At 44.5% G+C, this 288358-nt stretch overlaps 1 protein-coding gene across 2 annotated transcripts; it reads right to left on the bottom strand.

Annotated features, from left to right (window-relative positions):
* Positions 1 to 118867: 118867 nt before the first annotated feature.
* On the bottom strand, positions 118868 to 260879 carry PCDH19 (protocadherin 19). Of its 2 annotated transcripts, XM_028715917.2 has the most exons (6): positions 260061 to 260879; positions 256868 to 259081; positions 252343 to 252670; positions 189932 to 189990; positions 182122 to 182294; positions 118868 to 123190 (listed from the first exon to the last, which is right to left on the bottom strand). In XM_028715917.2, exons 2-6 carry the CDS (start codon positions 259012 to 259014, stop codon positions 122598 to 122600), a joined length of 3300 nt encoding a protein of 1099 aa, XP_028571750.1. In that variant the 5' UTR covers positions 259015 to 259081; positions 260061 to 260879; the 3' UTR covers positions 118868 to 122597. The 2 variants fall into 2 exon arrangements, with proteins under 2 accessions (XP_028571750.1, XP_028571752.1); XM_028715919.2 differs by lacking the exon at positions 260061 to 260879 and having other exon boundaries at positions 182122 to 182291; positions 256868 to 260046.
* Between the last annotated feature and the right edge of the window lie 27479 nt (positions 260880 to 288358).

Here is a 288358-nt window from a genome sequence, read left to right as displayed (position 1 = left end):
GTAGCTCCCCAGGGACATTCCCAGCCCTAAACTGGAGGTGCCAGGGACTGAACTTGGGACCTTGTTCATGTAGGGCAGATGCTCTGCTAATGAGCTACAGCCTTTCCCATAAACAGATGGAAGAAATATGAACTCAGTTGCACTTCTCAGTTGTATTTTTCTGGGCTGTTGTTTCATCTTCTCTTTGAAGGACACTCTGGTCTAATTCCAATCTAATGATAAAGAGCTGGTGTGCTGAGGCCTTGAAATTGCCCATCAACACCACCTGGGCAGCAGGTTAAGTGGGTACATAGGTCCCATGGGCACAGTCTTTCCCACATGTGCTGTTTATTTAAGCTACACTAATTCTTCCTAAATTCCATATCTACATATAAATAAGCATATGCAATTTTTTATACAGATCTGTGCCCTAGTCTGCCTTTCCTTTTTTTTTTTTGGGGGGGGGGGCAATGCCTAAGTAACCAAGCTAGCTGAATTTGGGTCCTTTTCATTCTTGTCTCTTTCCAGTGATCAGGCTCTGAGTGCCTTTGCTTACGTAACCAGAATGACACCATCCACACACCAGAGAGAGGCTTGGAGAAACCTCAATGTTTGCAGAACCATTAAAAAAAATCTTTAGGGAAAAATCCAATGTGGGAGGATCCCAAATAGAGCCCAAGTGGGCTCAGTGGCCATGAAAAATTTACTGTTAGTGGGTGGGGGGACCAGGGGGGAGGGAATGGGATGGAGTGACTGAAATCCTGAGCAACTCATGCTGTAACATTTTCTTACAGGTCCTATAAGAGATGTATGATGGATGGCTTTTTAACCCAGCTAGTGACTTGGCACGATGGGAATTTTCTCTGCAGACTGTGGGGAAAGGGCATGAGGGCAAGTTGGGGGGGTATTTTAATCCCTGAGGCTAATGTTCTTGAAGCTTATAAATAATCTTCCTCTTATCATTTTCTTCAACTATATATATATATATATATATATATATATATATATATATCCCAATTACCATCTTCCTTAACCTTTATTTTTATCAAGTGCACTAAATCAGCTGGAGAATAATTGCTCTGAGGACTCTGCCAAATGAGAGCACATTTCGTTTACAAATTCCCTAATGCAATATGAATTGATGAACTTTCGGAGATGCACATGATATAAATGATCGTGATGTGCCATTCTTAATTTCTTGCCATTGTCTCCGTGAAAACACTTGGCTCGTAAGATGAGAAGCACTGCAAATACTCATCAGACCCATGGCATGCAGGCGGTCAAGTCGCTCGGAGAAAGCATTGCCCTTCTGGCAAACAGAATTTAGGTTAAACAAACGGGGGGGGGGGGGTTAAGACTCAATCCAGCGAACACTATCAGACTACATAACAGAAAGGGCATTGCTCCAGAGGCTGAGCAAAACCCATACGCATGATGCATTCTGCTTCACAGGTTGAAAATAAGGCTTTGTATATTGAAGCCACAGCATAAGGAGGGTCAAGCAAAACACCATTGAAGTCTAGCCCCATTCCTACTTTTCTTATCCTCACAACAACCTTGTAATACCTCAGGGCTGAGAGAGATGGTGACTTGACCAATATCATCCACTAATCAATACACCACACTGGCTCCCCCACATAAGCAACCATGAGTAGGACTTGAAACCCTCAAGGCAACGGCCATCTCCCACTCTTGCTCATGTCATACTGCCTCTCTGGGCCTCAAAGTCCTAATGAGCCTAGAGAGATACAACTAGCTGGCAGATCTACTCTCCATGAATTTAAACAAGCCCCATTTAAAGCCATCTGAAGGCCAAACTATGCATTGAAGTTCATGTTGTCTTGTTTTTTATATAAATCACCAGCATTTGGGGGAAGAACTGATCAAGATTGGTGAACTCTGAAAATTTCTGCTTCTGTTCTTGTGAGAATTCCACAACATCCCTAATTCTGAGTAGGACCTGGCTGGATGCAGCCTATCTTGAAAGGGCGAAATCATGTAATAATTAAGAAAAGAAAATGGACCTTTTTATTCCTAGAAAGAATGGAGAATGCCTCTTCTGAGAGAATGCCCCAAAGAGACACATCCATGTTTCATTTACAAAAAAGTATGGTTTGCTTTCTTCCTTAGAACCATTTTTCCTCATATGCAAATGTATGCAGATTTAATTAATTGATCAATCAATCAACTAAACACACACAATTAATTACCAAATACATCTTTAATTGGGTTGCAAACCTGGTAGTTATTTCCATTTTGGATTTTATATTGTTTGAACATGGTGATTATTTTGCATTCTAAACCTTAATCAGCCACCTTGAGCTGTTATCAATAAGGCGGGTTATACAAGAAATAAATACTAATTGTCTCCTTGGTCTTTTAAAAATCCCTCCAGTAACCTTGGCTATAAATAGCTTATTGTATCATTTCTTACTATTATTCTTTTTCCTCTGGTTTCTGCTCATGGTTTGAAACATCCATCAGTTAGTTTGCTCCAATACTGAGGATGCTCCTATTTTATTACATTTTGATTTTATAATTAACCTTTCTCCCATTTTCCTCCTCTGCCATTAAGTTAAATGGAAGGGGCTAATTAACGCTTGACACCCCCCCCCATTCAATAATAAAGAGGCCCAGATTGACCCTAGTGCGTTTGTATTGTGCCTTCCCGCCAATCCTTAGCTCCAATCGTCAGAATCCTCAGAGGTTGCTTTCAGTTCTGCCCCTATTCAAGGCAGAGAGAGCTGGGGATGGATGAATCAATTTGTTTCCAGGATGAATCACTTTGGCATGTGTTCACTCAGACAGCCTTTCCATCCATTTCCATATTAATCCTTTTATTTTAATCTGCATACACAGACAAAAAAAAATCACATTTAAATTGAAATACATTTTACATAGCATTTTCCCCTGAAACAGAATTCCTAAAATGTATTTTATCTCAAAATGCATATTTCAAAATGTATTTTAGATGCTCTTAACCCAGTCAAGAACTGCACCAGCACTTAGTTCCAATCACACATTAGTCCAGGAGGGGTGGATTTAAAGATGGGTAGTTCTGCCAACTTCAGTTTTTCTAGACTTAAGTTCAGTTGGCCACATTTCTCATCAGTTTGCATTTAAAAAAAAAAAATCATTGCATCAGCATTTTAGTACAAATTTCTCCCAATATGCATCTTTGTTTGCAATTTTGCCATATATACCCATTTTTGCAAAGCAATGTCCCCCAACGTAATTATTTTTATATGTTATTTGTAATGATGGCTCTGTTTCAGTTCATGTATTGTTTTGGAAAATGGAGATTAAATAGATTTCCCTTTAAACCGCATCATTCCCTCCACCCCAAGCTGGATCAAAACAATTTGTGCTGGCCTCCCCAAATATCAAAACTTTCGTGCATCCCCAGAAAGAGCGTATCTTCTCTCCCAGCTTGCTACATGAAAAGGAAGGGTGAAGAAGGCATGAAAGAAAAGGGCCCACTATGCAAATCAAAAACGGTAGTGTAGAGGGGAAGGGAGATGCAGAAAAGTAGGACTAGCACTGGATGCAACCCAAACTGTTCTATCCATCATTAGTCATACTCAGAGTAGACCTATAGTGATTAATGGACATGACTACTTTAGGCTCATTGATTTTAGTGGATCTACCCTGAATAAAGTTTAGCTGGATGCAACCCATAACAAATACATAAATAAATATCACGGGGGGGGGGGTGACCATATACCGAGAGGAATGGAAGAGAGTGATGAAAGATCAGTGTGTCCCAGATTGAACAAACATGTTTTAATTTTACGAGCACAATAATTCAGCACAGCTTTTCAAATTATCGTCTTTTCATACAAATACACACACAGAGAGAAAGTGAGAGTATTTGATGAACAGCCGATTATATTTTGGATGCCTGTTAATATTCATAATTAAGCACAGTTCATCATTGTAATTCCACCACTAAATCAAGGTGGATCGCCATGACAATAATGGTAAATCGTATTATTTCTGTAACTAGCTGGAACGTAAATGCAAAGGGGGGGGGGCACAGAATGAAACTAGAGACCTAAGCAATCCTCCGAGGTCTGATTCATGCAATCATTTTCTTTCCATAAGGTGCCTGTGGGCTGTCAATTCATTATGGAAATCCACGTAGCACCAGATCTTCCAAATGGATTCAGATACTCACAAATAGCATAGCAGGCAACGTGCAAAATGTCTACTGTCCAAATTAATGGATGCACCTTTTTAATCAATCATATATATTTTTATTTAAAAATCAATTAATCTACTTGATTAGATTGATGGGCAGAATAACACTAATCCCCAGCAGAGAAGCAGCAGTACAGGGTTTCCAAAGCACTGCCGACTCACACCAAACGGGGCAGAAGGGGAAGGTTTTTTCCTCTGCTGCTAGCCAAAGCAGCCAGCACACTGTCTCCTAAATAACCCATGGAAGAACTGCTGGTGGTTCCAACTTAAATGGAGAAGCCACTGTCACCTCCGCCATATCCTAACCTTTAGCACAAAATATGGGGGGGGGGGGGGAGATTCAGGGTAAATTGATATAAATGGAGTCTTGATATAAATGGTTCAGGCTGGAGCATCCCTATCTATGCCTTGGTCCCTCTTGTCTCCCAGAACCAGAAGACGCATGAAAAGGGTGGAGGAGAGATTAGTGATGCACAGACACAGTCTCTGATTTCTTGGTAAAAACCTTGGACAGGAGGGGACTTAGGCAGCTGTGGGGACCTTCAGCCTCAGCATCTGCTTCATGAGGGGAACCAAGGCATGGGAGAAGGGGATGCATTTCAGAATGGCTGAGCACAGCAAACAGATGTACCAACTCGTGCCATCCCTTTTAACTAATGTCATCCCCAGGTTTGGGGAGTTCTTTTTAAAGAGATGGTACCAAGCAGCAGAGCAGCTGCCCAGGAACAATATGTGGCTTTCCACAGCATACTGCTTTCTCACAAAGATAGCAAATTATCCAGGACATGCACCTGATATATCATGGTGGCAAGTTCCCTTGACAGATTCTACTGGCTTTATGAAGCTTTTCCAATAGGCAGGTGCAGGTTATATTTCTTCAGACAAAACAACACTGGCAGCCCCGCCACCTTTTCTCCAAGATGCTCCAGACACTGCATTCTTCTTCTTCTTCTTCCCCCAACCCTGAACATCTCTTCATTTCATCCAGCTATCAAGGTGCTCAGTCACAGGGGCTGTTGTGGGGCCGTGACTGTGCATAATTGTTATGCGGCACTGATCCTTTGGTTCCCACCGGGTGTGTGTCTTCTCTTTTCCTGCCCCGGCTGCAGAGAACAATGCTGTTTGTTACAAACAGGACATGAATTTGCATAAAATTTGCACATGCTAACTTATATGTATGCATGCCAATTTAGAATTAATATTCCTACAATTGCTATAATAGAAATACAGTGCAATGGCTTGGGCCCAGCCTAAGTGAAAGATTGTATCTCCCAAGTGCTGAATTAACCAGGTGAGCACTTTCTCTCAGCACATCTGGTGGTGGCACTAGAGAGAGCCTTTTCTGTGGCTGCTGCCATATTGTGGAATTCCCTCTCCTGCAGCCAGAAGGCTAAGATCTTCCTATTCAGACACACCATTGAAAACTAAGGTGCAGACCATGCTGATCACTGGGCCACTGTCATGAAAACAGTATTTTAATTGCTGGTTCTACATGTATTTTGATTAATTTTAATTGCTTTTTAAAATATAAGAACAACAACAACGTTTTTAAATGTTGTAAGCTGCTTTGAATCCCAACTTGGGATACAAATACATTTTTAAAAAATATTAATACATCTCACCCAAGTGAGTAAGTTAATGGGCCTCTGCTGTATTTGCTGTCCAGATAGTGTTGATGGTGAACTCCAAGGCTCCTGCAAGTCTCTCTTCTTAGGCTTCTTTTGTCTTTAAACCAGGCTTAGACCAGATAAGCTTGTCAAATTGAGGACTCTTTAAATTACAACACTGCCCTCCAAAATAGCGAGTCTGAAAAGTAGAGCCCATGACCACCCTAGATAGAAATCAGAAAGGATCAGCTGAAGATCAATTAGCAGGCACCCATTAATTAGGCAAGCATCTCAAACTGAAGACCCTTGGGGCCACTTCCCAGACAGATTGGGGGTTGGTTTGCAACAAATGGCAATTTAAAGTGCCCAGCTCAGGTTGCATGCATGTGGGGTTAACCAGTTGTCTGAATGATCTACCATCACTCTCAGTATTGATTTTTCATGCCATTCACAGAGAACAGCTTTTCAGAAGAGTTTTCAGTGGCATGGTAAGTTGAGACACAATATTTATTTAGAAGATTTATGGCCGTTATTTCTCAAAAGAGATCTGAAGTAGCTTACAATAAATAATGGACATAAGGGATTTCGGGTGTAAATTGATAGTCTGAAGCTCTTCATATCTTTATGCTGATGCTCCATGTAAACCCCTTTCCCTATAAATCAATCAATGTGTGTAGGCTTCCAACCTCCACCATCCAATTCAGGGTTTGAAGCAAATGCACATAGGTTATTGGCAGAGATGACCATTATGATACCACCTGGTCCCACTATCCAAGTCAAGGATGAGGAACCTGTGACCCTCTATATGTTGTTGGACTACACGTCCCATCATCCCTGACCACTGACCATGCTAGTTCAGGCAAATAGGAGTTGTAGTCCAACAACATCTGGAGGGCCACAGCTTCCCTGTCCTTCAATGCACATTTCCACTACTTTACTACTACCAGGAAAAGCCCACTGTGAGCAACTCTTCCATCTTACCCAGATTATGCAAAAGATTTACCCATCCCTTCTTTCAATAGAGCAGCAATTTTGGGGGGAGGTGGGAGAAAGCTTCCCAAGTATCAACATGCATCAGTAATTCTATGTATTCTATCCAAACTTCTTCTGACTGTGAGAATTGCAGAACTCATTTGTGTACAAAAAGAGCTCCTGCGCATCTACTTTCTGCAGTTCTGCTGACAGCTTTGCAAACTTTAGATCCAGATTTCATGTCTCTCCAGCTTCAACCAACTATGTCATCAGGAAGAACTCCATTGCTGGTACTGATGAATGCAGCATATTTGCAGCAGATGGATGGGATACATCTTTCATCAAATGCTACCCAAATGCCCAGTGCCTGGAGACAACAGACCACAAATTATTGATTTTTTACAATGGCATTCTAGCAGTTGGTTGGGAGGCTGGGTAGAGCTAGTACAGTCGTTGTTCAAGCCCCCAAGTAGGAAGCAGAGCCAAACCAATCATCTTTAAAGTTCCATGCGAGCTATCAGGAGATGCTGGGGCCAGAGAACCACAAATCCTCAGGTTTGTGAACTGTGAACAGGAGCACCTTTCTGGTAGTCTCAAGATTTCAGCTGCCCCATCCCATGCAGCTTGGCCACTGAGTCCTTCTAGACAGGAAGGCTTTAAAGGCTTCACATCTGGTCTATGACTTTGACTTTCTGGCTCTGCTGTGCTCTTCAGCTCTGACTCCCTGGCACAACTTTGGGCTCCTTGTTCTCCTCTCACAATTGACAATGGCTTGTCACAAAGGAAACCAGCCTTTTGGCTAAGATAGTATTACAAAGGTTGTGTGCCACCCACAATCTCTGTTGAGTAAGTAGCAAGATTCCAGGGGGGTTCCAGGCAGTTACCCGGAGTCATGTTTCCATTGGGAACCAAGATGCAGCAGAGACTCTCAGGTCTTTAAGAAATATAGTTTATTTTACACATATTTACAACCTGGGTGTAGATGGGGAGAGTGCAGTTTGCAGCATTCACATCTCAAGAGGGGCTTGTTCCCCACACGCCTCCTTAACAAAGCCCAATGTCTCACTTACCCAGCTTTCAGAAGGCAGTTTGAATACTGGGGGGGGGGGCTCAAGTTTGGGCCTTGCACAAGGTGCCATAGCACCAAGGTCCAACCCCATAGGTATTCTGGTCCCAAGCTTTTATTCAGAACCACGGTGCTGTCAAGGCAGAACTTTAGAACTTTGTGGCAGAAGTCTAGAGCCCCACTCTGCACAATGATCAGGAAGCCCCCCCCCCCATCCCTCCAATGCAGTCAGGCTGGGCTTATCACATATTGAAGTAAGTGAAGTAATACACAGTCCATCTAAGGATGGCACTTCCTGAAACACTATTTTGTCCATAGCCTTAAATTACCCAATTGTCCCACTGCTTCAGGGGTAGCAAATCACAAGCCATGTAGCAGAGTGATCCAGGGGTTACATCACATACACTGAGCTTTTTTGCCCAAACACGAAGTCAAAGATTCAAATAAGTGTCATGTGGATCAGCTCCTGTTTCCAGCCATGGCTGAATATAAATCATCAATTCTGCACAAGTGCAACATTTTGTACTGGGCACAGAATTCATCATCCAGAAAAATTGCTGCTTCCTTTCAAAAAGAAAAGAAAACGTCTAGTGCTTAAAGCTGCAAAGATTGGATTGAAGCTGTAGAATGAGCAATGTCTGATGAAAGTTCAGAAAGTAAAAGGAAGAACAGAACAAAGACAGATACATAATGATTTAACTGAGGAGGATTCATGCTCTATAAAGATCTTTTATTACATTTTTATCCCATCCTTCCTCCAAGGAGCTCTTGGAAGTATATACAGCCCCCCTTTTTTATCTTTACAACAACCCTGTGAGGTAGGTTAGGTTATGATGATGATCTGGCATATGGACACCTACTCCTAAGCTTCATGGTGATTTGAATCCAGGTCTCCCCAGTCTAAATTTAACTTCTTTATCACACCATATGGATCCTTCTGATGATTAGTAGCAAAGACAGCAAACTCCAAACTGACCTGTATTCATCACAATCACTCCTGTTTCTATTCCACTGCAGTTTGGTTTCCATCAAATACGTTATTCATCTCACTGTCCACTAATTAATATATATGTTACATAAGCTACACAATTATTTATCTAACTTACATTAATTTCAATGTAGAAGAACTGCCAAAACAATGTAAAAATCCCTCCACACTAATTATGTATGGTTTGCAGACTTTCAGGAAATGACAATGTTGATGTGAACAAATGCCAATCATAGTCGTTTGACTGATTTCTGTTCCTGACCACAGATGATCATGCAAACTGCAGCAATTACCATGTCCACTTTTCCATTTTCAGCAGAATTCTCTGGTGCCCCTAATTATGACACAGAACTGTAGGTTTATGGTGTAAAACATCAATACCACCCCTTTTACTGCAGAGTAACCAAGGTATATTTCTTTCCAAAACAGGCCTAAAGTGGTTTATGCTGTAAGGATCCAGCCATCCCTTTTTACTGCTGGGCTGGGGAACCTCAGGCCTGGAGGTTCAAAGCAGCCCTCTAGGCTTATTTGTGCTCTATCTAGGCCTTTCCCCAGGTCACACACCCTTCCCTAGGTCATGCCACCTTGCTTGTCCTGACATATGCCTTTCTAAGATGTTTCCTCCTGGCTGGAGTGTATCCTTGAACTCTTGATAATGCCTCTTGCTTGCCTGGGGGAGAAAACCTACACAGCTGGAAGGCAGCCTAGCAAACAATGTACCATTTTACATCCTATATCCTGTCCACTTTTGCCTCTCTGGCCCCCACCAACATAGACATGTCACCCCTGGAAGTTATCCCACAACCAGATCTGCCCTGCTGCCCACCATCCATGTCCTACTATCTCAAAAAATCTCAGGGTCAGCTTAAGTGCCTTGAAACACTGTATGCTACAATCCTGCACATCAAATGCAGGTGTTTGAATGATTCTTCATTAGATGGACCCTGGGGACAGAATTACTCATTGCCTTTTGCTTATGGGGTAGAAGTCACTGGGAGACATTTTTCAGTGAAAAACAGCTCAAGAGAGATGTTTAAACCGTTCATCTTTCCTCAAACACACATAGTAGCCTTCTATATCAATAGCATCCTCGCCAACTGCTTTGTTTGTGGTGGTAGATGATAGTGGAGATCCAAAGAAAGTATCATGGGACTATACATAGTATGTAACTTGTCCCCTAGTTTAGATTCTTGTTCCATGACCTGCTACTTTTCCACATGCTGAGAACTTTGACACGCAGTTCATTAGATCATAGAGTTGGAAGGAACCATATAATTAATTTAGTCAGCTCCCCCCCAGCCTTGCTTAACATAGGATCTGCAAGGCAGGATGCAAGTATAACACCCCTGACAGAATGTTCACCCAGAGTCTCTACTTCAATACCTCCAATCAAAGGAGCACTTGTCACCTCTCAAGGCAGTCACTTCCATGGGGAAGGGCTGTAGCACAGTGGTAGAGTATCCGCTTTCAGTGCTTTGTATGCAGAAGGTCCCAGGTTCAATTCCTGGCGTTTCCATGCAAGGCTGGGAACATTCCCAACCTGAAATCCTGGAGAGTGGCTGCCAGTTAGTGTGGACAGTATTGAACTAGATGGACCAATGATCTGACCCAGTATAAGAAAAATAGTTCTTGCTGGTTGGACATTTTGCCCTGTGTTTAGTCAAAATCTGCATCCTTGCTTGCACTCCCCCATCCTTTGAATTCTAAAATACATGTTGAATCTGTTTTGTGATACTAAAAACTCATAGCCCTCCATTGCATTCTATTGCCAAATGACCTAGGACAGATAGTTTAAGAGGTATCCTTTACAGAAATTTATTTCCAGAATTCCCTGCTGTCCATTGAGAGCTATTTGCAGCCCTTTTCTGTGGGCTTTCCTAGAAACATCTGGTTGGTAAGTGAAGGAAGAAAGATGCTATACCTTTGGTCTATATCTAGCTATGCTCTTCAGCCGTATTCCTGCTTCATTAGACTTTTCACACAACGCAAACGGATTGTATGGCCTGCTATATCTGAATATTTAAATTGGCTCTCCAAAGCCAATACGCAAGAATAAAACTCCTTTCCTTTTGAAACTGTCTAATGTCCAAGCCTGAACACCTTCAATATATCTACTGACAGCCTCTTGTCTTTGGAGGGTTGTTGTTGTTTTTTTAAAGCCTTCCACTTCCTTCGTACCTGTATCACGTCCCCCGTTAATCCTTGTAAATTGCCTCCATTTCCCTCTCTGGCATATCTCTGCGACAATGGCCATTATCTACCTATTGGTTGGATGCTCTTACAAGCCATTTTCAATCCTCCCCAGACTAAAGAATGGTCACAACGCTGCACTTGACCCCAGCAGCTCTTTCCAATCTTTGCTCCTGTTTTCATGAGCCATGTTAAGAAGTCTCAGTTAGACATTTTACTGCAAATGCAAACAGATGTTTCACATCTTATGACTCAATGACCCGTGCCGCAAACTTGGAACTGTAAAACTTCAGGCACTGATGTTCCTATCAAATAAAATGTCAGTCTGCTTCGGCAAAAAGGTAGTGCCAAGAGAGATAAATAAATCTTTGCTTGGGTTAGTGTAGCTGCTGGCAACGCCAACTCCCAGGGGGCGATCAAAACCAAGGTCTGCTAACTAGCTGCTGAAGTGTGAAAAGGTTTGCATGCTGACCAATGATAAGCACATATAGGACTCTGGTTCACAAATTGGGGTAAAGACACTGAGGTCCATTAAAAGAAGCCAAAATACAACAAAAACTCACTTCTTATCTATGCTACCAGATGCCCTCTAAGACCACCTAAAGTTTCTAATATTAAACTGCCCCCCCATCATTTTAGAATATTAAACTTCTAATATTAAACTGCCCCCCCATCATTTTAGCTTCCAAAGGAGCATCTCTGGGTTACAAGGTGCTTTGTTTTTGCCCAACCAGCTTCCAAAGAGAGCAATTCTGTGTGGCAAAATGTCTTGTTTTCTATTGAGAAAATTTGCAAAGAACTGAGTTGAGTTGGGGGGAAAATATAGCCTAACAACTTGAACAACTAATCTTAGTAAACAAGCATCTCAGAGCTTCTGGTGGCAGGTCATGGAGATCTTTGTAAGAGCTTAGCTTCTTTGCAAGGTAAGACCAAGTGTAACAAAAGGTCAACATTGCTGTATTGCATTGCTAAGTACATTAGGTACTGGGTGGATGAACAGCCGGATTCTGTTTTCATCCCAAGATTACATGCGCCCAAAAGCAAGTCCATCCCATAGACATTTCTAAGTGGGCTTTTAAAAATGGAAATCTTCTTAAAAAGAAACACTGAAAAAGAGATTAAAAGTGGCGTGGGTGGGTAGGTGGGTGTGGGTGTGTTGGTGTGGGTGTGGGTGGGTGGGTGGGTGTGGGTGCGTGGGTGGGTGGGAGAGAGAGAGAGAGAGAGAGAGAGAGAGAGAGAGCGTGCTACTTACAATGCATGTGCTCTTCCTGCAAGTTGGGCCCTTCCCAGGACTATCCTGGGCAAACAGGGACACACGTTGCTGGCTTGACCTGCAAGCCTCCGGTTCTCCATTCCCGCTTTCAGGAAAGAGTCTTCAGAAAGGCTGTCTTCCTTTGTCCTCATTTCTGAAATCTCCTAAGCTTTCTCTGGCATCATTACCACCCAAATCAAATGAGGTGACTTCACAGTAAATCAGCTTAAAAGGTTTCAAAGTGATATGTGCCAAGTTACATTTTTGATGCTAACGAGGCCACTGAGGTAGGTTCTCCTACAACAAAACAGAAAGGCTAAAAAGCAAGGCTAATGGGAGATGTGTCTCCGGCAGACACAAATTGCAAATGTTACTTATTTTCCAGCATTCGCACAATAAATTACTCAAGAGCTTGTCAGATGGGCAGGAGAGAAAGAAAGGCTCTGCTTTGTTATGATGGGCTGCACGGGATCACCTCACATGCTGCAGATGAAGCGTGGCAGAAAAAGAAAGTAGACTTTCTGCCATCAGAAGGACTGGTAATCTTGATACTTTATTGTATTCACTTTTCTCTGTCTCTGGGGCTGGTCCAATGATGAGGAAAAGAAGTGTGTTTGTCTCAGGTGGAGGGCACTTGAGACTGGGTATTTGGTGCCCTCACCAAATCCCCTTACCCTCTCACCTCATTACTGAGTGAGTTGGCTGGTCTGCAAGCAGCCACCTAGCCAGATGAGGCTAGGCTCTTCACTGCTACCACTCAGAGGCGGAGCAAGGGGGTGTGGTGGGTGTGGTCCACCCTTAGTGCCATCACTGAGTGGGGAGCTGACAAAATCCTGGATGGGCCTGATCCTGGCCAGGCCGCTGGGCCAGAGTACGCACCCCAGCTGGGCCAGAGAGCACCCTCCGGCCTGGGCACTGCAGCGGAGTGCACCCCCCGGCCGGGCTGCTGGGCTGGATCACACCCCTTGCCTGGCCCCCACAGCTGAGAAAACCCCCAAGCCACATCGCCCCACCCCCTGGGTCGGGAGTTGTGGGGGGGGCGCGCCATTACCCCGTGCTCCCAGCTAGAAGAGGCAGGCAGGGGAGAAGACAGGAAGGAGCAGGTGAGCAATCATCGGAGGGGGGCGGGAATGGGTGCCGCACCCCCATCCCATCCCTCCCTATGGGCACCACGCTCCCCATCCCTCCCTATGGGCAGTTCGCACCACCCCAGGTGCTGGAGAGGCTTCCTTGGAGACTGCTGCCACTTCCTAAGGAGGCCTGAGCCTCACTCTAAGAAAGGACCCAAGGAGGCTTTGCCCACAGTGAGACATCGTGGGAGAGGCAGCCTATGCTGCAGCAGCTCAAAGAGCTGTTCAAATGTACAATGGTACCTCGGGTTAAGAACCTAATTCATTCTGGAGGTACGTTCTTAACCTGAAACTGTTCTCAACCTGAGGTACCACTTTAGCTAATGGGGCCTCCCGCTGAAGCAAAGTTCTTAACCCAAGGCACTATTTCTGGGTTAGCAGAGTCTGTAACCTGAAGCGTCTGTAGCCCAAGGTACCACTGTAGAAGGGAATTGAAGCTACAAGTATTTTTCCATTTAAGTTGTCTTTTTAGTTGCCATGGCAAAACTAAGGCAGTGGCACAGGCACTTTCTGGGCCACCTTCCCCAGCCTACCTCACTATAGCAATGCACCTCACTTTCCTTTTCTTGGAGCAAGGCTCAGCCAGGGTGAAGAAGGAGATGGGGCAGCAGCCAAGGAGAAGAAGGAGATGGGGCAGCAGCATGCTAACAGTGGCAATTAAAAAAAAAAAAAAGGAGGAATGCGTTGGAATCTTGAAAGTCAAGACCCACGTTTGGGGCAAGTACTCTTTGGTGGGAGAACCCTAGCAGAGATTTAACATCACAAAACAAGCAGAAAAGTAAAGTACTGGAAAAATAGGCTGTGATACCTTTAAAATGTACCTTTTTAGTGATCCCCCAAAATGTCCTCTTCTATTTACAAACTATCCCACATCGCTAGCACAGAGATAGACCACATACTTGGTAAGTCATAAAATTGTTTACTTACAAAACTTTTCAAAGGTCAGATTCATGTGTGGTTCCATATAACAGTCAGAAAAGATGCCCAGGCAGTCAAAATGTTGCAAAAGGGTAAAAGTTCTGAAACCATTGGTATTAGGGAAAATGCTAGTTTCAGGCTCCATTATTGCTGGCTGGCCTGTTTTGCAGATTTTTCTTGATTTTCTTGTTTTATGTTTTTGTAAACCACTTTGAGAGGGGTTTGGTTTTTTTACAATCAAATTGTATATAAATTTTATGAAATAAATGAATGTATGAAATAATAATTATGCTATTAAGGTGCAACTCTTGTTTCTTACTACTCTTTTAGGTGGCCCTGGGAACATAAATTTGTGTTGTGTACATAAGTATGTGGTGCAAATTAACTGAGTAATGCATAAATTGACACTAAGTCTATTTCTTCATTTACTCAAATTCATTCCTTCTTACCATTACACTAATTCAAATATATATAGTAGAGTACATGCTCCATTTATTCAGGTTGCAGAATCTGACTTTTCTGAATGCAAGATTTGGATAACGCTTGGTAGAGAATGGGAAAGTGATTAGCTGCTAGTGATCTGCTGCTAGTGGCTTGCAACAGATTACGGTATGCATTTACAAACCAGAGCAACCTTTTATTCATTCATCTATCCATCTAGGCAGCTGTTTTCCCAACTGGGAACAGACAACTTGCCCAGCTGTTAAGCTGGACTCTTCCAGCTGTGCTATAAAACAACCAGCCAGCAATAGCCACACCATATTTCTGAGCTCTCTAGTGTGTGGTGGAAGGATCTGGGATCTGCAATATTTAGGCACATAAAGGATTCTTGAGAAGAGAGTATGCATTTGGAGATCAGGCTGGCTGATCCAGCTTCCCCGAACAGTGAGTAGTGGCTGTAGTTCAGTGGTAGAGCATCTGCTTTACATACAGAGGGTCCCAGGTTCACTCCCAGCATCTCCAGGAAGGCCTGGAAGAGATGACTGTTCCTCAAATCCTGAAGGGTTGCTGCTAGTCAGTGTAGACAATACTGAGCTAGATGGAGCAAAATACCGCCTGACTTGGTATAAGGTAGGTTCCTATGTTCTCATCTATTGCTAGGGCATTAAGATTTCTTAGTAGTTTTTAGCAACTCATAGTACAAATATTTTAATAAGTCATCCCCAAGTGGTAAAAATATGGGGCCTGTGGTTAAAACTACTATTTTGTTGTTTAGTCGTTTAGTCGTGTCCAACTCTTCGTGACCCCACGGACCAGAGCACGCCAGGCACTCCTGCCTTCCACTGCCTCCCGCAGTTTGGTCAAACTCATGTTCGTAGCTTTGAGAACACTGTCCAACCATCTCGTCCTCTGCCGTCCCCTTCTCCTTGTGCCTTCCATCTTTCCCAACATCAGGGTCTTTTCCAGGGTGTCTTCTCTTCTCATGAGGTGGCCAAAGTATTGGAGCCTCAGCTTTCGACGCCTTCCGACCTGAGGGGCTCATCTTCCAGCGTCATAACTTTTATATGCCTGTTGTATTTGTCCATGGAGTTTTCTTGGCAGGGATACTGGAGTGGCTTGCCAGTTCCTCCTCCAGGTGGATCACATTTGGTCAAAACTCTCCACTATGACCTGTTCATCTTGGGTGCCCTGCTTGGCATAGTTCATAGCTTCTCTAAGTTATTCAAGCCCCTTCGCCACGGCAAGGCAGTGTTCCATGAAGGGGAAAACTACTCTCTCTCTCTCTCTCTCTATATATATATAGATAGATAGATAGATACCCTTTATTTGTATTAAAGATCATACATACACTTGGGGATGACTTATTAAAATATTTGTACTGTAAGTTGCTAAAAACTACTAAGAAATCGTGTGTGTGTGTGTGTGTGTGTGTGTGTGTATACACATTCATTACCTTACTTCAGGTTTGGTACAAATTTAAATTACTGGGGTGGTATCTAATGTAAGTCATAACCCATATGGCTGTAGCTGATGCAAATCCTACTCAAAGTAGACCCACTGAAATTTATGGCTATGACTCGCTTAGGTCCTCTGAGTATGACTTTGTTGGGTATCATCAGGCTATGCAGGAGTAGGGGATTTAAAAGGATAATTGAATTCAAGCTTTCCATATAGGCCTCCCCCTGCCCCATTTAAAGCTCATTACAAAACTGACTCTGTTCCATTTCTAATGCCAACATTTCCTCTAACACCTTAGGCTTATTAGAAAGCTGTTTTGATACCAACAGTAAATGTAATTTGTATACAAAATTGGAAGTAAACCTAAACATAAGAATTCAGTGTGTTGTTTTTAAGAAGGAGAAAAAAAGAGGGAGAAGGAGTGAAGGAAAAGGTCTGCTACAGAAGAACTGAACAAAGTGATGTTATCGTTCTGAACAGATTCTTGTGGGTGTGAACATGCCAAGACTTATGCAAATAAAAAAAAATGTTCTTGTCTTGTCATACTAACTGAGATTCTTGCAAAGCTTTTGACTGTCAGTTTTAAACACAATGGAACTCAATGCTCTTCTGTCAACAGATTGGGCCTGATGGTCCTCTCCCAGGATAATAAGACCATGTGACATGAGCACATAAATAAACAACATGTTCCCAGAACTTCGATTCTCCAGAAGTAGCCCGCCTCACTTATGACTTGCCATCATATTTCCCCCCAACACGCACAAGTACATTAACCAGATAAGGCAGGGGTGGGGAACCTTTTTTGAGTCTGAGGGCCACATTGCCTTCTGGGCAACCTTCTGAGAGCCATGTGCCAGTGGTGGATGGAGCCAGAGACAAAGTGGTTGCAGCAATGAATGAACCTTTCACACAGCAGGGTAATTTCTATATCCATTCACACAACCCTTTCCATCCTTCATCCAGGCTACTAAAAGCCATTATCAGATTTCAAAGGCATATTCTCAAGGACAACACAGAGAGGTTTTGAGGACTGCATTTGGCTCACAGGCCTGTGACTACCAATCGCTGAGGTAAGAGAAGAAGAACCAAATGCGAAACCCATTTGCTCAAGTGTGGAACCTAGAAGAATTGGGTCAGAAGCCAGCCTGGATAGAACAGAACCAGCAATCATGTCTTTCTATATTTTGCACATTCCAATATATAATAAATTGTGGCCACTTCTGCAGAGCAATCATTTATCCATTACTGTCAACTTGTCCATTGGGGCAATTTCAAGTATCTTTAACAAACTGCTCCATCACTGTAAATTTCTGTCATCAAGTCACTAACTACAATGTTTGCTGCACTCAGGAGATTCACAAAGAGCACTGGAACACAGAAAATAAGAAGTTGTCTTATAACAAGTCAGACCATTGGTCAATCCAGCTCAGTATTGGCCACACTGACTTGCAGTGGCTCTCTAGGGTTTCAAGCAGGTGTCCTTCCCAACCCTACTTACTTCTGCAGGCCAAGCAGCTGCTCTACCACTGACACATGTCTCTTTTCAGTTACCTTCTGATTTGAAACAAAGTGTTAACACTTCCAATCTCCATTAGAGCTGGAAGACTTAATGAGGTAGGCTGAAGTCCTGACAACATGGGCATATTTCAAGGATTAGATGTTATTCGTACTGTATACTCTTTGTATACTAGGATATATCTACAAAGGCCTCATGCTCCACTAAGTAGATAGATCTGGACTTCCCTTATTTGTTGTTGCTTTCATCTTATCTACACCCCAGTTGCCTTCTCAGTGTCAGATTTTAGTTTGTGTGCTCCTCCAGGCAGATGCCTTTTTGTTGCTACTCTGAAAGAAAAACACCATCACTCTTGCTTTGCATTGCAGTAGTCACATCTCTCTGTCTCAAACCACTGTACTATGCCAAAGACATCACAGCCTTTGTAGAGAAACCTCTCATGCCTTTCCATAATTTTTTGCACAGTCTCTCCTGGGGTATTTCAGACCACTTGACATAGCTGCTGAATTCTTAAGATAGAGAGGAGCATGAAGCAACACCATATCCAAAGGATTACGTCACAATCCTAGTGATCAATGATTGAAAAGATAAAAGGATTCATGTTATAGTTCCTAAAGGCATAGTTCTTAGCAGCCTCTAAGATACTTTAAGAAAGTAGGTCTGTATTAAGTTATCCTCATTTTCAAGAGTGGGAAGATAGCCTTTGGATAGTATTATAGCCAATTCCGTGGCCATCTGGATTTTGTCTCGAATCATCTATAATGATTTGGAGGCATTTTAAAATTGCTTAAGTGACTAGAGCAGATTTAAATTTTGATTCAGTGTCAGCTTTGGAGAACTCCAGGAGCTTATGTAGCGTGGCTGAAAAGACTGTCATGCAAGAGCAGCTGAAGAAACCAGCAGCCCAATCAGAACCAACAGCTCAGAAGTGGAGCAGACTTGATGTAACTAGCTATTGACAGTTCCCTCACGGAGCTTGTTTCATTCATTTTGCTTGCAACCATTAATGTCTCCGATGCTTTTTTTATAGCCCAAGTTCTTTGAACGTTAAATTTTTCCCAGATAGCAACACCGAAGACAGCTCCATTTATGCTCGTGGTGGGAACTTATTAAATGAACTGCTGTAGCTCACCTGCAGATTTATGAGTGCCTGAGACACTTTAGCTTATCCATCTGCACCAATTAAGACCAGGAACTTGGTATGCACACCTGGGATCGGGGTCTTTCAAAGGACTACTGATTGGAGACAGAGCTGAAGCCATTCTTTGTTTGGCAATGTTTAACAGTTTAGTTCACTTTATTCTATGATCATGTTGTCTCCTAAACTTCTTATGCTAAAAACTAGAAGTGATAAGCTGAAGCCTGACCTGTATTTCAGCTTTGTTACATTAGATCAGGGGTGGAAACCTTTGTTTAGCCTTAGAGCCACATTTGCTCCCGGCCAACTTTCCAAGGTCCAAATAATCTGGTGGGTGGGACTAGAGGCAGAAGTTCGTGGAGGCAACAAATGTAAATTTTGTCTTCAGAAAGTAAGCTGGTTTCTTCACATACCCCTCTTTGCACCTTCATCCAGACAAGAAAGAAGCATTGTCAGAGTTCAAGAACACAGTCCAGCAAAGCAAAATTATTTGGGATGTGAAACAGTGCTGGTGTGGGGTGTGGTCTGGGGAGAGTTGTGCGAACCAGACAGAGAAGGCTGAAAGCTGCATCTGACCACAAGGCCTTAGAATTCCTAGCAATGCATTAGACATTAGGGCTAAGGTGACATATCTCAACAGTGGAGCGCATACCAAGGAGGCAGGTGGTGACAAACACCTCTGTCTGAAACCCTGGAAGGGCACAGCCAGTCAGAGTACACAAAACTGAGTTAGATTGGCCAATGATCTGACCTGGTATATAAGGCAGCTTCCACATCACTAGCCTGTGCCATTTGAAATTGCTAGTGTAGGGGGTTGGGTGGGTGTAAATGCTTGAATGCTACAATAGTGCTGTAAATGGACAGTGTAGATGGATGGGATCTAAGTGAAGTAGCACACATTGTCATCCAACAAGCCCCCTCCCTATAAGGCCATTAAATCCAGTGTCTAAAATGACCTAACTGCCTGCCACCACCCCCTGCTCAAAAGCTGTACATGAACCTAGCAAATAGATAAAATACCATTATTTAAAATAAAAAGAATAAAAAATAAACAAAAGCTCAAGGCAGATAACAGAATATTAACAGAATTTGACACGTAATCTTCTTCTCTTGCATTTTGCAGCACCTGTTTTGCAGGTGCTGATATATTAACCCCCTTCCTCGAGCACCAGAGGCATTTTTTTTCTCTACATTTGATTATGTGGATGATCAAACACATCAATAACCCTTGTAACAGCCACAGCTCTGCAATTATTAAACCAGAGTTACAATCCTGGGGGCTTTGTCAGAAATAACTGCACTTTACTTTATAAGCTAAGAGACAATTATTGAGTGAGGAGACAAGTCTGAAAACCAGCTGGCCATGTGTTTGTTTCAGTGAAACCATCAGAACAGGACTTTTGGGCAAAAGTCCAGAGCTTCATTCAACAGAGTAATCAGGAGGGCCCTCTGATGCAACAAAGAGTAGCTTATCCACAATTTTGAAGCAAGTGAATACATACTATCATCTAAAGAGGGGACTCCCGTAAAGCCATTACGGGTTGGGAAGCTCCAGTCAGTTGGCTAAATTTGACCTACTGGACTCCCCCATTTAGCCTGTGAGGTTATTTTCTCTAAAGCATGCCCACCTGCCCCATAACCGACATCATACATGGCATCAGGTGTGGCACAGGTAGAGATATGGCTGTTTCCCCTGCAACAACCAGGACTGAATTCATGTTGCATGCATTCTGGGGTGCATTGCCACTTTTCACACAGAGAGACCCAACTGGTGCACAATTTAAGATGCTCCCCCAAATCCTCTTCAGAATGCAGTAGTTCCTAGGGACAATGTTGGGATATGGGAAGCTGTTTGATACCAAGTTAGAGCATTGGTGCACCTTACTCAGTATTAACTGTCTTGAACAGCAGCTCTGCAGGATTTCAGACAAGAGACATTCCCAGCCCAATTTGGAGGTGCCAAGGATTGAACATGGAGCCCTTTGCATGCAAAGCATGAGCTCTACCCATGCACTTTTGAAAACCACTTTGAAAGCTGAAGACCAGTTTTGTAAAGAAGCATGTGGGTCTAAATACACTATGTATGTAAGCCACATGTGCAAATCCTGTTGCTTTAAAAAAAAAAAAAAAAGAGGTAGGGATTTGATTGACCTTTGTTGATGAAATTGCTGAAGTTATTAGACATCAAATGGAGGCCTTTTCCTTGATGGCATCCTGATGACAAAATTCCCTCTGTTTGTATTTTAGGTAGCAGGTTAAGATGATAGTATTATTGTCATCATCAACCTCATCCTCACCATCATCATTATCATTATCACCTCAGGCTTTTTAAATGAATGAAGTTTTTTAAAAAAAAAAAATCTGATGGGAAAGGAATAAATATTTTAAATACTACAGAGCAATCCAACTTTGTTGTTTTTTTGGTTTTTTAGTTTTGATGTTGGGGTGAATTTGGAAAGTGTTTTTGTTCTAATTGTGTGTATGTATTTTAATTATGTAATTGGTTTTATCGTGATGTGTTTTGCATACAGGGTGGAATGCAAATTCCTTTCATAAATAAATTAATAAAAATATATTTTTTAATATTATTAACACCTATGTGGGTGCAGATTTTATCCTGATAATATCTAGGAATGGGTCTTAGAGGTTTGCTACAATTCATCACACAAAAGAAATCTCTTGACCTTCCTTGCACTCCCCCCCCTCAATCTAAAAGTGCCTCATATGGTTGCCATTCCCATGGTGTTTGATACCAAATAATGTCTTGCATATTCAAATATACATTTCTTTATTACCTCTCCCAAAAAGCAATTTTTCGCATTTAAGTGCAAAAAACTGGCCTGGTTTTACAACCAGTGCACATCTCATTTCCCAACTACTAAAATGTTCAAAATTGCCCATTACCTTGACCCGAAGGGCTTGACATGAAACAGGTGGGCCATTTTTCCCCTCTGTCAAATATTGAGAGGTAGGTATTAGGTCCAAAAGACTTCAATGTCAATACCTCCTACCTATTTTACATTTTAATTAGAGCAGTGAGATTGCTGCTGCCACAATTGTTATTGTCACCATGCCACAAATGTTCACATCATATGATTACATGGAAGGGCAAATTGTGAGTTGTGAGGCATACCAACACAGTGAGTTATCACCGACTGCAGAATGGGATGTCATTTCTAAAAACAGGTGAGTTCAGTAGGACTTACTCCCAGGTAAGTGAGTATATTAATGCAGCCACTGATGGAATACAATTAAGGTGCACAAAAATATAGATTTATGTGGCAAATACTGTAGAAAGAAATGGTTTTCCCTCTCCAAACAACAGCATTCAGGATCATTCAGTGAAAAGTATAAGGGAAGGAATAATTTATTCAGATATTGTATAAGGGGATTTTTTCATTTTCTCTCTCTTCATCTTTCTTCTAGTGAGCTCAGGATGGTCCACAATGCTCTCTATCTGTCCCATGTCAGCATCCTTATAAGACCAGTTAGGCCAAGAGATCATTACTGGTCCAAGATGTGCTGTGGTTGAGTGGGATAGAATCCCTAGTCTCCCCAGCCCTACTCCCATTATTCTAACCCTTGGACTACATTGGCATTGAGATATTGAGCTGATATAGATGGCTTAAACTTAGCATATTCTTGGAGGATCAACAACCGTACTCACTAGAGAAATCTCTGAGTTGAGAGTTATGATATACCAGTTGTCAGAAATGAACAATGGACTTTTCTAACTTCTTCGGTGTCTTCTCTGTCAGCTACCATAGCTATCCTACTGGACAGTGACCTGGGCTAGGTTATAGGAAGCAAGCTGAAATGACTCAGAAGTCATGAGAGAAAGTCAGTAGACAGGACTGAAGAATAAATCAGAACTATAAGATGAATCAAGAGGTAGAGTTGAGAGGCAAGCCAGAAATCAGGACGTCAGAACAACCAAGGAATCAAGAGCAGCCAAAACTCAGGAGGACTTTATTGCCTAACAAGACGCAACCGGAGCAGGAAGCCCTCTTTTTCTACTTCCAGTCCAGAAAGATCCCATGGCTATTCTGGGTGGCCAGAGTCAGTCTAGGGCCTGAGGATATTTAGCTGAGAAGCTTTCCCCTTGCAGTTTGGTGGCTTACTACATGGGGCAGCTAGCCGCAGCTTCCAGCAGCTACAGAAATATGATCTTCCTATATGATATTTGATACTATACCTTTGCTAAAGCAATTCTGAGCCACAGGCCTTACATGCTGGTGATGTGAGAAAAGTGTTCCCCAGGCTCTAATCCTGTGTACACTTATTAAAGAATAAGCTTAGACATTTCTCCAAAGTGGAAAAGTGGGATATGCCTTCTTTTTTCCATCAGTGTTCTTAATCACTGCAGAGTAAGGTTGTAGCTGTAAATGGAGAGATAGATATATTTGCACTCTCTCGCACGCTCTCTCTCTTATGCTCACACATTTCAATGACTTTTAACTGCCATACACAGTCAAATGCCATATTATGTATTCTTGTAGTGACAAAGTGGTGGGTTGGTTTCTTTTGTTTTTGGTAATGCACAGCACAGCTTTTGTTTATATTTCCATGTGTTATATTTCTCCTTTAAGAGAACTTTGGGGCTTTTTTTGCCATTCAGAAATAAATAACTCAAGGGCTCTAGTGACTGACAGCATGAGCTGTGTTGTGCTTTGAATCAGAAAATGTTATTGCAAATCTTTTAACAATGAGTACTGAATACCCTTTGGATGCATCTAGCAGCTGAATCCTTTTGTTGGCTGTGCAGGGCAAAAAGGTGGGTTGTACACAGTGCAAGGGCTTCAAATAGAAGTTGCACCAGTGCAACTGTACTCATACAACTCCCACAATCCTAGGAATAATCAGATCAAAACAAGCCTATCCCATTTGTGTTTCACTGGCACTAAAATCATAGGTCCACCCTATCCTGCTTTTGTTTAAAGGAAGCATGAAAAGTTAACATTTAAATTTAATGTATGTGTTACAGTATGCATTTTCTCTATAATACATTTTAATGTATTCCCCCTCAAAATATGCATTTAATATGTGTTTGCTGGCAGAGGAAACAGTTTATAGCATCTGTAAGGCAAATGACCCACATTCCCCTGCTTATTGTGCTCATTTCCAGTAGCCACAGACTGCGCTGCGTACTGATACTACAGTAGTACCTCGGGTTAAGTACTTAATTCGTTCTGGAGGTCCGTTCTTAACCTGAAACTGTTCTTAACCTGAAGCACCACTTTAGCTAATGGGGCCTCCTGCTGCCGCTGCTCCGCCACTGCACGATTTCTGTTCTCATCCTGAAGCAAAGTTTTTAACCCAAGGTACTATTTCTGGGTTAGCGGAGTCTGTAACCTGAAGTGTATGTAACCTGAAGCGTATGTAACCCGAGGTACCACTGTATTGCAGAGTGGCCCAGCCAGTACAATAAAGATCAATGAAGATCTTTCTGCTGGGCTGGGGAGGAAGCTGCAATCAGCACCATGGACAGTGATTCTGACAACCTGGTAAGCAGCAAGGGTGAAAAGTTCTTGGGTGTGAACTCTGCCAAGATCTGGCTACATATGTGATTAATTCCCATTCATACAGTCTGTCCACTGCAAAAGGGGAGGGGAGCTATATATCTAGATCGTGTGGATGTGGCCTGTTTTCATACACATGGAGACTTGTAGACCTCAAGTCAGACTAAAAATTCTACACATTTTTAGGGACCAATGACCTAAAATCTCACTCCCATGTGCCACCACAAGTAGGACATACACACTGTGCCGGGCCCAAAGCATCTACAGGCAATGTGTACTATCCCAAAGCAAACAACAAGATTGGAGAACCGACTTTCATTGGTGGAATAGTGCACATGCAGCCACGAGTTTCAGCTCAAAATACAAAGCACCAAGGTACTTGCAAAAGCAGGCATATGAATGCATGCACACATGAACATAAGAATAACCTGCTGGATCAGGCCAGTGGTCCATCTAGTACAGCATCCTGTTCTCACTGTGGCCAACCAGATGCCTGTGGCAATTCCATAAGCAGGACCCACGTGCAACAGTACTCTCCCCTCCTGTGATTCCAGCAGCTGGCATTCAAGAGCATACTGTCTTAGACAGTGAAGTAGAGCATAGCCATCAGATTTGGTAGCCACTGATAGTCTTATCCTCCATAAATTTGTATAATCCTCTTTTAAAGCATTTGATTCTTAAGGGTTTGGTTCTGTATGCAGGAAGGTAGTAGGCAAGCAAGGAGAATCTGCAGACTATAACCAGAGAGCTAAAGGAGAACTGAAGCAAAGCAAAATAGGGGGGCAAAATGCTCCTGACAGATATCGAATGAATCTAGAAAATAGAGGAATATATAGTAAAATTTGTGTAGAGAAAAAATTGGAAACCAAAATAACAAAAATGAAATGTGTATAGACCACCAAATTGTAAAATAGCACAATGAGAATAGTTGGAAGTCAAACACTTAGGGGTATTTACATGTAGGTAATGTATGTATTGTATGTAATGTATTGGATTGTCTAATTTTAAGTTTAATAAAATTATTTTTAAAAAAAAATAGGGGGGCAAACTTAGAATGTGGGTGTTGGTTTAAAATGTGTGTAGCCAATATGGTGCCCCACAGATGTTAGGAACTACAATTCCCATTATCTCTGACCATTGGCTATGGGGGCTGGAGCTGTTGGGAGCTCTTGTCAAAAACATCATCAGAGCGCTTCATTGGCAAGCACTGGTTTCAATTAACTAGGAAAAACTTTCACCACAGATATACTGAAAATTCTGATTTATTTCCATCAATGCAGGATGAAGTAGACTCTCAAATCATTCACCCTATTATAAATAATTATAATATATGATCTATCAACATTGCAGGAAATGCTAAGCACTTATTCTCACATTTTCTTTATTACAGCATGATCCAATTTCATTTCACACTGGTGACACCAGGACTTTATTGAATGGCGCAGGATCCTCTCAGTTAGCAAGAACTTCACAGCATCCAGCACAAATTATTTTTTGCATCCCAAAACTATAGCATTCCATCTCAGCACATGACGACTTAGGCATAGTCTGCTTTCTGCCGGCAGATGGTACTCCATATGGGCAGAACTGAAAACGACACACACTAGTACTGCATCACCAGTGGCAATTGAGTCTCCTCCTCATCCCTATGTTCTTTCTGAAGATTGCACATGGCACTGGGAATTGCAACCCTCCAAGTTCTCTTAATGTTTTCTTTCTGAACATTATGTAGACATCAAAATACGGCACAGGCTGCCCAGACTCACTTGGTTGGACAGGTGTTGGGGAGGCTTCAGTTGTATTTTCCTACAGCCATTAACACATGTTGCTGTTGTAGAAGCTGGGGAGGAGACATGCTCTAATCACTTGTGCTGACAGAGGTATGTGGTCAGTGTTCTTAGAGGGAGACCTCAGCAAGAAGGGGAACACAGCATTTCAAACGGCACTGACCAACCTGCAAGAATAATGTAAGTTTCTCTGCTGGATCAGAACAAAGGCGCATCCAGTCTAGCATTTCTCACAGTGGTGAAGCAGGTTGTTGTTGTTGTTGTTGTTGTTATATTATTAAGAATAATTCATTCATCTCACTTACGAATCATTTCCTATGAAGCATCTCAAAGCAATTCCACAATGCAATAAAAACATACAGAAAACAATTGCATATAGAAAAATAGTTTCAATACAGATGCTGAATTGGGTTTGAAACATCCACTTCAAAGGCTCACTGAAGGAAGGAAGTCTTCAAAAGATTCTCAAAAGACAATGCAGATGGCACTTGTCTGATATGCAATGGGAGGGAGTAACTGCCACTACACTAAATGTCTGATTCCAAGATTGGGTGAAACACACCTCCTGATAATATGGAATCTGCAGGATGCCTATTCCTACAGAGCACAGTGAATGGTTGCAGTGGCGGACCTTGGTGTCTCAAATTTCAGTGGCACCCTGTGCGATGCCAAAATCTGGCAAACCCCACCAGCACCACCTCCTACCTTCCAATGGGTGTAATAGTGATGGCACCTGCTGTGTTGCCCCAGAAACTCTGTGCCTGGTGCGACTGCACCAGCCACACTTCCCAAGAGCTGCATCTATTGAAAGCATATATACGGGATGAGACAATCTTTTAGGTAGGTAAAGGTAAAGGGACCCCTGACCATTAGGTCCAGTCGTGACCGACTCTCGGGTTGCGGCGCTCATCTCGCTTTATTGGCCAAGGGAGCTGGCATACAGCTTCCGGGTCATGTGGCCAGCATGACTAAGCCAGAGAAGCATGGCGAACCAGAGCAGCACCCGGAAACGCCGTTTATCCTCCTGCCGGAGCGGTACCTATTTATCTACTTGCACTTTGATGTGCTTTCGAACTGCTAGGTTGGCAGGAGCAGGGACCGAGCAACAGGAGCTCACCCTGTTGTGGGGATTCGAACCGCCGACCCACTGATCAGCAAGTCCTAGGCTCTGTGGTTTAACCCACAGTGCCACCCGTGTCCCAATCTTTTAGGTATGCCCCCACAAATAGTTGGGAGCAGAGCCATAAGGGAGAGAGAAAATAGGCAACCAGTGTAGTAACCTAACAGCCAGTTTTCTCCCACAAGAGGCAGTGATAACCACCAACTCGAATGGCTTAAAAAAGAAATGGACAGTTCCACAGAGGATAAAGTCTTCAGTCACTACCAACCATGATGACTATGTACTGCCTCCAGCATCAGAGGTGGGTGTGCCTCTGAATACCAGCTACTGGGGAAGACAATTGGGAAGAGTACTATTGCCCCCAGGTCCTGCTTGTGGGATTCCCATAGACATCTGGCTTGTCACTGTAGGATAGGGATGCTGTATTAGATGGGGCTTTGACCAGGTCTAGCATGTTCCATTCATGACAAAGTATTGCTTGCAACTACTCTTGCAAAAAGCAACAAGGATAATAATTTCAAAAAGAGAGAAAGGTGCTGACTTATTTCAACCACCCTTCCTCAGTGAACAGCACAACACCTTCTGAATGGGGAAGTCTCAGTGAATTCAGTCAGGCTTACTCCCAGGTAAGTGGCTGTAGGATTGTAGCCAAAATGAGCCAATTTCCCCAACAACAGCAAGAAGAAAGGCAGACTGAGAATCTGACAGAATCAAAGAGTCTGCATAGTGCATAATTGCAAACTCCTGCCAAAAGAGAAAGAAAATGTTCCTTCCTTTCTTTCTTTCTTTCTTTCTTGATACGGCAAAAAGCAACACTATTTTCTTTCTGTTTTTCTGGAGAGGGAGCGAGGGAGAGAGGGAGATGCCTGCCTGCTCTATTTCCCCCCTAACCATTAAAATAGTGCTTTTTAATGTCTCTTTATGACAACTCCATCGGCAGACACAACATAATTATTGCAAATTGCTTTGTCTTTTAATTGTTACTGCAAGGCAGTGAAACAATTGTTATGTTGACTATTCAAGAGTGGATTGTTAATGGCTCTAATCATTTGATAATCTGGTGATAACAATCAATAAAAATAGTGCGGCTTGGCTGAAGAAGGTTCCTGGAGAAGCAGGTGAGATTTGCTTGCTGCACCCTAACATACTTTTAGCATTCTTTATTAGCCTGGTTTTATCAACTATGGAAGAGATTTTTTTAAAAAAAACTAAAGGATTATTATTATTATTTATTATTTATACCCCGCCCATCTGGCTGGGCTTCCCCAGCCACTCTGGGTGGCTTCCAACACAACATTAAAAGGTAAAGGTAAAGGTACCCCTGCCCGTACGGGCCAGTCTTGACAGACTCTGGGGTTGTGCACCCATCTCACTTAAGAGGCTGGGGGCCAGCGCTGTCCGGAGACACTTCCAGGTCACGTGGCCAGCGTGACAAAGCTGCATCTGGCGAGCCAGCGCAGCACATGGAAATGCCGTTTACCTTCCAGCCAGTAAGCGGTCTCTATTTATCTAATTGCACCCGGGAGTGCTTTCGAACTGCTAGGTGGCAGGCGCTGGGACCGAAGAACGGGAGCGCACCCCGCCGCCGGGATTCGAATCGCCGACCTTTCGATTGGCAAACCCTAGGCGCTGAGGCTTTTACCCACAGCACCACCCACGTCCCTATAACACAACATTAAAATACAGTAATTCTCTAGTCTATTGACTTGGCCAGTCCACTGAGAGTGTTTTGGTTGTCACGACCACCTGTATCTTTGTGAACTAACTCAAATTATTATAACATGCCAAAAGGCTTCCAGGGAGTTCCTTGCAAAGGGAACCTAACTAGGGTGAAGCACTGCCCATTGAACCTGGCCACTACTCAGAGAAGCAGGGGTGCATGTAGCAATGTTAACAACCCAAATATTACAATAAATACTCATCATTTGGTGCTACCCTGTTGAGGTCAGGGCAGGATTCTCAGAGGTGGCTTTTCCAAAAGGAAGAGAAATTCGCCAAATATATGATTTAGCAGGCCTTTTCAGCTGGATTTACTATCCGCAAATAGGTGAAGGGGGGGTGGAATGTCACTGCCAAGCAGACAATAGCTAGAGTCGGGGAAGATACAAGAAATAGTTACTTGGCTGAATGGGGGAAAAGAATAGGAGGCGGGTGCTTAATGCAATTATAGGTAATGAGAGCACTGAAGGAAGAGGCAATACCTGAATCTAGATAAACGGAATATATTCATATCTGTGGAGCTCAATGAAATTCACCCCAGAGGCTTCAGAGAGAGAAAAGCAGAGGTGGTAAAAGGAAGCATTTGCAATCACTTTTGAGAGTTTGTAGAGGAGAGGGATGAGCAGGAAAGGGTAAATATCCTATTTTCCAGAAGATTAAAGGGGGGGGGAGTCCTAGAGAATTACACTACAGCTGAAGTTTCCCTTTAGCATCTGATCAAATGAAAAGCTTTGAAGGCACCCTGAGAGTGTGCTGGGGAGATGGGAGGAGAAGAGGAAGATGTATTGAAGGGAATGGTGGAGCTACTTTCGTTGAAATCTTCCTGCTGAGGGGGGGGGAAAGATACAGCAGGGACTATTCAGGCAAGAGGAGTCAAGACTAAGCTTCCCAAAATTGAAACATCCCAGCTAAGTGAAAGCAGCAACCTGAGCTGCATCCTAAGCCACAGGGGAAAACACACAGAAAAATCAAATGCAGATAACAAAAACAATCAGTTTTTGGTGCCATAGGTAGAAATTCAATTGGCCTGGCCTGCACGTTAAAGTCAGCTTAGGGAGAGAAACAGGGGGAGTGTGCCCCCGTTAATTCTCCTTGGTCTCTTAGTGACTTTCAATACCATTGACCATGGTATGTCTGAGTTGGGAGTAGGTGGCACTCCTTTGCAGTGGTTCCAGTCCTACTGGGATGGGTCAATTTCAGAGGGTGGTGTTGTTCAGCCCCATGGAGCCTTCAGAGTGGGGTTCCATGGGGGTTCAATTTTATCTCCTATGCCGTTTAACATCTACATAGAACCACTGAGTGGGGTCACCTGGAGTTTTGGCGTACATTGTCAGCAACATGGTGACGACACAGAGCTCTGCTTCTTCTTTACATCTGCAGGTATGGCAGTGAATGTGTTGGACCATTGTCTTGCCTCGGTGATAGGCTGGATAAGAGCCAACAAACTGAAGCTCAATCCTGATAAGACTGAGGCAGTGTCAGTGGGTAGGTCAGTGGGTAGATACATGGGAGGTTGCCTGCTCTTGACGAAGTTACACTCCCTCTGGAGGGACATAGCTTGTGGGCACTTCTGGAGCCATCAGTGTTGCTTGAAATTCATATGGCCTCAGGAGCACAGAAGACTTTCCATCTGCTTTAGCTGGTGACCCAGCTATACCACCATCTGGACAGGGATAGTCTAACTTATGTTGCTTATGCTCCAGTAACCTCTCGATTAGATTACTGCAATATGCTATACACAGGGCTGCCTTTGAAGACGGTTCAGAAAATGTAGCTCATACAGAATTCAGTGGCCAGATTGCTCATTGTACCACGATGGTCTGAGCACATAACACCAATCATGGCCCGACTGCACTGTCCAACTCCCCCCCCCCCCCGAAAGTTAAGAGTCCATATTTCCTGCTTTGGGAGGTGCAAGGATGAGTGTGAAGATAAACTACCAATTGTTCAAAGTTTCACACCCAAACCAACTTAATTCACCTTTAGTTCACCCTGCAATTATGGGAACTACTTTCAGGTATAGCTCCGTCCAGTCTTAAAAGAAGCAAGTTGCATTGCAATGCACTGGTTAATTAATGAAAGAGACATGCTCTCTTGTGAAGTGCTCACAAGTGCATCCTCTGCCTGCAAAACAATGGTTTTTCCGCACCAAAAAGATTCATTAAATGTATGACAGACTCAGTGTTAGGGAAATATCATTGTTTGCTGCACCTCAGCGAGGACCACCAAGAGAATATATGCCATCCAATAATCCTATTCACTAGCTGAAGGATGTTGGGGCAAGAGACAGAGAGCTCATTTCTCAAATCTGTAGGCTATGTGATGGGAGAGTGACAACCAGTAGCTCTGGCTTGCCCCCGCTTTTGAGGGGGCTGATGTCTGATGTCATGTGCCACATCGCACAACACACTGCCGTGGCATTCCACATCAACCGGTCAATATTGAGGGGTCCTGGCATCCTCCTTAAGAACTTCAGGGGACCTCGCCCTGCCCCCCCCCCCCGCCAGTTGGTGTGCCTGGTGATAACAATTTGTGCCAAATAAGGATAAACTAATTTATGACCTTCATGAATTTGAGCAATGGCTTGGGATCAATAAAATGAGAATCTGTAAGACAGAAGAAGGTGTCTACATGTTTTAATCTTCTTTTCCAGGAGATTGAAGGGAAGATTTGGGAATAGGCATGCCCCCCACCCCCAAAAAAAAATCCACAGCTAGGGATGCTCTTGTATACAACATCTCTGAAGTCTCTTAGCTGCCTGCTGTAAATTCCAAAATGCCTATTGTTTACTTAAAAAAAATATGCATGAGAATATTGTAATTGAATGTTTAATCTCACCATGCATCTGGTTATATAGAACAGCTGCAACTTCCAAACACATTCAGCAATACTTATTTTCAAGATAGTTGATTAGGGCTAGGTGAGAGGTAGAGAAGCAGCGGATGGGCATTTTTGGAAAGGCAGAGTTGAGAAGTGGTGTGGATTCTGAGCAAGCAGTAATCCTACAGGAACAGAGCCAATTCAGTAATGTGATGCTGTTGTCAATGGCATGATAATTGTTTCTCTCCACGCAGTAGGAGTTGGGTCCCCATTTGATTCCTTGTGTTTGGATTGAGCATCTTATCTTAATGAAGATAGACAAGCTGGAGAGAGTTCAAAGAACATGCAAAGCAAGGCAGGCAGACTCACAAGAGGAAACAAAAACGTAAAAACCTTTGCAGTTAAGGTGAAAAGAGGAACTAAGCAGTGGATTTTTCTTCTCTCCTGCTGCAGCTTAAGATAGTCTGGAGGCACCACAACTGGCAGAGGCTCACACAGAGAGACTAGGAGCCATCTGGAGGCTTCACCCAGGGGGGAAAACCCAGCTAGTCCCCAGCCATGGCTCTGCAGGGAGTAGAATTGAATTGGAAGGGACTCCAAGAGTCAACCAGACCAACTCCCTACAATGTAGGAATCCTACCCACAGCCATCCTTGGGTGGGCTTGAACAACCAACCTTTTGGTTAACAGCCAGATGCAGTGACCCTTTGTGCCACAGGAGAGTCTTTCCTAGCTTTTTCTTGAGATTTCAAGAATTCAGCCTTTTGCATGCAGAACAGATACTGGAATTATTTTTAGGTGTTTTAATTGTTCTATTGTGAGTTCGTTATCTCTCTCTCTCTGTGTGTGTGTGTGTGTGTGTGTGTGTGTGTGTGTGTGTGTGTAATTGAAAGAAAGATACTGAATGTTGGATATAAATTTAAGAAAATAAGCCTGAAAAACCACTAGGTTCTACTGCAGTAATATGACAAGCATCCCCTCCCTTGCAAAGTGCTTAACAATTAGCAAACCTTTTTTAGCAAACCCGAGTGTTCCATGATGATGTATGCAGGATAGGCCCAGATGACCCACCCCAGGTCCCTTCAGATCCGAACAATTCTGCCAAGGCTCACTAAGTGAAACAAGAGCAAGAAAGCCTAAGGAAAATGCTGGCTAGCTGGCTGGCTGACAGCCAGGATGTAGCTCTGTGTGCTAGAGCTAGAGACGAGGGTCAGAGGCTCTGCAGAGTTTCACAGCCTCCTGCCCAAAGCCCAAGCGGAACCATCTGCCAAATTAATATTCCCAGCTATTTTTAATATCTTGTTTCAGAAAGGATCGGAGGTGGAGGGGCGGGGGGGTGTGGGGAAGCTTGCAAGGGGAGAGGAATCAGAAGGCCTGCAATTTTTAAGTCCTTTCAAGAGCCTCATTGGCTGGTTCTTTATTTCAGATTACTGATCAGTTCTCAATTTCCCCACACTTTTTCAATGAGACCCAAAACACAGCTAGCCTTTGCAATTCGCATGTCTCTGAATTTTGCAATGTACTTCTTTGACCAATGTTTTCAAATATGCATATATTATTGGGGGAGGTGTTATGAAAAAGGCTATATTAATGAAAATCACATACAAATATACAGTATGTTAGAGGTAATTGCTTGCAAACAAACGTCTGTTACTCAAAAACTGCATTAAAATGTGTTTATTAGGAGATTGCACCTAAATACTGGTGCATTTGTAATTTGTAAGGTTTGTTTGTTTGTTTGTTTGTTTGCTGCAGAAATATGGAGAACTTAATTTAAGACTGGAAACATGAGAAATGGAGCACTGGAATTGACCGATCATGCCATCCATAAAAGCAGACACACAAAGCAGATCAGGTCACAATCAAATCATACATTTAAAGCACTCTTGCAGCACTTTAGCAGTCATGAACAATCCTGGGAAATGTAGTTTCTTAAGAGTACTGGGAATTGTAGGTCTGTGAGGGTCAGCATCTTTAACAAATTATAGCTGTAAGGATTCTTTGTGGGAAGCCATCGCTGCTAAAGTAGTATAGAAGTGATTTAAATGTATGGTGTGGATGTGACCCCAGTCCGCTAGGCTAAGAGCTTCAAAGAACAGCACTGAGCCCACTGCAATACCATGGACCTATCATTTTGCAAAACAAGCCTGAAGATTCCTTGAATATACTCATTCCATATTACTATTTTGGATGAATGAGAAGATGTATGTGCATTTGAAAGAAAGGTGACCACTGCAGGGAATGTTATCATCGCTGACAGTGATCTTAAATAAACAGGACTTAAAATATCAGAGTAAGTAAGAAAACATTCCTTGGAAGAAATGTCACATTCTAGGACAGTTGTGCCCATTTGCTTAGAGGCACTCTGATAAGACCCAAGGATGATGACAGGCCGTACAACCCAGGGAGTGTGTGTGACTGACATGTCAGGTTTACTCACCACATCGTCCTTGCAGTCCCAAAGGAACATCTCCAATCAATCTAAAAGACTGTGCAGGGCGTATAAGAACTTTAGAGACATAGCCAATTGGGGCAAACACTTCTGCAAGATCTCAAGGAGCAACGTGAAGCTCCACCATCACCTTGTTCCTCCCTTTGTGCCACAAAACTGGCCAACTAGTTAGACAGAATAACTTCCTCCCTCCAGAGCTCATGTGAATGGGTCTCACAACTGAGAGCTCTTGAGCAGAGGAAATTAATGAATCATTTCTAAAAACTTAGTTAAGAAACTTCGAAAGCATAGTAAGAATCTACGATTGGAGATGGGGAAGAAAGGTAGAAATGGACTGGACCACATGTCAATGAAGAACTGGCTTAGAATGGGGGGTGGCAACATTGGAAACTGCCTTTTACAGAGTCAGACCATTGGCCCATCCAGCTCATTACTTTGTAAACTGACTGGCAGCAGTTCACTGAAGCTGCAGGGAGGGGTCTCACCCAGTGGAGATGGCAGGGGGGTTAGAACTGTGAACTTCAGATTGTAAAACAGATGTTGTTCCAGTGCACCGCAGTCCTTCTCAGCACTAATTCCCTGGACCTTCTCCTCCCAACATTTCACAATGAATGGCTGGTGCTCCCTCCCATTGGGAAAAATAGAGACGGTCGTATATGGTAGAGGGGTCTTATTTCATCGGTCTGTCTACTCCAGTGTTACTTACTCTGATGAGAGAGACAGAAAGGGGAGAAGCTATCAACACAGGAAGCCCTCCTTCCAAAAGGTGAAGAATTGTGAAGGCGGGGATTAAAAATAATATGCCAAAAACCATCTGGTGAATACCTTGTTCAAGGGTACACAGAGAACATGCACCACATAATTAAAGCATAATACAGGCTCCATATAATATACAAAGAGGTTCTGTCCAATGTTGGTTCTATTCAGGGCTCATCCACACTCCTACTTGCTCTGCTGCTTTGACTTGAGACTGTTAACCCTGAATCAGAACAAAGTCAAACATTTCCCTCCTCAGACTGACGTTTGCTCCAATTCAGCAATATCATCAGTGGGTTTCTCTGGGGAAAGCAGTTGGACAAACAAAAAACCATTTGGGGCCATGTTTAGACAGCATGGGACAAGCAGAAAACCCCTTGGATCCATGCTCTTAGGGAAGTGTGGATGGGCCCTTAGAGTAGGTCCATTGAAATAAATGGACATAACAAACAAAGGTCCATTAATTTCAATGGATCTCCTCTGCAGGGAATTAACATTGGGATTAACATTAACAAGCTGTCAGTTAGCCAAGTTTCTTACAGCATTATCACATCATAACCCTTTATATACTCGTGGAAGGACCCATCCCTAATTTTGTGGGCCCAGCCTACAATATTCCATGAGGTTATTTTTAAATAACTCCTCCCATCATTAGCAGTTGGACTTCATGTCAACGTTCTCCTTGAGAATAAGATTGACACTTACACTGTGTCAATCACTGGGCTGTAGCAAAATTCCTCTTGGAGGGAGGCAGTAAAAATCAGAAATCAGTATGTACAGGCTAAAGTTCCTCTGTTGGCTAGCAAGGATGATCTTGCACCTTAATAACTGTTGATATATACTATTGTTGTACTGTGTATTTGGGGTCTATGGACCTCAATAAAGTTTTGTTCGTGCGAATTAACATTGGACACAACCCATGTGAATACACACACAAGCAAAAGTCCAAATATCTGGAGGGCACCAGGTTAAAGAAGGCTGCTCACTTAGAAAACCTGAACTTCAACTAGTCATAATGCAAGCCAACTTCAATCACATCCAATATACTTGTTTTTCATTACAGAGCTAAAATTTCTCATTACAAAACCACCAATGTTATAATTAGAAATCCCTTCATACACACAAATCCCTAAAAGAAATTATAGTTGATAGCAAATAAAAATCTATTGACCCCCTTGGCACAGGAAAAGAAATGAACAAGAATTAGAAAGACGAGAGAATTAAAGATTGTTTTACTACAAACCTCTTTTAATGAACATAAAACAACGACTCACAGGAACACACACACACACAAATCTTCTATGCTTACCAAGAATTCGTTTTTTCATAATAAAAACAACATCACTCAATGGTGCCTATTCTTATCTAAGGTTTTACATCAGGGGTTGTCAACGCAGCACCCACCTTTCCTCCACAGAAATTAGGCTTCAAAGAAGCATTTTATTGTAGCTGATTTAATAAGTCACAGTCTGCGCTTGATAGTGAGAGGGGAGTCCACAACAGGTTTGCAGTTTTGCAAATATGCCCACCATCTCAACAAGGTACACCACCCCTGCTTCATATATGTATTCAAATACAACTCATCTGTAAACCAAAGGCTCACTGGGCTAAAAGGAATACCTTAATTAAAGTGAAAGCAAACCTATTATATTAACCCTTGAAATACTGAACTTCAACCATGACATTATCAGAATCCAAGGACACAAGCCAGCGAGGCAAAAACACTCAAGGAAAGTGTGAGGGGTGTGATCTGGAGACAGTCTCCCAGGCCACAGGGGAGACAACTGCATTTGGCCCATAGGCCTGAGGTGCCCCACAGCTTGCATACACTTGCAGGCAGCAGCTCTCCAGAACTTCAAGCAGGGGCCTTTCCAGCCCTACCTAGAGACTCCAGGGATTATTCCTTGCGCCTTGCACGTTCTGCAGGCAAAACATGCGCTGATATAGGGTTCTTCCCCTTTCCCAAAGGTTCTTCCAGTATTCAACATCTCCATTCTGCTCTCCACATATGGCAGAGAACGAAGTAGCAGAATGGATTATACAACTTCAGCATGAGCGGGGATGATGGGAATTGTAGTGACCAACAACATCTGGAGGCTGCCATGCTGGCTGCTCCTGCTGTAAGCCCAATAGATATTGTGGACCTTAGCTCCTTTTGGCGCATCCAGGTGGCCAAGAGTCAGGTATGGTGAGAGTTGTAGTTCACGGTATCTGGAAGGCACCATGTTGGCTATTCCTGCGTTACCCCAGCAGCTCCTTCTGGGCAGCAGTCGAGAATAAAGGATGTCCGCTGATCTAATTCACACATAATGATTTCACTGCTAACAAGATACAAATTGCACGTTCTGTCCTGAAGCACTTCCTTGCTTAAAGTTGCATTAACACAAAACAGCCTTCTTCTTTTTGGTCTCTTTTTTTTTATGCTGGCTGGCTGATCCCTGGCTCAGTTCCCTCCAGAGGGCAGTTTGTCACCTCTGTAGCTCTCTTACCATCACATATTCAACCCCAGAAGGGAAATAAATTTCTCTGCCTTCAGCATGCTTCACAGCAAAAGGCCCAGAATCATGACACAGCCAACAACATATCAAGGGACAGCCACCTGAGAAGATGTCAAACAAGCTGAGTTAGGGCTGGTGCAAGCAAACATCAGCCCATCCCAGTGAATTGTGACATGGGAGTGCCAATATGCAAACAGTCAGGACTGGCTATAGACATTTTGATGTCTGCAGTGAAAAATCTAAACAGAGCTAGTTCCTACAGCAAGCATCTCTATCCATGCAATATATTAAATGTGTTCCTGCTGCAACCATGGTGTATAGCATCAGTCGTAACAGCATTTGGATGCACTTGGTATGATGGGCTCATGAAGTGCTTTTTTTGAGGGGGGACTCAAGGGTATGCAGTACCGGCACCCCAAATGTTAAAAGTATGGCACTTACTGTACTAACTTCATGGTAAGTACTGACACCTCCCTCCCCCCCCCAAAAAAAGCACTTAGCTCATGTTATCAGTACATGAACTTATGGGAAACAGCCATCAGCTTATGAGAAACTTACAGGATTTTTCCATACCAGTTGAAGGAAGGCAAACAAGACGGGCAATGTACACACTGACAGCCACAGTAAGCATAAGTCAGCATACAAAAGCCATTTCTAAAAGTCATAGAACCAAGTGCTGCCTCATGCATTGTCAATGCCAGGCTGTTTTGCACCCTAGGCAAAGTAAACTACCTGCACACACAAACACAACCAGGGACGCGGACTTATAAAAAATATTGGGGGGGCCCGGGAAAGCTCATGAATAATAAATAAGCTCATGAATATGCAAATAAAGTGGTGCCGCCTCCTCGTGAGCGAATAGGGGAGAGCGTGCTGCGCCTATTAATCAGCTCCAAAGGAAATTGGGTGGAGCTTTTGCTCGGGAGGGAGGGCAGGAGGCATGCAGCCCGCCCCTCCCTGTGCATTTTGGGCTAGGGGAGGGGCGGCGATGGCGCTCTGCTGGAGGGGCGCCGGAGATTATTGGGGGGGGCGGAGCCCCCCCAAACGAATTTTTGAGGGGGCTCGGGCCCCCTCAAGCCCCATGGAGTCGGCGCCTATGAACACAACACACAAATGGCTAGCTTCAATTTTCAAAACATATGACTTGTAGAAAAAATGAAAATCAGAAAACTTGAAACTGCTGAATTTATTTTAAACTGCAAGAATAAATGATAAAGCAATCTTTGATTATATTTCTTACGTACAAAAGAAAATGTTTTAGCACACAATAATCTGTTAGAATTTAACTTTCAACTTCAGACATATCAAAATCTCACTTTGCATGCCTTTTTCTTTGCAAATGTTGTCATCATTTCCTTCAGGTCAAGTGCCAATGCTTGGGCATGCTCAACTGATATAGTTGCCAAGCCAACTAGTCTCTTTTGCAACATTGTTGAGCATATGTGTGTTTTCATAAGTTTGCGCTTTGAGAAACTGTGCTCACCACTTGCCACTGACACTGAAAGTGTGAGAAGGATCCTTAGAGCAACAGAAACATTAGGCACATTATCCAGGAGTTTTTTGTTGTAGTATGAAGAGAAGTACTCCTTGAAGCAGCATAGACTTTGGAAGTCTTCGAGATATTGCTGTAAGTTCACAGAACAGATCTTCAGTATCAATTATGTTTGTTGCCATTGTGCATCAACTGTTTTTCCAAATTCTTGCAAGCCTTAAGTACATCTTCAGTAGATTTCTTGTTGATATTGTATATATCATACAGGAAGCCAAATAGGGAATTATATTGCTGTAGCTGTTAGAATCTCTCCTCAACAGATTAGTTGGGCGTGTCTAAGACAGCATAGTAGAAACCTATTTGAAATTTCTGCTTTGGCTCTTGGAGCACCCCTTCTTGGGCCTCAAACTGCTATTCCTTTCTCCTTTTTCTAACTTGTTGTGTCTCAAAGTTTGGTAGTATTTCTGGCTCCTTTGCAATCTCAGTTGTATCCATCAAAACTTGTTGACAAACCTCATCTCACCTGCAACTCACAAAGTAATTCTTGGTCACTTACAATTGGCTTGTAGCTGAATGTAAATCGCCTCCCTTATTTTGTAGTGGCTTGCTTGCAAGCTTGACTTCAAAAAGGTTGTGTACCATGTAAGGAGGGATACCACAAACTTGAACTTACAAATTGCATAAGCAAGGGCCTTAGCTTCAATTTGGGAAGTATTTCCAAATAAACCTTTTAGGTTTGTGTTATCAAATATCTCTTATTAAGGCATCATAAGCTACCAAGATGATATCTCAGTGGTTATGCTCTATGTCTTAACAGTTATGCCCAAGTCTGCTACATGGCTAGTTAGAATTTGCCAACACTCTCAATGCAGATAAATTATTATAGATCTGTTGAACCAAAATGAAGAAACTAGTTGCTTCCAGACAACATTTAGCAACACACTTGACTACCAAGTTTCAAGTGTGTGCATTGCAGGGTACAAAAAGGCACACAGGGTACAAAAAGAGTTGAGAATTTTTTTTCCTGCATTGGCAGGTTTTGTCTTCCTCATAGCAATTCATCACAACTTTCGCGGTTTAAGGCCTTGGGCGGAATCCTTTAGTCTTTTCTTCCCTAAAATGGGGGGGGGACATGAAGTGGTGACTCACACCCCCACCCCACCCCCATGGTGGCGATTCCAGGGTCCCCTTTTAAAGGGGTTGTAAATGGGTATCACTGGCCATACACTGAAAGGTGGGCTGCCTGCATACACATGAGTCTTGCAGGGCATCCCCGTATCCCATTCACCCTGAGGAGCCCCAGTTTTCCTTTTTTTTTTTTAAATAATTTTTATTAGTTTTCCAAACATGTATTATACACAAACAACAAAACAAAACAAAACATACACACAAATAAACATGTATAATTTCATAAACTCATTTTCCTTCACCTTGTTTCCCGGACTTCCCCATACCTCCCTTTTTCTGCATCCTTATTTTTCCCTTGTATCAGCAACCCTCCATTTAATTAATTAATTCCTCTTCATTGTAATTCCCTTAAATTTATGATTTACAGCTGCAATTCTCTGTTTCTTAACACCATAACATCTCAACACTCCTCAATATTACAACAGTTTTTAAGATATATTTTAAATTTCTTCCAGTCTTCTTCCACTGTCTCACTCCCCTGGTCTCGGATTCTGCCGGTCATCTCTGCCATTCCCATGTAGTCAATCACCAGAGGAGCCCCAGTTTTCCCCAGTTGGGGAGCTGGGAGGGATACACGCCCAATACCTAAGCCAAGGTCTTCCTACATTCGGAAGTTTAATAAAGTTGTGGCCAAAATTGTAATTCCATAACACGCTGTCACGAGTAATTATTCCTTTCTGGTGGTCCCTGGGGGCCAGGGGGGCTGGGCTCCACCTGGTCACGCAATTCCATTCGCTCCAGCTGTCCATTAAGAGATTCTGTCAAGAAGGCAACTGTAGTTGGTAAACGGTGTTTCCGTGTGCTGCGCTGGCTCGCCAGATGCAGCTTTGTCACGCTGGCCCCGTGACCCGGAAGTGTCTGCGGACAGCGCTGGCCCCCAGCCTCTTAAGTGAGATGGGCGCACAACCCTAGAGTCTGTCAAGACTGGCCCGTATGGGCAGGGGTACCTTTACCTTTTACTTTAGTTTCCTTTAGCATTCAAGTTCACTCCAGGCCTGATAGTTTTCTAAATGGTCAGTATTCCTCTCATGTGAAGACAGAATTGTTTGAGTCTTTTGAACCTATTCCTTGTAGGGTAGATGTGCCATACCTTTTGCTGTACAACTTACAGCAAAAAAAAAAAAAGTTGAATCTTTCAGCGATTGATGGCCCACTCCTGTATACTATGTACTTCTATATACTACGAGATTAGCATTTGCTAGTATATAGGAGAAAATATTCTGCGTTTGGCGTCTTTGAGGAAATCATGTGATGTAACCTGCTGTGGTCAATGTTGTATTATAAGCTGCTGCAAAATTATCACTGCAATAGTTAGCCACTTAGCTGGGTCACTGTAATTCAAGTCAGGATGGATGCAATCTTCTTTTGCAGACATTGCAGTACTCTCGCCTTTTTTTCTTTCTTGTTCCTCTGTGTGTTTTCCAAAAATATCTTCAATTTGTGAAACTTCTGTCTAGAGTTTATATCATCTGTGGTAGGAGCACCACATTCAGCTCCCTCAGTGCTAGTTTCAACAAGAGTATAGTCATATTCTTGTTCTTCAGTTGCTTTCTGTGTACAAAGTATTTCAGGAACAGCATCACTTGCTTTGCTTGTTCCTTAGATTTTTATGCCTTTCGTTTGCAATACTGAACTCCATATGGTCATATTTTAATCAGCCATAGCTCCCTGGGAAAAAATGAATACATTTCCTAAATAAGATTAAGGTGTGACTGTAAGATTTAAAATCAATTGCATTTTCACTTTATTTCATATAATTTATACACCATTTGATTGTTAAAAAAAAAGATCCTCAAAGCAGTTTGCAAATACATAAAAGGTAAAGGTACCCCTGCCTGTACGGGCCAGTCTTGACAGACTCTAGGGTTGTGCACCCATCTCACTCAAGAGGCCAGGGGCCAGCGCTGTCCGGAGACACTTCCGGGTCACATGGCCAGCGTGACAAGCTGCATCTGGCAAGCCAGCGCAGCACACGGAAACGCCGTTTACCTTCCTGCTAGTAAGCGGTCCCTATTTATCTACTTGCACCCGGGAGTGCTTTCGAACTGCTAGGTTGGCAGGCGCTGGGACCGAGCAACGGGAGCGCACCCCGCCGCGGGGATTCGAACCGCCGACCTTTCAATCGGCAAGCCCTAGGCGCTGAGGCTTTTACCCACAGTGCCACCCACGTCCCTCTTGCAAATACATACACACACACAAAACATCCTATCAACTCTACAGTCTATTTCAAAAATTCGAAAAATTCAAAATATACAATAAAAGCTAAATATCAGAAATTTATAAGATAACAAAAGCTTATCTGTACAAAACTGCCCCCTTTTGAAATCTAGGTGGCTGCCTAGTTGTTCTAGTGATAGCACCAGCCCTGGACCCACGGCCCTCAAAGAAGCATGCACCTTCAAGCACACCAGCCTCATAGGGGAAAAGAGTCAGGTGACTGAGTGTACCACATCCCAACAGCCATTAAAAGCTGGAGGGAGAGGCATAACCATTTGTTGAGACATCTTCATAGCTTCATCCAGTCTTGGACACCTCATGCTGTTCTCAAATGCTTTATTTTTGTCTTTTATTCCATAAAATTTATACACTGCTTGATTGTACAACAGCAACAACTTTAAAGTGGTTTACAAAAGGATAAAACAAGAAAGTCAAGAAAAACTCTTTAGCTATGCCTTTGACAGTCTGCCCCCCCCCCAGCCAGACCTGTGCTGTAATAAGCTGTGAATAAAGCTGACCTTCTTTCTTCCAGGAATCTGTCATAGTGCTTGGGACACAAGCCTGGACAGAACCTCTAGATTATCCAGCCCTTCCCATTTTACATGTAAGGCTATTGGCCAAGCCACACTCACCTGTCTCATACCTGATATCATATAAAATATCAGGTGTTGGGTAAGTAAAGATGTGGCTGGGCTTATAAAGAGTTAGCAGGCACCAACAACCAGGTGATTGGCAGCAGCTGTGATGGGTGCTGGACTTTGCAAGTGTTGACAATCAGCTGGTCACTGGGGTAAGCAAAGCCCTGCTATTTTGCCCGCATGGTTTGATTTCAATGGGCAAAATGGGTCACATGATATCATTGTGACAACAGGTAGCTTACTGGAGAACAGCCCTGCCCACCTGTCAAACATGGCCTCCATGGCATGGGGGACATAAAGATATGGCCCACCTACCAGATCCAGTTCCCCACCCTGGACCTCACTCTTTTCCACGCATCAATTGCACATAGATTCCAACATGTGGATTCCAGAACTGTGCAACTGGAAAGATCATGTGCAGAAGGTCTTACATGTATACAACATGCATAGGTTCTCTGCTGATCTTTGGATCAACATGCTGCAATCTTAAGCACTGCCTTGGCTCCCACTCATGGACACAGTTCTCAGACTCTTGGCACAATTATTTCCAAAAACTTCACTCCAGAATTCACTTAAATGCCCATAGATCAAGTTGCAAGATACACAGCTCATAAAACAGAGTTCATTGCATAAGTTAAAATGTCACCCCAACATTTGTGAAGACCAAGGTGGGAACAGACTTTCATGAAGGCAACACCCTGAGTCAATGGACAAGCGAATGAGCCCTTCTACAAATAGGCCGGGTTTACTCAAGCTGCTGCAACTGAAATTACCTCCTTGGAGATGGAGGTAGGGTTAACAATGTCTGTTCCCTATTCAGCCTAGGCTCTGGTACGTCCTGAGGACCAGGGACCAGGAAGTGCTTTCTGGCAAGAGGCATCACCAAGGCCAAGTTGAGCAGCTCTCCCTTGATGCTTTCTCCTGGCAACCCCTCAGCCCCTCTATAGTCCTGATCAACACTTTCCAACCCACTGGGCCCCTCCCCAGTTTCAGCTTGCACCCTGTTATCCCATTCCTTCTCCCTCTCCTCCCAGCTCTGCCAAGGTGTCTCCACAGGGTTTGGCATTCAATGTGGCTTACTTCCAGCCAGCTAAATGGGATTAGGATTGCAGGCTAAATTACTTGTGCCTAGTCCCATTAAGGTCAGTGTGGGAAGTTAGTCATGATATTAGCTGAGTCCCATTGATTTCACTGGGAACAAAGTCTTGATTCCAACCACTGAGTTTTGTGGTGTGTTCAGAAGGCAGAATCCTGCTGCATGTAGTGATTCTATGTGAGATGGTTGTGTGAAATAAAAGCAAAATAAATATTTTGTGATGCCTTCACTGGAGTGCATTTTCTAAATCTTAGATTAGTATTAGGAGCTTGTGAGTGTCACCAATTGCTTCATCAGACCGAAAACATTTTGGGGCTTCATTTGGAACCCCCAAACTTTCCATACTTCAATGCCTTATCTAGATGGGCCAAATGGAAAGATATATAGGGTTGTTGTTTTTTGCTACTCTTGATGTGCAGACTTGATGAAGGTGACAGGCAGTGAAGACAGAGAAATCAAGAGGCTTAGTCTTAAGAGAATCCAAACCAGCATTAAATGAATCCTGACGAGATCCAGGCACTCATCTCCCCTGGATTAGCTCCACTTGCTGAAGCCATTTACAGCAGTGTGTAAGAAGCAATTGGGTCTGCAGAATTCTTACTGCTGGTTGTAATAACCTGCAAGGATTGCTATTTTGCCACCGCAACAGCTTTCAACTGTCACAGCTGGAAATAAAACACTTAGGAGTGGTAGGTAGTCTCCAGTGAAACTTTTCTTTTGGATAGGCTGCAGAGAACTCTAGAGCTGGTCTTGCAAAGGGCTCCCACTGTTTTTCATTGTCCATTTTAATGGTCTTCTTGTTCTGGGGATGATCCTTGGCAAACTGATTCTTAGGATGCCCATTGTCTTAAAAACAGTTCTCCTATCCAAGCGGATTTTATAGTGGCTTTCAGCTGAAGTCCATCTAGCTTATTTTTCCTAGAAGACGCTCAGGGCTTATGGGAGCTGTATCTCAGCAACATCTGGTCAGTCTGAACGCCTAAGTTGGGTTTCGTTTCCTAGGAATGAAGGTCAGCGGAGGCTTGTGGTATCTGTGATAAATGGCTTTCTTTACACATATATACCAGCAAAACCTAAGATGGAAGGGCTCGCAGTATTAACACTCCAAAAGTGTTTGCTCCCCCCATTACATTTCTAGGAGGGCAAGAAATCCAAAGCTTTGGATTCTCATAGAGAGCAAATTTAGCATTACATTCATATCTACCCATTCTTTCAGAGAGCTCAACATGGCATTCATGGTTCTCCCCTGCCCCCATTTTATCCCCTGGACAATTACCTTTATTGATGAGTGGGGATTTGAACCCTGGCCTCCCAGGCCCTAGTCCAACATTATAATCATTACACCACACTTGCCCCCTGTCTTAAGCCTCCAGAAAGGAATGGCTGACTATTCAACTTCCACACTACCACCCAGCCAGGAGAAGCGAAGGAGGTCAATCTCTGATCCCCAAATGGTTCTCTTTTCAGAAACATCTCCTTAACAAAGATAGGATCACTAACAACCCTATCAGAGCCATCACGATAATCTCCAGAAATCTTGTTTCCTTTCATTAACGCTCTCCTGATCAAGCCTCAATTTTATAACTAATTACCCCAAGCTCCGAAGGATCCCTTAGATGTCGTCTTCAATATCCCAAAACGCGTGCACACACACACACACACACACACACACACACACAATTTACATTGCCTTGTTACTTGGAAGGCTGTGACATTTCCATTTCCTAAGCTACATATTGATCCCAATGATATACCATATTGTCTGACTGCAATGACAAAGCAGAATGTTTAAGAAGCCACAGCATCAACATAACGTGACAGAGAGTTCCTGTTCAGGCCAGACTTTGAGAGGGGAATAAACATTGTGCAGAGGATGGGGTTGTAATAAACATTCCCCTTTAAACCACTACATCTCGTAGATAAACTGGACTCTGAACATGCAGATCTTTTGGATGATAAGGCCTACCAGTGAGAAGATGTGAAAGAATTTCCCTGCTTTGTGCCATTTCTTCAAATAAAACACACACACACACACACACACACACACAATTTTAATTAATCATACTATGTAGTGAACACCTGCATTCATCAGAAGATCACTGGAGGAGGAGGGCCTAGGAGAAACCCGAGCAATAATTACCCCTCCCCCCAAAAAAAAACTACCTAAGGATTCTACAGTGGTACCTCTGGATACAAACACTTTTGGCTACAAACACTTCAGGTTACAAGCTCTGCTAACCCAGAAGTAGCTGCTCCTGGTTATGAACTTTGCCCCAGGATGTAAACAAAAATCACACGTCAGAGGTGCTAATGGGAGACCCCATTAGTGAAAGCGTGCCTCAGGATAAGAATGGTTTCAGCTTAAGAACGGACCTCCGGAATGAATTAAGTTCGTAACCAGAGGTACCACTGTACTTGCTGATGCCAGGCCAATTGCTAACTCAGTGCTTAATTACCCAGTAGGCAAACCAAGTATGCACTTAGAGAACTAGCAATGCAGAGGAACCAAAAAGAAAAAAAAGTTTTTAAAAAGAATTTGACATTTGATATATATTTTTATGCCATCAAAGTAGTCATCATGGGAAAAATCAGAACTTTGTTAGACTTCCTTAAGTTCCACTACACACTCTTCCCTCCCTTTGTTCTCTTTTTATTACTCATCCGCACCTTAGCCAGGAGGCATCCTACTAACATAGATCAAAATAATGTGACGAAATCAGATTCTGTCATGTGTTGCAATAAATCTTTGTTTCGTTTCGTTTATAAGATTTTATTTTACGGTTTAGTGTTGCTTTATTTTGAATCGCATTTGGGAGGCACCATATTCCCCCCACCCCCCGTGCTTAGGGCCTCTAAAAGTCTTAATCCAACCCTGCACTTGCCTTCCCCCCCTCCCTAAACTTCCCCTCCAGCATCCTTCTTGACCCCAGAGTCATTTTCCGTTCTCTTTCCCCCTCCTGTCTGTCATCCCCTCTATTGCTCCTGACTCTCCTTCACTTGAAATGTCTTGCAGATGGCTCTGAATGCCAAGAGATAGCCCCTCTTGTTTCCTCTGATGTGGTAATGGCAGGGGTGGATTTAGGGCTATGCGAGTGGTGCAGAAGCACCAGGCGCTGAGCCAAAGGGGCATCTCAAAGCCTAGTAAGCGAGGCACTGGGCGTTGGGAAGGAGGCACGAGGCTCTGATAGGGTCCCACAGTCCTCTTGCTAACCTCCCAAAGCCTAGTTAGCACTTTCTCAGCAGTGGGAAGTGGGCTCTAGGACCCTGGCAGAGCCTCGTGCCTCCTTCCCAAAGTCTGGCACCTCACTTAAAGGTAAAGGTAAGGGGACCCCTGACCATTAGGTCCAGTCGTGACCGACTCTGGGGTTGCGGCGCTCATCTCGCTTTATTGGCCGAGGGAGCTGGCATACAGCTTCCGGGTCATGTGGCCAGCATGACTAAGCCACTTCTGGCGAACCAGAGCAGCGCACGGAAACGCTGTTTACCTTCCTGCTGGAGTGGTACCTATTTATCTACTTGCAGTTTGATGTGCTTTCGAACTGCTAGGTTGGCAGGAGCAGGGACCCAACAATGGGAGCTCACGGGGATTCGAACCGCCAACCTTCTGATCGGCAAGTCCTAGGCTCAGTGGTTTAACCCACAGCACCACCCGCGTCCCTCCTGGCACCTCACTTAGCGGCTTCCCAAAGCTGGGTGCCTCTTTACCCACCTTTGGGAATGCAGTGCGGGGACTGGATTGGTGCCAAATTTTGGCCTTGCACAGGGCACCATAGTACCCACGTCCACCATCAACAATGGCCTCTTGCTTCCTCACAACCATTTTTAGAGAGTAGCATTTCTGTCCTCTTGATGTTATGCTCTAAAGCAGAGGTGTAGAAGCTGCAGTGCTGCAGCCCACCAAAATCTGGAAAGCTATAGGTTCGCTACCCTTGCTATAAAATACCATGTGCATTGATAGTGCTGCATAAATATGTAATAACCATTTCTTAGGAAGGGAGGGGTGCTTTTTCTTGTCTTGAACATTTGCGCAGGAGTCGGAAGTTTAACAACAGAAGCCTTTTCCTTCATTGAACATTCCTGCTGGTTGAATGTCTAAACACACCAGTTGAATGTCTGGTCACAATGAAGCTGCTCAGACAAAAGGTGTCCCGCCCTAGATTCCAGTTTTCTGAGTTGCCCTTTGACACCATCATTGAGCAAATGAAGGGGGATGTGTTTAATGCTGCTGGAAAAGGGAGGCCTCAAAAAGAAATGACAGTGGGCACCCATTTCATCCTGCAGGCAATACAATGAAAGACAGAAAGCGAAGAAAGGATTCCGTCTCACACCTTTCCAAGCTGCCAGAAATCCAAAGGCTTGCGCAGAAAGATCCGAGAGGGGAAAGATATATGTTTGAAAGAACTCATGACTCGCTCCTCCCTTAAGCAGGCTTTGATTACTAAGGACATTTGCCTGAATGGTGTGCGACTCCCCCCTCCCCCCTCCTTTACACAGTGACCTTTAAAACTACCGGCTAAGCTATTTGCACTGCTTAGCCTAGAAGCTTCACAAGGCGGCAGAGAAAGATGGAGCATTAAAGTTAATGGCTAAATCACCGCATGTCACTCTGGAGAGCAACCTCCCCCCACATAGATGGAAAGCAGCAGTCGTCAAAAAAATAAAATAAAAAGTCTCCCAGTGAGAGCCTACATCTGAGACCGAGTTCAGCACCGAAAACCCAGTTTTCTCTGTCGTTTCTTCGACATCTGCTGGAATAAGGAGGTAGTGATTGCTTAACCACATAAGAATAAGCACCTTTTGTTCCTCCTAACAAGGCTTCTTTGCCTATTATCACCATCCTAATGACCACCATCACCATTTTGTTTAAGGGATGTAACTTAACAGCAAAATGACTTTTGTCATCTATGGGCTCATCCACACTTGCCTTTTGCCCCACGCTTTTTAGGCATAGGTCCCACAACTGCAGTCCACAGCAGCCATTCCACTAGGGCATAGGAGGAGGACAGAGACGGGACTAAACTAAGAATCTCTCCATCTGCTCTGTGGGAAGAGTAGCTACCTTTTGGCTCATCCTCACCTTGAAAAAATTCTGTTCCAGCTGGTCTTTATGAAAACTAACTAAGAAATAGCTCCTGGGTCTTTTTCTTCTCTTCCCTCCCTCCCTCCCTCCCTCCCAGTCCATTACCCCTTTTTGTCAGGCCAGAGGGCAGGGACTAGGTTTGGAAGGATCTCTCACTTTCAGTTACCCTCCTTTCTCATTTGATCAATCTTAATTCAGTTATCCAGATTTATGTGATTTAAAACACACACACACACCCCAAAATTCATCAGCAGTATAGTGCAAATTTCTCCAAATAAACACATCATCATCATCACTTTTTATTTTTGTATGCTACTTCCACTAACAACACTGATTTATATGCACACCTCACCCCAATATATGCACTGTTGTAATCATTATTTGATTGGAGAACTGTGTCACAGAATCCAGATGAGTGCAAATTTCAAAGGCTGGCTATGTTTGCGTCCTCACATTGTTTTGGAAATGCAGATTTCATAGACTTGCCTTTAAATGTGAACTGGATCAAATTTCCCACCCCACCCTGACTTTTTTTCTAAAGTGATATGCAGACTGCTGGCAGTAGGTGGGGGTGGGTCTTTTATTTCTCTTTTTGAGCGGACTCAAAATGCTTTCCATAAATACATGAATATTCTACCTGCCGAACTGCAACCAGCCTTGCCAAGAACACCACTGCCTTTGTATTTTCCATCCATGCTACCTGCTGTGTGGTGTAGCCACATGTGTGGACAACTGATAATGCAAAGAAGCATGGAATTTTTTGGAATATTTTTTTCTCATTTATGCTAAAATGCCTTTTCATTTAAGCACCATTGCATGAATATTTAATTTGCCTTTTAATGCATTTTAGCACAAGATTAATAGAAGATTCTTTAAAACAAATAATAATAATAATAATAATAATAATTGTTAAAGTAGTATTGACCACTGCCTAGCACAAGAAAAGTGCTAAAGCAAAGAGACCTGGTAGTAAAGCAGCTTAACAGACTTAGTGGGAAATAGGTATTTTTGGTAATGCTTTAGGAACATTACAAAACTAGTTAACCATCACGTCCAACTTTATGCTGCTTCCAACCTGCTGTAAAATTCCAAGTGTTTTTGTATGCTGTTTATGTTTGATTTATTTTGTGTATTAATCAATAAATTTGAGAAGGGTGCACTTGAATTTATATCTCTCCTTTCCTCCAAGAAGCTCAAGGTAACGTATATAGTTCTCATTTTATTCTCACAACAACCATGTGAGAAAAGTTAAGCTGAGAGTGAGTGACTGGCCCAAGGTTACCAAATGAGTTTAATGGCTAGGCAGGGTTTTGAACTCAGGACTCCCAGGTCCTAGCCTGATACGCTAGCCACTACACCACCCTGGCACTGGACATATCAAGGTAACAAAAGCAGACTATTTGCCTTGTATGTTGGTGGTATGTAATGTATAACCTACATTATGGCATTTTCATGGAATGCATCTTAGTATAGCATTCTTCAACATGGTAGCTTCCATATGTTTATTACTCCAGCTCACATCATCCCTACCCATTGGTCTTGCCAGATGTGTCCGATGGCGGTTACAGACCAGAAAGCACTAAGTTCGTTATCCTACATCACAATTGGCTTCTCTACTCTCAAGTTAGGGACGCAGGTGGCACTGTGGGTAAAAGCCTCAGCGCCTAGGGCTTGCCGATCGAAAGGTCGGCGGTTCGAATCCCCGCGGCGGGGTGCGCTCCCGCTGCTCGGTCCCAGCGCCTGCCAACCTAGCAGTTCGAAAGCACCCCTGGGTGCAAGTAGATAAATAGGGACCGCTTGCTGGCGGGAAGGTAAACAGCGTTCCGTGTGCGGCTCTGGCTCGCCAGAGCAGCGATGTCACACTGGCCACGTGACCCGGAAGTGTCTCTGGACAGCACTGGCCCCCGGCCTCTTGAGTGAGATGGGCGCACAACCCCAGAGTCTGTCAAGACTGGCCTGTACGGGCAGGGGTACCTTTACCTTTACTCTCAAGTTTGCATCAAAACATAAACTCTAAAGTGTTTGGTAGTGAACCACTACCTAGACAATGTTCTGAGCCTCATCAAATGCCTTGCTAGAATTCAAAGTTTCAGGTCTATTTGCCCTTCTTTTCACTTTTCAGTATACACAGAAATGCACGCACACACTCCCCCCAGCAAACAGTTTCTTTACAGCGGAAATCAGTGCAGCCTCCAACTATCTATTATTCATGTCAGAAAACAAATTCTCTTCCCTCCCAGATCCCCAAATACAAAGTCTTAGTCTCCATTGTGCCGCTTAAGACAAATGGAGGACTCCTTCACTCTCCCCTAATAAGACTCTAATAAAACAGCTCTATAAAAAAGGGCACACATTTTAGTATCTCCAGAGAATGACCCTTATTCCAGGAGTCAGCAATAATTCTCCCACAACCTGAAACATCAGCGGCCTTCTTACAGAATGCTGTGAACTGAAAGAAAGAAGGGTCTTGAGGTAATTTGTTGGGCCTCTTTGGCCTACAGTTGAAAGCCCATTGGATGCCTCCCCGCCAAAACAAAAAACAGGGGTAAGGGAATGAATGCAAAGGGCAGGGAGGAGAAATGAGGTCATGTTGATTATTTTCCTCACTTCTACAGAATCTTCCGGCACTTTTACAAATTCTCTTTGAGGCTGGATAGGATGACAGACAGCAGTTTGCCTGAGGCCACAAAGCAGCACCTCAGCCTTCAACAGACAACATTCTCACTAGTTCCTGTAGCTATTTATTTATTTAAAATATTATTGCATTGCCTTTCAACCTTAGGGTCCAGAGGGTGGATTAAAACTCATCGTTTAAAAGAACAATACTGTTCAACAACCACAAACAATCCCAAAAGAAAAGGAAATAAAAGGACCCACCCTCAAAGAAAAACCAGGTTGCGTACGCACCACACATTAAAAGCACATGCGTTCCCCCAAAGAATCATGGGAACTGTAGTTTGCTAAGGGTTCTGGGAATTGTAGCTCTGTAAACTGCAGTTTGCACGATTCTTCGGGGGCAGGAAGTCATGTGCTTTCAACATATGGTGTGTATGCAACTGCAGCACAGCCAAAATCTGTTGTTGTTGTTGTTGTTGTTCTTTTTTAAAACACACACACACTCACTCACTCACGCACACAAACAAACAAACTCAGAATCCAGTATATTCAGTTGATCAAGGGTCACTAAGGGAGTGTTTAGACAAACCCATACATAATGTGGGTGCAGGTGACTCCACAAGTGCTGGGCAATGAATGAAAGCGGTCACAAGACCACACAGTTACTCACACATCTGGTCAGTAACTGAAAGTGTGCATGTACAGCTCTTACACACTGAGAGCCAGTGTGGTGTAGTGGTTAAGAGCAGTGGACTCGTAATCTGGGGAACCGGGTTTGTGTCTCCGCTCCTCCACATGCAGCTGCTGGGTGACCTTGGGCCAGTCACACTTCTCTGAAGTCTCTCAGCCCTCACAGACTGTTTGTTGTGGGGGAGGAAGGGAAAGGAGAATGTCAGCCTCTTTGAGACTCCTTCAGGAAGTGATAAAGTGGGATATCAAATCCAAACTCTTCTTCTTCTTCTTTCACATGCCACCCAAACACTCCAAAAGGGTTAAAAACCAACCAGTTAAAAACAGGCAAGGAGGGTGCAATGCACATCCAGTGAGGAATGTGGCTTTCAGAGAAGGGTTTAGCTGGGGAGAGTCCTGAGGGCCAAATAGAGAGGCCTGTTGAACGCCATTAGGTCGTGGGGTCTGAGATTTTCTGTAATGACAAAAAAATGCAGGAATTACTATTGATAGACTTTCCGTTTAATTCCATGCACAAACTGTGGCCACTGAAGTGAAACTGGAGGGTCAGTCTTTTGTCTGAACCAATTTTGACCTGACTCCTTTGCTCTCACCACCGTTCAGTCTAATTCTTGTGCCAGAATGGGAATTACCATTCTCGCAGGAAGCAGTAATATGTTCCCCAAATGCACCTCTAACACACAACTCTCTGTCTCTCTCTTTTCCCTGTTGGGTCTCCCTGTTCTGATCAAAAGTAATAAGCCATCAGGGTTGTCTAAGACTCGGGGATGCCCACCTGCTGCCTTCAGAGAGGCCAGACGTGTGTTCTCTGTCTGCAGCACACTTGAAGGGGAAGAGAAGACTCTTTGCAAAATAAGACATGGACCTCAATTAAGTACAAAAAGAATCAAATGCAGGGGGAGGGGGAGAGGAAAGAGAAGTGGGGAGGGGGAGCATTGCCAGTATATGATACAGAAACAAAGGAGGATTACCTGTCTCAAGGTATGCATTTATTAAATTTCTATACTGCCCTTCATTTTAGGATTACAAGGTATTTTACAATATAAAAACACAAAAATGTATAGCAATTTTAAAAAACAATTCCCCCCCCCCCCAGTTTACAAGGCCACAAATGCTTTATCAGTCAAAGACCTGGGAGAAGAGGAATGTCTTTACCTGGCAATTAAGATATGCAATGAAGGCATGTTAGACAAGCCTCCCTGGGGAGCAGTTCCCCGCCTCTGCAAAGTGGAGAAATTCCTGAGAGCCTTAATCTCAACAAGAAGTGATCTGACCATGACAAGGGCTGATATCAATATCAATACCAGCCTGGACCCTGCGATCATCATCTGAGGCCCTTTCTCATGTGTCTCCTCCCAGAGAGGTCAGGAAGGCGGCAACACAAGAACAGGCCTTTTTGGTGGTGGCTCCCCATGTGTGGAATGCTCTTCTCCAGAGAGGATCGCCTGGCACCATCATTACATATCTTTAAAAGGTAAAGGGACCCCTGACCATTAGGTCCAGTGGTGACTGACTCTGGGGTTGCAGCGCTCATCTCGCTCTATTGGCCAAGGGAGCCGGCGTAAAGCTTCCGGGTCATGCGGCCCACATGACTAAGCCGCTTCTGGCGAACCAGAGCAGCACATGGAAACGCTGTTTACCTTCCCGCCGGAGCGGTAACTATTTATCTACTTGTACTTTGATGTGCTTTTGAACTGCTAGGTTGGCAGGAGCAGGGACCGAGCAATGGGAGCTCACCCTGTCGTGGAGATTCAAACCACTGACCTTCTGATCGGCAAGTCCTAGGCTCTGTGGTTTAACCCACAGCACCACCTGCGTCCCTACATATCTTTAGGCACCTGGCAAAAAGCATTCCTCTTTATCTAGGCCTTTGGCCATTAAATAATCCATGGCCTGTTACAGCTGGTGTGGGAGGGGCTGTTATTATGATTATTTTATTGTTTTGCTCTCTATTATCATGCTTCTTATTACCCAGAGTCATACTGGCATTCAGCAACAGCAGCCCCAGCCCCAAGGTCTGGCTGATAGGACAACAACAATTCCTCAGGTGGGAGGAGGGACTGGCATGCAGCACAGTTAAATACCACCTGTGCCGTGTGCCCCTTACCCACCCCACCCCACCTCCCACACCATACCTCCCCCTCACCCTGAACCACTGTGATTGCCCCCCAGATTGCTCTCCTCCTCTCCTCTCAGACACATCTCCCCACGCAAATCAAAAAGAGTTAAGACAAAATAATTTAAAACAGATAAAATACAAAGAGGTAAAAACATATTTTAAAAAATCATCAAAAGGCCATTAAACGCCAACAGAACTGAAACAATATAAAAAACAAATCTATTAAAGCACTGATAACAAGAATAAGAATAACATTTTTCCTTTAAAATCAGTCAGTTCCCCAAATAAAAGAGTCTTCACCTACAGGCAGAAGGACAAAAAGGGGGGAGCCAGTCTAGTACAACTTGGAAGGGAGTTCCAAAGTCTGGGAGCAGCAACTGAGAAGGCCCTTTCTGGTGTCCCCACCAAATGTGCCTGTGAGAACAGAAGGACTATGAGAAGGGCCTCCCAAGACCTTGAAGCCACAATGTAATTCTGCAATTCAATTTTTGGATTTTGAAGATCTCATAATTCAGGAAATGAATTTCAGAATCAGAACTCCATCTTGGAACTCTTTTGATTGACTAAATTAATAGAGCTAGTATAGAATTTGCTCAATTCTGCTGCTGTGTCAGCTGTCATGTTCTGATTGCTGACGTATGCCAGCTGCCAGTCGCTGTCAAACAATGATAGCAGCTGTCAGATACTGTCACACTTTCACCACTATGTGTCAGAGACTCTCAAATACTGACTGGTACTGCATGTCAGTGATCAAACATTGTCAAAACCTCATACTGACTGCCAGATACTCTCCAAATTCAAGACTCACAGGGCAAAAAGGGCAGGTGTCAAATGCCATTGTTAAAGATAAAATACTCACTGAATGTGTGCAAACATAGACATATTTGACAACTATTTGCCATTAAAAATAATAATCCACAAAGGACATTTGGGGGTAGTTGCTTTGATTCAGCTCAAGAGGTAGGTGACAAAGATGGTAATTTGCATGGATACCAGTTGCCATGAAGAAACATTGCAGCAGTTGGGTACGTTTAGCCTGGAGAAGATGAAGAGGTGATCTGATGACTCCTATGTTCAAATATTTTGAGGGCCATCCCATCAAATAGGGGTAGATACCCTTTTTTCCTCAGCTCATTAGTCACATTGCCTCATGGGCATACTTTCAGCAAGTGCACCCCAGAGATGCGCAAAAATTTTATTATTATAATTTTAAGTGGGTAGTTCAATGGAAGTAGCTCTTCACTTTGTACAATAGGTTACATTCCAGCCACGCAGAAGTAAGAAGTTCCTGCACACCATTTTCTCCATCCAAACAAGCAAAATGTGGTGTGTGTCATCCCCCCACCCCCCACCCTGGTGATGGTGTTCAGATTTAATGCCCACCCTTCACAAGAAGGTCCCAGGGCAGGTTACAGCAATATAAAATACAGCATTAGGTAAAGGGACCCCTGACCATTAGGTCCAGTCGTGACCGACTCTGGGGTTGCGGCGCTCATCTCGCTTTATTGGCCGAGGGAGCCGGCGTACAGCTTCCAGGTCATGTGGCCAGCATGACTAAGCCGCTTCTGGTGAACCAGAGCAGCACACGGAAACACTGTTTACCTTCCCTCTGGAGCGGTACCTAGTTATCTACTTGCACTTGGACGTGCTTTCGAACTGCTAGGTTAGCAGGAGCAGGGACCGAGCAACGGGAGCTCACCCCGTCGTGGGGATTCGAACCGTCAACCTTCTGATCGGCAAGCCCTAGGCTCTGTGGTTTAACCCAAAGTGCCACCCACGTCCCCAAAAAATACAGTATTAAAACAGTTTAAATTACAGTCAGAACTAGAGTGGAATATATGTATCAAGTTTACAGGCACTTCCAGCAAGGCAAAAGGACTCAAGGAGGTCATGGAGCAGGACTAGCAAAGGGTGGAGTTTGTGAAGAAGGGCCATGACCTGGGGGTGGGGCATTAGCCTGCAGGGGTCCCCAAGCGCCAGAGAGAAAAGCCCAGAGGGATGCATTTGGATCCCAGACCTGAGTTCCCCCACTCCTAAGATAAATGGTAGAGGTACATTGCTGCTCCAACAGGCACAAATTACAAGCCAAGTGATTCTGCAAAGCAATAGCAAAGGCTTCCTGGTTCAGCACAAGTTATTCAACAGTAAATCAGATTGTCCTGGGAGCTGCTGAAGTCTCTACTTTAAGTAGAAGGTGGATTGCCAACCTTTTAGGGATCCTGGATTTCCAGCATCAGAAGAGGTTTGCACTTGGTGACAAAATTAAAAAGCCCCAAATCCAGGACATTTGCTTTAAAATGTAAAGTCCTTCCCCTGAATGGGCATGTAAGACCTACCCCCCAAAAGAGGACATGTCCAGAAATCCCCAAGTGTATGGCAACCCTACTATGTATCTATGGTTCTAGATTGCTCAGTGCTTCCTAAACAGCCTTACACAGAAGCAAGTTGTTTTTTAAGCCACTGCTGTTCGTTGTTGTTTCTGTAAAAACTTTACCCTGTTATTGTTGTTGTTGTTCCCCTTCTTCGTCTTTTCCTTGATGTAAAGCATCGTCTGAGCAAGTTCACCATCAGGTGGATGCATTTCTGCCTAGAAAGGGAACACAAATGGGACTTGTTTTCCCAGAGTCAGAGGAAAGATGCAAAGAATGCTTAGGCAGCCAGCATTATTAATAGGCAGAAATGCAGCAGAAATATCCCTCTCATCGTCCCAAGTCTCCTAACATGCTCTCTTTGTCCCACTTAATAAATCCTTGCAGCGTTCACTTGCCGGGTGGGTCAAGATCATTTTCCTATCAGAGCAATCAGGGAGAAGGCTGGACAATGGAGACCAGTTTCCATTGTATATTGGCAGTCCAACTGCATTAATCTCATACTGACAGATGAGCCTAAGGGACCATTCTCTCCTCCACCCGCCCTCGCCTACATGTAGTTTAAATGCGGGTCCCTCCAGCTCCTGTGTCAAGGCATTTTTTCCTTGAGATCCAGACTCTGAGGCAATGCCGTTGGTCTGCATTTACATTATACATTGGTCTGAAATTCCATTCCAGACTCTTTTTTTTTAAAGGATCTTTGTAAGAAAGGTTTGCATGGAAAAGGAAACTCAAGTTTCTCCTCTTCTTCAAAGCCAGAGGTCAACTTGGTTGGAAATTCAGAATGCCAAGTTAGTAACTTGCTAAGAGCCTCCAGGCTGCCCTTCATTTGCATCTAAAGTTACATACATTTTTAATCCAGAACTCTCCAATCTGCTGGCACGGCACCTTCTTTAATAAATAGAAGCTACTCATTCGAATTTGTTAGATATGTATGTACACACACACACACAGACGTTTATCAGGTCTGCCCCAGCCAGGCAATTACTGGCAACAGGTGGCCAGTGGCAGCATTTTATTTCTCTGGGGGAGGCAGCCTGGGTCCCTCTGTTTAATAAAGTACATTAAGATTGAGAAGCCTGGAGGATTCCGGGGGAAAAAAACAGTATGCCAGAGGCAAAACACGCAGCCACTCTCGCTCAAAGCAGCGTCGACAAGGGGAAGGGAAGGACCATTTTGAGCCTCTCTCTTGAAATCCATTAGGACCTTTTAATTAACTGCTATTACTTTAATGAGATAAAAACAACGGAGGCAGGAGAAAAACACAGAATTGACTGCATAGAATCCAATTCACCGGCAGACTGACTGCCTGTGTACTGATGACCATTTCATCCCTAGACTTTCTCTCCGGGTTTAATGTGCACCAAAGACCTTCTGCCATTTGGCACGTTACTGCGGTTAATCTTTTTTTATATTATTATTATTATTGAAGCACAAGGCAGAAGGGTATCCCAAAAGGACATCTAATTCAACCCATCCTAGAGAATCGGCGTTTGCAGTGGTGTAATAATGGCGCTGTGGGCCTAGGGCTTGCCAATAAGACTGGACCGAATAGTCAGGGGTCCCTTTACCTTTAATGGTAAAGTCTGGAAGTGGGGAGCTCATCATAGCTGCCTCCATTATCACGCTTCCAAGGAGAGTCCCAAAAATACATGCAGCTGTGTTGGTCCATGAGAGATAGGCAGACCTGGTGGTAAATGGAGGTATTAGTAGTGGCTTTGCCTGTGGTGATCTTCTTTCACAACAGCCATGAAGGTCACTGGCTTGGGCCAACCACTGTCTAAACCAAGGCTGGGGTACCTTAGGCCCAGGAGCCAAATGCAGCCCTCCAAGCCTCTCTACCTGGACAGTGGAACTCTTCCTAAGCCCTGCTCCCTCAGCCCTGCTTCCTCTCCCCAAGCCATACTCCCTTCTCAGCCATGCCTCCTCCTCCTCCCTAGGCCACATCCCTTCCTCAGCCATGCTTCTGCTCCCCAGGCCATTCCACTCACTGACCCTGCTTTCTACCCACAATGAGTGTTTTTGCCTGGCTAGAATTCAAACTCTCAAACCCTGATACTGCTTCTTGCTTGTCTGGATGGAGACTAGAGAGTTGTGTGTATAAACTAGCCCACTGTACAAAGATAAAATCCATAGTTGTTGTTCTAACCACTTTTGCCTCTGGCTCTGCCCACCTCTCTGAAGGTGGCCCAGAAGGGAATATAACCCCAAGCTGAAAAGCATTCCTGCACCCTAGTCTACTTAAGCAAAGGGACCATGTGCGAAGCCACTCCAGCAAAACTTACAACACCACTCCAACACATGTCATCGCTCCTGCTGTGAGAAAGGGGAGGGGAGTAATCCTTCCTTCCCTCCCTCTATTATGTCACTGACCATTTTTCACATCAGCCCCCACACTCTGAAGCACCCATGGCACAAACCAACAACAGTTCCCGTGCCCCCTAACATGCTTTGGCATCTTTTGTGAAAGTGCCCTTGGCCTGGAACTTCAACACAGTGCAAGAATTGTCTACAGCCTTGTCAGTGTCACAGTGCTGGAAAGATGCTTTTTAAGAGGTGACATATAGCTGCGGCTTCCTTCCTTCTTTCTTTCCCTAAGTGGGAGGGTTGTAATTTGAAATAAGCATTTTCAAGCAGGATTTCCCAGTGTAGCGCATGAGTATGCGATAATGGGATTCGGTGCAGTAAGATAGCTCTCTCACTCTAAAGGTAATGATTCTTGGGGGACACCTGCACAGGTGCTAGAGAAATTCTGTTCTTTCATGTTCTGGGAAATTTCACAATTTTATTTTTTTTTAAAGCCAAGAGCTGGAGCTGAATGCCACATTAAGCGGAGGAAGACATTATTGCCTTTGTGATGCAGTCTCAAGCTGCTGTTCATCAGTCCTGGATGCTTGGCTGGAAGTCTTTTTTATATATTAAAAAATGCTTAAGCCAACACATGATACAATAGGGAAATGGGAGCAGGGAGAAGGAGACATTTCTCCTATGCCCCACACTGTTGCTGATATTACTTGTGCTCTCATGCAGAAGTGAAACTAATCCTTTTAATGTGATCCCCGCAAGAGGAACTGCCGAGCCTGTTCTTATCCCGCCTCGTGTCTAATCCTTTATTGGATCTTGCTAAGCCATTTGCTTCAATAATATCTTGTGGCAGCAGGTTCCACAGCTTAATTACAGGGTGCAAAGGAACACCTTGCCTCCCTTTCGGGTTAAAAATAGCACTTGCTTGAATAAGGCTGATCTCTTGTTCCAGTGATGGTGAGAAGGGCGGGGTTGTCTCAGACAGGCAACCGTCATTATAAACCTAGCTATTTTACTGTTCCAGTTGGTTCATATGCATGGACGAGGATGCAGGCAACCTGAATTCTAATCCTCAAAAATCATAGGGTTGGAAGGCACCTTGGAGTGTGTGTGGGAGGGGTATCTAGTCAAATTCCCAATGCTGGTTCTGCAGTACAAGATGCAACAACAGGATCCCTTCAAGATGACCATACACCCTTCAGTGAAGGAGAGCCAATTATCTCCTAAGACAGTATACTGTTAAGCATTGCTTAACTGACATCTGCTTCCCTGCAGTTTCTGACTTTTGGTTCGAGACCTGAAATGACAGAGAAGTCTGCACCGTCTCTACGATGTTTGCCAGTTTTCTTCTATTGCAGAAGGTGCAAATGTTTGCAGCGGTACAATGCATACTCTGCATGCATGAAATTCCAGTACAGGATCTCAGGTACCAGGTCAGGAAAATACCTTGACTTGAGACCCTGTGGCATCTTCACCTGCAAGGATCTCTGGTGTAGAAAGCCTGAGACCTTAGGAAGTTGGTGGCATTTAAAATACTGGAGATAAGTAGACTGATGTCCTGGCTAGTTCAAGGTAGTTCCGTATTCTGTTATTCTTCTCCTTTCGTTGCTGGTCTATGAAAACGTTGCAGTGGCACAACAAGTGGCAACCCTAGGAGCACGGAACTGGTCAGGGTCATAGGAAGCTGTCTTAGGTGTCCAAAGAGCCCAGTATTCTCTCCCATGACTTGCAGAGCTCTCAGATGGGTGTTTTTGTCATCACCTGCTACCTGATCTCTTAAACTGGAGATGTCAGGGATTGAGCCTGGAACCTTCTTCATGCAAAAGTATGTACTCTACATCTGAGCTATGGCCAGTACATAAAAATGCATGTTCTTCTATGGTTCAGGCAGTCTCAGCACAGATTTAAACACATGCATGGAGCAAATGGCTTTCCCAGCTGCAACCTTATAATTCAACAACCATCTGACCCCGCAATAATATCCAGTTTGCCTGTGCAGCACAACGACCTGAAGTTCCACATTAAACAATGGGGACTTCTAGTTACTGACATGCAACAGAAATGGCACTCTAAAAGGTAAAGGTAAGGTAAAGGACCCATGGTCCAATCAAAGGTGACTATGGAGTTGTGGCGCTCATCTCGCTTTTAGGCCGAGGGAGCCAGCGTATGTCCACAGACAGCTTTCCAAGTCATGTGGCCAGCATGACTAAACTACTTCTGGTACATAGGAACACAGTGATGGAAGCCAGAGCGCACAGAAATGCCGTTTACCTTCCTGCCACAGTGGTACCTATTTATCTACTTGCACTGGCATGCTTTCAAACTGCTAGGTTGGCAGAAGCTGGGAGAAAGCAACAGGAGCTCACCCTGTCACAGGGATTCAAACCGCCGACCTTCTGATCAGCAAGCCCAAGAGGCTCAGTGGTTTAGACCACATCGCCACCCTCTCCCTATAGATGGCACTCTAGATATTGTTCAACTCTCCCATCAGCCTCAGGCAGAATGGCCAGTAGAGGAATGATGGGAGCTGTTGTCCAATAGCATTTGGCAGGGCACCTGTTCCCCATTTCTCCTTTGCAATAAAACTGTACATTCAGACAGGTCTTAAGCTAGGTATGATTGAATCTCTGGCCCGCCAGATGTTGTTAAGACTACAACTCTCATCATTCCTGACCAGCAACCATTCTGGCTGGGGCTGATGAAGTTGGAGTCTAAGAACCTCTCATGGGCCACTGATTTCCCTTCCCTGATGTTATAGGATCAAGCTTTGGCATGTTTCTAAGAGTTGACGGGAGTCAGACTAGGACAAAGACCCTGCACCTTATGGTGGCTCTGTTGGAGATTGCAGCAGGTATAGTTTGCCATACAAGTTGTGCCTGCTGAAATTCCCTCTTCAACACAACCAGGTGCAGGAATCCTATCCTCTTTTGCCTCTGGCCCTCTAGTTTGGGCAAGGCCAATTCCCAAGATGTTGCTGAACCATAACTCCCATAATCTCTGGCACACAGCCCATGCTTGTTGAGGCTGATGGGAATTGTAGTTCAGTAGCATTGGGGGGGTGGCAAAGGTTCCCCATGCCTGCTGTAGTTGAAGGAATGTTTGGCTTAACAAAAAGCAGTCTGAAGATCACTTCAACCAGAGAGAGTGCACAGGAATGACTAAGCTGACAACAGACTTCAATGTGGGCCCTGAAAAACAGCTTTTGTGAGTTTTATAGCAAAGAAAATATATGCCTTCATAAAAAGCCCTAACAGCAGGAAGGCACAAGGCCAGGGGAAACAGGCAGACCAGTAATGGTCTTTTGAAAGCATTTCTTTTCAAGCATAAAACCAAGTCTTGATGAAGAAGGTGATGCAACAGAGAGGCCTGGTAGGATATTAGCATAAATGCTTGGTGTAGCAGCAGCGGCTTTCAGAACCAACTTGTACTTGGGAGAATAACAGTTGGGCTGTGGATGGCATGCAAAGTGCTGGTCACTCAAGGAAGAGTAGTTGCTGGTGTTTTAAAAAAAAATAGTTTGGGAGTCATTGGAAGCTGAGAGCAGCTCCACGTGTAGAAGCAAAAAAAAAAAACCTCTTGATAAGGCACCTTCATGTTTCATCTGCCTCCCAGGGAACCAGTGAAGCAAAAATTGGTGGAAGGAAACACCAAGGCAAATGCATCAACACAGCATCTGCTGTACTTCTTAAAAAACGAGGAAGCATTCTTTTCTTTGACAGTTGTAAATGTAAGCTTCCAAGCGAGGGGGTAGTACTTCAAGATCTGATCTGGTTTGAGTCAACTAGCATCTTGACTGACAGATATGAATGTAAAAGGGTAGCCATTATGGGCATTCACAGGAGCAGCTGGCTGTTGACCACCAATAACAGCCATGGGGGAATTCCAGCCCACCAGGTTCCTCCATTTGGCATGCAAAGCCATTTTGGTCAAGCTGCACCCAGCTGCCCTACACCAGATGTCATATATGATGTCAGGTGTGGAGCAGGTAAAGTCACATTTGGGTCAAAAAGGAGGTTGCAGAGACTGCCAATCAGCTATGCCACACAAAGCCCTATGCAAGCATCGCCAATCAGCTGAAGTCCCCTACTTCTGATCTGTAAGCAACAGTACTAGAGCAGAAGATAGAGCTGTGAAATGCAACCTTCTCGTAAGTCCCTGCTCTGCCATGAACCCCACTGGGTGATCTTGGACCAGTCATTATCTTTCAGCTTAATCTGTCCCTCAGGGTTACTTTGAAGGTGAAATAGGGAGAAACGATGTATACTACCCTAAGGTCTTTGGAAGAAGGGTGGGCTATGAATGCAATTGATAATTATAGTGCAATTGGAAAACTCCCATTCATTCCTGTGAGATGTGCACAGAAAAACCTCTCAAATGACTGTGCCCCAAATTTATTGATCAGAAGTGGGGCTTTAAAGGCAATATCCAGCACTTTGAAATGGGCTTGGAAACAAAAGAGGAAGCCAATGCCAATCAAATAATACTCACTTCTGCAGAAGCAGAGCCTGTGGGAGCATCAAGAGAAGGCAGGTTTATCAAGTGATCTGGGACAGTGAGACAGGAGCAGCAGAAAATACACAGGCAGGCACCCCCCAAAATAAAAGCAGTTGAAGGCCAGCCTTCCAGGACCCTGGACAGAGAACAGGAACTTAGTGTTGGCATGCAACCAAGGAAACAGGGGCAACTGGCAGGCCCCCAGCTGGCTCCAGCCCACCGGCCAGCGTGCCGGGTGATCTCCAGTCCTTGGTTCAGCATCAGAGACCCTGGCTTCAGAAGCTAGAGCATGCTACTCAGCAGAGTAAACACTATGCAGCAGAAGTGGCAGGAGAAGGCTGTGTGAGCATATTTACAAGCAGTTTATTCAGCATACATCAGGGCAAAAGGAAAACATGTCTGATCTCCTCTGTGTCCAAGCAAAAAAGCTAAAGCAAAAGCTATACACAAAACGGAAGTTCCCAGCAAGCTGTGCTGGAGTGTAAACAGACACGTGACATACAACAATTCCACACGTCTGTTCTTAAGGTGGAACGGAATATCCCAACAGAAAGAAGCCCATCCTTTTATACTCTTTAGGTTTCCTACTCATCTCAGTTTTCTATTCTCTTGCTTGGCTCAGAATCTTAGAGAGGGCACTGCTGGCTTGGAATCTAGCCTTCTATCGTCTCCCCATGATCTTCCACTGGATTCACCACCTGCACTGGTGCATCAGATCAGTTGCCTGTGCAGCTGTTGAGAAAGAGGATGCTGTCCTCCAATTGAGCTTAGAGCTGCTATCTCTAGGGTTTTCAGACATTGCTTGTTGGGCTTGTGAACTCAGCCCAGAACTTCTCAGTCTGCACCACTGACCTCTTGCCCTCAGTCTCCATGTCATTACTGGATTTGCGATATAACATGTCCCAGTCAACAGTCTGGCAGTGGCAATCTCCACTAGTGGAACAAGTGGCAGCCCCTTGTGGGGGGCATTGCAGTGGATGCAACTAACCTGGATGCAACTAAAGCATGTGTGAAGTATTACCTATCTATTTTAGTTAGTGCTGAGACATAGATTTTGGCTCACTTAAATAGGATGCAGGTGGCACTGTGGTCTAAACCACTGAGCCTCTCACCGATCAGAAGGTTGGTGGTTCGAATCCGCACAATAGGGTGAGCTCCTGTTGCTCTGTCCCAGCTCCTGTGAGTTCATGACAGAGGAAATTGTTGATGTTGGGGTATGGGGTTGCTATTCTGACTTTCAGCTCAGCCACCATGCTACAATAGCACCAAAATGTCTTAGACCAGCCCACATGAGACTGGTCCACCTTTCATTTACAGTTTACAGTGGTACCTCGGGTTAAGAACTTAATTCGTTCCGGAAGTCCGTTCTTAACCTGAAACTGTTCTTAACCTGAAGCACCACTTTAGCTAATGGGGCCTCCTGCTGCCACCGCACCGTTGGAGCACGATTTCTGTTCTCATCCTGAAGCAAAGTTCTTAACCCAAGGTACTATTTCTGGGTTAGCAGAGTCTGTAACCTGAAGCGTCTGTAACCTGAGGTACCACTGTATAGCTATCCAAAGTGTATACACACACACACACACACACACACACCTACTCTTAATTAGTCCTCTCTCCTTCAGCAAAATGTTAAAGTAATTTTTACTCCCCCTTCTTCCGCAGCCCCGATATACAGTCCCCAGGGAAGCATTCATTATATCATTAACATACACAGCAATACTTTTATTGTCCCCAATAGGTGACACCACCATGAGCTGGCATAGGAGACACTTGCTCATACAAATGGCTCATGAGTGCAAATCTCCAAGCAACACACCCAGTGTGGGAAGGCACTTTTTTTTGGGGGGGGGGGAGAGACTCAACATTAATGGGGCCATTAGTTAGAAATACCAACTTCTGACAGATGAATTTGTAAAAAATTAAATGCCCTCCTAGAAAACCAATATTCCACTTCACTGCCGTCTCCAACGAGAAAGATGCTATTTGCTTGCACATAGTCTATTATGCTCTGCTACATGAAAGGTCAGGTTTAAATGTGATTTCTTTTTAAACGAAAACCCCCCGTTTTTGCTTTAGTCTAAAAGTCACCCACGTGAATGACACACTCTTAAGGCTGAGTGGTATTTGTTTTAAAGAACTCAAGATTACCTAGGAAGCATTTTCTTGTTGTTTTGGGAAGGGGTGGTGCAAAAGAAATATTCACTTCTGGTGCTTGACTTTTGCATAAGGGCAACTCAGCACTACAAGCATTTTTCGGTTTTTATAGATGTTTTCTTGTCATTTCCTGTCATTGTTTTCTTTCTCTCTCTCTCTCTCTCTCTCTCTCACACACACACACACACACACACACACACACACACACACACGTCTCAAGAATTGTTGAGTGGTGGGAAATCTTTCACCTACCTCACAAGTTCACAGAAGGAAGAAAAATGACTTGAGATATTTATGTTGGTTTAAATTTGGTGAAAGGGGGGAAAAAGGTATATAAAAAGGAGGATTCCCTGGATGCCTAGATCCAGGTTTGGGGCAAATACTCATACTCTTCAGTGAGAGAGCCCCAGCAGAAATTAAAAACCACAAAACTACAAAGTGAAGTGTGAAAGAGACCACATCCTTGGCAAGTTATAAATGGTTTACTTACAAATTCTTCAAAGGTCAGATTCATGTGCTTTTCCATACAGCAGTAAGAACATCCAGGCAGTAAAACTGAGGTTCCAAAGTGGTGAATGTTTATAAATTATTTGTATAGAAACATAAAGATGTCTTGCTTGTGGTCTGAGATGGCATGACCAGCTCAGACTTCCTTACTTGCAGGAGTTCACATGGTGGAATGGGGAGGCCAAAGGCTTGATAACCCTTCTTCCTGAGGTGAAGGGAAGTGACCTAGTTAAGCCTGGCTGGACAGCTTAAGCCTGTGATGCATTAATTGGACTTAAGCATGTTGGTTATAGGAGGCTGATTATCCCACAATTTTTGGTTCCCTTTATGTCTCACAATTACCCCACTCCAAATGGAGACTACAAGAAGAACAGAGAAGGTGGGGCAGAATTTAGGCAAGGTGACAGGACCATAGCTCAATGTAGAGAAGAAACAGGTTTAATCTGTATAATCATTGAGTTAGAAGTTACCCTGAGGGTCATCTAGTCCAACCCCCTGCAATGCAGGAATATGCAGCTGTCCCTTACAGGAACCTGCAACCTTGGCATTATCAGCACCATGTTCTAGCCAACTAAGTTTCTAGCTGAGTGTACATGGGCACAAAGGTAAATCAGAGAATGATGCTGTGCCAGCAAAGATATGTAATCAACTGAATGCTTAAATAGACTATTGTTAGCTCAGGATATCTAGGTCCCACCCCGGGAAACTAAAAAGGTAAAAGGTAAAGGACCCCTGGATGGTTAAGTCCAGTCAAAGACAACAATGGCGTTGTGGCGCTCATCTCACTTCCATGCCACGGGAGCCGCCGTTTGTCACAGAATCACAGATTGTAGACCTCAGACACCTTTCTGGGTCATGTAGCCAGCATGACTAAACCACTTCTGGTGCAAAGGAACATTGTGACGAAAGCCAGAGTGCATGGAAACGCCGTTTACCTTCCCACTACCTATTTATCTACTTGCACTGGCGTGCTTTCAGGAGCTGGGACAGGACAACGGGAGCTCACCCTGTTGTAGGGATTCGAACCGCCAACCACCTGATCAGCAGGCCCAAGAGGCTCAGTGGTTTAGACCACAGTGCCTAGGCCTAAAGCAGCCATGTTTGATTCCTCATGATTCTTTGGCATTGGCTCCATTGGTGCGCTAGCTGTGTCTGTGGTGTGAGGAGGATCTGTTCACCTGAGGGCTCAGTCTTAAGAGTCAAAGCCAAAGCAACTTTCTCAGACTATGGAAGTGGTAGCAGTGGTTCCCTGGTCTTATGGAAGTGTCTGCTTCCGGGTGCCTTCCAGTCTGCATTTTTGGCCATTCTTGCACTCAGTCTTCTGGTGATCCTTCTTTTGTGCCAGGCTGCTGGGACATTACAGCTATAGCTTTACAAGGTGGCTAATAATAGGGGGGAAATTATGCTCAAATCAGCATAAGAGTTTCTTTAGGCTGTGGTGGCAGATGAAGACTCTGATGTAAAAACAGTTGTCTTTTTGTTTCCTTTTATGTAACCACTTCCACTCCAATTGCCTCTCCTGAAAGTTTCCACAGTGGTCATAGGGAAATAGCCCCCTCACTAACCTGGGATGAGAGCACCTAAGCAGAAAGAGGCACTTGATGCTGCAAGAAGATCAAAAGAAAATAGAAGATGTATCTGCAGAGAGACAGTCTTGTGTTTCTTGCAAATATGCAAAGCACTTAGCATCTGCCAACATGCAATTTCTGGGATGCAATTGCATTTGGAAGTTAGAGGCTTGGAATAGCAGTGTGGCAAGGCATGCAGCTCAGGTGCACATTTACCTTTTTTGCATTTTCTGCTGAGATCACTGAGTTCTTTTTGCCTCTTGCAGAGTCAGGACAGATAAAAGTTCTTGGATGACTTACATTTTCTTTTTGTTCTTGGCAGACTTTGCAAAAAGAAAGGTCTATTAGGAAAATGGAGCGTGAGCTTTAAAAGGAGTTACTAAGAATTAAATACATGCCTCTTTTTCCATGGAAAAAAGTGTGCTACGGTAGTCTTCCCTACTTTGAGGTTCACAGAAGCATCCGGTTGTTCGCTGTTGGAAAGAAGACAGTAGATTAGCTGGTCTGGTCCAACAGAGCTCTTCTTGTGTTCTTACTGTGTGCAATTATAAAAATAAAAGGAAAGTGGGGGGAATACAGTATTTATAAAGGCACTCTGCATTCAAACGGCACCACTGTGGAATAAATTTCCTTTTTAACACATGGAGTTATGGGGGGGGGTCAAAAATCAACCTAGCATTGGCTTAACCCCCCACCCCCTGAGGTTGTATGCATTATAGATGGATACATCTTGATCTGAATAAATCTGCAGTGCTTTTTAGGCACCAGTCCGGTTAGGATCCATTACTCCTGCCAGGCAATGGTAAGATCTTTTGCACAATGCATAATTAACATATGGCATTCACTGCCATGTCAGTGACCCCTAGCTTAGATAGCTTCTATATGCAGCTAGACAAATTCACAGTGGTTAGATCTGTCACTGGGTATTAAACTACAATAGCTAAATGGAACCTCTGTATTCAGAGAAAGTATACTCCAGAGTACCAGATGTTCAGGACATACATTGGAGAAGGTTGTGCTTTCATACCTTGCTTTTAGGGATCTCATAAATAGGTTCTGATGGCTATATGCAACCCACAGATTCAGAGTCAGTAGAAGTTGCTAGGATATAACACTGGGAAGGGGCTAATGTCTTCCTACCATGCCTGTGGGTATCTGATTTGCCACAGTGGGAAATGCTGGAGCAGGCAGACCTTTGTTCTGATCAAGCAAGGCTCTTCTTGTTTTCCTATGAAAATGGTAAGACGAAGATGTCTTTAACCAGAGACTGCAAATGGGGCAAAACAGGGATTGTAGGCTTTTGAAACATGACAGAAACCTCAAAACCTCCTTTACTCAAGACAATAGTGGGATGAGTGCAGACATCAAGAGCAATGATGCTTCTTTAATAATACCTTTAAAATTTGCAGGCAGGCAAGAGGGGACCTACCATCTTTCTCCAGCAAGGGAATTGCCATTATCCCATGGGGGGGGGGGGGGAACCATATGACCTTGAGGGGAGGACATTAGAGTGCCACAAAATAAAGGCATACTTTTCTAAAGCTGCATAGCTGCTGCTGCTTCTTTTTAAAGCACAGACACGTTTAAACAATGAACAGGGCTAAAGGGTTAAAGAGCCTCATTCATCTTCCCTTTTACAACTCTGCTGACTCGGAACCTCGTTAAGCCAGTTTAATTCTTCTTTCTTTCTGTGAGAACACACACACACATATAGAATGGAAAGAAGCTGATCTGAATAGGGAGAAGAGAACACATCTACTTAAAGCAACTTGAAAAGGCAATTATATAAATTATCCCTCCTGACTCCCATATAACAGTAATTCCTAAATTAACAGCAATGCTGTATGAATTGTGCGTGCATGCATGCATGCACACAAAAGCTTATACCAATAACAAACTTAGTTGGTCTCTTAGTTGGTATATATATATATATATATATATATATATATATATATATTCATTATCCTTTTATGGCTTCGGCTTCTACTTTTGCAAATAACATCAGGCAAGTTGCATATAGAGGCATCATGTCTCCAGCATCCCCAAGATGCAAGACCCATGAGACAGACCATAACAATCATGGGTTGAGGGCTAGAGATGCTTGAGAAATATGAACCGGTCCAATCTCCAGCTTCTGGACTTTGCATCCAGAACAGAATGCTAACCTTCAGATTTTGCGCTTCTCCAAATGTTTCCCCAAAATGTGCATTTTAGGGTGAAACACATTTAGAAATCCATGATTTAAGTGAAAATAAGACATATTGCCCATGTAGTCCAGCATCCTGTTCTCAAAGTGGCCAACCAGTAGGACGTAAGCAAAAGACCACTCTCTTCTCCTGCAGGTTCCAGCAACTGGTATTCAGAAGCACCACTGCCTTCAATTGTGGAGGCAGAGCATAGTAATCATGGCTAATAGCCATGATTCCTCCATGAAGTTGCCTAATCCTCTTTTGAAGCCATCCAGTTTGGTGGGCATTGCTGCCTCCTGTAGGAGTAGGTGCCTTAGTAAGACCACACTCAGAATACTGTGTCCAATTCTGGGCACCACAATTTAAGAAGGATGTTGACAAGCTGGAACGTGTGCAGAGGACAGCAACCAAGATAATCAAGGGTCTGGAAACTAAGCGTCATGAGGAGCGCTTGAAGGAGCTGGGTATGTTTAGAGTGGTAAAGAAGAGACTGAGAGGAGATATGAAAACCATTTTCAAATATCTTAAGGGCTGTCACATGGAGGAGGGAGCATGATTGTTTTCTCCTGCTCTGGAGGATAGGACTCGAACCAATGGCTTCAAGTTTCAAGAAAAGAGATCCTGACTAAACATTCGGAAAAACTTTCTGACAGTAAGAGCTGTTCAGCAGTGGAACAGATGAGAGGTGGTGGACTCTTCTTCCCTGGAGGTTTTTAACCAGAGGTTGGATGGCCATCTGTCATGGATGCTTTAGCTGAGATTCCTGCATTGCAGGGGGCTGGACTAGATGACACTTCAGATCCCTTAAATAATAATAATAATAATAAATTTTATTTATATCCTGCCCTCCCCAGCCGAAGCTGGGCTCAGGGCGGCTAACAACAATCAAAATAGTCCAACATTCTAAAAACATTCATTATAAAATTAATTAAATCAAATTAAAATCAAATTAATGGCAACCATCAAGCAAAATTCTGTGCAGATTGCCAGAGGAGGGGGTCAGGCTGCGCCCTGACCAAAGGCCTGGTGGAACAGCTCTGTTTTCCAACTCTAAGATTCTATCATTCTATTATGTTTATGAGTTCTAGGGTTATTGAGGAAAAAGTTTTCTCTATCCACTTCCTCCATGCTGTGCAGATTTTTATAAACTTCTGTTATGAAGTGGACCATTTGGATCCCTTCCAATAGGGATTCAGGCCTCACCATGTGACTGAAACTGCCTTGGTCGCGCTGGTCGATGATCTCCGGTGGGCTAGGGACAAAGGTGAGAGGTGTTTCCTAGTTCTGCTGGATCTCTCAGCGGCCTTTGACACCATCGACCATAACATCCTTCTGGACCGTCTAGAGGGGCTGGGAGCTGGGGGCACTGTTATACAGTTGTTCCGCTCCTTCCTCCTGGGCCGTGTTCAGAAAGTGGGGGGGGGGATGAGTGTTCAGACCCCTGGGCTCTCACTTGTGGGGTGCCTCAGGGTTCTGTCCTCTCCCCCATGCTTTTCAACATCTACATGCAGCTGCTAGGAGAGATCATCAGGGGGATTGGGCTGGGTGTTCACCAGTATGCGGATGATACCCAGCTCTACCTCTCTTTCAAATCGGAACGAGTGAAGGCGGTGAAGGTCCTGTGTGAGTCTCTGGAGGCAGTTGGAGGATGGGTGGCAGCTAACAGATTGAGGTTGAATCCTGACAGGACAGAAGTACTGTTTTGGGGGGGCAGGAGACAGGCGGGTGTGGAGGACTCCCTGACATATTTAAATACTATATGAATTTCCATACTGCTTTTTGTTTTTGTTTTTTAAGCAGACTGATGTGGAAATGGGAGAGAGCAGGCTTGTGATGAATGATCATATGTGAAACTGACACTGACTGGAAACAGATTGATCAATGCATCCCCAAATGGAGCCACATGGATTTATAGAATGGGGTATGAGGATGTCATTGAGTGTGGACCTGTGGTGCCAGTCTCTTTTAAGATCCACCCATTTTTTTCTGGCGCTTTTAATGGATGGTGTAAATTGGATTTTGTTTGTAGTTCGCTTGGTTAGCCTGCCTGTTGTTCTCATGCTGCATTTTTGAAGTGTTATGAGCTGAGATGCTCATAATAGGGATGTGGGTGGTGCTGTGGGTTAAATCACTGAGCCTAGGACTTGCCAATCAGAAGGTCGGCAGTTCAAATCCCGCTGCTCGGTCCCTGCTCCTGCCAACCTAGCAGTTTGAAACCTAGCAGTACCTTCCAGCGGGAAGGTAAACGGCATTTCCGTGTGCTGCTCTGGTTCGCCAGAAGTGGCTTAGTCATGCTGGCCACATGACCCGGAAGCTGTCTGTGGACAAACGCCAGCTCCCTCGGCCAGTAAAGTGAGATGAGCGCCGCAACCCCAGAGTTGTTTGTGACTGGACCTAATGGTCAGGGGGTACCTTTACCTTTACGAGCTTAGAACTGCTGTACAGTATTGGCTCATGGTATATTTGTTCATAATCAGTATTTGTATGCTGTGAACCTTAACAGGCACCCAGTGATACCAGCCTCTGAAACCTGCCTGGAGATGAATACTGTACTATTATGGGTTAATTGCTACTGGTCAAACTGGTAATAGAGCAGAGAGGGGAAACACATGGCCCCCAATGCTCACTTTATGTGTCCTTTAATGTCATTTGAAGTTGCCCCATTCTTCCATCACAGAGTTCCTCTCTCCCTGCTAGTTTCTTCCCTATTTTTCAAGGCTTTTCGAATTTCTCCCCCCTCCTTTCTAGGTTGTTTCATAACAATTGGAAAGGGCAGTATTTTAGCTGAAATCCCTCAATTTATTTTAAACTTTTTTTTCCTGGTTAGAGAGAGGGGGGGAACAAATTGGTATGTTTCTACTCTCACTTTCTCCTACCATGCTAAAGTCAGCCCAATATACCTGAAGGAGCGTCTCCACCCCCATCATTCAGCCCAGACACTTAAGTCCAGCTCCGAGGACCTTCTGGCGGTTCCCTAACTGCAAGAAGTGTGTTAACAAGGAACTAGGCAGAGGGCCTTCTCGGTAGTGGCGCCCGCCCTGTGGAACGCCTTCCCACCAGATGTCAAGGAAATAAACAACTACCTGACTTTTAGAAGACATCTGAAGGCAGCCCTGTTTAGGGAAGTTTTAATGCTTGATCTTTTAGTGTGTGTGTGTGTGTGTGTGTGTGTGTGTGTGTGTGTGTGTTTATATATATCTATCTGTTGGAAGCCACCCAGAGTGGCTGGGGAGGCCCGGCCAGATGGGCAGGGTATAAGTAATAAATAGATCAGTCACTTATATTCTTATATTGGGCCTATTGTGCTAAAAAACAATTCCATGGAGCCTGGAGAGATGGGGTGGCAGAGAATGAGTGAGGGAGATCTATACAATCCTGACATTTCCTCTATTTCGGCCCCAGCTCCTCATACCATCAACTTCAGCCCAATCTTTGGTGGGTCAACAGCCTTTCACTGGAAAAAAGTTTTCCCATCCCTTTCGTAAAGACTACAGAGATCATTTATATACAAAGGACTTTCAGAACACATGAACATTCTGCAAATGCACTAAGTATCACTGTACTTCCTTCCATCTCTGGTTTTAAAAAGCACAGACACAAAACCATAGGGAAGCCGGCCTCAAATCGTACGCCGAAGGTTTTACAGCTGTGCGTAACAACACCTTTTCCCTCTCCATCCTGGAGAACATCAATGAACATGCGTGACTGTAACCTTCTAATCTGCTAACAGGCCTATTAGCCGGTGAAAAAGTCCTTTAAGCGAAAGCAGTTGAAGCTTCATCAGTCACTGTGAAGGTTCTAAAAGCGAAAAAAATAATAAATCCCACACTGTATGAAATAATCCTCCGTACTGGCAGGCAGATGAGCAAATAGCCCTTTTTTCCACCTCTAATTTCGGAAATCCCCAGTAATGCTGAGATGGATATGTCCTGATTTATAAGGCTGTAGCTAGCAATTATTTCCAGAATCCCTTCATCTCGGTTGTAAAAAATTCACTCCGGGCTGATAATTAAAGAGCAGTTCCTTCACCTTGGCATCGGTTTTGTAAAAACAGAAGAAGAAGCAATTCTCCCAGTATTAAACTGCGCAAATATGAAATGAGAGTTTGATTCCCTAAGTGAAGATAATTATTCAGGTCTAGGTTTTTTAAAAATAATAATAATAAAAAAAATCTGCACTACAAATTTTCAGTGTAACTTTCTAGACCAAAATAGAAACAAAGATATCTAGTGCTGTTTTGGCCATACCCACCTCGCTTTCACAACTAAATGTTAAAATATCTGTGCTACTGTTGCTAACTCCATGATGCACTATTGTTCCATTATGTTTAGATTCACACCTGAAATCCATAAATGGCCACACAAACATGTTGCTGCTCTGGCAACAGCGATCAAAACAAATCCTAGCAACTTGGGTGTTGAAATGAATTTTATATTCAGAAAGCAGATTCCAAAACCGATAGCAGTAATGGCAAACTAAAAAAAAAATAATATATGTAATCTAACTTAATCTGGGCATTCAGAACAAACAATTAACATCAACTGAGCCAAGAAAACTGAACTGAGCTCACTTGTTTTGCACCTCACAACCTGACCCTTCTTGATACCACCCATGCATTTGGAGAAGGCTTCCTGAAGCTCAGCAACCTTCCAAGCATGAAGGCTGTCACCATGAGATGCGATCCTCAAGGTTCCAGCTCAAAGACATGGTTTACTCTCATCCAGCAGGCTGCTCCACTGCAGACCTCTTCCCAAACATAGGGACAGTGTTGGGGAGCAGATTGCATGGAGTACAGGCATAGGCACAGACTGTGCTTATTTTCCCCCCAGTGGGTACTCAAGGGTACACAGTACTGGCAGCTCTTTTTCATTGTTGTTAGAAAGTGTAACACTTACTGTAACAACTCCATGGGGAGTACCAGTACCGATTTTTCTAGGGGGGTGGAGCACTGGGCACAGTACAAACGCATGCTCTCCCCCATCCCAAGGCAACTTCCTTCTTTGGCTTTTGTTGCACCCTCCTTGAATGTTTTTGCCTGGCTAGAATGTCTCCTTGAACTACTGATAATGCTTCTTGATTGTCTGGCTGGGGACACAGAGGGATGTGCAAGTTAGCCTACTGTACAATGGGAAAATTTGTATTCGTTGCTCCACCCACTTTTGCCTCTGGCATGTGGTCCTCAGAAGGTAGCTCAGAGGTCAATGTGGCCCTTGGTCTAAACAAAGGTTATCCGTCACTGCCCTAAGGTGTTAATGTATTAATTAAGCATTAATGTATGAACTGGCCGTTATTCTCATAGTCCATATATAATTTCCTTTCTGTAGGTCAATTGGCCCAGGGATGGCTTGTCAGCATCAAATTACCAGCACATAATTTACAAAATGATTTTTGCACATATGCCTTTGTAACTGTCGACATGCTGTGCCAGTTCAGACAGTCAGGATGGTGAGGCGTGGACTTCCAATCACAAGGTTTTGATGCATTTTATCACCACAGGAAGGCATAAACAGAGACCTAACACTCCCCTTGCTCAGCAGGAGCATTCCGGGAAATGGAGAGAGAGTTGAGGGTGGAAAATACTTGCAGATGGCTATTCAAAAGCAACAGATATGGAAAAACCCCAGGAATGTCCCAGGTGCAGATGCCAGGTAATGTTTAAAAATCCAATGAAGAAAGACAGGCAGCTTTAACTTCAGTGTGGCTTGATTCCAAGCACATAATCTTAACACTGCAGCAATTAAGATTGCCAGTGAAGCACTGTAGCTAAGAGGCAGAGCTGTGAATCAGAAAGTCCCTGGTTCAAATCTTTCCTTTGCCCTGAATATACTAAGTAAAGGGTAAAGGACCACTGGACGGTTAAGTCCAGTCAAAGGCGACTATGGGGTTGCGTTGCTCATCTCGCTTTCAGGCCGAGGAAACCGGCATTTGTCCACAGACACCTTTCCAAGTCATGTGGCCAGCATGACTAAACCGCTTCTGGTGCAACGGAACACTGTGATGGAAATCAGAGCACACAGAAATGCCGTTTACCTTCCCGCCACAGTGGTACCTATTTATCTACTTGCACTGGTGTGCTTTCAAACTTCTAGGTTGGCAGGAGCTCTCTTCATCTTCAGCATGAAGAATAAAAAGACTACTGACTTTTCCTACAGTAAGGATTACAACTAGATACCACATGCAAAGGACCTTGACCACTTAGAAATGCTACACAAATGTTAAACAACATCGTGTAAACATCTCTCAAAAACCCCACCCTTGTGTCCCAAGTTCCTCACCCCAATGGAAACGAAACTAAGAAAACCAGGAGCGCTATTTCCTATTTGTAGTCATTCCAATGGTATCCCTTAGTGTGTTGCAAGCAAAGCCATTGATGATCTCTGATGAAGGGGATCTGTCAGCTGCCAATCAGAGTAGATCAGAGTGGGGAACCTTAACCCCAGTGGCCAATTGTAGCCATCCCAAAGCTCCTCCACTTGGCTCTTGAAACTCCCAGACTGGTGCTTTTCTGCAAGTGTATTCTGCAACAAATCAAAATAGTGGTGGGTTTATACTGGACCCATCATTCTGCTTTATTAGTTGTTCTGTGAAGCAAGTTATTGCATTATTATTTTCTGGAGGGGCACCCATGCACTATAGCGCAACGAAAAATAAACTAGGACATTTGTGGCATGAAAAATTACAGGATTTCAGCAGGATGTTATGGGACATGCACTAGCTAGAAACACAGCAGTGTGTCCACCCCTAAACTTTTGCAGGCACTAACAGTATTGGAAACAGGAAAGACATGTAAATGCCCACATGCCATTAGGAACACAAATAATAATGAATGCACGATAAAAAAAAAGAGGGCAGAAGGGGGGCCATAGTAGTTAGCTGAATGAATGTTATCTGAACAACAGCAGGAGAGCTGGGCTGTATTTTATTTTTATTTTTATTATTTTATTTTCCCTTCAACCCAGCCAGAGATCAAAACCATAGCTTAGGAAACTGCAGGGAGGTGAAAATGTCAAAGAATCACGTGAGCCAAAGTCAGGCAGTCGCTTTTGAAAGCAGGAGGGAGGGCAAGGTTATCCTGATTTCACTGATTGTTTCCAGGATAAAAATGACAAAGCTTTTTAACTTGGTGCAGAAGGCTTCTTCATATACGTATAAGCACACTTTGCACACATAGCATCCATGTACGATGCATGAGACATTATCACAGCTCAAGGACACATTCCTTCTATGCAAAAGCACTTGAGGAAGTGGCTGAGGGGAGCTTGGTCTGGGAAGAGTCCCAAGGGACAGATAGACAGGCCTGGATTGGGGCAAGTTCAGTCTCTGGGCCTGAGGTGGCCCACTGTTTGAGCAGAGGCTGCGATGTGCTGCACAGAACCCAAAGGCTCCCAGTTCAAGTCCTGGCAGCTCCTCATGGTTATCCTGTGTTTGACCCAGATTGCAGAGCTGCATAGATAAAGATCACATAATATATAATAACAGTTCTTAACATCATCATATCTGGCCATGTCTCCAATGGGGAGCAATGGACATGTTTTTAAAGATGGTAAAAGAAAAGTCAGGCCACTTGCTCAGAATAAGCTGTTACAAATTAAGAGTCCAAGGCTGGGGTGACCTGAGCAAGTGAACACATCCAGGGTGCGGTAAGAAGGCATAGGGGGGTGGAATCCAAAGCCTGCACGCCTCCTGGGTGACCAAGAAATGTTTTAATACATCAAGACACCAAGAGGGTGTACCCTGTTATGTGCTGATTGGTTACAAAGCGTTGGTGTACATGTTGCCTTGGGATCAAGGTATTTGCACACTATTCAACTTTTTCTACTTGTTCTTCATTTCTGTGGTGTATTACTTCCTTACCTTCACCCTTGTTATAGGAGGGGGTGTTCTCCTTGCTGTTCCTAATCAGTACGTTCCAAAGGGAGGGGTAGCGATTGCAAAAAGCAGAGCAAACAATACGCAACGCACTCGCCTCAGGGTGGTGGCTGCTGTTGGTCTAAAATGGTGTTTGTCTGTTTCTGATCCTCTACAAAGTCATGCACTATGGCACAAATATAGCTTTGGGCTGGTCCTGCACCTGCAGCCAAACACAACAGAGCACATTAAGCCACTGAGGACTATTGCAGGGGTGCGCAAATATCAGAGACAATCAACGTTGGACAGCAGCGATCCATTTATTCTGCACAATGGCATCTACTTAATAAGAGCAGATAGTCATGACAACAAGGAATTGCATCAGCTTTAATAGTCTCCACACCAGAGTCCCATGGACTGCAAGAAGATCAAACCTCTCCATTCTTAAGGAAATCAGCCCTGAGTGCTCACTGGAAGGACAGATCCTGAAGCTGAGGCTCCAATACTTTGGCCACCTCATGAGAAGAGAAGACTCCCTGGAAAAGACCCTGATGTTGGAAAAGATTGAGGGCACAAGGAGAAGGGGACAACAGAGGACAAGATGGTTGGACAGCGTTCTCGAAGCTACCAACATGAGTTTGACCAAACTGCGGGAGGCAGTGGAAGACAGGAGTGCCTGGCGTGCTCTGGTCCATGGGGTCACGAAGAGTCGGACACGACTAAACAACTAAACAACAACAACACCAGTGGTCGGGGACTTTTTCAGTCTGAGAGCTGCACTCCCTTCAGAGAGACTCTCCAAGGGCCCCGTTACAGTGTAGGGTAGGGCCTGTGGCAAATTTTACCTTTGTACAGTAGGCTGGTTTCTATGCAGACTCTATGCACCACTCCCCACTATCGCCTTCATCCAGGCACGTGAGAGGCCTTATGAGGACACCTTCCAGCCAAGCAAAACACATTCAGGGTAGAAAGCAGGGCCATTAATGCATGTGGCCCAGGGACAGTTCTGAGGGCCAGACAGGCAGGGCCACATTTGGCCCCTGGCCTGAGATTCCTCACCACTGGTCCTCACCTATTCTGGACTCACCCAAATGCTGGTTCCAGGATGGGGCAATGGAATTCATACTAGTCTGTCCCAAGCACAGAAATGACTGCTTAAGACACCTACCTGCCATTCTGGAAACAATCGTTTTGGACTTCTTTCAGTGGCCGCTGTGTGCACCCCATGCCTGGGGGGAGCGGGAACCTTCAAAGATGCAGGTATTCTATTATGAAAGAAGAGAGATGGTAGTAGCAAAGGTAGATTTGGGGAGAGGAGGGCGGGCCAGGAAAGCCTTTTTGATGTCTTGTTTCAGAGAACAAAGAAGCAGAAAGGTGGAACTTCTGCAAGATGAATTCTTTGGAGGAGAAAAAGAACTTGCCACTCACACTCATAAATTCTTGCTTAACAATTTGAGAAAGAGAGAGAGAGAGAGATTCTTTCATAAATGAAATACATCTTACAACTTGCTTGGGGAGCAGCAATACCCAGAGCAAAAAGCAACATGAGAAGCAACACTTAGGAGCAAGCAGTACTTCAAGTGCTAAATGGCGAGAGAGTAAAAGGTAAAGGTAAAGGTACCCCTGCCCGTACGGGCCAGTCTTGACAGACTCTAGGGTTGTGCGCCCATCTCACTCAAGAGGCCGGGGGCCAGCGCTGTCCGGAGACACTTCCGGGTCACGTGGCCAGCGTGACAAAGCTGCATCTGGCGAGCCAGTGCAGCACACACGGAAACGCCATTTACCTTCCCGCTAGTAAGCGGTCCCTATTTATCTACTTGCACCTGGGGGTGCTTTCGAACTGCTAGGTTGGCAGGCGCTGGGACCGAACAACGGGAGCGCACCCCGCCGCGGGGATTCGAACCACCAACCTTTCGATCGGCAAGCCCTAGGCACTGAGGCTTTTACCCACAGCGCCACCCGCGTCCCTAAAGAAGCTTGCGTGTTTCCGCCCGGAGAGAGAGAGAATTATAGAATTATGGAGCTGGAAGGGACTTTAATATAGATCAGCTGACTTCTGGTGCCACAGCTTCAAGAGGAGGGATGGTGGTTAGGGGAGGGATGGAGGCTCAGCAGCAGAAGACTTGTTTTGTATAGGCCCCAATCTGTAATATACATTTAAAACCTCATCATACCACTTTAAACAGCCATGGCTTCCCCCAAAGAATCCTGGGAAGTGTATGTTAAGGCTGCTGACAGCTGTTAGGAGACCTCTACTCCTCTCGCAGAGCCACAATTCCCAGAGCGGATACTGTGGGAACTGGAACTCAGTGAGGGGATTAGGAGTCTTCTATCAATTCTCAGTACCCTTAACAAACTACAGCTCCCAGGATGCATTGGGGGGGGCAACCATGATTTTTAAAGTGGCATGATGATGCTTTAAATGTATTGTGAAGATGGGGCCATACAAAGAGCGCTAGTTTCAGGACCAGAGGGATCCCTGCTGCCAATCAGTGTAGATAGTTCCAAGCTGGATGGTCTGATATGATAGAAGGCAGGTTTCTGTTCAGAGGAATATTATAGAATTACCTCGGTGGGACAATGAAGGATAGAGGAGAAATCCAACTCAGTTCACATTTAAAGGTGAACCTACCTAGTTTGCACTTTTGGAAACATTATGGGAACCAAAGCACAGCTGTCCTTCAAAATCCGCACCTCTCTGAATTTTGCAGTGCAATTCTCCATCCAAGTGCTGCTTATAAAAAGGCATGTACTTGGGTAAAATGTACCCTAAAATGCAGAGCCAGGCCATTGATGAGACAAGGTGAGGCAGTGGCCTCAGGACAGCAGGTGTGAGGGGCAGCAGATCCTGCCTCCAAGGAGTACACCGCTTGCCACCTCCTGCATCTGTTGGCTGCTGCCACCTCTGCTACACACCCACCACCCACCTGCCACAGCATGCATGCCCACTGCCTCCTCTGTTGTGTGCCCATGTCCTGCTGCCATGTGGGTGCACAACAGAGGAGGAGGCAGCAAAGTGGGACACCACATTTGCTGTTTTGCCTCTGGTGGCAAAATGTCCTGGGCCAGCCCTGTTAAAATGCACACATGAATGAAAATAGCATTTAAAAATGCATTATATAAGGAAAAATTGCTTTGCCAAAATGTGCTTATTAGGCCAACTTGCATACAAAAATGTGTATATTAATTTGTACTGGAATCCTGGTGCATTTTCACAAGGCCTTTTTTAAGAAGAAAGAATGCATCTCAAGCTGATGTTGAAATGTGGAGAGCTGAACTCAGGAGCTCAGGAAAACGAGAAATGGAGAGAAACAAAACCTGACGGATCCATCCATCCCTAGCTACAATACATGTTTTCATGCAGGAGGTCTCAGGTCCATTTTCTGGGATTTCCACACAGGACTAGGAAATACTTCCCGTCTTAAGCCCTGGACAGCCAATTAAACTAGATGCACCAACATCCTGACTTGGAGTAAGGCTTCTTTTGTACGGCTATGTGCCTCTCCCTGATCAGATGCTGAAAACAAGGGACTTAGATATGAGAGCATGGTTGGTGATGCAGGTATATAATCCTTGCTACGGTCACATGGGCATCAGAAAGCCCTGCAGCATACAAGGGGAAAGTAATGCAGTTGTCATAGAGCTAGAAGCAGCGGGAAGGTGGTGAGACAGCATGTCTCCTTGTCAAGGCTCAGAGCAAAATTTGTAGTCACTGTGAGCGACAAGGTGCAGCTACAGAAATCTCTGACCTAGATTCCATGGGGTTTCTTGTTCACGGTGACTTGGTTAGCAACAAGCGCATGGCGGTGGGTGACTCCAGTTGCCCACTGCTCGCTCCTCATGGAGTCCTTGCTACATTACTATGTAAATGCTGGGCTGTTGAGTGCCAGGCACAATTTCGCCATTGCACAGAAAACTCATGTGCTTATTGGGAGGCACAATTCCATTTCCTGAAGGTCTCAGCTGCTTCTTCTTCTTCTTCTTCTTCTTTTAAAGCAACTTCATTCCTAGCCCTTATGCACATCAGAAGCTGTCTTATACTGAGCAAGATCATGGGTGCTTTAGTTGAGATTCCTGCATTGCAGGGGGTTGGACTAATTAGACCCGGGGGTCCCCTTTCAACTCCACAATTCTGTGATTCTATGATGTTTTTATCTGTAGGTTTGCCACCATACGTCGGGAAAATTCCTGACATGTCCTGGTTTTCGGGTGTAAAAATGGTGTCAGGGAGCTCCACAATTTTGGTGGCTTCCTTAAAAAATATCTCAACTCCCGCCCCTCTGCAGGGAGTCCATCTAAGGGTAAACCACCAATAGGGGGCCCTATGACTTACATCAAATAGAGGCACCCCGAGGGGTTCCCACTGGGGTCGTGGCCTGGCAGAAGCCCACGTCCAGGCATCAGACAGAATCCACACCCCTGGATTCCTTTAACAGGATACCCTTAATGAGGAGGAGCAGACGAAGGCTACAACCTCCATCTAAACAAAGGCTTACCCTATGCATAACTGCTGGCAAAGGGTGAGAGAGGAGGGCCCTCTGGCCGCACCGGGGTTTAAATTTCCCCTACATGCTCCCTACCGGCACTGATTGGACAGTGGGGCCACCCCTGGGCGAGGCCCTGCCCAGCGCTGCTGACGCAGCCAGGACGGCATGATGGGGGCGTCAATCTCTGCTGGACCACTGCAGGGGCCCAGATGCCTGGCCGCAATGCCACCCACTGGAAAAGGTGAGTGGACTTCTCAGCCAGTCACTACAGTGTGAACTATTTGCCATCACCATACAGTAATCACAGCAGTTGAGAAAAGCCCAAGAGCGTTTGACAGGAAACTCCCCTCTCCCCCCCCCCCCGCCCTCGGTGAACAACTGTAGAGCAGAGCTAAGCAATGGCAGCCGTGTGAATCTGCTTCCCAAGTAGTTAAGGCATGTAAGGAGCAGAGCAAAATTGGAGATCACTGAAGTGAAGCCATGGGCTTTTTCAGTCCAGTGAGTTGGAACATAGTTAGCATGAATATATTTTCTATTTTTAAAAAGTAGCATGAAAGCAATCTTCATTTGCTAGTAGTACTCTAATTGCAATCAATTCTGGGAGGGAAAAAATTGCACCAAAGAATGGGGGTGAAAAACATGTACACAGATATTCTGCATCAAGGCTTCCAAAAGCTTACAAAGTACAAAGAGCCATAGTGGATGATGTGCACCACTCACCTGACATTGGTCAGTTGTGCTGCTGCTTACCTAGAGTAGAGGGCCAGGGGAAAACGAGGTCAGTGTGCTGCAAATGCATCAGTGGTGCCAGTCCAGTGCTCCTGCCAGTGTGTTTGCACTGTGCTGGCCTCACCTCCACCGCATCCCTCCCTATCTCCCAATATATGGCAGAGACACAACCAACCAGAGGGATGGTGACCAGTGCCGCCCCACCATGCCATCTGCTACTGAGCATATGCTTTTAAACAAACTACAGTTTCTCATGGTGTCAGAACTCAGAACTGTGGTGTGTTTGAACTCTGGTCAGTGAAAGGCATCAAGGCAGGATCAAACCATGTTTCCAGATCCTCACTTGTTCTGAAACTGGAGTTAAAACAAAGCATATTTACTCCAGTCTTCCAGATTTATCTCAGATTTTTTTTATCTCAATAGTCAGTAGCACCAAAACAGCTCTGGGAACATGTGCTAATTTTATCTACATATGCAAACAGAGTAGGGTAGGAAAATGCTTGGTCCCATTTCGGATAGCAAGTGGGAGATGCCTTTTCAGAAAACTCCCATCATGTAAAACCAAAATGATAAAGAGGATGACATGACCCCTGCATGAGTAAAGTTAACAGCATTTGAAGCATTTTAGTTTAAATAAAGGTTCAGTAAGAGGGGGCGAAGGGACGCGGGTGGCGCTGTGGGTAAAAGCCTCAGCGCCTAGGGCTTGCCGATTGAAAGGTCGGCGGTTCGAATCCCCGTGGCGGGGTGCGCTCCCGTTGTTCGGTCCCAGTGCCTGCCAACCTAGCAGTTCGAAAGCACCCCCGGGTGCAAGTAGATAAATAGGGACCGCTTACTGGCGGGAAGGTAAACGGCGTTTCCGTGTGCAGCTCTGGCTCGCCAGAGCAGCGATGTCACGCTGGCCACGTGACCCGGACGTGTCTCCGGACAGCGCTGGCCCCCGGCCTCTTGAGTGAGATGGGCGCACAACCCTAGAGTCTGTCAAGACTGGCCCGTACGGGCAGGGGTACCTTTACGAGGGGTACCTTTAAGAGGGGGCACGATGGAGTTGTATAAAACACTGCATGGCGTGGGGGAAATTGCATAGAGAAGTTTCTCCCTCTCCCCCACCCTACCCCCTTAATACTAGAACTCAGGGACATTCAATGAAGCTCTCGGCTCAGTCATTAGAGCATGATTCTTTTTAATCTCAGGGTCGTAGGTTTGAGCCCCACATTAGGCAAAAGATTCCTGCATTGTAGGCAGTTGAACTAGAAGACTCTTGTGGTTCCTTCCAACTCTACAATTCTAAGATTCAACACAGACAAAAGGAAGTGCCATTTTGCACAGTGCACAGTACAGTGGAATTTGCTCCGCAAAGATGTAGTGATGACCACCAACTTGGATGGCTTTAAAGGGGGATTAGATAAATTCATGGAGAATGTGGCTGCCAGACATAATGGCTATGTTCTACTTTCACTGTCGGAGGCAGCATGCCTCTTGAGTACCAGTCGCTGGGAACTGCAGGAGGGGAGAGTACTGTTGCTTCCCATGGGCATGTGTTTGGTCACTGTGAGAAGAGAAGGCTGGGATACGTGGGTCTTGCTTGGTTGATTGAGGATGGGAGTGGGTCTGTGTGTATCCCAGGCTTTTGCATGGCAATAACGTCTCTTACTTTGGCCTGGCCCACCAATGGCTCATCACTCTCAGAAGGTTCTCCACAAGGGAATGTGCCTCTCAGGTGGAAAGAAAGGTTCCCTGTCCCTGATTTTACTGGGAAGACTTGGCTCAAGACCCCATATATATATTACCCCATATATGCTCCCCTGAGCTCCTTAGAGGAAGGGTGGGATGGAAATAGGGTGGGGTTTTTTAACCTTCAGATCCTTTCACCCCGTTTGGATAGCATCCTCAGGCTTAATCACCACAACACCATCCTGCCTCACGAGGCCTGCTGACAGAGCCACGGTACACCAAACAAATGTTAGCCCTACAGTTCAAAGCCATTCCTGCTGAGGTGTCAGATCGATGCTCGAACGATGCTGTGGAGCACAGAAGCCGGAGGCAGGGAGGAAGAGGTCAAGGAGAACATGCTAACATTCAGCTCACAGAGCAGGAACCACTAAATCAAAGACTAATATTCCTGTATGATAGAGAAGCAAGGAATTTGTCCCTGGTCTGCCACAGTATCCATTCCCTATTCATTTCTGACAGGCATAAGGGCCAAACTGTGCAGCAGAAAAATGAAGCCTGCAGTGACCCATTATATTTTGCTAGCAGAAACTCTATCAGAAACTCCTCACTTTCACTTGCATTCTTATCTAAGTGGCAAGAGCACTTAGGCTTGGATCAAAGAGGGACTAGTTGGATTAAAGAGGGACACGGGTGGCGCTGTGGGTAAAAGCCTCAGCGCCTAGGGCTTGCCGATCGAAAGGTCGGTGGTTCGAATCCCCGCGGCGGGGTGCGCTCCCGTTGTTCGGTCCCAGCGCCTGCCAACCTAGCAGTTCGAAAGCACCCCCGGGTGCAAGTAGATAAATAGGGACCGCTTACTGGCGGGAAGGTAAACGGCGTTTCCGTGTGCGGCTCTGGCTCGCCAGAGCAGCGATGTGACGCTGGCCACGTGACCCGGAAGTGTCTCCGGACAGCGCTGGCCCCCGGCCTCTTGAGTGAGATGGGCGCACAACCCTAAAGTCTGGCAAGACTGGCCCGTACAGGCAGGGGTACCTTTACCTTTACCTTTAGTTGCCTTCAGCGAAGGATTTTGGGGCAGATGTTTGGAGGCCCACTCAGTGGAATGAGCAGGAAGGCTGCCAAGCACAACAAGACTAGCTGACCCTATGTTAAAGAAACACTCATTGCCATTTAAAGATCATGTATGATCATGTAAATGCCATTAAGTCCAGAGTCTAGAATTACCTGATGTATTATTGAATAGGAATTCCTCCCTAGGTTGGATTAATAAACTCTGGGTTCCAAAGCAGAATCAATGAATTAAGAATCTTCAGTGTTCTCCCCCTTTCATTTAATTTCCAAATTTTGTATAGAGGTTGCCAGAGTTTTCTGTTCTTTCTAATCTCTTGCATTATTCTGCTTGTCTGTATTACCAGTACACACATAAGCATTGGTAAAACTTCAAAATAAAATAAAATATGTGATTGCATGTATAGTTGTATCACAATCCTTTTTGGTGTGCTGTTTTATTAGTGCTCAGGGGCATAGGTTTGTGCATCACTCGAACAACATACAAAAATAATATTGATACAATGGTATGTAGAATCATGTCAAAAGCTCTTTTTTCGTGGTGTTTTACAGTGCACTCTTGCACATCAGTATTGCTGAAGGGGGAAAGATACAAATAAACTGAAGCAATCTATGCACACTCCAATTCCAGGAGCAGTTTTTGAAATTATTCTAGCTTTACCAGAATCCAGGAATGCAAAACAGAGGGAATCTATGGAATCACAGAGTTGGAAGGTTTCTTGGGGGTCATTTAATCCAACCCCAGGGCAATAAGGAATCGTGAAATTACATCATCTCTTACAAATGGCCATGCAGCCTCTGCTTAAATATCTCCAGTAAAGGAGAGCCCACCAATTTCCTAGGAAGCCAGCTCCACTGTGTAATAGCTCTTACAGTTAGAAAGTTTCTCCTAATTATTAGCTGCAATACGCTTCCCTGCAATTTCCACCCATTAACTCTAGTCCTGCCCAAGTCTGTTCTGTCTTCTGCATGGTAGCACTTAAGATATTTGAAGACTACTATTACCTGCCCCCTTAATCTTCTTTTTTCTGGATAAGCAGCTTTTTTCAATCATTCATGATAGGACTTGTGCCCCATCTGCACTATGCAGAGGAGTCTTTAAATACATCCCTCTACCCAGGGAACTCTGGGAATTGTAGCTCTGTGGGGGGAATAGGGGTATCCTAACAACTCTTAGCACTCTTAACAAACTGTAGCTCCCGGGATTCTTTGGGCGAAGCCACAACTGTTTAAAGCGGTGTGATATTGCTTTAAATATATAGTGCAGATGCAGCATTAGTTTCTGGATCCCTCATTATCCTGGTCACCTTCTTCTGGAATGATAAAGGAACCAAAAGAGGGAAATCCATTCACCTCTAGAGTTAAGTCACTTGCAAAATTCCCAAGAAAATTTCTATCTCACAGTTGTTTCCTTGGCTCAGAACAATAGATGACAGTTTGTGCACTAATGGCCAAGAGCACATGCTATGAGAGACCCTAACCAAAGGATTATTATAAATCTAACTGTGCTATGAATTCACTCAATGCCTTTATGCAAGCCACTACCTCCCAGCCTCATTCCTTCTTCTGTGAAATGGTGATAACAATATTGGGCAACTTTATATGGATGTCATTGAGCTAATAAATGAAAAGTCCTTTGGATGCCTTGAAAACTCAAAAGATTGGAAGAACAAGAAACTGAGAGCAGTGGCATAGCATCATTTGCCAACACCTGGTGTAGGCATGTGTGTGCCAGGCAGGGAGGCGGCATGTGCCAGGCGTATGCACCAGCCCAACCCACACCAACACCAGAGCAAACCCACCCGCACCAAAGCAGGGCCACACTGATCCACCTGCCCACCCGCCCATACAGGGGGGAGCCCAGCTGGCCAATGCATCCCTTGGAGAAGGGGTGGGGAACGCCAGGGCGTGCTGCACTGGGGTCTCCTGTGTGGGGGCACCTGGTTTGCACCCCCTCAAAAATTGTGTGCCCGGGGCCACGGCACCCTTGGCACCCCCCCACGCTACACACCTGAGAGAAACCAACACTGGCAGATTTGCCTGTCTCTATCTGCCACCTGAGGTGGTTGCCTCACTCTGCCCAATGAAAGGGGAAGCTTTAAAAAAGGCATGAATGGATATTACTTGTGTGTGTGTTTAAAGAGTCAGAGGGCTCATCCATGCTTACCTTTTGCCCTGTGCTTTCTGGGCACTTAAAAGCTTCATGTCTGAGCACTTCCCCTCTTCCCCGCCACCTCTTTCCCCAGGAAAACCCACCCACTCATTAACACTGAATCAGAACAAGCCATTTGGTTTTTCAGCGAGTTGCCATTTGCTCCGATTCAGTGGCAAAGAGCAGGTTTTCACAGACCTGTGCCTAGAAACACAGCACAAAAAAAGAAGTCTGGATGAGCCTCTTATCTCCCATGAGAGCACGCCTTCCCTGGCCCATACTGAATGCAGTTGACCAGAAAGAGCATCTATGATTTGCAAATTAATCACTCTTCCCCTTGGGTAAGGAACAGCACAACTATATGCCAGCCCAGCCTGGTGCAGGCAACAGGCTTGATCACCTGTAAAATACATTTCCCCATTTAATTTTTATTGCTTACTTCAAAAAGAAAAGCAGCCAGAAAACATATATACACACACATAAACACATAAACATAAGACTACACAATCATACACCAATAAAGAAAGAAAAGATAAAAATAGAAAATATATATACAGAAACTTAATTTTCACATTTACTCCTTGTTGGATTATCGCTTTCCGGACTTCCTTTAGCTTTCCCGACAATCATTCGAAGTGATACTTTAAGTTACACATTTCCTAGTATATATTGTCATTATGCTTTTTTATATATATTTCCTGATATATACCGTTCTTATACCTTGTTTGTACTCCCATTAAGTTCAAACAATAACCCATACTCGATTACAGTGCATCTCTAAATCCCTTTAGCGTTATTTTCCTTTGACTGATAAGTTCCAGATAATCTACATATTTACCCCAGTCCTTGGTAAATTTTTGGGCTCTTGTATATCTTACTTTGCCTGTAAGTCTGTCCATTTCCATATAATCTAGTAGTTTAAATCTCCACTCCTCTACCGTTGGTGTTTCCTGTCTTTTCCACATCTGGGCCAGCATTACTCTTGCTGCTGTAACTGCATAGTACACTAGTTTACAATCTTCTTTTTTTATCTCATGGCCTAACATGCCTAATAAGAAGAGTTCTGCCTTCTTTGAGAACGTATATTTTAAGATCTTCTTTAATTCTATATAAATTTTCTCCCAGAACTGCTTCACTTTTCCGCACTCCCACCACATGTGGTGGAAAGAGCCCTCACTAACCCTACATTTCCAGCACTTGTTATCCACCTTGTACATCTTTGATAGTTTCATAGGTGTTAAATACCATCTATAGAACATCTTCAATACGTTCTCCTTTATCATTGTACATGCCGTGAAATTTAATCCTTCTTTCCAAAGTCTCTCCCAGTCTTCAAATAGTATACTGTGCCCTACGTCTTGTGCCCAGCGAATCATCACACATTTGACCTCCTCATCTCCTAGACTCCAGTCTAACAGTATCCTATACATTTTCGATACAATTTTCTCTTCTTTGTTTATAATCTCCGTCTGAAACTTGGATTCCTTCTCTTCATAACCTCTTTCTTTAAGATCTTTTCTAAACATCTGGTTCACCTGGAGATGGTGTAACCAGTCATAAACATACTCTTTAACCTGCTCGTATGGTCGAACCTTCCATTTACCGTCTTCTTTAATTATTAGTTGATTATACCTTGCCCAGTTACTTCTCATATTTATATTCTTTACACACATTACTTCCAGAGGTGATAGCCAATGTGGCGTTTTTGGTTCTAGCAAATTTTTATATTTTTCCCAGATTTCAATTAATGGTCCTCTAAAAATATGGTTTCCAAATCCCCTGTGAATCCTCCATTTATCCCGCCACAAATAGGCATGCCAGCCAAAGTTATTGTCGTAACCCTCCAAATCCAGTAGCTCCCTATTCTCTAACTTTACCCAATCCTTAACCCAACATAGGCAGACCGCCTCATAGTATAACTTCACATCCGGCAAGGCGAAACCTCCCCTTTCTTTTATATCTGTTAATAATTTAAACTGAGTCCTAGGTTTCTTTCCCTGCCAGATGTATCTCGAAAGCACTCGTTGCCACTCTTTAAAAATTCGACTTCCTTTAATTATAGGGATAGTTTGAAACAAAAACATCAACCTGGGTAGAACATTCATCTTGATTGTGTTAATCCTCCCCCAAAATGACAGTCTTAACCTTCCCCAGATTTCCAGATCTTTTTTTATTTCCCTCCACGTCGGTTCATAATTATTTTTGAATAGGTCTATGTTCTTAGGTGTTATCCAAATACCAAGGTATTTCACTTTTTTGACTACCTCTATTTGTGTTTGCTGTTGAATTATTTCCATTAATTTCTGATCCAGGTTTTTGCTTATTATTTTTGTTTTACTCTTATTTAATTTGAACCCTGCCACCTCTCCGAACTCCTCTAGCTCCTTTAATATTTCTCCCGTTGCTGTTATTGGTTCCTCTGTCATTATTACAACATCGTCCGCATATGCTCTGATCTTATATGCATTCTGTCCGACCAACACTCCTTTTATTTTTTGATTCTGCCTTATAGAATTCAATAGGACTTCTAATGTCATTATAAACAGGAGCGGGGAGAGCGGACAGCCCTGTCTCGTTCCTTTTTTTATCTTTATCTCTTCTGTCACTATGTTATTAATGATCAGTTTAGCTTTCTGATCTGTATATATGGCTTTTACTCCGTTAAAGAAATCTTTCCCCACCTCCATATGTTCTAAATTTCTCAGCATAAAGTCCCAGATGACATTATCAAATGCCTTTTCGGCGTCTACAAACACCATTATAGCCTGTTTATTAATCTTGACGGATAGATACTCCAACATATTAATTATATTTCTTGTATTGTCTCTCATCTGCCGACCTGGCAGAAATCCTGCTTGATCTCTGTGAATAGTTTCTGATAGCAACCTCCTTAACCTTCTTGCTAGGATCCCTGCAAAAATTTTGTAATCTATATTCAGCAGAGAGATCGGTCTATAATTTTTGACCTGGGTTAAGTCCGCATCCTGCTTAGGAATGAACGTAATATATGCCTCTTTCCAGGTCTCTGGGAGTTCTCCTTTCCTTAGGATATTATCCATAATTTCTTTCATGGGTCTCATCAAAACATTTTTCATTTCCTTATAATAACCTGCAGTAAATCCGTCCACCTGTAAAATACATTTCAAAGATATTTAACAAGCCGAACATCAAAACACACACACACACAAAGGGCACCTGTCTCCCTCTCCCTCTCTCTGACAGAAAGAAAGGTTCAGAGATGTTGGAGATAACAAAATAATAAAAATTTTTCTTCCTGGACACGCTCAACTTTTAAGGGGGGGAGAGAGAGAGGTGCTCTCCTTTTGGGGTTGCTGAATCCCCTAAAAAAATCACTTCCTCCCTGGACAATAGCAGCATTATCCAGCAGGTCATGTTGTTCGGATGCCTGATTATCGTCTTCCAAAGGTACCACTCTATTCCAAACTCAAAAATGGAAAGCATAATGCTGGTGGTCAACAAAAGAGGTTTAAAGACTCTCTCAAGGCAAATCTAAAAAAAATGAAGTATAAACACCAACAACTGGGAAACACTGGCCTGCAAGCACTCCAACTGGAGAACAGTCTTTACCAAAAGTGTAATGGGCTTTGAAGACACTCAAACTCAGGACGAAAGGGAGACACGTGCTAAGAGGAAGGCACACTTGGTAAACCCTCACCTTGATCTCCCGTCTGGAGACCAATGTCCCCACTGTGGAAGGATGTGTGGATCCAGAATTGGCCTCCACAGTCACTGACGGACTCACTGTTAAAACTGTGTTTATGGAAGACAATCTTACTCTGCTACGAGTGATCACCAAAGAAGAAGACAAATATCCAGCAGGAAATAGAGAGACTGAGAATAGGATAAAAGTTATCCATGTTCTATTTACAGACCACAAAAAGGACCCAAAGGGAGAGATCAAAATTGAGCATTTGCTTTTGATCTCTCCCTCCCCCCTCCACCATCCACTCTCTCAAATTAATTTAATATGTTAATTAATAAAGTTCCTTTGCACTTCTGAAGTGCCTTTAATCCAAAGGTCTCAAGGCACTCCTGAAAACATTTCCTTCCTATAACACACATAAACAGGCAGAGTGTTCCCCCCACCTCCCAAAAAGCATGTCAAGTGAGGTCACCACCACCCATAGTTCGAATACTTACGCAAGGCCACAAAAGGAGTGAGGTTGAGGCAAAGTGTGTCCCTAACCAAAGGATTAGTATAAGGCTGAACTCCCCACTTCCCTCCCAGGAATAGCACCTGGGAAAGGTCATCCCTGTCTAGTTTTTGAGCAGAAAAATTCTAGGTAGAGATGGCATGGATTGAACCTGGGACTTCTGTCCAAAATAGATGCTTTACCACCAAGCTGAAGTCCTTCCCCCATAATGACAAGTGAGAAGAATGCTGTTGCACACAGATTCTGCTTGTGAGTTTCCACTAGGCATCTGGTTGTGTGATGAATGAGCCAGTCCCCAAGGGAAGTTTGCAGCCAGCTCCCAGTGAAGGAAGGAGCCAGGAAGAAGAGGAGGAGGAGGAGGAGTTTGGATTTGATATCCCGCTTTATCACTGCCCTAAGGAGTCTCAAAGTGGCTAACAAGAAGAGAGAGGGTTAACTGCAAGACAGGAGGATTATAGCCGAGAGCCCTTAGGAATGCCAAGTGATAACAGAGTTTTGAGAGTCAGCCAGCAGCTTGCCAGCCTGCTAGTGAAGGGCAAAATGCAGAGGCTAGAAACGAAAGCAGCTCAGAGAGCAGGAAAGACCACAGAAGTACTATCTCAGAGAATGAGGAAAGGATGGGAGCTGACCCTCTTAGCCCAAGGTCTAGGTGTATGGGGGGGGTCTTCAAGATAGAATACGTCACAAGAGGAAGTTCGGCTGTTTCTGGTCTCGCCGGAAACACCCTCCTTAGAAGGGACGTCTTTGATTTATGGACGGATGGCTGTGATCGCCGCTCCGGTGAACTCTGTTTTTTGCAAAAAATCTTCCTTTTAGTTAACTATGCTTGTTTGTTATCAAGACTCCCTGACTGGTTGGCTACTGTGAGAACAAGATATTGGATTAGATGGGTACCCTTTGGCCAGATCCAGCAGAGCTCTTCTTATGTTCTTATGCCAGGAGCAACCACAGAGGAGGGTGACTGCCCACTGTTACCAAGTGTCCCTATTTTCCACGGACATCGCAAACTTACAGAAGTCATCCCAGTTTTTTATTTGATCCCAGAAGGTCCTGCTTTTCCTTAGGACGTCCATATTTTCATCAGATAAATGTTGAGGGGTATGGAGTTATGGGAACCCAGAGCCAAGGAGATAAGTAACTATACATCTGAAGGCAGCCCTATATAGCTTTACTGTATTATGTTTTTTATATGTGTTGGAAGCCACCCAGAGTATTATTTTTATTATCATTATGGAATAGGATGTCTCTATTTTCATTGGGGGCGCGGGTGGTGCTGTGGTCTAAACCACTGAGCCTCTTGGGCTTGCCGATCAGAAGGTCAGCAGTTCGAATCCCCACGGCGGGGTGGGCTCCTGTTGCTCGGTCCATGCTCCTGCCAACCTAGCAGTTCGAAAGCACGCCAAAAAGTGCAAGTAGATAAATAGGTACCACTCCGGCAGGAAGGTAAACGGCATTTCCATGCGCTGCTCTGGTTTCACCAGAAGCAGCTTAGTCATGCTGGCCACATGACCCAGAAAAACTGTGGACAAATGCTGGCTCCCTCGGCCTGTAAAGCAAGATGAGCGCTGCAACCCCAGAGTCGTCTGCAACTGGACTTAACTGTCAGGGGTCCTTTTACTTTACCTTTATTTTCATTGGAGAAAATGCCACACATAGCTCTGTCCTACAACACCTCTTTATAGCATCCAGCATCTGTTGCCTGAGGCACCGCATCACTCTGCTTAATGGTAGGGCCATCCCCAAATGATGATAAAAAATCTTCCTTGCTGCTCTACCTGAATTTCCCTATTTGGTTTTTAGATTAATTTTATGTGTTTGTTTGAAACATTTGTAAAATACTTATAGATGCATGGGTTGCTACCTCCATCTTCAAGGTCTGCTTATAGGCTTGAGATCCAAGACTGGTTTAAACGCCCGTAGCAGATGAAGCTGACCAGGATGCGGAATGAGAAAAGAGGGAGAGAATGACTTTATGTTGTGATCTTCTGCTGTAGCACTAAATCACCTTGTGGACACAGGGCAAACAAACACCAACGCACAGATATGTCACATCCAGCAAGGCCTTCCCAAAAGTTCTGCCATCATTGCTGGTTTACTATTTAACGTGTTCACATGAATATTTATTAGTAGATGTTTTGCAATTGTGGAGATCTTCGTGTATAAAGTGTTTTGCGTCTCACGCTCTGTCAGCAGGGAAAGTGTAACAAAGCTTGAGACAAGCTTCTGGACTCTAATGCAATGTGATGAGTTCCCTGCTTTGGAAGGAAAGTCTATTTCTTCCACCCCAAGCATCTGCTCTAAGCAAAGAAATAAGGAAGTCGGCAAAGCCTGCTAGCAGATGGAAGGAAGGAAGCATTTTACTGGCTTCAGCGTCACTCCAGAGCCCATGAACACTTCACTGCCCATGGAATAGCCCCGAAGTGTGGCACAAACCAGAGGGATGTGTGGGTTCTAGCCCAACACAGTTTTAACTGGTCTTCAGTGGTCAGAATTAAAAAAAAAGAATTCATTTTAAAATGAAGCATATCAGCTTGATTTCTAAGAACATTGGCTAATTCTGTGAATGCTAACTGGGAGTAAATCTCACTGAAATCAACGATACTTACTTCCAGTGCTTTTTTTCTTAAAAAAATGTTTGGGGTACTCTCATTTTGACTCAAAAAAAATCACCATTTTATAGTTCAAATGGGAAGGGAGAATAAATACAGTAAATGGACAAAAGTACAAAGAACATGCAGTACCTCATATTACATAGCTGACAGCTCACAGTAACTCACTTCCGTCTGAGACTCAAGAAACACCGGGAAAGGAAATAAAGCCGTCATCGGAGGTGGTAACAATGAAACTGACCAATCACCGTGCTAGATTCCAATTCCTACTTCACACATTAAATGCTCGCTTCCATCTGAGACTCAGGAAACACCATGACAGGAAATGAGGCTGCCATCAGGGGGTAGCAATGGAACTGATGATTCACTGTGGTATTCAATGGAACGACGATTCACCATGCTAGAGAATAAACTAACAATTTTTTAAAAGTGAGTTTCTTCTCCCATTAGATTCACAAAATGTTTAGGGGTATGCGTACCCCTGCATCACTCCAGAAAAAATGCACTGCTTACTTCTGAGTAGACATGGATTGTGCTAGTATGGAAGTTCACTGAAGGAATGTTTCTGGTCTCCTCTTCCCCCTTGAAGCCACCTGTACCCTCTCTGGGGGTGGGAGGGGAGGGGCTACTGTGGTGGTAGGAAGAGAAGTGGGCCGTCTTGACCATTGGACCCACTATTGGACTCAACTGCTCAATCCACCAGGGAAAGTCCCTAACTCACTGAGGATTTGAGACCCATTGGCTACTTTCACCTGGTTTAGCCGGCCAGTCAAAGCCGTTGCCAGGTTGTGGTTGCTGTCACAAGCTGACAGCTTCTAGGAGCCACAGGTGAGAGCTGAGTGCAGGGTGGGGACCAAAGGTGGACAAACTACTTCAGAAGGAGCACAACATGTTCCCCACCAGAGGTGCTATCACTTAAAACAAATGCACAACTTTCCACCCACTATGTAAACAAGAAAAGTTGCTAAGAAGTGACATAAAGTGAAACATGCACCAATTTGTTTTCAAAGGTTGAGCTTCCGTAATAGATGGTGGCAGAGGAAGGAGAGAATAGGCTCTTTTTGTACAAGGTGTATAGACAAATGGGAGCCGCATATTTTGGGGTATTTAGAAGTGGACTGGAGAAAAAGGACTGAAAAATAACGTAATCTTAGATAACAGGACCTAGGTGATTTCTCCCCCTCTGCCTTTTATGAGCGTATGAATAAAGTTACCAAGAGGACTCTCTGCCCTGTTTAAAATGAAAAGAAATGCCTGTGCTATTATCCTTCAGACTGCAATGTGCTGCTTTTTTATGAATAATAAAAGCCTTTCTGAGCTAAATTGTTACCTTTTTTTAAAAAAAAGGGGGAGAGATCTAAAAGTCGAATCTCATTCTCATATGACATAGAAATGCTGGTACAGAAGTAGGATTGCATTAGTGATTCGTGGCTGCATTGTATTAACATTGTATTTTACGGAGAAAGGCTGCTTCCGAGTTATCTGGGGATTCTTCCGAATGCGCTCAGTATGTGGATTTCTAGCAGTGGAGTAGCCCACTTTGGTAGGAAACATCTTTGTATGAATCTGAATGCCTTGAAACAGTAGGCCCAGGAAAGTACAAGAATACTGGCAGGGGGAGAGAGAATCAGCTTTGCTCACTTTTATCCTAGTGCTTTAGAATCACAGAAACGATGCTATGCGTCATCTAATCTAGCTGCTACCTAGGGAGGAAATCCTGTAACTAAACATGCAGATGAAATTAGAAAGACGCCCTAATCTGCAGCAGGAATGGGAGAATCTTTCCATTTCCAGTCTGTGTAACTTCCGCATGTATTTACCAAAATTCCATTTCCACATTAATCTGCATTTAAGAAGAAGAAGAAAAGAACATGCACAAAATATATATCTAAATGTGCCTTTTAATACTTCTGGATAATTTGTGGAATCCTGTGGATAGCTAACTTCTGATTCAAACATTAGCCTGATTCACACACATTATCAGGTCATTTAGGCTAGGAATTTGCAAAGATCAAACTCCTCAAGCGCCCTGAATGTAAGGAAGACCAGTATTATCATTACAGTGGTACCTCGGGCTACAGGACACTTCAGGTTACAGACTCCGCTAACCCAGAAATAGTCCCACACTCGCATGAGAGCACATGGCCCAAAAACGCTATGCTCTTGCATGGATCACATGACTCACATGGGAGTGCAGCCCCAGAAGGTGTGCATTCTGGTTTTCCGCAAGGACGTGTTGGAGGGTGGTGGGCAGAGAACCATGTACACTGTCCATAGCTCCTTGGTGGAAGAATAAAGTTGCAAACATAATACAATAATTATGATATTTGTTTGCTTGGTTTCAAGGGCACAATTTCAACTGTAATTGCAACGTAAAAAGTCTTCAATTTGCACTCTCCCCACAGCTGCTACAAGCTCTTATTTTTAAAAGGCAGGAGATCCTATTCAAATATAGCTCTGAGTCCTCAGCATGCGCAGGATTTGAACCAAGCACTCATCATTCAACTACTTAGCCCCTATATTCTACCATCAGTGCCAGCGTACAGGCCTTTAATAATAATAATAATAAACACCATAAGGTAAAGATTCTCTTCACTCCCCTCTGGTCAAGACGCTGACATTTTAGGTGTGAAAAGCAATATGTATCTCTCACTTCTGGAGGTTTCCGCCAAAATTAAATCAAGGAACTAATAACAAGCCTGGTTTTTCCCTAGTTGGCATAATGGTAACAAATATAGAGGCATGTTAAAGCCAGCCTGAATCCCCACTCTCTAAGATGTGAAAAATTTTGCAATAAAACCTGCTTAGAGGCCTTTGATGAAATCAACACTCCAGGTGCTCTCGGAAGAACCTGGCCAGGGGAGGAGGACAGGCAATGAGAAGCAAAACACAGGATTTAAAAAACACTGCCCAGCCTGCCAAGTGATTTTCTTTCAAATGCAATACCTCAAGGACGTGAAGTTACAGCTTCAGTCTTCACCAAAGCATGAAATCACTTGTTCAAATCACAAGCATGAGAGAAATGTAGCCAGGAGTAACGTAGCTATCCAGGCATCAGGGTTTGAACTTTGAACCCAGAGAGATTCTAATTCAGCCCCCACCATAATAGCCTTAAAAATGAATGGCAATATGTATTAAAGCATGCATTCAGTGTTAGCTGTCACTCAGAGCAGCCCCACCAACCTCAATGCGCAGGGCTAACTTAGATGCATAAATTCAGTGGGTCTATTCAGTGGGGACGCGGGTGGCGCTGTGGGTAAAACCACAGTGCCTAGGACTTACCGATCGTATGGTCGGTGGTTCGAATCCCCGTGGCGGGGTGAGCTCCCGTCTTTCGGTCCCAGCTCCTGCCCACCTAGCAGTTCGAAAGCACCCTTAAAGTGCAAGTAGATAAATAGGGACCGCTTTACAGTGGGAAGGTAAACGGCGTTCCGTGTGCTGCGCTGGCTCGCCAGATGCAGCTTGTCACACTGGCCACGTGACCCGGAAGTGTCTCTGGACAGCGCTGGCCCCCGGCCTCTAGAGTGAGATGAGCGCACAACCCTAGAGTCTGTCAAGACTGGCCTGTACGGGCAGGGGTACCTTTACCTTTACCTTTATTGTTCTGAGCAGAATTTATTTATATCCTGCCCCTCCTTGTCTCAACTTCAACACACTAGGAGGGCCACTTACACATTGCCCCCACAAATGCATAGATTTCCATACATGTTCCTTTACAAATGTATAGATGAAAATTTAGGAATTCAATTTCATTCTGGAACTTCAGGCTTGTGCAATTAGTGGATGAATGTGCTCTGCAGCCCTAACACAAATTATCCAATCTCTCTCTCTCTCCCTCCACACACACACACACACACACACACACATATATATATATATATATGCAGTTCTCATCAAGTGCGTATACCACAATAGTGATTCCTTCAAACAATTGGAACTGCTTCCTCTTCTTTTCCAGCCTTGAACTTGTCACATTTACACAGGGAACCGCTTTGTTGCAGGAAGACTCCCTCCATCCCCGAAATCTCTCATTCTTTACCTGGAAGGAAGTTAAACCAGCCATTAGATTATACTAGTTGGATGCAGCCTTTATTAAAGAAACAGGAGAAGGGCAGGTAGGCAGCAAACATGGTAGGATTGGAAAAGTGAAGATTTCAGACAGTGAATGCATCTGCAAGGCTGGAGAGGGACGCGGGTGGCGCTGTGGGACGCGGGTGGGACGCTGTGGGTAAAAAATTGGGACGCGGGTGGCGCTGTGGGTAAAATCCTCAGCGCCTAGGGCTTGCCGATCGAAAGGTCGGTGGTTCGAATCCCCGCGGCGGGGTGCGCTCCCATTGCTCGGTCCCAGCGCCTGCCAACCTAGCAGTTCGAAAGCACCTCCGGGTGCAAGTAGATAAATAGGGACCGCTTACTGGCGGAAAGGTAAACGGTGTTTCCGTGTGCTGCGCTGGCTCGCCAGATGCAGCTTTGTCACACAGGCCACGTGACCCGGAAGTGTCTCCGGACAGCGCTGGCCCCCGGCCTCTTGAGTGAGATGGGCGCACAACCCTAGAGTCTGTCAAGACTGGCCCGTACGGGCAGGGGTACCTTTACCTTTACCTTAATTCTAAATTTGTATACAAGCTAACCTGTCCAAATTTTAAGCAAAGACATGCCCTTTTTGATGGTGCATTTCTTCTTTTCTAACGTAGTGCAAGTGACCACTCTAACATCTCTTCCTCTCTTTTGTTTATTATTATGGTCATTATTAATTCAATTTCTTACCCGCCCTTGGACATAACTTGTTCCAAACTATTTTTAATATTGCATTTTTAAGTTGCTGCGATCTACCCTGGCACCTGGCACAGCATGGTGAAGGACCAATAATATAAGAAAAAAATATTCCAGGGCAAGCTATAGCAGTGTAAGAAAGGGTATTAAAATTAGTTTAAACATTTTCTAGTGGCTCAGTTGTCAATATTTTGGATTTTAAGATAATCAAGAACTGCACCCCTATCTGAAGAATGAAAAAGCAGAACAGCCAATGGGATTAGGAAGCAGAGAGAGACTGTAATTTCTTTGCACCATGCCTATCAGGTCTGTGGCATTACCATTTTCTTCTTGCTTTTTGTCCCCTGCGCAGGGCTTCAGATCTCTGAGAAGGGAAAGGAGGACAAGCTCTGTGGCCACACATTGCCTAGGCATTGCATCCTGCAAAGCAGATTTTCCGTTAGCTGCTTTAGTAAGCCTCTGCTATTCTTCCTAAACTGGACGCACAACACGTCTCGGTTATAAAATCTCAATCCGTTGCTTTCATTGAGTTGCATAGCAGGGTGCCCGTTATATTTTAACAGAGGTGGGAGCTAGTGCTGACTCCGTGTAAAAACTCGTAAATGCAGATAGGCCCAGAATCTTTTTTAGGGGGGGGGGGAATGCCTTTGGTGGCTCCTTCTGTCTGGCTGATCTATGGTTCGAATGCCATTCTGAAAACAGCATGATGACTTCATCCCTGGAAGCATCACCAGTTCCGGTTCCTCATCCATACCCTAGATCAGGCAGAAGCAAACTCAAGCCCTCCAGATGTTTGGGACTACAACTCCCATCATCCCTGACCACTGGTCCTGTTAGCTAGGGATCATGGGAGTTGTAGGCCAAAACATCTGGAGGTTTGCCTATGCCTGCCCTAGATAGTGATATTACAGAGGCAGGCTAACACCCACCAGGATAGGGCTTAAGAATAAACACTGTGCAGCCATTTCAGAACGCCCACAACTTATGCACATTTAACTTGTGTGCATTTAGCTTTGCATACTTGGAAAATAACAACAACAACAACAACAACAACAACAACAACAACAACAACAACAACAACAAGTTAAATTTAAAAAGGGAGTGGGAAAGGGGTGGGCATCTAGGCGGGAAATACTTTGGCAACCCCAACCACCATTGCACATTGTGCGCACAATGCTGCGAAGAGCCAGGAGGCGGAGCCAAACACTCTCTGAATATTGAGGGGGCTCAGCACTGCCTTGGCCCCTAGGAGTTGGCGCACCTGCCTCCCGCAGCCTGCGAGGTGAGGCATCATCATTGCCCATCACCATAGTAATGGGTGGGTGTCATTTTCCCATAGCACAAAGATAAGATTTATGCTTCTGGTTCTCTGTACAAGATGCCTTCCTGTGGTTAATGCCAGCAAACAGCAGTCATGATGACTTATTTAAGAGGAGATTGAAATATACTTCTGCGCTTTTTGATATTTCAAAAGGGCGGAAAGTCATCTAGGCACCCCTCAATAATGCTACAGTTTATGACGCATCCCTCCCTCCGAAAGCACTCAATCCCACACACCTGCCAGTGCTTCCAGGTACAAGTTCTCGGGGTTTTCATGTGTTATTACATCTTCCACCACTTTACGGGAAGTCATTCCCTACATGCTATACTCTAAGGGCTCCTTCTCACATTCAGGGCAAAGGCAGGTTCCTGCGTTTCCAGGGCACATTTTCTGCAACATTTGTTTTCTTGCATTTAGGGATAGGCGGATCTTTCCATTTCAGATCTCTCAATTTATCACTCTTCTAATCTTAAATCTAAATCTTTACATTTCCTCAGCAATCTGTGATTATTCTTTTTAAATCCCCATGAAACTTTATCAGCCAGTCAGTGCCAATTTCTTCCAACGCACACATTTTTGTGTGCAGTTTTTACTAATGTACATGTTCTTTTGCAAGCTAACCAACCCCCTGCAGTGCAGGAAATCACAGCTAAAGAATCCCTGACAGATGGCCACACAACCTCTATTTAAAAAGTCCACCACCGTCCGATGTCATCCATTCCACTGTCAAGCAACTCTTCTCCTGTAATATAGAGCATTTTTGCAGTGGCGTAGCGTGGGTTGTCAGCACCCGGGGCAAGGCAATTAATTTGCGCCCCCTAACCCGTGGATTTGCGCCCCCTAACCTGTGGATTTGCCCTAACCCCAGATGTTGCGCCCGGTGCGGCCGGGCCCCCCCCCCTGCACCCCCCCACGCTACGCCACTGCATTTTTGCATTATATTTTCAGTAATATATTCAATTCTAGTCACATTCTCTTCTTATATATGCATTTTGTAAACACTGTTTGGTTGGGGAACTGCATCGTAAAATTTAGAAAAATGCAAAAAGAGTATCTTTAGACCCTTAAGAAGAGCTGGTCACTGTTGGCTAATGTGCTGGCTCACACCGATGAAATCCAAAAAGGAAGTCGAAATTGCTGCAGTTTGCATATTCATCTGTGGTCATGAACAGAAATCAGCCATGCAAATGTTATTCATATTTGTCCAGATCGTTGTTTTTAATTCCACAAATAGTGTATATTAATTATGTGGGATTTTTAAATTTTTTGCTCTGCCCTTTCCTTTGCACTGTGAGTTCTGTTATATAAGCCACATAATTCTACATTAAATAGTGGACAACAAGACAAATAGCATAGTATTTGGCAGAAACAGAAATGCAGGACAAAGGAAACAGTGCTGATTGTGACAAATACAGGTGTGGACAGAAGTCAGAAACCTCCTATTCTAGAGTGCAGAAGGCAACATCATGCCCTCCAGATGATTGTTGCACTCCAAACTCCTATCACTCCCAGCCCGCATGGCCAATAATCAAGGATGATGGGAATGGTAGTTTAACAACATGTGGAGAGTACAACATTGCCTACCCCTGCCCCAGAGCAAGGCAATAGTTTCATTCCACTCTGAAGCTAGACCCAGGTGATCAATTGCAACACGCAGGAAACCTGAACGAATTAAATTTGGGTTGCCATATTTCAATAAGTGAAAATCCAGACACAAAAGTTGTTGAATGAAGTTTTTGGGCTACTTTTAAGGAAATTTACCCAAATCCACACTTCCAACATAGGTTGCCATACATCTGGAGTTGCCAGGATGTTTCAGCGATTTCTACCCAGACACTGTTTTCAAAGGCCAAATCCTGGTTGTGTTTGCATACAGGACGTATGGCAGTCCTAATTAAATACTGACATACGGCATTGTTTTTAAGAAAGGTATAATACCAGATAACTATTAAGTGCATGGTGCAGCGTGGCTAAGGTCTGTATGTGTTGTGGGTGGCAGCTAGTCCTTCAAGAGAGCATTAAAGAGCTACTGTTGGGATGTGTTGGTGCATTCAGTCGTTTAAAAGCTGCATTTTCATTGCACAGTCACAGGAAGCCCCTCTTCTGGTGCATTCTATGAATGCAGATTTGAAACCAAATAGAGACACATGGCAAACAATATTAACCCCATCACCAATCAAGCTTAAAAGCTTTTCCTCAAGAAAAACACAAGGAGATTGCTGTTAAATAATTGCCGCGTGGGTTCAGAGCTCCTGAGGGCAACGGTGAGATAGTTTCGGCAACAGCAAAATGCCGTCTGCCAAAAGGGAGGGGAAAAGCTTGGCTCCCACATTCTGCTCAGTGCCTGGTGCTACCAATAAAACCTTCTCCAGTCTCCAGGGGAGAACTGAGCCATATGGCAAGGGAAGGTCAAAGCTGTGCGCTCGACCTATTCCTTGCAAGGCCTTATGAGAGTCAATAGAATAATTTTCAACTCAGAATCTCTGAAAGGAAAGAAGTCCGATTTTAAAATAAAGGAATGGAAGCAGCAGCTCTGGCAGGGCCTGTTGCCCTAGCCAAAGGTTTTCAGGGCCCCAATTTTATTCTATTTTTAAAGAGCTGTGATAATGAAACTTACAAGAAACCAAAGCTGCAGGATTTCGGGTTTTTTTGTGGGGGGAGGTAAAAGAGTTGCCTGGCAACATGACAGGTAAGCTGTGAGGAAAAAGCAGCAATCACAAACATAAGGCCTACTTGACAGTGGAAACACTTTTAGCAGTATGGGCCTAACATGCAATTTCTATTTAAAAAGGGGGGGGGGATGTCAATGCTCGAGAAGTCTGCTTGGAAATGACATCCTTTACTCCAGTGTAAGGCAGCTTCCTGAGTTCCTGAAATGCTGTGCACTGCCTCCTGTTCCTGTAGGACAGGCATGACCAAACTTCACCCTCCAGCTGTTTTGGGATTACAACTCCCATCATTCCTAGCTAACAGGACCAGTGGTCAGGGATGGTGGTAATTGTAGTCCCAAAACAGCTGGCGGGCCAAGTTTGGCCATGCCTGCTGTAGGAGAAGATACAAAGCAGCCTTATACTGAGCGAGACCAATGATCCATCTAGCTCAGCATTTTCTGCACTGACCCCCAGCAGCTCTCCACAATTTCAGACTCAGGAGTCTCTCGCAACCATACCTGGACATACCATGAATTGAACCTAGGACTGTCTACATGCAAAGCAAATGCTCTCCCCCTGAACTGCAGTCCTGAGAAGCACAAGTGTGACAAATCCTGAACAGAGCAGCTTCCCAACTTCTGCATGCAGCTATTGATGCACTCAGATTGGTATATCCATTTCTACATGTATCTTATCAGGTCCATCTACTGTAAGAAGAGTGCGGAGTGATGTATACACAATCACAGAGTTGGAGGAGTCCTTGTTGGCCATCAAATCCAGTCCCTTGCTTGGTTTCGGAGAGCCTGACCTAGAGTATCCCCAAGAGGCAGCCAGGGAGAGTCCATAACCCCTCTAGGCAATTGGTTTCATTCTCAAACTACAAGGACTGGGGTGGCAGTTATTGGAGAGACAAGCCTTCACCAAAGTACTCAGGGTTGCAGATGCAGCACAATCCAAACAAGCCAAGGTCAAGCATGGAGAATCAGTCTAGGGCCAAAGGCAACAGGCCAAAGTCAACATCACTTGAAGTTTTAGCAAGGTGGGAGGAAGAAGGAGCCACAGGTCTGTGTCACTCCCAGCAATTGGAAGGCTCAAAGAGGAATCCTTCTATACTCTTGCCTTCTTAACCACACACAACTTCTGGCAGTTAAGGAGCTATCATGGATTGCTTACTTAAGACTTTTTGTGTCAGTGCCCTTGAGCACGGAAGGGCTGCTCCACCTACAGCATTTCCAGGGTTCTTCATCAGGTAACAATTGGTGGATCCTGCTAGTGGATCCTCAGCATTAGATTTGGGGGTTCTGCTTGCTCCTCAAGGTCCCTGTAGGGTGTCTGGTTTGTCTTCTGAGGACCCCATGACTGGTACCAGGTCAGGGCTAGGCATGGCATGCTCCTCCTGTTGAGAGGTTTCTCGTAATATTAACCCAAATCTACCCTCCATAAATTTAAGCCACATAGAACTGTTCCTATCCTCTGGGGCAACAAAGAACTAGACTTTGCCCTCTTTTGTGTGACAATGTTTCAGGTATTTGAAGAAAACTACCAGGCTGAAGTCTTAAATTGCTAAGTTGCTTGTTATTTCTGCTCCTTGGGTCAATTGGCAAGTCAATCTTTCTTCCATGGCAGCTCTTGACACTCTCTCTCCTCTCACAACTCTGGGCTTCCAGCTAGTATCAAATATTGGCTTTGCATCTTCACCATCAAAAGCTCTGCAGATCTTCTCTCCACTCACCTTGGCAATATGACCTGCATGTGCTTGTTCTATCTGATGTGCAGGGTTGGTGGTCTCCTCCTCTTGAAACAGGGTCTAGCATAGAGGATCTGTGGGCTTGAGGTGGAGTTCCACTGCTGGCTGGTGTAAATTCTCATAAAATGTAGCTCCACAGGCAGCTACACTTTGCTCTCTTTGTCAACTTCAAGGCACAAAGGAAGGCCAAAACCCAGGCAAACTTCCATCTCAAACAACTCCAGCTCAAGAGGAAAACGAACCCAGTTCCAGCCCGGGGCTGGCCCAGTGCAATAGGCAGCACAGCCCTTTTTCTGGAACAATAGAATTCCAGAAACATCCAACTGATTGGGAACTTTTTTCAACTATGGCGTTCATCTTGCAAGATCAGCATACTTTAGAGTGGGGGGGGACGCAACAGTTTGAGCATTCAAGACAAAGCTGCATCTTCAATTTCTCAAGCATTTATACAGTGCATAGTTAAACAATTGAATTTGCTCCTACAAGAGGCAGTGATGGCCGACAACTTGGGTGGCTTTAAAGAGGATTAGACAAATTCATGAAGGATAAGGCTGTCAATGGCTACTAGACATAATGGCGCTGTTTTCCACCTCCACAGTCAGCGGCAGTATTGTCTCTGAATACCAGTTGCTGGCATAATGCTGTTGCACTCAGATTCTGCTTGTGGGCTTCTCAACATACAGCCGTGCAATTATATTAGGGAAGTTGTTTGCAAAATGTGCACATTATAAATATGCACTAAAATGCTGTTGAATTTTCATGAAGACTATATCAAAATCACAAACTGATGTGGAAGTCAGTTGGAGAAATAAGAATCTGTGGTAGTGACTAACTTGATTCAACCTTACATCAAACCGGGAACAGGCCCTAGTAGGAACAGTGTCCCTATTTTCCAGGGACATCCCTGATTTAGAGAAACTGTTCCAGTTTCTGATTTGAACCCAGAATGTCCCACTTTCCTTAGGATGTCCCTATTTTCATTGGAGAAATGTTGGAGGGTGTGGAGTTATTCTGATCCCCGAGCTGCCTGAAGGCAATCCTGTATAGGGAAGTTGTTGTTTTTTTAATGTTTTTATTTGTTTTTATATGTGTTGGAAGCATCCCAGAGTAGCTAGGGCAACTCAAAAAGATGTGTAGTGTATAAATAGTAAAATTATCGTTATGGAATGGGACGTCCCTATTTTCATCGGAGAAATGTTGGAAGGTATGCTAGAAATCCATGGCAACTGCATCCTTCGTTGATGGCCTTCCAGCTTCTGCTTAAAAACCTTTAACAAAGCAGAAGCAGTCATCTTCCAAAGCATTCTGTTCCACTATAAACAAAGGGTGTCATCAGGAAGCTTTTTGCAATATTCAGTCCAAAAAGATATTAAAACACATATGAACTTCCTATATGTCTGGATAGGCTCGCCTAAACAAAAACATTGTTAAGCAGGCACCAAAAGGAGTATGCCTACCTGGTGCAGGGAGTTCCAAAGTTAGGGAGATTGGTTTTGTATGCATGCAGAATGAATATCATATGACATCTGCAGCCATGCAAGTTCTGCAAATCAAAGCACTTGAATGGGCATGTATGGGGTAAGGTGATACTGGAAGATGATGATGATAAAATCAACAGCCTTCTCTGCTGCCTCTGACAAGGCTCCCTCTACAATGTCTGAGGCTGAACAGGCAATGATAACTGCCTTCCAGGAATAATAGAAGCTTGACTTACTGGGAACATACTTTTTTGACTTACTGGGAACATACTTTTTTGCATTCAGGACTGCTGAGGGGCACATTTCAATGCATTGAAATGTATGGGCCTTTGTCGCTCCATGTCACAAGGTTGCCATTGTTTCCACATTTTTAAGCTACAAAATGCCCCTGACTTAGGGGGCTGCATAAATATCCTTTTGATTGAAACCTGGCCATTATCCCAAACTTTCCACTTTGGAGAGGGCAGGGGGTGCCTGTTCCTCAGCCTGGTTTATTTTCCAATTAAGCCCCATGACCCTTTCCCCTCCCTAGGCTCCAGCCCAGCTGCTTAGGAATGTGGGGCATCAGAGCAGGTTGTCACTCGGTCCCACAGGCCAACGGCTGAGTGGAATCTGATTATAACAAGCCATTTGCCCTCTGCACTGTAAGTCTCACCTGGAAGAGAAGAAAGGGGGAGAGGGAATAAATAAAGGCCGTTTGGGTCCAGAGCATTTTGCTGACACCTTTGGTTTGCTGGAAAGAAGAAAAGCAAGCAGGCAGGCAAAGACACTCACTCCAAAAGTGCAAGGTGTCAAGAGTTTTTCTAACTCATGATTGGTAACTCGTAGGGATGCTGTGCATTTAAATGAATCCAGTGTAAGCACATTTGCAATTCCCCGTGATCATCAGATAGGGTTGGGGGTTTTTTGTATGTGTGTGGGGTTTTTTGTGCTGCCCTGGAGAAGGGTTTAGATTTTAAAAATAAGCACAAACTTTTTTCAGGTGTTTCTGGGAAAGCAGGAAAACTCTGCTTTTCCTTCACTTGCAGGTTTTCCATCTATCCTGTCATCCTCAGAACGAGGCATAGAATTTCAGGAAAACCTGGATCAGGCTACAAGACCAGTTGTAGTTTTTTTCAGATGATGGTTTTTTCCAGTATAGAGACAAAATTCCAACATTTCACATTAGAACATAAGAAGAGCCCTGCTGGATCACCCAAAGACCACCTATTCCAGCATCCTGTTGTCAAAGTGGCCGACCAGATGCCTATAGGAACCCTGCAAGCAAGACAGGAGTGCAGTGGAATTTCCCCAACCTGTACTCTTCAGCAGCTGATATTCAGAAACACACCACCTCTGGTAGTGAAGGTAACCAGGGCCGTCTTTACCCAGGGGTGCAAGGGGAACCAAATTCTGTGCTTATCGCTGCCGCTTTTTATTTTTTCAAGGTAGCTGTTTTTGCTGATTCCCCTCCTTAAAAGGTCAACAAGTTTGACCTCCCCCCCCCAAAAAAAAATTGGGGGGCACTGGGCAGATCTTTGCACCCCGGCGCCACATATGCTAAAGACGGCCCTGAAGGGAACACACAGCCATAATTGCTATTAGCCTTTGATAACCTCTGTTAATTTGTCTAGCCCCCCCCCTTTCTAAATTCAACTAAGTTGGGGGCCATTACTAAATCTTATGGTAGTGAATTTCATATAACTATTCTTCTTGCCCCAAATCTCCCACCATTCAACTTCATTGCATTCCCCTGGGCTCTAGTCTTATAAGAGAGGGAGAAAAACCTTTTGTTCCCTGTTAGAATTCACTGCTATACATGTTATCCACAGGCCTCTCCACCTCCATCATATCCCACCTTACTAGCATTTTTTATAAATGAAAAAGCCCAAAACGTAACATTTTCTCATAGAGAATTTGCTCCAGTCCCTTGATCATTTTTGTTGCTCTCTTCTGAAACTTTTCCTGCTCTACAATATCCATTTTGAAGTAACCTGACCAAAACTCTACCTGCTATAGTATTCCTTGCGTGTTCACACCATAGATTTGGATAATGGCATTTTGATAATTGGCAGTTTTATTTTCCATTCCTTTCCTAATGGTCCCTAACATGGAATCCCCTCTTTCACAGCTGCTGCACACTGAGCCAACGTTTTCATCAAACAATCCACTGTGATCCCAATATTTTTTCATTGCAGGTCTTAATGTTTTTAGTGATGTGCTCCTTGATTTGGGGGTGTCTGCTTACATTTCTTCTGCCAAAGTTTTGCTTCTCATTTGAACAAAACTTTCGTTTTCTGAATGAAGCCTTTTTGCCTCTTATAAGCTCTTCAACTCGGCTTGTTAACCCAGCTGGCCTCTGTGGAACCTTCCCTGATTTTCACTACACATTCTACTGGAGCTCCTGTTATTGTGGGTTTGAATAACCCTCAAGAATTCTGGAGAGATTTGACCCTCTTGACATCTGCTTTCAGCTTCCTTTTGAGTAGTTTCTTCTTGCAAAGTCAAATGTGACTACGTTGGATTTCCTTGGCAATTGTCCGCTTAAAAATACTTTGATAGTGTTGTGTTGTGGCCACTTTTTCAATTAATTCAACAACACATACCTCACCAGGTCCTGGAAGATAAAGTCTAAGGTCACCCTCCCGCTGGTCAGTTCCATGACTAGGGTACAATCGTTTAGGATATCTAGAAATGTTACCTCTTTGTCATGGCTGGAGCATGCATTCACTCAGTCTATGGGATGGCAATTCAAATATACTACATTTATTGTTTGACTCCCTCCTTGGTTTCATTCTCCATCTCATCATTGCCCTGGACATTTTTGGTCAGGAAGGCAATATTGTGTCCCTGGTACTAAATTACTCTTGGAACCCAGTATTGCCACCCATAGTAATTTTGTGGAAGGCTGTCCTCCTTGGGATTTCTCAGTGTGCTCTTTGACATAGACAGTGACACCGCCTCCAATACATCCTTCTTTGTTCTTCCTAAACAGTTTGTATCCAGAGATAGCTGTGTCTCACTGGTTATCTCCATACCACCAGTTCTCCTTTATGCACGCTGTGTTTGCGCTTGCTTTAAATACCAAGCACTCCAGCTTGCCAATCTCGCTCAGAGACATTCACCTATACTTACTCAGTGTCTCTCTCCAAGAGTCTCTCGAATGTGCAGGTTCTCCTACAGTGCTTTGGCCTCCGGATTTGCTATCATTCCCCCTTGCACTTTCATTGCCTAATTTTACCCTTCTTCCATCTGGACGTTTTCACAAACATTTTCACTTTCACCCTGGTCAGTATTTTCAGGTTGGATTCAAGGGCACCACCAACCTTCCTAGCTCCCACATTACTGGAACATCATGGGCTACCAAACACTCCAGGTATTACCTGAGGGCAACCCATGGATAGCCCTTCTCCCAGAAATATCGTGGGAGCCTTGTTGCTTCAACATGTGGCAGTGATGAGTGAGGTAACTTAGATGGCTTTAAAAGAGAACTGAACAAATTCATGGAGGATAAGGTGATAAATGGCTACTAATCCCGATGGCTGTGTTCTGCCTCCACTGGTTGGACACAGTAATGCTTTTGACTGCAAGTTGCTGGAAACCACAGGTATGGAAGAGTGCTGTTGGGCTCAAGTCTTACTTACCAGCTTCCCATAGACATCTAGTTGGCCACTGTGAGAACAAGATGGTGGACTAGATGGGCCATAACATTGATCTGTTGTTCATTGCTTTGGTGGCTTTTATCTCTGAAAATGGCTATGTGCAGAAGATTGTTGATATCAAGGAGACAGTTTCCGGCATTGATTGAGATGGTTGTTTATAATCTTCCACCCAGTGATTGTAGAATCTGATGGCTTCAAAAGGGGATTAGATAAATTCCTGGAGGATAAGGCTGCTGGCCATTTCTGCCTCCACTGTTGGAGGAATTATTGTCTCTGAATACCAGCTGCTGGGAATAACCAATGGGGAGCGTACTGTTGTGCTCAGGCTCAACAACAAACTACATATCTATCCGCACTGCATATTTAAGGCACTATTTTACCTTCCTAAAAAGTCATAGCTTCCCTCAAGGCATCCTGGGAACTGTAGTTTGTTACGGGTGCTGAGAGTTGTCAAAAGACCTCTATTCCTCTCACAGAGCTACAGTCCCCGGGATGGTTTAATGAGAAAACCCTCTTCCCAGGAAACTCTGGGAATTGTAGCTCTGTGAGTGTTTAATGTGATATAATAGTGCTTTCAGTGTTTAATGCAGATGGGGCCTCAGTGTGTGCCTGTCCCTTTAAAATACAAGTGATTGGGAAGAGGCTGCTTCATATACATTTTATTTAATAGGCAAGTTGATTTGTTTATTTTTTGCCTTTTACTTCTGAAGATTTTTGCCCTGGGCTGTTGTCATAGCACATGAGTACAAAAAACCAGCAGCCCTTTCAACCAGTGGTACCTCCTTATTAAAAATCCATTCCTGGAATTCAAATCTAAAACACTACATTCATAGCTTCTTTCTGCAGCACACTGTTTGGCTTTTGCGTAAGCGCAGGCACCTTGTAGAATCTTGATGTATTTGAGGATGTAATTGAAAATATGAAATCTAAAGATTTTACAGTAAACATCGACTGTGTTTCTACACGCTAGTGAGCTGTGGATGTGCTTTGTACACAAGGTATAGATCATGAGCCCATTAGAAGCCATGGGTTACAATCCTTGCCTGGCACAAATCAGCATGGTGCTCTCGGCTATAGTGGAGTCTAGCTGCCTTAACTCCAGCATCAGGCTCACACCCTTGTTCTTTATGTGACTGCTGTCCTCGAAAGGAATAACATTTAGCACATTACTCCTGGCTGGAGCGTGACTCTGGAATCCTTTTGTTTTGTGGAGGTCTATAAATCACCTGCCTCACCTAAGCTGTGCCCCACAGGCCTGTTATTTATGCAAACTTCAATACCAACATGATTATCATCTAAGCACGCTGCGGTTTTAAGACACAGTGAGCTCCCAAAATGTACCCGGAAGAGGCACAGGCTGTTGACAGCTGGCCAGGAAGCTGGGAGGGGAAAAGATATCATAGCGCTGGCATTTCAGACAGCTCAGCCCTGGCGGCAAGCAGGAGCTTTGTAGAATGCATAGTGTAATGATTCTGGGCTAACAAGTGTTTGAAGATCATCGGCCTGATCCATCTCTATTACGTCGCTCTCATTCAGCATCCGTGAAATCCAAAGGAAACATGGTGCTATTGTGCTTGTAGGCTTCTTTCATCCCTCTCCTTTCTCCCCAAAAATCCACAATCTACCACTGGGCAATACAAATATCTGGACCAACCGAAAGGTCACAAAATAACGAGCAAGATTTTGAGTTCTCCAGAATTCATATCCAGGCAGGTTGTTACATGGAACAGGAGGATGAGGAAAAGTTTCAGAAGCAGACAAATTAGGTTGGATGTTGAAGTCAACATGGAGATTGGAGCAGATGGAACAAATCTCTGCTAGGCACTGAATGAAACAGGTTACAAATCTAGGGTTCGGGTGAAATGAACCAGTGGCCACTCCCCATTTTGAAAGCTCAAAGATCAACTGTTAAGAGACCCAAGATGGCTGAAAAATGAAATAGAATTGGTCAGGGTTACCTGCCATCCCACACTGACCTTAAAAGTCCAGGGAGCAGCAATGCAGGGGCAAGTCATAGTAAGCCATATCCTGGTTTACTGTGATGTGCAAACCAGGCTAACTGCATTTGCAGAAAAACATCAGTGCATGATGAATTCCAGTGATGTGATTAGGGATAGAGGATAAATTTGGTTCCTTTCCCATTCAAAGTCAAACCAACCTAATTTACACTTTCTGAAGCAATATGTGAACTGAAATTAGGCACTCTTTCAAATCTGCACTTCTCTGAATTTTGCAATGCAGTTCTCCAGTACATTTTTGTACAAAAAATGCTTATAGAAAGTTAAATTGTGCACAAAAATGCATTTACTGGTAGAAAGATGCATTATACTAGGGGAAAATTGCTTTACAAAAATTGTATAATGGGCAAAATTACATACAAAAATTGAGTATATTAAGAGAAATTGACACTAAATTGCTGTTGAATTTTCATGAGAACTTTTTTTTTAAAGCAAGCTGATGTGGAAATGTGGAGAACTGAACTTAAGATTGGAAATTCAAGAAATGGAAACTAAAACTGAGTCATTCATGCACCTCTGGATATGACAAGGTTGACATGAGAAACCTCCTGGTGCACAGAAGAGTCCATCCAAAGTTGGCTTTTGTCTTGGCATTGCAGATAATTGAAAACTGTATCTGACTACTTGAAAGCTGCCCCAGGCTGGAATTTGAGCACACTAGCATGATTCATCTGGAACAACTAGAATGGGCCACTTTTTTCTGTGGATATGAAGGGTGGTTATATGAAGATGCCTTTATTGGCCGATTTCCCCCTTACAGTGTGATATTTCTACCATCTTTCCCTATGGCTTTTGATAGCAGATATTGTGAATATTCAACATCACTCTGTTTTACATTCAGGATTTTGACATCCAAAGATTTTGTGCTGCAGCAGTCAATGTATGACAGCAACTGCCATCCAGCATTTTACTAAATCCTACTGCAAGTCATCTATCAGATACTGTCAATTACCTACTGCAGTATTTGACAGTGTCTGATAGATGGCTTGCTATAGAATTTAGCAAATGGTAAGACAACCCCACCATGAGCAGCCAGTTTCTAAGCTCTATGGCAAGTTCTGATTTTCCCATTTAAGGCTGTATTTTGAATTTTCTGACTTTTGCAAAATTTCAACATTTTACATTGTCTTTTGGGGGTTTTACTTCTAGCTCACCACAGCAACTTCCATAACACCCTCTCCAACCCAACTGCTCATTGCTTTCTTTGGTGTTGCTGCTACATATCTTCCATTCTCATCCTATCACAGCGGTGGGGAACCTTTTTGGCTCAGAGGGCCAGATCTTTAGCTCCTTCCATTCCTGTGGAGCCATCTGGCGTCATGGTGATTTCAGGTGACTGACAGCTGGTGGGGTCCTACCTAGTGTGTTTTCCATAGAGAATGTGCTGGCAAAACATCAACCAGCAGGATTGAACCCTGCCCCCATCTAGTCACTTAAGTGAGCTAATGACATCCCGTGAGCATGTTTGGGGGGAAATGGCCACTCAGGTCAACTTGGACCCCCTGGTGGGCCAAGGTCAGCCTGCAGAACAGAGTTTCCTCATCCCTGCCTTCAGGTGTTCTAAGTCTGCAATCTTAACCATGTTAAGTCCTATTTAATTCAGTGGAACCTTTTTCCAATAAGTGGGGTTGGGATTGTAGCCCAAATTCTTGAGGGTATGATTCCATCACTCTTGGGTACCACACTGAATCTGCTAAATAAAAATAGATCAAACCAACAGGTTTGGCCATACGTGATGTTGTTAGTTTTGAGCTATAAAATCCAATGAATTCACAAACCTTAAAAAATGGCACTACCTACATATGAACCTTCTAGCCACCATGCTTGCATGTCTTCCTATTGGCTTCCTAGATCTTAGTGCTCAAGTTAGGTCATGTTAGACTTTGTGGGCAGCTCCCTATTTAGAAGGTAATGTGTGTTGCTTCACTTGGTTGAAAATCCAGAAAGCCAACAAAGCTTCATTTTAGGGGGATCTGTCCACTATTCTGAATGGGGCCTGAAGTTCTGCCCTAATGGCATCACTGCCCAGAAATATCTATTTCACCACTATTAGGAGGATGCTGGAATGAATGGGCCCTTGATCTAGCCAAACAGGCTTCTTGTTAGCCCCCTCTGTTATGTTCATTCATCAAAGTAGTCCTTGCACCAGTTAGCATCCATCCTTGCAATTCAAGCACCTATCTTTTCTGTGGTGGCTCCTCATTTGTGGAATTCTCTCCTCATGGAGGCTCACCTGGCGCCTTCACTACATATCTTTAGGCATGAGGCAAAAATGTTTCTCTATAACCAGACCTTTGGCTGATTCAACAATCAATGGCCTTTTAAATGTGCTTGTGGGAGGGAGTTATTGGGTTTTCGTTTTGCTTGTTCTTATCACAATATGTATTTTGTTATTTCAGTTTGTATCTGTGATATTTGGATGAGGCGTAGTATGAGGAAGGACCACCTGTCTTTGAAACTGTTCTTCTTTCTTGTCTTTTTCAGAAGGACTATAAACCTCATTGCTACTCAGAGGGATATTATCATAGTTGTCAACTTTTCCCTTTTCTTGCGAGGAATCCTATTCAGAATAAGGGAATTTCCCTTAAAAAAGGGAAAACGTTGCCAGCTATGGATATTATTAATATGCTGATATATCTAGATGGAGTCTGATATGTGTTGGGTATTCCCTAAGGCCTAAGCAATTTAGCCTAGGACTATTAGATCAATCAACCATGTGTCCTTCCTTCAGTTCCCACTCTTTGACATCCTGCCTGCTATGCTTTGTTGAAAAACTATCCGGAAGCAGTGGCAACCACCGAGTGCATGAAATTGCAATATGCTGGGCCAAGTCATTGCTCCAGTTACTCCAGTACTGTTGCCTTTTGTTGGCAGCAACTATCCAGAATCTCAGGCAATGTCCTATCCTAGTTCTGCTACCAAATATCCTTTTAAGTGGAGATGTTGGGGATTTAACCAAAGACCTTGCACACACAATATGTATGTGCTCTCATCCATCTAAGCAGTTGGTAGATGGTGACCAGGAATGAAGAGAAACAGAAGAAGCAAGAGGCATTGCTTCTGTAATGGACAGTCAACAAAAGCCTCTTGGAAGGCCTCTTCCTCTCTCCTGCAAGAGTGGCCCCATTTGTTTTTGGTGCACACAGAAAATCCCAGGAATCTCCAAGTAGGGCTGGGCAGAACTCCTGGGGAGCCACTGCCAATAAGTGTAGACAATACTGAACGAGATGGACCAATGGCTTGACTTGGTATAAGGTCTTAAGTTCTAAAGCAGGCTATGCATGCAAGGGCTCTGCTAGGATTGCCATACGTCCAGAATTTCCTGAGCATAGCCAGGATTTGGTCTTTGGAAATGGCTGAAATGTCCAGGAAAAATCAGGTGTATAGCAACCCTTGTCGGGACTCTAGATTTTTGGCAAATTTCCTTTAAAATATCTCAAAAAGCTCACTTTTTTGAGATTTTGCAAATTAAGTTCAACAACTTTTGTGTCTGGATTTTCGCTTTTTGAAAGATAGCTCAGCACAAAATATGTGGGACAGGGAAGGAATACACCAACGTGTCTAGATAAAGGAATAGAGAAGGATGTGCAGCAAGAATGATTCTGCTTCTCTGGGCACTTCTTGCTGGACTGATTTTTTTTTAAAAAAAGAACAACAACCCTACAAACACAAATCTACTTCAGTTGACAAGCAAACCCACACAGGCAGATTTAACCAAACACTTATTTTCCATTTTTATTCAATAATTGCCTTTAATACTAAAATGCATTAGATTCTTGAAGCAGAGAAATAAAAATCACATCAAAGTGGGGAAAACAGTTTGCATCAGGTTTTTTTAAGAAAGAAAAAAAACAATGTGGCAGGTACACCATTCTTTTCAAACAGAGTTGTAATAATTTAATAAAGCTGCTTTATCATCTTCATAAAATAGACAGCATGGTGATTATTTCCCCCACCCCACCCCATTTCTCCCTGTTTACAATGATTCAATCACTGTGAAAATGTACATAACATACATATCAGCATATACAACAAGTTTTGTTCTTCATATTATCAGCAGCAGAGACACGTGAGAAAGCAGGAGAAAACTCAAGTCCCACCAAAATCTTTCCACTGCTAAGCGGGCAACACAAGTGTCTTTAGCATCACGACGCGTCTCTTTTTCTCCTTTGCTGCTGCTGCAGGACTTCAAACATTTCTGCAACTTTAGACCTTGGCATTTGATTAGCGCCAGGTGGCATCCGTTGCTGAAAAACACAAGCTTCTGCCAGGTCAGCTCTTTGTCATAAAGATTACAAGATCCCAGCTTGAATCAGCTGAACGTCAGCTGATGCCAGTAACAAATCCATTTTCACCGATGCCACGGTGAAAATCTTGCCGGGTTCCTCCACTAAAGTGAATACAACTTCTATGCCGGGTCAACGATTATCTAAAGCTGCAAAGGCAGCTGTACCAACACGATAATCAATTTCCCCCATTGATCGACAAATGAAGTTTCCATTTGTGATTAGTTTCTCTTTTTTTTTTCTCTTTCCCGCCCTCCCTCTCCAAGAGTAATTTCAACATATTAATTGGATAACGTGTTCTTTACAACTTGTTTCCTATTTGGAAAAAAAAAAGGAAAACATAGTTCACTTCTGCACAATGTGTGTGATCCACAAGCCATCTCCAGCTTCACAATAAAACAAGGGAAATGGCAACAGCCTCATCTTGACAATACAGTTAAATGCTCATGTTCATTCCAGCCATGAATCATATTTTACCAGCCCTTCCCACGCTACTGCCTTTGTAAATTTCATTCAAACAACAACAAAATGGATGTTCCTGGGAGGAAAAAGTATAATTTGACTTGTGAGAGGAACTGCCTGTCGGCTAGTCTAGCAAGTAGGCAGAGGGTGTTTCCCCCCCTTCTAAAATGAACTACCCATAAATCCACTCATGTTATGGTATCTTTGGAGCTAGATACTCAGAGAATAAGCACTGATTAAATTACAAATGTGAATAAAAAGCATTGCTGCAAATCAAAATCCATATTATACCTGACTGGGGGCAGGGGGGATGCTACGCTGATTCAACAGGTAAACAAAGCAAGTTTGACAGTGAGGAACATTTTGCAGGGTGCTAATATGACTTTCCATGAAATGAAAATAAGTGAAATGGTGGCAGCGAAAAATATTTGCAATCCTATCTTTGATAAAGGCAATGAGGGATGGCTCAAGCGCAACAGTGACCCCCCTATCTGGAGCTTTGCATGCTCTACAACAAGCACGGGCAGCCCTTGCATCTGTATAGTGGCCCATTCATTTCAAAGGATGAATGGCCCACAAATCCTTCATTGAAATGAATGGCCCTTCATTTAAATGAATGAAGAAGCCCTTGCTGCTGGGGAGCTTTCATAGGAAGGGCTGCAGCTTAGTTGTAGAGCACATAATTCATATGCAAAGGGTTCCAGATTCAATCACAGTAATCTCCTGTCTGAAACCCCAGAAATTTCCTTTCTGAAACCCCAGTGTAGGCAGTATTGATGAAGTTGGGCCCATGGCCTGCCTTCTATGAGATGACACAACAGAGCACATGCACCCGCTGAGCCATTTGCTTTTGCATATGCCAACACTTGCACACTACAGAATTTTCTTCCAGAGCAACCTATGGACAGAGGGCATTGATTCCTTGATGTGCTCTTTCTCCCTACACACAGAACAGCTGCTCTACTTGGACAAGGATCCAACACTAGTGAAGCATGAAAGTGGCTAATGTCAGTAAGCGCAATGTTTTCGCCTATGGATCTACAAATTACAAAATGCCACAAATCTCATACAATGAGTCCTGTGAAATCAGCGCTGGTTGGAGTTGGGAACTGTGAAAGGGGTGTGTGTGTCATGCTGGGATATTAAGCAGCATCTTGTGAGTCAGGTGACCCAGGAGCCAAACTCTTACCACTGTTGGCATTATAGCTCCAACTACCTCCTGCACTCCCATGGTCTTGACAGTTTGCTAAAGCAGGGCACTGGGCCATCCCTTCTATTCTTTCCCAGCTGCTGGCTGGAATCCTTCTCCTGCTCTTCCAAAGACATAATGCATGCAGACTGGATCTTGCTAGCACTCAGATCTTGGTGCCTATCGCAAATGTGGGGGTCTTTTTACACTAGCAGTACCTATGGATCAGGTCCTATCAAAGGATCATGTTTCCAAGAGTTAGGAATAAGTGAACAGCAATTAAGTGGGTGTGATTTCATTAAATTTTCTTTTTTTATTAAAAAAAAAGGCAACTTTCAAGTTATTGGGCCAAAAAAGCACACTGACAGTCTATAAATTAGATAACTGCATGAAAAAGCAGAACACCAAGCCCTATCCATTTTCTCTACCTTTTTCTAAAGAAAAGAAATTACTCCAGCTTATTTGATCTGCAGTCCGATAAAGATTGGAGGCTGTTTTTCTGTAGCTATTTTTTAATTTAAATAAATCAAAAGTGACTAATTTTTTTTTTTTATCAAGATAGGTTAGAGCCGGGAAGATTGTTTCTCTAGAAACCATTATTTTCTGTTGATTGGCAGAGCAAGTGTTGAAACAGCAATATATTTCCTTCCCAGTGATCTCCAAGCTCTGAGGAGTATGTTGTAGAGCAGCAAATTCTATCAGATGTAGGGCTAATAGCAAGAACAATAGCCCTAACCTGTGTTCCCAACCATCACTGAAAAATTATCCAGTGGGAAATAAAAATAGTAGTAGTAGTAGTAGTAGTAGTAATACAGTGGTGCCTCGCAAGACGAAATTAATTCGTTCCGCAAGTTTGTCGCCTTGCGATTTTTTTTGTCTTGCGAAGCACGGTGTCGGGAAAGTTTTGGAAAAGCTTCAAAAATCACCAAAGTCTTTAAAAACCTCAAAAAAGGCTACCACACCACGTTCTATGAGTTGCTCCTCGAAGTCAAGTCGCAACTGTATTAACGGTGTTAAGAAAAAGGAAACAAACTTGCAAGACGTTTCCGTCTTGCGAAGCAAGCCCATAGGGAAAATTGTCTTGCGAAGCAGCTCAAAAAACAAAAAACCCTTTCGTCTAGTGAGTTTTTTGTCTTGCGAGGCATTCGTCTTGCGAGGTACCACTGTAATAAACAAAACATTCCATTCAATTCAACTAAATTTGTCCCTCTTTTTTTTACCAAATGTTTCTTATGGGGATGGGACGGGCATCACTTCACAATTTCACACGTGCAAATTTTGTAGCCACGCAAAATAGTTTGCCGTGGGTGGGAATGATTATTCACTAATGTTCTTGCTTCAAATGAAAGGGATATATCCATAGCGATCAGCAGCACTCTTCTCATATTTAGGCTGCGATTCCAAAACACACTCACTTAACTGACTACAATAACTTCTGAGTAGGCATGTGTAATGACTGCTCTGCCAGTCTGTCTGTTCTTTGGTGCACGTTTTCTATTGCCTAGTTTCACTACTTCCATGGTGCACGAAGAAAACCGAATTAACCCCAGCATTCAAAAGAGCATCCCGTGAGGATGTGCAAACACACATTCACACTAGCACTCAAATGTACCTACATTTTTGCACTCAGTTTGATAAACTTTGATAAACAGAGTAAGTCACACAGCTTATCTGCTTCTGGATGGCTGTCCCCCCCCCCCCCAATACCCCCCTATGCACCTGGCTCATGATGAATGGATGAATCAATTCTGAAAAGTTTGGAAAATCCAAGCCAATCTGCTAAACTCACTGTAATGTGCTGTGAAGAGTACCCATCCAGACATGCTGTGCCTCTACCAGATTGACTACACTAACTTCCTCCAACCTCCTTCTGATCAGTTTCTGCTAAGGGCAGATAATTATACCATGTCTTTGCCACAGGCATGATTAGATCAATCAGTTACTGCCAAAGCAGGCACAAAACTTCATTTTCTGAAGTTTCTCCGTGTTTCCCTGGGGGACTCTTTGCTCAGTGCTTCCCTGATTCCAATCAGGAGGCACACACAGAGGAGGAGTTTTTACTAATGCTAATTAACATGGGTGGAATCCTTCTCTTCCCCCCCCCCCCCCACTTACACACACTAAAAAGTTTCTTGGGGGCCTAAGAGTAAAAGTGCAAGCCCTATTTAGTTCCCAAGGAAGGAGGGAAGAGGAGTACTCTACGCTGCATGGTATTTCAGAATTTTAGGGGGTGGGGAAATGGAATAGCCATGAACAAGGACCACTGTTTCTGGAGCCATCACAAATGTCCCAAATGAAATTACAGTTTAGAATTGCAATAAAACAATTTGGACTTCGTCCACCTGAAGTATGGAGCACCCCAAGAAAGTGGGTGGTCTGCAGAGCTGTGCCCATGTGATTCTGATTTTGAAACAGTGGACAATGTAGTTAAGCAAAATACTAACTTGAATATATATAATGGCAAGGCCATTATTCATGTAAGCATTCCATGCCGCTACATATAAATGGGCGTAAACATTTGCTGGCCTGTTCTCATGAGGTGTTAGGATGTCAACAGCACAGTTGCCTAGGCCAGCCATATGGAAAATGGGATGATGCATGTGGTAAGTACATTTAAGCAAGTCGGGAATGTGCTTGAAATGTTTACACGAGTAATGATTTAACCTGTGGCCTACAACATACATAAATTAGGCCTTTAAAGCATCCTATTCTTCTGGTTCCTAGATAGGTAAAATAAAAATGGGAGATTTGCAGCAGGAAACCAGCATGTCGTTTTGGAGAAATAATGTCATATTCTTCCTTGGAAATGCAAGGAAAAGGAAAAGGGTGGGAGGGGGGAGAAACTGATCTCATAAAAATTTCAAGACAGTGCATCTAACAACTGCAAATGAGATGCTAGATAACCCCTAAAAGACCTGGGGAAGAAACATCGCACAGTGGTGGAGATAGTATGTGGTACAATCATCTGGCAAAATGACAAAGAGCTATGACAAGATTGGCTCTAAATTTTGCAGTTTCTCCAGGTCTTAAGATTGTTTGTTTGTTTGAAGAAAAGGAACGAAAAAAAGAAAACGAACTTGAAAGCATTTCCCATCACTAGACATACAGGAATTTGCAATATCAAATACGATAATAGTACAGAGAAGCATGTGGCAGCAAAAGGTTTCCAAAGGCAGGGGTGTCCACAGCAAAAGAGCAACATCTTAAAAAGTACAAATTAGGCTCTGGGTGTGGGATGAGACAGAAAATTCACCGGCCACAGTCCATAACTCCATGGGGTGCTAATGTACATTTGGAGATGTTGAGCATCGAGCCCCTTCCAGCATGGAACACATTGAAGTGGCCCCATCTTGCACATCAGAGCTCCCACAAGTGCACCAAAACTGCCGATCAGGGCAACCCAATCTCCAGTTTGCCATGGCAAACGAGCACCCCATTGCTGAAGTTTGGAGGCATGACAAGGGGAGTACTAAGGGGAAGAGCCATCTCAGTGGTTCAGCATCTCCAGGTAGGGCTAGGAAAGACTCCTGGTCTGAAACCCTGGAGAACCACTGCCAATCAGAGTAGAAGACAATACTAAACTAGGTGGACCAATGGTCTGACTCAGTAGGAGGCAGCTGATTATGTTCCTAGAGATTACTTGAAACTGAGGTGTGTGGTATGGTTTGTCCTTTAGCGATTTTTGTTTCGTTGGGTTTTTTTTAAGATCCAATTCTTCATACAGAATGCCATTTCATAATAAGAGTTTTTGAGCTACAAAAATATATAAATCCAAAATACTTCATAGATAATACTTCCAACCACTGAAATGCCACCACTTCTACCATAGCGGGGAGAAGCTGAAGAATGGTGCTACTTTTACTTAGACCAACACCCCTGCTGCCTGTTGAACCAAGTGGGATTGTCACATTAATGATAGCTTCATTATTATTTTTTATAAACAATACATTTAGGGAAAGCTTTTAAATACAGCAAATTTGTGAACCATCAGTAAGCCATTAGAAACAATACACACATCCAGTACTGTTGTTTCCTTTCCTTTACAGTGCAACTTAGAGTACTATGTCCTTTAGCCTCTTCACACCAGGTGAGTCCTTCTCTCTACATTCTTGCAGAAGAGGGTTAATCTCATGCATGATATTTTCACTGTCTGCACCCCTCGGCTCCGCCTCAATTGGCCGAGAAGGGCCATTGTTTACAAACGGCTCCAGGTCGCGACTTCCTGGGCAGTGCATTACGTTGTAGGACACTGATGGTTTGCCAGACAAGGGGCTCTTCAGGTGGATAGGCGACATGATGGGGCTGACAGCTTCACAACCATTCCCTGCCTCCCGGACAGCACCGTTTACCTTCGGGCTACAGATGGGCGGATCCACTGTTCTTTTACCTTTCGAGTTGACTGGGCCCCGCTCCTCGGAGACAGGTTCACTCCCCTCTTTGCCAAATGTTGCAAAAGTTCTCTTTGTGCTACAGTCTTCGTAAAGCTCTGTATCCACAGTGGTAGCTTCTATGGAGAGGGACACGACATTCCTTCCATGCTCGGGGGATTTTGCTCGGCTGGGCACAGGGTTCCGGGGCATCCAGCATCGGTCAGAATGGCCAAGGATCCGGCACTCTTCCCGGCAATGAAATCCCTCACTCTGATCTGTAGAGAGAAAGACAAAGAAGGGCAGGTGATATATCATGAGCTGCTACACCCAGTCCGAAATGTTCACTTGCTGAGGCTTAGCTCCAAGACCTATTGATAAACGACACTACAAGGAAGAATGCAGAGAAGAAACCTGTTCTCAAAATTGCCAGCTTGGAAGATTTATTGCATTTCATCACATTTCGGAAGGCAGGTTCCTTCTTCTGGGGAACAATCTACAAATAATTAAAAATATAAAAGCCAACTCGTGGTGCACAGGCACAATTATACACAATGCTATTAAAAACATTTGAACCATTTGGAATATATGTAGTATGCAAGAAAGAGAGAGAAATTAATTATTATTATTATTATTATTATTATTATTATTATTACTTCTTCCCAATACCCTTACCAGGTTGAGTTCACTATAAAATTATATATAATTATGAAACAAACAAAACAACTATAAAACGAAAGAAGTGTAAGTACAATTACAAACTGTTCCATATATAAAAACACTTAAAAACAGGGCCAGCACAGATGCAGACTGGGTTATAAAAAAAATCTAGCCATCATTTAAGACCATTATATCATCAGTAGTATGAGTGGTTGGGACAATGTACAGTACAGTACAGTACATCATATCATATCATCATATCATATCATATCATCATATCATATCATATCAAAAACACACTTCCATCTAGTCACCAGACCCAGAAACTGCTTAGTTTCAGCAAGATTGTCTTATGTGCCTTCAGACAATGCTCTGGGAACAGGCGTATCTACACCACAGCTCTCAAATGGCTCGAGAGTCATGCTCTCTGTGCAGAGAATCCTGGGAACTTGATTTCTTATTAGTAGTAATTGGTTGAATATGACCGCTTGGCGCAGACAACGAAGTATACCTGAATACTTTTGGTCAGATACATATGCCTCAAGAAAACCAATTAGTGTTTGAGGGTATAACTACACCACAGATAAAGTAGTTCAGCAATCATTTCTTCTCCCAGGGAAATTGTTGGAATTGTGATTATGTAAGCCACAGACAGGCAGCTTCAGCCCTGTGGGCTGAATGTGGCCCCCAAGTGCTCTTTATGAGGCCCTTAGGAGTCTCTCCAGAACTGCTCCACACACTTTTCAAGGGCTCCTGCCTGGAGGAATGTCTTGTGACAGTGCCTCCTGCTTGCCTGAATGCAAGTGGTGGGGTGTATAAGAATCTCTGACTTTTGCATGGCTAGAATACAGTCTTCTTGCCATACAAAGGGAAGAGTCGTGCCCATTGATCTTTTGCCTTTGGCCCCAACTGCCACTGGCATGTGGCCCCCGGGAAGTTGCATGTGCAGGAATACAGCCCTTGAAAAAGGCTCCCCCACCCCTACTATAAGGCATGTAGAAAAGGAATTACCTGCAAGGACAACTAGGGAATCCATTAACAGCTAAATTGGCATAAAACCTACTACCTACGTTTGTAGGGTAGATTTCCAGGAGAACTGCAATTCTGCCTATTTTTAATCCCATATACACACCTCTCGTTTCTATAACAAGTAGTAGACATTGGCAAAGTGACATTTTAAAGGGCTGTTTTTATCGCAGTGGGTTTCTCTCCCCTGCCCCCACTTCTATTATTATTTTAACAGGCTGAAGTTCAGCCTCCAACAGGCTAGGTGTCGTTCAGAATTTCTGCTGCTGCTGTCAGAACAAAAAGCTGAAGGGAAACACATTACGATGGGAAATAAATTAAACCACGTTCAGCCTGCGTGGCTGGCTGCGTAGGAGTCAGCATTTTCTTCTTCCTATTGCCAGCGCTAAAAGGCATTGTGCTTTAAACCTTGCTCGACATGAGATATCCAAGTATAAACTCCACACCAGGCAATGAATTTTGCTGGCTCCTCTTTTTATACTTTAGTTGATTTGTACTTGATTTCCAACAGAACTGCAGTGGTGTTTGTAGGCACCTACCAGTCTGAGAGGGGCTATAAACAAGTATTCTGCTCAGATTCACCATGTAGCCAGATATTTACTCATGCCAGGTGATGTGCCACAGTTACTTAGGGGCGACTAAATGATGCTTGTTTTACTACTTGGCCACAGTATGAGGATTAACAACAGAACAACAAAAGTTAACTTTGTGAGCTCTTATGATTGCTAAAGGACTTATACAGTACTTTGAGCCTGGAAGGATAAATATTCACTGTCCATGCATTGGTATGAGGACCTCATGGCCCTGACGGCATTTGAACATATTGCGTATAGATATCAATCTCACATGGAAACTTATTTGGCCACCTGGAGACTTTATATTAACTTATCTATTTAATTTAAGTTGCGTGTACTGACAGTTATTGTTTCCATAATGTGAACTGATGCTGTATATTATTAGTAGTAGTGGTAGCTGTATCTATATTTTATTTATATTAATTCTTTTTCCCCTTCCCCCCTTCTTTTACTTTTTAAATTTGCAAATAAAAAAATGATTCGGGGTGTTTTTTTTCTAAGACAAAGGAACAGGGCAAAAGAGGGTATGAATGTCTAATCATCCATCAGCCCAAATGCCCCCTGAAAGCTAGTTGTTACGGTATATTTAACATGCTCTATACTAGGAAGTACAGCAAAGGGTACATTGGAAGTGATATCACTCCACATGACAAAGCAGCTATAGACTCCCCCCCCCCCCAAAGCCATAGGAAGTAATTCAGTACTGTGGGTGTATTGTCCCCGCCCCCTGGACCAAAATGCCGTGTTCTGAACAATAAAGCAACAACCATAACCCAAACATGGATCTTGAATTCACATAGTCTCACAATGTTTTAGTGAACATACAAGAGAACATTAAATAGTTCAAGCATTACACTTATCAAAGAGAGCCAATCACATTTATTTTTTTAAGGACTTACATGTCCCTAGAGGGTGAATGCCTGATAAAACTTCATGAACATAGGTTAAAGGTGAACATCACAGCTCTATAAGCCTATTGAGTTTCCTGACCCTCTGAATAATCTATTATGCATTTCATTTTCTGCTAATGAAGTGCTAATAATATCTCTATCAAACTCTTGGAGATTTCTATCCTAGATGCAACCAAAAGGAGCACCAACAATTGTCTATATGTATTATCCTGTCATTACTTGGTATTAACAATAAAGAGCACATAAATAAAGGAGGCATCCAAGGGAGGAAATGTTGTAGTAAAGGGTGACTTCAATTACCCTCACATTGACTGGGTAAATGCATGCGTCAGTCACAAAAAGGGGCGGAATTATCAAGCTACCCTAAATGGCTGTGCCCTAGAACAGCCAGTCATAGAACTGGTAAAAGGAGGGGGACCCTGAACTTCATTACACATATCAGGGTTAGCCTCTTGCCACCACAAGATGCAGTAACAGCAACCAAGTTGGATAGCTTGAAAAAGGGGTTTAAAATAAATTCGTAGAGGATAAGGCTAACGACAGCTAATGGCCAGGATGGCCTATTACAACCTCTAGTAATGGGGTAGGCAAACTAAGGCCCATGGGCCAGATGCGGCCCAAGCGCCTTCTCAATCTGGCCCATCAGCGTTTTTTTACATGAGTAGAATGTGTGCTTTTATTTAAAATGCATCTCTGGGTCATTTGTGGGGCATAGGAATTTCCCCCCCAAAAATATAGTCCGGCCACCCACAAGGTCTGAGGCATGGTGGACTGGCCCATGACTGAAAAAGGTTGCTGACCCCTGCTAGTATCAGAGGCAGGCATGGCTGTGAATACCAACTGCTGGAGAACATGAGTGGCAAGAGCACTGTTGTATTCTTGTCCTGCTTGTGGGCTTCCCACAGACATCTGGGTGGTCACTTTGAATGCCATGATGCAGCAAGGTTCTTTGTACATTCTTACAACCTGGACCTACCTCAGTAATAAAGCATGAGCCCAATCCCTAGTATCTCCGGTGAAAATGATCTTGGGTAGCACAGAACAGATGAAACCCTTGTCTGAGCATCTGGAAAGCTACTGTCAGTGGGGGGACAATACTGTATTGATAGTCTGACTTGGTATACAGGCAACTTCCAACTGAAGCGGGAGTTACGTACCAAGGCACCACACATTTAAGTAAAATTGCATATATTTGAAACACCATTGACAAAGCCTGCAAACACCCCCCTTCTGTGACATTTTCAGGTCACTTATAGGTTCAGCACAATGCGCTTGTGCGCAGACATGCACCTATTAGATGTGCCTAAAACAGTCACAGCCTGTACGCTCTTTCCTATGTTCCTAACATGGCTGAGACAGAACCCGTTTCATTTGACCATACCAATTCTTGACTAAAATATTCTTCTTTGGAATTCAGTAGTATCTTTTGGCAAACACTCCCACCTTTAATTAGCCACCTTCTAGCTCCATCTCACTTTCCTTATTTTCCATAACATTAGCCAAAGCCACAACTGAATCACACCTTCAGAGTTTGATGTATTGAACCTCACTCGCACCTTGCAAACACACAGACCTTGGTATCCAACTCAGCCACAGTGGTGGATCCCAACTGTCTGAGGAGATCGTTCATTTGGATGCTTTGTTCATCTGTGTATGTAACTTCTGCTTTTCAGCTCCATTTGTATTTCCACCACATTCTAGCACAAAAAAGGGGGCTAATAAAAATTCCTGGCACATAACACAATGCAGCAAAAAAAGAGAAAGGGGGGGGGAGAGAAAGAGCAGCTTTAGCACTTACAGGGAATCGGCTTGTAGAAAAGAAAACCTTAAGGAACTTGTGGAAGGCAGGGAGACAAAAGAGGAAGAAACCAAGTGGATGGAATCTTGAGTCTTTAAGGCTCCTTTCTCCTTCACAGCAGCCACCACATCGTTCAAGTAGCAGCAGCAAGTGACTGTGGTCTGGGCGCTGCTGACCCTTCTCATTCTCAGCAAATGAAGCTGCCAGACATGCAAACACACTGCTTAGAAGTGTTTAAATACTGGTGCCCAGTAAAATGTTGACTTTGCTGTTTTCAGTTCTTGAGCAAAAACAAAGGATTAAATGTCTCTATCTTCCTGTTCATCCCCAAATGAACACCTGAAGTCAAGACCATGATATTCTAGTATTTTGCACAAGCGTGGGATTGGGTATTGCATGCCTCAATCAGCATCCTGGTGATCGTTATGTATCAATGCATGCACCTAGTACTTATGACTGTGAAGACCTGTGTGTATTCTAGCATTCAGCATAAGCATGGGACTTGGCACTGTATGCAGAAATCTGCATACTGATAAACTTTATTTGTTTGCTTTTAAAGAAATGTGGGGGTTAATAATCAAAGTTAAGGGGTACAGTGGTACCTCGGGTTAAGAACTTAATACGTTCTGGAGGTCTGTTCTTAACCTGAAGCTGTTCTTAACCTGAAGCACCACTTTAGCTAATGGGGCCTCCTGCTGCCGCCACCGCACGATTTCTGTTCTCATCCTGAAGCAAATTCTTAACCCGAGGTAATATTTCTGGGTTAGCAGAGTCAGTAACCTGAAGTGTCCGTAACCTGAAATGTATGTAATCTACAGTGTAATCACTGTAGATGGTTTCTACCAGTTAGGAAGTTGTTCTGTGATACCCCTCACAATAATTAGGAAATTGACGGTTAATGCTACATTCAGGCTTCTTTGTATAATCTATGCAGGAGGCAGAATTCTTCTCCCCTTTCCTGATGTTTTGTTTATTTTTTGTTGGAAGCTGCCCAGAGTGGCTGGGGTAGCTCAGTCAGATGGGTGGAGTATAATTTTTATTATTATTATTATTATTATTATTGGCAGCAGCAGCAGCAGCAGCAGCAGCAGCATCCCTCAATAATATTCTCCCTCAATGCAGAATAGGCAGGGCAGCAGATCTAAAGAGTGGCAACAACAGAGCTATTAGCTATATCAAGTTGTACCCAAAAGGAGACAAAAGGCTTGGGACATGAAGGAATACTAACTACCACATGCCCATGCTTTCAATCACACAAGAGAGAGCAACTAAATACAGGCAACTCTCAACTTACACAAAGGTTATGTCCTGGGGATAGAGCCTAAAGCCAAAATCACATTTAGTCAAAACGCATTGCGTTCAACGGTGGCTGGGATTGCCAAAATCCCAGATTGTCTTTTCCCCCAGACAGCTTCCCCCTTTCCTCCCCCATTTTATTATATTATTTGCCAAGGGCGTAAAGCTGAATATACACAAGTTAAATGTCCATAAGTTTCGAGTTATCTATACTCCATTGATGTTGCTAAGCTGCCATTAGGCATCCTTCAACCTCTTTCTGTTTTTGCAGCCCAGGATGGGAATTGCCTCAAAGTGACAGATCCTAGCCTTAAACAATGTGTGAGAGCAGCAGGCTCACTGGTTTAAGCCCAGAGCTCTGTGCTGAGGATGACAGAAGGCAGGTGACTGCCTACTGCTGGGCCACTGGTTAGTTTATGCTGGACCACGTAGTTCCGGAATTTGCACAAAAATAAATAAATGCTGTACTAGGTGGTACTTGGTCTGATCCTGCAGAGTTCAGAATACACCACAGCAACTGCACTGTTTGAGATTGGAGGGTGTGCACTGCATAACACCTTAGTTTTCATGTGTCAATGAATATGCATGCGCATCAAAGATGAGACAAGTCCACTCTCCACTCCAAGGTTTAGAGACCCTGGAGAAGTGGCTGAACTGCAAAGAATGGCAATGCTCGCAACTCACGCTGACATTTTGACAAGACAGCCTGAAAAGTAAAAAATGGAGACTGAATTACCAGGGACAGGGATTAAGAAATGGGGATTGTCCTTGGAAAGTGATGGCAGTTGCAGCATCTGTAACACTAGTCCTAACCTTTTTGCAAAATCAGCATGCCAGCCACAATAGTGGGAAGCAGCTTGATTTCTGCCTGTATAACAGACGTACCACTGCTGAATACAACCATATAGGCATGCTCTCCTAGCAACTGTGAGGCTGTCAATCTCTCCCTGAGCTCCAGTTAGACATATGCAAGCTCTGGTACTCATCCTCCTCCCCCTTGATGGCTCACCCAGAGCCCTTGCAGAATTGTCAAATGCAACATGTGAACAACCCTATGAAGTAAGCCAAGATCTTAAGAAACAGCAAGTTTTACTCAATATATTATGGTACATAATCAAAATGCAATTTTTAAATGCAAAACCTTTCAGCATATTACTAAGATTAAACCAATTTGGATTCCACATTACAGGAGGCAAGCTATGTCCTTCTCTGTCTTCTAACAAAAACATCACCTTATTGCATTGAAAGTTTTTGTATTTTATATCCTGCATTTTTAAGCAGTCTATGTATAATAATATATTGAGAAACATTTGCTGCTGCATGGGGTGCTGTTGTTCTTATGGTCATGACTTATAGACTGTATGTCTGCATAAATTCACACACAGACACACACACACACACCCAATACGGCCTTTAGTTTCCCTCACCACAAAATTCGTGGCTACAGGTCTGGCAGTTGTACATGACAACCCTGGGAATGCATATTTTAAAACATGGTCTGGAATAGTGGCATAGGTGTGTGGTTGTTTTTTTTTAAAAAAAATATTTTTATTAAACGTTTTCAGTGAGAGAGTAATATGAAAGAGGAAGAAAAACAAAATAAATTATAATACAATAGGGCATATGGGTATTTTAAGTAATACAAGTATTCCCATAATTGTAAAATTATTAACAAAGCTTTATATTTTTCATAAATAGCATGGGTGTCTCTGTGTGTATTAGTAGGAAAGGGGGCACCCATCTGCACTAAACACTTAAAGCAGTATTATGCCACTTTAAACAGCCTTGGCTTCCCCAAAAGAATAATGGGAAATGTGGTTTGTTAAGGGTGCTGAGAGAAGACCCCTATTCCCCATACAGAGCTACAGTTCCCAGAACGGTTTAACAACCAATCCTTCTTCCCATGGTCAAAGTTTAAAGCAATTCCCATCCTGTGTGAAAAGACCTCAGTTCAGCCAACTGTGGCAGAAATATCATTCTCTCGGAGAAGTACAGCTAACAACCCCAAGTGAGCCCGGTTTTTCCAACCACCTCTGTTCCAACCTCAAGGGACTGTCACACAAAGCAGCTAATAATGATCCCCAACCACAGACATGTTGTGTCTGTATTGATTCGAGAACGTCTGAGCCGTGAGGCTTTCTGAGATGTGGGCTGGCTGCAGAGCCGCCAAATTGCTTCACAGAAGTCTTAGGTAAAAAGGAGTAGCGAGGAACTCTGGCGCTTCCCCCGCCGCTCACCTAAAGACAGAACGAAGCCCATATCGTTAAAATAAAGAAGCCGGAAGGGGCAGGAAGGCACAGAGGGAGGCAGAAGGCCCAGCTCAGAGGTGCCCCAGAGATGAAATGGTGGTTATTTTCTGGGAAGATGTTGGAGCAGTGCTGATAGGAAGCAGAAAACAAATAGGGCCTTGCAGGAGCAAAAAAAAAAAAAAATCATGTCGGAATTGCCCGCCGTTAGGCCCACAGTGTGTGCTAAGCTCGGCTGCCTGACGACTGCGGCTCCCCCTCGGTTTCACTGCATTTACAGAAGTCTATTACAGAAACACATTACTAGCTCCCTGGGTAAGCTGTGGAATGGGGTGGGGGGAGTGAACAAGCCTCCTCCGACAACTGAACACAACACCAGGCCAGGCTTTAGGTTTTTTAAAAGCCTCTTATTCACCCAAACAGATATGGGTTTAAACTGGAGCCAAGACTGAAAACCCAGAACTAGGTTTCAAGACCAGGCTGCACTTTTCCTGGATCATGTTAATAGAGAAATGTGAGGTGGGCTCAATAAGGAGAAGGTGCAAGTGCAGGGTGCTCTTTTAAAAGCAAAACAACCAAAAAAAATCTAGCTGTCTATTGCATTTTCATCACCAAAGAGCCTGATCCTATGTGCATTTGCTTAGAAGTAAGCAAGCGGGAAGGGACACGGGTGGCGCTGTGGGTTAAACCACAGAGCCTAGGACTTGCCGATCAGAAGGTTGGCGGTTCGAATCCCCGCGACAGAGTGAGCTCCCGTTGCTCGGTCCCTGCTCCTGCCAACCTAGCAGTTCGAAAGCATGTCAAAGTGCAAGGAGATAAATAGGTACCACTCCGGCAGTACCTCAGGTTAAGAACCAGTTTCAAGTTAAGAACGGACCTCTGGAACGAATTAAGTACTTAACCCGAGGTACCACTGTAGTTTAATAAGATCAGGAAAACTTGACTGTGGCTTTAATATCTAAGAGGGTTTTCACTTTCAGAGGGCTTCAAGAAATACGCTGCTCAAAAACTGGTTTCAAAGAGCAGCTTGAAATAGGGAGACCCTGAAATTACAGTTTGGGGGCAGGGAGATGGTATGCAAATTATTTCATATCAGCGCAGCAAAATGTAAGCAAACTGCAACCGCTAGAAACAGTGGGTGTTAAGGCTGCGAGAAGATGTAGACACCATACATTGGAAGTACATGATTCCCAACAAAGAATCCTGGGAACTGTAGTTTGTTAAGGGCCTTTGGGGACTGTAGCTCTGTGTGGAATAAACAATGGTTTCCATGATTATCTGGGGGGGGGGGGGAGTCATGCTCCTTAGATGCACCACTTCCATTTCCAAAATGTCAGCTTTCCCTGCCAGTATCTTCGTATGGAAAAGGAGTGTTAAGACGGCCAAAACATTCTCATTTGTCGCAAATGAGTCCGTATTAGATTTGATCCAACTTGTTGGATTCAGGTTGAATCAAAACCGATTGCCTCACATAAAATTATTCGTTTTGCAAAAGTAAATTGTTGCTATTTCCAGCCCTGTTCTAAAGTTCGCCTTCTCACAATCACTACTGTTACCAGGAGAACAATGAGGCCTGGAGGCGTTCCTCCCACCTATGTGAGCTACACTACTACAATCCAGAAGACTCTCCCCAGTTTCTCCAAAACTTACAAGAGGAGGCAGTTTCAGTGGCTCATGGGGGGATTAGAGACCCTTGGTAGTTCCCACTGATCCTTGCAATCAAGGCCATATCGCTGCCGTGTCGGAGAGCCACTGGGCAGCTTTTAGTAAAGACTCTCCTAACTACTGCAGCTGCTGATTTTGGATGGAAAGGGGAAGAACAGTAGAGAGGGAAGGACAGCTCTGGTAGAACCCATTCTGCCCAAAGTTTAGGAAGCCTGGCCTGATTCACAAGTGGGCTTGGGGTAGAGGGGTAATGCATAAAATTAACATTCCAAGCCTTCCCCAACACCATTCTAAAAATTGGCACCATCACTTGTTTTTAGAGCGTTGAGTCCAATATGGCCTTCCTCTCCGAATTCAGCCTAAACGTACCTTACCTTTCTACGGTCACACTTAGAAGAAAACAGTACTGAGTAGGCATGGTTAGAACTGCACTATGGCAATGTAAGTAAATAAATAAATATGCCTGCCATACAAAAATGAAAATGCAGTAGGAATCACTAGCTCGACTTATGCATTCTGCTTGAAGGACACACCGCTGTGAATTCTCATTTTATATTACATCCGACTCTGCTCTGGAATAGAAAGGGAGAACAAAAGTACCCAGTGCATGCAATTAAAATATGCATCAGCTGGCATTTGGGTGCTATATGACCACATATACTTCCATATATTTCAAATCCAAATTCACTGTAGCCGAGCACACAACAAGATTGAAAGACTGACCTGCTCAGCTCTCCTAAGCAATTGAATTATTGGTGATGGAATCTCCAGCTCCTGACACAGAGGCAAAGTTGAAACGTACTGAGGTACAAGTGCTTAGGGATTTAATATCCCTGATAAATGCTCTGATGGCATGTATGGTTATGCAGCCTGGGCAATCACAATAGACCCCAGAGCTTCTATTTTGTGGAGAGAAGCACAATTCATTCCAATCTATGTCAGAGGGATTTTGAAGAGGCATATAAGTAGAAGCCATTTGGACTATTTCATACTGAAAGGGAACTGAAGCAGCTGGGTCTCTTAAAAATGGAAGAGAGAGAGAGCATGCAGAGAAGGCACAGGTGTCTGCCTACTTTTGAGCATCATTGAAGAAAACCAATACAGACAAAACTGTTTCTTACTAAAAGTTTTCCTTAAGACAAAACAGGCTTCAAGGGGAATTCTGGATGTCATGTGCTAACCTTCAAGATAGTTGGCACGCTAACGATACAAGTATTTATGCAGGAGTCGCCAAGTGTTTTGAGCAAGTGGGCACATTTGAAATGATGAGAAAATGCTGCAGGTGCCACAAAATGGCTGCCATGGGGTGATAGGAGTGCCGTAACACAAAATGGCATCCACATCTGAAAGAGCAGGCTAAGAGTCAGGACCACAAAATGGTGCAAGCGTGCCTTCCCCCACCCCTAGTAAAACAGCTGTGACTGCACTCCCAAATTTCCACCAGAATTATTCTACTTTTCACCACTGCCCCCCCTGGAAATGGTCGAAGAAAGCAACAATACTGCTATAACTATTCAGTGACCATAAGCACCAACCCCTCTCCAAGTTCTGAAATTTCATCAGCCATGGTTCACCTGATTCCAAACTCTCTTCAGCAGCCATAAGGAATTTGCCTTGTTATGAGGTCAGACTGCTTGTTCACCTGGCCTGCTACTATTTACCCTGGCACAGTTCAATGTAATGCTAAAATATTGCCACTGCTTTGCTCCTCCTCTGCTCCTGCTGCTCCTGTTAGAAGATTCAAGATAGATAAAAGAAAGTATTTCTTCATGAACACAAGTACAACTTGTTCCCATAGGAGGCAGTCATGGCAGCCTACTTGGATGGCTTTAAAAAAAGCACTGGGCAAATTCATGGAGGGGAGGGCTTTTGAGAGCTGCTGGAAGTGTTGGCTGTGTTCTGCCTCCCCAGCTGGAGGCAAGGGATGCTTCTGAATGTCAATGGCTGGAAACCACAGGAGCTGAGAGGTCCCACAGGCATCTGGTTGGCCACTATGAGAACAGGATGCTGGACTAGATAGGCCATTTGGCACGATACAGCAAACTTTTCTTACGTTCTTACATTCACTGCTTTGCAGTGAGCAATGGTTTGCCTTAGCATCTCATCCAAATCCAGGCTCATGGTTTGTTTCCTTCAGACAGACCACAAGCCAAATCATGGCTTAACACACAGCAGCAGCAGAGGACTAAAGCAGAAATTATCTTCTTCCTAGGAGCCTGAACACATTCACAGAAAGCCATAGTTTGGCATAGTGTTATGTGTGAAATGAGTCTCTGAGTGACTACGGCTCTCCATGTCCAAGAAAGATGTTTATTGCCTGATTCATGTTCCTAGTAACTGGAGATACCAGGGATTGAATCTTGGGCTCTCTACATATAAGGCATGTAGAATCTACCACCAAGAATTCCACGTAAAAAGAAATAGATTCTCAAGGCACTGGAATACTGGATAAAATTATAGAGCAAGATTCTTGCTGACTCCAGTTACAAAGGCTGCTCCTGATGTTTCAGGTGCCCATTGTCTGGGGATGGGGGGGGGGGACGGGACAGGGCTCAAACTTAAGCGGTGTTAATATATAGTTTTGGGTTGATATATGGGTCTATATATATGGATCAATATATAGATTTGAATAAGATGTACTGGTTCTGCAGCTATTTGGATTAATATTGCTGTCTTCATTTGTATTGTCAGGCCTCATTACAGGGATGGGGAACTTGTGGCCCCTCCAGAGATTGCTGGAGACTGTAGCTCTCACCATCCTTAACCATTTTACATGTTGCTAGGGCTGAAAAAAGTTAATCTGCATGGACATATGTTTCCTGTCCCTTTCTTAATATGAATTATTAGCAGCTTGTTTCATCTTAGAGTATATTTAGCAACATAAAATGTTTGGCCTATTAATATTTGCACGACTATTTAAATTGGCTGATATTTCATAACTGCTTGTGAATTGCCTTGAAATATTGCAGCATTATTATTATTATTATTATTATTATTATTATTATTATTATTAGCATTATTAGCATTTCTATAGCATATCCTTCACCCAAAGATCACAGGGCAGTTTACAATATAAAAATGCAAAAAATAATAATGCATACAATAATAACGAAAACGATAATCCCACACGCTGTCTAAAAGGCTGTGCATTGTTTACTAAGAGTTAGCAAGCGAACAGCAATCTGGGGGTCTGTGTGCAAGTGCAAAATCACAAAATGTCAGGGAAATGCAGAAACGCCCCCCCCCCAAAAAAAACCCAGTGAGGAAGCCCTGAGACCTTTCCAGATGTTGGTAAGCAAAGCGGCACCTTGCTTACCAGCTTCTGGGGTGCTCCCAGAGCCCTCCCACCTCCTTCCCAGAGGATGGGAAGGAAGGCATCGCCATGTAAGGGCTCTGGGAAGCTGCCAGAGCCCTCCTGCTTCCTTCCCAAAGTCCTGTAAGTGCTGGGTGTAAGTGGGGGAAATAAATAAATGGAGAGAGGAGAATGGTGGGTTTCCCCAGTTCTCCATTCATTTATTTATTTCCCTACCACCATCTGCATAAAGTTGAGATAAAGTGAGCCCAACTTTCGGGCTTACTGTATTTGGTTACGTACTTTTTTTTCTGAGTTTGTGATCCACTTTCGGCATGCAAATAAAACGACAATGAAGGAACATACCGGAAAATGGCTAGCTAGGTTTTGTCGCCCCTAATTAGGAATGCCTACCAACAAGAGCACAATGCCACAGTGAAAATTTGGTGCATTTTTTTGGCACCCCCGTGGTGCTACTGCAATCAGTACAACACCATGCCTGGGTACGAGCAAACAGCACGACTGTTAAAAAATTCATTTCAAAATCTTCCTGGAAGCTAATAAATTTTACAGCAGTTTCAATCCTTTCTCATTGCAACAAAGGAAAGCTTAGTTCCAGACAAATTAAAAGTAAATTGATTGCCTTAGGGGAATGTATTCAAATATCACTTTTCCATGTTAGAAATCTCTTTCCCTAAAATGCCGAGGAAGGGAAAAGAGAGAGAACGAACCACAGCAATGGTTTGGAAACAGTAAATCATTAAATCCCTGTTTGCAAAAATGGATAGCAAGGGGCGGGGGGTGGGGGCCATCAAACTTAAAATAAAATGCAAATATGTCACTGGGGTGCAGGCCTAACATTTGTGCCTGAATTTATGAATAATAAATATGAATAAATAGTAAACATGAAGGGATCAAACATTGCATTCAGTGTTCACCCACATTTATCCATCTCTCCCAGACAGCATCTGGAAAGCAACTTTAAATTTTATTGTGTTGGGGGCCTTGGGGAAAGGAAAGCAAAGAGACCATTCTGCAACAACTCTGTACGGTGGTACCTCGGGTTACAAACACCTCAGGTTACAGACTCCGCTAACCCGGAAGTAGTACCTCGGGTTAAGAACTTTACCTCAGGATGAGAACAGAAATCACGTGGCAACATGAGGCCCCATTAGCTAAAGTGGTACCTCAGGTTAAGAATGGTTTCAGGTTAAGAATGGACCTCCGGAACAAATTAAGTTCATAACCAGAGGTACCACTGTATTTAAACTTAGAGACAGTTTACACAATCTTACTTTTTTCTTTTTCTTTTCCAAGAAACCTCTGACCCCGTCCATCCATTGTCTACACTCAAGCTGGGAAAATGTAAATGATCACAGATATAGAGAATTGTTCAGACACCAGCACTATTGCATCCCAGCAGTTGTAAGAACTTTAGGAATTGGTGCCCAAGTATGCTCCCCGCCTTCCCTTCACATCCCTCTTTTTGTGTGTTTCACAACTTTTAGATGGTTTGCCTAAATCAGGACCTGAATCCCTTCTCTGGCAGCCTTTTTAGCAAGGTAATAAATCCCACTGAATTCCATGAGACTTACTCCCAGGTAAGTGAGCACAGGACCACAAATCAAGCTACTACATTGAAATGAAATGGAAGCATCAGAGGGGGCGTCTTGTTTGCTTTCTTTTCTCCCTCCCTGTACTTTTTAAACATTGAATCATACAATACATAAAGCTGGCAAACAATGACAAAAGGAGCGAGAGAGATACATACATCATCCTTGATCGATAAGCAATGTTCATAATTCACAATCTGTAGCTCTGTTCGCATCGCTGCATTCATGTGACAATTTGGTCTGCTCTAACAAATCATACCAAATTTGAACTATATTTTGTAAAAATTGCAGCTTACTTTAATTGTTTGAGAAGTTCCAGGTCCTAGAAAGCCATAAATCAATGCCAGGAGCTTCTAGCTGAAGCTAATACTTGACAACCAACAGCTTAGCAGATTCTAGAATTCGATCATCTTGAATTCCGGGTACAAAACGACTCAATCCACACTGCTCCGACTAAATGTGCAGAGAGCAGCTTAGCTATCCATTAGGTTTTGCATTTATGAATGTTGTGACACAGAGCTCAAAAAGGTATCACTATGTCTTTCCAAAATGTGCATTTTGACAAAGAAAAAACATTTAGAAATGAAATGAGCATACTGAGAATAGTATATATTATTAAGAAAACCCCTTCGCTATGTTGTTTTTGGTGCTTAAAAAAAGCAAGCCTACCCACACATATAATTTTATTATGTATATTTTTTTGGGGGGGGACTTCTGGATTTATTCATATTTTTACAAATTTTATATAAGTTTGATTTTATTTGTATTTTTGTGTGAATGTTTTTCATTGTTTTATGTATATATTTTGTTGATTGTGCAGTATAGCTTGTTAAAGCCTGTACACTTAGAAAAATGCATATCTTTACATATTTATGTGTGTGTGTTTATTCAAAAAAATGCAGATTAATGTGGAAACACGGCAGAACGGACTAGTGAATTAAAAAACACACATGGCACAGATGAGAAATAAAATGATTCTACATCCCTCGTTTGATCCAATAAACAGGATACTGCTTATGTTTGTTGAGAGAAATAGATTGAGACAGAGAGACATATGTAATGCAAATGAGCATTTCGGACCAATCTACGTTTTACATCTGCATAACAAATCGATTGAAGCAGGAATGCCTTTAAGCAGTCGGAAGTTTTTGTTTCATTTTACTTTCTGTGGAAGGTTCTTGGCTACTGTATTTATTTATTTATCAATCACAGGATGGAACGAAGTCAGTGTACAGTGATACCTCTGGTTACGAACTTAATTCATTCCGGAGGTCCGTTCTTAACCTGAAACTGTTCTTAACCTGAGGTATCACTTTAGCTAATGAGGCCTCCCGCTGCCACCACGCTGCCACAGCGCAATTTCTGTTCTCATCCTGAGGTAAATTTCTTAACATGAGGTACTACTTCTGGGTTAGTGGAATCTGTAACCCGAAGTGTTTGTAACCTGAGGTGTTTGTAACCCGAGGTACCACTGTCCTTGGTTAGTGAACAACCCACTTGCTTAGCCATCCATAGTGAAATGCAAGTCACCCTCTGTGGATGGATCATTGCTCGCTCATAAATTAAGAGGCTGCCTCTCTTCCTTATCTCTCCACACGGTTTAATGTCAGGAGACAAGATGGGAAAGAATTACTGCATAATATTTCTCACCTCTTAGCCTTCTCCATTTGCTAATCAGAGAACCTCAGGAATATAATCCAGGCATGGCTTCCCTTTGGATAATGCTTAGAAGATGCTAATAGCAGGGGAAAGTGGCAAATACATCTTACAGCAACTCAGGACATCTCTCTCTCCCTCTCTCTCTCTCTCTCTCTCTCTCTCTCTCTCTATATATATATATATATATGCAGGTTTTGGTGTCCTCGGGTGTCTTCCCGTGTAAAAGTTGGGGTGTCTAGGCGACGTTTCGACGAGGTCTCACTCGTCATCTTCAGGCTGGTGCTTTCGGCTTCTTGTTACTGGAACAGAGCAGGATCTCAGTGTTTGAGTTCCTATAAATACTGTTGAGGAGGTGTGGCCTCTAATGTTCTTGGGCAGAGAGGAAGTTCCCAGGCTAGTGTGCCTTTTCTTCTTTTGTTTCTTAATTACTTGAGGGATATCTTGAGTGATTTCTTGAGTTGTATCCTGAGTACCACTTAGGTGGGTCATTAGGTGTGGATTAGTTGCTAAAGCCTTTGTGTCTTGACCTCTTGAACTTTGTGAAGAGTTTTTCTGAGAAGATGGTTGTACTGCATTTTGTTGTGCTCTGGCTTGGCTTCGTGTATAGGGGCGAGCTGTGGTTTTGTGGTCTGTGCCAGCCAGATCTGTGTAGGGATTGCAGGGGGGTGCAGCATCCGGAGGTGCCACCATGGTTTGGCTACTGGATGGTATCTGTAATTCATCTGTGGAGAGGGTCTGGGTTTGGGTCTGGTGTGGTTGATTGGTGATGGCGTTCTGTGTGCCTCTGGCTCTGGTGTCAGTTTTTGTGGGGAGGGCTAATTTCCAGATGTCTGGCAAGCGGGATGTGTCGTCACGCTTGTTCATGTTGTGAGGGTGTTTCTCTATCTCGATGGCTTCCATGATTATTCTCTTGTGGTGATGTTCCATGTTAAAGAGCAATTTGGAATCTGCAAAATTAATTTCGTGTCCTGTTTCTTTCATGTGTTGGAAAAGAGAGGAAGTTTTTTCTTCTTTTTTGACGGCATTCTTGTGTTCTGCGATACGTGCATTTATTCGTCTGTTAGTTTGTCCAATGTACGTGGCTGGGCAGACTTTGCAGGGTATTTCATAGACCCCTTGGTTTTCCAACTGGATTTTATCCTTGGGGTTTCTGAGGATATTGGCTATTTTTTGGTTGGTGCAAAAGGCTGTTTTGATATTGTGTTTATGGAGGATTTTGCTAATTTTATCTGTAGTGCCCTTGATATAACCCGACAGTATTTATAGGAACTCAAACACTGAGATCCTGCTCTGTTCCAGTAACAAGAAGCCGAAAGCACCAGCCTGAAGATGACGAGTGAGACCTCGTCGAAACGTCGCCTAGACACCCCAACTTTTACACGGGAAGACACCCGAGGACACCAAAACCTGCATTCCTGTACCCGTGAAAATCTACGAAAGCAAATATATATATATATATATATATATATATATATAATTTTAAAAAATCAGACACACAATTTGAACTGTTCCACCATTTCAAGAAATGGACAGAGTTTGCAATGCAACCAATGCAAAAGAAGCATTGGTTCAAAAAGAAATTCTTTTAATGGGGAAGGAGGAAGAGAATTTGAATTGCACCAATTTATCAAGCAACCATCAAACAGGCCCAAGGTCTGAGAATCCAGCTTGGTGGGAGTGGGGGCAGGGGGGGGGGATTTCTACTGTGATCACCCTGCTAAAGAGGTTAGATCCGCAGCCTGCAGAAATCGCTGTAGCCCTGTAAAAAGCAGTGGAGTTGTGCACATTTGCACCAGGTAAAACTGTCACTGGCCTTTTCTTTCTCCCAGCCTATATAGCCATTAATAATTTAATTCCTTCTTGTTTACTGTACTCATGTAGCACATGAAGAGTGACACCTTTGGTTATTTACATCCGAGATAATTTTCTCATGACATAGTGGGCAGATAAATAGAAAACAAGAGGAAACAGCAGCTGCTCAGGCTGCAAAAATAACAAGAAAGGTGGTTTATTTCAACAGACAGGATGCTAAATTTGAACATGAGTCCTCAGCTATGGACTTCAGCAACTCACTGGGTGGCTATGCACAAGTCATTCTTGTTCAGCCTCAGGTATCTGCTTCTAACAAGGGAAGCACAACTGGCTTCCTCAATGAGTAAATACAATCTTATACTGTAAGGGGTTTGCTGCTGGTGACACCTCCAGCAGCCTTTGGCTGTGCTGCTGTGATGTCAGAGATATGAGCTGGCCCCTCTGCTCCCAGCAACTGAGGAACTAAAGAGAAACCAGAGCTCAGTGGTAGAGCACATGGTTTGTACGTTAAGTGTCCTAAATACAATCCATGGCATCTCCAGTTTTAAAATTGATTGATTAGCCCATCATGGGAAAGACCTCTGTCAGGGATTTCAGAGAGCTGCTGACAGTCAACACTAAAAAGCTGGATGGATAAATAGCCTGACCTGGTATATGGCAGGAGGAGGAAAGAGGAGGAACTGGTGAGAAACGAGGAAGGGCAGGAGAGGGGTGACAGCAGTAGGAAAGTCGCACCCATCTAAAACAAGGATGGGAAACCTATGGCCATCTTGTTGTTGTTGGGCTACAACTCCCATCAGCTCCAGCTGCCATGGCCATGGTCAGGGTTGGTGGAAACTGTAGACCCACAACACCTGGAGGGTGTGAAATTCTGGAAAGCCACTGGCAGTCAGCATGTAGACAATACATCGTTAGGTGAATCAATGGCAAAAGCCAGCTTCCTATGTTCTCCTAAAACTGCCCCTGCATTGTCATGGGAATCCCATGCGCCTTCATATTTGAAACAAATAGAAAAATTCAATTCATATAGAAAACAGAGAAAAGTTCATATAGAAAACAGCAGAAAGGTTCAAGTCTAGCTTTCTTCCTGAAACAATACTCTTATGTGTATGGATGTTTCTCTTCTTGGGACAATATTTAATCAAACAATGTTTACATGCACACTTGAAGTCTGGTGGTATATTATAGAAACAGTCTTGCCATGTGGTGAGCTGTTTGCCTAGACAAGATCTAGGGTCCCATATACACTATATATTTAAAGCAGTACCACACCACGTGAAACAGTAATGGCTTCCCTCCCAAAGTATCCTGGGAATTGTATTCTATGAAGGATGCTGTGAGTTGTCAGGAGACCCCTATTCACCTCACGTAGCCACAGTCCCCAGAGTTCCTTGAGAAGAGGGCTTGACTGTGAATTGTAGCTCCGTAAGTTGGGTTGGAGGTCTCCTAGCAACTCAGCACCCTTAACTACAATTCTCAGGATTCTGTGGGGGAAGCCATGACTGATTAAAGTGGCGCCATATTGCTTCAGATCTATAGTGCAGATGGGTCCTCGGACACATTGTTGAGGTAACCGAAGGTTGCAGAAATTGTTATTCCCATCAATGCTAGGAACATGAGCCTGAAACAGCCAGTGCCAGCATCAAATTTTGGAGGGTCCATGGGCTGTGCTTTTGCCCACATGGCTTGGTTTCAAAACAGGGTCGCCTGATGTCATTCAGACATCTGGTGATAGGCAGTTGGGAAGCCCTACCCTCCTGTCAAAGATGGCCCACAATGGGTGGAAGAGATAGCAATCTGGCCTGCTGACCAGACTCAGTTTCCCACTGTCTGTGGCATTGGTCTTCAGGTTATGGCCTGATTTTTTTAAATATATATTTGTATAGAGCTAAGGCTGCTGTGGCGCTAAGGACGCGGGTGGCGCTGTGGGTTAAACCTCAGCGCCTAGGACTTGCCGATCGCATGGTTGGCAGTTCGAATCCCCGCGGCGGGGTGCGCTCCCGTTGCTCGGTCCCAGCGCCTGCCAACCTAGCAGTTCGAAAGCACTCCCGGGTGCAAGTAGATAAATAGGGACCGCTTACCAGCGGGAAGGTAAATGGCATTTCCGTGTGCGGCTCTGGCTCGCCAGAGTAGCTTCGTCACGCTGGCCACGTGACCTGGAAGTGTCTCCGGACAGCGCTGGCCCCCGGCCTCTTGAGTGAGATGGGCGCACAACCCTAGAGTCTTGTCAAGACTGGCCCGTACGGGCAGGGGTACCTTTACCTTTACCTTTAAGGCTGCTGTGACAAAGCATCTTAGATCAGTGGGGGGGGGGGTCACAACAGCATTCAAATATATTGATTTTTTAAAAAGGGGGAAATGGGTCTCCAAGTGCATGTTTGAATTAAAGGGTTTGAAAAAGTTGAAGTCTACTAGTCTACTCTAGTCTAGCCTATTGCATACCCACAGATCTGGTGGGTCCCACTGGCACATTCCTAAACTTGTTGTAGACAGTAGGCCCAGCACCAGCTTGCTCTTCATCCTTGCATCATACCCAAAGCAAGACTGCTAAATCATCAACGTAGCTAATAGGGTATTCTGTACTAAAGCCATTGTCACCAAGACCGCTTGCATTAATAAGGTGAGCCTTAAGAAAGGGGATGAACTCAATAATCTGATAGGGCTTTTTCATCTCTATCCATTATGATTCTATAGTTTGCATACCCAATTCCCATTAATGCTAATGGGAGTTACTGTACTGCGTTCCGTGAGAGAAGAATACAGGCCTTTTGACTTCATTACGGAAATTTAAAATTCATTACCACAGGATACTGAGGGATTGCCCTAAATACTCTCTCTTTGTTATATATTTCCTAGTTAATGCGACCATTTGAGTGTACTGTACCCTGCTGAGTAGGAAACATTTTCTAGGCTGTTTAAAACACATTCTCCACAATTGGAAGCAAGTCTTTTGTCTCCATTTATGCCTTTGACACTGGCTGCCTTCAGCTTAATGGGACCAGAGTAGATAAAAGCAAATTAATCCAAAAGGTGACTTTTTCTATCCTATTGTCAAATCTCACAGATACAAATTCAAGTATTCCTCGTCTTCCTGCGATTCAACACAAGCCATGCATTCAAATCTGAGCTGCAACAATGAATCCAATTATTAGAACATCCTATTCAAAATTATGCGTCAATCAGAAAATGACCGCTTGACTATGCTCATATAAAAAAAAATACAAAACACTGAAATTGCCAGTGGGGGGTGGGGAAGAGGGGGAATAAGAGGAGAGATTCCAAGGTGCAGCAGTGGGGCACACCTTACACTGGAAAGAACTGGAATTAACCTGCAGAAAATTTGTTCAGAACACTTTTTCTCCAAAGACCTTGCTGCTCTCCAACTAGAAGCTGGAACCTGACTAGCTTTTTAATTGACTTGAAAGGTAATGCAAGGCACATACATCCTAAAAGCTGGTGGTGTTAATGAGAGTAGTGAGGTAGCAGTGACTAGTAAGGAGCTAGTAAGACCTGGGTTCAAATCCCTGCTCAGCCATAAAGCTCCCTGGGTGATCCTGGGCCACTCAATTATTCTCACAGTCCAACCTAGGGGCGGCCAAGTGTCCTCCTTAACAGAGGGCAGTCCTTCATTTGACAAGCTGGCTTGTCAAGGTTCAGTTTAAAGATAAAGAACCGTAACACAGGAGAGCTCAGGGGCCTTGAAGTTGCCCATCAACAGTTAGCACCCAGGCAGGATACGGAACAGGGACACAGGTCACAGTATCCCCTGCTTTGGGGGGGGGGGTGCACTGTACTTCACTGGGTGATTCCAAGGGAAAAGATCTTCCATTTAAGCTTCTTGGAATAGGGCAGATTGCATAATAGATAAGCAAACAGTGAGAACTGCAGGCAGGGCTTTGCTGACAGCGTCTCACTCCTGTTAGCAGCTGAGCTGCAGTTTCCTGCTCTAACTGCAATTTCTTGACCAAGTGCAATACCTGAGCTGCTGTGGTCAAGCTATCCGAGTCCAGGAACAGCCACGGTTTCCATGCCAGCTGAAAATTGATGAAAGGTGCTCCTAACCCACTGCAATAGCCTAATGCGAATTCCTCACCTTAGCAAGAGTCAGACCAGGGATTTTCTCACTGTTCATGCTCTTAGGGCACAGGAAGTGACCATCTTCAAAGTCAAACTACTGGTCTATTTAGCCCAGAATAGTATTACTCTGACTAGGAATGGCTCTCTTATAAGCAGTTTTTTTAAAAACTGGAGCTGCCAGGGTCTGAACCTGGGACCCTCAGCATGCAACACATGTGCTCTTCCCCTGAGCTATGGCTGTTGCTTCCTAACTCTTAGTAATGACACACCACCAGCCCTTTATTTACTCACCCAGCCCAGTAGTAAATATAATGGTGATGTTTCATGCTTGAGGAAACAAACCTACCATTTCCCACGTCTCTCAAAGGCAAGAATATCAACTTCGGGATGGACCGGGCAGTCAAAAGTGTATTCATGGCACCCTTCAATAGCCTGCCTATTGGGACCTGGCAGCCTCCACCTAACACTGGCCCTCTGTTGTCCTTCATGTAAATATTGTTGGGACGACAGCCAAGGCAGAGGGAAGGGAGTGCCTCTTCAAGCAAGATGGGAATCTCTAGTGTCAGATACAGCCAGCCTGACTAATGAGACCTCCTGCTTGCCAAATCCTCTGTCTATTCCAGCCATTGAATATGCTCAGAAGCTCCATGGCACCAGCCCAACAGTCTACAGATCCCAATCAAGTATCAATAGCTTAAGTGTAAGTGATGGCAAAGGGGGAAAGTGCCAAGTGTTCCTTTTCTTTTCTTTTAGTTTCAGGAACTTCAGTTGCTGTTATGGCACTAGTGGGAACGTAAGCAAGGACTTAATTAATCCTATCACAGAATGGATCCACCACAGGGCAAAGAAAAGCGGGGGTGGGGAATCAAAAGGAGCTATTTTGGAGTCTTTACAAAGAGAGAGTGCCAGGGTGAGAGAGTTGGCACAGTTTTCAGCTGCGTGAGGGTAGCTCCCATTAATGAGGGGAAGTCCGGGATCCTCTTTCAAGCAATGTTCATGGGAAGAAAGGTGAACAGTGTTAGTTTCTTCTGAAGTGGCACACATCACTTAGGGCAGGGTACACAGCCCAGTGCAAAGCCTCTTCAATTGTTGTGCAGAATGTTTCAGATTCAATCCTCAGCATCTCTGGTTAAAAAGGACATTAGGCCTGCAGGGCAAGAAATACCCTCTGTCTGAGTCCTTGGGAATCTGCTGCCACTCAAAGGAGGCAGCACTGATCTGGATGGACAAAAAGTTCTGACACTGTGTAAAGAAACTTCATACACAGTGGTGCCATTAAGACAGGACTTTGGGGGCAGGAGTCTAGGGCCCGGACCAGCAGATTGAACAGAATGGCCTCCTCAAACACAGCAGGGGTAGCTTACCACATTCTGATGGGAGGCCCCCGCAACACCATTAAATGCAGTCTAAAATTACCTGAATGTACCATACTCAGACAGGAACATTTTAATGGGGCTCTGAATACCAGGCAGGTAAGAGAGAAGGATGTAAGGGGTAGGATGACACATAAGACCCTAGGAAATTGCCACAAACCAGAGGTTTTCTAAGGTTATCTGCCCATCTACTCTCACTGGCAGTAGGTTTTTGAAGGGAGACTAAGCCTGAAGAAATGATTAAGAGGTGAAATGATGACAGCCATCTTCAAATATTCAATGGGCTGTTGTCAGGGCTGGATTTAGGTTTGATGAGGCCCTAAGCTACTGAAGGTAAGGGGGCCCTTTATATGTCCAGATGTCCTTTGTCAACAACAAATTTGTCACTGCTGTTTGTGTTGAATATATGCCATGCAACCAGTCCATGCAGAATGTAGGCACCCTATATATAGAAATAAGAAAACCAGTGATATTTTAGGGAGCAGGCCAGCAGGCGGGGCCCATTACTTACATCATAGGAGCCTACACAACACAAAACACTGTTGCTGTATGTAGGTTTTATTTTATTTGTTTTTTATCTTATATTTTGGAAATGTACATCCAGGATTTTTTCCCCTTTATATTTTTCGGGGGGACCCATGAGAGTGGGGCCCTAAGCTATAGCTTGTTTAGCTTATACGTAAATCCAGCACTGGCTGTTGTATGAATGATGAATTCTATCGCAACCTTCAACCCTTGGCCACATGACCCGGAAGCTGTACGCCGGCTCCCTCGGCCAATAAAGCGAGATGAGCTCCGCAACCCTAGAGTCGGTCACGACTGGACCTAATGGTCAGGGGTCCCTTTACCTTTACCTTAGTTGTACGAACAGAGGAGGGCATCAATTGGACACACAAAATGGTTTCTGCCTTTATTGTAATAGTTTATAAATGTGTTTCTATGCATATTAATCAGTGCATGACTTCTTTTTTTGGTGGTACATTTCCACTTTTTGGTGATGTGTGAATGAGCTCCCTATGCCTTAAAAGTGCAGCAGCATCTTTGGAACTTTACTCTTCGCTGATCTGCCAAATGGGAGAGACCTGGGCTGCTGCTGTACAGAGGAAATCCTGCCATTATAACACTAGCAGTGGCAGCCAGAGCTTGTGCCTTTGGGGTGATGAGCAGGCAAAGAGTGTGATGTCATCCTTGAAAACAAAGCTGGGGGCATGTTGGAATGCTCTCTGCTGCCTGAAGGGAGACTGCAGTGACCAGGAGACAAAGGAGGCTGAGTCTTAGGACATGGGGTGGGACAATAAGGCCAGAAGGAAGACCTTTGCAAGGCTTTAACAGGATTAGCACATTATTTAAAATGTTTTGTGCTGAATTTAGCTTTTGCTTGTCTAAAATGTTGATATATGCTATGATTTGTTGCACTAACTTGCATTCTGATAATTTGTGCTAATTGGGTTGCTGTTCTGTTTTGGTGTTAGCTCCTTTGGGCTTCCTTTAGGCAGGAAACACTGGATATAAGCATGGAATTCAAGAGTCACGCTACCTCTGCCTATGGAGGTTCCATTTAATCATCAGGACCAACAGTGATGGGTATGGAGTGAGCATGATGCTTAGGGGTCTTGAAATAGATCCCCAACCTTAGCTATGACTAGCAAAAAATATGAAAAAGACAGACATCCAAAATAAATGATTAAATACCAGGTGCAATGTATACACACACACACACAGAGAGAGAGAGAGAGAGAGAGAGAGAGAGAGAGAGAGAGAGAGAGAGAGAGAGACACCCAGAGTCAGAGAGAAAATGCAGAATCCAGCTTTCCTTAGTGCAAAAATCAGATTGCTTTTAAAGAACAACTTATTACAGAGCATATGAAGTTCTGGTTATTGGTCTGTAACTAGTCAGATAATTCATAGAATCATTGAATTGGAAAGGACCACCAGGAGCATCTAGTCCAGGGGTAGGTAACCTAAGGCCCATGGGCCACAAGTGGCCCACGGGGGTCATTTAACCGGCCCACAAGCCACCCCCAAACCGAGCCTCCCGCTTGGCAAGTCTCCGTGTGCTGCGCTAAAGCAGCGCAGCGTGGCACGGGGACTCGCCGGAAATCGCGTCTGCGCATGCACAGATGCTGGAAACCGCGGGCGCGCGTGCAATGCGACCCACAAAGGGATCTCTGCTGAAGTGAACTGGTCCAGGAGAGGTAAACCTTGCTGACCCCTGATCCCTGCAATGCAGAAATTTTCACCCAACATGGGGCTTGAACCCACAACCCAGACATTAAGAGTCTCATGCTCTACTATAGTGGAGCTATCCATCAGGGATCTTTCTTATGTGATCTTGACTCCATACCCCAAAGTGCTTAAACTACTCACTCGGCCTCAGTCTGGACTCTAGAAAAGAGGGCTTCCATAATAGAAGCAACTTTGGAACTTTTAAAATACACTCATTTAAATGGAATGCAGGGTGGGGCAGAGGGCTGTTCTATCTGAGTTTGCAATAAGCCTCCCTGATCTCCCCACAAGGAATCAACAGGGTTTTTAATGCTAGGGAGTGATGAAACTCTCACATTCTGGGAACAGCAGGAATCCAGTCCCAGAAAGGAGCCTGGTTGGAGCTGGTGAATATTTAAAGTTTGATTCTAGTTCCTCCATATACAACACCAACCAGAGTCTCCATTTGAACTTTGAGAGTAACTTTCCTCTTCTGAAAGGGCGAATGTAGCCCTATAGAAATCCTGCCGAACCATCTCCATGGGGAGTCTTCCTGACGCCTCCTCCGTGTCTGGTGCACAGATGCAACCCCTGCCTCTTGTCACTATGCAGTCTAGTCATTTAGAAAACACTTAGCCATGCAGCAGGCAATAGAATTAAAAAAACATTAAACTTCAGAAGGGGGCTGGGGAGGGGGTGCTCAAACTTTGACAAGCTGCATCTAATGCTAAGTATAATTAATTAAATTGGATGAGGCACAAGGGGAAGAAGGCAGAAGAGGATGGCAAGCTGGAATCAGGATGGTAATGCACTGACATTTTGCGCGTCATCTGGTAAAGGAAATAAGCAGGGCTGTAGTGGTGCAAGAGAGTTGGGGAAGACGTGGCTTTCAAAAGGATGCGTACCGGGGAAAGGGAGCAAAATGCAGGAGAAAGAAGTAATAATGCAAGAGAAGATAATTAAAAGAAAGCCAGGTAACTAAGAATCTTATCTTACAAAAGCTGCAATGAAGGCTGCAGGGGTAAACAGCTCAATGGCAGAGCATCTGCTCTGCATGCTCAAGGTCCCAGGTTCAATGCCAGGTATCTTCAGGTGGGGCTGGGAATGCCCCCTGCCTGAAACCCTGGAGAGCAGCTGCTGGCAATAATAAACTAGATGGCCTAATAATCCAACTCAATGTAAGACAGCTTCCTATGAATAAAATAAGGAGGTCAACATTTCAATGTCGTGAGGTCTGAGAATGCAGATGCACACCCAAAATGAAGAAACACAAAGCCACATATAGATGGAAGACTAAGTACATGCCACCTTCTCAATCTATTGCTGTTGAAGCCGTTATAGCAGCACCAGTTTCCCAGAGACAGAACTGTATATCCCCCACAATATTCCAAGGGGCAAAGTTTTAACAAGCTTGACGACTCCATCAGCACAGATAATTAAGCAATTAGAACAGTCAGAAGTTGACAAAGCACCAGCCGAATGATGCCCATGAAGCTACAAAAGAGAAGAGGGGTTCTCCCAGTGGAAAAAGCTTTTGTCAACGGTTCTCCTGATTGCTTGCCAAGGGCAGGGGGAGCTACAAGGCACACAGGCAAGGCTGGTTTCCATGCTGCCATGAGAGGAAGGGCAAAAGGGAAAGGCTGGAAAAATGAGAGGGACCGATCGTTTTATTTTATGTGGTGTTTACAAGCCCTCATCCATTGCAAAGGGGTGATGTAGGAAAAAGCTAATTCCTAGTGATATTACTAAATGTTTTTGGAATGTGTGCTTCACAAAGAGCCTTCCTTTATGAGCTCAGAGAGGAAAAGCACATTTGAGTCACAATATTTAATCTAGGGACGTTTATGAACAATTTCAGGCAAGGATACTGAGACATGCTGCCAAACCCAGCACTCATCATTCACAGAGAAACACAGTTCCACACCCTAGTGTATCAGCGCTATGCAAAAGCCTTCATATTAGTAATCTCAGATGGCTCTCACATGCATTTATAACTTACTCCTGAGGAAAAGGAATATTGCTGAGGACGTTGTATTAACAGTCCTTGCAGCTTGGGTGAATTAGATTGAAGCAATTGTTTACAGTTTCTGGAGTTCAAAGGCTTTATTAATGCAGAAACTATTTATAGAATGAGTGGAAAGGAGAGAGAAAATGACTGACATCTTGGCTCAATATTAGGAAAGAAAAATAAACCAAAATGGCCCAGCTTTTTAGGGGTGGAATTAATTTAGAGAGAGAGACTACACGCAGGGAGTAGCTGGATCACTAGTGCCCTCTTGGAGTTTAAAGTAACACATGCATTAACTATAAATTCAAGAGAAGAAAATGTGTTTGCTTTTCTCCAACACTGTGCATCCAGGAAACTGTCATGGTCCCCAAGGCACCACAAAATACCCAAAATATATTTTTAAAGATATCTCATAAACTAAAAGTATGTAAAGGGCAGAGCTCAAATGACGGTGGGTTTTTTTAGTGTTTTTTGTTTTGTGGCATGGTTTTACTTCTTATATGCAAATACTGAAGCACATGGCTACTCAAAGTAACCAGTATATGCAAACATCTGGCTCATCTAAGACTCTATAGAACTTTTATTCTCAGTGGTGAGGAAACTCACAGGTGGAAAATACTTTTTATTTTTACAAATCTTTATTATTTGTAAAGGGGATCTTTGTACGAGTCAATACTTTACTATCCCTTTGGAGCCCTTTGGAATTCTTTTATCCTTCCAAGCAGTGACACTTTATGGCTTACATTTTTTATTCTTTTTTATGTTCGCACTTTGTTTTAACAAAATCTACAAAATATTAAATTGGGGGGGAGTGTGTATGTTTTGCAACTGCAAGACACACTGCAATGGTCTAAGATCAGGGGGTCCCCAACATTTTTGGACCCAGGGACACATCTAAGAAACTCTAAGAAAATTTAAGAAACTGCCATAAGCACCACAAAATACCCATTTCACAGAAAAGCAACAGTCAGTGCTCAGAACCTGTCTAAGATTCTCAGGAGCCACTCCTTCTCCCAAAACAACAGGCTAACCAAATACACACACCCCAAAACAAATAAAACACAGACATATAAAGCAGGCAACTCCTTATAAACCTGAGACCCCGCCCCCCAGCAACTACGACAACAAATCCACCTCATTTAAAAAATATTAGGAGGGGCAGGGGACCTTGATGGGCACCAAAGATGGTTTCTGAGGTGCCACATTGAGGATCCCATATCTAGATAGTTTTTTGGTCTGATCCAACATTACTCTTTTACATTCTTATTCTGAATCAACAGGTGTGCATATCTTGAAAAGAAGATGCACTGCACCCATCTGCAGGCCCCAGATATCCCTCACCTGCTGCCACAACAGATATGGAAAGCCAAGACTGTCAATGAGCCTCAAGGTTCACACAAAGTAAAGGAGATCTGCTGAACTGAGAGCAGTAGAAACTTGCATGCAATTATTTCATACGTTCCAGAAAGCTGTGGAATGGGATCCCAATCTTCAAGGTAACTGGAGAGCAGGACCATGTAAAAACTAAACTGTGCTCACCTAAACACCAAAGGCTTCTGCAGCAATCGCCTTCCCTGGGCTGGAGACAGTAGCAGTGGGCATTTTCAACAGAAGGGGGGGGGGGGGCATATTCGCATCATACATTTAAAGCACATCCAACGCACATTTAAAGCACATGGCTTCCCCCAAAAGAATCCTGGGAATTGTAGTTTAAGAGTGCTGGGAATCGTAACTCTATGAGGGGGAAACTGCATAGAAATATGTTGAATGTGCTTTAAATGTATGCACCCCAAGTCTTTTTTTCTCCCCATGATATGCCATATACAGAGTTTAGTAGCCTGAGGGACACAAGAGAAGGAGGGAGCCCTTTGTACACAATTTCCAACACTGCGGGAGAAGGAGTCTACTACCCTTGCATTTAAGCACTAGCCTGGCAGCCACAAGCAACAAAGGACTGCATGCAGAAGAGTGCTTAGAATCCCATGCAAGTGACTGAGTAGGCTGGCAGGGGAGGGACTGTTGTCTCCTCTTCTGCATTCAGCATAGACAACAACTGAGCTGCCAGAGAAGGGCAGTCACCTCTTCAACCCAGCCCAGAAATGCAGAAAGTCCCCCCACCCATTCTCTGCCAGCACCTAGCAGGCTAGTTTTAAAAAAGCAAGTTAGCAACTTTTTGGGGGTTATTAGACAATCCTGGTCTTCCGAATAACCAATGTGAAATGTTTAAGATGCAAGAAGCAGAGGTTGTTTTTTTTACGACCTTGGATGGTGAAAACTATTCATGATAATTGCATGTTTCTAACTAACAGAAGGTCCCAGGTGCTGCGAGTTTTGGAAAAACTTACAAGAATGAATACATTTCCTAAGACGGAGAGGGCTCAGGTGGAAGGTGGATGGCGACACAACATTTCTCCTGGATCCCAGGGAAGGACTAAGTACAGCTTTCGGCTGCAACACAGTCCAGTGGCACGCTGATGGGGAACCAGCATGGACTCTGAAGGTGCAATTTCCATGGGGCTGATGAAGAATAATTCATTTACTTCAAGGGGAATAATCAACCTTTAGCATCAGAAGCATGAGCTCCAAGATTGGAAGAAGAGTTTGGATTTGATATCCCGCTTTATCACTACCCGAAGGAGTCTCAAAGTGGCTAACATTCTCCTTTCCCTTCCTCCCCAACAACAAACACTCTGTGAGGTGAGTGATGCTGAGAGACTTCAGAGAGAAGTGTGACTGGCCCAAGGTCACCCAGCAGCTGCATGTGGAGGAGCGGAGACGTGAAGCCGGTTCACCAGATTACGAGACTACCATTTTTAACCACTACACCACACTGGCTTTCATTTCCCTTGTACATAAAATGAGTTTGATGCAAGCTCCATTTCCAACATGGCTACACATGCTAATGGCAAGATTAGAAAGATGGCGAGACTAAGCAGCACAGCAAGCAAAATTCAATTAACACGAGTAACAGGAGCTTCTGGGTTAAGCATGTGGCTTGGTGTCAGTTTGGGGGAAAGGAGTGTGCTCATTTCCCAAGGGAAGCAATGGTAAATGAAGAAGTGAGGAGCCCAAGAAACAGTGGAGAAAACCCTGCTGGGGCAAATGAGGCACTGTCGCACCAACCTAGGCCTGTCCTCTAACTTACAACCATTCCAAGGGTGACATTGGTTGTCAATGTCTTCCTTAGTCTTGCATTTTGCCTTTGTATAACAGGGAGGAGGATGGGGGACAAAATTAGAATTAGTTGACTCTGCCCATGGTCAACAGTTTCCCTGTCACACAGGTGGAAGCATCTGTGGAAAAAAGGAATAATTTCCACAATCAGAGGGACACCGCTGGATAGAACTTGGAGGCTTTAAAAAATATTTTAGAAATCTCCTAGACCTTTTAATTCAAAACCAATTTGAATGCTGCATTTTCCTGAGGGATTCTAGTGGAAATGCTAGGAAGTGAACCCAGCGCCTTGGCCATGCACCTGATGCATGCACAGAATATTTGCTCACCCACTGAACAATGGCTGAGTGGCTTGTATTGGCTGCACTCTGGGTCTTGGGCCAGTGGAGACAAACCTATAGGTTTACCTGGCATAATCAAATGTTTTTTTAGGCTCTAGTACTTATCAAGCCTGTTGTCTTTGTCTGGTCCATGGGGTCATGAAGAGTCGGACACGACTAAACGACTAAACAACAACAACACTTATCAAGCACTAAGATGAAGCCCAACCCACAAACCACACCTTGTGGCCTGCCAGTTACTGGACACCCTTCCTAGTTGTTCCAGTCCCTCACAGTACATGTATCTTGTAGGTCAACATACAAGACAGGTGAGCTGTGTTGGCTTGATGTGAGATATGTTGTGCAGGCTGACCTACTTTAATAGGTAGCCTAGAAATTTCAGAGAATGAGGTGAGACAACAAGACAATTAGCCTGGTCTTTCCACTTGGCTACATCTGAGGGAGATGTGAAACAGCAACAGCTCCTCCATGGGCCTGGCTGGGAACAACTATGCTTGATCTCCTCTCTTCCCCTCCCAGAATGATCTCCTGGTAAGTGAATTTGACATGTTTTCTTCACTCGCTGTCCATTTCTCCTCTTGTATCATGTCTATTAGATTGGTAGCTTTTTTAAAAAAAGAAAAAAAAGTTGAGCCAGCTTGAATGCAGCTCTTTGACCTGGCATCTTCTGAAATGTGTGTTTTCAGGACCCACCCTGTCCCTGTGGTGTAAATTGCTTTATTTGTTTTTTCAATACTGAATTTTGGATTGCTGTAACCTGCCCTGGTACGTGCTGAAGGGTGGGTGATAAATGCGATCATCATCAGAAAAGTGGTATACAAATGTAGTAAATCTCTCTCCCGCCCCTCACAAACACTTTCCTTCTAAACCAGAAATGTCCCCGATGTGGCTTCATTTAGTGTTGTGACTTGCTGACCCAATGGCAGCTAATGTGAACTGTGAAAGCCATCACTTTCCTGTTAGGAACTTTGGGAGCCGTGGCTGCTAGTTCTGCATTTAAATGACTAATTGGTGGGAGCAGAGAGGTGAACGAGCAACCCTTCCATTCTATTAGTGCTGGGCTGCATCATTCATTTCCTTTATTTTCACAAAGGTCAGAAGCAAGCAAAGCAGAAACAGATAATTAAACAGTTCTCCAGCCATCACCAATGCACATATTTCAATGAACTTAGAGGCAGCTAGCCAGTGGGAACAGGATTCAAACTCGGTCCTTTCCATCAAGGCAGAATTACATCATCCTGATGCACATGGGTTTGCCGAACGCATGGGCAGAAGGGGTCATTTCAAGGGGAGAAGAGGTGGACAGAAAGGTCTGCTTAAGCCTTTTCAACCTATTGATGCACATATTTCAATGAGGTTACAGGCAGGTTGCCTTCATGGTTGTCATACCACACCACTCACAACCACGCCCTACTAAGCTTGTACAATAAAAATGAGCTTTCCGTATCTTTGTGGTTTGGTTGAGCAATGAATGCAGGATGAGGTGTGTGGGGTTTTTTGAGGTCCTGTAAGAAGACAAATGATAGAGACAGCAGAAGGTTTCGTTGCTGTTGCTGTGAATAAATTACAGCTCACAGAAAGCAAATCACACACTCAGAGCAAAATGGTGGTTTTGTTTTGTTTTGCGAAGTAAAGCAGCTTTCAAAAGTTTCAATAATTCAGCCCACAAGTGGGGGGTTGGGGGGTGTTAAGTTACAGGGTAGAGGCAGAAATGAAATGAAGTTTCAAGATATCATGGCCCTTACCAAAGTAATAGCTATTTGCCTTCAAATGAAGCTTGTTTGAAGTGTTTCTCCAGAGAATAGGGGGAGAAGGGAAGGAATAAGCAGAAGGAATGACCTTAACAACAGACAATCGGGTGCAAAATTGCCAAACTGCCTGAGGGGAAAATATTTGGTGCTGCAGATAATGGCCTATTAGACTCAATCTTTAGCCACTTAGAGGGCAATTAACACCAAAAGTTTGCGGAAACAAGACACAAGCCAGTACAAATCATCACTTTTGGGGGATCTGGGTTTGTAGGACTATTACATAGGGAACCTGCTGGAACCCTGCTCCTCAAAATGTAAAGGGTATAGGACCCCAACATCATAACCATCAATTACTTCACCCCTGATCCCCTACATTGGCATTATGAGGCAAACACAGGTTTTGGAGGCTCAATTTCTGGCCCAGAACATATGTGTCTATCCTGAAAGGAGAAATATTTGAACTCAACAATAGCTTTGAAACCAAGCTGCACATAATCAATTATGCATTCAGCTATACAGCCTTCACCAAACTGGTGTCTTCCAGATGTTCTGAATTACAATTCCCATCAGCACTAATCAAGCAGGGGCTGATGGGCTTTATAGTCCAAAGCATCTGGAAGGCACCAGGCTAGTGAAGGCTGCATTTCAAGTCGTGCATCTGTTGGACTAAGAGCCCAAAAAAAGTACACTATTATTTACGAAAAACATTTTTCGTTCCACTGCTCCCACTATCTGAGGGGGATTTCATAAATTTAAATTTAAATCAACAATAAAAACATATCTTTTTAAAAAAAAAACAAAAAACTATGCAGCTCTACAATGGTACAAGCAAAACAGCAAAGACTGCAGTGGCAGAAAACCATAGGCAAAAGCTATGTTGACCTTTCTTTCTTCTATAACCAGATGTTCACAACATAAGATGCATAAAGCTAAAAATATATGGTTTTAAAGGGGGATTGGACAAGTTAGGGAGGGGAGGTGTATTAATGGCTGTTAGCCATCACATGTAGGGCCTGCAACAAGCTGTTGCATTGTGTGTTCCTTCCTAACAACAAAGTTCCTGTTCAGGATTTCAGACAGCCTAGGCAGGGCATTCAATTCTGTTTCCTCCTCCCCTGGTCTGATTTTCTTTCCCAACCTTCAACACTGCTTGACTATCATTCATGTTCCGTTCTCATTGGGCTTGCAGAAGGAAATGCCCCTTCAGTTTTTAAGAGAGAGAGAGAGAGAGATTTTGTCAAACCTCAGGCTTTCACCCAAAATGATATATTCCTGTTGTTTCTCAGTGGGTTTGTTTTGGCTGCATAGCTATTGGCATTCACTAGCTGAGTTAGCTTTAAGAAGGAACAATGGTTCCAAGTTCAGAGGCAATGTGAAACAGCATATCAGTTGCTAGAGGGCTTCCTAGCAACATCTGTCTGGACACTGTTGGAAAGAGGATGATGGGTGGAGGTGCTCCCTCTGAGAGAAGCATTGCTGAGTTGGAAAATCATACACTTATAGAATTGTAGAGTTGAAAGTGGGAACTTGTAAAGGAAGCAATGATAGCAAGAGCTAGTGTACTGTGATAACTAGAGTGTTATACTTCAACTGCAGAAACCAAGATTCAGTCTTGCTCGGCTACTGAGCGGCTATGGGCCAATCATTGCAACCACTGCTGCAAGGGAAAAAATGGAGTGAAACATGTCTACAGCTGGCCACTGGAGTCCATGCACTGATAACCCTGAGGCTGGATTACTGCAATGCGCTCTATGCGTGGCTGCCCTTGGGCCTGATCCAGAAGTGCCAGCTGGTGCAGAATGAGGCAGCCAGACTGCTACCACCAACATTCAATATCACTGTTAGAACATCCCTACTGCCTGCCCATCTACTACTGAGCCATGTTCAAGGTCCTTGCATTAATTTACAAAGCCCTGAACAATTTAGACCCACAGTGCCTGATGGGCTACTTGAACTTAGCTCGATCACCTGAACTCCCAGCTAGATCACTGAGATCATCTGCAGGAGTGTCACTGGTAGTCTCGAGTTGGTGAGGCTCTTCAGGGAACAGCAAAAAACTGAGCCTTTAGTTTAATTGTCTTGATGCTGCAGAATGATCTGCCAATAGAGGTTCAGCAGGCACCTTCTGTTTCAACCTTTAAACATCTGCTGAAAACTTTTCTGTGTTGGGACTTCCGGTCGGTGCCAGCGCTTAATGGCGGTCCTACCTCCGAGCTCCGGAGAAGGACTGCTCCGCAAGTTCGGGTCTTACCCGCTACGGCGAGTGGGGGACCCCTAAAATCTCAGGCGCGGAAGCCTGAGAGCAAGGAGACTCGGTGGGCACCTTTGCGCCCCCCGGTACTGTGAAAGAGCCTTTTTAAAGGCTCCGGAGCGGCATCGGGAGTGAGCGCGGTGCTGAGAGTCGCTACCCAGCCTGCGGAGTGAAGCCGCGTCGCCATTAGCGGAGAGCGCCGATTCCTTCCTGAAAAGAAAATCTGGACTGGATTCCCGTGAGTAAGAAGGAAAAAAAAATCAGGAATCTTTAAAAATAGAAAATTTGGCTGAAAACAGGAGGGCAAAAAATAAGGAAGTCTGCCCCCCCCGGACTGCAGGAATTTAAAGCAACGAAAGACCTCGCTGCAGTTATTAGAAACTTAGTTGCGAACTGTCAAACCTGAGCTGTCAAAAGTATCTCTCCCCTCCAGATTGGCAGGAGAAGGGGGAAAAAAGACAGTCTTGTGAAGATACTTTTAATTTAAAGGGAAACAAAGTCTTTCACTGCTCTGATCCCCGGGACGACCTGCCAGGATTTAACACCGGGAAAACTGTTCTTTAAAATAACTCTGAAGTGGATATAGACTATACCTTAAATGGTGGAAAAATTTTAAGACATTTAGGATTTGAATGGGACTTTGTTACTGACATTGGACTAACCAAATTTAAATTGGAGAAAAAGTTTTACAACTTTAATGGCGGATTTGAGATTTTCTACATCCGGCTTTCTGTCTCTTTGTTGTTTCTAACTTGGAAACTTTTAACTGCTCCCTCTGGAGGGCTAAGAGGGAAAAATTGCAAAGTAACTGACTAATAGTGGGATTTTCCATTGCAAGTTTTTCCTGTGAGAACGGCCTTGGGATATGAGTGGCAGAGGAGATAAGAACCAGATCTAAAGCTAAACTAACACAAAAGAAAAGAGGTTCAATCTCTGGCAACACAGTGCCTGCACCGGACAGTGTGACAGCAGCATCAATGGAATCTATGACACAGGCACTGCTTAAAATAAATCAATCCCTTGAGGCCTTAACAAAGCAATCTACAGAAAATTCAAAGAAATTGACAGAACTTACAGCAAGATTGGATCTGAATACCACATCAGTGGCAACAAATACAGAATCTATAAATAGACTGATTCAGGAATCTTCAGAAACAAGGAAAATTGCAGAGAGTGCAAAATCTGTTGCAGGTGAGACGCAGGAAAGACTTGTGCCGATTGAGAAAAAGGTGAATGAGCATGAAGCGGCCCTCTCCTTACTGGAATTACAACGGAAAGAACGAAATCTGAAATTTAGACAGGTTCCAGAGAAAGAAGAGGACAATCTGGCGGAATTTCTCACAGAGGCAATTCTGGAAAATTGGCAAGGAGATCTGGAGGAAGATGAAGTGGGGATAACAACTGCTTTCAGACTTGGTAGAAAGCAAAGCAAGAAGTCAAGGGATTGTCTGATCACCTTTAGAACCAAAGAGGAAAGAGACAAGATACTGAACCTTCACTATCAAAAAGCTTTGGTGATTGGAAACATTCAAGTTCAAATCTTTAAGGACATCCCTAAATACATCTTGGAAGTGAGGACTTTTTATAGAGATCTTGCCAATTTGCTGAGGAAGAACTTCATACCCTTCAGGTGGGAATTCCCACAGGGGTTGTCCTTTAACTACAAAGGGAAGAAAGTAAGAATAAGAACAGTACAGGAGAAAGAGTACTTTTTGGAGAGAAACCTAGAGGACCTACAGAAAGGTACGGTGGATCCGGGAAGAGAAGGACAAGGATTAACATCAGAAGGAGGAGGGTTAACGGACATTGCAAATCTATCATTTGGACTACCACAACCGCCAACTGAAGAGGAAGAAAAACTTGGAGCAGTCGGAGGATCAAACATTTAACAAACAAAATGTCTCTGCAACTTCTAAGCTGGAACTGCAACGGTTTGAACCATCCCAGAAAAAAACGACAGGTTTTCCACATTTTGAAAAGGGAACAACTGGATCTGATATGTCTACAGGAAACTCATATAACTAGAGCACACAGGAAATTGTTGGTGAACAAAAGATTGGGACAAGAATTTATATCTTCCGATAAAGTAAAAAAGAGAGGAGTAGTGATTTATGCAAAGGAAAAATTGGACCCAAAATTAAAATTTAAGGATGAAGAAGGAAGATACCTGGCAATTGAAGTACAGATCCAGGGGGAAAAATATTTGATAATTGGAGTATATGCACCAAATGATGGGAAGGCAGAATTTTTTAAGAAGTTGCATGAGACCTTACTAGATTATCTCGACTGCAAAATAATAATGATGGGGGACATGAATGGAGTGGTTTCTACAAATATGGACAAGGCACAAAGACAGACAATATCTAAAGAAGGAAGATTACCAAAGACTTTCTTCGAGATGACGGAAAACATGGACTTGATTGACATCTGGAGAACAAAGAATCCTCTCGAGAGAGAGGGAACTTTTTTCTCGGAATCTAAAATGACATGGACGAGAATCGACCAAATCTGGGTATCTAGTGTGATGGCTACAAAGATTAAAAAAGTAGAAATCTGCCCAAAAACCTGCTCCGACCATAATGCCGTAAAGATGGAAATGAAAATGACAACAACTGGATCCTTTAGATGGAGAATGAATGACTCCCTATTTAGAGATGAACAATTCTGTATAAAGGCCCTAAAGACATTGAAAGATTACTTCGAGATAAATTTGAGAACAGATGTGGAAAAAAGAACAATTTGGGACGCGAGTAAAGCCGTGATGAGAGGCTTCCTGATACAACAGAATTCAATCAAGAGGAAAAAGCAAAATGAAAGGAAAGAAAGAATTTTAGAAAAAATGAAGGAAGGAGAAAAGAAACTGAGGTCAAAACCAAAGTCTCAAGAAATTTTGAGAGAGATAAAATATTATCAGACGCAATATATGGAACTGACAAATCAAGAGATAGAATGGAAAATCAAACAAATGAGACAAAGGACTTTTGAGTCTGCAGACAAGTGTGGGAAGCTCCTTGCATGGCAACTGAAAAAGAGGCAAAAATTGAATACAGTTACTTGTTTGGAGATAGAGGGAAAGAATGTTCATAAGCCAAATGAGATAAGTAACTGTTTTCAAAGTTTTTTTAGGAAATTATACACACAAGGGCCAGTAAACGAACAAGAAATAGAAGAATTTCTTAAAAATTATGGACTACCAAAAATTCCAGAACAGGGCAAGTTGATTTTGAATGAGAAAATAACAGAACAGGAAATAGAGGAGGCCATTCAAAAGGCACAACTGGGAAAGTCTCCAGGACCAGATGGACTGACGGCTAGATATTATAAAGCTTTGAGAGAAGGTTTAGTGCAACCACTGAAAGAAGTTTGCAATGAAATATTGGAGGGGAAAAAGGCACCTGAAACGTGGAAAGAGGCCTTTATCTCACTTATACCAAAGACTGAGACTGAAAAGAACCAGGTTAAGAACTACCGCCCGATATCATTATTAAATGTGGATTACAAAATTTTTGCAGACATTTTAGCAAAAAGACTGAAGAAAGTATTGACAGGCGAGATTCATAAAGATCAATCTGGCTTTCTCCCGGGAAGACACATGTCTGACAATGTGAGGAACATAATAGACATTGTGGAACTGTTGGAGATGAACATTAACAGAAAAGCGGTTTTGATTTTTGTGGACGCGGAGAAAGCCTTTGACAATATTAGTTGGAGTTTTATGAAAAAGAATCTCCAAGGGATGGGGGTAGGCCAAGGTTTTGAAAATGGTATAGGTGCAATTTATTCTGAGCAGAAGGCAAAGCTAATTGTAAATAATGTGGTAACGGAAGAGATAGCTATAGAGAAAGGAACACGACAGGGATGCCCTATTTCTCCCCTACTTTTTATACTGGTTCTGGAGGTTTTGCTAAACATGATTAGAAAGGACCAGTTGGTTAAAGGAATTCAGGTCGGAGTGAGAGAGTATAAATTAAGGGCATTTGCAGATGACCTAGTTTTGACTTTGCAACAGCCAATCACTAGCACAAAAAGAGTTTTAGAACTGATCGAGATATTTGGTCAAGTTGCAGGATTTAAGTTGAACAAACAAAAAACTAAAGTCTTGGAAAAAAACTTAACAAATGAAGAAAAAGAGACATTCCAGAATGAAACAGGTTTGGAGATAGCAAAAAAAGTGAAGTACCTGGGGGTGAATTTGACATCGAAAAATGTGAATCTTTTTAAAGACAATTATGATAAATGTTGGACAGAAGTTAAGAAAGATTTAGACATATGGTCAAGGCTGAAACTTTCCTTGTTAGGCAGAATTGCTGTTATCAAAATGAATGTATTGCCTAGAATGTTATTTCTGTTTCAGACATTACAAATAATAGACAAGATGGACTGTTTCAAGAGGTGGCAGAAAGACATATCGAAATTTGTTTGGCAGGGCAAAAAGCCAAGAATAAAATTTAAGACATTAACAGATGCGAAAGATAGAGGGGGTTTTGCCCTGCCGGACTTAAGACTCTACTACGAATCAGCAGCGTTTTGCTGGTTGAAAGATTGGCTGCTCCTCGAGAATACAGACATTTTGGATCTGGAAGGATTTGATAACAGATTTGGTTGGCATGCATATATATGGTATGACAAGGTAAAATTGCATAAAGGTTTTAAGAACCATATCGTGAGGAAAGCTTTGTATAATGTTTGGATTAAGTATAAAGACTTGTTTGAAAGTAGAACCCCCAGGTGGTTGTCACCAATGGAAGCAAAAGAGGTGAAAAAATTGAATATGGGTTCTAATTGGCCTAAATATTGTGAAATTATAGAACAAGATGGCGAAAATGTAAAATTGCAGAGTTTTGAGAAACTGAAGTTTAAGGTGAGAGATTGGTTACATTATCGACAGATAAATGAAGTATTCAAGCAGGACAGAAAGAAAGGCTTCCAAGTGGAAAAGTCAAAATTAGAAACAGAACTGTTAGAACCCAATACTAAAAATTTGTCAAGAATGTACAACTTGCTGTTGAAATGGAATACTCAAGATGAAATGGTGAAATCTAATATGATTAAATGGGCACAGGATATTGGGCATGACATTGAACTTGCTGACTGGGGGCAGTTATGGACCACTGGTGTTAAATTTACGGCATGCAATGCCTTAAAAGAAAACATTATGAAAATGATCTACAGGTGGTACATGACTCCTGCTAAGTTAGCAAAGATCTATCACTTGCCCAACAACAAGTGTTGGAAGTGCAGTGAAACGGAGGGAACCTTCTATCACCTTTGGTGGACCTGCCCGAAGATTAAGGCTTTCTGGGAAATGATCTATAATGAAATAAAAAAAGTTCTGAAGAGAACGTTTGTTAAAAAACCAGAGGCCTTTCTCTTGGGTATGGTGGGCCAAATGGTGCCAAAGAAGGATAGGACATTTTTTATGTATGCCACTACAGCAGCAAGAATTCTTCTAGCAAAGTATTGGAAGACGCAAGATTTACCCACGTTGGAAGAATGGCAGACGAAGGTGATCGACTATATGGGACTGGCAGAGATGACTGGCAGAATTCGAGACCGGGGGAAAGAGGCGGTGGATGAAGATTGGAATAAATTTAAAGTTTATCTTAAAAACTGCTGTAATTTGGAAAATTAGGGGCTCAGAGTTATAAGAGATAAAGAACTACAGTTGTATTAATAACTAACTGAAGTTAAATACATGAAATATATTTAAGTTATGATCAGAGGGTTGCTGAAAAATCTTGAAACAAGAATGCAGAAAAGGGGTGGTATGGGGAAGTCGTGTTTTTTGTTTGTTTATGCTTATGTTTTTGTTTTGTCTTATGGAAAACTAATAAAAATTTATTATAAAAAAAAAAAGAAAACTTTTCTGTGTTGCTAAGCTGATGCTAAGCTTATGCAGACAATTATGAAAACATCTTTCTGTAATAGCTGGTTGATGATCTCCGATTTCAAATTTTCATGTGATTTTTTTATTATTGCACTGTATATATGTATGGTGGTTGAAAATGGCTTTGATGTTTTATGCAGTAGTGGTATGCACGCTCCCAGGGTTGTCTGTCTCCTAGCTGTTGAGCTGGTGGACTGGTGAGTTTCACCGTTGCGCAACAGTCACACGAGCAAAAACAAATTGGCATCAGATTGTGCAAGTAAATTACCAGCAACTTGCTTATGTTCTTGCACAATAACACTTCATTGGTACAAAACGCAAATAAGGGACTCTTTTGATCTTACAGAGCAGACAGGATAGTATAGAAGGAAGCAATTCCCAGGGTATACTGGTCCTAAGCCATTTAGGGCTTTACAAAATATATTTGCCAATCAATCCCGACTCCATCTTATGTAGATTCTCATTATTTTATGCAGAGATGCAGAAGAACACCCCCCCATTGTCTTCAATATTCTTTTAAGCAACTCTTTGATCAGTATCAACATGTGTCCCACCCCCACTGCCTCTTCCTTCACACATATACAGGTATGTCTGGAGATGGTCCAGTGTTTATAATGTTTCTTTAATAAAAGTGTCCTGGATTTAAGGGAAGCAGCAAGACTGATGCAGGTTGCTATGGCAAATGCACATTTTCCTATTTAGTAGCAATCAACAGCCTTGTACAATTTTCTGATTTCAGATTCTCATTCCAAATTGTGCAGCTTGGGTTATCCAAGTCACCCTGTTATTAAGTTATTCAAACCATTTTAATTGGAAATATTATTATTATTATTGTTATTTTTAACAGCTCTGCAAATGCAACACTTTTAAGCCATGCTCTATGCCTTTCTCAAAAGCGGAAATGCCAATAAATTACATTCAGGGTAGGTATCTTTTTTCTGCCGTTTTAAGCACAGTTCCATTGCAGCATTAATCATCTGCGCCTCTGCTGAAGAGGAACATGGACATTCAAGATCAGAATTAAAAGGTAAATGTTCCATGCAAAGGTGGTCTAGGGAGTTGGTCCATTTTTGTAAAAAAATAAAAAACACCATTGCTATTTCAAGCTTAGAAATCCATATACTGTAGTTTTATTTTGGCTCTAATTAGTGTCATGAAGGAAACACCAAAAGGTTAACAAGAGACTGTTAGTTTATAATGCACGCTTCCTAGTGCCAACTCTGGCGGTTCAGTCTGTTTTCAGACTCATTAGCTATGTAGACTGATTACAGTTTCAGATCAGGAACTGCTCGCTTGCTGTGTTAGCAGAAGGTTCCTTTTTATTCATACACCTACCCTACTGCTAAATATGAAATGGATGGCTTTAACTCTTTGTGGGGCTCAAAACTGCAGATGAAAGAGGGAAAGAAGTTAAGTTCCTTCCTCAAGAATTAACAACTTACTGGGCCCAATCTTGGGAACAAGAATCAACGTAAGAGGCCTCCCCTCTGTAGTGCTATTAGGTAATTTTATATTATGGACTTAAAGGTCTTAAGGGGGGGGGTGTCTTCTTTAGAGTGTTAGTATATATTAATTCAATGACTTCAACATGTGTTTAAGCCTACCCTGCTACATTCACCATCTCCATCACTTCATTTTGCGGAGAAGACCTCAGACATCTGTCCCAAGATCATGCCCTGACAAGCTGCATTACCTGGCTGAGTACACATGCATTTAAAGCACACACACCCCCAAAAAAAGAATACTGGGGACTGTAGTTTTTAAGGTTGCTAGGAAGTTTAGCTCCCAAGATTCTCTGAGGGACAAAATGTGCTTTAAGTTTGTTTTTAATGTATGGCTAGTGGAAGCCAACAGATTTCTTAAAGCTTGGATGCACCAAGACATCTTTCTTTTGGGTAACAGGGTGCATGCACAGAATGGTTTCATAGCATCTCATCTTTCAACTGGACAGCCAGAGATGGAATTTAAAGAGGGCAGGATGAGTTGCTTTTGCTGGCAAAGTTCAGGAGTGCAGATAGAGTGATAAGCTCAGTTTCTGCAGAGTGAAGTCTTTCAATTTCAGTGGTGAAATTGAACTGCCTTAGGATTTCTTGTTAGTTTCACCTTGCACTTAGAATCATAGAACTGTAGAGTGGAAGGGACCCTGTGGGTCATCTAGTCCAGCCCCTGCAATGCAGGAAGCTCCCCACATGGTCCCCCATCCAATTTGAAACCATCCTGGATCCTGCTTAGCTTTGCAAAGGTGTTAGCAGTTTTATTGCTGAACCATACACCCATAATAACAACTCTTCTGGTTCCTTTGCAAAATTGAAAAAATGCTTTGGAAAAAAATAAATATTTGAGAACTGGCTCTCAGTCTCACAGGCACTTAAATGTTCAAATTCTGGAGTATTTCAGTCTCATCTAAAAATGGGAAATGCTGCCTGTGTGGCAGGAAATTGCATTTTTCAAGGATTAAATGTTCTTTGGCAAAGAACCTCACCAAACTCCAAGGCTTATTCATTATTCTTGTCCTCTGCTAAGATGTAAACCCCCTTTCTCTTAATAGCACACAGAATAACTGGGGTTTTTTTTATTTCTTTCCAGGCCCCAAATCAATTCTACACATGGGGCATAAACAGATCTTAAAGAACCTGACGCCAAATTACATGCTATACATGCCTACATCAATGTGTAGCTTTAATTTTGAGGGAAGAGGGTGCTTAACCCTTTATGGTATCTGCTTTATCCACTCCCCCTCAAAATCACGAAATACACCCTGTACTTCCTCCCTGCTCCAAAGGGTTCCCGATTTGTGTTTATCCCCATTTAAAAAGGAACGACGGAGCTTTGATACACAAATCTATGTGAAATGTGTAGCTTGCCCCCTCCAATAATCACTGTTTAGATGATGGTGGTGCTATGTAGTTGTTGGCAAAAACAAGAACATAAAAGAAAACATGAGATTTTAAACAAAACCCGCTTTGTCTTTCTGTTAATTAGCTGCTTTTCACTCAATACCTCCACTTTCAAAGACTGATTCGTATTTTTCCAGTTGCCAAGAGAGCTAGCAGAAAAAAGCACAAAGGGTGAGCATCAAGGCAATTTTTTTATTATTTTCTTTTTTTCATTAAAAAAAAATCAAAAAGCAGAAAAAAAACCATATATTAAAACTGAAAACACCTTCCAGGTCTCAGCCAGAAAGGCCACATGCTCAACCTTCATTTTCCTTTCCAGGTGGCCTTTAAGCAGAGGGGAAATCAGCAGCACACTCCCATCTGGGATGCCATTTCCTGCAGTTGCACAGAGACACAATTATAGCTGCAATCTCTATCTAACTCCTGTGACCTTGGATTCATTAACTCCAGTGAAAGACACATTCCAACATTATATTATTTCATGTGACAAGGTGTGGGGTTGGGCGGTGGGGCGGGGGAGGTAAGCAAATTAGAGAAAGTCTTTCAAATGCCTGTGATATTTAATAAACCTTGATGTGCAAACAAAGGAGATTACAAGCCTGTTTACTAGTGCGCCCTTAAACCAAATGGATTACAATATGTTTCTACAGTCATAATTTTAATCTCTCTCTCTCTCTCTTTTTCCTCACCATCATCACCCTCCAATGAGTGTTTAGTTTTTGCTTAAAAAAACAACAACACAGGACCTCCACAATGGCACCTGAACTATAGGAAGCATTGTTATACCTCTTTGGACAGTCGTGGCTTTCTGCACAGGCTACTGGGAACTGCTCAGCTTGTAAAGGATGCTGGGTGTAGTTTGGAGACCCCTATTCACCTCAGTGAGCTACCGTTCCCAGACTTCACTGGGAATAAGGATTGACTGTTAAACCACTGTTAAATCCCCAGGCCACTGGACCATATCCCTGGGCTTTGCCTAAGTATCAGATTTTTATTTTATTTTTCTAACAGTTTGTAGCCCTGCGGTTTCATAAGTCCCCATGCCACAAACCTCAGGCTTAGTAACTTAGTTTGCAGCTCTATCTACTTCTAGGAGAAAATTTAGACACAGCGAAACATGTAGCAAGCTCATTCAAATGCACACACACACACACACACCACATTAAAACACGCATTTCCCAACCAAATTGAGTTTCTAGTCTCCAAGGCAGAACATGAAAAAGGCAGCAGAAGAAATAAAATAATCCCTCTCCCCCTCTCCACTGGGCTGAAATGAAGTAGCTAAACTTTGGGAACCGACAGGTTTGCAAGAGGGCAGAGGCATGTGTTGTCTTCTGTCTATTTTTTTAAAAGCACTCAGTGTGAGCAAAACCAAAGGAGAAATAACTCCATGAATTGCAAAAGAGGGTATCCAGCCTCAAAGATGCTAATTCGGGCCCTAAGGGATCTAATCAACCTCTTTGTTAAAGTAAAGATAAAACTTTCTGACAGCAAATGCTATTCTGATAAAATGGAATTTTCAATTATGCTATGAGCATCTGGTCCATGCCATCGTTTATGGAGCAAGGCGCCGTGCAGCTTTGCAATGTCAGAAGCTATTCCGCACAGACAGCTTCTCCCACTGCTGAGAGAGGTTGGGAACGAGACCTATACTGACCAGTATGTTTTGTGCAAAGTAAATTCTGTGCCTTTTCATTTGTGAGGCCTTATAAGATTTGTGCTTAAACCAGTTTGTAATGTAAACATAAACACTGTCACTGTAGCTGAAAAGAAAATAACTGATCCAGGAGTGAGGAACCTGCAGTCCTGCAGATGTTCCTGAACTAAAACTCCCATCATGCTTGATCATTGGTCTGTGCTTGCTGAGGCTGATGGGAGCTGTACTGTCAACACATCTCAGGCCACTTCTGGGTTTTAGAACATGCTTGAGCAACAGCCAATCAATGGGCCATCTAACCTACTCATGTCTAGAAAAGCTGCATATATATCATGCTGAACAATGGCCCATATCCAAGTTAAAATCCCTGCTCAATTACAGGGCTTACTGGGTGACCTTGAGCCAGAACCCGCTCTCAACCTCACATACAGTGGTACCTCAGGTTACATACGCTTCAGGTTACAGACTCCGCTAACCCAGAAATAGTGCTTCAGGTTAAGAACTTTGCTTCAGGATGAGAACAGAAATCGTGCTCCAGCGGCGCAGCAGCAGCGGGAGGCCCCATAGGCTAAAGTGGTCTTCAGGTTAAGAAAAGTTTCAGGTTAAGTATGGACCTCCGGAATGAATTAAGTACTTAACCTGAGGTACCACTGTACTTCAAAGGTGTGGAGGGGAACCCTATGTTTATGTCATAACATTTATATACTGCTTGACTGTAGAAAAAAAAAACTCCAAGTGTTTTACAAATACACCCCCCCAAGCTCCTTGTACAAAGGGTAGGGTGACAATGATAGTGACCATCACTTAAGAAATCCAAAGTATTTTTTGGCACAAACATGACACCCTGCTAACCTGTGTCAACCTAGGGCCAGACCACACACACATGGGAGGGGAGGAGACAGAACTATCCATCTCATGCTGGCATTCCTAGTATGGCAAGCTACAGTAAAATTTGATAAATAATTCACTTCGGTTTTAAAAACAAAGGAACAGATTTCTAGCCCTTATGCACAACAATAAGCTTGAATGAATGTCATGGGTGTCCTCTGGAGGGTGGAGACAAGGGGAACACTCCCCCTCCTCAGAATCCTAAATGTATTTATTTATTCTGAAGTACACAGACACATGCACATCTAGCTAGCCAACAAGAGGCTTAGCACGATCTCTTAGACCAGAGGTTTTCAACCTTTTTGAGTCCACCGCTCCCTTGACCAACTACATTCTTTCTGCAGCATTCCTGTGGGGCCCAGGAGCCCAGTGGGGTGCAGGAGCCCCTGCCTGCAGAGCTGGCAGACTCTCGCCCTTTTTCGAACATCCTCCCTTGTGGGGTGTTCCCTCATCCTCTTCTTCTCTCCCCTCTCCTTGGAAGTCCTCCAAGCAGCCACTGCTGCAACCCCTGTTCTCTGAGCTGCCCCAAAGAGAGGTACCTCCTCACACTGCCCCACAGGGGCCTGGAACTTGTCTGTCCATTCCCAACAGCAAGGGCCGGTGGACAGGCTGGCTGGGCTTCCTCACCCACTTGTTTGCTTCCTCTGAGACCACCTCAGCTCCTGGCAACCAGCACCCCCTGGCCAGCCCCAGAGGCACCATTCACCTCTGAAGCGTGTAGCCAGGGCTGCTGCAACAAACAGCTGTGCAAGTCTTTGGGAGGCAGGCAAGAGGGCATCAGAGGAGGGAGCAAAGGAAAGAGGGAGAGAGGCCAGTATTGCCCGTGGCACCCCTGACCACCATTCAACTACCCCAGGGTGCCATGGCACATTGAAAACCACTTTCTTAGACAATTCCTATTCAGCTGCTGACATTACATCTACTTCAGATTTTCAAGCCCATGCAGATTCCATTCAGGATGTTTACAAATTTAAAAACTTTAGGAGTGCATATGTTATTTGGTGTGAGTTATGAGCAAAAGGACATGCCCCCCCCCCCAAATACACCCATCATTAAACCTCACTGAACTATTGGACCACACCAAATTGTTTCCTGCTATTAAAATGGTGTTTTTTTACCACAGTTTCCCTCCCAGTTACAACATGTACAACTGAACAATCCTTTTAACACTTTGCACAGGGTGAAGACATGACTACGTTCAACAATGTGTGATTGTTTGCCTTGTGTTTGCTGAGTGTCAATAAAGCTGAAGAGCTATCTCAAGGAGAAATTTGTAAAACTTATTGACCGTTTGGGCCAAGACCCTTGAGGACGCCTGTTTTAGTTTAAGGAATGACCCACTTTGTACTCAATTTTCCTTTGTGTTATGGGCAGAGAAGCTTTAACAAAGAAGTCTGTCTGGTTTCAGGCCTTATGCCTGGCATAATTCTTTGTAAAAAGTGTGAAATTCAGCCTTAGGGTTTTTTAATATGGTTTAGAGACCTCCATTACAGTTGTTCAATGGGCAAATTGATTCTATATGTCTTTCTACTACTGCCTTACTCTTTTGTTGTTAAATTGGTTGCTTCTTTTTAGCACCATGCAATGGTGTGTGGGGTACAGTCATATAAAGGCTACAAATAGCCAACAAGCTGTAGTTGCAAGTCATGGGCCTCCCCCGCCTACCCACCCAAAAACAAGTATTTGAGTGGACAAAGAAGCCTGCCAAGATCCCAGAGACCATAGAGAGAGGAGCTGAACTATCAGTACTCAAATGGCATCGCTACAGCCCACCAAATAGATGTTTACCTATCCTTAATGTGTGTGGAGGATGGTGTCCCTTACACACACACACACACACACACACACACACACACACACACACCAGTGACCCTCCCTTGGTCCCACCCTAGCTAGTTTTATCCATGCCTCCGGAAGGCAGAGAGAGACTGGCATTCAGTCTTTTCCTTATCCCTAAACTTGCTTTGTTAGCATCAAATATGCGAACCCCATCAACAAGTTTCACCCATTTCCTGTACCATTTTCCATCTCCCTAGTTATGCTCCCATCCAGGGGGCAGGGGGGTGGAGATCAGTCCCTATGAGGGAGTAGTGTTGAAAGAGGTAGGAAGGAATATTTTGGCACACCATCAGTGGCATCTGCCTCTGCCCTTCTGGGTTAGCGGCTGGAAAGCACCCAGCTGTCTATCACTGCCACAGCTGGACTGGCAATTGCCATTCCTTCAATAGGAATGAATCTTCTACCTTCTACAAACACCCCCCCCCCCCCGATTCCCATTCCCTCTGACTTCAGTACTGTAGGGGTACTCTGCAACTCTTTCCCCATATGACTAGCAGAGCAGACTAAATTATGCAAAACAAAATATATACAAAGGTGCATAGGAAGCTGCCTTATACAAAGTCAGACTATTGGTTCATCTAGCTCAGTACTGTCCACTCTGAATAACAATAGTTCTCCTGGGTTTCGGACAGGGGTCATTCCCAATTGCTACCCTACCAGGAAATGCCAGGGATTTAACATTTGCATTTAAAGCAGTTGCTTGTGTCAGTGAGCTATGGCTATGAGCTATTTCCCCATATGAATTTTCTTAGCACAGAATCCAGGTAACCTTAGCATAGAAATTTAGGTTGTTTGCTTTTTACAAAAAGCACAGAGTATGCATAGCTGGGAAGAGCTTTAAATCCTACATTACACATTTTAAAGAGCAAATTCCTAGCAGACTGTTGGGTTTTAGAAAGGCACTGGGTTTCTCTGGAGCCTTGTTTTCTCCCAAACAAACCAGCTACGTGAAAGTTCAGCTGACAAAAAGAACCAGTAAATAAATATGTTGAGTGCATTCCAAGCGATAGCTCTGCACCCTCAGAAATAAACAGATTATTAACTTGTAGGCAGGTAGACCAAAGGAACAGCACATTAGTGCAGGTTCCGGTGGGTTCCATTTGGTATCAATTAGCAGGGGAAGGAAAACAATTCAGTGCGGTAATGAACTCCAAATTGGGTGCATATTAGAGCAATTAAAAGCAATCTTTCCAACTGATGAAATCATTCTAATCAATCATTAAGACCATCAAAAAGTTTAAAAGGACTGGGCACAATTCCGACTGCTAAAATAAGATGAGCGGCAGAAGTCAGGAGGAGCCCCTCCCTTCCCCACTCCCCCCCACCCCTTTGTAATGCCACACTGACAGACTTTGCCTCGGAAGAGACTCCACTGAGGAGGGGAAGCCTCAATAATTCAATAGGAGAAAAGGGAAGAGCCATAGACTTCCTGTAAAGGCAGACACAAGTGCTGGGGGTCAGGGCCGAGAGTTGCTCCATTAAGGCACAGACAATGGCACATTAATTCCAGTCACAAAATTTACCGCAATGGGAAAATGCTTGACTGGACCTGTCATTTTGAGTGGGAGATTCTAAACCCTACCTTGAAAGCTGACCATCGGACTCCCCCTCCCCTTCTCATCCTTTTGATACTATTGGTTAATCCTAAATAAGGGCACTACCAATGAAGCTGTCCAACAGCATATCTGAGACAGCTGGGGGATCGATCCCCTGCAGATTGTGGTCGCAATGTAAACTGATATCATGTTAAAGGCCATGGATTTGGAATTGGGGAGGAGGGAATTGCACTCAAAACCAACCAGGGATGTCCTTGCTGACTCAGAAGCATCTCCTGAACTCTAGCCCAGAAGCCACCATTGTAGCAAGGTCTTTCCTTACACCACAGCCAATGACTATTCAAGGAAGGAAGGCTCCTTTAACTGAAGAGGCTGCTGTCCAAGTGGATAAGCCCTGTGTATAGAGCTTTCCAGGGTGTTGCCTGCTTTGCCTTGACTTTGCCTTATTGGTCAGGTTGACTTGCCTTATCAAAACCAGAACCTTGCCTTAATTGCTATTGCCTTATTGGCGCTTTGGATTTGCTTGACAGTGTGCTGCTTCTCTTTTAAACAAATACCTAAAATTATGCTACGTTTGCTACAAACCCATCTAGTTGAGTCCATTGCCTGGAGAAGAACATGTACATGACTACTTTTTCTCTTTTTCATGGACATGTTTACTTTCATTCACACTGAACCATGGATGTTGAAGTCTTACATTTGTGTATATGACCCTTAAGACCAGCTACTCTAAATGCAGAAAAACTGTAAGTAAAACTGCAGTGGGACAGCAGATTCTAGCAAGTGTGCCTCCATGGCAGAAATGACCAACTTCAATATAATCTTGTGTGACACTGACTGTCCAGACAGTATGTCCAGGAGCTTCAAATGATCAGCTCTGTAATAAAATTGGCACCATTTAATAGTATGGACTTAACCTTTATGGAGCATGTGCACTCAGGCATATAATTGTGTTGCATCCAGATACAGACATTAATTATATTACATATAAAGAGAGCTCTAGCATTGAAGTGCTGGAAGCGCTCTCTCTCTGTCTTACAGCTTGAAAACATGTTTACTATAGCAGTAAGAAGCCTGATAACATTGTTCAGGAGGCGCATACAAACCAAAAGCTGACAATTGGGCACACCTGGGCTGGGGGGGGGGGGTTGCCAATTCCCTGCCACTAGCACCAGATTCCAATCCAATTTCTCTTTAACCCTTTTTGAGGTGCCATCATTTTATGCCACTACACGCCCCTCCATCCCCGAGATTAATAACTTTCCAGCTCCAAGCAGTCATGTTATTCCCCACACTGGCCCACCTGACTCCACAGTCAACTTGCATCATACACACATTTAGCTTATGCAAATTCAACTATACGTGCTCAGCTGCAGCACCTGTTTTGTAGACAGAAATCACTCTCAGTGCTTAAAATATTAACAAGACAGCCTCTTTTTCAAATTCACTTTCCCCCAGTTTGCAGATGACAGGATTTAAACCCAACACTGCATTATGACATTGCCCCATAAATGCTCAACCCCAATAAACCAGCCACCAACATCCTTCAAAATGCAACCTTTTACCAGCACAAACAACGAGTAATGTAATGCAGCTTAGCAAAACGAAACAGGAGTAGTGAGGAATAAGGAATGCTGAAGCTTAAAAAAAGGAAGAAGTTAAGAGCCCACCATCAACTCCAGTCCTTTTCTTCTTTTTGCCTCCCTCTTCCTCACTTCTGCTAGTCACTCGCATGTGGAGGAGTGAAGGGAGGCAAGCAGAGACACAGGGAAGGCCCTCCCCACAGGACATCCCACTGCCCTGTCTGCCAGCACTGGGACCAAGGAAGGTGCTGCAAATGATGTAATTTTGAAAATCTGGTAAGATACTTTTGGCTACATGTAATTTCTGCCTTACCTGCTGGCCTTGGAACTTAACCTCCACTGAAGATGTGACTCTACTGTATTGTGAACACACCTGTGTTTGGCAATAAAAAAGTACTTTATGCAAATCTTCTGCATTCAGAGTCATGAGAGCAGCAGTTAGATGAAAGGAGGTGAGGGCAATGGGGATCACCACCCAGGTTCCCGTTAGAAAGCTGTAAGAGTCTGCAGAAGCACAGCGTATTTGCATATCTCATTCACACCTAAATGTAATTTACATAATATTTGCACGGAATACATTAAAGTATTTTGCACCTCCTCTATGCAATATTAGCTGAGAGACAGCAGCAGTAGCAGTTCTTATGAGAAAGCTTTTGAGACCCGTCAGCAGCTTCAATTTACAGGTGCTTTCGCTTCATGATGAAATATTTGTTCACAAGCACAAAAAGGCACAGCACAGAGGGAATTAGCTCTGGAAGCAACTCATGGCAAGTTGGAGGAAAGTCCAAAGCCGTTCTGGATTGGTGGAATTAATGCGCACAGTTCTCTTTGGGTTCTTTGTCCTGCAATGTTCCAGATGGCCATACAATCAAACCTGCTTCCCCAAGCCTGGTGTCCTCCAGATGCAATGGATTACAACTCCCATGAGCCCTAGGCATCAGGGACAATGGTCAGGGATGATGGGAAATGTAATCCAAAACACCTGGAGGTTGGGGGAGACTGCCACAAACGATGCTTCCATTGACGTAAATACACTGCATTTCCAATATCCAGGGAGGTAGCAACAGACTCAAGAGAACTGAAAGGCTTTCAGAATTACAAAATAGCTTTAGAGTGGAGGGGGAAATATGAGCAACGGAACCTCAAAAACAGCCCAATGAGACCTGAGCATACTCAATTGCCATGAAATGTTGATTGATTGGGAGGGAGTGAAAATCAGGTGAGAGGTTCAGTGTAATGGAGTACTGTGAAGAAGGGAATGGCTGGTGGTGAACTGCAACCTTTTATTGCAGGTCTCACTTGTAAAAGTACCGTATTTTTCGCCCTATATGACGCACTTTTCCCCCTCCAAAAATGAAGAGGAAATGTGTGTGCGTCCTATGGGGTGAATGCAGGCTTTCTCCAGGCTTCAGGAAGCTATCCGCAAGCCTGGGGAGCCCGTGGGAGTTCCCGCCGGGTTCCCTAGGCTTGCGGAGAGCTGCCTGCACCCCGAAGCCTGGGGTGTGCTGAGCAGTGCGCCCTGGGCTTCGGGCAGATATCCGCAAGCCTGGGCCGGGCTCCCAAGGCTTGCAAATAGCAGCCTGTTCTGGGGGCTGGGGTCGGGTTGAGCTCAGGCTTCCCCCACCCCAGTCCCGCGCCTGGGGGGGAAATAATTCCCCCCCCCTTTATTTCTCCCCAAAAAAACTAGGTGCACCCTATGGGCCGGTGCATCCTATAGGGCGAAAAATATGGTAGTATGCACAAAAAAGGACAACTTGCTCCATGCTCATGAAGAAACTCCTAAAAATACCAAACAGGTTTCCCCAGATATGCAACTCCAGTTTTTAACACACTAGCAGCTCTACAATAATCTCACAAATGCTTCATTTAAAAAAAAACTACTACCAAACTATCAGTGGCAGAAACCAATCCTGAAACATCAGGTGTGGGGTTGGGAGACGGAGGTGAGGAGGAAGAGGAGATACAACAAGAGTGTTTCTGAGCATGGAAAAGAAATACCTTCCCACCAGTCAATAGCTACAGTCAGCTCATATATCTCAGTCAGAAGCGGGTCATCAGCAGTCGTATTTGTGACCCTTTTTGAAAACTCATTAAAGGCCCATCCAAATCCTTCATAGTTTTAATGTTAATTTCTCTATTGCCTTCTACAAACTCCCTAGATAGTTTACAAATTCCTTGCTGTTCAACACAATTTGCAACAGCAAAGGAAGTTTGCAAAAACTAACAGAAGCAAGAAGCAGCTGTCTCTGCTCCCCTTGAGGTGAGTTTAAACCTAGAGGAAAAGACCAAGAGGCAGGAATGACAATACCAAGGAGGTGAGCCCACTCAGGGAGAAGTTTCCCCTCTGAGCGCGCCTTGCTCAAAATCATGAACCAGCTTGGGTCTTGAGGTCTGATGGCACCGACCCAATCTCCCTGCTCCCCCCGCCTCCCGCCAACTTTTCTTTTTTTAAAAGACTTTTCCTTCCTTTCTTAGAGGAGAATAATAAATGCTAAGTTATTTCAGAAACAGTCTAGGTCTGGAAAGAATTTAAACTTCCATAGCACAAATCTATAAATGTTTAATTTTCTCATCTCTGCCCATAAGAAGGCTGTCCAGAAAATACATTATTACAGGAGATCTTGCTGCTTGCCCATTAAGCATGGCTGGTGGTGGTAAATTGGAAAGTAATGGCCATGGACTCCCATTTAGAAAGTTTTACAGGGTCAACTGAAGTCATGTCACCAAAATACCCCAGGAATTGAGGTTTCAGGCACCTTTCCTCTTCTTCAGGCAAGGAGCATTCTGCTGTTTGGACAGTGTGGGAAAGAAGCCCTTTGGTTCCCTAGGTCACAGCCAGCTTTTCTTCCTTGGTGGGGCTGTCATATTTCCCAGGGCGGGTGTTGAAGAAATTATCAGGAGAGGAGGGTTCTCCTAAGAGACAATGGAAACTTAAGAACAGTCGAGGTGGATCTAACCTAATCCAGCTGCCATTTAGCTACCATGCTACGCCCACAGCCATAAGGGTTGTTCAGAGAAATATCCTCCTGTGTTCAATGATCAGTATTTATCTATTATTATTATTATTATTATTATTATTATTATTATTATTATTCTTTATATACCACCTTTCAACTGAAGACATCAGGGTGGTTCACAAGCTAAGAGTACAGAATAAATGCACATAAAAATAATTATTATCAGCCAAAGGCCTGGTTGAAGAGGAACATTTTTGCCTTGCGCCTAAAGACGTATAATGAAGGCACCAGTGGAAATTCTCCAGGGTGAGAATTCCACAATCATGGAGCTGTCACAGAAAAAGGCCCATTCTTATGTTTCCACCTTCCTGACCTCTTGTGGAAGAGGCACATGAAGGGGAGAGGCAGTCCTCAAGGTGGGCTCACACTTACAAGCCACACACCAATGTGTTCCCTGGCCACATCTTCCCAGAGGTCATGCATTCCACAGCCAAATGAAAGGGAGCCTAAGGCTACAAATCTATTTGTTCTTCCCTGGGAGTAAGCATGAGTGAACACCACTGGAACATTCTTCCAAGTAGACCAGTGGAGGCTGCTCTATAAGGACAAATGGGGGCACTGCTCCACCAACCTCACTCTGCTCTCAGGTAGCTCCCATTCGTCTGCCTTCTTACTTACAACCCAGTCTATGGACAGCACTGCCTGTCAGCTTCCTCTTCTTTAAGCTTAGTGTGGATGGTGGAGGATGGGAATAAAGCTATAATCAGTACTATTTTTCTAGAAAAAGAGGCACCAGAACTTACTATGAACACCTCCCTTGTTCTCTTATAATGGCAATGGCAATGGCACCCAGCTGAGAGGTGCTGGAACTGAGTTCTAGGCAATTGAAAAAAAGCCCTGGCTATAATTAATTGGCTTGGCCTGTCATTGGCTCTGTCTCTTAACTACTGCTAGGATGCCTGCCTGCTGGCCTAGCAGCCCCAATGGGCACAAGCCACAACTGAAGTAGACATGCCTTGTATCGTACTGAAAGGAAGGGGCAGGGCCCCGGTAATTACAAATATTGGCTTGACAATCCTGCAAGACACTTAATGTTTGCAGGCCCTGGATAATTCTTCCTCCATTCCCCCCCCCCCCCCGAGTCCCCATCTTCTTGCTTCAGATTGAATTATTCCTCGAGGGCACATATAACTCTGGTTATTATATGGTATGAACAATAACTACAACAAATCTCTTAAAATGCATCACTTCCTTTGTAATTTAATCTTGAGTTGATCTAAGAGTAGGCCTTTGAGCCTTGCAGTTAATCTTATCCCCCAACCCCATGAGAAACTCAAAATGGTTTGGGGAGCTTAATCTTGTTGACTGAAAGCTCTTCATTATAGTTTCAAGTAAAGACAGGAAATCACAAAAGAAGTGGCACTCCCACAGACAGGAAAGGCAAACTCATTGGTGATGGGGGGAGTCGTCTTTTTAAAGAAATCTTTCTTGGAGGGAGTTAGCTGATCTAAGGTAGATCTTTAACTCATACATACACTCACATATCTGCTTCCCTCCATTTGATACAAGAGGTGTTGTTTTTTAATGCTTAGATTTTGTTTTGTTTATGGTTGTTGTTTTTTAAAAAAATGACCAACTTCCAATTTCTGGGGAGAACTTCATCTTTTTGTAGATTCCTTTTGTAGATGCTTTTCTAATAAAATGGTGAAAGCCTATTTTATAATAATCCCTGTTTTGTAAAAACCAGTGGTTTCCTCCAGTCTTCTAAATGTTCAGTTTCCGTGGAGTTAATTCTTACACGGAAATACTGAAGCTTTGAAATAGAAGGGAATTGCGTGTCCCTCACCCCTACTGTCAAAATGTATGTGCTCCACCGCACAAATTATGTGGGGTTGGAATGTGTATGTCTAGTTCCTGGGTTACATATTGACTGCAGATCAGAACTGTTAAAGCATGTCTGGATAAGGTGGAAAGCAGGATCTTGGTACGTATGAAGTTCAAGCTATGCAGATTGCTAGAAAAAGAAAAATATGGAGATGGCATATTTTTTCACTTCTCATTCAAAACCTGAGACGTAGAATCCATTTCGTAACTGGGATCTGCAACAAAAAGTTGCAGTGTGTAATGATCCCAATTTAGCAAGCCACACCTTCTTTCAGGACACTATTCAATTCTCTCCTCTACCCCCACTTCACAAGACATCCAATATTCTGTGGTCATTGAACATCGCTCACTCCTCAATGGGGTGGTTTTCTGTGGGGCACTCCTTAGATTCCTCACACACAAACGTTTTTTGTACTTCTGCAAACCTGCTCTCATGCCAATGCTTCCTTCTTGTTTCTCACTACACCTGTTCTGGCTACATAGCCATCATAATTCAGCAGCTAAGTTTGCTGTTTCTGTATATTGGGGTGGGAAACTCAGGCTTAGGAGCCAAACGCAATTGTCCAGGTCACTCCATCCAGGACCCTCCCAGCCCTCACTAGCACTTCCAAGGCCACACCCCCCCTAGAGGCCACACCCCTTCACTGGCTCTGCTCCACATTTGAGTGCCCTTGAGCTGTGTTAATTTATTTTGCTTGCTTGGATGGAAGATGGAGAGGGGCATGTGCAAAGCACAATGCAGTTCGCATATTCCCCTAAAACGCATCTTTATAAATCACTTCCTCATCTTCTCTGAACCTCATCCAGCAAGATCTAAAGTTGCAACAGCCAAGGGAGGAAACCAGATTCAGAAAAGGTCCTGAGCTGAGCTGTATAACGCCTCTGCAGCAGGCAAAATTGATCACTTGGGACTTCCAGTTACGAGAAGAACATTTTGCAACAGGTCAAACCAACATCATTTGTCAAGCGGCATGAAGAACAGTTTCAAAACATCATGTCAGGATGAGAAACAGATGCTTTACACTTCTAAAGCATCTCTTTTTATGAATGGATGTGCATTTTCAGTCTCTGACAGCGTTCTTGCTCATATAGACACAGTCTGGAAGAACTGGATCCCAGCCATCAATGCCTGAGGGACATCAAAGGAAAGGACAGAGAGGCCCCGAAGGACAAACAGAATACAGGCAAGCAGAGATTCATGCCAGAAACAGTCTGAGTGTCAGGATTCACACTCGGGGTGCACAAAAATAAAGAGGAAAGTGCCTCTGAGCATGCACTGAGTAGATCTCTCTCAGTCCTAGGTAAGAGGTGGAACGGTTTCCAGAGCAGATAGAACCCTTTTGAGAAACAAAGGACTCCTTGCAGCTAGGGTGACAAAGTATCCTAGTCTGCAGATGACAGTTGTCCGTTTAAGGAATGGTCCAGTCCAAGTTCAGTTTAAAGTTAAGAAGGAGGTAAAGGGGCCTTGACATTTCCCATTAACAGTCTGCAGGTCTGTTACTGTATTCCCCACTGCAATGAAATGTGTTGTATTCCTATTTAACTATGTCTAAATATGCATCCAGGGATATAAATCAGCATATGCGCAAAAAAATGTTCCTCCCCCCCCCCCACACACACACCTTTTTTGTGATGTGGTTTTGTTGTTGTTGTTTTGGTCATGCTTCTCCCAGCATGACTCCTCCTGGATGCCACCACTGCCATAGTTGTAAAAATGTGGTGAGCTTTTTAAAAGACATCACACATACTGCCCATAAATGTTTGCTAAGTAAACACAAATATCTCCCGGAACAGCAAGTTCGTGTGGCATAGACAACTGACCGACAATTTTATTTCATTATATTATTCTTAAGCTACAGGGTCAATTCACAAACAGGCCAGAATCTGCAGGCAGACGTAGGTTATCTTAATGATCAATTGTGATATTCAGAAGACATCTTTTTCTAACAGTCCTTTCTCCTTTTGGATTTGGCTTACTCGTTTCCATGTCTTCTGCTTCACACCTCCTGGATGTCACTCTCTTCCCCACTAACCTACCTGCCAACAACCCTTGCTGCCTGCAAGTCTGTCACGAGCCTTTTCCATAGGCCTTTACCTTCCTTCCTAAAACAGCACTGTTTTCATTAATGGTCACTTGCAGGCCCCTTCTCCTTGAGCAGTCAGAATGTTCACAAACATTCCATAGCAGCACCATCAATGGGGTCAGGGCAAAGGAGAGGCAAAACAGCTCACAAGCAACAGCAGGCTATCTGTATGGGTCCTGTGTGCTCTAAAAAAAAAAAAAAACTAATCACAACTAGCATTTGTAAAATAACTGACACAACAAACCTTGTTCAGGCACCTGAGACCCCATGGAGGTGACGCTGGTATTCAAAACATCGTTGACAGCTGTGTCACAGTACAGCCCGCGCTGGACATCATGCTCACTGTCTGTCTGGTCACTCTCCTCATGCCCGCTGTCCTTCAGGCTGTTCCCCTCCAGATCTTTGAATGTCGAACTGCTGGGTGGAAGAAAGAAGAGTGATTTACTCTGCAGAGCTGTGTCTGAAAACACAAAGCACCCCCATGGCTCAGAGGGTGTCAAAAGCCTCAGGCAGGATCTGCAGCATTCCCACCATCCCGTAGGGAGCAAGGTAAGCTTTCTCCACCAGGGTGTCACAAGAGGGCTATTTCCAGTACAAGAGAGAAGCCACTCCAACTCATTGATCTTGGCGCTTGGCATTCAACAAGGCAGTCAGAACTGGAGGCAGCCCCCAAGGTGTGCAGAAAATTAGAGAAGATTCTTGCTCTTATCCTCCTGCGAGCCTAAGCTGCGTTGTAGCTTGCAGAACAAAGTGAGGACAAGGAGGGAAGCTTGAGCAGATCACAGCCAGAGCTCCACTAGAGGCAATATTGGGGTGGGAGGGAAGGCACAGGAGCACCTTCTCTGTGAGACCGGAGTAATCGGAAGAGACAAAGTACAACAACAATCCAACCTACTCAGATCAGCACAAGATGTACATCTCTGAACTCCTGCAATGGCACAGAAATAGAGGTCTCCTGTGATTGCTAGTGAAGTGCAGCTGAACATTACGAGGTATGCTTAAGTAGAACTCCCGGGCTAGGTTACTAAATGCACAGGAAACACCTAACAGGACACGGCAGCTGAGCAAGGAACCCACGGAACAGATGCAATATTTAAATGTTCACATCCTTGTAAGACTATCTTTCACAACAGGCAATTTGCAAGGAACATGGTGTTGCATGCACCTGCCATGGGCTTTGTGCTTGTGGCCTGAGAAATGCGAGTCAGGAATTCATCCAAAGGGCTGAGAAAGAAGAAACCAGCCAAAAACTCCTGTGTCAGGCATGCAGAGCTGCTGCAAGAAGACTGGTTTCAGACCTGCTTTGCCTTATTCCCCCCCCCCCCTTCCTTTGCCACACTCTCCATTGCGGGGGATCCCATGTCTGATGGCATAAGAGGCCCAGTCAACTGATCAGCTGAGATTTTCCTGCTCTTCCCACCCTCTCCCATCACCATGGCATCCAGCACTGTCACCTTTGATGGCTGCCAGAGCTTCAGTCCCTGGTGCCATAAGAATATAAGGAAAGCCCAAAGACAGTGATAGAGCATCTGGTTTGCATGCTAGAAGGTCCCAGGTCCAAATGCTGGAATCTCCCAAGTAGGGCTGAGAAAGGCCCCTGTCTGAAACCCCTTGGATTGCTGCAGCCAGTCAATGCACTCATTGCCGAGCTCAATGGACCAGTGCAATAATAATAAAACATCTGAAGGGCACCTGGTTGGGAAAGGCTGTTCTATAAGGACACTGCTTCAGGGGAACCACGGTCTTGCTGAATCAACTCATAGTTCCATAAGTCTGGAGAGAGAGTCAGGAAATAAACTACTACAATTCACTGCTTTGAAGCTGGCAAAGCCAAAGTTTAACCCTCACAACTCCAACAGCACTGGGGCTTGCACTGATCCCAGTGACTCAAGCTAGGCAAAAGCCCAAGGATCTCCAGCTGAACAACCAGAATTGACAGGAAATGGCTTCTCAACCACAAATACAGCAGACAGGGCACACATAGGCAGTTAGTAAGGAAGGATACTCAATCCTAGCCTTTCCAAGCCCAGCAGTACATATTGCATAGTGCTTCAATCTCTGCTAGTCCCTCCAAATGTTGTTGGGCTCCCAACTCCCACCATCCCCAGCCACCATGGTCAATGGTCAGGGCCAGCAACATCTGGAAGAGGAGCAGGTTTCCCACCCTTGATTTAATGTATAAATTTTAAATTATAAGACTTTGCAAGTCTCACCATACTCTCTTTTTAAAGTACTGAGATCAGAAGTTTAAAAGAAGAGTGGGGAGACTTGTAAAGCTGTCAAATTTGGCCTGCAAGGCTGATCCTGATAAAGATCTGGCCTGTGGATACAAAAAGGTTCCTCACCTCTTAGCTTAAAAACCTGTCCCACCACCTTCTGAGGCATTCTGCTCCATGACTGAACAACTCACACGGTCAATAATTTCTTCTTAAGGTTAAGTCAAAATCCTCTTTCCTGTTTGCTTTATATGTGGAAGCTACCTGAGAAGGGCTTCCCCACTCGTCTTATTACAGCCAACATCCAATTTAAACTCAGGAACTTTCCTTTTTCAGTTCTCTAATAGAGATTTTTTTGGGGGGGGGGGACTGTGGCCCTTTGAATGTTGTTGGACGCCAACTCCCATCACCTTCAGCCAACATGACCAATGGCCAGAGGTGATCGGAGCTGCAGTTCAACTGGCAGACCACAGAAAGCTGTTGTGGAAGTAGCCAAAACACAGTTTTGCTTTCTGGAGGTTTGGAATAAACCATGAAAATTAGAAGACCCTGCGTTGAACACAGCTAGACACTGGAAGCCAGTGAAACAGTTTCTTAGTAGGAACAACAAGGCCTTTCCTGCAGGATGACTTAGGAGGAACAGAAGTTTTGAGTCTTGCCATTAAGAGAGATCAGGTATTGGTGAACACAATGGGCTCCTCAGTCAGCGACCAAGCAAGTGTAATGTTCCTGACTGGTCAGCAGATTGCTAAATGTCTAGCTGTCCTCCCCACATGGTCCCAGATAACCAGTCACCAATCCTATGCTTGCATGATGTTGACTGAAATCCCCCCTGCCTCCAATGTTGCCTCCTGTCATATTGAAATATGTTTGGACATTCCCTTCCTAACATGATCAAACAGGTTAGCAAAAAAACCAAAACCAGCCAGCAATTCTTCCTGGCAAATTTCTTTGCTGGCCACCAGGACAAGAGGGCCATGGAAATGGCTCACACTTCAAAGCCTTGGGGAATTACGCATGCATCTGTTTGCAAAGACCTTTTCAGGTCTCCATGGAAACCAAGTGGACCACCGACCACGGGATGTTGTGCGGAACCAAGAACAGCATGCAGGAAAGAGGAGAGAGAAAAGCCTGGGCTGAGACACACGAAAACTGGAACACCTTCAAATGCAGCCTTTTAAAATAAAGACATCCCTGCAGAAGCCCTTTAAACCTAGGATTTAGCCAGCATGCACAGGAGGCAGGAGGCGAGGGAGAAATCAATTCAGAAAGACCAAACAGATTAATTAAAAAGTAAGGATTTTGAGATTCACACCACAAAGTTAAGGCAGCAATCACACTTCTCCAAACAGCGACGTTTTGCTGGATTAAAAACACACCGGAGGATTAATAGTTGACATTTCAGCTCTCTGATGAATACATCATGCTCATGACATTCATTAGGGCAAGACTTTCAGCAGCACCCCTTGGATGCAGTTCTTTTTTTTCTTTTTTTCCTCGGCTTTATCCCTTGACATATCAGGAATTCTCTTTGCAGATCAAGCATATGGAGCCATCTCTATGTATTATTGCATTTATATACCATCTTTCCTCCAAGCTGCTCAAGGTGAGCTATACAGCTCTTCCCCTCTCTATATTATCCTCACACTACCCTATGAGTAGGTTGGGCTAAGAGGTGGTGACTGGCCCAAGGCCCATCTGCAATATCATACCACTTTAAATAATCATGGTTTTCCCCAAAGCATCCTGGGACCCATGGATTGTTAAGGGTGCTGAGAGTTGTTAGGGTACTCCCACATTCCCCTCATAGACCTGCAATTCCCAGAGTTGCCTGTGAAGAATTGACTGCTAAACTGTTAAACCACTCTGGGAATTGTAGGTCTGTGAAGGGAACAGGGGTCTGTTTTAGCATACCTTGCTCCAGCAAAGGAACAATCACACCAGCAGCTTCAAGTGTTCCTTTGAAGGCTCATTGGTAACCTGTCCCGGTTAGACATCACACATGACATCAGGTATGGGGCAGATGGGTATAATTTGTCAGGAATAGCCTGGCGGACCAAACTGGGATAGCTTCTGGGACAGACTTGGTCCACAGGCAGACAACATCAGAGAAACACGTAAGGATCCCTGCTTGCTGGCTGTAGCCATAGAGCTCCCCTGTACTCTGTCCATGGTCCTGATGCCTTTGTCGCAGGTCTTGATTTCTGTCTCCCGAATTTCTGCTTAGTCTCACTTCCAAGGCTATGAAGCAGGGATGGAGGGAGGCAGGGAGAAAGAGCTGCATACACCAAGTTCCATATAATCAAACATCTGGGCAATCTGTACTTTATATATATATACATTTGCCTTTTTAGCAGAAGCAAAGCCCATGATGCAAGAGGTCAACCTACAACACCAGGCTCTCTCTTTAGTCCCTTTCCCAAAGTGTGGAAAGCTTTTTCTGCAGTTAAATAATTCTTCCACCAAATCACAGTAAACTACCACCAAACTGTCAGTTTAGTTTAATGGTAAGTGCAAAGGAAAAGACATGAATAGATTTCTTCTACGGAAAGGACAAACTCCATATTGGACTGCAATGAACAATACGATGCAGGCCGCAATTTTCTCTACCACAGCAATTAGAAGATTGTGGTTGAATATCATGAGCAATGCAGACAAAAAAATATTCATTTCCTTGTCTGAATGGAAGCTGTCTACATGACATGCTCATAATTGCCACACTCCTTATATCTCTTTTACAAAATGGGAGCTTTGGGGCAAGGGGATAATCAGATCCTCTGAAAGGATGTAACAAAATGCACAGAACCCATTGTGCCATCCGTCAAGTCCTCATGGGTGCACTGATTCAAGCAAGCTAATAGAATCATAGAATTGGGAAAGGGACCAAAAGGTTCCTGAGTGGGTTTCCCCTCAACAATTCAATGCTTAAAACGGGAGTTGTAATTAAGGCTGCAGTGTTTAATCAATTGATCAATGGAAACAATCAATTTAAAAACAATTTTGATAGACAAAAAGCGGCTTCCAGTTAATTAGGCAGAATTTTTTTTTGTTACTATATTTAATGCAAGCATATCTATTGATCTATCAATCTATTGGTTGATCTACCTATATAATGCAAGCACACACACACACACACACAGAGAGAGAGAGAGAGAGAGAGAGAGAGAGAGAGAGATATGCATGCTTTGTGCATGGCTGGCATCAACAACAGGCAATTGCCAGGGCCCCAGCAGCACAGCACAGTTCACTGATGCCTGCCATAGTTTACTTCATTAAAATGAGAATGCCCAGTCCAGTTTTCCAGGCAGCACCAGCCAGCTTGTTGTAGCTACCCTATTAACTTCTCATGGAATGGATCCATAAAGTCCTTTAGGGAGGAACCATAGCACAATGTTAGAGCAACTGCTTTGCATGCAAAAGGTCCCTGGTTCAATCTCCAGGTAGGACAAGGGGTTGGGAGAGACTCTGAAATCCTAACGAGCTGCTGCTGGCAGCCAGTGTAGATGATACTGAGGTTGATGGACCTATAGTTTGGACTCAAAGCAAGGCAGCTTCCTTTGTTCCAGAGAGCACTTTGCGCAGGAGCTGGCCCTGGTAAAAACAGCAGGTGGCAAGCACCATCTTCAAAAAACAGAGCTCCTTTCCATGCGGGAAGCTACAAGAAATTCCCCTTCTAAGATGATGAGTAGGATCTAACTAACAAGCACTGCTAGTGGAAGCTGGCATAAGGGCACCCACTAGTGCAATGGGGCTTTTTTCTTTCACAAGCAAAGCCTGCACTGTAGGGGCTCATCCACACCTTTGTTCCACATTTTCTAGGCACAGGTCTGGGCTTTCCAAGCCCAAATCCAAGCAGTGGGTATTTATGCCCCAGCACTTTTCCTGGGAAAACCTGTGTTTTACCACTGAATTGGAGCAAACATAAATTGGGTTTTCTGCAGATTGCCATTTTCTCTGAATCAGCAGTGAAATGGGGTTTTTGCATCTTGCAACTGGCATTCGGAAGCATAACAACTGCAGAGAAATGGGTTCCAAAGTCTTACGGTAATGCTAACCAAAACAACAGCAGGGTTCGGCTGCATATGAATGACACCAATGCACAGAACTATATTTTAAAACTAAAAATGAAGTTAACATAGTGAAATTAGAGCTTGCATGGTACAGCAAGGAAGAGAAAGAAGAAAAAACATGAAACACTGTTATCCTCCTAAACTGCCTTCATGTTCTCTGATCACATGGGTTACTAACATACCTTTGTCGACAGCCACAAGGAATAGATTGGAAGCCTTCCTTCCTGATTTAGATTAACCATAGTTTAGCATGTCATCTGAATCGTAAACTGTGATCAGTATTAACCGTGGTTTGTTTAAACAACCACAAACCATGTTTTGAAGGTGACTTGTTTCAAATAACCATAGATCAGGGGTGGGCAATGTGCTGCCCTCCATATGTTGCTGCATTACAGCTCGCATTATCCCTGACCCCTAATGGGAGCTGGAGTCCACAAATTCTGAAGGACACCATATTAGCTACCCCAAATTTACATTAACAATAGTTCTGATAAAACCGTAGGCAAGCTGTGATTAATCTCAACTGGAAGCAAACCCTTCTAAACTCCTTCTTTTCAGCACACTGGAGAAAGAGTGGGGATCACACAAACCTATGGAAGGAATTCAACATAGTGCTATGACAAAAGTGCTTTTCAGCTTGAAGATTCCATATGTTGTTCTGGATTCTTTTTCCCCCAGGGGCTGAAGTGGGCCCACAGGGGAGAAGAGCTGAGGGAACCCACTGCTGTAGAGAAAGTCCTTGCATGGCCTTCCACTAACAGGACTAAGTAGTTGAACACCCCCCCCCCCACCAAAGGGCTTGCTGATGCTTCTTATCAGCACACTATGCAAACATTTAGCAAAACATCTATGCCAGGCCAATAAGCTTTTGCTGGCAGAAACGGAATCAAAACGAAAACCAACTATTTACCAGTTTGATTCCGGTGCACATGACTTACGCCACAAGCATTGTAGCGAGGGTAAAGGTAAGGAGAATTAGAATGCATTTTTGTCCGCTGTGAAGTGCTTCTGAAATGTTAGTAATTATTGTCAACACGTTCACTGGGGACCAAATTCATTCCTGAGTTTATGCTTGGATGAAGCCAGGGCAAGGATAGATTTATTTTAATAAAGAGGGCGAGGGGAGGGGAGTATGGGGGATGGGAATGAACTGCAATACAAATGTGTGTATTTTTATTTGCAATTCAAACTTCAAGCGAGGAAAGAGTGGTTGCGGGGGGGGGGGATGGATCCCAAGCTCAGCTGCCTTACCTCCCCCCACCCCCGACAAGTTCCTTTTCTCTCCTGATATGCCAGGGAGCTCTCTTCATCCACATCTATCATTTTATTCTTGTGCATTGAAAGAGAACAAACTCTATGAATTATAAGTTGTCAGGGTAACAGGGTTCTGCCTAACTGTATGCTCACTTTCCTATATGAATGAGGCACAGCTCATTGGAGAAGGGTGTGTGTGTGTGTGTGTGTGTGTGTGTGTGTGTGTGTGTAAACTAAAGGCCAAAGCAGTGAGAATTTAATGGGATGCAAATGCTGGGTGTGTGTGTGTGTGTGTGTGTGTGTGTGTGTGTGTGTGTGTGTGTGAGAGAGAGAGAGAGAGAGAGAGAGAGAGAGAGTGAGTTTCAAATGAACAGATTCTGTACACACTAAATGAGCAGAAAATAATGGGGGAAGTAAAGTGTTAGACAATGTGAATTCAGTTTAAAACTAAGTACTTCTCCCCCCCTGCCCCCCCCCTGCCACCCCATAGAAAGCAAACAAACACCCTACATACCTTTTTATTAAATGAGCTCTGCTGTTCACATAGTTGGAATCAAAAGAGTAGTTTTCAGTCTGAAAGGAGAGGGGGGAGGGGAAATAGAGATGGTTACATGCACAATCCATTGGCAGTTTGAAAGAGCCAGGCAAGCTGGGACAAAAGCCACAAGTTAGGGGTAGGGGGTAGATTAATCTGCCCCACCTCAGTTCCTCAGTTCTCCATCCTCGTGATTCAGTTCTCCACATTCCTGCAGCAATTCGTGAATCCTCATGAAAATTCATCAGTATTTTAGCGCAAACTTCTCCTAGCAAACACATTTTTGTATGCAGTATTGCCAGGTGTACACCTTTTTGCAAAGTCATTTCCCCAACAGAATCATATAATTTTAGAGTTGGAAGGGATTGTGAGAGTCACAACACCCACTCCACCCCCCCAGAGTGCAGGAAACTTTTGCCCAGTGTAGGGGCTGAACCCTTGGCCCTTGGGATTAAGAATCTCATACTCTACTGAGTGAGCTATTTCAGCATTTTAAGTGTTATTTTCACTACTACAGGCACACTCTGCCCTAAGAAACACATTTCCCTACACATTACCTGGCTTGATAACCGCACTGTAAAAGTCAGAAAACAGCAAATTTTGAAGGATGGCTGGGTTCCAGTTCACATACTGTTTGGAAAACCTCTTTAAATGTGAACTAAATCAAATTTCTCCCCCATCCCTAAGTTGGTGAATAATGTAGATCTGAGCCACACCATCACCTCTCACCAGCATGCAGGTGTGCCAGCACCTTCACATGAAACAGCTTACTGCACATAATTGCAAAGCTTTAAAAAAACACCCCACTTGCAGTGGCATGCAAGAAAGCCAACCCGCACAGCAGTCTTGTGAAAGCGAATGCCATATATTTCATCAGAGCACATAATTTAAACGGATGCCGCACAGTGGGATGCTGGCCACGAGCTTTGAATGTTTAGCCTGGAGATTATTAAAAGGCAATATGATAGCCATCTTCAAATATTTGAAGGGCTGTCACAAAGTTGATGGATGAAATTTATTTTATTTTATTTTTTTGCTCTTCCACAGCAGCAATTGCCAACTTTTCCGAGGGCTCGAGGGCACATTTGGAATTTGGTAGGAGTGCTATGGGCATCACCCCTTTGGTTGCTTATCTCACACTCAGCCGCTGCAGACAGAGATGAGAAAGCCTGTGCACACAAACACACACATACCAACACACACACACACACATGCATACACACACTTTGCTTTTCCAGGGGGTCTGGGTGAAAGCTAGATCCAAGAGAATTAAAACAGATCCTTTTAAATTTGCACAAGGTACAAATTTTACACAAGGTGCAAAAAAGACTCACTATCGAATTAAAGCTTAACAGTGCAAGACTTCACGACAAAAAATAATAATCACAGATCCAGTGCCTGCCAACCTCACAATAATACTAGTTTGTATCCAACTGAATCACACCCAGAGTAGAGACACACTGAAATCAATGGAATAGGTTATACGCTTTCAAAATGGTCATAAAGGCTGGAACCTTGATTTTAGTTTTAATTCAACTTAAGAGATTCTCAGGATGCTTATATGCCAAATTGTGCAGAGTGATGACAAGAAAACCTCTGGATGGTAAAAGACAGATACAAGGACCTGCAAAGGTTGGATTACCGAGAGGGCTTGAATTACCTCCCTTTTAGCTGCTGTTTCTAGAAGGCTACTGGGACCATGATCTGGCAAATCTGATACCATGCACAGAGTAGTGACTGCAGTTACTACATACTTGAATTTACATCCTATCCACCCCCCCCCCCAGGTAATGCACTTTACTCTGATCCCCAACAGCCCTGCAAGGTACGCCAGGCTGAGAAAGAATAACTGATTCAGTGAGCTTCATGGCTGAGTCATGAGGATTCGAAGACATCTTAACCCAGCATTTTCCAACTGGGTGGCCCTAAAAAGATGTCTTAGGCCTGTGCATCACATCCTGCGGAATCAAACACACAGTTCTTTAAGGCATGGTATTGCTTTCTGTCTGTTCCTTCCTGGCTATACCAACTGTGGCAGTTGTGCTATGCATTAAGTGAAGCTTCTGAGATATATTCTAGGGAGCACCATGTATACTGCATTGCAATAATCCAAACAGGAGACAGACCACTGTGACCAGACCAGACCTGTCCAGGAATGGTACGAGTTGGTAGGTTACCAATTTTATTATAAACAACAACATCTCGTGTCTCTAAAATAAAAAAATAAAAAAATGCTTTTTTGTCCAACGTCTAAACAATGAGCATGCATATTTTAGATCAGAAACTTATGCACTTGAGTGTCTTTTGGAACACTGCCTTTACAGAGCGGTCTGCAATGACACAGACTAAGTCAGAGGAGACCCAGAGCACATAGAATTACCATTGCCTTGAAATAGCCTCACAGAGCATATTTTTAAGTGCTCAGTTTTATTCTGCCAATTGCTGTTGCTTGTTATTAAAACATTTTTTTCTAAAATGCTTACATTTCTTTTTTGGAAAACTAGTTTCGTTGTGGGGTGTGTGTTTTTTTTATTAAAAAAAACCTCAAAATGTCCGTAAGGCACTTTGGGCACCTTCTAAAAGAAAAGTGGGACACAAATAAATAATTATGAGCCATATATCGTGTGTGTGTGTGTGTGTGTGTGTGTGTGTGTGTGTGTGTGTGTGTGTTTTGACACCTCAACCAAATTTTGCAAGATGGTTCCCGAGACCACAGAGCAGGTTTTTTTGTCTATGTCTGGATATGATTGGATGTCATTTTAAATCAATATGGCAGACTGAACCTTTCAAACTGCACTGGTTTTAATCACTGATTTCAAAACTGTACTGATTGCTTGGTTTTAGGATTTCTAAGCAACACTGCTACTACACATATAAGCACTTTTAAAAACAAAACAAAACTGACATTCACAACAGGAGGATTCAGGTTTAAGTGCAGGCACGCTAGTATTCTTGAACCCTTTCCACTCTGGATGATTTTCTACTCATAAAACTTCCCCTCCACCTGTTTTCCCACCCCGGGGGGGGGGGCGGGGAGTTATGCGGCAGAGGAACTGAGAGTGGGAAATGACAGGTCCAGGGGTAAATAGTTGCCCCCTTTCCACTATTCCTCGATCAAACTCCCAGCCCCCAAGGCAACTTTTGGAGAGTGGCTTTACACCAATTCTAGGCCAGAGAAGTTGTGGTGATGAGCAGCATTTGGGCCATCACAGGCCACTAGTTCTCCTTGTGAGAGTTGCTTGTGAGAGTTACCTGACTAATATGCCACCACATTTAGCAGGCCCAGAGGCAAAGAGCAGATGGCCCATCCTCAGGGCTTCAGGTCAGCAACTGTAAATCACAGGGCCATCAGCTTCCCTCAAATTGTGACCAATGAAACTGGGAGTTCCTACAATACCCAGAATTCTCTGGGAGGAGGGAATGATTGTTAAACAGCTCTGATAAGCGGTCTCCTAACAACTCTCAGCAAGACAACAGTTCCCAGGATTATTTGGGAGAAGCCATGCTTGTTTGAGGTGGCATGATACAGCTTTAATCATACAGTACAGGTGGGCCCTGAGAATGTGGGGGTTCCACACAATGACCTGTACATGCAGCTTTCCTCTTGCAGTGACATTTAGCATTGTGTATTTTCCCTGCCCCATTCAAAAATCCCATTATTTCCGCTTCTCATGCAACAGGTATGAAGAGGGGAACAAAAGGAAAGAGAAAAGCTTTAGTGTCACAGTCTATTAGGTAATGGAAATTGCTCCCAAGGGAAAGCAACAGCCATTCTGCATCGCTTGGCAAAATAGAGCTGGACAAAGTGCTAAGGAATATTCAGCACCGAACGACATGTGTTGGCTAAGGAGATTTGACAGCTGCTCCGACTCAAAATCTGTAGTTTTATTAGTAATAAGATCTCTTCCATATTTCACAATCCCACCACGCCAGTCTGGTGTAAAGAAAGTCATGTCTCTTTTATCTTATATGGCTGCTGCCTGTCTATGGGCTGCTAGGATGTCAAGGAATGTTCACAAACATTTAAACCGCTCAGGGTGAAGGGACCCATAACATGATGTGACCAAACAGTTCAGCATACAGAAAAAAGAAGCAGAGAAAACACAGGACCCATAGGTGGCAGGAACAGAGAAGCAGAGAGAGTCTGAGAGAAAGGGAGGAAGGCAGGGTAAAAAAAACCTGAAGAAAAACTCACAAAGTCTAGAGAGAGGAAACGCTGTGTACCCAAGACAGAGAGAGAATAAGAAATACCTTGGAAGTTCGGGGAGCAGTTTTGGGAGCTGAGCCTAGAGAGAGAGGACTGTTTAGTCATGGGAGAAGCTATATAGAGTATTGATGCCCCAGTTCCTGGTCATCTGTCACTCTGCTCAGATTCCACATACAGAGTAACAAGCACTGATTTCCTGAGATTTCCCCCAGGCAAACTTACAGGCCTAGTTTCTACTTCTCATTTCAAAAAATGAAAGGTGATGCTTCCACCGAATTGTGTCTCACACACCAAGCATGGTGGATTCCAAGCAGTGAAGAGAATGCCCAATCAAGACTCTCATATGAATGTGCATTGCGTGTCTTCTCTTATCTGGCCTGATTCCCCTTTACACAGCCCAAGGTTATTACAGCACTGGGCTTCACAGAACTCATCCCAATCACCAGCCACTCAGCTGCAGGTGGCAAGGTAGGGTGGTGACCCTTACGTGGCCTCCCGTTAGTCCCACTGTTGCTGCTTAGCAGGAAGTAGGGAGGCCTGGCAGTGTTGAAGTTGGCATGCTGCAAACGCACTGGTAGAGTCAACAAGAGCTCCTGCTGGTACGTTTGCACCACACTGACCTTGCTGCCCCCTCACCTCCCTGCTCTACCTCCTGGTAAGCAGCAGCGGCACAACCAACCAGAAGTCACCACTGTTCCACCACACTGCCCACTACTGCAGCCCAAAATCACACCAATCTGCCCAGCAACTGATGCCATATGTGACATGAGGTATGGGATCGGCCGGGTTGGGTGCAAGTAGGAAGTTCCCCATCAGAAATTCCGTAGTACAGCCAGTAGTGCTGCTTTCAGTGCCTATCAACTGATGTGCATGGAGGGCACACCTTTGAAGGAGCTCCTATTCAAGTGGTGGTTAGCTGATGGTCACTGAGATGGACCCCATCTGTCTGCAAATGGGACTCAAGGCAACTCCCATTAGCTGACAGGTGCTGAGAAGGAGCTCCTTTGGTGACCCTATGTCATAATGTTACAAAGCTGGCCTGCAACTGAGATGGTGGGGAGGGAGAGGTAGAAGGTAGGAATGCAGCCTGCTGGCTGGAGGCAGTCCTGCACCCCTGCTTTGCACCCTCAGATGCTCCCCTTTCTCCAAGAGCTCCTTTTTAATCTTTCCCTGTGGCAATTACAAAGAAAGCCTAAAAAAGAAAGAGAAAAAAGAGAGGGAGAGATAAACATATGCAACTTTAATGGTGCAATAAATAAGGGACGAGGGCTGCGTCGCTTGCTAGAACAATCACAGCGGCAGGACGTGCAAGATTGGAACCGCAGAGGGTGTGCCAGTAGAGGCTACGCTTCGGTTCCAAGATAATAAAGCTTAAAGGCGTGCTGGCTAACTGTGACCTTTTTCAAAAATACAAACACAATATCTAATTTAAGAAAAACAGGCGCCTCCCAGGGAGAAACATGTTATCTGGAGAAAGCTAGGGGGGAGTCAGCCTTACAGACAGCACGGCTCAGTTATTGCGTCCGCTTTGTAATTACTGCTGTACAGTCAAGCTGCAGATTTAGTGCACAAAACACTCAGTCCCTGAGATTCTTTCCTCCTTGTTCCTGCAAAGATGACTTTGAATATCAAAGCGCCCGGGGTCTCAGCAGGAAAAACACATGCACACTTTTTTGTAAAATTACACGGCCTCCAATTTCTGACACGGGGTTGTCGGGAGCGTAGCCAAGCGGGCTGGGATGACGCTTTCGCCACGGCTGTGCCGACATGAGGAAGAGAGCACAGAATGACATGCTTGGCAGCAAACACAGCATTCTGAACTGCATGCCTGCTGCCAATCTGCAAAACCGGAGGAGGGGGGATTTGCCAGGGAAAGCAGCAAGTGGGAGGGGTGCTTAACCCTCCTCCCACCCACTGCTTTTTCCTTTACAGCACTCCCTTCTCAGCTGTCTTCACCCCAAGCAGGGAAGTTCTGAAACAGATCTGCCTGCCTAGGGAGGGAAATGAGGCAAAGGAATATGTTCCAGAGGAAAAGCAGGAGGGGAGAGTGTTAACACATAATTAAATCCATGTTCAGAGTCTACATGAGTACCTCTCTGAGTACCACTTCCTCGGGAACTCTGCTCTGCAGTATGACAAGGCTCAACCAGGGTGTAGGTGCAGTTTGGGTAGGATGCAGGGATGGGCTCTGGGGAACACAGCATTCTGGAGCTTCACCAGGTGGCACCTAATTGTTAGAACCACCTGTGCTACAAGGGGCTCCTCTCCTTAAGGGGTCCATCCTGCTCTACTGCACCTGAGTGGGGATAGCCTCGGGTTTTCCAGGGTCTTCTACCTTTAAGTCCAAGGATGGCAGTGCCATATCCTCAGGTTCTTGTGGTGGCAGCACCCCTGTGGCTGGCCCTGTGTGACCTTCCCTTCAGGTTCAGAGTCCTTGCCCACCCCCTTAACCTGATGAACAAGACTCTCACTCCTGGTCCCTGGCAAACAACAAGAAATATATTTTGCCTTCATGTTCTGCTTTTGGGCTGCCCAGAGGCATCCAATTGACCCCTGTGGGAAACAGCATGCCCACTACTTTGGCCCAGCCATTGCAGCTCTCCCCTGTCCACCATCACCCCTGCTTCCCCTGCTGCTTGGTACATCATCAAAGTAAAACCCACACATGCACAATGTCACCTCTTTCCCCCTCTGGGGCAAGATGTTAAAACTAAAGCACCAAAACCCTAACTCTGACGGTTTTCCAGTAAGGCTGTGGCTCAAACTATGCAACCATTATGAAACCAGGAGGAGATGAGAGCTGACCATATGAGGTTTGTACACAATGGCTGGATAATGGATCACACATGTGCCTAGGTCTTGGTTTTTCATGCGCACAACCACATTTTGACCTGCTGACTCAACCACCTGGAGCAGTGGTACAACAAACAACCTGGGGAAAGGGAACGGGATGTTGATTAGCTCCACATATTCATCTGGGGGGAAAAGAATCAAAATGACATGCTCTCAGTCCATGTTTCACTGCTTCAGAATGGCAATGTGCAACCAATTCACACCACCCTATGCATGTTGCTGGTTGCGGGGGTTTGTTTGCCTACCAAAAAAATAAAAATCACTACCTTATTGGAAAATAAATATCACCAGCTACATCTTGACCTGCTCTCTAAGGCATTGTTCTTACTGAGGTAGTAAAGCAGTGCGTGGGCTAGACTGCATAAGACTGTGTGTGAATGAATGATCCTCTATTTAAAAATAATAATAATAATAATATGCACAGAGAAAACCAGCATGTCAAGAAGAGCTGTTTTCCCTGACTTCCTATTCATCTATTTGCAAGATGGATCTATTGGCGGAGGGGGGGGTGTCCCTGCACAGAAAGGCAATCAATCATTTGAAAGCATTCTGGGATCAAAAGGAATGGTGAGCTTCATGCTCCAAGTTCATGTGAATTCACCCCCAGGTTCGGCTCAACCATTAGGAAGAGTGGGGCAGCTGCCTCAGGTAGCACGTGCTGTTTGGCAAGGAGAAGCAGTGAGGTGTTGGATGACACAGCTGACCCCCTTCTGCTAGCTGCTCTGTTGCCAATTTTGAAGTAAGATTCAACTGTCAGTCCAGCTGGCCTCTGTACATGGATAGAGAGGGCATCATCTTCTCCTTTGCCTCAGGCAGCAAAAGGTCTTAGGCTGGCCCCAATCGACCTCAGTTTGCTCCTGCATTTTTCCACGAACGTTTATGAACATGGAAGGCAGTAGAAAAAGGAATCGTTTAAGCGCAAGGCCGACATCTCTGCTTATAAATCCCTGTGGGTCTTTCCCTCCAACCCAGCTGGCTATCCATGCTTCCTCAGGACACTGAAGAATCCACTGTGGCGTTTTCATCCACCCAACAGCCCCGTTAAGAGGGTTCCTGAAAAGCAGATGGCTTTGTTTTAAAATAAATAAATGAATAAAGGGGAGAAAAGGGCAGACATATAGTCCGTAAACAGGCTGTGAAAAAGGAGGTAAGCTGTGGAGGTGAGGATGAACTGCAGTGAAGGCTTTTATGCCCCTGCTCCTCTTGTGGGATTCTATTGAATGATCTCGTGCTGTCAGATGGAGAGCTGGCTCCGAAGAAAGCTGGCCTCATCTCCACCTCCCCATGCCAGCTGCTAATGCCCAGACCATTCTGCTCCCACCTGTGCAAAACCGCTCTGAGTGCCAGCTCTGCACGCATGTGTTGAGCATGTGTGCCTATATCTGTCCCATGGGGTGGGGTGTGCGGAAGGGACAGGGAAGAGGTCCAGAACTCTTCTCTCTCTCTCTCTCTCTCTCTCTCTCTCTCTCTGTGTGTGTGTGTGTGTGTGCGCGCGCGCGCGCCTGGAGTTAAAGAATGAGCAGATGGGAAGCTTCCTGCTAGACGGGAGAAAATGTGACATGCCCAGCAAGGGCTATAAATAAAGGCCACAATCTTGGGAGGGAGGCAGGGAGATGAAGAAAAATAAAAAGCAACAGCATTCACATGATCAAAGGCTAATGGCCTTATGTACTTTTAAAAATGTACTTTTAATGCACTTCCTTTTTACATACTTCTTTTTTGTTTTTGTATGTGCAATTGTAGCTCAGCTGTCGAGCGTCTGCTCTGAATGCAGAAGGTCCCAGGTTCAATAGGGAACATCTCCAGGTAGGTCTGGGAATCTCCCCTGTCTGAAGAGCTGCTGCCAGTCAGTGTAGACAAGTCAGTGTAGACAGTACTAAGAGTGATGGACCAAGAGTCTGATTCAGTATAAGGCTATGACGCTATGTATATATCCTGAAATTGCTCCAAGGTGATTCATAGGAAGGATTTTTTTACTGAAATTAATAATAACAATATTGATGGATTTCAGAAGGGACCAACTGGGAGGATGAGACTTATTTCTGCACTCCCCAGACCCCCTTTTTAAAAAATGGGGGGGATACAGATCTCCCCCAAATAATCACAAAATTGCCATCCAACCCCAGTGAACAGGAATGCACATTTATATCCACATGAAGTTTGTGTGTGTGTGTGTGTGTGTGTGTGTGTGTGTGTGTGAGAGAGAGAGAGAGAGAGAGAGAGAGAGAGAGAGAGAGAGAGAGAGAAAACTAAGCTTGGCCCCATCACTCCTCTAGACATATAATTATTACCTATCAACTCTGCAAATTCTTATCAAAAAGAAACCAAAATCTAATATTAATATGAATGCAATCTTTTATGAAAGTGCAGCACTGTGTGTAATGATTGTGTAGATCCCACTTATTTAATAATAAAAGTCCATCATTCCTTCAAGAAAATTGTCCTTTTATTTCCTTCCTACTGCATTTAACCCAGACCTGTTGATTGAGTTTATCCCGTCATTATGAAGTTTCCCATAATGTTTGGATCCAATCATCTATTCTTTGGCATGTTATTTAGGCACAGGACTCTATGTCCACCATTACTTCCCTGCAAGAAAGACTGTATTCAATGAAGTCATGGAAGGATATCAGTTCTGCTTCTCTCCAGAATAAAAGATCACATAAAAAGCCATGATTTTGTTGCTGGTGTGCAAGAAAGACTAAGGAAGTGTAGCACGCTAACAAGCAATAGCATCAAAACTGTCCAGATTGACCTCTCCACTGCACATGCATACTTATCCTCAATCTGCAGCACCAGACTTAGCTTTAATTTTGCTAAAGGATTCAAGTCCCACCTTCTTTCTCTTTCTAGACCTCTTTCACTTTTCTCCAACAACGTGGGCTTGTAAAACACAAAGCCCACCAGATGCCTCTGGTAACCATATCATTCTCACTGGCTATTCCCAGCAACTGGCATTTAGAGGCATACTGCCTCCAATAGTGGGCTAGAATATAGCTGTTGTGCCTACTAGTCAATGATAACCTTCATTGCTGCATTTCGCAGTGAGCCTGCCGACCCCTGACTCATGGCTTCTAGTACTTCCCCACCATTGGGCACAATGAGCTGTGCATGTACACAACTGTGTGTGTAGAGTGATCTACACACCAACAGGGAACCGTGGTTCCTGATGGGGCACAATGCTGGCCACCGGTGTAAGCATGCTGGCAGACTTGCTAGGGCCCAAGCACCCTTGCAGGGCCACCAAGACTAATAATGCCCTGCCTGACACTCACAGGCACACCAATACCACTTAGGCCCCCTGGCAGCAGCACTGCTCTACTTCCTCTTGTGCGCTTGTTCACTCACAAGCATATTCAGAGGTGCCAGTGCTGCAAGCAGGTCAAGAGATAAACATTACAGTGCTACCGCTTCTGCCCCATAAGCCTGCAAGTGAGAGGGAGGCTGGGTGGCTGCCCCTTAAACCTTTGCAAGTACAGCAGAGCTCAGAATTGGAGGAGAGCTGCTGTGTAGAGGACCCCAAGAAGCAACAGGCATAGGGGAGAATTCCTAGTGGCAAACTGGCCAGGGCCCCCCAAATTTTGGAGCTGGGTCAGACCAAGCTTGAATGTGTGCATTGACTGTATAGAAGGAACATAGGGAAAGAGCTTCTCTTTCTTGCACACACACAGTTGTTCCTCATGTTCTTATCTTTCTCAAGTATTATCTAAATGGCAGGCCTTCAAGTTTAACAGTTATGCATCCCCCCTGGGAAATGTAGCTTTTGGAAAGAAAAACAACTCTAACACAGAATTTTTTTATCACTCACACTAAACTACAAATCTCAGGCTTTGGGGCCCAATCACAATAGTTAACACTGTTGGTGACAAGGAGATACACACAAAGGAGACTTCTTGGATGTAAAGATCCAGGTTTGGGGCAAATACTCTTTGGTGAGAGAGCCCATCTGAGATTTTGAACTCACAAAATATGCAGGAAAGTAAATATACACTGTCAGACCTTTAAAATATGCCCGTGTTGAGTTCCAAAACGAACCTCTTCCCTTAGCATAGAGAAAGACAATATATTTGATAAGTTTAAAATGGTTTACTTACAAATTCTCCAAAGGTCAGATTCATTTGCTTTTCCATACAGCATTCAGAAAAAGTTGCACAGGTAGTAAAACTTGGCTTAGTTACAGTGGTTCCTAAATTATTTGTATAGGAACACAATAATGGCTTGTGAAAGCCATGAAGCCTAGCTGGAGCAACTAGCTTAGTCTCTTCACATGCTGAGCTTCTCAAGCAGACTGGAGAAGAAAAAAGGCTTGGTTACCTAGTTCCTCCCAAGGTTCACACATGGGTTAGGCCAGGGTAAATGTGTGGTGGGGAGAGGAAATCATGGCCACTTTGCTCCTCTTCTGGTCCTGCTTCTGCTGTGAACTAAGACCTAGGTTGGCTTAGCATGTTGTTGTTTATCTTGCTCTAAACACACTGTGATCTGAAACTAAGGTTTGTTTTCAAGTTTATAACTCATGGTTTGTCTGGAGTAAGACAAACCATGAGCCTAGATTCAGATGACCTGCTTAGCCAAACCATGGCTTAGCTCACAGCAGTGCAGCAGGAGGAGGACTGGGGAGAATCACTGCAGGTACAATCTCCTATCTGACGGCCCACACACTCATGTCTTCTCACTAAGCCCTGGATTCTCTCAGCAATGCATATGAAACTGTTCTGATTCATTCTCTTCTCGAATCCCCACCTCAGCCACCCCAAAATCATATTTCTTTTAAAGAAGGACACACATCTTTTGCCACCATTTGTGCAGCACATCTGGCTGCAACCCACATGTAGAAAGTAACTGAAAGTCCCAGCAGATTTGCTTAAAATGTTCATATGCTGATTTACTGCTATATTTAACTAGAAATACAATATCGCTCTCCCCACAGTCTGGAAGACTGCGACCAGGTGACCTTTGTTCCTGTTCAATCCACAGTCTGGGAGCTAACTGCTGATGGATGAACAACATCAAGGCCCTAGCTCTCCTTTCTTGTGCCTTTTTATATTCAAATTAGCTTTGCACCAGTTAAAATGCCAGCGGAGACCCAATGACTACAGCAGCACAGTCATCAGGGGGCCCAAGTGGTTGTGGGCACAGTGGAAGTAGACAAGACATCAACCCTGGCAGCACTGCCAGGGCGCCAAGGCTCTTGCAATCATGCCTAGGAGCTGGCTATCATCCTGGGTGTTGATTCTAGGCCTGCATTGTGGACAGACCATGTAGACACTATCACGCTGGTACATAGGTATGTGCATAGTGCCTGTAGGAACTATCAAATACAAGATTCCTTCAAATGGAGGTAAGCTATCTTTTGTAAAGTGGGGTACATGACCACGCTGCTGGAGAGTCAATAGCCTGAGGACTATGGCAGATCGGCCCCGCACTACCCTAAAATATTAGCTGTACCTTTTTCTCAGTCGGAGCACACTGGGGCGTAATTCCAGCATCTCTCAGGTGGGAGCCATTGTTGACCGGTGTTCTCTTCACCTGCTTCTTGCCTTTACATACTTCTGAGAAGCCCCAAACGAACATTTCAAGTCAAAACGGAAGCTGGCCAGTTAAAAAAATCTATGACTCCATCTATCTGCTAACTGCTGCTAGCCACGATTGGTCAAGCTATTCGTATTTCCTTTTCTTCAATCCGTTTCCCATGTAGCGGCATTGGGGTTTAGGTTTTCCAGCCATGCCCTTGCCGTTGCACATGCGTGTTTGCGCAAGGTTCCCTCTGAGCTGCCCTAGCCATCCTTCTGAATCCAAGAGAACAAGAGAGGCAGGGGTGCATATATTTGACCTACACCAGAAGCAGGGGCACTGGTATCTGTTCAGGGCTGCCCCCGAGTTACCCAGTGACCTACTCTAACAACTTCATTGTGAGTTCTGGCACCCATTTTTCTTGGGGGGCGGGGGGAGCACTGCCTGTGCCTTTGGTTTTTGTAAACAAGAGTAAAATTACTCCAGAAAGGAGCAGGGGGGGATTTTGAATGCCTCTCTCTGCTTAGACGCAAAGAAGGTACATTCTTCTTGCAAGGGAATGTTAGAAATTGCATGAACACACACACACACACACACACACACACACACACACGAGGGGGGGTAGGAAAGAAACTTTGGGATTTGATTTCTACAGACAGGCATTTTAACAGCCGTTCCATCAACGAAAAAGCCTCGAGCCCCCATGCAGCTTACTAATATATAATTTCTCGAAGTGCTCTTAGCTGTTGTCTTAGCAACACAAAACACAAATATATCAACAGAAACCCACTGAAACAGGCATCCAGCAGGGACGTTTTAGACATATTAATCTCTTTTGTTTATTTATTTTTAACCCGTTACTACTTTCTGGGGAGAACAATGATGTTCATTAGCAACAAAAGCCTCATTAGGCAGTCCAAGAAAGGCTCTTCTGGAATCAGATGCTGTTAGGTGCCCTCACCATAACCAAGTGACCCGAAAGCTGCAAGATACCAACTAGAAAATGCTTACAGCTTCTCTTTCATGTTGAGTAGGGGGGGGGGGAGTTATGCAGGGGGAGATGCAACGTTATAAGGGAGGAAATCTGTATTAATAAAATCAAGCACTGTGAAAAGGGCGAAGCCAACTGCTAATATTTTCTGCACCAGCACAGTGAATTCTCTTACTTCATGCCAGGCATGTTTTTAAGGGATAGCCAAAGAAGCAACAAGTCTTTGTGCTGGGTCTGTTGCCATACCTCCCTTTTTTAATTTAAAATAAAAAAAACAGCAGGGAGGGGGAACATTTTTCAGCCCAATCGTCACATTCCCTTCTGAGAAACCATACAGGTAAAGGTAAAGGGACCCCTGACCATTAGGTCCAGTCGTGACCAACTCTGGGGTTGCAGCGCTCATCTTGCTTTACTGGCTGAGAGAGCCGGTGTACAGCTTCTGGGTCATGTGGCCAGCATGACTAAGCCGCTTTTGGCGAACCAGAGCAGTGCACGGAAACACAGTTTACCTTCCTGCCGGAGCAGTACCTATTTATCTACTTGCACTTTTTGGCATGCTTTCGAACTGCTAGGTTGGCAGGAGCAGGGCCCAAGCAACAGGAGCTCACCCCGTTGCGGGGATTCGAACCTCCAACCTTCTGATCGGCAAGTCCTAGGCTCTGTGGTTTAACCCACAGCGCCACTAGGAGCTGCTAAATGCCAGTGGTGGGCGGGGCCAGCAGCAAAAATGGGTGGGGCCATGGCTGGAACTTTTAGCTTTGTATAATAGGCTAGTTTCTACACCAATTCACATACCCCTCTCCATCCTCCATCGAAGGAAAGAGGAGGGAACGTTCTTGCCATGCAAAAACAGTCAAGATTGGTGCAGGGTGTCGTGGCCAGCAGTGAGTGTTGTAGCTGGGGAGCAAATGTGGCCAGGAGAGAGGGCTAGGGGCCATGGAGGGCTTGGAGGGCCACATTTGCCCCTGAGCCTAAGGTCTCCCACTCCAGGCTTGCAGGGCTGCTGGGCAAAATGCAAAACACAGTGTCAGTGAGACCCCAACCACGCACCTTATTATATTGCTTGGAAACCTAATTCTGCACCTATACTGTACAACCATGGCTAGAGCTCAGTGGTAGAGTACCTGCTTTGCATGCAGAAGTTCCCAGGTTCAACCCCCAGGTGGGGCTAGGGGTGCCCCTGCCTGAAACCCTGGAGAGCAGCTGCCAGTCAGTGCTTCCAGTACTGAGAAAGGTGGACCAATGACCTGGCTCAGCATAAGGCAGCTTCCTATGTTCTTGTTAGTATAGGCACATCTGTGCCACAGACCTGTGTGAGTCTTTTAAGCAGTGTACCACTGCAAAATCACAACCAGATGTATTGGGTCTGGCTCCAGGTCTGAGCAAGGCCTCAGCAAAGTGCTCACCACAGCACCCCTGCTACAATGGTGTCCTGCCAATTGTGAGGTTGCCTACAGGCAGTGCCAAGTAGCTGCAAGCCACTATTTTAAGTTTTCCACAGTGCCTTGGAGCATCTGATGCAATTGTTGCTTCAGAGCACTGTGTTGCCAAGTGCCAGGGGTACCTTTTGCTGAGTCGGATACTTGGTCTATCTGACTCAGCATGGTATAACCTGACTGACAGCAGCTCTCCAGAGCAGGGTTCTCCTCCCCACCCTACCTGGAGATGCTGGGGACCTTCTGCATGCAAAGCAGATGTTCTGCTTCTCAGCCACTACCACCCCCATCCCTCTTTAATGCAAGGTTGAGGAACCTTTACCTTGCAGGGCAAATCCAGCCCTTTGCCCTTCTGAACTTCAGTTCCCAAAATGCCACAGAACGATGCAACTTCAAATGCCCTGGGGCAGGGGCCACCAACACAGTGCCCATGTGTACATTCTATGGCACTCACAAAAGGGTGCAACAAATATCTCCTCAAAGATTAGCAATGACCAGGAGATAGTTTGCTCTTCCTGCTCTGTTTCTGTTTGCATTGGTGCATTTCCTTCTACACCGAACATGCCTCCTTAAACATGCCCACGTTTCAATGGATGCCAGAAGTCAATTACACACACTACCATCCATTTTGGAAAGAGGAGAGGGGAATGGTAGGCGCCTTTCCCCCATTCCGTGGGGCTTTTAAAATGTGACAGCCATTTTGTGTTAAGCCATACACCCCAAAGCAGCCATTTTGTGACTGGAGCCAAAGAAATTTTCTCAAAATTCCACATGCGCTCATTGGCTCCCAAAATTTGGCAACCCATGCTCTGAGACCAGGGACAGTCCAGCTGTAAGGCAAGGTGTGGTGACTGTCTCAGATGGCAGGATCCACAGGTGCAGCAGATCCCAATGTAGATCTTTATTCACCCCACCCCACCCCACTTGGTTCCTTATTTAGATCTTCACTCACCACTTCTTTCCTGGTGGGGAGGAGGGCCCCATTTTATGGTTTGCCTCAGATCCCTTGGGCCGGCCATGTCTGAGACATTGCTGAAAAAATTACATGGCAACTTGTGGTGGGGAGAGAGTTCTGTCTCCAGGGCGGCTGTCTACCAGCTCCATCTGGTACACAGGCTGAGACTGTCTCACCAGAGTGGTGCATGCTCTAGTTATCTCCCGCTTGGACTACTGCAATGCGCTCTACGTGGGGCTACCTTTGAAGGTGACCCGGAAACTGCAATTAATCCAGAATGCGGCAGATAGACTGGTGACTGGGAGTGGCCACCGGGACCACATAACACCGGTCCTGAGAGATCTGCATTGGCTCCCAGTACGTTTCCGAGCACACTTCAAAGTGTTGGTGCTGGCCTTTAAAGCCCTAAATGGCCTCGGTCCTGTATACCTGAAGGAGCATCTCCACCCCCATTGTTCAGCCTGGACACTGAGATCCAGCACCGAGGGCCTTCTGGCGGTTCCCTCATTGCAGGGAACCAGACAGAGGGCCTTCTCGGTAGTGGCGCCCGCCCTGTGGAACGCCCTCCCATCAGATGTCAAGGAAATAAACAACTACCTGACTTTTAGAAGACATCTGAAGGCAGCCCTGTTTAGGGAAGTTTTTAATATTCAATGCTGTATTGTTTTTAACACTCAATTGGGGGCCACCCATAGTGGGCGGGGTATAAATAAAATTATTATTGTTGTTGTGGTTGTTGTTGTTGTTGTTGTTGTTGTTGTTATTTGTTATATTTAGGCCAGGCATCAATGCCAGTAGCTCCAAAAAGGACACTGTAGCCCAGGCAGATACCTGTCAATGCCAGATGTTGCGGCTGGCTCTGTATATTTTCTACACATTGCACATTTTCTTCAAGAAAACACAGTGTACATGCAGTGTTCACATTTGCTGTGTAACACGCTGAGCTGCCCTCCTATATAAAGTTGTAAAAAACCAGACTGCATAAAAATTAGATATATTACATTACCCTCCCTCCCCAATACCTTTTGTCTGCATGCTTGACAAATAAAGCCTGCATGTCGCTCTTTATTACCGAACAACAGAGACCTTTACCCGGCGCCAAATCCCAGATCCATCTCGCACATATTAGTGCAAATCCCGCAGAATACCAAGCAACAGGCCCCTGTTTTCATCTTGGCATTCCCTGTATCGCGTTGCATGTATTCATCATGAGAACAGGTGTTCTGAGCTTACGTCAGGCCTGCGGACATACTCGGAGACTGCAATGGGAGGGAGGGGGTTGTCAAATCGTTCAGTGAAAGCACACACAAGCCTTCCCAGTGGGGAAAAGCCAAGCTTGTAACATCACTTCAGTCCTTTTCTCCCTTTCTCTCCCTCTGTCTCTTTCTTTCCTTAGTCCATCCGCCGAATTCTCTGAGGGACAATCATTCATGAAACTGCAAAGCCTCACAGACATTTGCTCCAAACTATTGGGATAATCATGCCAACACTTAATTGCTATGATTACATGTGATGCAGAGTACATGCATTAAATCAAAACAGCTGGCCTTATTTGGAAAACATGGTAATTTCTGAATGCAGTTCAGGCCAGCTGTGGTCCTACTCCCTGACTGTCAATGGTCTTCATGTAAGCTAGAACTGGCAAATGGATCTGCCATTAGAGGACAGGGCTACAAGCTGAACTTCCAACATTGTGTCTTCAAAGTCTGGCTCAGAAACATAAGATGTTAGAAATGGTCCATGGTCCAGGGAGTCCAACTTCCTGTCACCAGGAGTGTCCAGTCCCTTTTGGAAGACCTCCTTTGCTGTTTGACACATTCACACACACCAATAACAACAAGGTGAGTCTGGAGTATACATTTAAAGCAGTACCATACCACTTTAAACAGTCACAAAGGATCCAGGGGACTGTATTTTGCTGAGAGCTCTTAAGAGCGCCCCATTCCCCTCACACAGCTACAGTTCCCAGAGTTCCGTGGAAATAAGGATTGCTCGCGAAACCACTCTGAGAATTGCAGATCAGCTGCGATGTTCAGTCTAGTTGTTTTGGAAATAATGAGTAAGCCAATGAAAAGTATCAAGAGGCCCAAAGGAAACGGCACAAAAGCCAAATATCTGTACAATCGGGCAGGAGCCAGCACAAATTCATTGATTTAAAGGCGTTCCTTGTTTTAATCCTTGGGAGAATAAAAAGGCCTGGACTGTGAATTCTTATCACAAGACACACCCACTGGTTCATTCTCTCCAGCATGACTCATCATTTACCAGTGCAAAGAGAAATAGGGCACCTCATACTAGTGGAAATATGTATGTATATATATGTCTTGTGTTATTTGTTACATTTTTATCCCACTCTTCCTCCAAGGAGGAGTTTTAGATTCACAGCAAGTTAGGCTGAGTGACTTGCCCTGAGGCTACCTGGGGAACTTGCAAGCCAAATGGGAACCTGAACCCAGGTTTCCTTGTATCCAAAACCAACTTCCTTATCTCTCCATTACACTGGGTTTTACACTCCTCAAGTCACCTGATGGAGAAAACTATTCCATGGCCACATGTTTTACATCTTTAAAATGAGTTCACAATCTAGGCCAGCCTTTGTCAAGCTTGGGTCCCCCAGATGTTGTTGGACTACAACTCCCACCATCCCTAGCTAGCAGGACTAGTGGTCAGGGATGATGGGACTTGTAGTCCAGCAACATCTAGAGACCCAAGGTGGACAAAGGCAGTTTTAGGCCAAGCTGAATTTTGGTAGGCTTCGGTTTTTGCAGTGAAACTAACTTTTCGGTGAGAGCAACATTCCCCCCTCCCCTGCAAAGCACCAATAGCATGCTACCATCCTCCTCCTTTAAAGTGGCTGCTGCATCCATTTCAAAAAAGATGGTCTGCAGTAGGGATGGGAGAGAAAACTGGCTTGCATTTAAAGCCAGGTCTATCAAATTCACACTTTCTGAAACAATATGAAAACTGAAGCACAGCTAGCCTTCAAAATCCACACATCTCCAAATTTTGCAATGTAATTCTCAATGGCAACAAAAACGTATACAATGGTACCTCGGGTTACATACGCTTCAGGTTATATACGCTTCAGGTTACAGACTCTGCTAACCTAGAAATAGTACCTCGGGTTAAGAACGTTGCTTCAGGATGAGAACAGAAATTGTGCTCTGGTGGCGCGGCAGCAGCGGGAGGCCACATTAGCTAAAGTGGTGCTTCAGGTTAAGAACAGTTTCAGGTTAAGAACGGACCTCCGGAACGAATTAAGTACGTAACCAGAGGTACCACTGTATATTGTATTAGGGAAAAGTGTGCATAAAATGAATATTAGTAAAGGTCGGCGATTCGAATCCCCGCGGCGGGGTGCGCTCCCGTTGTTCGGTCCCAGCGCCTGCCAACCTAGCAGTTCGAAAGCACCCCCGGGTGCAAGTAGATAAATAGGGACCGCTTACTAGCAGGAAGGTAAACAGCGTTTCCGTGTGCGGCTCTGGCTCGCCGGAGCAGCGATGTCATGCTGGCCACGTGACCCGGAAGTGTCTGCGGACAGCGCTGGCTCCCGGCCTCTTGAGTGAGATGGGCGCACAACCCTAGAGTCTGTCAAGACTGGCCCAAACGGACAGGGGTACCTTTACCTTTACCTTTATTAGTAAAAATAACATATAGATCTACATTACAGGAAGGGAAATTGTATGAGAAAATGTATCTATTAGGAGAAATTCACCTTAAGATGCTGAGGATTGTGCAGATTGCTGCGGAAATGTGGAGAACCCATTTTAAGACTGGAAAAAATAGAAACTGAGAGAACAAGATCCATGCATCCCTAGTCTGCACAGCGACCTGCACGTTCTGATCTTCTGCTGCTCACTTGCGAAGAGAAGAGGAGGATACCACTGGAGGTTTTTCAATCATGGGTGAGGGTGTCTTTTAAATCAGTAGAAGCTGGCACTTTCAAAGGATGTAAAGATGTTCAGTTCACATTCAGCTTCTTCAAAGGGACACCAAAATGTGAAGTTCCACCATTTTAGCTGCCCTATACTTTCCTGAGCTGCTGAAGGATCACATACACAAAAAGCCATTGTCACAGTTCATTTTAGCCGAGAAAAATGGACTCAAAGGAGGATGGCAAGAGCAGGACTGCTAAGAGGCCTCAGAGTGTGTGACCTGGAGACAGTCTTGTGAGCCAGACAGATCTGAAGAGCCAACCAGTTCTCCATGCCTGCTCTAACCACTACACATTACAGCACTGTTTCACCATCAGAATACCATTCTGGATTAAATAGGTAGTGTGTGAGGCAGAGAAAGAGAGAGAAAAGTGAGGGAGCAACAGGCAAATTCCTCTTGCTCCTTACAGACCATATCAACTCCCTCTTTTTGGAGTTATTTTAGCCCAGCAGAACCCAGTCTCTCTAAAACAAGCAATTTCGGCCACTGAAATCAGAACTGGATCAACGTCCTTCAGATTCCTTTCCTGTACATTTTCAGTGCCAAGTTGTTAATCCTGAACAAAGAGAGGTCTCTAATTATCCTGCAGAGCAGACAGGGAAACTGCAAGCTCTCCCAACGAACCTCAACCTTGACCAGAGTGATAGGATGTTCCCCCTGCCGTGACCGCTTTGGACCCTGGGCCTCTTTGTCGAGACTGCCAACAAGGGAGCCAATTAGTGCCAGTCACGGTTTCGACTCACCATCACCAGGTATTCACTGGGGACCTCTACCCCATTAAGCAACAGGTGTTGCGGCGGAAGTACCAGCAAGTGACTTTCTGCCAGCATCAAAGGTAGTGGAATCTGCAACCTATGATCTTATCACAAAATCTCCCCACACAGAATTTCAAAATCTGAGTAGGGAAGCAAAGCATGGCGCTGAGACTTCTGCTCCGGACTCACTTGCAAAGGCACAGACAGGATTTGTGCTGCCCTGGCCTCACAGACTCTAGAATCCCAGAAGTTGCCTGGTTGTTATCTTGAATGGCAAGTAGGGGGGGGCAGAATCTAAATTACCCAGATGGTCCTATCCCTGCACTGCCTACCTGTGAACCTATTGGGCCAATTCAAATTATTTGTATTAATTTATAAAGTCCTACACAACTAGGGGAGGCGGGTGGCGCTGTGGGTAAAACCGCAGTGTCTAGGACTTGTCGATCATATGGCCGGCGGTTCAAATCCCCGCGGCGGGGTGAGCTCCCGTTGTTCGGTCCCACCTCCTGCCCACCTAGCAGTTCAAAAGCACCCTTAAGTGCAAGTAGATAAATAGGTACTGCTTTATAGCAGGAAGGTAAACGGTGTTTCCGTGAGCTGCGCTGGTGCAGGCTCGCCAGAGCAGCGTTGTCACACTGGCCACGTGACCTGGAAGTGTCCTCGGACGGCACCGGCTCCTGGCCTCTAGAGTGAGATGAGCGCACAACCCTAGAGTCGGACACGACTGGCTCGTACGGGCAGGGGTACCTTTACCTTTACAGAACTAGGGGACCAGCTACCTGAGAAAGCACCTGCTCTAGTACAGCCCTAACTGACTATTCAAAGCTTATGCAGGGATGCCCTGCTTGCCATCCCAGATTTAGTGTCTGCTGTGTGGATACAAACATGCGACAGGGCCTTCTCGATCATGGCCCCCAATTATGGAACTCCCTTCAGAAAGACATTCAGCTCCACCCCTCAGCTGTCAGCAGCTGCTGGCAGACTAGAACCAGGGAGGACGCCACAGCTCAGCAGTTTTGCTTGTAGAAGGGCCCAGGTTCAATTCATAGCAATTCCAGTTTAACGATCATGTAGTAAGCAGAGTCTCTGCAAGAGACCCTGGAAAGAAGCTAAGAATCACATTATTGGAAGGGATCTCGAGAGTCACCCAATCCAACCCCCTGCAATGCAGGAATCTCAACTAGATCATACATCAAGACTGTGCAACATCACTGACCCAATGCTCTGACTCAGTGCAAAGCAGCTTCATGTGTCCAAGCACAGTCTCAGAAGACAAAAAAAACCCCTAACTTTGTGTCATGGACTAGCTGGATGCGCAGGAGTGGTGGGGGGCACCAGCTGGCGGACCCCAAAGGGAACCCCTAGGGAAAGAAGGCTCAGAGCCAGGGGGTTGGTAGTGGGATGATGCCAAGAGGGAGCAGACCTTTGCCTGATTTCTGTTCCCATACCCATCCACATCCATTCTTCTTCTATCTTTTTTGCCTCCTGCTTAGACCTAGCTCCACTGTCTATTTGACCCAATGAAGCTTCTACAACAGAAGCAAAAATCCTATCTCAGCCACTCTGGAATCACCTCACGTAGAATGCAGTGAAAGGCCCAGTCTTGTCCTGCCCATCCTTCGGCACTGCCTATCTACATCAGCTCAACGTCCCAAAACGAGACAACAAAGCAGACTGGAGGCGGGTCGACCGACTATCTATTATTAAATAGCATTTAAGTGCCAGTCACCCGAACAAGTTCAATAATGGTTAAAAGGGTTCTGATCCCTCCCATATCCCTTGGAAACCATTTTCCTACCTCCCAGCTTACTGCTATCCCCAATAATACCCGAGATTGGAAACCGAACAGTAGCAATCAAGAGCCTCTCGCTCTCTCTGAAACAGTAAGTGCATTCAGCTTTTTGATATCGATGTTTTATAATTACAGGGAATACAGGAGATCATCTCCCTGCCTCTGATCAATGCAATGGTCCCCATTTTTGTTTCCAGCAGACATTGCGATGGCTGCTCAACTGAAGCGGATCGGCGGTACAAGAGAGGCAGAGGCGTGTGCAAAATGCGGTGTCCATTTAGATTTACTGTCCAGAAATATAAACAGAATACTTATTCCTGACCTTTTAAGTCCTAATTCCAAATTTAATGAGCCACAATGAATGTTTCTGAGAGTCAGCCTCCGTGCCTGCTTAACTCCCGCAACCTTCTAATTATTGCCGGAGCTTACATAAAGGGCAGCAGATTCTGATGGAGATTATTAAAGAGAGTGAGAGAACTCAAGTTGAGCTTCCATTTCCACCCAATAAAATAAAAAGCGTGGCGGGAAGCAGGGGAGGAGAAGCACTATCCAAGGCAAAGGAGAGCTGATCCCTCCACATCGCTCAGTGTACCGTAATGAGAAAAAAGTATCACAACAGATTATATATTACAGCACAAGCATATTCGTTAATCCATTCTGAATCCCCCTTCCCAAATACACACGCGCGCGCGCACGCATCTTTGCTCATTTTTTAAAAATCTGAAAACGGATTTTTGAAAAGGCAAAGGAAGGAGCAGCTGTGACTGGATTTTTTAAAAAGAAGCTTGGATTGGAAACCTAGATTCTCAGAGCTACTGCTCACAATGAAGATGTAATTATGCTACCCAAAAGCGACTAATAATATCAGCTATTTGTCGGGCTGGCATATTGGAAATCTGTAACAGCATTAGGGGAGAGTACAAGCGCAGTCATTGCTATAGCCCTGCGCTGACATTCTGGTTGGGGAATAATGCCCATGCCAGCTGGCCTCACTCCCTCAGCACACCCAAACTGCAGATGTTGGCTATCACATCTGCATAGGGGCCTATGCAAATAGCCTCCAACTGTGTATTCTGCAGGCAGCAAAAGCCAGAGTTATATGGTGGATAATGTGGGGGCAGGGAACCTACAGCTGTCCAGGTGTTGGTGGACTACAACACCCATACTATCCCTGACTACCAGCCATGCTGGCAGGGGCTGATGGCAGTTGGAGTCCAGTAACCCCTGGAGGGCCACTGGTTCCCCCACACCTTGGTTAGAGTGCTTAGACTGAGGCAAGAGAGATCCCAGAATCAAACTTCCACTGGGACGCAAAGCTTACCAGGCAACAATGGGCTGCCCAACCTAACCTACCTTCATAAGGTCACTGAAAATGCAGGGGGGGTGGGGTTGTTGACTATGCATGCCATCCTAGTGTCCTTGGAGGGAGGGTAAGATAAAAATGCAATTAATACATAATTTAAAATTACAGCGCAGAGATTGTATATTCGACCATGCATGTATTGGGGTCTAAGGTAAAGGTAAAGGGACCCCTGACCATTAGGTCCAGTCGTGGCTGACTCTGGGGTTGTGGTGCTCATCTTGCTTTATTGGCCGAGGGAGCCGGCATAAAGCACGACTAAGCCGCTTCTGGTGAACCAGAGCAGCTCACGGAAACGCCGTTTACCTTCCCGCTGGAGCGGTACCTATTTATCTACTTGCACTTTGACGTGCTTTCGAACTGCTAGGTTGGCAGGAGCAGGGACCGAACAATGGGAGCTCACCCCGTGGCGGGGATTTGAACCGTCGACCTTCTGATCGGCAAGTCCTAGGCTCTGTGGTTTAGCCCCCAGCGCCACCCACGTCCCTGTATTGGGGTCTAAGTGTGCATTATTATTGTTGTTTTAATACAGTAGGAAAGCATCTTATGCTTATTTTACTTATGTGATTGCAGCTTTGCACAGGAAATAAATAAACAGAGAGCAGAGGAAACCCACGCTCTGTTTATTTATTTCCCCCACATAAATGCAGTTGTGGGCTTACCCAACTTTGGGAAGGCAGTAGGAGGACTCTAGGACCCTGTCAGAGCTCTCGCACCACCAGGCAAGCAGCCCTCCACCTTGCAGGGAGTCTGGTTCTGAGGGTTCCTCATTTTACGCATTTTTGCGCTCACGCATGGATCCCCTGAACCAAACCCTCACATGAGAGGCAGGCTTACTGTATTATAATTATTCACATGCCAGCGTTCATCTCAAGAAGAAATACCAAGGCAGTTCACAAACCAATAAAAGCAAAATAAGGAAAATAAAACCAATTATAAAAATCTACTTGTAATTAAAAATACATAGCAAAACAACTACATCAAAACCACCGTAATTAAAATATATAATAAGCAAGTCTATTAAAACACTGTAGCAGTTAAAACAACAGTTGAAGCAGGAGATTAAATCAGGAAGTCAGTGAAACGTTTGTGTGTACCACCAACGAAGAACCCACCTCCGAAGTACCATAAGCCAATATTTACCAGGCTGTGGCAAAACTAACTGAGTACCATTTGCATCCAGATACATGAATAGGGTAGGGGCTCCAGCTAGGACCAACATGCTCCCCCCGATCCACTCTCAGCATACAGAAACATACTAGCCACCAGTTCCCTGAATTAGAATAAAATGTTCTAATGCTTTTTCTTGGCTCGTGGCCCCTAGATATGCACAAGACCAAAGCTTTAAAGCCAAAATGCAGGACATCATCTTCCTGGACACAATCTTCCTTTTTTTATCACAAGAGCATAGTGGCTATTTTGATTGCCGTGATCTCACACAATTTTGCACCACAGTTCTTCTCCCCCCCCCAAAAAAAAAACCCCAACTTTTTCAGGCACGGCACCCCAAAACACATTTTTCCAGGAGTATGCAAAACTCTTCATCAACCTGAGGAAACAGGTGAGAGCAAAGAGGGGCCCACAGATGCATTTTTTAAAACCCTACCTGCTTATACACCATACCTGACTTCTCCCAAGGAATCCCAGGAACTACAGTTTTTTAAGGATTCTGTGAATTGTAACTCCAGGAAGGGTAAACTATATTTCCCAGGCTTCTTGAAGGGAAGCCATGTGCTCTAAATGTGCTTTAAATGTGTGGCATGGATGCAGCCTAAGTCTCTGAATTTTCATCTGGGAAAAATAATCATCACCATGTAGCCCTTTGACCTACAGAAACTTGTTTTCTCAATGGCTGCATTCACACATAATATGCCACCATGGTTTCTGGCTTACGGATGTTGTCCCTCAGCTCTGTCAACATCCTTCCTACAGAAAGCAATGCTGTCACTACCCAGACAACCCAGATTTAAAATCAACAAGCTTAAGAGAGTAATGGGGATGAGCCAAGAATCCATTCAAATCCATCTCAGCTCAGGGCTGCTCTCTTCCCTGCCTCTTCATGTTATGAATGAATGCTTGCTTGCTCTATCTATCTATCCATCTATCTATCTATTTATTGTCCATAAATTCGCTGCTCTTTAAAGGTTCATTTCTCCAGGTTTAAATAAGTCTCACCATCATCCACTCCTAAGGCTGAGGATTAGAAATGACGCGTTTGTTTCATGGTGCACACTACATGTAGAGTAGATTTTGACATAACACAGAAATGCCTAGAATGAGTACAACAATGTCATATAGCAAGACTTCGCCTTCATAAAACAAGCAGTATTCAGTTGCAGGGCAAGCTAATCCAGTGCAGGTTCTACCCTTCACTCCAATTTTTGACATGGAGTACTGTATCCAGTTCTGGGCACCATAATTTAATGAGGATATTGGCAAACTGGAATGTGTGCAGAGGGCAAACTGGAATGTGTGCAGATGCACACTTACATGAGAGCAAGTTCCACCATGGAGCATAACCTCTGAGTAGATATGCAGAGGATTGCACCATATGTACAAGGCTGGCTTCAGATGTCTTCAAAAAGTCATACAATTGTGTATCTGTTTGACATCTGATGGCAGGGCGTTCGACAGTGCCTGACATCTTTAGACAGAACTGGGTAAGACTCCTGTCCCAAACCCTTCAGAGCCACTGCCAGTCAGGGTAGACCAGGTAAATAACTGTACATGCTAAGCCATGTAAAACTGGTGGCTCTGCAAAAAGTTCTTGGACTCCATCTCCCCTCAGCCCATCAGAATACAGAGTGTTTAGGGATGATGAGTGTTGTAGTCCAGCAGCATCTGGAGGGATACAAAATCCCAACCTTGCATGTGGAGACAATTCTGTGTGTGTTCTTGCAAGGTGATGACCACACCTGGTATATGAGAAGAATTGAAGAACAAGGTTCAAAGCCTATTCTCTATCACTGGGTTCTCTTCCATCTCTGCCTCTCCCTTATATAATCTTTGAAAATCACATTCCCTGCATCCCATTTCTAAAAACAAGAGAGGAACCCTGCAGGGTCAGAACAAAGGCCCACCTAGTCCAGCCTGCTGTTCTCACAGCAGCCAACCAGATGCCCATGGGAAGCCCTCCAGCAGAACCTGAGTGCAACAACTTCCCACCTGTGATTCTAGCAACTGGCAGAGGCAAACTGCCTCCAACCATAGTGGGTAGAACCTAGCCATTGTGAGTAGTAGCCATTTGGTAAACAGCCTAGTTTTTTTAGCAGTTTTTTTTTTCTTTCTTTTTACCATCTCTGTTTCTCCTAGAGTACTTTCAGTTAACTGGCCAAGGATGTATTGCCAATGATAAGGAATTTATTTATTTTAAAATGGCTTGCCTGGTTGGGCTTTTTAAGGAACCTGGATACAAGTTCCAAGATATCAGCTCTCAGGTTACTGGACAATAATGATTCCCCACCCCCTTAATTAAAAAAAAGCTCTATAGAGTCCTCTGTCTGTCTGTCTGTCTGTCTTTGTCTCTCTCCTTTTTCCCTTCCCTTCATTTTCTGAGCATCATCTTAAAATAGGTGTGTTTTCAAACAAGCTGTAGCCTAAAAGAGGTCTTGAAAATCCTTAGAGATGATTAAAACTAGACATGGCTTGAAGGTGATGTGGGGATTAACTCAGCTATTGTCTTGAATAATATTTTTGGGTTGTTTACTCTCCAACACTTACATCATTGCAATTCAGTAGCAGCTTTTGTCTTGGCCATGTTTTTTAAAGGCTGCTAAGTCCCCAATCAAATCCTGTCTGTCTCCTTTTTTGCTTTTCAGAGAAGGGGCAACATCTAACGAGTGCAAAATGCCAAGTGAGCACTACAGACAAAGGTGAGAATTCTGACAAAAATGGAAAACGAAGCAGAAATTGCAGCAGTTCAGGCATTCATCTGTGGTCATGAATGGAAATCTCTCTAGGGCATATGACTGGTATCCATTCAGCTTGCTTGTTGTTCTTAACTCAGCAAAATATATGCTGAATCATAGAATCACAGAACTGTAGCGTTGGAAGGGACCACACAATTAATAAGTTCTGGGGTGTTTTTACATTGTCTTAATGTTTCCTTACATTGAAATGAATGTAACAGGACTTAACATTGTGGCAAATAGAGGCCAGCGTGGAAATGACTGCCTTCTGACATCAATCCCCACTATCTCCAATTAGAAGGTCCAGGGAGCAAATGATGTGAAAGACCTCTACCTGGTGAGGACCTGGATAACTGCTGCATGTTGGAGCAGGCAGTACTTAGCTTGATGGACCTGGTGGTATACGGTTGCTTCCTATGTTCCTATTAATGTGTTTGTTCCCCAGCAGTGGGGGAAACATCCCAACAGAATTTAGGCAGATGTGAACCCTAGACTAGCACAGCTCCCAGGGAGAGCTTCTGAAAGTGACCGATAAGCATTTAATGATGACAACTCTCTTTCTTTTGTTGTTGAATGTTGTTCAAATATGTGCTCTTTAAACAATCTGAAAAATGTTTCACAGCCTTCGACACTATTATTTAACCCCAAACAAAGGCAGGAGCAGGTGCCCACTGGAATCAGAAACAGGAAAAGCACTTAGGCAGGCATAAAGATCTGTACAGGAGTGGGCTGGGGTGAAGAGAATAGAGAAGCGTGGATGCTTTGAGAAACTAAAAGCAAAAGTGAACCTTGTTTTTCATTGTTTGCTGGTGACCTGTTGGTGCCTTTGGTGTCTGCATGTTCACACCCCTTCTTGTTCTTAAGACTCAGAGGGCTGGATTCTGAATAATAACTTAACATTGCAACCCTATACATGTAAGTGCAGAGGAAAGCCTTGCCAAGTTCAACAGCACTTACCCCCCAAAATTTCAGCCTTATGTGTATTCAGCACATATTGGAATCAACATGAATAGTTTGTTATGATTAGCTTAAACTGCAGGGATTCCAATGGGACCTAAATGCAACTGACTTAACCTGGATCAAACCCATTATCTACCCAGGCGGCTTTGAGGGGAAAGGGAGTAAACACCATAAAAGACCCACCGCCCCCCCACCGCCCCCTGTTACCCTTACTTCTTTCTTCTCTTAAGATCAAAAGAAGACCGCTGCTGGGTCAGATTAATCACCCCTTGTCCAATGGCCCATCTGATGCCTATGGGAAGTCCATAAACAGGGTGGGAAGGATTTAGCCCACTCCTGCTGTTGCTCAACCAGAAGTTGGTGCTCAGCTTCGCTGCACATAGCCATCGTGGATGATTTCTCCTCCATGCGTTTGTCTAATCCGCTTTCAAAGCCATTAAAGCTAGTGCCCACCAAGAGTGAATTCCATCAATGAAGTACACATGGTGGGAGGAAATGTTTCCTTTCGCCCATCCTCAATCAATCCTCCTGCATCAGTAATATAGGCTGGCCCTGAGATCTTCTATCATGAGGAAGCCACATTTCAGGCTTATCCAAAGTTCCTCTTGTGCCCTCGCTTTCCTCCAGAGAAAACCGGTTGTTAGCACTCAGTCGGAACAAACAGCAATTCGAGTTTTCTCCGGATTGAAGTTTGCTCCAATTTAGCACTAAAGAGTGAGTTTGCCCTGGAAAAGGAGCAGGTCAAGCAGAAAACCGCTCAGACCCCGTGCTTTCTAGGCATTCTTGCTCCATCTTCACAATGCCACACATAATTTTATAACCTTCTATCCTATCCCTTGTAGCTGCCTTTTTCTAAATTAAAAAGGCCTCAAAAGATGTGGCTTCTTCCTTCCTTCCCCTCTTTCTGTTGTCTGCCTCCTGCTGAAATTTAGATTGTAAGCACCTCAAGGCAGAGCCTTGTCTTTTCACTCCTGTTGTTGTTCATGCCACTCTCTAAAGCAGGGGGTGGCACTGTGAACACTAGACATGCTGGAAGCTGGACAACATCTGGAGGTCCATAGGTTTCACACCCCCTGCTGTAAAGCATCGTGCATAAAGGGTGTGGAAGGACTTCTGTTGGCAGTGCAGAAAACTGCATTTGACAGATCCAATTTTTCCCTCTTTATCACGCCCTGGAAATATCTTATTTACTTTTTTAAAGAACAACAACAATGAGGGCAAAACAGCAGTTATTAATTACCCTTAATTAACCCGATTCATAGTATTCGTTTATGCAGCTGTCATGACAACTGTGTAGTCTAACCTGCCAAGAATAGCTTTGCTGTCCATTCAAATCAATCCCTGATAATTACCAGCCTAGTTTACGGGGCTCGTGAGATAATAATGAGTGCCACTATACGAAAGGTCGGTGCTAAATAGTTTCTGAACAGCACGTTTTCATGCGGTCAGTGGGCGAGCCTCAAAAAAAACAAAAAACCATGCTCAACAGAGACAAAGTTTTCTGCCTTTATAAGAAGTCACTGGCCCACGCTCAGGGACCATCTCACTCTGAGATGCCTCTTTGATCTGAATCTGAGCGGCAGGGCCAGGGCAGAGAGGAAAATTATCCATGTTAAACATTAGAGGGAAATCGCAAGCCAATTAAAACTCGGGTGCATTACTGTTGACCGCTGCTCTCTGTGTCTTTGCAATTACTGCACACAGCATCAAAGGGGTCCTTGCACAGGTGAGCATGAAATGAATGAATGAATGAAAGAGAAATGGGGGGGGGGAGTGCTAAGTAGAAATATATGGAAGGCAGGGGAGAAGGCAGCTGTGGGAAGAGGCTTTGATTAAATCCCAAGTAGGGTCCTGTTGGTCAGCTGCATCTAGTGCTTAAAGGAAGCAGGTATGGTCTGAAGTCAACACGTGATACCTAGCCTTGGTAGCTAGCCAAAATTTGTTATTACCAGAGGGAAGAGACAGGAGTCTTTTGACAGGACTAGAACCCCATGCTCTGCCTTAACCTGAAAATTAGGCATTTTCAGATGTGTTGCGTTCCAGAATAGAACAAAATTTATCTAACCGCAGTGTTACATGCTTTGCTGTCCCAACCACCTCACATCATGCCCCAGCTATTCTTGCAGCAAAAATAATATTTCCCCCCGCATTTATTCTAAATCTGCCCCGTTTCTATGACTTAAGCCTGTGGTTTATCCTATGCTTCGTGGGCATTAACAGTAATGTAATAAGGCTTTCCCACCATAAAATCAAGAATCCTCACTGACACAACTAGACTAATGCCCAAAAGAAATTTAAAAAATCCAGTTCAGATCCACTATGCTTATACATTTCTGATGCCTTCCAAATGGGAAGATAATAGATTAAATTCTTTTGCCTAGCCCCTGAAAATCATAGCATTGCATTTCTCCTGGAGGGGGATTCCTCATTTCCCCGCTCTGCTACTAATCACTAAATAGCCATTTTAATTTTCCAAGTGCTTTGCTAATCTCGGTTAGCATGCAGCAAGCTCCACGCTGTGCGGAAATAATCCTCATCTTAAGGATGGGAAAGATGGCCAAGGCTTCACGGTGAATCTGTGGTTTAGGGAGGTACATAAATGCAGGTCTCTCAAATCCAGTTTCTACTCGGTGCCCAAAGCAAAACAATTTCCATCTCTGTGACTTGAGTGCTCTGGGTACATTTAGCTATGTAAACAGCAGGCTCCTATCAGATATACCTTGTAGGGCCTCAGTCCCACCACATATTTCAAGCGCTACGATGCCATTTTGATACATTCGTGGCCTCAGTAGTTCATCGAGGGTACTGAGAGTTGTTAGGAAACTCCCTCCCATTCCCACCCCTTCCCAAGCTACAATTCCCATAGTTCTAAGAGGTATTGACTGCTAAGCCACTCTGAGAATTACAGGTGTATAGAGGCTTCCTAACAACCCTCAGCACCCTTAATGAATGACAGCTCCCATAATCCCTAGGGGGAAGACATGACTGCTTAAAGTGATATCATAGACCTTTAGGATGTGGCCATACACAAGTTCCATGACGGGGCCAGGGAAGAAAGAGGAAACTTTTCGAGGCGGGAGTTGGAAGCTTTTTTGGGAACCAAGGGCCACATTGCTTTCTGGCCAACCTTCCAGGGGCCACCTACCAGTGGTGGGCGGGGCCAGAGGCAAAGGTGGGCAGAGGAATGAATGCAAAATTTGCCTTTCTTACAGTTTCTATAAACACACACGCCGTCTCTAGGCAAGCAGGTGGCACTGCCAGGGTTCAAGCGCACATAACAGACAGGTGAAAATTCTCAATGGTGGAATGAAGCTGGGATGGTGAGTAATGTGGCTGAGGAGAGATTGAAGGGCCAGATAAGGAGGACAGCATTTTCCCCTGCCCAGATGATGGAGTGGGGTGGGGTGGAGAGGGGGCAGAGCTTGCATGCTTGTCCCCACTCACCCTCATCGCATGAGGGCTTGGAAGAGCTAAACTTGGTCCTCTGGGGCAGCAGGCAGCTGACAAGCTCTTCAAGTCTAGGAGGCACGAATGCCTGCCTCTATATTAGCTTTGTTACAGTGGCACTGAGGGGTGCAGGGGTCACCTGTAACAGCAAAACGGACTTTTTAAAAAGTGGGCTATGGATATATATTTTTTTCTTCCTCTTCATTTTTATGTGCCAGCAAATCCCCTTTGAGCATGGAATTAGATTAGGCTAGGCCAGGAAGCACTATGGGCTGCTCAGGCACAGTGTAACAGTGCTTATAGCAGGAGAATGGATGGAGGACGCCAAGTGAATTTCACAAGTACCAGGCATGTCAATTACTTCCAATTCAGAGCAGTTTCAGCTCAAACTGTTTGTGAGTCCTTTCACTTTGATAGGGAGGGTGGGGAGGGGGAGAAAGATACATATTTCCTTACTGGTTCCTTCTTCTTCTTTAAGCAATAACCCCAAAATCTTCCATTTTATGCCATTTAAAAAGAAACAACTTTAATAGCAAAGTCATTTTCAGAAATATACCTCTTGCGAAACAGCATTTTTTTGTGTGCACATTGTTTAGAGTAGGGTTTAAATGCAGGAATTGAAGCTAGCGTCAAATGAAATGCAAATTCCATTAATGCCAAAGTGCTGCTGTGCCTGAAAAGATTAAACCTTATAGGTTGCACCCAATGTTGGTCCTCCTCAGGGTAGACCCCCTTGGAATTAGGCTCATTACTTCAAGGGGCTTACTCAGTGTAAGACTCGGCCGGATACAGCCCTATTTGTCTCCAGGCCACAGGTATAGCCAAACTGCAGTATGGGTACGATGCATGGCACCATCAGAGGAAGTCTGTAGAACACCTGGGCATGAATAGGACAGCCCAAAGGTCTGACTGTAGCCCAGGTCAAGCCAGACCTATACCCCTGTCTGCATCTTACTTTGCTGCTGCCATCTTCCTTGCTCAGCGGACTACAATAACTGTAGCAAGGCAAAAGCAGGTGCATGTGTGCTGTAGCATCCGCTTGAGTGGCCATAGCTCAGGTAGGGCTGCATCTCAGTGGTAGAGCGTCTGTACTGCATGCAGAAGATCCCAAGTTCAACTCCCTGCATTTCAAGGTAGGGCTGGGATATACTCCTGCCTGATTGTCCCTGTCCCCCTGTCCAGAGAGCCACTGCCAGTCAATGTTTATAATTCTGTGCTAGATGGAACAGTGCTCTGACTTGATATACGGTATATTGTGTTCCTGTGTGGCATCCTAGCATGCTTTTCATACCTTTTCTGTCAAAAAGGTAAAGGGACCCCTGACCGTTAGGTCCATTCGTGACCGACTCTGGGGTTGCGGCGCTCATCTCGCTTTATTGGCAGAGGGAGCCGGCGTACAGCTTCCAGGTCATGTGGCTAGCATGACTAAGCTGCTTCTGGCAAACCAGAGCAGCGCACGGAAACGTCGGTTACCTTCCCGCCAGAGTGGTACCTATTTATCTACTTGCATTTGATGTGCTTTTGAACTGCTATGTGGGCTACTGCTAATCTAGGCAGAGCATGACACCTAACAGGAGCGAGGGACCTGTAGCCTTCCAGATGCTGCTGGATTCCACCTCCCTTCATCCTTAGCCAAAGTCCATGCTTTACCTGTGCAAAGTCCATGCTTTAACTACACTTGGGAGTCCAACCACACACACACACACACACACACACACACACACACCCTTGGCGTGTTTCTCAAACTTGGGTCTCCAGCTATTGTTGGACTACAACTCCCATTTTAATTTTTTATTAAAAAGGAGAAATGCTGCTAGATGTCTTTTGAGTTGTAGTAGCTATGCTATTGCATTCAATAAATGCAAGCAGTTCAAACAGTGGGATATTTAAACATGCAATTGCATATATATATGCTGGGCTGTGTGTTGTTTTTTTAAAGGAAACTATTACGGTCCATTTTGTAACATGCCTACTTCAGAAACCAGGATAGGACAAGGCTGTTTTGGGGAAAAAATAAATGCAGCAATGTGGGACTTAACATCTGAGGAAACATGCACGAAAAATGTCAAAAGCATAGAAATGGAGCGTCCCCAATTCCATCTGTCAAAATGGTGAAAGGTGAGTTACCTGTCGACAGCAGAGGAGGGGTCAAATTTGGCCATCGTCTGGACCATGGAATTCTCCCCAAGCTACATCCCCTCTTTATCCACACCCACTTTCCACAGACCATATCCCTCACCCATCCTATTTTACACCCTGTTTTGTTGTTTCCTGGCTAGAATGTGTCTCTGTACTCAGATAATGATTCTTACTTGGCTAGACGGAAGCTAGAGGGGGTGCGTATCGGTAACTATCCCACTGCGCAAAGGTAAAACATAAATCCCTTTGCTTCAGCCACTTTTGCCTCTTCTTCTGTCCGCCACTGAAATGCGGCCTCTGAAAGATTGCCAAGAAGGGAATGTGGCCCTGAAGCTGAAAAAAATGTTCTACACCCTGGTGTATAGGATGGCTGTGTGCCCTACCTTGCAGAGAACAGTCCTCTGCTTGAAGGCATCCTCTATCTGAAGGGATGTCTGCCTCAAGTCTAGATGCAAAGAGGAAGAATAAGATGGCTCTTGAGGTTGCCCATCAACCATTGAAACTGGGCAGCAATTTCAGCAGACTCACATGGTCACGATCTTCCTATTATGATAAGCTGTACTGCATTTCTATTTAAAATAAAGTACTTATTTCTAAATTTGCATCTATACATACAAATCAGCACATCAAACTGCAGGCAAATGAAGTCTTCTTTTACCCTCTTCTCCGTGACAAATTTCCTCTCTCTTTTTTTGGTGATCTCCAAAGGGGCCCCTTATGTGTTATCAAATCCTAAGCTCTGACCCACCACCACCCCTATCCCTCATCCGGTAAATCCTCTCTCATACTCACAGAAAAAAGTTCATTCATAGAATCTGGAAATCTAAGCATGTTGTAAATACATTGCAAGTCACACTGATATCAGACCAAACACAAGCTGTCCCTCACATGGAAGAGAGATGGCATGGTCAGCACTAGCAGTTGCCACAGCCAAGCATGTGCCAAGGACCAGATGCCACTAAGATACCCACTGATCCTGACAGCACTACTGTCCTCACTCATGTAGGGGGGTCCTGAGAAGCTGAAGTCGGTGAACAGTCTCTCTGGCACAGCTTTCAACCATTTTGGGCATTCATCGTTCCACAACATATTGCACTCCTCTGGAGTCTTCTGGACTCCAGGACACTCTACTCAAAATAGAAACTGCCCCAGAGAAATCAGAGCTGCTGAGATCTCATTTATAAATCAGGTAAAGTGTGCATCTCTCTGTTGCTCTTTTTTATTTTTAAAAACCTGAGTCACCTGGTCACCTCAGTTTTACCAAGCAAAGCACAGCCACCAGATACCCAAAGTCGGTGGCTGCAGAAAAGTCATGTTTTCCCCCTGCCCCCCAACTGACTTTGCCGTATCTCCACCTGGGGATAGGTGAATGTCAATTTTGGCTTCTCTCAGTTTACCATTTTTTCCAATTTTAAGTTAAGCTAAGCACAGTTCTGCATTGGTTTGCAATTTTTAAAAAAGTCCTCACGGAAATGCATCAGCATTTTAGTGTACATTTATTCCAATATACACATTTTTACAGGGGACATGGGTGGCGCTGTGGTCTAAACCACAGAGCCTAGGGCTTGCCAATCAGAAGGTCAGCGGTTCGAATCCCCACGACGGGGTGAGCTCCCGTTGCTCAGTCCCAGTTCCTGCCAACCTAGCAGTTCAAAAGCACGTCAAAGTGCAAGTAGATAAATAGGTATCACTCCAGCGGGAAGGTAAATGGCATTCCCGTGCGCTGCTCTGGTTCACCAGAAGCGGCTTAGTCATGCTGGCCACAGCTGTCTGTGGACAAACGCCAGCTCCCTTGGCCTATAGAGCAAGATGAGCGCCGCAACCCCAGAGTCGTCCGCGACTGGACCTAACGCTCAGGGGTCCCTTTACTTTTACACATTTTTACAGTTTCCCTTAGAAAATGCATTTTTCCATGTTACTTTCACAAATATTATTCATGCTTATGCACACTTTCCTCAAACATATGCATTCTTTTCTACATATTTCTGGGGTTGGAGAACCGTATCTCAAAATTTAAATGATGTGCAAATGTCAAAGGATTGCTGTGTTCCAGTGCATGTATCGTTTTAAGAAGTGTGCAAACTAACTTCTCCCCTCACCCCAGGATAGATTGGTGCAATCTGTCAGGAATGATTTAGAAAATGTTGCTTTTGATCTATCAAGCCAATCTATATCTTTAAATGACTGCACCTGAAATTCAAGCATTAATGACAGCACTGTTTTGACAATTGGAAGAAACCTGACACATCCCTTCCTATTCAAATGAAAAGTCATCCCATATCTCTGCAAACATGTCTGAATCAAGAAAGCAAGCGGCTGCTGTCACTGGTTTGCATAGTGTTTACTATGCTTCTAGGCTCCCTCTGCTGGATCTGCAGCAAGTAACATTTCATATAGGTCCACTCCCAAAAATTGCAACGAACCTCTTGCACAATGCATCATCTAGGGAGAGCAAAAGTCACAGCAACCTTTCTCCTCTCTTTTGTCGACCCCACTGCTCTCATCATCAACAACTGAATACAATCTTTTCAGAGGGAAACAAGCTATTAAACGTAGAGGCAAACCATCAAAAATAAGGCTGGTCATTCTCATCAAAATGCATAATTCAGCCCCACACCACTATCTCTGCTCTTTAATCCTTGCTCCCTTCCTGCCAACACCACACAGCTCCCCCCACCCAAATTCCTGACCGGCTGAACTCTCATGGAAAGTATCTTTTTGATTTCTTCACAAAAACACCAGTGCTTCTCAAGATACAGCTGCTGGCACTTTGAGATGTTATATTTGCAAACATTCCATGACATCACAGCAGCTCACTAGTGGCTCACCTAATAGCCAAGAAGGGGAACTTCTGGGTGAGAGGTTATAGAGAACAATATAGATATATGAGGATTTCAAGAAGGTGATAAACAGAAAGAATAGTAGTACACCTAACTAAATATCATCTCATGACAAAATAGTCTGGCAACCCAATCATAAACATGTTTACTCAGAGGTAAGTCCCACTGAAGAGTTCCCCCAGCCCACCCCAATCACATAGAAATGTTTGCAGTTACCAGTTGAGGTCCCATGTGAAACTAGCTTGTCAGGAGAGTTCTAGAGTCCATCACCACCTCTCCAGTAGAAAAGAAGGATTTTCCACTTGAGAAGTGGAAGTATCTAAATGGTGGGAATATTTCACTCCACATGTCTGTGTTCCACCAACATGGACACTTAAGCCCTTTAGACATATATAAATGCACTTCTTATCTCTTGCCCAACCATCAGACAAATAGTTTGGGGGTTTTTCCTGGAAAAACACTAGTGCTCTGTTACCCAGTGATCGTACTGCATGGGTCACCAGTGTGGCACCCATGGACCAAGGCTTTTACTGATGCATGCTGGGTTCCACACCCCAACCCTCACCCTGCTTACAGAAGACTTGAAAAAGCCTTCCATTGTAGCCAACAAGAGGCCTTTTTCCAGGTCTAATTGCAGTGCTAGAGGATCTTCAGTTTCAGAACCCTTCCCTTTACAGCTGACCCCCACAAAAAAATCCTGCCGCTGCAATTGAGCTTGGAAAAACCCTTCTGTTGGCTCCAACGGAAGCCCTTTTTCAAGCCTGATTGTTATGGGAGGGGGGTGATCTTCTTGGAGATTGCAGCTAGAGAGGAAGGTTAATTATTGCCACCCTCCCAACTCCACTCTCCAGGAAGATCTGAATGCAGCTCATTCACAATAAACCACAGTAAACCAGAAAGTCTTTTAATACAAACCAGAATACCACATGCCATACTAAATGATCAATTTCTTACAACTGCAGAATGATTTTTGTGTGGCACCTGTATCAGTGCAAGTTCTGCAGATTGAAGTAGTCAAATGAGCACATATGGGGTATGGACTTAATGGTATCTCAGAAAGCTCCTAGTTGGCCTCTGTGGGAAGCAGAATGCTAGACTGGAAGGACTTTTGGTAAAATCTGCAGGAATTTTATTATGCACTTAAAAACTGCCATGCTTCCCGATAGTTCGGCTGTTTGATAGGCTTGATTGACATGATTATGGCGGCTGAACAGAAGCTGAGTTGCATTGCTCCATGTCATTTTTGTTCCTTCCTGTTGATGGCTTGACACAGAAAATAATTTATTTGGGAAAGGGGGCAAGGGATGTTTTGTAGTGAAGAATCTTTGTGTGGCAATGGCTGCCTCATAGAATGAATTGAAGTGGCCTTTATGTGGCATGCAAACTGCTCTTAGATGGGCTAGAGCTAGACAAACATTGGAAGGGCCCACAACTCATTTGCTTTCCATTCTGCAGACATTTCACTTGTTTCAATGCTGATCCCCAGCAGTGGAAGGAAACAGAAGCTGGGGCTGATCCCAAATGTAGCGCTACTCAGAACTGTCTGGAACTGCTAAGCACCTATCTGAATGCTGCATTTGAACATCCAATCATTGGTTGTGTTTTCCTAATGATTGAATCCCACAAGAAAACAGTAAGAGGCTAATTCATTAATTGTTTGCTCTGAGTCAACACATTAGAGTACATTGCTCCTTTGCAAACCAATAATCAATTGGGTAATCAATGGCAAAGAATTCAAGATTTGTTTTTCTCCTTGCTCATTCATTGAAATGTGTTAATGTTCAGAGGTCCAGTTCTCAAATACAATAGATATCAATAAAAAATATATGCTAGAGTATTCAGTCTGCATATGTTATTTTCCTGTTCACATAGGTTATTTGTTTCCAGTCAAATAGTCTAAAATTCTACACCAGCTTCTGTATTCTTAGGGAGTCACTGTAATCTCCCGATAGTGGTCCGAGGTTCAGAAATGTATATTGTAGCACAAACTCACACAAATGCGCGCGCACACACACACACACACAAAAGGGTCAGACACCTGCCAGCAACTGTATTACGTGTGGACTAGGTGGACTAGGTGTGTACATTTTACAGGCTACACATCAAAACACAGAGCTTTGACAATGAAATGTAGAATCTTGCTCCTTCTTAAAACCCAGATCCCAAGCACATGCAACCAAAATAAATGTGTTGGATTGTAGCCAACGTTAGTCCTACTCAAGAGTAGACCCAATGAAATTAATAAACATGACCAGGGTCCCATCTGCACTATACCTTTAAAGCATTATCATGTCATTTTCAACTGTCACAGCTTCTCCCAAAAAGTCCTAGGAACATTAATTAGCTGTTAGAATTCCCCTCAGACAGGTACAGTTCCCAGAGTTTCCTAGGAAGAGGGACTGGCTGTTAAAGCACTCTGATAATTCCAACTCCCATCAGCCCCAACCAGCAGGGGCTGTTGTGAGGGGTGATGTGGTCCAGGGGTAGCCAACTCCCAAGAGACTGTGATCTACTCACAGAATTAAAAACTCCCAGTGATCTACCCCCTTTTTGGGGGTTCTGGTCAAAGTTGTTGATGAGCTTTTTTAGGAAGGAGGAAAGCCCTGGTTTTTTTTTGGGGGGGGGGTCAGGTCAAAGTTGCTGAGCTTTTTTGGGGGGAGCCAAAGCTTTTTCAGGGGGGGAGAGAGCTACCGTGATCTACCACAGATGTCCAGTGATCTACCGGTAGATCACGATCTACCTGTTGGACGTGCCTGATGTAGTCCAAAGGAGAATCTGGAGAGCCACAAGTTCTCCTTCCTTGGTGCTGCATTTGCTAGGCCAGGGGGAGGAATTATTTCCAGAGGCTCGGACTGCCCAACAGCCCGATGGCCTCACAGATGGCAGACAATTCAAAGTACTTTCTTCAAAACAGGCAGAAAGGTAGCCCAATGTTTATATTACCCTAACTCATTCCTTTAGACTGATTATGGAGAGAGCCATTTCTCCAAGAACATTACGTATCTGTAAAAAGGTAGAGAGAGTCATTTGATCTCTCTATCTAACACTCTTGCTTGCCGGCAATCTTGTTCTCCCCTCTTGACCTACATTGAAGCACCATTTGCAAAGCCTTTTGCAAAAGAAGTGGGGGGGGGGGGAGAGGGGAGAACTATCCTTGATACCAAACAACTGCAGGTTCATAGGCCAAAGACAAACATTATTATTTTAAAACCATCATTTCCCTAATAGACCCACCATCCTGCTGACAATTCTCTTAGCCTTCAGCTCTGGGGGACGAAAGGGAGGGAAGGAAATGCCAGAGGGGTTTAGCTTAATGGAATTTCATATATACCTGATCTGGGGTGGGCTTATGCAATCCACCAACAAAGGGATTCTAAAGTTTGCCCTGTGGCGGACACCTGCCACTGCAAAAGATAGTATAATCCAACACATCCACAGCTCCCACGAGAACATGAAGGATTAATGTGCATATCTCCCATGGCTGATGTATGAAGCGGGCTAGTGTTTGGCTTCTCCGGTGCTGTTGAAAGGCTATGATCAACTCCAATTTCCATCGAGTCTGCCTTTAATGAGGGTGCTCTCCTCCCAAGTCAGGTTTTTTATTTACAGCAGACTGAGCATCCTCCAATCTGGGCTATGCTGCATGGGGGAACGCGGAGCCCGTTTCACTTTTAACCGCTGCCTCATTAACAATCATTGCCCTAAACACAGTTGCTTTAGCGGGGACCGAAGAGTTCCACGTTAGACAGAGAATCACTTTCAGGCCAAGTAATAATCACTTGTCTGGCTGACATAAGCTATTAGTTCGCTCCAAATCTTCAGCTATTTAAAATGCTGCCAGGCCAATGCTGCAACTCCCCACCCCCAAACTCATTTTTAAAAGCAGTTTTCCCATTTCAGTGGTGATTTTGCCGACATATATGCTGACACTCTCCCTCTCTCTCCACAGATGCAGAAGGAGCAGGGGGTAATAGGGCGGTAGAATGCTGAGGTGTTAAAGCAGTCCGTATACCTTTGAACACAGAGCTGAGGCATGTAGCTGTTGAATGCCTCTGCCGTGTTTAAAAAATCCCTGACAGCAGAAAACTAGCAAATCAGCGTGAAATGTTCAAGCTTATCCATTTTCCTTCTATGCTGGTTTTCTATCAGCGAGGAGTACTCTTTTCTTTAAATTCCATTTAAAAACTGAAATATAACAATACAATGAAATAATATGCATGCCAAAATGTTTGCCTCATAATGAATTCGTTTCCCCCCTTTTTACAGCCTTTCCAGCCCCTGTTCACCAAACTGCACAGCCCTTTCAAATGTATTTGCACCCTCCCAGAAATCCAGAGAGGGGATCGGGGAGAAGGAAAGCTAGCAGTGTTGCCAACTTACTTGCTTTAAAGCAGGGTCCATAGACCTCTTCATTCATTCAGGTAGCATGTCTGTGGATTTGTGGCTGAAGACCGGAGGTGGCAGATCCATCGTATTAAATATTCATATTGATTTTTTTAAATGGTATTTTATTGTGTTAATTCTATGAGATTCAAATTGTAACACAATAAAATTAAATTTAAAATCATACAATGAAATGGTCCACCGGGACCCTCAGCAATTTCAAAGTGGTCGGGCAGGCAGGGGGCAGTTTGGGAACCACTGCTTTAAAGTGTTCAAAGCAGTTGCTGATGATCTTGTTAAATGATCTTGTTAATCACTCTTCCCCAGCAGGTCCCAGGGTGGGTTACAACTTAAAAGTTCAGAATTAAAAACAGTAATAAGCAGATTACAGTCAAAGGAACAGGGTGGGTCCTGAAAACACACATCTCAAAGACCAGGACAAAGAAGTGTGTACAGTGGTACCTCGGGTTAAGTACTTAATTTGTTCCAGAGGTCCGTACTTAACCTGAAACTGTTCTTAACCTGAAGCACCACTTTAGCTAATAGGGCCTCCTGCTGCCGCCGCACCACCGGAGCATGGTTTCTGTTCTTATCCTGAAGCCAAGTTCTTAACTTGAAGCACTATTTCTAGGTTAGCGGAGTGTGTAACCTGAAGCGTATGTAACCTGAAACGTATGTAACCTGAAGCGTATGTAACCTGAGGTACCACTGTATTCAAAATTCACCAAAAGCTACCAGATGCAGATCTGTGGGCAAGGATTTTACTACTTGTGGGCTGCCCCTGATGATGAATTCTCTAGGGTCACCCCCCGCCAAATCTCCACAACCAACAGTCAGGGACAATGGGAGTTGTAATTGAACAATATCTGGAGGGTTACAGGTTCTGCAGTTTTATTATATGCATCAGAAAGCAAAGCAAATTCCAGAGTGATGAGGTTCAAAACTCTTTATTGAGGTGTGCCAGCCACAGGGCAGCAGAGAAGCTGATAGAGAAATCATAGTTCCTTTGCAATAGACTAACAAGTATATTAATTTTCTACTGGTGGATATTCAGAGTATATGAGGCAGAACCATCAGGAACTAAAATCCTGAGAAGTGAGCATCTATGCATGTAAGGAAAGCAGGTGTCACAAAATGAGCCAAAGACAAATGCGAATGTCAGCCACTGTCCCAGAGCTTTGCCCAAATGACCAATTACTGGTGTCATCATCATCTGCCAGGAGGCAGACTTCAAGGACGGTGGAGGCCCCCCCAAGCCTGAAGACAGGCAATACAAATGAAATCTTGCTTTCTTAAAAACAAAATTCAGTGTATGGACCTTGGCTTGTTAGCCACCTTGACCTTTATCCAACAATTACCTAGGCCAGCCTTCATCAATTGGAGCCCTCCATTTGTTTTGGACTACAGTTCCCAACAGCCCCAGTGAACACAATGATGCTAGCTGGGGATGATGGAGGCTGTAGTTCAAAGCAGCAAGGCATCTCGTACACCAAATGAAGACAATTTGGAGTATGCAGGAAAGGACAAAAATTAATGTAAAGAACGACAGAAAGAGGGGGAAGGGAATCGGAAATGTTAAAATTATGGTTGAATAACTTTTGTAATGTATATACATGAAAATTATAAATAATTTCTTCTTTTTTAAAAAAAAGACATCTCAACACCACCCTCTGTTTCTTCAGAGTAGAAGAATGTGAGGTCACAGACTTCCTAGATACCACACCTGTAGCCAAGAAACCTGCCCCTGGATCAAAGATATGTGCGGATTTAGCTGCGGTTACCTAAACAGAAGGTGTGAAGTGAATGTCAATGAAATGAACTACTAAACAAGCACGCAACAGTGTTGTTTTCTCCCTGAAGTGAGATGTGCACTACCAAGAAATTCAGCATGAAGAGTGATTACCTTAAGAGTTCCCTAATTTGTTTAGGCTGACCTTAGAATGGAATCAACAAAATATCCTAATTTCCATAAGAACTGGTCTCCAACACACATAGGAAAAAAGTCAATGTTTTTACAATGATGTAAAAAGCCACCAGCAGGCTGTTAAGCAATAAGAGGAAGGGTTCATCAGCTTACATTTACATGGTGCTCCACCTCCCTGGGGCAAGCCAGTCAGATGGGTGGGGTAAAAATATTATTATTATTATTATTATTATTATTATTATTATTATTATTATTATTTTAGTGTGCCTCTGAACACCAGTTGCTGGGTATTACAAGTGGGTAGATTGCTGTAGCATTCAGGTCCTCTGGGGGTTTCCTGTAGGCATTTGGTTGGCTACTGTGACAATAGGATGTTGGTCACAATGGGCCTTTGACCTCATCCTGCAGGGAGCTTCTATTCTTACAAGTTACTCTGGCCAATGATCTGGACTAGTAATGGGCAAATGTCTCAATTACCATTTCTCTGTTTCTGATTTTTCCAGTCTTAGATTCAGTTCTCCACATTTCTACATTAGTTTGCATTAAAAAAAACAAAAAAACCATCCTCATGAAAATGCAGGATATAATGCTATTTTCTGCTAACATGCATACGTTTGTATGCCATTTTGCCTAACATACCTCCCCCAAAAATTGCAAAGCCACTTTCCATAATAAAACACAGCTTTGTGTGTTATTTTCACTAAAACATACATTTTTTAAATGCACACTGTACCCTAATATATATCTATTGTTGTGCACCTTTCTTGGCTGGAGAACTGTGCTGCAAAACTGGAAGAAGTGTGAATTTTGAAGAATGGATGAGTTTCAGTTCATGCGTTGTTTTGAAAAGTGGGGATTCAGTAGGTTTGCCCGATGTGAACTGAATGTCTTCCCTGCGTCTAATCTGAACTGCCAGCCAGGGGAGCAGTGAAGGCCAAATGGGGCACTGTCCCACCAAACTGGGTGCTGTCCCACCAACCTCAGTCTGCCCTCAGCCAGCCCACACTTGCCTGCCATATTTCTTAAAATCAGCCCAAGGGGTGAGATTGCCCTTGTAAAATTAGGCATGGAGGAGCATGGGGAGAAAACTGGAATTAGTTGACTCTGCCTGTTGTTAGCTCTGCCTCCATCTACTCTTGGGCTTCCTGCCACTCTGCCCCCCTTGCAACTAACTAACTAATCAGTAGGTACATAGTATTGGGCTGCAAAAAAATAATCCCCACCCCATAAGGAAGCAGAAAGCTCAAGGCAGATCCCTGATTCCTGAACAGCCCATATACCAGTCAGTTTTACACAGTGCTGTAGGAGGATGTGATGTTATCCCAGTCAAGCAAAAGATTTTCTGTCATTTAAGCATGAAGAGGAAGAAAGAAAGTGGGGGGGGGATCAAACACACCTCCTGGATATTTTTAAAAACATCACTTGTCTTTTTGAGGTTTTCAAAAGCACACACAGACATTTGCGCACTACATAGCATCACGGCAGCCGCTTGAAGCAAACAAAGACTCGCTAATTAGAGAAGTGACCTGTGGACACAGGTCTTGCTTGCTGTAAATCTTGAGAAACAGTGATGAGATACAGTGACCTCCCAAGGAGAAAACAGGCTTTGCCAAGATTTTTGTGCAAAATAAGCCTTCCAACAAGATGAGCTGTGCTACTTACAATGATTTAATTACTAAATGCCGAGTGAGAAAGCAAACTAGCAGTACAGTCAGCCGTTCACCTCCCATTTCTGCTCCTGCCCACCCTAGAAGGTAGGATCTAGATCAGGAGGAAAACCACATTTAGTTGACTACTCAGAAGGGTAGGAATGGCTGTGACTCAGTGGTAGAGCACCTGTTTTGCATGGTTCAATCCCCTGCGTCTCTGGGAGAGACTCCAAAGTCCAGCAGTAAGTGGGACACTCTACTGAAGATGAGTTCCTAGCTCTGAGCCTGGTGCTAGTTGTTAAAGGTCCATCAAACCAGAGTCTGGCAGGCAGGAGCCTTCTGTATCAGATCCCACAGCACCAGAGTGGACCTAGGTCTCTCACAGTCCCCTTCCCCTGTGCCCAGGATGTCTCTCACACTACATCATCAGTCCAACTTCATAGAGAGCACACCAGACAGGAGGCATGGAGCACAAGGTAAGTGCCCTTCTTAAGGCCAGAGGGTCGAAGGGACCCTAGTTCTCCAAAAAGTGTGCAGAGCACAGGGAAAAGAGGACTGGAGGCAGATGCTTGAATGGCCTCCGTTCTCTTCCATCCCCTGTCGGAGCGAAGTTGTGCACTGGAATCTCTGCTTCGTGCTGAAACAGCCAACCTGGCCTTGCTCTGTGAGACCAGAGCATTAGACTGGGCAAGGCTCTGAGTGCAGAAACAGGAGCCAGGAAATTGTATCTGCAAGCCAAGCTAGAGAAGCCATGTTTTACATGCACTTCATAGATTTAAACTTTTCCTTCCAGCTTGAATGATCCATTCTTAAGATAACATCTGTTTCAACAACACAGTACACTGAAAAATGTCTGTTCAGAAGGGACAAGGACAGGGTGGTAAACACTATAAAACTGCATTACTCATCCCCAAACCCCTTCCAATTATTCTCATGATAATTGCCTGGCATTCTACTCACTTGGCCCCTCCTAAGCTTTTATAAATGGCACCGTTTGTTGTTGTTTTTCAATGTCTCCATGCCAGACACAAGTTGATTTCCACAAACTGAGCATATTAGAGGAAGCACACTCACTCAAGTTGCAGTACGCAAACAAACAAAAAATGTGATTAGAGAAGACACTTTTGACATTTTTTTAAAAAAAAGACAGGCACAGAATGGGAGGACAAGCTGCGGGAGCGGGAGGGAGAGCTGACAAGCACGGAAAAGACAAACAAGCAAATGCACGGAGGTTGATCTTGCTTCCAACCACATAACATTTCCGTAGCTCGCAAATAACTGCTAACTTTGGCAGGCCCAGTGAGATAATGGGAAGAAGGGAGATTGTGGAGCATTCCCTAAATGAAAATGCCATTCGCTCAGTGGTACCATAGCTCAGTGGTACAGCATCTGCAAGTGGAAGATCCCGGGTTCAAACCCCAGCATGTTTAGACTCTGCGTCTAAAGATCTGCAGAGCTGCTGCCAAACGGTGTGGACAATACTGAACTAGATGAACCAATGGTCTGGCTCAGAATAAGGCAGCTTTCCTATGGTCCTAAGCTGAGAAAGACAGGCAGAAATTTCCTAAGCAAGAAAGCACCTCGTCCACAGAGGTCACGGGTGAATAGCTGGGGAAATAATGGGATTTTAAAAGATTTGGTGAGCCATGACAATGACATGCTCAACATCCCAACAGCAAGGAGACATTCCAGTTTGGTGAAACACTGAAGGGATATTCTAAAGAGTCCCAAACACTATTATCAACAAGGTAAGGCCTTGAAACAACCTTGCTAATAAACCTACAGCAGTTTTTATTGGTTTGCTTGCCTGCATAAATGTGTAAGAAACTGCCTTCTACCAAGTCAAGCCATTAGTTCTCCCTAGTTCCCTCTTGTCTACACTGGCAGGCAGCTACTCGCCAGTCTTTCAGGGCTTTGTTCCACACAGATGCTTCCTGGGGTGAATAGCATATTGGTGGTTAGGAATGAGCAAATCAGTCAATTTCCCCCTTTTCCGGTCTTAAATTCAATTCTCCACATTTCCACATCAGGCTGAGAAAAATTATGAGCATTTTGCTGTGAATTTCTCTTCCTGTACACTTCTTTGTATGCAAATTCACTCAACGTACACATTTTTGCAAAGCTACTTTCACTAAAATAGTGTGCTTTTGTACACTGCTTTTACTAATATATAGATTTTTATGTGCACTTTATACACCAGTACATGCGCTGTCGTACACATTGCTTGACTGGAGAACTGCATTGCAAAATTCGGAGAAGTGCATGTTTCAAAGGATGGCTGGGGTTTGGGTTCACATATTATTTCCAAGAACACAGACCTGGCAGAATCAACTTTAAATGTGAACTAATCTGAATTCCCACCCCCCACCCGATCCCTATAGGTAGGGGGAAGGAGTCACTGGAACCAGAGAATTAGAAGAAAAATCATCCTTCCCAGTGAGCAATGGCGTGTTCCTGATTCTGCTCACACACCTATATCCGCTTCTCCACCCAGACACAGACACACACAACTGCTGTTTAAAACACCCATACGCATTCAATGCAGGCACACATTTAACGTATTGCCGGTTTGGCCTTACAGAGCCCATACCAGAAGCCAATCCATTCTCTCCACGCTACGTAAAAACATCTATGCCTTTGTTTATTCTGTTGAACACTTTGACTGGCGGACTGCGGAGAACAGAGAATTCATCTAAATTCAAATGTGAACAATGCAGTACCCTTTAATTTATTGCTCTTAATTATCACAACTCACCTTTAAATTTTAATTAAAGGTGCAATCAATTTTTGTTGATTCATTTTTATTAGGCTTTTACAATGGTCGTGTTACAAATTGGATCAACGTGGTGGAAAAGGTCCTCTCCTCCCCCCCCCCCCCAATTCAAAGGAACTTAATGAAATCTTCCTGAGAATTGAAATCTCGGGTTTTGACAGTCTGAAGGCAGTCCCTTATTCCAATTAACACACTGAGTACCTCTGTTATACCTTGTGGTTATGAACATAGGAAGCTGTCTTATCCGACTCAGACTACTGAGCTCAGTGTTCCCTACACTGGCTGGCAGCAGCTGCCCAGGGTCTCAGATAGGATGATTCCCAGCCCTATATAGAGATGCTGGAGTTGTTTCTCCCCTCAAGGCTCATACCAGTTACAAATGGATTACTAGGACTGGGGAAATGGCAAGGGGAGAAACAGCAAATTCTTCCTCCTTCAGTGCAATGGTCCCAGGCCGAATTGGGCGCAGTCACAGCTGCATTTATCATTTCCAATAAGAGAAGAAAAGAAGATCAAGAAATTCAGCAACTGATCTTCTGTCATCTCATCTCATTTAGCTTTCAGATAACTAAGTTTTAAAAAACAAAACAAGAAGAAGAAACACGGGTGCAGCCATTCTAGGAGGCTGCCTAAATGAAAGAGATGGGAAGCAAGACATCTTTTCCCCCATCAGCTGTGTTGAAAGGCCAGCACCATCATGCACTTCCTGCCCCTTACTGTTCACATTCCAACTGATGATTATGCAAACTCGTATAATAATCAGCACTTCAAATTGTTTTCCTCTTCCTTCCCAGTTCCTTTTTCCTTTTGTGTTGTGACTTTCAAACTGCAAGCCTGTGGGCACCGACTGCCTTGTTTTAACCAAGTGTACGTAAGTGGCTCTGGGCATAGTATTCTGCTTCCTTGGGCTTCCAGCTCCCTTTGATTATTATTTTTTTCAGAATCAAGTCTCTAGCGTGTATGAATGAGAAGGCATACCCTGTGAAAGGCTTGAAAGGAGCCTTGATAAGATTTATTTGGCATTGGCAGAAGGAGGAACTGCAGTGTGCTGCATAGGTATGACTACTGGGGAGAAACTGGAGAAAATAAGAAGACCAAGTAGAGAGAGAAATCCGAATTTGTTTCATTTGCATAATTTATTCTGGCCACAGAATCCCAGTTTTCTTCAGCGCAGAATTTGGAGTTATAGTCAGGGAGAATTGAGGGTATTTGACAATGACAGATACCCCATCTATACTTGCACTGACATTCTTAGCATCTGAAATTCTACTCCATTCAAAGGAAGAAGGGGAGGGTGGGAAAGGTCTGTTTTGCAGAGCAGGAAGCAATCTTTACAAACATCTAATCCTCGGGGACTTTTTTATTTCAAGATTCTTAACTGTTAAAATAAAAAGGAGCCTAGAGATTTAAAAAGACCAGCCCGGTCTCAATTCAATCCCAAGCCTTTCTCCTGCTATAAAGACAGATAGCTGTTATTTTATTTTTTTTCCCCTCTCTCCCCTTTTCTTTTCTTTATAGACACCCACTCGCTACTCAGACACAAAACATCTAACGCTAAGTGGCATATAAAGCTTACCATGTTTACCCTTGTATCGTATCTCACATCAAACAATGTTTTGCCTTCGCGTCACGGCAATAAGGGGAAAGTCACACGTTCAACGGGAACATTAGGAAAATCTTCCTGACACTCAGATCTATAAGTCTGTTGTTCAACAGCCTCCCCAGGGAAGCTGCAATGCTCGGCTGCTACAGTCGTTTAAAACAAGAACGGACAGAGTTCTGGAAAATACACTGTGGGGAGACTGGCTGGATGAACCCAAACTGCTCTCCCTTTCTCACTCATTCTTTCTCTGCCTCTCCCCCTTATCCTTAGCTGTTCTAGTTGTATTAGCTGAATTCTAGCTGGGAAGTGGTGGTAATTACAAAAACCATCTCCACCTGGCGGGCCTCGTAATGATCTGCTTTGTAAACAGATAATTGCTAATGAACAATAATCATTATTATTAATGAGATAAAGTGCTGCGATTCAGGTGAAAGGCAGTTCTCCACCATATCAGATGCATGCAAGAGGGGAAGCGAGACCCAGGCAGGAAGGGCTATGATTTGGAAACATCGGTGCGACACACAGGTACTGTATATGCTTGCCACTCCGAAGGCTGCATCGAGGCAGTACTTCATTCCATTTCACAAATGCTTCCCCGCATTCGGCATTTTGCATGATCTTTCGCACAACATAAAAGACACTTCCGGGAATCTAGCAGAATCCAATGGAATTTTAGTGCTGTGTTAACCGGATCCAGTGAAAATCTGTGGTCTAAACCACTGAGCCTAGGGCTTGCTAATCGGAAGGTCGGCGGTTCGAATCCCTGTGACAGGGTGAGCTCCCGTTGCTCGGTCCCTGCTCCTGCCAACCTAGCAGTTTGAAAGCATGTCAAAGTGCAAGTAGATAAATAGGTACCGCTCCAGTGGGAAGGTAAACGGTGTTTCCGTGCGCTGCTCTGGCTCGCCAGAAGTGGCTTAGTCATGCTGGCTACATGACCCGGAAAAACTGTCCGCGTACAAATGCTGGCTCCCTCGACCAGTAAAGCGAGATGAGCGCCGCAACCCCAGAGTCATTCGCGACTGGACTTAATGGTCAGGGGTCCTTTACCTTTAACCTGGAAAATCCCAGTAGTTCTGCACCACCTTTTTCTCGCCATTTTCATATGTCATGCTATATGATGAAATCTGGGACTGTATTTTGGCATGAGGTTCTTTCCTGACATTTTTCATGGGTGAAACAGATGTGCACATGCACATACGGAGTGGTGGCATGTCTACTGACGCCTGCTGTTGTGTCACACCATGCCCACTGGTGTGAATGAAACGTAGCACGACAGCCCCATAGCACAGCAAGCAATGCAACGTCAAGGCAATGCTGCAAACCAGGTCAGATGCACTAGCATTGTAACTAGGAAAAGCAACACAATAATCCCCACGTCTAAATTTTCAGAACTAGAGACTAGACCAGGGCCCAGGAATCTTTTCCAACCCAAAGGTCACATTCCCTTGTAGTGGGCGGAGCAAGAGGCAAAAGTGGGTGGAGCAACAGATGAGATTCTTGCCTCTGTCAGGCGACACTGCACCCACCCAAAAATCTGAAGTTCCTACAAGCAAACACCCCTGGCTGTCCAGGCAAGCAAAAGGTGTTATACTACTCAAGGACACCAGCCAGCCAGGCAAGGGCACTTGAGGAGGGCACAGAGCAGCAGAGGGCACACTCAGAGATGTGGCCTGGGGAGAAGGGAAGAAGCCTACACCAAAAGAGACCAGAACCAGTGACTTCAATATTTTTAGAGACTAGGGTGGAATCTACACACATACAAAAAAAAAATACTGTGAATATGCTTTAAAAAAAAAAAGTTCTGAAAAATATATTGAATTTGGCATAGCTCCCTGTCGCCATCTAGTGTCACATTTGTGCACTGCACTTTACAACACATTTAAAATGTTTTATTTGCAGCTGAGTAGCTGAGTCCTGGGGGGGTACGCGGGTGGCACTGTGGGTAAAACCTCAGCGCCTAGGACTTGCCGATCGCATGGTCGGCGGTTCGAATCCCCGCGGCGGGGTGCACTCCCGTTGTTCGGTCCCAGCGCCTGCCAACCTAGCAGTTCGAAAGCACCTCCGGGTGCAAGTAGATAAATAGGGACCGCTTACCAGCGGGAAGGTAAACAGCGTTCCGTGTGCAGCTCTGGCTTGCCAGAGCAGCGATGTCACGCTGGCCACGTGACCCGGAAGTGTCTCCGGACAGCGCTGGCCCCCGGCCTCTTGAGTGAGATGGGCGCACAACCCTAGAGTCTGGCAAGACTGGCCCGTACGGGCAGGGGTACCTTTACCTTTAGCTGAGTCCTGGGGGACGCAGGTGGCGCTGGGGGTTAAACCACATAGCCTAGGACTTGCCGATCAGAAGGTCGGCAATTCGAATCCCCGCAACGGGGTGAGCTCCCGTTACTCGGTCCCAGCTCCTGCCAACCTAGAAGTTTGAAAGCATGTCAAAGTTCGAGTAGATAAATAGGTACCACTCCAGTGGGAAGGTAAACGGCATTTCCGTGCGCTGCTCTGGTTCGCCAGAAGCAGCTTAGTCATGCTGACCACATGACCCGGAAGCTGTACGCCGGCTGAGCCAATAAAGCGAGATGAGTGCCGCAACCCCAGAGTCGGCCACGACTGGACCTAATGGTCAGGGGTCCCTTTACCTTTAGCTGAGTCCTAGAATCCAGGAGATGCCATTTTATGTTACTTTTGACAGCATTCATGCAAACAGTTACTTGAACATGCTTAAAACCCCAATGAGAGTGACTACTTCCCAGTGTTATCAATCAATTACAGATTTTGAATCAATTTGGGAATCAACTTCTGGTTTTTAAACAACTCAGGCTGTGGTCCTAAACATGCTAGCATGTGCAAAGCATGTCATCTACACGTTCAAGAGAATCGCGCAATCCCACTCTGCCTGGTCTATGCCACAACAGGCTGCAGGCAGATGAAGTCACACCCTCTAAATGCTCTCCCATGGAAGAAGAAGAAGAGAAAGGTCCCTGTTCCAATGGAAAAGTTGTACGTATAAGAGAAAGCTGGCTTAGAACTCTTCTCACAACGTTATAATTTGCAAAGGTGCAGGGAGCATTTTTCACAGAAAATCAGAAATACATTTAATGGTGTGCTCCCAAGAACATGTTGACTTCTGGCATACAGGCCAAATACAATTGTGCTGTGTGGCCCTGCTGCATACGCAGGTCATCTCTAAATGATCCAAACCCTGTTAAAACTGAGGGGACACACTTCCAAGGAAAAATAGTTGGATTGGATGTTGAATCCATTAGATTTAAACATCGCAAAATCACTCAGTATTAGTGGTAGTGCCTTGAAGTTCTGCAGTTAGAACACGCACACAAGCTTCTCCTGTTCTATTTATACACAGTTCGGTTTTCCTCTTCTTAATCCCACCTGAAGGATTCTGTGCAACTCAAAAGCTTGCTATGTTTTTTGCCCAATACAGTTGTGAAGTATATATAATCTGAATCCAGGATTGACACAACAACTAATATAACAGCAACCGATATTATTCACAGGTCAATGCCATTCATGTGTAGTTGGAAAAACCACATTATGGTTTTCATATCAACACCGGCAGCGAAACGGAGCTTTAATTCTCTGGAACGGTGCTATATTACATCTGCTGTAGTCTGTTAATTGCATTTTAGACACTCCCTCACTCCCAGCAGCTACAGGCTGTTGCACTCACTATTGGCTCTGGGCATTTGTGCAATGATGCAGAAGTTGCCTTGGCACCAACTCGGAGTAGGTAACCTTGAAAAGGCCAAGACTGTGCGAGTTTGGAGCTTTCTAGGGTGGAACTTGGCACAACATAATTGAAACAGAGAAAGCTATGGAAAATGTAGTCAGAGTAGGGAAAGGGGCAGAAATCTCAACTCAGCATGAGCACTCAGTGCCTCCTTTCATCTCGGCTGTTCTTCAAACACTCCTGTACAGGTGTGAGTGGTGATATCTTCCCATGTTGCTGGGGAATGAGTTCGAGGGGGCCTCCAGCAAAGTGCCCAGTGGTGAACTCATTCCTATCTCCCATCCCATCTCTGCCCGCTCGATTTCCTCGTCAACTACTCCCCACTCCCCACCCCAGTCAAGGGCATCCCCAGATGCTGCAGAGCCATATTAAAATGAGTATTATTTTCAAGGTATTGTAGGAGAATCACAAAGGTAAGCGACTTCCCACCACAGCAGTCGGATAAGCCTATAGAAAGGCACATAGAGTGGCAACTCCAGTGGGCCCTGGCAGTTGCCCATGGGTGCCAGGTGACATACTGGCTGGCATAAAACCCCCTAATGATTTCAACCCAGTTCAGGTGAGATTTCAACCAAGGCCCCTCAACTTACTCTGTTGGTGAGCCTAACCATATCTACCCAGAAGTAAGTCCTATTGAATTCAATGGGGCTTGCTGTCACGCAAGAAGGGTCAGGGCAACAGCCTTAAACTGGTTTGATCATCATCCCCACTGTCCTGGGAGCACTGGGAACTGGGGCTTTTCTGAAGAGCCCAGGGATCCTTAACAGAATTCTCAGAACTGCTCATCAAACTATGATCTGGTCCAGCACTGGAAAACCATGACACTTAAGCCGGTAGAAAGCAGGCAGAAAGTACGCACTGCAGATAATTCTCTTACAGTGCAGTCCTAACCATGCTCACTCGGGAGAACATTATATTGAAGCTTACTCCCAAGTAAGTGGAGTTGGTTCCTATGCCCCTCTGCTATGCTAGCTCTATAACCACGCAACAGTGCTTACTTTAATGCTGCTTACTTTAACGCTCAGATGAGCATGCTCACACCTGCCTTTTAATACCAGTCTACTCCCACATTAACTTCAACTGAGAGACCACCTCAGTGGGGATTAAACTACCGCTGTTCCTCTTTGTTTTGCAGACCCACCAAGCAGAAAAACAGCAATTATCACAAATTGCATTAAGTAATGAAGGATAGAGGACATTGCTTTTTGAAAAAAAAGGACATTCTACCCTACCGTTTCTGCCCAGGAGTATTACACTTGACGCCGATGCCACTGCCATCACCACCTCCTGCGTTTTTAACAGTTGCATGCCCAGCTACCTCCACCACCCGTTGCTTGAAACAACAAGAAGGGAGAGTAATGCTCTTGCAATCAAGTCCTGTTTATGGGCTTCCTTCAGGCATCTGGTTGGCCACTGCGAGAGCAGAACACTGGAGTAAATGGGCTCCTGGCGTGATCCATCAGGGCTCTTATTGTGGTCTTATTTATATGCCGCAGTTCCCAAAACAAAGACGCAGAGCTGGGGGGAAATTCATAAGCCAGAGGAAATAGCGGGGAAAGTAATGGCAACAGGTACTGGGGAATGATTGCCAGGGAGGAGAAGGTACCGTATTTTTCGCTCTGTAAGACGCACCAGACCATAAGACGTACCTAGTTTTTGGAGGAGGAAAACAAGAAAAAAAATATTCTGAATCTCAGAAGCCAGAACAGCAAGAGGGATCGCTGTGCAGCGAAAGCAGCGATCCCTCTTGCTGTTCTGGCTTCCGGGATAGCTGCGCAGCCTGCATTCGCTCCATAAGACGTGCACACATTTCCCCTTACTTTTTAGGAGGGAAAAAGTGAGTCTTATAGAGCAAAAAATACGGTAGTTCTTAGGGGGAAGGTGAGGAAAGAACCAAGCACAAAGGGACACATTTTCCCCTCTCCCTCTGAAGTAGGTGCACAAACAGCTTAGGGACATAGAAAATGCCTCACACTGACTCTGGACGCTGGTTCATCCAGCTCATTACAGTCCACACTGGCTGATTATGACTGTCTAGGATTCCAGACAGGAATCAGCCCAACCTGGACATGCCAGGGATAGCATCTGAGACTTTCTGCATGCAGAGCAGATGCTCTATCACCAAGCTTCTTAGACCCCATGGTTACAGATCCTCCCTGCTAAGAACACAGAAAGTTGCCTTGAACCATGTCTGACCACTAGTCCATCAAGCTCAGTGCTGACTGACAGCAGCTCTCCAGGATTTCAGTTGGGGCATTTCCAGCCCCTCCCTGGAGATGCCAGGGATTGAACCCGGGACCTTCTGCATGTTAACCAGATGCCCTACCACCTAGTTACATCCCTTCCCACCAACCTGGGTTCCAAACCTTCCTGATCATTCCGGAACATAACACCTATATGGGACAGGTGGGAGCTTTCTAAGAGCCCGTCACAGCCTGCAGTTGAGGTCTACTGCCATCTTACCTGAGGGACTGTGCACACCTAGCCACAGAAAGAGAGGCAAAGGAGGGAAGAGAAGGGTTTACGGGAAATTCATAGCTGTTGGGTTTTGTTTTTTAAAAAAGGTAAGACCTTGTTGATTTATCCCCGTGTTTATCTGGATGCTTTAATCTCCATCTCCAATCCATATGCAAACAAACCTGTGGTCACATATGCAACTAGCAAAAGCATAAAAGCTCTGTTGGAGCGGAGGGATGGAAAACAGCATTCCTCTCAAGGTATCAGCGCTGTTTCTCCTAAGCCTCCCAGGGAACAGAAAACAGCAGCAGAGGATGGTGCCCATTGGGACAGGCAGGGCAGGAGGCCAACAGTAGGTGGAGCCAGAGCCGATGACAGGCAGAGCCAATTCATTCTAGCTTTGTTCCCATTTTCTGCCTGAGTTCTACAAAGGCAACTGTGGGAAGCTGGCAGCCAATGCCACCCCTAGGGTTGTATGTGAGGAAGAAGGCAAGCAGCTGGGAGTGGGGTGGCTGAAGGCAGGCTGGGGTTGGCGGGGCAGTGCCCCATTTGCCCTGACAGATGCTGGAAAACAACATGCTACTTTGGCTCTTCTAGAAATAGATCTAACCACAAAGCATGGTTTGTAAATGTCCACACTGCAGTGCAGACACAGAGAAAGATATGTGTGTTGTGTTGTAGTAAAAGGTAAAGGGACCCCTGACCATTAGGTCCAGTCGTGGCCGACTCTGGGGTTGTGGTGCTCATCTCACTTTATTGGCTGAGGGAGCCGGCATACAGCTTCTGGGTCATGTGGCCAGCATGACTAAGCCACTTCTGGTGAGCCAGAGCAGCGCACGGAAACACCGATTACCTTCCCGCCGGAGGTGTACCTATTTATCTACTTGCACTTTGACATGCTTTCGAACTGCTAGGTTGGCAGGAGCAGGGACTGAGCAACGGGAGCTCACCCCGTCGCAGGGATTCGAACCGCCGACCTTCTGATCAGCAAGTCCTAGGCTCTGTGGTTTAACACACAGCACCACCCTGTGTTGTAGTAGTGCTCTTCAAATCATATCAGGGCAACTTTTTATATGGTGGTGGTGATGGTACCCACCCTTCACCAGCAGGTCCTAGGCAGGAAACAAACAATTCAAAACGCAGTATTGAAAAACAACTAAATCAGTCACAGCCATAGGGTGGGTCTTCAAAACATGCATCTCAGCCATCAGCAGCAAGGGCAAAGAAGCGTGTCCCTTGCATTTGCAAAAAGCTGCGTAGAGAAGGTGTCAGACTCCCATCAGTCCCAACCAGAATGGCCAATGGTTGGGAATGATGGCAGCCGCAGTCCAACAACATATGGAGGGCTGCTCCTGTTCCATGCAAAATATTAAGACAAAAGAACTTTGTCTTCTTTGGCAGCTGGTTCTCCTAAATACACACATTCCCTCTCTCCTTTTCTTTAAACCCCCACAAAAATAATGATGGTTACCACCAGGGCAACACCCCATAGTGCCACTGGGGCAATCAGTCAGCAGAGGGAACAAATCCAGGCCATCCTAGCAGAGTGAGTGCTACAGCATCCCATGACACCCCCTGCCCTAACCTGGAAAATCCTAGAACTGTAGAGTTGGAAGAGACCTTGATGATCATCTAGTCTAACACCCTGCAATGCAGGAAAGTAAGGTAATGTCCAAGGGCTAATCTGTTAATCCCAATGGACTACAAGACCAGCAACCTAGCAACTTGCAGCTGCTGGGAGAGCCTGGCTTTCTTTCTGTGCTGAGACACGCTGCCTGACACCTGGCCTGACTTCGGCCTGCACCTGCATGCAATCCATCTGCCTCTGATATATCAGGTGTCCAGAGCCTGAGTCACTGGTCTGATGTACCTGGTGCCAGGAGGCTGAACAATTGGGGGAAAAACAGTCTATGCAAGTTAGGTTTGCATAGGTTGATTTGCATTGGAAAATTTTTCTGATGCCTTAGGGAGTGCTCTAATTTAGCACATCTATTTTATTTACTAAACAAAGCTAAAAATGTTTGAAACTGCAAAGCCTGCCTAATATGCCCCATGCCTGAATTAAAGGATTTATGGCCACATTCACACCATAAAGCACTTTGATGCTACATTAAACAGGCATGGCATCTCACAAAGATTCCTGAGATTTGTTAAGGGTGCTGAGGATTATGAGACCTCTATGCCCCTCATGCCTAGTGTTCCCTAGGAAGGGGGATTTATTACTAAACTACTTTGGGAATTGTAGCTCTTTGAGGGGAACAGGGGTCTCCTGGCAACTCTCAGCATCCTTATCAAACTCCAGCTCCCAGAATTCCTTGGGGGAAGCCATGACTGTTTAAGGGCTGACAGGCCAACAGCAGAAAAATCAGACATGTTGACCTTCAAAAGTACTACAGCTTCCATCATCCCTGACTAGTGGGAATTGTGGTCCCAACATTATCTTGAAGTCACCACATGGGCAGCCCTTGGCCAACAGCATTTGCTCCATCATCTGACTCAACCTCATGTGAGACAAAACACAAGCAAGGGGCTCCTTGGACAACAGCAGAAGCTTTATCAGACCTGTCCTTAGGCATCTATGTAGAGGAGACAGCAGTTAAAGGGCATAAAGGGGAGTGATTTTGCTGCTGTTGGTGCCAGAGTGAAGGGGTGAAAGAACTACTGTATCTGCCTTTACAGAGGAATTATGCAAGGACCAAGAGTTGTGTCGTCAGTTTAGTGGGACCAACTCTATGGAACTTCCTCCAACTAGAAATCGGGCAGACATTGACTGTGATAAATCTCTGGATTGGGCTCATCACCCGCCAAAAACTAAAGTCATCATCAGTGTACCTGTTTACAAAGAAGTAAATCCATAGTCACCTGCATTTACCAAAAAAGACAAAAAACAAAGAGCGGAGCGGAGCAGGTCATAAATATTTCAACAGCTTCTCAGCTTTGTTATTCTGTTTAAAGCAGGAAACATGACAAAACCTTTGATTGTTTTACTTAATACCAAATAATAATTCAAAGAGCAACAAACCAGCGTTAGTCAAGGATGCCCAACAGAAGGGTTGTGAGCACAAATCCATGTGCATTTCCTTCTCCTAGCAGCGAAGAAAATGGCTTATCTCACGATAAAAGCTTCACTGTTCCACAGCATGTGGGTGTTTTCTCCCCTCCCAAGAAGGGGGGGAAGCAAGGAAAATAATAATAAGACATTTCATCGTTCAAATATAAAAAGGACAGATGTAGGAAAATCACCCTCGGGGAAATTGGCTTCATTTCACTGAAATCCGCAACGGCTTTCATACTTTTCTTCCTTTTTTATGTGTTGTGTTAGAGACACCTGATAGATACACCAATGGTGACTGGTCCATTATTCCACCACCCTCAGTCTACTAACAGCTAGCCCTCACTTGCCTGCCTCCTTACCTACAACCAGTCAAGGGTGTGGCAGCACAACCTGTCAGCTCCCCCCCCCCCCTTAGTCTCAGTGTAAGACCCAGCAGGGAAGAAGATGGGGGTCACAACTACAATTAGCTGGATCTGCTTGTCATTGACTGTTTGGGCTCCCTGCCTTCCTCCCCACCAGTACCAATGGACACCAGCCACCAATGACGTAATCATCATGGTGGAACATAGGGAGCTGCCTGATTCAAGAGAGGACCATTTCTCCACCCAGCCCAGAGTTTTCTACTCTGACTGGCAGCAGCTGTCCAGGACCCTCAGACAGAAGAGCATCTCTCCGATTCTCTCCTGTCTGATCATTTTAAGTGGAGGTGCCACGGATTGAACTGGGAGCCTACTACATACAAATCTGTGTGATCCACCAGCTAGAGCAATGGTCCTTCCATCTGGAAGCAAGCCATTATATAACGGGAAAGCTCCCTCTGCTGCTCAACAGGGCACGGCAAGAACCAAGAGCTGGAGATTGCAGAGAAACAGGCTTCATAATAATAATATTATTTATACCCCACCCATCTGGCTGGGTTTCCCCAGCCACTCTGGGTGGCTTCAGCTCATCGGGAGAAGAAACTTCCTAATGCAAAGAACTGCCTCAGGAAGTGATAGGTTCTCCTATGCTGAAAGAGCATTCAAATGGCCAGGCAGCCATTTGCCAGGGATGTTTGAGCTGCAGCCTGCATTGCAGGTCCTAGGAACATAAGAAGCTCATCTAGTCCAGTATCCTGTTAACACTTTGGCCAGCCCTTGGGGAAGCCCATGGGCAGGATGTGAGCCCAAGAGTACTATCCTCTCCTGTGGTTTCCGACAACTGGCATTCAGAAGCACTACTGCCCTCTGACAGTGGAGGCAGAACACAGCTATCAGGACCAGTAGCCACTGGTAGCTTTATCCTCCGCAAATTTATCTAGCCCTCTTTGAAAGCCACCCAAGTTGGTGGTTGTCACTGCCCCTTTTGGGAGCAAATGCCACTGCTTAACTACGCAATGTGAAAAGAAGTTTCCTTTGTCGTTTCAGAATCTTCCGTTATTCAGCTTCAACTGGAAGCTGTCCGCAAGTTTAGATCGAGCAAGGGACTAGGTCGATGACCTTCATGAGGCCCCTTCCGACTTTGTGATTTGAAAAAGCTCTGCCCGTTCCATCAAGTAGTGCTGATGCTCACCTAAGTAACCCTGTAATCAAACCACAAGGCTCTTGAATTTCATTTGGATTTTATAATACCTTATTTATAGCAGCTTTAAGTATTGAAATTTGCATCCCAACTCCTCCCAAGGTGTTTGAGACACTGCACATGTAGTCACATCCTTTCATAATAATAATAATAATAATAATAATAATAATAATAATAATAATAATAATATATTTCTACACCGCCCATCTGGCTGGGTTTCCCCAGACACGCTATGTGGCAGAGCATCTGCTTTGCATGCAGAAGGTCCCCAGTTCAGTCTCCATGTTAAGGCTGGGAGAGACACCTGCAAGAAACCCTGGAAAGCTACAGCTGCCAGTCAGTGTGGACAATACCGAACTAGATGAAGCAATGTCCTCAGTAGAAGGCAGCTTGCTATGCTCCTGTGTGAGATAGAGCATGATTGGCCTGGGGTCATCCAAGGCTGAGAAAGGACTCAAACCCAGGACTCCTGAGTAAAACAGTCCAACCACTATACAGGCGATTCACATTTTGCCTGAGAGTTTGGTTCTGTGGGTCCACATATATACACAAAAATGTGTAGAACCAGCAACTACCGGAACTGGGCCACACATAAGAAGGCTGCTTACTCAACTTTGGAAAGGAGGTGTGAGGGCATCCCATAGCCCTCTTGCCACCTTCCCAAAGCCTGCTGAGCACTTACCTAGCTTTGAAATGGTGGTACAAGGGCTGTGCCAGCTTCCCAGAGCCTGCTGCCTTCTTAAAGCCCGGTTTTGTATGTTTCTTTACTTCTGCAAACCTTGGGCTTCTCCCCCCACCCCAAGCTTGTCTTTCCATTTATAAAAATTAAAATAAATAAATACAGTGGAGCAATGGACTTATTTTTAAACCCATGCTTCTTATGTTGAGGCAATTCTCCTTTACCATGCATTTGTAACTAACATAGTCAGAATTAACATCCTGTTCGTAAACAGAGTCAGAGGATGAGGACAGGATGATGATGTCACTAGCAGGGACAGCCATGTTTCACGAAGACAGAAGAAAGGAAAAGAAGCCCGAAGAAAACCATGCCTATCTGAGTCTTACGTGGTGACATCTGGCCACCAACTATACAATATCAATATGCAATATCAACATTCAATCGCTACTTAAATTAAGAAAGCTCAATCTGCATTCACAACCTGTGCTAAATGCTCTTGTTTAAATTGCAGGGTGACACCTGAAAAGATCCAGATCAGCCACAGTAAGACAATGATGATGGGTCACATAAAAAACCCCAAACTATAAAGCCGAAATTAATTCTTTAGACATTATTTTTACATGCACACATGCACATTGTTGGGTCAACATAATGTAGGGGTGGGAAGCCTGTTGAACTGTGGCTGCTGCTGGACTACAACTCCCATCAGTCCAGATTATTCCTGGTACTGATGGGAGCTGGTGTCCAACAATATCTGGGTGGCCATTGGTTCTCCAACCCTGGTTTAATGGAAGGAACCAATGCCAACAGCTCCACTTAGACAAGTACAGTGGTACCTTGGTTTGCATATGTCATGGTTTGCATATGTTTTGGATTACAAACACATCAAACCCGGTTTGCAACTTTTTTTTTTATTACAACCCTTTTTTTATTATTAAAAACAAAAAAAAAATTGGAGGCCCCATTGGCGAAAGCGTGCCTTGTGTTACAACCTGTTTTGGTTCACAAACAGACCTCCGGAACAGATTACGGTTGTAAACCAAGGTATCACTGTAGTCCTGAAGTATGTCATAGAGTGAGAACTTAAGGACTATTTTCTGCATCAGATCAAGGACTTCTGAGTCTTCAGGTGCCCTGGGAAGCCCACAATCATGGCATGGAGCCAACAGCACTCCCTTGTTATCCATCCCCAAGAGCTATTACTCAAGTGATCTATGAGGACCGTGAATGTGGAAGTCCTGTATTGCCATCAGGACCACTAGCCACCATTGGCAGACTTCCTCGTCCTCCATGAATATGTCAAAACATTTCTTAAAGCCATCTAAACCTAGGTCCAGCTAACCCAGCATTCAACTTCCAACCAAAGTCAACTCACATGATGCTGGGCATTCACAAGCAGACCATGAAGGCAATGCCCCCCACCCCTTATGAGGGAAAGCTCAACATTTCTCAAGTCCCGCCCCCTCCACACTCACCTCCGGAAGTGGCATCCCATTGATGATGAGATCTGGCTGCTGAGGGCTCTGGCCGGTGAAGGTGTGGTGGTAGATATGGTTGGACCCCGTGTTCCTGTTGTTTTGGTTTTCTACGTTGAGGAAAGTGCTTTCAGATCGGCGGCAACCCAGAGGCAAGGTCTGCTGGTGGTAGTCAAAGTAGTTGAGAGATGACGTGAGGGAGGAGCAACTCACAACGTTCATTTTATCGGTCTCCTCTACATCCCGTGGCACCAGGCGGATGTCATTCTTGCTGATTTTTTTCTTCTTGTTCGATTTCTTTTGGTGCCCATAGGAGTACTCTGCAATTCTGCAGGACACAAGAAAGCAAAGTGAGTATCTTACTTCATCCTCAAAAAAAGACTGTATACTAGTCAACAGAGAATCCCAAAGGACTGGTTGCCCATCCACCTGCAGGGTCATCGACTTGGCTCTTGTGATAACGGAGGGTCTTTATTTTTTCACAGGCATAAAGTTTGTTGGTCAGACACATAAAGACAACAAGTGAGGAATAAGGACACACACACAAAAAGTTCCCTTGGCTTTGTCTGCTGCTTAGAATTGTTGATATCTAGTTACCAGAGATATAGTTCAGCCTGCAGAAAAGGGAAGAAAATAATTTATGTAAAAATCCATGAAGTGAAAACTGAATGCATTTCCATTGGTAATAAGGATCTGAAAAGTTATTTAAACGGATTAATATAAAACGTGAAAAGCAGGGAGAGAGGAAAAAAACCAGCAGAGAAAGGAGCAGTTCTATTTGCAGTTCCCAATAGCAATAAACCTGACACAAACATTTTGCCCGACCTCCCCTGTAGGTGTGTTGTAAATCTATCAAATGCAAACTTGTGAACAGCCACTTGTCTGGTCACCTGCGGTGAGTAAAACAGTGGCCACAAAGTCAGGTGACCTTTTAAAGCAGTTTGGTGGGCCAGTAAGCATTTCTGTGGGCAAGTCGTTTTTGTGAACTTGTGGACCAGGATGCAACATCCGTCTTGAAAATGTTATCGCATCTGTAGACTGCCTTTTCTTTTCAGTTTCGTTTCTCCTCATCGCATCGGGCCAGTCAGAACCTTTCCCCCAATGCCAGCTCTTTCCTGCTCCCTTCAAACTTAACATTCCTGTTGGCTACTGTTTTCGTTTTGTTTGTTTTTTGGCAGACAAAGGTGTTGGCGCTTCAGAAGGAGAAAATTATCTTTTTGACCTTCAATCGGTTTACAGAATGTAGGTCTGCTTTGTCTCTTGTACACAAGGAAAGAAGGTAAAGAGTGGGGGAGACAGAGGAGTGGAGTTATCAGTAAACAAGGACCAGAAAAATAATTAAAAACATGACCGCATTCAGCGTTATCTCAGTAAGTCTAGATTGAAGTAACCGTAGCTTGGTATTACCGTTGGGGACTGTGTATCGTTATCAGTGCCACACAGATGTAGATATGCAGAGAAGATGCCAGGCACTGCAGTCTTCCGAAAGAAATCAGTTCAACTTTAAGCAAGGCCTGAAAATACTTGTTTCCAAAAGTGGGGTCCACTTAACTTTCAGAATTGCCTGGCTTGAAAATCCAGGAACTGTAATGATGAAACCACAAGAGGAAGTAACCTGAGAGGATCTTTCCACCTTACATAAGGATATTGCTTATATTCTTACTTAATTGATAGCAGGGGAGTTTGACCAGGGTGGCGAACGACACCAAGCCAGAAAAAGTATCTTTACCTCTCATCACATGCCTCGAGTGAAAGAGCACTTTTTATTAAACTCCCCTGGCACATTTGTGTTTATATAGCTTCACTGAAATATAGGACACTTTAAAGAGCAATGCAACCCAGGATGGAAGGGAGGAAAGAAGGAAGGAAGGAAAGTTTGCCTGTTCCCAAGGTATTATCATGTAAATTTCCTGATAGTAGTGGAAAGATATCAAAAGAAAGGGACATATAGTTCTGCATACTGAGTCAGACCAGTGGGCCAGCTATCCCAGGACGAGCTATTCTGCTTGGCAGCAGCTTTTTAATATGTCAGGCAAAGAGAAGTCTTTTCCCCATCACCTGCTACCTGAAATCGCTTGACTGGGGATACCAAGGATTAAACCTCAGGCCTTTTTACATGTTGCAAAAGCTTCTATTCTACCACTGAACTAAAGAACCCTCCCCCAGAGGCAAGGTTAATGGATTACTGAGAGAACAGTGGACTGGAAAAGGAAAGGGTAATAGGAGATGAATGTCAGAAGATGTTGATTTAAAAAAAAAAAGGAGTGGAAGAGAGAGATAGGAATCCAAATTGAACACACTGGAGGTCTGAAAATCAGACACAGCAGGCTGATGTGCAGCCATCAGAACCGAGCCAGTGGGACTAAAGAACACTGCCCAGCTCCTGACACTCGTCATCTCCTTCCACCCCTCCCTCTGCTCTTTTCCACAGAAAATATACGTTGCACCAAGAATGCTTCTCTCCATTCACTTTCAAAGCTCTTCTGGTGTGACTGTATAAAGAGCTGGTTTGTTCCTCACTCCGGTCAATAAATGTTCCTCCCAGTGTACATCTCTATACATTTTCGAAAACCCCAGGTGTGGGGGAAGAGATCCAGACACATAAAAATGCCTTAACTGTGTTTGCCTAAATCTTTCAAGTTTGAAAATGCAGAATCTAAAATTTTTGCCTACACGCATTTGTTCTGCTGTCTTATTGGAGGGTGGTGATGGTGCAGTTTCCTCCTATTGACCAATGATTTAATTAACACACACTTCATTAATCCCTGAGCCATCACACTAAACCAACTGGTTATACAGAAGTGCAAATCTGTTAGTGGCGTTGACACAACTGTAAATTCTTTTTTCCTGCTTATGTTCAGTGCCTGCCCTTGCTTAATGGACCAAGATGGAAAAGAAATTCAGCATATTAGCTCTCATTTAAAAGCCAAGTAGCTCCCTAGAAGAGTACATCTAATGGTTTTATTTTTGCAGCTGATTTTCCCTATGTGCACATACTAACACACATGTACACACACAGGTATGTATGCATCTGTGTGTGTGCGCACACACAAAACCCTGGTGCCCATTGTAAAAATGAATGAAAGAGAAACTCCAAGCTCTCAGTCATTATATCGGTATAAATAAAACTTTAAAAGGCTGCACATTCTCCCAGATTCTCCAAATTGCCTGAGGCATTTGTATGTTTCAATAGAGAGGGCAAAATTAATTTCCATCCCTTCCATCAGAAATGACTTAGGACTGAAGGAAGGGAGAAGTCACGGCTATTTCGCTCGTAACAGGATTAAACCATTTATGAGCCGCCGCAGCTGCTCCTTTATGGCGCCCAATTGATATTCATGTGCGGTTAGCGTTTGTCTACTAACTTGTGCAACACAGAGAATAGCAAGAGACAGACAATAATCGCCTGGCTGTTACATATTCAGGGGACTTCAATCCACATCTTAAGCTTTCAAATACAGGCGGGGGGGGGGGTTCATGGAGAGCCCCGCATCTCGGACTTAAAAAGATCACCGAACAAAAGTGTAACAAAAATAAGACAGCATTATTTTAAGTGTCAGGAAAGAGCTATGGACAACCTTTTGACTTAGCAATCAATTGGGCTTAAAGTTGTGGGGTTTTTTGCCGGGGTGATGAGTAGAACAGATGGCTTAGCTGTTGTTTTCTCTTTGCAAAACCTGCAGCACAATTTCCTAGTGTAAGGAAGCACTCGCCTTCCCTCTCTCTCTCTCTCTTTCTCAAAAAGACAATTTTTAAAAAGGCTTCCGTGGAGCATTTCTAGCTGAACCTTGCTTTCTTTCATCTCCTGTTCTGCCAGCTCCCTGTTCCTTACCTCCCAGAGAAAACAAGTGCAGCTCTAAAAAGCACCCACAGTGACCTCATCTGGTGGGGACAGGCTATTGACAGGATTGAGGAGGCCCTTAAAAAGCAATGTCCACCCGTGGCAACTGCCGTGAGTGTGGGTTTATTCATCACTACAGCACCTACTCCCAAACTTCCCCCATGGAGAATCACTCCAGTGATTCTCAAAAAAAAACCACCCTAACAAAACACCCCAGCAATTTGTCACATCCAAGCCTGAGCAGAGCTCCATAGAAGCATATATCCACACCTACATGCCAAAAGGCAACTGCAACCCTTCCCTTGTTCTTTTTCTTGTACTAACATTTTATGTACTTGGGGGGGGGGATGTGTGTGGGACTGCTACACACACACACTTTCCAAAGATAGGTGAAGTACAGATTTAAGACTGATCCCAGCTGGCCTGTTTTAGATTAAGGATAATTTGTGCCAAGCCATCGTATTAGATCCACTTCACTAACTGGGATTTGGGTGGGTGTGTGAACACATTTTTTTAAAAAAGTCGGCCAGGAATTGGCCGTGGGTATTTTATGTGGAGCGACTTGATGCCTTCCTTTGGTTTGCAGTCAATTTTATTTTGTTTTAAATGGCACGCTATAAAGGCCAGGCACTAATTTTTTTATATTATTTTTTTTGCTGGTACCAAGAAACAGACAGACTTTACCTGCAATTGTAGGTCCTGATTTCTTTGTTATCCCGTTTGCACTTTACTGCTACAAAGATCATGGTGACAAACAGAATGGCAGCAATGGAACCCAGGGCGATAATAAAAATCAGGGACAGGTTAACAGATCCTATGGATTCCTGGGCATCCAAGGATGGAGAAAGATATATCAAAATCAAGGCAGAAGCTGAAAGAGATGTTTTCCCATGGTCGTGGGCGACCACAATCAGCTCATAGGCAGTCTTTGAATTTTCCCCAAATGCTCTGGTGGTTCTTATTTCACCATTGACCTGGTCTATCTCGAAAAATCCTCTATCTCCTTCTGCCATCTCATAGGAAAGTCTGCCATTCTCCCCTTCATCATAATCATCTGCCTTGACCACCGTCACCAAGTAGCCAACCCCAGCATTCCTGGGGATGTAAACTTCTGCAGTCCCATTGACTAGAGTAGGAGCGGTTATCACAGGGGTGTTGTCATTGACATCCAGGACAATAACTCGGATAGTGGCATTGCTTTGCAAGGAGGGGTTGCCTCCGTCTTTGGCCAAGACCTTGAACTCAAAAGACTTGGTTTGCTCGTGGTTGAAGGATCTCAAGGCATAGATGTCTCCCGAGTTTGGGTTGATGGAGACATAGGTGAAGACAGGCATGTCCCTGACTTGGGATGGCACAATCTGATAGGAGACGCTGCCGTTAAGGCCTAGATCAGGATCCCTTGCAGAAACTGAAAGGAGGTAGGCCCCAGGGGTGTTGTTCTCCTGCACAATGACCTGGTAGTAAGGTTTGGAGAAATGAGGGTGGTTGTCATTCTCATCTGTGATCTTGACAGTGAAGGATTTGGTGGCCTGCAAAGTTGGGATCCCATTGTCCTTAGCCTGGATGGTGAGGTTGTACTGGTCCCTCTGCTCCCTGTCCAAACGCCCATCCACCAGGATAGTGGAGAAGCTCTCGTACTCTTGCAGGCGGAAGGGCACACTGCCCAACAGTTTACACTGCACCCGGCCATTGGCACCAGAGTCCCGGTCAGATACTCTCACCAAGGCAATAACGTAGCCTGGAGGCGCATTCTCACTGACCTCAACCAACTCGCTGTTGACAGAGAGCAAGTTAATGAGAGGGGGGTTGTCGTTAGCATCCTGCACAGTGACAGTCACCTTGCAATGCGCAGGGATGGAACTGGGGCCAAGATCTTTGGCCTGCACATCCAGTTCGTAGGCATGGCCTTCCTCATAGTCAATTGCACCACTGACCGTGATCAGGCCCGTCTGGGGGTTGATTTGAAAGAGGTCCCTGGCCTTCTCAGACACAAAGCTGTGAATGGAATACAACACTTGCCCATTGGTGCCCTCATCAGGGTCTGTGGCATTGAGGCGGATGACAGGCGTGCCAGGGGGAGCGTTCTCTGGCACGCTCACTGTGTAGGCGGGCTCTTCAAAGAGAGGGTTGTTGTCATTTGAGTCAAGGACCCTGATGTTCAACTCCACAGTGCCAAAGTTGGGTGGGTCACCCCCATCCAAAGCTGTGATCATGTAACTGTAATGAGACTGAGTCTCACGATCCAGGCTCTTCTCAACCACCAGCTCAGCAAAGCGGGAACCGTCTCCACGCACCTTGGTCTCCAAGCCGAAGAGGTCATTGGGTGTGATCTCATAGCTCTGCACCCCAAAGCTGCCCGAGTCCGGATCGTAGGCACTCTCCAATGGTACCCTGGTCCCCGGGCTGGCAGCCTCAGAGATCTCCAGTGCGATTTGGTCTGTGGGGAAGCTGGGCGCGTTGTCGTTTAGGTCTTTGATCTCCAGCTTGATCACACAGATCTCCATGGAGCTGGACATGACCTCCAATGAGATCACACACTTTAGACTCTGCCTGCAAAGTAGGTCCCGGTCAATCTTCTGTTTGGTGACCAGTAACCCTGAGCCTGGGTTGATGTCCACCAGGTGTGGTGCAGAGTTGGAGACCACGCGGAAAGCGGTGGGCTGCCGGGGATCCAGCACAAAGCCTGCGTCTCGGGCATCTTTGGCGATGTTGGCGATGACGGTGCCGGCTCTCTGCTCCTCCTCCACTGAGTACTTGAGGTTGATCAGGGCTCCAGCCCGAGTCCACAAGAGAAGGAGCAGCAAACGGAGCAGTGGGCACAGAATATCCATAGCTCACGGCTCAGTGCACCCACTGCCTCCTCCTCCCCTTCCCTCTTGTTGCCTGTTGATTTTGCGGCTGGAGGAGAGAGGGAGGGATTTGGGCTTACTAGTTTGGGGTTTGTTTCAGCGATAGATAGAAAGAAAGGAGCGAATCAGAAGGAGAGGCAGGGGAGCTGGACAGGGTGGGTGGCTGGGGGTTAATCAGGAGAAGGAAGGGGAGACTTTGGATGTGGTTACTTTAAGAGCTAATTGCTTTTTGCTTCCCTGCCACAAATCTTTCAGCCTCAGTCCCTAGAATAAGCAACACCACCTAAAGATGGGGAGAGAAACATCGAATCCTTATCTTCCACTCAGCCAGGTCAAGGAGAGTTCTAAGTTACAGCACAGCTATATTCTATTTTTTTTTGGGGGGGGGGGGAATCACAGACACACACACATCCTAAGTGCAGTCTGTATATTGGAGAGGCGCCTCAATTTACTTGCACCTGGCATGCGCAAATCTCTTTCTCTTCTTGCCCCCCTTTCCTTCACTTCCACTCCCTTCCCCCCCAAAAATTGTACAGACCTTTATGCAAAACGCGGACTCTCTGGGGGAGCCTCCGCTTGGCGAAGGCGTTCAGATATCCGGAGATTATTATTTTAGAAAAATGACAGTAATAAAGAGCGGCTGAAATCGGGGTGCAGAGAGGGAGGCTAGGCGGAAAGTAAGGCTAGGGCATGCGGAGGAGGGGCCGTAAGGAAGGGGCCACTAGCAGAGGCAAAAAATCCTTGTCCGGTCATGTCACACGAGCGAAACTGGCCCTGGGTGGGAAAGGAAGATCGGGCGGATGGGGTGGCCTGGGAGGCGCGGGTGGGGAGAGGAGTCAGCTCGGCAAAATCAGAAGGCAGAGAGAGCGTCTTCTTAGAGAACTGCCGCCGAAGCACCTCCGTGCACTAGATGAGAAAGCGGAGGCAATGTCATCCCCAAATTACAGGCTAAACTAAAGGGGGGGGGAGAGAGGAAACACAGGCAAGGGGGGGGAGGGCACCCTGGATCACAGTACCCACCTCCTCACCTCGGTGTGCAAAACGAGGAACTGCTGGTGGATGGTATTCCGTGGTTTAAACGGGGGTGGGGTAGAAAGGAAGAAGGAACCACCGCTGACGGCTCTGCGCTGGGCGGGAGGCACGAAGCAGGGCGGGGGGGGAGGGAGAAAGAATCAAAGGCGCCGCTGTTGCAATCCTTCGCCGGGGAGACTCTCCTTTCTCCTCTTCTCTCTCCCCATGATTATTTCGCGTTCGGCATCCTCCGGGCCGCTAGTCGCCAACGGGAACAAAGCGCAGGCGAGGAAAGTTTGGTTGCAAACCTCATCGTCCTTTTGCAAACTGTGGAGGGAGGAGGGGGAGGAGGAGCGGGGGGACAACTCTGGAGCTCCGGTGGAGCAGGAAGCCAGGTGGAAGAATAAATATAAGAATCCCTTGCAAAGAAGAGCTAAATTGGTGGATGCTGCCCCCCTCTCTCTCTCTGTCTCTCTTTAATGTTAAGTTCTCTGGAAGCCAATCCGCGGCTCCACCAGGCGGGCTGCGGGCGCCTTTGCAGAGGCCAGCCAGACCGCAGTGGCTTGCATCGCTCTCCAGCGGGTCAGCTCCTCGGTCCGCCGCTTCTCCCCCTTTCTTTTCTTTCCTTTTCCCTTCCTTCTCTGTTTCCAAATTTTAAATTTCACTACCCGCTCCCCCTGCCCGACTTTTGCAAGCGCCGGCTTCTGCCTTCCTCCACCACCTCCTCCTCCCCCCACCAACCCGGCGCGCACTGCTGCTGCTTCTTCTGCTGCTGCTGCTATTATTGCTGCTGCCGCTGCTGCAAACTGCTGGCCGCACGCGAGCTAGAGACACAGCGGCTCCGGGCCCGAGCTACGGCAGGGCTTCAGCCAATCGGAGCCCGGGGAAGCGCGTTCCAAGCCGAAGGGGCGGGGCCCGGCGAGGAGGAAAGGGGCGGGGCCCAGCGGGCGAAATGTACAAGAGTGGTACCCAAGGGAGCGAGAGATAAGAGTACCCTTTTCGTGTGTGGGCGCGCGCACGCCGAGGATGCAGCGAAGAGGAGTCACTCTGCAGGGTTCTCCAGGGAGGCAACTGGCTTCCCCTCTCTCCTGTCATCCCCACCCCCCCACCCCCACCCCTTTAGAAATATGATGGGGCAAATCTAAGATTTGGATATTTCATTTCGTTCCGTGATTTCCCACCCCCTCCTGTAGGTTTGACTAACGTTTGTAGCGATCAGTGTTTGTTGTTTTGTTTTTCTAAGGCTGTTTTGTGAAAAGCACTTGTTCAAATATCATGAGACGGCTGGGAGTTTGCTCGGGGCAAAAATCCCGCAACGTTTTCCTTCCCTTTAAAACTTGCAAGGGCACGGAAACTGCTTGATGATTAACCTGCTTCCACACGCACAAACAGCCTTCTTTTCAGCGCAGAAATAGAGATGGAGATCGGCAAAAGCAGACAGTACTAAGGGCGGCTGGGGGGGGGGTGCTAAAGAAGTGCTCGCTCGGCTCAAACCCCGCGCGTTTTTACTCAGAACTAAATTTCACTGTGTTCGGTAGGGTTTTTCAGCAGGAGTTAATATTAAGCACACGACGACCTTGTAAGGTAGACTAGGCTAGGAATGGTGCATTTCCCAACACCTGTGAGCTCCGTTGCTTAGCTGAGATTTGAACCTGTTTCCATGCAAACACCTTTAGCCCCTGACACTATACTGGCTCTCGGAGGCAAATTTAGGGGAGCGCAATCAGTTCGGGTGCACTGGGCGCAGAGCCTCGGGGGCAGCGCAACTATTATTAAGAATGGAGCGCAAGAGGGGGGGCGGGTTTGGGCGTCGCACAGCGCGCCGCTGAAATTAGAGACCCCAAGGTCCGCCGCTGTGACTCTTCTCTTTGCTGTTTGAAGCCGGCTACCTGAAAGATAACGTGGTGATTTGGAGAATTATAAGTAGATACTTCTAAGGATGCAGATTCCTGCCTGCAACAAGTAATGCTTATTCTATCGCAACGCACTTAAGAAAAAATAAACAGGCAAACCTTTTATTTTGCAAAAACCATCATGGATGCAAATATCCAAATAGAGATTTCCTCTGAATAGCCTTTCTCCCCCACCTGATTTGGGGTTCAGTGTAACTTAGAAGTTTGCATCTTTTAAACTACTGTTGGGTCCAATAAAATCTCACCGTCCCACCAATTCCGAGACCACCCCTACCTTTACTGCAGTGGGCAGAATGCTAGTGGCTTTAGTTTAAACTCAAATATTTCTGTTGTCCAAATCTGTCTTAATCCCAAACATGGGAATGTGCCTTGAATGAGGTCAGCTCTCCTTAATGAATTTAGCACTATAAAAAGAAGAAGAGAGGACACCTCCTCCAGCCCCCCCTCCTCCTCATTGTCTGTGCTTGTTAATTACGGTCACCGATGAATAGAAAGCCAGGGTTGTAAGAGCTCTTCCATGACTTGCTTTCAAACAAGCTGAATCCTTAAATCAATGAAACCGAAAAGTATGCTTATAAATCAATCAGACTGCCTTGGGAATTGATTTCACTGAACAAGGGCCTTGTCTGGGCTTCTTTCTGTTTGATTTTAGTTTAGTTAGGCTCAGTATATTGCTTTCTGTGGTTTGTATATTTCAATTCTGGCCCTTTCTTTAAGAATGAAAGAGAATGCAGGCATTTAAAGGGAACAAATGGGAGGGTTAATTGCTAGCCATCTGCCCCACAGTGCAGGTATTTTTTCCACACTAGAACAAACAAGAGTTTTGAAGCTCTTGAGGACTCTAAGCAGATAAAGATATTTTTGGTCCTTCTTTGCATCTTAGCTTATACGATCAAAATTTTCTCTTGGAAATAGCAGAGAGAGATTAGTCTACCACTGTAAAAAGAAAAAAAAGGAAATGCATGATTAAAGTGTAAAAGGACATTATACCGTGTGTTTCTATAACTGCAACAATAATGTGGTCAAGTAAACTAATAATCAGACACTAGGACAATTCTGGTGAGCTGTTAGATTGATAGTTCTGGCACCATGAGATGAGTGAAAAATAAAATGGATTCATAACTTGTTATGTATATATAACCATCCAAACCACCTTCCACTTATGTAAGGATGCATCATAAGAGAATAAATAAACCTCAAAGGAAACCAATTCACCAGACTTCCAGTGGGCTTCAGGGATCGCTTGTGTATAGAACGCAACCATAATACAAGAATGAACAATCCTTCATCCTGCTTTCATAGAACAAGCAGCAAGAGGTTTAAAGACAAAGATGGAACATTTTTTCGGAGGGAGGGAGGACTCCTTACCTCAGTGGCCGCAATGCAATGTAAATTAAGCGTGCATTGATTTTAATGCACTTTGCTATGCACAGAGTTGCAGCCTAAAGTTCTGTTAATTTTATCAGCCGCCTTCCCAACATCTCAAAGCATCTCACAGTAACAACAACACAAGGTGTCACGAGCACAGTAAAACCACAAGACAAGTACACATCCTGGCTCATAAAAATAGAGTACAAAGTGACAACAATAACATCCACGCTGCAGGTGGCTCCAGAAGAGCGTCATTGATGTGCTTAAAATATGTAGCACTTATATGGTGCTCTCAAGTGTTCAAAGCACTTCATATCTTCTTATAACGCGTAAGAAGCCTGTAGGGCAGGTAAGTTGCATTATCTTCTCTATAGTGCTCCAAGGATAAGCAGTTGAGATGGTTTGCCCAAAATCACCCAGAGAAGTTCACCCAGGGGATAAGATTCAAACAAGGGATTTCCTGATTTGTCGTGCATGCTGCAACTCTATGCACATTTACCTGGGAGTAAGTCCCATTTGAATGCATAGGTTAGCACTGCTCATTTGTTAGCCACTACACTGCGCCAGCTAACCTTGATCCACTTCAATTGCCCTTGGGGGTTTCAACTTCTACACCACCTACCCTGGTTACCTTAGATCCCACCTCTTCATTTGAGAGCAATGGTTCTCTTACAGCATTTCTCTCAAATATTATTTGCATGGCAAGCTCCATGTAAAGCAGGGATGGGGAACATTTGACCCTCCAGATGTTGCTGAACTACAACATCAGCCCAACAAGCATGGCCAAGCACACAGAAGGTTGTTGTTTGAAAGTACCTCTCCCCATTGAAATCTCTCCACCTCTGGACAACCACAACATACTAGAGGTGAAATGTAAGCCAAGAGCTTTTCCCTGACCTGCTAACTTTCCATATGCTGGGATATTTTGACACAAGGGTTCTTCTTCTTCATCCTCCTCCTCCATGAATCCGTACAGAGATTTTTGCAGACCTGCCCGTCTATATAAATTCAACAGAGCTGGTGTAACAAAGGGGCTTAGAATATTTAAGGCGGGTTCTTTCTCTGTCTTTCTTTACAACATCTCACAACCATCTTTCGATATACATCTCTTCAAAGTCTCCCCATCACTTTCTGTTGTTTGCTTCCCTTATCTACATAAGCCATGCAGTTAGTTTTAGATCATCCACCCATCGCATAGGTGTCCTTTTAAAATGGTAGGGGCTCCACATTAGGCACACGGTTCAAATCAGCCACAAAATCACCAACACTGCAATCCTATGCAGGTCTGCTCAGCAGCCAACCCTACTGAATTCAATAACTTAAGTGGCCTTAGCCATATATATTCTGTTGGAAGCTGCCTAGAGGGGCTAGGGCAACCCAGTCAGATGGGTAGGGTACAAACAATATTATTATTATTATTATTATTATTATTATTATTATTATTATTATTATCAAGTCATAGTACTTTCAACACCCGATCTGAAGTATGACAGTAATGAGAACTCAGTTGATAGAGCAGACTTGTGGGTTCGAGACCCGCACTGGACAAAAGATTCTTGCATTGCAGGTGGTTGGACTAGATGACCCTCACGGTCCCTTTCAACTCTACAATTCTGTGATTCTGTCATGTCGACCTAACTTCCAAGGTTATGGCATGGCCTTTGAGGTCATAAATCTGATCGCTCTAAAAAGCAAGGACAGCCAATGGACAGCTCTCCAGATGTTGCTGCACTAGATCCATCATCCCTGACCTTTGGCCATGCTAGCTGGGCCTGGTGGGAGCTGCAACCCAGCAACATCTGCAGGTGTGGGGTTCCAGGGGCGGGGCGGGGCGGGGGTGGACAAGACCACATTGGCTATCCCCATTCTAATGCACTAAAATATGGCAGCTGGCTAACAGTTTCCTTTCTTATGCAAATCACCAGTTAATGGTCCAGAATGGTTGGCTGTGGGGAGCTAATAGTTAGGAGAGAGTTGGGGGTTTCTCTGTGCTTCAGTGAACTACCCTATAGAGGCAACCTAAGGCCCAGGGGCCGGATGCGGCCCATTCTCCTTCTCAATCCGGCCTGTGGACGGTCCGGGAATCAGCATGTTTTTACATGAGTAGAACGTGTCCTTTTATTTAAAATGCATCTCTGGGTTATTTGTGGGGCCTGCCTGTTGTTTCTACATGAGTAGAATGTGTGATTTTATTTAAAATGCATCTCTGGGTTATTTGTGGGACATAGGAATTTGTTCATTATTATTCTTTTCAAAATATAGTCCGGCTGGAAAAGGCTGCTGACTCCTGCTATAGAGTCTGGGATAGGTGAGCCCCCCACATGGGCATAGGTGGAGGGGTAGGTAATAAATAAAAATACATAGCTAACTGAGGTTCTGCCCCCCCCCCCCAACAAAAGACCTGCCCTCCCTAAGTATATATGGGCTATTCCCATGGCCTGCCTCCATTTGGAAGAAAGAGTTACTGGGAGAGAGCAAGAAGCGAGTTATGTGAAGGCAACTTGGAGCTGTAACATCCCTCTCTGGGTATCTGGTGTAAAGTAGCAGTATGCTGCTTTATGGGCTTTCTTGCTGGCTGTCTCCACTTATTCCTTCACTTGCCTATTTGAAAGCGAAACAAATAGGCGCAATAAGCCTTCCCAGGGCGATCACATCCAAAGGAAACAAAAGCCCAGCCAGCAGAGCAGCTGGAACTCTCACTTCCTGGGGAAGCCGGGATTGTGCAATAATGCTTTGTGTGTGCTGAAAAGAATGCAGATCCCAGAGTCATAATTCAGATTTTGCAGCATGACTAGCTCAGCAAAGCCTGAGAACATCCTATGCAGTTCCTCCCCTGTTCTCTTATAATGGCAGTGACGCCCATTTGAGAGGTGCCAGAACTGAGTTCTGGCTGGGAAAAGCCCTGATCCTATGCATGTTTACTAGGGAAGTAAGTCCCCACACAGTGAGGCTCACACTCTAGTAAGTTGTGCTTTTAGGACTGCAGTGTCTGAACATGCTGTCTGTGGAAGGTTTTCCTGCACAACAAGGCTTTTTAAGGTGCCGTAAGTCACATTCACACCATCTTTTAAAAGTACACCCTGAGAACTGCAGTTTGTTAAGGGTGCTGGGAATTGCAGCTCTGTGAGAGGTGAACTAAAGCTCCCAGGATTCTTTGTGTGAGAGTCACAAGCTTTAAATGTATGGTGTGGATGTGACTAGTAGGTAAGGAAGGATCTGTCAATCTCACTTGTCCCACCAGTTTCTCATTTTTCCAATCTTATATTCAGCTCTCCATATTTCTGAAGCAATTTGTTATATATATGTATATCTCCTCATTTCAGTGCGCATTTTTCTTAATAAACACATTTTTTGTATGCAGTGCTGACTAATGGACACAATTTTGAGTATGTTTTGTACATTATTTTTTATGAATATATTCAGTGCTTTTTTCAGGGGGCACTCGAGGGTACACAGTTCTGGCACCTCTTTTTCATTGCTAAAAATGTGGCACATACCTTAACGACTTCATGGTGAGTACTGGCACCTATTTTTCAGGGGGAGCACTGAATATATTCATTTTTATGCATATCTTCCCCTAATACATGCATTTTTGTAAACAATATTTGGATGGAGAATGGCATTACAAAATTAACAGAAGTGTGAATCTGGAAGGATGACTCTGTTCTCATATTGTTTCAGGAAATGCATATTTGATAGATTTGGCTTCAGATGAGAACAGAATAGAATTTCTCCTCCATCCCTACTGACCATTCTCCTGTTCAGAATGGGGCCTGGGGAAGTGGGGAGAGCCTGCTAGGCCTCATAATAAAGACAGCATTATTTTACATAGCATGTTAAGTGATGCTTTTCAAATGCCTGTCTGAGGAATGCAGACAGAATAGCTGAACACCTTAAGACAGAGCCAAAAACCCAACCCCCTCGCCCCATTAGAACTTCCCCCGACTTATTTACCTTTGATCGGAGTGTGCGGCAATTAAGTGCATTTAGATCTAATTAAAAAGGCCTTGGAAGGGCATTAAGAGAGATTTTTACGACTGGAGCACAGGCTGCTTGTTTTGTGTGTCTGGCAGCCATCTAAAATACTGCTTGGATCGCTTTAGCACGACAATTAGCAACCCACTTCAGTGTTTGCAGGGATTCTGTTTGGAAGCTTTTAGAAGCAACACTATTTTTTAAATATTTTTTTTTAAAAAGAAAGCCTCTCTCTTACTCACTCACTCTCTCTCACTTTCAAGTATTTAATATAAAAACACACACATACAAAGGAGATTATCTTGCTGCTATATTCTTGTGGCAAACGTTGTCAGGAACCCACTGATCAATAAAAGTAACCTGGCGCCTTCAAGATTTGATTGAGCTGGAGAAAGAGTCTGAATAGACCTTCTCAACCATTAGCAGCTTATGAGAAATTGAAAGGACTGCACAGGTAAAAAAAGAAAAAGAATATATTATTAATGATGTGGTGGCCTTTACAAAGATGAGCAACATGAGCCAAGAGGCAGCCACCCTGATGTCCAGAAATCCTGAAGTCAGAAACCATGTGTAGACGAAGGCAAGTTACCTAAGGGGGAGGGTGGGAATCCACCCTTTTCACCAACGAATTGTGATGCTTTCCTCTACCCTCTGATCAACCTCAAAATGTCAATCCAGACCCCTTGTTGTTGGCATCCTGTCTGTCTCAGGAGACAATGGAGGAGTGAGCCTTTGTGGGTGAAGTCAAACTGTTGGAAGGTTACAGAACCTGCTGTGACTGTAGAGACCATTACAGAAGAGATATGTTTTGTTGCAGCAGGGGCAAATGAAGGCATCCCGGTTGTGCTGATGCAAATGCACCATGACATTGCTTCTCTCTGCACTCCTTCTGCTCCAGCCCCCTAAAGGTCTTAAAACTCTCTCTCTCTTTTAACAATCTCTTGTGGCTTTGGAGTTTATTTTATTTTATTATTTTACTTTATTTTATTTCTATATTGCCCTTCATCCGAGCATCACAGGGCAGCTTACAATATAAAAACCCTTTTTATTTCTATGGCAAAAACTCTTTGCAAGCCCAACAGAGCAAAGCAAGAATTCAAAAGGATACAGCTGTTCACCAAAAGTTCACAAAGACAGAAAAAGCCAAATGAAAGCTGAAATACATGTAATTAGCATGTTCAGTTGGTTGAACTAGGCATGCACGAAGTTGTCAACACCCTGCAACAGAAGAAGCGGTGAGAAGCGCAGCAATGTCCGTACAGAGACGCAAGAGGACAGAATCCGTCTCGCTATAATATTTGCATCAAAGAGAGAATTTCAGCAAGTTCAGCTTTTCTGTGCGATATACTAGACCTGCTGAGATTCCCCTTTCTGCTTAATTCGTTCAAAAAAAAAAGTACAGCGGTCTTTGCTGCAAGTGCACATTGGACTGCGGCTTAAGACAGAGGAGCACTTCAAGGAGGAAACGTTGGCAATCCAAGTGGTGGTGAGGTCGGGGGGGGGGGGCGGGTTTCCTTGCACAGTACCTTTTCGAATGCTAACTTTTAAAGTTCCAATCTGTGCTCCGGAGGCGCCTTCAGCTTGAAGGCCTAGTTTAATCAGGAGAATATTGTTTACAACAACAAAGAAAGAAATCCTCTTAAAAATAAAACCAGCCCAGGATGTTCCATCCTTTGTCGTCAGCTTTCCGAACTCAGCCGCGTGCGCGCCCGCGCGCGCACACAAACACACACCATCCACTGAATATGAAGTGGGTAAAAAAAAAAAAAAAAAATCCCATGAAGGCAACTACTAACACAAAGTCACTATTATCACCCCACATGGAGCTGCAGAGGCTAAGGCAGATTCTCTCTTCGTTATCTCTTGGTAATTACAGCCCTACCCTGTCATCTGTTTATATTATAATCATCATTTTAATAATTATATCGACAAAACGGTCACTGAAAGCATATCCTTGGAGCTGGAATTTATTATGAGTGAATAAAACCTATTATGCATTTAAGGCGCTGGAACACAAATGAAGTCCTCTCTTTCTCTCTCCCTCTCCGGCGTCTCTTTCACGAGAAGCTGAGAAGCAGGAGGAGGAGGAGGAGGGGAAGAGAAACAGGCTACCAGTTTCTTCTTTAAAGACGCAAGAGGGCCATCTAGCAGCGGCTGGTGGCATTGCTTGGGTTTTTTAAAATTTGTCTCCAGCTTTGCTGAGAGGAAATCGGCGGTGCACTTGGAAGGAGTTGGGGACAGAAGTGCGGGGGGCGGGGGCCCACACAGCATTTCGCCAGACAGATAATTTCAGAGAAGTGTGAATTTCAGGGGATGGCTGTGTTTTGGTTCGTGAAATTGCAAATGTGTTAGGTTCACCTTTAAACACATAGCAAAATGAATCCCCTCCCTGCACACATCCTTGTCTCCAACAATTGTATACAAGTGTGTGTACATTAGGAGAAACTTGCAGCAACATGCTGCATTTTCAGGACTTAAAAAAGGGAAAGAAAAAACACCAGCAAACTGATGTGAAAATGTCGGGTACAGTGGTACCTCAGGTTAAGTGCTTAATTTGTTCTGGAGGTCCGTTCTTAACCTGAAACTGTTCTTAACCTGAAGACCACTTTAGCTAATGGGGACTCCTGCTGCCACCGTGCCGCCACTGCACAATTTCTGTTCTCATCCTGAAGCAAAGTTCTTAACCCGAGGTACTATTTCTGGGTTAGCGGAGTCTGTAACCTGAAGCATATGTAACCTGAAGCGTATGTAACCCGAGGTACCACTGTACTAAAAACTGGGAAAACGAGGAACTGGTTGAGCCCTAGGTGGAGTCTTAAGGAACCTTAATACAGTACTGAGTGGTTTTATTGAGGTGGGTGGTGAAATTTATGCTTGGAAAAAATGATCAACATAGATAGAAGCCAAGTTGGAGTGGGGAGTGGATGCATCGTCTCTAGAGCAGGAAGCGGGGAATCGGTGGCCCTCCAGATGTTGTTGGATTCCAACACACATCAGCCCCAGCCAGAATGGTCAGTAGCTGGAAATTATGGTAGCTGGAGTCCAACAACTGCTGCAGGGACATACCCACCCCAGTCCTTACTTTAAAGTTGACAAACTCACATGAACACCAAGACACCTTGCAACTTGCAGAATGTTATTTCATAGACTGCAGAACTGAAAGTATATTGCTAATAAACTATTTTAGGATTATTATGCAAGGTGGGGTGGGCCCCCACCGCCACCGCCACCCCCCACCCCCACCCTAAAGTAAAGGTAAAGGGACCCCTGACCATTAGGTCCAGTCATGGATGACTCTGGGGTTGCGGTGCTCATCTCGCTTTATTGGCCGAGGGAGCTGGCATACAGCTTCCGGGTCATGTGACCAGCATGACTAAGCCGCTTCTGGTGAACCAGAGCAGCACACGGAAACGCTGTTTACCTTCCCGCCAGAGCGGTACCTATTTATCTACTTGCACTTTGGCGTGCTTTCGAACTGCTAGGTTGGCAGGAGCAGGGACCGAGCGACGGGAGCTCATCCCGTCACGGGGATTCAAACCGCCAACCTTATGATTGGCAAGTCTTAGGCTCCACAGCGCCACCCGCGTCCCTCTTTAATCACCCCACCCTACATCTCTTTAATCAAAGACCCAATCGCCTCGTGACATTTAAGCCTGTGGAAGACAGCTGATTGCAGAGGAAAGGAATGTTGCATGCATGGTAAAGGCCTTCAGCAACATGAGAGCAGCATGTGCAGGAGTCATCCCTGTTCGGATAATTGGTGTGTTATGAGGCTGCTCCTATTTTTGTTGGGGCAATATCATACTCTCTGACATTGCACAAACAGCCTATAGAGCTTTATTTAGCCCGTTCAAAGCACTACACACACACACACACACACATATATATATATATACAATCTCAGCAATCTTTACGAAAGAGCTGAGGCTCATATTCTTCCCCTCAAATTGCAACCGAGGCTCATGGAACAGCCAAAATGGATTTAAGGTTAATTGCATGAGTGTGATTAATGGGCATTGCTTTTGTTTTGTAGACAGCAGCTGTGGGGAAACCGGGGAAACCTCATGGCCACAATCCTAACAAAAATAACCTCTCCGAAAACGGCCACTTGCATTTTGACCGAGGTCTCTAGTGGCACCAATAGTAACCTCCCTCAAAATGAAAGCAGAAGCTTCGAAGAGGCAGTTTTTGTCAGAACCACAGCAGGAGGAGAAATAGTTAGGACCCCTCCAGACTAGTGTTATATTGCAGGAGTATTCTGTGACATGTTCTTGACACAATAATAGTGCATTAGATGTGGATTTGTTCTGTTTACTTTGTTCTGTGATGCTTTCTCAGAGCTACCACATTACTGCTTGTCCAGAGGAGCTATAGCAGAACAAAATGGGGGGGGTGTGTAAAACAGAAAATTTGTGGTATAAAAAGTTACAGGATGCGCACTGGTTGGAAATGAAACAGTGTGACCACCCCAAAACCTTTGCAGGCACAAACAGTATTGAAAGTGAGAGTGCATGTAACTGCCTCAATAGCATCATGAGCACAAATAATCATAAATTCACAATAAAATGCACACGAAAGCTTATACCAAGAACAAACTTAGTGGTCTCTAAGGTGCTACTGGACATTTTTTTAAATTTATTTTTATATTTCACAATAAAAAGGAGACCTAAAGGGGCCCTCAAACCACCACTCCTCTACATACTTCCCCACACTGCCTGGGTTTCCCCACAGTGTGTGTGTGTCTGCAAAAGTTTTAGAGTGGGAATATTGCTTTGTTTTCAATCACTGTGTATCCCATACCTTCCTGCTGAAATCTTGTAACTTTTGCAGGGATGTCTTGCCCATAGAGGCAAATGGCACGGGGCACCAGGGCGCCAAGTTCTGGAGGGCACCAGGGAAGAGACGGAGGCTGGATGTGGCACCTCCCAGCATCAGCTCGCTGCCCTCGCCCGCCTCCGCCATGCCATGTTAAAGCAGCGCCATGCCCGGAGTCTCTGCCTGCTGTGGCCACTGCGGCACAGGTGCCAGGGAAGATGCGGAGGCTGGGCACAGCGTCTCCTGGCATCAGCTCGTCACCCTCGCCTGCCTCACTGAAGCAGCGCTGCGCCCGAAGCCTCCGCCTCTTCTCCAGCACAGGAGCCACCCTCCAGCTGCTGTCCGCCTCCTCCAGCCCTGCAAAGCTGCCAGCAGCACTATAACAAGGTCAGCAACTCTGGGAAATGGGTATAGTACAAGACTGTCTCTCTATCAGGGGTGCCAACTTGAATAACATACTGGGGAAGGCAGGCATGCCCCGTCCCACAATCGATCACAAGACACGGTGCACACACACCATTTGAATGGCAATGCCCATAAACTTTGGGGAGTCCTGAATGGACCTTGGCCCCTAGGAGTTGACCCCTATGGCCCTCTATATTCACTCCCACAAGGTATAGTGATGACCATGAACTTGGCCTACTTTAAAAGGGAATTAGACAGATTTTTGGACGATAAGGCTATCAACAGCTACTAGCCACAATGGCTATGTTCTTCCTGTACTGTCATTTTCCTAAATACCCATTGTTGGGAATCACAGGTGGGGAGAGCACTGCTGTGTTCATGTCCTGCTTTGGGGCTTCCTATAGGTATCTGATGGGACACGGGTGGCATGTGGTGATCAGAAGGTCGTGGTTCGAATCCCCGCGACGGGGTGAGCTCCCGTTGCTTGGTCCCTGCTCCTACCAACCTAGCAGTTCGAAAGCACATCAAAGTGCAAGTAGATAAATAGGTACCACTCCGGTGGGAAGGTCAACGCCGTTTCCATGCGCTGCTCTGGTTCGCCAGAAGCGGCTTAGTCGTGCTGGTCACATGACCCGGAAGCTGTACGCCGGCTCCCTCGGCCAATAAAGTGAGATGAGCGCCACAACCCCAGAGTCGGTCACAACTGGACCTAATGGTCGGGGTCCCTTTACCTTTACCTTACAGGTATCTGGTTGGCACTTGTGCCAACAGCATGTTGGACTAAATGGGCTTTTGGCCTGATACAGCAGGACTGCTCTCCTGTTCTTGTATATATATTTGTTCATGGTGCTAAGCTAGAACAGTGGTGACTTCTGCCCATTGAGACTGGAAGGGCTTAAAGAAGGCAGAGCAGCAGCAGCAGCAACAGGTGAAGCCAGAACAAATGACAGATGCGGTCCAATGATAAGCTGAGCCAACTGATACTAGCTTGGTCCTCTTTCTCTTCCCTGCTGAGTTCTACAAGTGCAACACTGAGACTTGAAGAGAAGGAAGCTGGCAGGCCATGCCACCCCCTGGATGGGCAGTAAGTAAGAAGGTGGACAGGTGGTGTGCTGGCTGAAAGCAGACTGAAGTTATTGGGGCAGTGCCCCACTTGTCCTGATAGACCAACCAACACTGGGCTAGAACTAAAGGTACAGAAACAAGGCAGTTCAGGACTTTATTCGCTTCATCAGTTCCGGGTTTGGGCTTGTACTTGAAGCGTACATGTTTGTGATGTTGTTGTTTTTCAAACACTGGCATTGAACCACTGTCTAGTACAAAGCAGCGTCTGCTATATTGTGTCTCCAGGAAGTAAACAGCTGGCAAGTCACAAGAAAGGGGGGGTGAGGGGGTGGAAGGCAGCTTAAATTAGATGTAGAACAGGAATCAGCAACTTAACTGCTCACAACTGTGTCCTGCAAAACCTTCCTGGAAAAATTAATTCCAATCATTTGAGGAGCACCATGTGGATTGAGAACTAACCATCTGAAGGGCCATAAACAAAATGTAATTAGAAACAGGGGGAGAGGTGTTTATGGGGTGTTGTGGGGAACTGGGTTAGGCCTGCTCTTCACTAATACCTTCATTAATGACCTGGTAGAGGGAGTAAACAACACGATAATGAATTTGGCAGATGATAATAAGCTGGGAGGGGTTTTAGAGCAGTGGAGAGCAGAAGAAAATGAATATGAAGAGGCCAAGAGAGGTCAGAAAGAAGGGCAGCAAAAAGGAAAGGAAAGGAAAGAAAGAAGAGCAACAACTAAGTTGCATCTCTGCGAAAGGTACAACAGCCACCAAACATCGTTAATTGAAAGAAAACTGGGGTGCTGTGTTCAAAAGCATGTGCCAAATAATGCTCAGAGAAACTGGCAGAGATTACAGGATGTGCGACTAGCCCTGAGATAAATATTATGAACTATCAGAAAGCTATCCAATCCAGAAATCCAGAGGACACATATAAACAACAAAAATATAAGAGATATGTACAATGGAACCTCGGGTTGTGGACGTAATGAGTGACAGAGGCACATCCGCAACCCGCAGTATTCGTAACCTGCAGTGCCGCGTCTGCGCACACGCGTGACGTGATTTAGCACTTCTGTGCATGCGCAAGCTGCGAAACCCGGAAGTAACCCTTTCCGGTACTCCAACTCCCATCGGCCCAAGGCAGCATTACCAATAATGGGGGCTGTAGTGCAACTAGAAGGGATGCGGGTGGCGCTGTGGGTCAACCCACAGAGCCTAGGACTTGCTTATCAGAAGGTTGGCGGTTCGAATCCCCGCGACGGGGTGAGCTCCCGTTGCTCGGTCCCTGCTCCTGCCAACCTAGCAGTTTGAAAGCACGTCAAAGTGCAAGTAGATAAATAGGTACCGCTCCGGCGGGAAGGTAAATGGCGTTTCCGTGCGCTGCTCTGGTTCACCAGAAGCGGCTTAGTCATGCAGACCACATGACCTGGAATCTGTACACCGGCTCCCTCAGCCAATAAAGCGAGATGAGCGCCGCAACTCCAGAGTCGGTCACGACTGGACCTAATGGTCAGGGGTCCCTTTACCTTTTAGTGCAACTAGAAGATCAAAGATCCCTCAACTCCTGCTTTACAGTGAAAGTAAGAAGTGCCAATTTATGGACAGTGTTTGGAGCACATAAACAGCATCACAGAAAATGTACACTGGAGTCCTGGTACAAATCCTGTATAATACAAACATCTCATTTGTTCAACCCACATTCTACAGAGACTCCAGTTGTACACTGGTTTGAAGAATATAGAATTATTTCGATGACATTTCCTATTTTCGGGATATGTGCTCTGTGTGCACCTAAAAATTTAAAGTGACGTGAATGCAGCAAACATGTGCAATCATAGGTGCACCAAGTAGGGAACTGTGATTGCAGCTGCATCTCACTGCACACCCAGTCACATGTCGGCATGTGTGAAAGGCAGAAAGTGGCACCACACAGGCCCCGAACCTAGAGACTCTGGGTGGAGAAATTAAATGTATTCAATAGCCTCCCTACCTGATTGTGTGAACAGGACTTCCTCGAGAATGTACAGCAGCAGCAACCCTGGGTTTGTCTCTGTGCAAGGGGGAAATGGACCTCTACATAGAGAGGACAGTGATATAATTGCCAGGCTCAAAAGTTTTCAGTTCAAAAGAATCTGCTGCTATGAGGCTCCCATAAAAATCACAATGGCGATCCTATAAGACCTTGGTTAATCCCAGTACATTGGCACTATGAGCTGCTAGCTGAGGAGCAATACAAGAGAGGATTGTCAGCAAGTTCATTATTTGATATTTCCACCTCTAATAGGGATGGGTTTAGCTGGAGCCATTAATACCACATCCACTTTGCTACTCAAAGTAGATTTAGCAGCTCCCGCGTTAAGCTCACCCCCATTACACATCGTGCCTCACTGGATGTATGCAAACACTCCCAGCAAAATGGATTAATAATCCTATTACCAGTCCAGATAATCTCAAGGCAAGGGGCGGCGGGGGGGGGGGGGGGAACAAACATGTAAAAGCCAAAGGAAGGCGGCACATAAATAAAGATAACCACACATTGGGGTTTGATCTCTGCATGCCCCCTCCTTTCCGCTTGACATGTAATTAGCTCTGCTAAAGCCAGTCAAGGCGATCCCTCTGCAAAGCCAGACTACCACCATAGGGGCACTGTTCATAGTGCCCTTCGTTTGGCTCTTCCCTGGTTCTTTTTGCATTTGAGTCCCAGGAAAGTAATGCCAGGCGAAAGGAAACTTGCATCTTCTCCTTCTCCTTTTAACCCAGCAGGAGCATTGTGTTCCCTAGCAACCTCACAAGGCTGTTAGGTCAGCAGCCAAGAAACTGGGGCTGATGTACAGTCAAGTTGCCTTGTCAGCTGGGATGCCGAAGAGATTTATCTTAACTATGAGGCTAAAATTTGTAGTGTTGGCCCAGGCAATCCTAGCTGTGCAATTCAGAAATGCTCTGTGTGTGTGTGTGTGTGTGTGTGTGTGTGTGTGTGATTGGCTCATAAAATGAAAATCTGGTTGGATTCTAGGAGGCTTCAAGACAGTAGTTCAACAACTTTTCTGTCTGGATTTTCACTTTTTGAAATATGGCACCACAGTTTAGGAAGGATCGGCTAGCCCTGCTCATCCTCTCTCTCTGGGCCAGGGGTGCAACTGGGGGGGGGACAGGGACGGCGAGTCCCCCCCTGAAAATTTCAATGAGGGAGCCCAGCCCCCTCAATATTCTACACAGATGTGTCCACACAGTGCACGCACAAAGCGCAACATGCTCACATCACTTGCATGTGCCGCACAATGTGCTTGCATCACACACGTAAGCTGCGCAAAGTGTGCATGATGCGTCAGCACTTAGCGCAGCGTGCTAAGTGCCTTCAGTCATGGGGACAAGCCGGAGTGCCTGCTCTGGTCTCATTTTGTAGACTAGGCCTCAAGTCAGACACAGCTAGTCACTGTCTCCGGGTTTCATACATTAGTAGTCAACCTGCCATCAGAGATAAAACATGTATGCACACACAGTTGATCTCCTCAAGGGATCTGGGTAGAAGGCAGATCTAGTCAAATCAATGTGAACCCTAAAAAACACATTAGGCTGAAAGAGAGAGTGAGAGTCACTCTTCCAACCTCCTTCTCCATGTACTTTTCTAGGGAGCAAACAGTAACCACCCTCACCAGCTCATGACGAAGGGGGCAGTGAGTGGAGGATTTTTTAGACACCAGGGGAAGATCTCAAGGGACCTTTTTGCCCAAGGGCAGCACACTGGCAGCCTCCAGAATGCCATATCTATGGCTAGTCAGCCAGACATTTTATTGAATCCACCACAGGTCATCACAAGACAGAGATGGAGGCAGAAATGTACCTACAGAAATAAAATACATTTAAAAGGGCTATAATTATATATGCATCGATTGCCCTAACAAGAACAGCAATCTCCCTCATCATCTTGGTTCAAAGTTTCTTAGCAGCTTTACAGACACATTTCTGTAGTGTGTGTTATGTGTTTCTGTGCAAAAAGATAATGAATTTTCAAAACCTCTATGCAGTATAATAATTTGGTTGTAATATCGTACATAAACCTCTCTCATCTCTACATGGCAGATAACGTACCTGATCTTTCCTTTTCTCTTCTCTACTAAAGGAAGGATGCTCATTCCACAAAATCACCCCCTTAGGTGATGAGAGCCGACGGGAATCGAACCAAAACAGGGCCAAAGAGGAGCAACAGAGAATTGTCAGAATGTGCAGGGGGATCTCTGGGGTTTGCATAAGTAAAAAAAAGGGGGGGGCTTTTAAAGCCCAAGCCTGATATTCCCTTATGGGCAGCCTTCCAGGGGCAGAATGCCAGAAGCAAAAGTGAGTGCAGCAACAAATAAGAACAGTTCACTTTGTATACTAGGTTACACTTGAATCTTTGTGAAATTCAAAGGTTTTTACACACACACACACACACACACACACACACACCCCTCTATCCAGGCAAGTAAGTAAAAGACCTTTTCACAGTTTAAGGACACTTTCCAGCCTGGCAAAAGTTCTCGATACGGTGGTGGAACAGGGCCAAAAAGTTGTGTCACATGGGCATGGCACAGAGAGATTCTAAAGACCAGTTGGAAAGGCCTGAAGAGCAGCATTTTGCCCCTAAGGGACAAAAACTCCGCACTGAACAAGCTCAGCGGCCATGGAATATTGAGCATCAGTCAGGAGAGAGGAGAGAAAAAACAGGAGGGGAATGGAGTGGAGGAGGTCCTGACCGACTGAATTCCCTGAACAGGAGTGCTCTTGTAAGACATTTTGCTACACGTCCAGCTTGTATTTGTATACTTCCCATCTAGGAATGCCAAGGGCAGAAATTTAGGACAGACCAGTACTCAAATGAGACAATGCCTTGGAACACCTTCTTTACTACTCTGAGCACCTAAGAGTGGTTTGACCTGCACCACTGAAGTTGTTAAATGTTTGGCTTCAGTGTTTTTCTGCCCACGACCATGCAATCAGTCATTTATTTCTTTGCTGCTATTTGGCCGAAAGCCCCCAAGCATTTTACAGCAGTTTAAAAAACAACAACTCACCATAAAGCAACATATTTTGTTTCAAAAACCAAACTTAATCAATTCATGATAAACTATAGCAATTACTATTATTAATAAACACACTCAAGTATAGCAATGACCAGCACATAACTCTAGTGCATATAAGCTTGCTTTGACTGCCCATGTGCTCCCAGGTCAGGTTCAAGATTCTTGTATCAATTTACAAGGACTAATCAACATTGACTGGTTATAACGTTAAAATGCGTTATACAAATGTGACACCAGAGGGTGTTGTAGAGCAGTGATCCGTCGACAATGGGAATTTGCATTGAGAGCTATATCACAGGGTTTTTTAAAGCATTTTGCAGACCACTGTTGATCCAGCCTTGGATACTTAAGGACTGCCTGGTTCCTTATATCGCCGCACAGCCACCAAGGTGTTGGGGGGGGGGAGAGATCATGGTCAGTGGTCCCCCATGGCTCAGTGTCCAGCTCATATCTACCAGAGCTGTGTTTCCAGTGTTGTAGACTCAGGTGGATCGACAGGCACCCTCCCTGTTAAACTTCTAGTGCAGGGGTCAGCAACCTTTTTCAGCCGTGGGCCAGTCCACTATCCCTCAGAGCATGTGGTGGGCCGGACTATATGGGGGGGGGGATGAACGAATTCCTATGCCCCACAAATAACCCAGAGATGCATTTTAAACAAAAGCACACATTCTACTCATGTAAAAACACCAGGCAGGCCCCACAAATAACCCAGAGATGCATTTTAAATAAAAGCACACATTCTACTCATGTAAAAACATGCCGATTCCTGGACTGTCTGCGGGCCGGATTGAGAAGGCGAATGGGCCGCATCTGGCCTACGGGCCTTAGGTTGCCTAACCCGTTCTAGTCCCTGGTGAATGCCATTTTTATTTCAGCAGACATTTAAGGCACATTTTCTGATGTTATAGTTAAGGGTATTTGGGGAGCATCTTTTAAACCTTCCTGCACACCACTCGGAGGCCATAGTGCCAAGTGGTATAGGAATGGTTCAAATTTAAATAACATTAATAATCATCAAAGCAGATAGCATGAAAGACGCAAAGTACAGTGGTGCCTCACAAGACGAAAAGAATCCGTTCCGCGATTCTCTTCGTCTAGCGGTTTTTTCGTCTTGCGAAGCAACCCTATTAGCGGCTAAGCGGATTAGAGCTATTAGCGGTTTAGCGGCTATTAAAGGCTTAGCGGCTTAGCTGCTAAAAGGCTATTAGCGGCTTAGCGGCTTAGAAAAAGGGGGGGAGCGGAAAATAAATCGCAAGACTAGCAAGACGTTTTCGTCTTGCGAAGCAAGCCCATAGGGAAAATCGTCTTACGAAGCAACTCAAAAACGGAAAACCCTTTCGTCTAGCGGGTTTTCTGTCTTGCGAGGCATTTGTCTTGCGGAGCACCACTGTACAAGAAAGGGATGGGGGTGAGGAGACCAGAATAATGTTTATAAGCTCAACAAAAAAGAATGGTCTTTACTGTTTGTTTGGGAAGCAAAGGAGGGAGCTGGGTGCATCTGACTAGGGAGATTGTTCAAAACCCCAGGTTCCACCATCAGTTTTCTTACCAACAAACCTCTCATCAGAAAATGGTGGGGCGAAGAACAAGCACAGGGGTTCCTCCACAGACGCTTGGCAGACAAATCAAGGCAGAAAGTTTAAAAGCCACGTTGCCCTAAAAGCAGATTTGGCCAACCACAAAGCTTCTTACCAACACTTGGTGGCCAACTCCAAACCTCAAACACTCTTCCTTCATTCCTTCCTTCCTTCCTTCCTTCCTTCCTCCTCCCACACTTTCTCTACTCACATTCAAAGCTGGAAAAACAAAAACCTGCTTATTAACCCTCATACAGGCCAGTAAAATAGAGTATGACACACATTTCAGTGGCCTGGAATAGCCACAAGTCAAGCATCATTCATCTAGTGTCACACGATACAAAAGGCTAGGGAGGATTTATGAATATTAATATTTGTTTGTCTGTTTTATTTAAAAGTGTTTCTTAACCGCTTAATAGCTAAAAAATAAAATCTCTTAAGCAGTGTACATTATGTATGCTACAGAAACAATATCCATTAAAACAGAAATGCAACCTGAAACCAATAAAATAATATAAAACCCATATAAAAATATACACCAACAAGTAAAACAAAGATTCATGGGATTCATAGGCATAAATCAGGGTTCAATCTCTTGAGTCAGTGTAGGCCTCAGCAAAACATTTAGGCATTACAGGACATATGAAGCAACTGGTGGTTGCTGCTTCACGTATTGCAGGGGAATGGCATTCCATAGTACAGGGGAGCAACAGAAAATGACCACCCTATAATATTCTGTAGGGTACAGTGCCACAAGTAGGATTTCCTGAAATGATCTAAGTGATTTTGTAAGTCTGTACAAGGGCAGATGGTCTTTTAGGTCAACTGGTCCTGATGAAATCAGTTTCTACACAATTTGATATCCTGACACACAAACAGCCTCAGAATTTGTTGATGAAACCACGATTTTAGCCAGGGCCGGCCCTACCATTAAGCAGAATGAATCAACTGCCTCAGGCAACAAATACTGGGAGACGGCACCAGCAGCTCTCTAGCTGTTCCACTTTCTCGGAGCTGTATATCCTGCACCTGCTGCATTCAGAAGCTGATAAAGGCATCAACCATTTTGCGTGGAGGTTACATTCCTAAGCTCCGTGTGCATCAGTAGAGCATGCACAAGCCCACTCTGCCCCATTACACCCATGCCCCACCCCCTATTCCGGCCACTTCCAGGCTGCAGCGATGCATGTGTGCATGGTTGCATGCATATTGGACAAATGTAAAGCGGTAGTTGCCTGTACTGCCTCATTCCACATATGGAAATCAGCTTTATGGAACAGCATTCTCCCACTGCACCTGAGGGCAGCAGGGTTAGTTGGGTAGGGGGCTCTGTCCCCTGGGCCAAATTGGGGCCCAGCACACCCATGGTGTTTTTTCCCCTAAACCATGCCCACCTGCCCCACACCTGACATCAGGGGAACTCAATCACACAGCTAATCCCTGGAGAAAGCAGGGCTGAAGTTCCAGCTTGCTAGACTGGCTGCACAACGGAGTTCCCATGAAAAGGTTTAATCTTGGAAAAGCAATGTCAGATGCACTCTTCCAAAACTTTGATGGGCTTTTTTGGATTCTTGGAGGTTAGGGACCAGGACTTCAGTGCCCTGTATAATTCCTTGCTTCTTGTCCTCATTAAGAGAAGCAAAACCAAACTATACAAACACACCCACCTGCAAATGTGATGTATTTCTTCATACTGTTACTTTGCCGGCCCTATTCCAAAAACCACAATGCGATTGGGGAAAGGTCACACCTCCTTCGTGTTAGCTGGTCCAAATAATCTCCTGTGGGATTACTCTAGCTTTGCACTCATTTTCACTCCATCGAAGGTGGCTAATAGCCCTGGAGATGTACCTGCTTTGTGCAAGTGGGAAGGGAAAACAGCGCAAGTTGCATTTGGGGGACGTTGCATCCGTTCTAAGAGGCAGAGAATCAGTGGCCGACAGCTCAAAATTGGAACTATCAGCCATCACACGCTGCTTTTAGCAAATGATCAAAAGGTAAAGCTGTGAAGTCCACTTATAAAGCTTTTTGAAATGGGAAAGCTAAGCAGGTCAGTCAGGAAGAGATTGGGGGAGGGGAGCAGAAACAACTTCCTTCCATATAACTGAATGGTCACCACCTGCTCCATTCATGCTACATTTGGGGATACAATTGCTGCGAGCATAAAGTCAGTATTTGGCTTCTAGTAATAATATATGCTCCAGCTCTTCAAGACAGGAATCCTCCAGGCCCTTTTGTTTGCTGATGAAATGCAATAAATTGGTATGTTTCACATTGCAATTTCTGGCTGGTTTTTGTTTTTATTTCCTCCCTCACTTTACTTTTCACCTTTGGAATGAAAAATAAGGGATCTGTGTATCTTTCTCCGTAAAGGTGAATTAAGCAGCTGGGGGAGCGAACTTTTTTCTGAGCTAGAGAAAGACTAAGGGGGAAATGGTGAAGCAGGGTTTTCATAACATACAAGTACCGTAGTTGTATGGGGGTAGTACTGTGGTTGGAACCCTGTAGGGCAGGGTTGGGAAAACTTTTTCAGACCAATGGCCTCATTCAGGGCCGGATTTAGGTTTGAAGAGGCCCTAAACTACTGAAGGTAATGGGGCCCTTAATATGTCCAGCTGTCCTTTGTCAACAACAAATTGTCACTGTTTTTTGTGTTGAATATATGCTATATGGTAATTTATGGACCTAACAGGTATCTAAAGCCATTTGCACATAACAAATAGGAGCCTACACAACACAAAACACTGTTGCTGTATGTAGGTTTTATTTTATTTGTTTTTTATCTTGTATTTTGGAAATGTACATCCAGGGGGTTTTTTCATTTAATTTTTTTGGGGGGCCCCCCAAGAGAGCGGGGCCCTAAGCAAAGCTTGTTTAGCTTATACGTAAATCTGGCACTGGCCTCATTCCCTTCAGAGAAATCTTCCAAAGGGCACATGCCAGGGATGAGCAGGGCCAGGAGCAAAAGGAGGCAGAGCAGCAACAAATCTAGGGTTGCCATGTGAGTTATTTTTCTTTTCTTAGGAAACCCCAAATAAATCACATTTTACCTTTGTGCAGTAAGCTAGTTTCTTACACACACTTGCATACAGTGGTACCTCTGGTTACGAACTTAATTCGTTCCGGAGGTCCGTTCTTACCCTGAAACCGTTCTTAACCTGAGGTACCACTTTAGCTAATGGGGCCTCCTGCTGCCACTGCGCTGCCGCCGCACGATTTCTGTTCTCATCCTGAGGTAAAGTTCTTAACCCGAGGTACTACTTCCGGGTTAACGGAGTCTGTAACCCGAAGTGTTTGTAACCCGAGGTGTTTGTAACCCGAGGTACCACTGTACTGTATTTCACTGCATACTGGTCGCTACCATGTAATAGTCATAAAAGGTAAAGGTAAAGGTACCCCTGCCCGTACGGGCCAGTCTTGACAGACTCTAGGGTTGTGCGCCCATCTCACTCAAGAGGCCGGGGGCCAGCGCTGTCCGGAGACACTTCCGGGTCACGTGGCCAGCGTGACGAAGCTGCATCTGGCGAGCCAGAGCCGCACACATGTAATAGTCATGACCCCCTAAAATTGGTTCCAGAGTATTCCCTGCATAATAGTCGCAGGGGTAATTCTGAGGTGAGGTGGGGGTCAAAATAGGGGCTCCTGGCAGCTCCCAAGGTGGCAAGGGCAGGAGTCTGGGCCCTCACTGGCTTGGCAGCCATGAGCAGATGTATAGGTGGAGGAAGCAAGGCAAAGCCAGGCCCCAGCTGCTGCTGCTGTTGTTGCTGCTGCTGCTGTTGCCGCTGTTGCAACTTGGGCTCACGCACCAGGACCCAGCCAAGAAGGGGATGCAGTAGGAGCACCTCCTCCACCCCGTAAATTCACTGCATAATAGTCACACACACACCTTTTCAGAAAGAGAAAATTGGCACAGAAAATGTGACCATTACGTGGTGAAATACGGTACCCCTCTCTATCCTCCATCCAGACAAGCAAGAAGCATCATCAGAGCTCATGGGCATATAGCCCAACTGAGAGCCAAGTAGAGGGGCCTGGGTCACATCCACACCCTGCATTTCAAGCATATGGATTCCCCCAAAGAACCCTGGGAACTGTAGTTTGTTAAGGGCACTGGGAATTGCAGCTCTCTGAGGGGGTAAACTACAGTTCCCACGATTCTTTGGGAGAAGTCAAGTGCTTGAAATGTATGGTGCGAGTGGGCCATATTTGGTCTGGGCAGGGAGAAAGGTTTCCCCCATCTTTGCAGGAATGGGTCCTCTCCTGTAGTTGAAGAGACACGAAAAACAGAGATCCATTGGAAAATCGCCAGAGGACCGAAAAACAAATGTTTCTCTGACAGGGAAAAGCAGAAAGCTCAACCAAGAGCTGCCATCGTAGCTAATCCACAGGACTATGAAATATCAGCCAATTCCACAGGGAAGCAGGGCTGGCATAAGCTTCGAATAGCAGACCCCAAGGTGGATTCCGTTCCAAGCCAATGATTCATTGTCTGCCAGGGTTTACTTTGGCTCCATGACAAGTGTACATACTGCATTTCTGGGTGATGCCAGGTGGACAGGACTCCTCTACAGGAGCAGGCCAGCCTTGGTACTGGCAAGGAGCTACTCCAGGCCTGGCTGCCGACCATGCAACAACAGGTGTTTGCCTGGAGCAGTAAAATGCTTGGATGATTTGTGTTGGGGGTTTGTTTGGGGTGGTTTTTTTAATGGGTGACTGCAAGCTGCCTGGGAGCTGCCAGCTTCCCTGGGGGCACTGTAGCTTCCAGAGCTACGCGAGTAAAACAAGCAAGGGGAGAGGGGAAGAATGACTCCTAGGGGGTTATTCATGAAGTATGCCATGCATCAAGTGGGGAAAGGAGATGTAGCAAAGCTGTGACAAGTGAAGGAAGAAATCTGGGTAGGAATTAAAGGTTGCATTTCTGAGTTTGCTTCCCTAGTAAAATATTGTTCGGCGACGGTGACATCATTGGGCATCTGCCAAGGTTTGCGAATGAAAACAGCCATTTCCGAGGACAGAAATATTTGCCGCAAGTACTTTTTTGTTGAAACATTCAGTTCCCCACAATCCTCTTCAATGTCACTCTTTCCCACCCTGCCAGCTGCTGAGTCTTCAGCGCCATCCAATTCTACCTTTTCCTACATCTCTGTGGATTAGTCACATGGGGCAATCACAGCGGATCCCTAATTGTCTATTACAATTGGGGTCACAGTGCAATGGCTATGTAAAAGCTTCGTTGGTGGAAATGCAATGAACTGAGAGTGAGGGCAATGCTTGATGGCTTATCCCAGCCAAGCAGGGTTTACTTTGTGAATAGGGCTTACTAGTTTCAGCTGCAAGAGAAGCTTCAGCCACCTTTGGCCAAAGAAGTGAACACAGGAGGTACCCCTTGTGGCTTTTCACAATTCCTGCTTGTAATTTCATAAGTTTTCACCATGTTCCTCCTTCCTGTGGACTTCATTCTAAAGCTCCCACCCTCTTGCCCACGGGCCCAAATGATCAGCCCAGACGGGGATCTTGTATGTTTCTGGCTTTTCCCCATGACTCAGTCCCATGGTGTTCAAAACTTTGAAATTTCAACACAGCATCCACTCCGCAGACTTTTGACCTAATAAAAGATTGGGAGTTCATCTCCGCTGCCCATCCAAAATCCATTCAACTTCCATTGCTGCTGAACAAACAAAGTTATCCCTCTATCTGATTCTACAACCCACACCTAAGCCAATGTTTCTCCCTCCATCAGCACTTAGCCTCTTGACACAGCCATGTTGGGTTCTATTTTTTTCTCTTTTAATGGGATGATGGAAACTACATTAGCAAAAGCAGAGAGCATCCCTGGCTATGCAGATGGAGTCAAGGTTAATGTTTCCTTTCGGAAAGTCTCCAGCAAACTGCTTATTTGAGTGTAGAGGTGAGATGGGCAGATTCATGTTTCTGCACCTCAATAATGGGTATGAAATGTATTCAACTTCTACAGCCTGGCATAGACTGAGCACAGGTGCTGAATTTTGAGACATTCGGGACAAATTAAAGGAAGTCCTTCTCACAATGCATTGTTGAACCTATAGAAAGTGGCAATGGAGAAGGCGGCTGTTAAACCCATTAAAGTCACAATGCCGCCTCCAGGATCAGAGGCAGTTTTGTTATTTATGGATTTATATGCTGCCTAATGCTAAGATAGGCTTCTAAGCAATTTAACAAAGGGGGTGGGGAACTGTTATACAAAAATTAAAATATAAAAATCCATAATTAAAAAACACAGTAAAACAACCCCATTAAAACAGAATGATATCGTTAAAATGTTAAAATATAAGCACTCATAATTAAAATGTGCAATAAAACAATCCCATTAGAACATCACAGCAATTAAAACAGGAGCCTTGGTTCAAGAGATCAAGAGGATGCTTGTGTAAACAGCTGCATCTTCAAAAGTCAGCAGACTGGCACTACAAAAGGGGCCTCTTGTATTTCAGCAGGGAGGGCATTGCATAGAACCAGTGCAACCAGTGTAAAAGCCCATCTCTGCATTGCACAAACCAATAACCATCACACAGTGGAGGAAACTAACCAGGTTCCATTTCTTGAGCTCAGTGCCTGTTACGAAGCTTCTGAATACCTATCACTGGGGAGCAACAGCAGGAGAGGGCTTTTGCCGTGCATTAGTTACCATCCTAATCCGGGCCCAGGGATGGTCCTTGTGCACAAGGAAGAGGGGGAGGAGGGTTACTGAGCACAGCCCTGAGCCCTTCGTTTCAACACAGATGATGCATGTAAACCGGGCAATTGCTTATGACCAAACCTCTCTGTACCAAACACAGCATGTTTCAAAACAGTATCAAGCTAGTATGGACATGGGTTAAAAGGAACTACAGTGTGTGCTGTTGAGGTATTTGTGGTCTCCTTTGAGCCTCTTTTCTTTTCTTTTCTTCTTACAAAATAATAAAGCAGTGGTCATCAAGCAGCTAAATGACAATGCATGAACCGCACGCCACATTTTATGCAGACCTAGGCGATAAAAAAAACATTTGCCTTCCTGATCACAGTCCCTTAACAAAGCTGGAAACCATTGCTTCTGTGTTTGCAAATAGCCTGTTATCAACCAGGCAGCTATTTCCAGGGGTAATCTAGCTTTACAGTGAGAGCGTGGCTCCATTTTCATTAAATCTGATAAAGAATTCAGTGATGCTCCTACGCCGTAGGTCACATCAAAAATATTACTTGGTGCCTCCCAAAACAACAGTGCAGCTGGAGGGGGAGAACAGGGAATGGCGATTTCAGGATGCCTGCTGGGGTCTAAAGACTGGACCCTTTTAAAGAAAATGCCTGCAAAGCTCATTTCTTTCCACTCAGTCCCCCACCTCCCCAACTTCTCTCTTCCCCACATTCTCTCCACTCCAGGCTGGGGCCAGACTGCAAGAGCCACTGTTTGATCTCAGCGAATTTGAGCTTAGACAGCTACCCGGCCTTCAGTAAACAGAAATAAACAAGCTCAAAATTTGCCATAAATATGTATCTTGCAATACACACAAATGCCAGAGGGGCTTTCTTCTTTGACGCCTGCTGGTTTATTCTCCGCCCCCCCCCCCCGCCCCCCACTGGGATCACTACTCATGCAAGCCTCTTTGAACTCTCTTTTGCTTATAAGTCCATGAAGGAGGCTGCATTCCCATGCCTTTCCTTTGCCACCACCCGAACCCAAAATCGCATATTTGTTGTTTCGCTTGCTTCTCCACCCACCCACCCCTCACTAATTTTCTTACTTTCAAGTGCAAATGCTTCTTTGAGTGTGAAGGAGACTGGGCTCTCAAGAAAGCCTAGTCCAGGGGCTGCAAACATGGTGCCCGTGGTGACGTCAGTGTGCCCACCACCAGGACCTCCAAGGTTTACAAAAAAATCCACATCACCTGTGTGATGGCCTTTATGCTATATGCTCCGACCTCAATCTGCAGAATTGGCAATGGAACAGGTGCCACATAATACCCGTTCTGCAGTTGTAAGAAATCTAACTTTTGATGTGGCAGGACCTGCACTTTGGAATTCCCTGCCTATTGACCTACCCTTCTGTTCTGAGCATTTATACTGATTGGCTTGCAGGGAGATTCAACGATTAAGTTAGCTATTTAATCATCCTTCA

This window comes from Podarcis muralis, chromosome Z (genome assembly GCF_964188315.1).
Source record: "Podarcis muralis chromosome Z, rPodMur119.hap1.1, whole genome shotgun sequence".
NCBI lineage: Eukaryota > Metazoa > Chordata > Lepidosauria > Squamata > Lacertidae > Podarcis > Podarcis muralis.
The sequence above is the reverse complement of the archived record's forward strand: the minus strand, read 5'-3'. Positions and strand labels throughout refer to the sequence as shown.

Bases quoted from the DNA above. Each gene is read 5' to 3' on its own strand.
- PCDH19 (XM_028715917.2), bottom strand. From the start codon at position 259,014: ATGGATATTCTGTGCCCACTGCTCCGTTTGCTGCTCCTTCTCTTGTGG. The intron at 182,295-189,931 runs GTATGTAGGGTG...TCTTCCACCCAG, and splicing joins AGAGCTCATTTAATAAAAAG to CAGTTCGACATTCAAAGATC. The intron at 123,191-182,121 runs GTTTGTTGTGTC...TTCTCTCTACAG, and splicing joins GTCTCAGGTGCCTGAACAAG to ATCAGAGTGAGGGATTTCAT.